Genomic DNA, 282,552 nt, shown 5'->3' with positions numbered 1-282,552 from the left:
AAAAAGAATTTATCTTTAAATATGTACCGTTTTATCATAAATCTTCTCTGGATTTTAAGAAAACATGTGGTTTGTATAAGTTTGAGACCCTAAACAATCAAATTAAGGTGCGCCTTCAAGTAAAGTCGAAAGATGTAGTTTCAGCACTGAAAATTATGATGGTTTGAAATTTTATTTTCATCTTTGACTATGAAATTTCATGTTTAAAAAATATTATATATTAAGCAGATCTATTAACATTTGAGAATCTTGAAAATTAACGGTCTAGATAATACATTACAAGATGTAGTATTTTTTAGCTAGAAGTCTATTTTTTTTATTTCCATGTATCTCAAGGTTGAAATGGTTGGATTTGAGGGTTTTTAGCATCGAAACAACTTCTTCTACTGAATTTTTGAGATGCGCTTTAATTTGATTGTCTAGGGCCTCAATCTTATATAATTTTTTCCTAAGAAAATTTATGGAGAAAAGCTCCTTCATTACCTTTTGTTAAAATCTCTCAAATCTTTATCAAAAATTTTATTTAAGAAGTTATTATTTTCATGATTTTAAAAGGAAGCAGAAGCATCATTTCAAAACTCACAATTGAGCTACAGATTGTCAAGGTTCGATTTTGACATGCAGACTCAAGCAATTAAGTCGGATCAAGCTACATTTAACCAAAATGAAAAAAATTAGAAAATTGGGACGATTATAGCTTCTCACTCATTTACTAATGCTCATATGCTTTGCCCGATTCTGAGTTAGACTGACGATTTTTAAATCACAAAAAAAAAAATTAAAATTAAAATAAAATAAAATAAAATAAAATACTTACTATGGCCATAACCAGGTGCTTCTCTATTAATATGGACGACCCCATATGGTGCTGCCCCATTAAAAGCACCGGTCAAACCATGACATTTCAGTAGTCAATCTGCACCGTCTAGCACGCTCTAATTTAATTTCCACCGTCCAATACACGAATGTTGGATTAGTGGACTGAGACACAAAGTACAAATGGTCTTTGTATTATACTCCAATTTCATTTTCTCCTTGACAATAAATAAATAAAAAGGGCAGGTGTTCACATATGTTAGAAAACATTAAATATTAAAAGAAAAAGTGAAGATAATTTAGCATCGAGTGTGAATAGTGGACGTCCTAATTACTAAGTTCCAAACTCTTACGGTACAAGACAAATAAATTACTAATATTTTAGGGCTGATATATTATTATTAATAAGGAGGGCTATATGGCCACCCATGCCTTTAGTACTTGACCCAAAAGAAAACATTGAGTTACATCCAAGATAAAAGATGGCAAGAGTAGGGGTGGCCATGGGTCGGGTATGGCGAGACTTGAATTTCGATTCGGATCTCGACCCGAATAGTATTCAGGTAAAAAATTTGGACCTGTATCCGAACCCATCAAGTCTTGGGTCTATCTATCAAGTCTCGGGTTTGGTTGGATCCATTGCCACCCTATTACTATGAGATTTTTTTTTATCTTTTTTTTTTTAACATCATATACTCTATGATTATGAGAGTCTTTTTTTTTTTTTTTCAATTAAGGGGTCGTCACTTGGTGTGAAGGTAAAAAGGCACGGGTAGGTAGCGCAAAAGGTCACTTGCATAAAAAGCCAAAGGTTAGGACCATTTCCAGCCCACCCCTCCCGAGACCCTGTGTAGGTAGGATCAACACCGGGTTACGGGCCTTTTTATTTGAATTAAAATATTACTTATTCTATTTTGATCGTACACTCATAAATATACAAATTTAGGAATAAATAATAAAATTTTTATATTTTTATATTTTATATCAATTAATAATATTGGTAAAAAATAGTTAACATGAATATTCAATTAAAAATAACTTAATAATCAAATGATGCATTTTCAAAAATGTTATTTCAAAGTGAAAATTTATTCAATTATAACTACATTAGATCACCATAATACTAGTTATATATTAAGTGAAAGGAATACTCTCGTTATTGTTGCGCCACATGTCCTTTTTTTTTTTTTCTATAATTGCCTTATCCCTCTCTCTCCAATCTCTCTATCTCCCTCTTCCCACACTCTAAAGTTCCTAAAATCCATTGTCTCTCTCCCTCTTTTCAATACCAATTTAAGGTTCCTAAAATTGATACGTGGAAATAAGGTTCTTAAATAGAATGAGCTTATTTAGAAAACATGCTATTTTTTTTTTTTCTCTCCAACAAACTTTATATATCATTATCTAGAAAAAATTGATGCATGAAGATACGATTCCTAAAATTGGTTCATAGAGATCATGACAAAATGATATAGAAAAAAAGATAAATACAAAGAGAGAGATAAATAGAATGAGGTTATTAGGAAACATGCTCTTTCTCTCTCTCCAACAACCTCTTTTTGTCATCATCTAGAAAGAGAGAGATAAATAGAATGAGCTTATTTAGGAAACATGTTTTTTTTTTCTCTCTTTCCAACGAATTTCCTCTATCATTTAAACATGTTGCAATCTATAAATCTTCCTAAATGACTCCCTAGGAAACCTTATCTCCCTTTATTCTTTCCTAAACAACCAGCAAATATGTTTATCTCTTTAAATCGCGTCTCAATAAACTCATCTCCCTCTCAAGTCTCACCTATAGCTCACATATTCGCTTATAGCCTCTAAGCCATCATGGTATTCTTCTTCATATTGGAGGTGACTCCCCTTTCTTCTTCTTTTCATAAATTATTTAAATATCGATTGATTTTTTTAATCTGTTTAATTGTTATGGTTGGGTGTTTCCATGGATAGGTTATAGGTTCATGGAGATGTGACTCTCACATCCTCAATCTTGATCAGCTCACGACAGTGATTAGCATGTTGAAATAAAATAAATCTTGAAATGTCACTTGAAATGATGTACCCGGACCCATTGTTATAAGATGCGTATACTTCCTCAAACGACTCCTCATATTTGACAACCCATTTCCTAGATCGGAGAGGCATGAACAATAGGTTGAGATATAAAGGGATTTTTTTCTAGATCAGAGAGGCTTGTGAAACAGGTTGAGGTTACCCAATTCACTCTCTCAAACATTTATCAAACAAACCGATTCTCTCTCTCTCTCGAACATTCATCAAACAATGAAACAAAGAAAAAATCAAAGTATAAAGCACAAAAACAAAGAAATATGTTCTCATTTGTAAAGGAATCCATTAATGTTCTCAAACACAATTCTCTCTCTAACCCCTCAGTAAGAGTCTCAATAAGTACATAAAAACAAAGAAACTATATTACACAATATCATTTATATTCATGGATCACGGAAAAACAGACCTAAACTGAAAGAAAACTCGTAATTAAAAAAAAAAAAACCAAAAAGATCACATAAGAAAACAAAGTTTACCGTACCACTCAGAGTTATATTGTAAATGTGGTCAATATTATGACAATGTGAATACCTAGTATGCATCGAAATACACATAATTGCTATCATATACCTTATGACTACGGGTCCAGCTGCATCGGGACTGGACTCAAATGATATTCGGGTCCAAAATTTGGGCCCATACCCAGACCCGAGGTCGGGTATACCCATCGAGTCTCAGGTCTAGTCGGGTCCGTTGTGCAGTTATAAGAATCGAATTTAAGATGTAACAGCTAAAGTTAAGCTGCTAACCAATCAAGCCAAAGCCCAATTCTCAATGGTTGCCCAATTTTTTAATAATCCATCCATCAATGCACCCAATATCACATGGGCACATCTATTGTGCTCTAGTGGGAGCATAATGTCACTTGATCCCGTGAGTTAAATAGGTAGTATGATTTTTTTGGTCTTGAAATATTGGGATCCACTAAAGAAATCACCAAATGATCATATAAGAAGCTACATGTTGAGTTCTTTAACACTTTGATTTGGTTGTCCAAAAAAAGGGCGGCCTATCTTCGATTTTTGGACATTGTCTTTTTTAGGCCCATGGAGTATGCATTTGATTTTCTTTTCTTCCCCTTCTTTCTTTTTTTTTTTTTGTTTGAAAGTTGGTTGCTAGGTTGAAGAGAATACATCCTCAAATTTAGAGTGCTAAAAATACTCATTTATTGAGGTTTATCAAATCGGTATGTAATCTCCTAGCATGTTGTGGGTGGCAAAATCAAAATTTGTTGCAGATATTTAAAAGGTGAGTAGCCCAATAGCATTATCAAGCTCAATTTTGACGATAGCTAATAAAAGAAACCCATAGCTAATAGGTACATAAGGCACAATCACCCTAGGCCCTTTTTTGGTCCATATGGGAGCATCCAAAGCCATGCTATATATTTTTTTAAAATTTTCTATATTGTCGAATGTAACTTAGAATCAATTTAGTAAATATCAGATTCAAACCCCACAATTTGGATTAAGAATTGTTGATCCAGATCTAGATAAAGAACCACACAATAAGAGATCCAAGTTGCCCTATAATTCTCAAATATTAATATCATACTACTATTTTCTACCAATTTTTTTTTTCCAATTTGGCCAATATGGATCGCCAATATACCCGTCCAGATCGGTCTAGTGGAGAGGGGATCCACCCAGCCTATTAGGGTTTTAAAACACTTGCTCATGGGTTTTAAAACAAATAATGGGTGGATTACTAAATATATTAGTGGCAAACTTGCCCCATGAATAATCCATGGAATGAGTAAATAAATGAGTCCAAAAAGAAAACCAGGACAAAAAAAAAATGAAAATTTCTTATCTATTTTTGGTCTGACAGGAGGTGCAAGAGAATGAACTGGCATAGAGCTTCCACTCATGGAAATAAAAGCCTTCCATGAAAATAAAAATAAAAAAGCACCCATGGCCTTCCTCCCCTTTTTATTACCAGAGAAAGAAGAAGCAGAGAGATCTCTCAACATTTCAATAACCACATTACCTGTAATTATAAATACCTTCATAACTCTTCTTTGGATCTCATTCTGTAAATTTGCATGAAGACTTGAGGCCTCGCAAGATTCTCCTCATAACCAGGTACATTTATTTATTTATTTATTTTTCTTTATGGGTTTTTGGGTGTTCGCTTGCTTTCTGGGAATGGGGTTTGTTCGAATGATTGAATTTTATTGAATTACTGGGGATTTTATATGATTTTCAGGGTTTTTCTGAAGCGTATTCTGATTCAGTAATTCTAGGGTTTTTTGGGGCTGGAAAATGTAGGTTCTATAATTTTTAAAAAAAAATTGTCTTAAAACTGGGAAGATTCTGGAAACTTCTTCAGTCTTTAAAAGAATGTGTTGTGGCAAGGTCTTTTATTTTTCATGAAAATATTTTTTTAGATTTTTTTTTTGGTGTTTTGATTCTTTTGCTGAAGAATAGTAGCTAACTACATTTCCACATTTTGTAGATTTATATGTGAATTATAGGGTTCTCTGCTATTTTTTTGCTTGCTATTATGATGATTTGTTTTGGAAATGTGGAAATGCTTCTCCTTTTGCTGCAGGAGCTAATGCATCGTTCAACATCTAGGGTTTTTGCTTCCATTTTTTTTTATGAGTTACTGTTAATAGTGTACGTTTCTCTCACTATCTGCAAAGTGCCGCGAAATTAGACACTTCGGGTTCAGTATTGAGAGATTATGTGGTTATAGGCCAATGTAGCCCGTTCTTTTTATTCTCTTCCTTTTCAGGATCTCTGAAATGTTTGACAGTTGTATTTGGAGCCAATAATTTTGGATTTCTATGGCCTTAGATCTAGCGTAACTTCTTTTTTATTTTATTTTTTTAAGAATTTTATTATCTCTCAGTTTTCTACATTTTATTTTTATTTTTTTGAAAGGATGGCTGGGAAGACATAATTTTGGCATTCCAGCTATGAGTTTAGTGATTTCTTGAAAGAATTTCTCCAATTACTGGCGAATCACATATTTCTTATCTGGAAAGTATACACCAGTGTTTCAGGCCTCGCGGAGTCCACTCGGACTCGCCCTGGACCTATGGCTGAGGCTAGTCCCAGGGCCAACTTGTCCCCCATTTAAAATGATTAAAAATGCGTAATTTTTGTTAGAAAATCTTAATAACCTTTTTAGATCATTTATATGGTTTTCAAATGATTTGGGAAGTTTTCTCTCAACATGCGCCGACTTTTATTTTTGTCATTTTTGTTTCATTTTTCTGAATATTTAAAGTATAAGTAAAAAATTACAATAATCCATCTTCTATGTACTCTTTTGGACTTTTCATGGACTTCTAATTAGTTCTATTACTTATTTTACTTTTTCCTAGTTTAAGCAATTTTTTTACATTTTTTTGAACACTTTTTGTGCTGTACACTGCTAAGCCGAGTCCCCTCAGACTCTTCCGAGTTACTCGGCTTGCGCCAGCGCTGAGTCCAATGCTCATGCCAAGTTCAAAAACATTGGTATGTACTTAAATAAAATCGATTGTTTTTTTAATTAGAGATGCATGTACCATATGTGATATCAATGTCAGTTTCCTGTTTTCCCAAAAAGTTCGACAATGTGTTTTTGATGTTGGAAATCAGCTTACATTAAATACCATTTCATTGTCTAATCTGAACAATCAAGAAAGTTTCCAGAACTACTTACAATTTGAAAAAGTTTTTCTTGGCTTTCTCTTTGTTTTCCCTTTTCTTTTGATTATATAAACTCTGTTACACGGTTGAACATAAGAGCGGTCACTTTTTTATAACCTTTCTAAAGGAGATGGGATATCTAAGTGACTGGCTGATATTGCGGGTCTCTGTTTGCAGTGGCGACTTGGCATGAGACTTTCATGGGAGAATGTCCATGCACCTGGTTGATGGTGGGGAAGAACAATAGCTTTGGAGGATTCTCCCTGTAAATAATAAGCATTATCAGTAAAAAAGAAAGAAGCAAAGCATCCATCTTGGCTAGAACTGAAGGCTTACCGCTCTGATATTGGACATGGAAATGTGAATCGTGTGTGGTACTGTCAGTGACTAATTCGGTCAGGATTTTCTCTATGTTTGTTGGTTTTAACATGAAAGGATGCGTAAGGAGCAAACTTTGAGAAGATAGTAACAGTCAAAAGCTTTCCTAAGCAATTGGATGGACAAATGATCATGCTAACAGTACAGTAAGCATTTAGATTTCAAAGGAGAAGCAGGGAACTACTGCAACTTGGGGCAGTTAACTTCATCTCCATCAGAGAAAAATATATGGTATTTTTACTTTAGGAGCTAAATTCCAAATGAGGTTCATGTGCTGTGGCTTTTATTTCAGGTCCTTGTCATGTTATGCCCCATACGCAGATTTCAATCTGAGACTATTCTCAACATCTGCCTTCTGATTGGCTTAAATTGATAGTAGAGCTCTTTAATGGAGTTTATCTCGAGTTTGAACAATCTAAATATTTTTATCTTGGTCGCTCTTGTTCTTTTGTTTTCTGAATCTGATGCCCAAGAGCCTGGGGCCTATAATGAAACTAGTCAATCATTGGATTCTCTTCTTCAGGATTATGCATACAAAGCTTTCATTAGACCTCGTACTGGTGTAGTCTATACGGCATCTGTTCCCCAAAATATATCGGGTGTGAAATTGGAAGCAGTTAGGCTTAGGCATGGGAGCTTTTGGAGAAAAGGTATCAATTATAACGAGTTTCAGATCCCAGCTGGAGTTAGAGTTTTGCCTTATGTGCAAAGATTTGCTTTAATTTACCAAAATCTGGGCAATTGGTCTGCTATTTATTACAGTGTGCCTGGCCATACTCTCATTTCTCCTGTTTTGGGTCTTCTTGCTTATGATGCATCGAATCTCACTGCCATCAATCTGCCAGTTCTCCAACTAAATGCCAGTAAAGAACCCATTTCTATAGAATTTGGGGGATTAAAAGTACCTAACGGAATGGTTCCCAAGTGTGTTTGGTTTGATTTAAATGGTTCTGTAAAGCTCACTGATTTGTTACCACGTAATATGTGCTCAACTTCCCAGCAAGGGCACTTTTCTGTTGTTGTTGAGTCTAATGCTCAAGCTCCATCTCCTACTCCTGCAAAGGCTCCCCCAACTCCAATTGAGCCTCCAAGGGCTAGTACTCATAAGAAGGGCACTTCAAACGTTTGGAAAATCACTGTTGCTTCAGTTATTGGTGGGCTTGTGATAATTAGTCTCTTCTGTTTTCTTGTTATTGGGTTGTTAAGATATCAAAAGAAATCAAAGTTTGCAGCGATGGAAAGGTATGCTGATCAAGGTGAAGCCTTGCACATGGCCACTGTGGGAAATACTAAGGCACCAGCTGCCCCTGGGACCCGAACACAACCAGTTTTGGAGCATGAATATGTGGCCTGATGGCAATGATATTCATGCCGATGCATGTGTCCTGCTCAAGGAGATTGGTACTTTTCAATGTGCCTCTCGCTGTTTGAGCTCCTAATTTATTCCTTTCAGGGGATTGTATGGTTTATCATTGATTCAACCCTGGAAAAAATTGTTGAGGTTTTATTTTCTTGGTGAAATTTAGATGGTTTCATCAAAGAGGGAAAAAAAGAAGATGGCAGTTTGGTTGTAATTGACCGAACGTATTTGACTTCTTGTGATTGGGTTATTTTAGAGAAATTGTTTGATTCAGCAGAAGGCCTCAGGTGATCTGTCATTTTTCCTTTGATGCCTACTTTTCCAATTTTGAAAGAAGAGAACGAACCATATTCCGATTTGTGTATTTCCTTGCTTATCTGTTTCTAGAATTCATTCTCGACTGCTCTATGCAATTTATCATTTCCATCATGAGTTCATGTCCACATCGGGTTTGGCATGCTGCATTATGTGATGAAGTTTTCGTATCACGTTTGTTACTTTTGATAAGTGATACCTTTTTTTTTTGGTTATTTTTTTTGTTTTAGTGGGTAGTACAACATCTATAAATCCCACGAAGTGCTACAGGCTTAGCATTTCAAATATTGAAGCGAGTTCCAATAGTTCAGCTGTGAACTTGTGGACCACAACCATCATTTATTTTATGCCTCTCCCTTGAAAACCATATTAGTAATTTTTTGGGAAATTTGTCAAACTACAAAGGTTTGAACTATTTAAGATCTTGTGCATATTTTTTGTTCTAGTTTCAAAGAGCTCATCCTTCTTTAAATCAAATTTCAACTAGACATCAAATCACACATACACATAGGTTTTGAAAGTTATCAAATTACATCTCAGATAAAATGTTAAATAACTTTAATTGTTAGGCGTATTTCGATAAATTTCCCTTATTTTTCTCATGTACACTTTTTCTCCTGTAGCCCACCAATGTTGAATTAATTAGAGGGGACTCCGAAGATCAGCCCCCTTTCTAAGGAAGACCCAACCAAACTTAAGCTTAGTAGATGGATGAGTACCCTACTTGCACTGTGTTGTAGATAATGTGTAAGCTGTTAGCTCTGAGGGAAAGTATTTAAGCTAAAAGGACAATGGATAAATCGTTTTGCATTTGTTGTGCCTCTTCATCTGGACTAAATTCCTTAAAGATGTACATGTCCATGTGATCATGCCATATACGCAGTCGATTTTATTTATTTCAATGACAGTCTTTGGATGCTTCCTCTCATACAAGTATTAAACTCAGTTTGTATGCTAGGGCCTTAGCAAATAATTTTTCCTTCATTTTCTTTCTTCCACCTTGTAATGTAGGATCCTTATAATAACGTTGCTGTGCATGTATGGGATTAAGCTAAAATAAGATTTATGTTTTTTTCTCAAATTATAAAACATCATTTAATTTTTTATTCATAAGATTCCTTTAATTTTTCATTTTTGACTTCTGAGTGAGAATAAGGAGTTCATTCTTATGACACCTATTGATCATTTAATTATGAAATTTTTTTTTTTAACAATTTGGTTGGCTTTAAAATATAAGATTAAAAATGAATTTTATATTAGAAATGAATCTTATTGTTTTTACAGTTGACTTCAAATTTTTTTTAGTTATTTCCTTTTATTATTATCTTTTCTTTGTACAGGTATTAGTGCTTAGATAAGGAAAGAAAGCCAATATATAGTTAGAAACCAGGCCAAAATTTCAATCTCCGGTGTCTCTTTCAAAAGAGAAGGTGCTTCATTGCTGAGATTTAGGGTTCAACTTTTTTCATCATTTTGAGACGTCTATGGTCTGGGTTGCAGCAAAAGTCTTGAATTTTATACATAAGTTGGGCATATTTCAGTTTTGGAAGATGATTTAATTGGGAAACAAATGGGAAGAAAATAAGAAGTGTAATTCGGTCTGATTCTGGACTGGAAACCTATTTTATACATAAGTTGGGCATATTTCAGTTTTGGAAGATGATTTAATTGGGAAACAAATGGGAAGAAAATAAGAAGTGTAATTCGGTCTGATTCTGGACTGAAAACCTTGGAATGTGTTTCCTTTCTTTTTTGGGGAAATGAAAAAAGAGGGGTAGGTTTGTATGATCCGGCAAATGGTCCCATCTTTCTAAATCCAAATGTTCCTATTCGGATATATGGATAAACATGTAAATGTCAGAAATGTTAATTTCAAAATTAATCTTCTAAACACAAGATGTCCGTGTGCTTAAAAAAAAAATTAAAAATATCGTTATTGCCAGGGTTGCCTCGAATACAGGGGCTTGTCTTTGATGTGTCAATGTACATAAAAAATTACGAACATCATGCTGCATAGGCTCCCATTCAAATATGAGAGTAAATTACTAAAGGAAACATGATTAATCTGCACTGTGTCATTGAAAAATGATAATAGATGACCTCTCTGTGAACTACGCAGTGTTAGAAAGTGCGACTCAGGCCGAGTAATCGGTCCTGCTCCGATCTGATTACTTGGACCGAGTCCGCATAACTTGGCTGATTAGTTTTGTACTGTAGCAACAAAAAAAGTAGTACAAATATAGATTTTAAAAAATCAACTTGGCATTTTTGAAAGAATAAAAAAAAGATGATAAAAATGTAAAAAATAAGTATTTATAGCCAAAACAATATTTGCCAAAATGATAAAAAAATATAAAGAAACAATATCCTAAATAAATTGCTTATTTTTTAGGGATTTTTATTATCTTTTAAAATTTCAATATCTTTGAGTCAGACACCCAATTCGGGGTCAGCCAGGCTGAGAGCCCGAGTAACTCGGCTAAGTAGAAACTAGTGTTCAAAATCAAGATCGGGCGATCTCGAGTTGTCTAGATTGTGACGGTCATGTATTATGAAATTTTTTTCAGTGCACTAGTCGGCCTACCAATCAGTACTAATCGATACTCTGCCGATTTTTCAATCACGGGTACCCACGAAAGACATACTCTCTCTTGGTAGACACTGATTCCTGATCAAAAGTGGGTTCTAGCTTTCCAAGTTGACCGTTGAGAAAGAAAAGGAGTGCTAAAGGTGTTTCAAATTTATAGAGAGACGAAGCCTCACTTGTACAGAGAGAGCTGTTGTCAACAATTAGTTTGCCTATATACTATATGAAAAGTGGACAGTAAGCTTGAAAATAGCTTGAAAATATAGGTTACAAGTGAGGGTATCGGAAAATCTTCCAATTATCATCTCGATTTCTAAACGAAAATATAATAACAATTTCAAGTTTTAAATTGGTATTCTTGTAAGATATATTATCTTGACCGTTTCTTTTTTAGTATTTTCAAATATTTATAAATAGATTTGAATTGCATATCTTTAAATTTTATAATCAGTCATAGAAATAGATTTTCAAATCGATATAAGGCTTTCAACATTGAAATTGTGCTTTTTAGGAAATAGATTTTTGAGTCATTATAAGATTTTCGATACCGAAATTGCATCTTCCGACAGAACTTAAAAATACGCCTTACTTTGATTGTTTAAAGTAAATCACAACGAGAATCCCATGCGCATCCTAGGGCATTGGATAAACACAAGTTTCATTCCTCGATACCACGAGAGAATTTTATAGACCGAAAGAAAAAGGAAGATTCCTCGTTCTCTTTTTACTGGAATCAAACGTTCACTTGTTTGACTCGAATGATTCCTTGTGTCTATTCAAAGACATTCTTACAGCCACCCATTTTGAAATGGGTATGGTTTCTATAAGGTTGCAACCTTAAACAATCCAATTAAGCTGTACATCCAAATTTTATTGTAACATGTAATTTTGGTATAAAGAATTCTTGGGAATATCTGAAAATCTATTTTCATATCTATTTATAAAATTTTTAACTAAAAAATGATTAAAATCAAGTAGATCTATAAACATATGAAAATGAGCCATCTAGATAATGTGTTACAAGATACAATATTTCTGGGACTCAAAATCATTTAGTTTTCCATATTTATACATCTCGATGTCGAGATGATTAATTAGATGGTTTTTCAACATTAAAACAGCCTTTTTCGATAGATTTTTGAGGTACATCTTTAATTCTACATTTTAAGATTTGTAACGTTATAAAAACTTTTATAATAATGATTATGACCTCCATATACAAAAGCGAGAGGAAAAAATTTATATTAGGTTGTAACATATTTAAGGTGCACCTCAAAAATCTATTGAAAAAGGCTGGATTAATATTGAAAAACCCTATAATTGATCATCTCGATATCGAGATGTATGAATATGAAAAAATAAAAAATAAAAAATAAAAAAAAGATTTCGAGACCAAAAAATAGTGCATCTTGCGACGCATTATATGGACCATCCATTTTCAATATTTTTATATATCTATAGATCTACTTGATTTGAATTATTTTTGGAGTTTAAACTTTAATTATTAGATATGAAAATAGATTTTTAGGCGATCCAAAGAATTTTTTACACTAAAATTACATATTATGATAAAATTTGAAGGTGCGCCCTAATTTGATTGGTAAATATTGCAACCTTATACAAACTACACCAAAAAAATAAATGGTATCTTGGTAGACCATCCTTGCTTTAAATTCATAAATCATCCGACCGAAAGTGAGAATATAGCATCTCAAGGTTCTCAATTTTAAGTTTAAACCGTGTGAAAGTGTTAGGCTCTCTATACTTTTCTTCATAAATACACACTATTTGTGCATTTCCAAATAAACATTTTTGGAAAAATCACAAATAACCTCCAAGACTAGACTTTCTATACAAGTTATCCCCAACCAAATTTTTTCTCACTTTTTTCTCTAAAATATAATTTGTTAGCAAATACCCCTACAACCCAAAAAAAAAAAAAAGTCTAAACTACCCTCCCTTAGTTTTACCCACGCCTCTCTTTCCTCTTCCCACGAAAAGGCAGCCCAACATATTCCTAGGGCGGTCTGGCATATTCTTAGGGCGGTCTGGCATTGTAATATCAGTCTGGTAAATAACAATAGCGGTTCGGCAGTACAAGTGGTGGTCTGGCACTGCCAAAGAACGGTCTGACTATAAGCCCATGCTGTCCCGCAACAGGCCCATGCGGTCCAAGAACAGGCCCAAAGTGCATTCCGGCAATGTTAAAGAGCGGTTCGGCAGCCCACGTAAGCCCACATGAATGTCTGGCCAAAATTAAATTTTTATGTACAAAAAAGAGCATTTTTATCAAAAAATGTATCTTTTTTTTTTTTACTTGAGAGGGGGGGGTATCTTTTTTTTTTTCTCCTTGAGAGGGGGGGTATTTGCTAGAAAGTATTTTGAGGGAAAAAGTGAAACCGAGGTTTTATTGAGGGTTGCTTGCATAAAAAGTCAAGTCGTGGGGTTATTTGTAATTTTGATGCTTATTTCAATACTATCTGGTCGGTCATCTCTGTTGTTCTTAAACCTACTTGAAAAATGCTGAATCAGGCTCGGGTGAAAATTGCAGCATCGAGCCCAGAAATGGTGAATTTGGTAGGGTAAAAACTACAAAATCATGTTCGGAAACTTCGGATTCTCCCGAGTCCGTTGACTAGTTTGAGAGGAACCCCAAAAATCAGATTTTTACCCCAACCAACAATTGCTGATGTATTTCTTTTTCAGGCTACGTCTGGTTGCCACACGCTCGTGAATAAAACCAAGTCCAATTTTTAAACAACCTAAGACTAACTCTAGGTTTGCCAACTAGGGCTAGGGCCGGTCTTACCTTGAACTCAAGTAAGGGAAGGCCGGCCCGAACTTGGTCAAGACTTAGGCGAAGAAGTTTGATTGAGGTCTAGTCAGAGTCGAACTTAATCGGCAGTATCATAGCCCTAGCCATATCAGCCTTCAAGCCACATTTTGTAGCCAAGTATTAATGTCAGTGATTTAAAAAACGTCGAATCGACACGATCGGTCAATTTGGGAATCAGTAAGCCCGTGTCATTTATGTCAATATATTGAATGAAACTATAACCCCCAACTCTATGTTCTCTCTCTATCTCAAGATAATCTCTCTCTAGAATGAGACTATAATGCCAACAACACCAAAGAATTGTGCACGAGATCTCCCAATTGGGTTATCTAAAAAATAGGTAATAATTGAAGCCACAGGCGTCGCCACTCCCATCACCACCATGCTCAAACACCAAACTCTTTTGCCCCTAGTATTTCATCCCAAGACCCACAAGAACAACAACCAGATCAACATCAACGGGCAGCAACAACAACAACATGTAAACCGCTATGTCTTCGCGGCTGCGACCCCTTACCCACCACCCCAATTCCCAAACCCTATGGTGTGAGGCCTCCGAATATGCCCCATGGTCCCACCTCTTGGGTGGAGCACCAAAAGGCGATTACCATAAGGAACGATGTTAATTTGAAGAAGGAGATTATGAAGATTGAGCTTGATAAGGAACCACCTAGGTTGTGAGAGGTTACAGGGAAGAGAGAGAGAGGGGATTGGAGAAATACATGCAGATAGATTGAGAGACATCGGAAGAAAGGGAAAGAGAGAAGTTTGTGGTATATAAGTGAAGAGAGAGAAATGATTGAATTTAGAAAGAGCATATCCATCTTACCTTTGTTAAGGTTAAAAGATAGGTTTAAAGTGGCGGAGGCTAAAAAAAATAAAAAAATTAATTCCATATCTTGCATTTTTTAAACTCATTTATCAAGAAACCCAAGTTTTAAAACTTTTCTAAGATCATAGGGCTGAAAATTTTTTATCTTCAAGCCCTCTAGACCTAATAACTTTTTTTACTAGATAAGTGATCCAAACGACTCATAAAATGATACCTTTTTTCTTACACTCCATCCATAACAAAGAATTCCCGTACAATTTTCTGGGTACATTCAGGAAAAAGGATGCCGGAGGAAAATTGGAGGAGTTTGACATGGATGAGCTCTGTTTTGCCTCTGTTCATCCATCTCCCCCCTTCTTCATTGTCTCTGAAGTCTTCTTCTCCATCTTCTCGCTCTACCGTGAATTGGTCTCTTCGTCAAGCACTAAATACCGTTTGAGGTTTAACCAAATTGGTAAATGGTAATGGATGACTAAATTTCAGGGGAGCAGGTGAGTGAGGAGAAATAAGGGATTGTTGCAGTGGTTTTTTTTGTTTTGATTTTGGACTTCTCTCCATTAGAGCCCATGGTTATAGTCTAAAGCCCATAGGAAATTGTTTTTCTCTATCATTTTCTTGTTTAATTTCTCTCTCATTTTGAGTCTATGTTAATCTATGGGGAATTAAAAACAGATTTATCTCTCCTCCCATTGTTTTGTGTTTTTGATAAGATTTTCATTTGAGTTATAGGTTGTTGGTCATATATGAAACCCCAGGTATCTTCTTTCATGGAAATCATGTCTCTCTCTGTCTCTCTGTCTTTTCTATCTCTTCTGGAAATTTTGTTCCTGGTTCTGAACTGATGGTTTGTTTTTATCTGATTAAGCTGATGGTTTGAAGGTCTCTTCTTCCTTTAAGTCCATTTCCATTTGGTTCGGAGAATTTTCCTCTCGCACTCTCTCCTGGTAATTATCTGGTGTCGCTGTGTATGCATCTTCAGAAGATTGTGCACCGAGCAAGACAATAAATACAAAGGGAGAGGTCTCCACTGCCAGAAAATTGGCCGGAATTTTGAATAAGGAGATTTCTGGAGCCAGATTCCGACAGGGGCAGCAAAGCACGATTGGTGAAACAATAGAAGAGTTGGTTTTAGTGGAAAACACTATGGATTATGAACCAGAGAAGCCTGAAATTTCCATTAAAATCCAGTTGGGTGGGGTATGAGAGTTGTAAAGAGAAAAAAACGATCAGTGACGTGACCCGAAAATAGCAAAAACTGGTGGTTTATAGTGAAATATAGAGAATGGGGCGAGCAAAAAAAGAGGAAGATTTAGAGAGCAATACAGGGAACCACAAAGATAGAGAGAGACACGTATTGCGTGGCTGGAAAATAGCAAAAATAGTGGTTTATGATCGAAAACAAGGGGCCAAAACGAGGTAATTTGGACTGATCTGAGGAGGCTGGAAAGGAAATTGAATACAAGTGTGGGTGGAGTTTGTTGGTGGCGACGGAGGTTGGTGGTGGCAGAGGTCCAAGGTTATGATCCTGGAGAGAAGGGGGTTACAAAGAAAGAGAGATGTTAAGATGGAAAAAGAAAAATGTGTCGCTATCTTTTTGGACCAATAATATAGGTCAAATGGCGTTATTTGGGTCAAAAACTTGGAAGATACAAAAGTTTGGAACGTTTTCTGATAAACGAGTTCAAAAAAAGAAAAACTTGTAAAAATCCTCTCAAAATCGATTTTTTATATACTTTATCCACCCGACTTTTTTTTTTTAACAATTTTTTTTAAAAAAAATCATATTTTTTAGCAAATATCCCCCAAACAAAAAGTATATATATATTTTTTTGACGAAAATACCTTTTTTTCATATGACTAATCATTTTGGATCCTAATAAAAGAAAACATCTACACTGGTACAATGCATGACTGCTCACTTCAAAACACTGGACCGCTAGTTCAAAACGCCGGACGATGATAAGTAATTGGTCCGAGAGGATGTTCAGCCACATTGGGACTGAGACACGGCCCAGACTCTTATGGGAGGCAGCAGTGGGGAATTTTTCGCAGTGGGCGAAAGCCTGACGGAGTAATGCCGCATGGAGATAGAAGGCCCACGGGTCTTGAACTTCTATTCTCGGAGAAGAAGCAATGACGGTATCCAAGGAATAAGCATCGGCTAACTCTGTGCCAACAGCCACGGTAAGACAGAGGATGCAAACGTTGATTTAGATGATTCTAAAGGTTTATTATTTGTTTGTTTTTGTTGTTGTTTGTTGCACAAAAAAAACAGATTTACGTAAAGAAAAAGCTTTTATTGCGGTTTTATATTCCTTTCTCTTCCAATAGTTTCTACAAATATGCTTTTTAAACACCGGATAGCCATATCAGACTGCCCTTCAAAACGACGGACCGCAATTTCAAAATGCCGAACCGCCCATTCTAGGAAAATAATTGGTTAAGTCCGAGAAGGGTATTGTCTACAACTTCAAAATGCCGCACCGTTCATTAAAATGCCGAACCGCCCTATTTTAGGAAAATAATTAGTTAGATAAGAGAAGGGTATTTTCTATAATTTCAAAATGCCGGACCGCTCATTCTAGGAAAATAATTTGTTAGGTAAGAGAGGGGTATTTTTGTTCAAAAAAAATGAACAGTACTTGCTAAGAAAAGTTGGATAGGTAAATTGCGTAAAAAGTCTATTTTTTAAAAGGTTTATTATTATTTTTTTAAAAAAAGAGTAGTGATCATATACGACCTTCTTCTACCATGTGTATAGTACTTTAAAACATCACTATTAAATTTGATAGAGATCTTTAAAAAAGTTATCACATGAATGTAAGATTTAATTTTTTTTTGAGATTTATATCAAATTTATCGTATTCTCGGTAGAAAAAAAGGTTAGAGGATCATTTTTAAAAAAATAATTGGGGGTACGGATTAATTTTCCCTAAAAAATATATGAGAATACGAAGATATTTTCGTTTGCTCAAGGTTCATTAATGCGCCCGACGTTTTCTTTGCGCTATTGTATGGGGTAAAACAACAAACTTCATGGAAATATAAACGTGTTTTGCGTCATTGAACTCAGAATCGAAAGGCCCCCGTGCTTAACTTCTTCTGCTTTTCGTTGGAGGACCTCCAACAGAACAATTGTCGCTCTGCCGGACACGTGGCAACCACACACTCCTGTTATGCCACGTGGCAAATGGTGCATGTCTACTGTACCTATTCTCCCTCCCCTTATCGCATCTCTCTCAATACATACTGTGTAGCTGCTGCTTTCATTTCGATTCTCTCTCTCTACTTTTACGCACTTCCCTGCTTTTCATTTACAATCTCTCTCTCTCTCTCTCTCTCTACTTTCATCTTTTCTCTTCTTCCTCTGCTCTCATCTACTCTCTCTTTCCCTTTCTTTTTTTTCTTTTTTTTTTTTTTTTTTTGCTGTTTTTTCCCTTCCATTTTTCCAGGTATTCCTTTTACCATTGCTCTTCTGCACCTCTTCGTCTTATGTCACTTCTCTCTCGTGTTTTCGTGTGCTTATTATTGTCATAACAGGTGTTCATTTCGGAAGTGGTTAAATGGAAGTACCAGTGGGCTTCCTTTCTACCCTATGGAGCTTCCTCTCATTTTTGCCCTTCTTCTTTTTACTCTTACTCCTCGGCCTCATTAAAGGTATTGCTATTTTTCCCCTTTTCTATCTGATTCCATTTTTAACTCTTTCAGCTTGAAATTAAATGCCAAAATCCATTTATTTGCAACCAACAGATCCAGTTCTCTCTTTCTCTATTTAATGGCGTTTTACTTCTTCGTTTCTAATCATTTCTTGTTTGGGATTTCAATCGTTATGCCTTTTTAAAGTTCGATATCTCTTTCTTACATAGCTTAAGGTCACATCTGTAATGCTTATTTGAGATGTAAGCATGGCCCGGATTATACTCTTCTAAATGTATATTCCAGCTTTTCGACACGGAGATTGTATTCTTAGTTCTGAAGCATTGATTACTGGTCGTTTGATATTCATGAATCGTGATGGCAATTGAGCATCTGTGTCTTTTGTACTTCTTTTCCTAATTTTCGATTCCCTTTTGTAATTTCCTGAATCTACAAGAAGTTGTATTCATGTCTCAATAGATTATTGTTTTTGCTAATTCTATTTAAGTTATACTTATATAATTAGTAATTAGATAAACGAGGTGGTCGTGTGCATGCGCGCACTAACTCGGCATACATACATGCTCATGCTACACACATGTGTAAGTGGGTTGATACTTAGATTAATAAGACATATGTGTGCATAATTACGTATAAACACATGCTCATATGTAAACAAATCTACTATTCTCCACATTTCTAAGCTTAAACCGCCTAACCTCCTGCACCTTCTCCAAAATTTCTCGTTTTTCGACCTAAGTCTCCATGGTACATCGTACTCATTCTGCTTAGAACCATAAACTGGTGTTTTCTCCAAAATTTCTCTTTTTCGACCTAAATCTCCATGGTACATCGTACTCATTCGGCTTAGAACCATAAACTGGTGTTTGATAGATAATCAAAGAAATTGATAGCAGAAAATGCCTTCAAATTGAACCTCTCGATCACGACTTGCCCTGAATCAATGAGTCAGCTTAGAAATCAACAAGTGGACTTGGATTGGCAGGTGTTCGAGTATGCACCTGATTACTGTTTATCTAAACATTTATAGTAACATGCACTGCATATGCTATTTAGATACGTGCTCCTATATGTATATATGTGTTTCCAGTGATTTGTCTATGATTGTGTGTGCACATAATTTCGCGTGCAAGTAGGAAAAGAACTGTTTATATAGTATCTCATTTTTCCTTTTTATCCAGCTGCTATTTTTGGACCCCTGGTGGTGATTGTCATTCTTCTTGGAAATTCAGCAGTTATATTGGGCCTATGGCCAGCACATTGCATATGGACATATTACTCCATTATAAGGTATGTTTATATCATCCAATCAGGATGGGGTCCTAAAATTCTGCATCCACTCTATCATACGTGAACTAGGATTGCTTGTATTTTTTCTTTTTTTTTGGTCGAATTTTTACCCCATTCCTTTGTTTCCTAAGTACTTCTCTTTGATGTTTATATGCGGACTGGCAGAACTAAGAGGTTTGGTTTGACTCTGAAGATTTTTATTCTGCTCTCTCTACTGGTACCTTTGGTTTTGTGGCCAATATTTGGGATTATTGGAAGTCTTCTTGTGGGAATAGGCTATGGAATATTTGCTCCTCTCTCGGCAACTTTTGAGGCCATAGGGGAAGAGAAATTCAGTGAAAAGCTCTATCATTGCTTTGTGGTATGCTATGTATTGCTTATTTATCATGAGCTTCAATGATGTTTGGGAAACTAAACTAGAATCTGATGGAATATAGAAACTCGTAGAGCCCATTAAGTCATCACTATCCATTGAAATGATGGGGTGTTGGAAAGAGAGGGATACAATGAACATAGCATGATTCAAACATTGGGTCTTCCTCCCTCTTCACTGGATGGTGGCGGCCTCATGGATCATGGTTTACCCATAGCACATCAGATGACAATATGCATTCCCATGATATTTTATGTTGGTGTTGAAACCCAGAAACCTTAAGTGCACAGGGCTTCATGTGTTCAATACCAAATCATTTCATGCTTATGGTTTTCCCTGTCCATTTAGATATAAAAATTAATTTATCCATGTAATTATATTAGGACGGTTGCTGGAGTTCAATAGAAGGAAGTTTCACTGTGGTGCGAGACTTCACTGATTTTTGCTTCCACTCTTACTTCTCATACATGGATGAACTACGCGAAAAGATGCACGATGATGAACAGCCCACGGATATCAAGTATGAGGTTTTATTTTGCAGATTCTTTTAATAATAGTTTAACCTTGTAAAATATCTTTTACTGCAGCCTTTACTAATTCTGCCCCTCTTAACTTGAATTACTTACAAGAATGATAATGGTTGACGAATAACATGCAATAAATATGGGCCTTAGCTTTCTATGTTATTTCTTGTCGTACAATGGTAACAAGGAACTTAGGGAAACCGCAGGAATAAATATCATCTTGATAGACTGTGTTTATTGCTTATTTTTGTTAATGCTGATAATTACTTATGCATTTTTCTCACCACAATTTAGGAGTGTGTATTGTTAAATTATTTACTATAATTGAGCTATCTGATGGGAGCACGATGGAAAAGTTTATATTTCATATTTGCATTAGTTTCTTTAGCGTGGAGATTCGTTCATTTGTATTTTCCAATTTAGATACTTCTGATGTTATGCAACATAGATATCTCATGATACTTGCCGAAACTGAAGGTCACTGCAATATCAATAAGTATTGGACATCTGGAGTTGAGTTCAATTGGTATTCTGATTGTCTTCAAAAGCATAAAAACCTCTAGTGGACTCTGCTAGACAAAACATTATTTAAGGCTCCACCTTGCAATTTATGCGCAGATCTCTCCCCTGCATCAGACAGTCCATATTCCCCACCCCTGGTTTTACTAGTTGGGGCTTTCTATTTTATCGAATATTGCATGAGAGTGAGGTATAATTGTTGAGCGTGCTATATCACAGAAGGAATCAACAAATGATTTCCATTCTATCTGATATTCATCCATGTTTTTAAAGCTTCAAGGCAATGTATAATATGCTTGCATGTGCTGACAGCTTGTAGATAAGGATCTTAGAGAATAGGATTGTATATTTATATGTTACAGTATCATATTGAATGTTTTGATTCCAATCAGCTGTCTCCTCTTTTGGTTTTCCAATATGTGTAATGACTCTATTTATTCTGGAAGGCTATTGGAGTTGCCAAGTTGTTTGCTGGTTAGCCTTCTATCTGTCGTCGTTGATGTTCCGATGATAACACTCGTGGCACTGTCGAAAAGCCCATACATGCTCTTTAAGGGATGGAAAAGACTATTAGAAGATTTGATTGGAAGGGAAGGGCCTTTCTTGGAGACAGTTTGTGTACCTTTTGCTGGTCTTGCCATTATTCTGTGGCCATTGGCAGTTACATTAGCAGTAGTCAGTGCGTTTCTTTCGAGCTTCTTTCTAGGCCTCTATGGTGGAGTTATTGTCCATCAGGTTCACTCCATTACCCTTACTGGAATGGAGTCCTCATATAGATTAATCCTATTTTATATGTGGTCTTCTTTTTCTTGCACATGCAAAAAGACATTGTTCTCTTTCTTCTTCTTTGTAGGTGGGTTTTATCAGAAAAAGTTAGAATATTTACTTTATCTTTGATGGCATCCAGGAAAGCTCACTACAATTGGGACTGGCATATATTGTAGCAATTGTCGCCGTCTTTGATGAGTATACCAATGATTTATTGTTCTTGAGGGAAGGGTCCTGCCTCCCAAGGTACTCTATGTCCTCATTTCACTATTCATGAAGCATCATTTATATTAATTTGTTCACATGACTGAAAGAATCTGGTTATTAATTAATTGTGATGTGAAATCCAGGAGATTCCTACTCATCACTTTGATAATTTGAACTTGATCTAGATATAAAAACGGGGGAAATCTTAACAAGTTTATTTATGTATTATTGTTTAAATTTTTTTGGTGATTGATGGTTATTATATATCAAAAAAAAATTGATATGGATGCATGAATCTAATGTCTTATCTATTGGTGCTTATTGGAAGTTTCACTTTCAATTTTTGTATTACCATTTATTGATGGTGAGCGTTCCAAATCGATATGTGGAGTTGCTATATTGCTTATTTAGATATTATAGTAATAACTTATATGGAGTATTGTATATAAGACTATAATTTCATATTGAATGAACTAAAGTATGAACTCTTTTGTGGTTCTAGTATTCATAGACACTATCATCCTTATCTCCCACCCTCCAAAGGGCTCGTGTAATTGAGGAGTAAACTATATCATCAAAGGGCTCGTGTACTTGGACCTACTGGTTGATGGGGTGATGTGACGAAGGACCATTCATGTACAGGGGGTCCTTGACCTGATTATGTCCATTTAATCTAAACTTAAAATGTTGGGAATGAAAAATTGAGTTCCTAGATTATCTGATATTTTGGCAATGTGAATATGGCCTTCATTGGAAATGTTGGAAATCCCTAAGCTTTTTCTTGATCCAAAATTTACCTAGTTTTGCATTTGCAAGCATCTATATTTTGTAGAGTCTTGCATTGAACTCAATAAGCTTGGTACTTATGACAGCCAGGCCCAAGTATCGTAAACATACAAACCCTTCTTCTGGGCCACTAGAAAGAAATACTTCTATTGAGATGCAAATGAATGAACTCAAGAATGGTAAAGTTGGACCTGGTAAAAAATTGGTTTCAGAACGATCAAGAACGCTGAAGAAGGTTATCCAAGAGCTTAGGCCTATGCAAGTTAGTATCGTTGAACTTTGTTGTTTCTCAATACTCTTTCTCTATCTGTATTGGATTACCATGAAGTTTTATTTTCGTATTTTTTAGGTATGGGACTGGCTCTTTGAGTCTGGTGGGCTTAATGGGGGGATGCTTCTCCAAGAAGGCTTGATTACTGTTGAAGACATTGAGGAATGCGTTCGGGGTGGGAGCTGTAGAAAATTGAGCATCAGATTGCCAGCTTATTGCATACTACAATGTCTTGTTCGATCGGCGAAATCTGATTCATACGGCTTACTTCTCAGTATGATATATTTCCAGTGTGTATATATCTCCTATTATATATATGTAAATTCTTTTTAGGAAGTATGCCATGAATCTGTGATCCAATCGTCAATCGAAAAACAAGTTTTTCAGGCTATTACTGTTCACTGAAATGATGGATGGTAATGGAAAGAGTAGGATCCATCACAACTAGGAGAAATCATCTCATGGTGGTCCCACACTTTGTCCACTATCCATCAGCTCAGAGGGCAGCAATGCTATAGCGGGCCAATGGATTACCGGATACCTAATATTTTTCTTATCTGCTGTCTTTTGTGGTAATTCCTTTTTCATTCAATGATGAAAAAGTACAGATGATGAAGTAGAGTTGACAAGCTACAACTCACCAAAGGACAAAGTTTATGAATGGTTTCTTGGTCCATTGCTGGTCATGAAGGAGCAAATCAAAGGACTCCAGCTAAATGAGAATGAAATAGCCTGCCTGAATAAGCTGATTATAAGTTACAAAAATGAGAGGGTTGAAGATTGGGAAAACTCTGGTTTCCCTTCTGAGGACAAGGTCAGGATAGCTCAATTGCAAGCCCTACTTAGAAGGTAAGATGAACAAATTCTCCGAAGATAATTTCATATGATCAGTGATTCTTCTAATAAGTAAGGTTGACTTGATCATCTGTGGTATGTTTGTAAAAGTTCCATCCAACTACACATAAAAATCACTGAATATGAATGCAAAAACAGACATGTAAACACATACCCACGTGCATTTATACATGCTTATGTACACGTAAATATCCCAACATTTGTTTGTCTATACAAAGCTAGATGCTTGTATGCCTATATTGAGCTATATATTCCTTCTTATGTGCATCAACGTTGTATGCGCATATTTATCCATTTTTACCAACCACACCATGATGACCCTTGTATTGTTCTTGTGGTTTTTGGATGTGTTCTGAAAGATGAAAGGTGTGCTTGAATGTTTCTAAGCCGAATTGCTGCTTCTTTCATGTGTGTAAATGATTGTTCATTTCATTGTAATTCCTTTCTCCATTAAATAGACTGCAGGGAATTGTAGCCTCAATGTCAAGAATTCCCACATTCCGGCGTAGGTTTCAGAACTTGGTGAAAGCACTCTATCAAGAAGCAACAACAAATAGAGAAAATAATTCAACAGATAACGGTTCCATGTCGTCAAACCGTGGAGCCATGCGCGGCAAGCGCAAGATGAATGGATCCTATGAAAAGACCAGAGGAAACCAGGCATTGGAAAACAAGGTGAATAGGAATTCTGTAGAGTTAGATTCTATTGTGTGACTCCGTGGAAGTATTGTAAATGTGAAATATGTAGATAATTTTCACCATCTGTCATACCAGCATGGAAAGTGAATTTTCCATAATTCAGTATTGTAAAAATGAAACTGCGAAAATATGTTGTAAAACAAATCTTATTTTTTCTACCAAAACTTGTAACCTCACTACACCCACTTGTAAATGTCGCGGATGCTTGAGCTACTTGTTTTATGTGATATTTTTGAGTTGTTTGTCTTGTTTAAATGATTTGGTTCATGCTTGTTATTGTGGTTTTGCAGCTGTGAGCTTCCTTTATCATAAACATTCATGTGAGGATATTGACTTTTGATAAATTTATCAAAATACTCATAAATAAGCCCGTGTGTTTTTTATGGGTATTTTGAAATCAAATAAAAAAGTTATGGGTAAAGTGTTAAATTGTTACTCTTCTCGGTAAGCTGATAAATTTCCCTTTTATCTTTTTTGGTTGAAGTGTGAGGGCACAGGATTTTCTCAATGAAAAATTATGAAAAATAAGAGACATGCTGAACATAAAAATTACGAAATATATTTTAAATACTATAAAAAATACTTTCAATACTGTAAAAAAGATATTTCTAAAATTTTTCCAAAACATTATTGACGTTCCTCTCTCTCCCCCTCTGTATTTCTCATAATCAACCAAACCATACAACTTAAATGGTCCAAATAGTTGAACCATGGGAAGAAATGCCGCTTATTCATACGAAGGGCTTCAGGAGGCGAGAGGGACTGGGTCTCATATCAAAATTCATAGGATGGGCTTCAGGGGGCTGGGTCCACATAAAAGGTGCGAAAATAACTAATCAATTTAGTACTTCAGCCAATTTGGAAGAAAAAATTTATATGGGGTTGAGCCCTATGCAATCAAGTGCACTTCAAAAATTTATTAGAAGAAATTGTTCCGATGCTGACAAATTCTCAAATTCAATCATTGAGATACATGGGTGTAAAAAAAAATGTATCAGTTTTGAAAATAGTGCATCTTGTAATGCATTGTCTTAGACCGACTTTCAATTAGAGAGGAAACTAAATTTTGGATTGAAAATAAATTTTGAGTGTGGTTTGTATAAAGCTGAGACCCTAAAATACTAACTAAAGTAGGGTGCACCTTGAAGATGTTTCAAAAAATTTATTTGATGGTCTGAAAATTTATAATTAAAAATTTAAAACTTTAAAAATAGCCTAGATCAAGCAATCTATGCACACTTGATAATTTAACAAATTGACAGTCCAAAACATACATTACAAGATGTACTATTTTCAAGACTTAAAATCCATTTTGTCTAATGTATATACATTTTGAGGTCGAGATAATGGTGAGCATCAAAATAACCTCTTCAAGTGACTTTTTGAAGTGCGATTTGATTGTTCAGGGCCTCACCTTTAGACAAACTTTTTCCATCAATTTTTAGGCCATCATAATTATTCTCGGTACTCAAACGATATCTTTTGACATCATTTGTAGGTGCGCCTTTGATTATGTAAGGTCTCATCTTTATAAGTATCACACCTTTTTTAAAAATTTAATGTAAATAAAGTTTCTATTTACTTTATTTATATATAAAATTTTATTAAAATAATTAAAAACGTATCAATTTATTTTATTGCGTTATGATATAACCATCCTTACACTAAACTTTGAATTCTCGCAATTTACTTAGTTTACTAATGATGAGAGAGTAGATGGTTTGACATTCTAGGAAACAGAATAAATTGGACTTCACACTGAGACAAGAAATTACACGTATCATGATTCATCGCTTTCATATGTAACGGTAGCCATAAGTTACAGTAGATAAAAAGTTTTTAACAATAACCTATTGTGCAATACAACTTTTTAGTTTTTGAGCATGCATATGCCGTAATTGCTTTCTAACTGTTGATCAGCTGTTACTTTAACCCTTAGATAGTTAAATTTATTTTTTAATGTGTATTTTAGGTAGTTCAGCGTTCGGAATCGAACTTGCGAGAGTATGCAATCATCAACAACAGATGCAGCTGTTTGGAGAATGCAAAGAAAACTGTTCAATCCTTAAATTTATACTAATGGGAACCAAATTTACAATCACTCACATAAATTCATAAAATTCTGACCAGTCTTGATAAATTCTCAAAGAAAATCTGAAAACTAGACAAAAAAAAAACTACAGTTATGTTCAGTTGGTTCCAGTTTTTACACATTTAGGATATGAAGAAATTCTGAGACAGCACTGCATTAGCTTCTTTTTTATTGATCAGTAACTAGGCCTGAGGCAATAACTTACAATAGCATTAGGAACAACTATATACGTCTTCTCTTAAAACAGAAACCAAAATCTGATACCCAATTTCCTCCAAGTTCTTTTATATACACCAGTTTCAAAACACTTTCAAAGTCCTAGCTACTTTTCCTATTCCGTCTTTAGATAAGTAACGATTAAGAAAGAAGTGTGAAGTGGCATGGAGTAACTAGTGGAATAGAAAAGAGTCGGGATAGAAACAAAGTACGGTCCTCCTCTCCCCAAGGCGAGAACATCTGTTTCCCCAAATCCCAAGATTCCTAGAGACCACACCAAAAGATGACTCCAAAACAGACTAAAATTATAAACTGATGCATTCAATTAAAGGATAAAAAGGGCCAAAAGGATTGAACCCAGAGATAACAAGCATGGGCTTCCAACCTAAATTTAACAGTATGTTCAGTATTACGAGGAATGAATATGCTCGGTATTTACGAGGAATGAAGTATACCAGCTGATTTGATTGATTTGAACTGATACCTCCTGGTCCACATGACTCAAAGCCAGAAAAAGCTCAATTAATTAAAATCATGTTAAACTGATGGTCAGAACTCACTGATCACACCAGCCATATCTGGCTCCTTGACCAGTCCAATCCAGTCTTGGAACAATGAAAATAAAACTATACAAATAGCTAACATCTCAATTACATCCCACACATACATATATATGACTACATTCATCCTAAATGCATGTGTACATAAAATACAAGACACTGATACACATACACATGTACATGTACATGCATCTGTGTGTGTGTTCTTTTAATCATTGATATTCATGATTTAACCAACATATCATCATATTTAAGTAATCTTCGTACAAGTTTAAATATAACATAACATATTCAATAATCCCAGTTAAGAACGGAGTTATGTGCCTCAAGTTTCTGTCAGTTGAATCAAATCAGCCAAGATTGCAAAAGAAAGGACTGCTTTAGCATAACCAACATGGGAAATAAAACCTAATTCCTGTGATTACCCAAGTTGTTTTACAATTATAAACATGAAACACAGTCCACATCCACAGACAACTCAGCATATGACTAAAAGTAATCAATGGATAAAACACAGCGTTTTTTGGCAAACTTATTCATATTGACTCCAGGGCTCCATTGTAATGGGAAGAAAAAAGACAATTATATTGACCAATATTGCAAACGAGGAATGATTCTATCATCAACATGTTTAAAATCAAAACCAGAACCAGCCTCCAATATGATGATTTGGAGATATTATGATGCGAAATGGGGTGCGGCCAACAGCTATATGTGAAAGCTCAACAAACATTTTGAATTCATTCAAGGTAACTTCGCCGATATTGTACCTACAACTGCTTACATGCATCAGGTTTATATGTGAACAAATGGAATGCATCCTATCTAGCAGAATGATGCCACACATGGTTAAATAGTTTCCACACACCCATATGTATTTGGTTCATCTCCATATGTCCCAACTGATCGTAATATCAACAGATCATTACAATCATACTAGCCATATGCAAGTATAAGATAAAATTCACGCATTTCATGTATGACCCTTCTGAAAGATGACTTAAATCAAGGGACGAAGACCCTTCATTTGCAAACTTGAATTACATTCGCCAAGATTGCAATATAAATTATCATTTTTACCATCATATTTTGAAATCGAACCCCAGTCATTACTGTGATTTCCTGGAGAATCATGATAATAGGAGAGGTCCAATGCAGTATGGCACCTATGTTACAAGGACAAGGATACAAGAATCAGTAAAGAATCCAACTCAGATGCCTATATTTTATTAACTCCAGCATGACACATTCGTAGAAGTCTGTAGAATTGCAACGCGTCTATATATATTCATATCTAAAATTAGATTGTGACATTTTAGAATAAATTAAGTTTATAAAAATATAAATGTGCGTCCAAATTAAAGATACAAGCATCAAATCATAAGACGAAGAGACCTACATCTTACAAGTGTATCATACAGTGTGGAAATGAGTCTCTTGCAAAACAGACACACATGTCCATTTTCTTCTATCTGTGGACTCACGTGTCCATGTTGCAGGCAATGCATAAATGTTGCAGGCAATGCAGTATTTATGAATCCAAAAAAGGAAAATTTCTAGGCATGTATGTCAACATGGATTTCCCTCATCTGTATGTGTGTCAACATGCGTGTCTAGTGTGTAGGTGTGTCAAAGTCTCCTAAATGCACCAACCCTGTCACTGTTACATAGGCTAACACCGATATGTACACAGACATATATATTTTTTATATAAATTTATACACACACATATACAAATGGAAAATATCCACCATAGAATTTCTGTGATAACAGAATTGTCAAAGTATCAAAGGAACTGCTCTGTTACAACAACAATGTGGTTCACAATGCTTGATTCCTCATTCACATTTACTACTCTCATAAGGGACTTAACAATACATAATAAAATCCATTAAAACGTCTTGTTGATAAGTTTCCACACTTGTAATTATTACTTTCCCTCCGATGATGCACTTTTAATCATCACATGGGAAACAATTGTTATCTCATCAAGTCAATTAATAGCAGTCATTTATTCATAAGCCTAACATAAATAATTCAATCCATACATAAACGAATGTAACCCTCAACTATCAAATAGAAAAGGAAAGAGAGAAACAGAACCAAAATCTTTGGATACCTCTTTATTCTCTTTAATGAGAGCCACAGTTCATTTCAACTTAGTTTTCAGAAGGAGTCTTTGCCACAATGGAAAGAGCATGTAACCCACTGTCTAACTCCTCTTTCAATAAATCATAAACAAGCCTATGGCGCTTGATCAAGCTCTTACCCTCAAACTTATCAGACACAATTCTCAAATTAAAATGGGTTTCCCCACCCTCTCCCTTTGCACCCATATGACCAGCATGTTGATAAGAGACATCTTCCACCTCCAATTCAATAGGCACCAATTCTCTCTCTAACTTCTCTATTATTCTCTCTCCTCTTTCTGATAAAACGGTAAAACCCATTTCGTTTTCATGGCTCTTCACATCAGCACTTTCACTAGGCTTCTCTGAAACTTCAATCTGTTGGGCTTCCACCGAAGACCCATTACTCCCTAAGCTCCTCAACTCCTTTTGGTCCTCACTTTTCTCTGATTCAATATAAAGTTGCAGAGCTTTCCTTTGCATCAATTTGAACATATTGAGAAACCCATTATTTCTTGATGGTGATAAGCTCTGGTTAAGACCCATAATGTGAATAAAATCAGGTGAAATTTTCACAATTTCAGGAGGTGAGTTCCCTGAAAGCCCCTCAACTAAAAGAGCAGCAAGCCCCTTTGTCAAAACTGCATCAGAATCAGCTTCGAACCAAACATTCTTACTATCATCAAGGTAAGCTCTGACCCATACTTGAGAAACACACCCTTCTACCTTGTTTTCCCTGGTTTTGAATTCATTTCCAAGTGGGTTCAATTTCCTACCATAGTAGAGCAACTGTTCATATTTGGTTCTTGGATCTTGAACAGATTGGAAGAGTTCTACAGTGTTTTTGAGCTTGGGTGGGAGCTCCTCTACAGCTTGCATGGAAATGGGGGAAAGTGAAACTGAAAAATGCCTTGATTTGGGTTCTTTTCTAAGAGAAATCAAAGGGAAAACGCATGAATTGGAGTTTAAAGACGAGGGGGTTAATGGTTTTGATATGAATTGAATAGAGAGAGAAAGGGTTTTTCGGGTGTAGAGAGTTGGGGTGATATTGGGGGAGAAAACACGGAAAGAAGAGCAAATGGACATGGCTTTTAGAGAGAGAAAGGGATTGGGTTATGAGAGTAGAGAGATGAAATACCTCTCTTGGATCAGCTGGGAGCGCAGAATTAGCGAATGCAGAGGTCTAGAGAGAGAAAACCCATGGACCTGCAATGGCTTGAGTCCGGGTGTCCTCCAAATAGTGAGAAATGTAAAGTCGGTATTTGATGAGAGCACAAGTACACGTTGCTCCCGCAAGAGCATAAAATTTTCCTGCGGGGGACAAAGCGCATGCTCCTGTGCTCCCTCGGGTGTGGTTTTGTACTTTGTATGTGGCCCTAAACGAATGTGCAAATCAATGGTTTAAAAAGCGGATCGGTGATTCGGATTGGGCATCTCAAAAATCGATTCGGATTGAGAATCGGCTGAATCGATTGGATTAAAGCTTCAAAAAAATCTGAAAAAATTATTAAAATTCATTATAAATGTTATTTTTTAAGAATCCAATAAAAAATGAGGGTACTACATTATTAATTTTCATTTTTTTTATCAATTTGTGAATATTGAGATATTCTTTCCCTGTATAAATTTATTTTAACTATTAAATTTGCATCATATAAAAGAAAAATCATAGAATTATCATGGATAAAATATATAATTATATATGGACTATTATAAAGAGTAGACTAATCAATGAAAGAATGGCTATTAAAATCTCGTTTTGGCGAAAAACCCTAACCCGTTAAAAAAACCCAAACTATTACAGCCTAACTAACTATAATCCAAAATTATTACAACATCACTAATTATAATATTATAGGTTGAAATTATAATTATTAGTTTACATTTTATAATTATTTTATTAGATAAATAATAATAAATTAAAAATATTTTATAATATTATCTAATTTAAAGTGTATTATTGACAACTGTAAGAAAAATAGTACATCACATGATTTATAATGTAAAAATTCATAAATAAAATAAAATATTTGGTTATCAATGTAAAAATTAATAAAATGCGTACAAATTTTGGAAATAGCACTTCAATTTTTCAAAAATTTATTTTTTTAGGTTTCTATAATAAATTTAGTAAAAGAAATTGTTAGTAGAAAGATGGAGATTTCAAATAGAATAAACTTTTTATTTTTATTTTTTTTATACCTTTCATATTATTTACAAAAATAATTATATCATTACATACAACCAAAATTAACTGTTATATAAAAAATTAATTTTTTTATTTTTCATTTTTTTATGTCTTTTATATTATTTACAAAAATATTTATATTTATACCAACCACTATATACACAACAAAAATATTTATATTTATACCAATCACTCTATATAAAACAAAAATGCAACACATGCCCAAGGGGATTCGAAAACAACAAAAATATTTATACCAACCACTATATACACAACAAAAATGCAACACATGCCCAAGGGGATTTAAATGCAACACATGTCTAAAGTAAAAAAATCAAAGTCATAACCATCAAGCCATCTAACTACATGTGATTATAAACTGCTGATTAATAGACTATATTTACATTTCGTTTTCATTTAATGATGTTTGGGAATTATCCCACATCGAAAAATGGGCATTCAAATTTGGTATATAAATACCTATGCAATATGAATTATAAAATATGTATAAAAATATTAGGGCAACCTCGCATGTGCGTTTGGACACACGTGTGCACGTGTGAGTGTGCATGGGGTACGCTCGCACGTGCGCTCGGACACACGTGTGAGCGTGTGAGTGTGCGTGGGGCATGCTCGCACGTGCACTCCGACACACGTGTGCACGTGTGAGTGTACGTAGGGCACGTTCGCACGTGCGTTAGGACACACGTGTGCGCTGTGAGTGTGCGTGGGGCACGCTCGCACGTACGTGTCATGTGTTACGTGTGTGAACCGGGCTGAACCGGATGGGAATCGGCAGTTCCACTCTAGAACCGGGCTAAACCGGATGGGAACCGGCTGTTCCACTATAGAACCGGGCGAATCCCGATTTTCAGTTGGAACCGGCACGGGCTCGCACGTTTCCGAGTCGAATCGAGCGAGTCCGGTTCGACTCGCCGTTTTTTATGACACTGGTGCAAATAGTATCGAAAGATGTTGTCTTCAGTAAAAAAATTTTTTTTTCTGATAGTCCGAAAATTTATTTTCATCTCTAACTATAAAATTTAAAGATTCAAAAATAATATACATCAAGCATATCCACGGGCACTTAGAAATTTTATTAACATTGACGGTCTAAAAAATAATAGTCCTCGTGGCTAAAACTCCAACCTCTCCTCACCAAATAATTTTTGTTCAAAAAAAAAAAATGTACTACAAGATGCATTATTCACAAGATTTGAAATTTATTTTTTTCATGTCCATACATCATGAGTCAATATGATTGATGAGGTGGGTATCAAAACAATTTTTTCTAGTGAATTTCTAAAAGGCAACGTGTTTCATGGGGGCTAAACAACATTTCTACATATGCGGTTCAGAAAGTGTTAAACATCCATCTTAAAGATGGATGCAAGTAGGTGTTCCGTCTAAATACAAAGTAAACTAACGGTCTAAATTTTTTCTTACTAGAATTATTACTTTTAGTTTTTAAATTTTATTTATTTATTCCTATTTATGATCTCCATGTTAGAGTAGAGGTAAGGTGCACCTTCAAATTTTATCATGGTATATAATTTTGATGTAAAATGTTCTTAAGATTATCTCAAAATCTATTTTTATATCTAATTATAAAAGTTTAAATTTCAAAAATAGCTAATATTAAGTAGAACTATAAACATATGAAAATCTTGAAAATGGACAGTGTAGATAATATATTGTAAAATGTACTATTTTTTAGTCTTAAAATCTTTTTATTTTTCATAGTCATACATCTCGATGTCGAGTGATCAATCAAAGGGTTTTACAGCATTAAAACTACATTTTTTCCATGGACTTTTTAGGGGCATCCGTTGGTCTACATTATAAGGTAGCATCCTTGTATGAACTTTGTTCCAATTTATAAAGGCCAAGAGATTTCGTGCTCTCTAGAAAGCATGTTCTACATTTATTTCCTCTAGCAAATTCTAATCTAGGGGCATTTCCAGGGATCTAAAATTTGGGGATGCAGCCTTTTCAGCACATAACGCAATAAAGAAATTCAAATTGAACTCACTGGGCTCGAAAAATATAAGGGATTGTACACAAGGATACGTTTTACCTTTCATACATGGAGGTCAAAAATACTTACAACCTTTCAATGTGAAATCTAAAACAATTTGAAAAAGAAAAAATTAGATTTTGAGCTTTGCCGATAAAATAATTACAGCTACCCAATGTCACATCTAATGTTCAAGATCAATTATGACACGTTGTACCAAAAGTAAATGTTTTCTGTACATATTTTTTCAAAATATATTGCCTCAACACTAAAAAAAGCTATTTAATTTTAAAAACACAAACTTTGTATTCTTTATTTTGAATATATCACCTAGTAATTTTTTGATTCACAAAAGTTTGGATAAAAAAATCTTCCCAAGTTAGGCCTTTTGCTTGAGAGAGTCGAGTCAGTCTGCGTATGCTCCCAAACATAATAAAGGCTCACGTTATAACTCATCAAAAATTAAAAAACTTTTACATTGATCATCTCGACTGGAATATCACCGTTTTTAAAGAAAGAGATGCCTAAAAATAATATATGATAACAAATTATCTAGACTGTCTATTTTACTTTAAAAATAAGTGTCGTAAATTTTTTTGAGTTCCAAATTTTTTTGTCATTATTGAAAATTAATTTTAGATCCATCTTGTCAAAGGTGCTGATTTGAGGGGGGGATTTAGGGCTTCAGCCTTGCACAAACATGCACCCTTTTCAAAATCCACCATTCTTTTTTCATTTTTCATTTTTTCATATTTTTCATGTTGAAAACTCAAAATTTTCATTTTCAAAAGCAATCCAACTGCACCCTGCGCCCTTCTTCACTCCATGGCATCTCATCCTCTCCCTCAGAGCCTTCACTTCCTCCCATCTGCGAGCCCCTGCATAGACATTTGAGAGAGAAACATATGGTCCATCATCCTCTGGCTCCAATTCAAATAACATTTTCGCCGCCTTTTCTGCTATTTCTACGTCTCCAGTTTTCTCAGAAGCAGATAGCAAAGATCCCCAAATAACAGCATCAGGTTCCATGGGCATACTCGTGATCAGTTCAGCCGCCTCTTTTACGTGCCCTGCCCTCCCTAGAAGATCAGCCATGCATGAGTAGTGGTCCAATCTAGGGCCAATACCGTAATCTTCGACCATCGATTGAAAGTAAGTCTTAGCTCTGTTGATTAATCCTGCATGGCAACAAGCAGTGAGGACAGCAATAAAGGTGCTCTCGTTAGGCTTTGTGCTCCTCCTCGTCGTCTTCATGTTCTCGAAAATTAGAATAGCACGATCTGCATGTCCATTTTGCGCCAAGCCGGAGATCATGGCGTTCCATGAGACCACATTCCTTACCTAGAAGGCCATGAACAGAGAGTCATTAAAATGCATAATATGGTGAAGGAAACATTCATGGGTGGTTAGGATTTTTATGGTACTGATGTGTAAACGTATAGACCATGGAAAAATTGCAGATGATTCAATCATAGCCGTTTGAAGAAATGATGGATATGGGATCCATTAATAAGCTTTTTTTCTCTTGGTCCATGCCATCGATCGTCATCCATTACTTCAATGGACCATGATGATCCATTAGATTACAAGTTTTCCTTACATAGCTATTGTATTATAATACTTTTCCCTGCTCAGTAAAAGTATTGTATTTTACCCAATGTATTAAAAGCTGGCGGTCCAGATTTCTTTGTTGGAATCTGAGAATCGGTCTGGTTCCCCTGGACTCCCCCGTTCTGAAAGGGAACTGGGCAATTCTATCAAGGGAACCTGGCGAACCATCTCGTCCAACCAGTATTTAGCCAGTGTTGATCCTAATGATCATGGATTTCCATAATTATGAAAATCATAATATACTTATCGAAAATCAAAAATACTTTTACCTGCATTTCCTCGAAAACTCGACTCGAGCTTTCGATTTTCCCGCACTTGGCGTACATGTCAACAAGCACACTTCCTACGTACACACTGCCTCCGACCCCTCTTTTAACAACCAAACAATGGAGTTGGGTCCCCTCCTCCAATGCAGTAGACCACGCAGCTCCACTGATAACACTAGCAAAGATCACTGTATCCAATTCCATCGTGCTCCTCACCATCTCACGAAATATCTTTAACGCTCTCCAAAACTCCCCATTTTTTGCAAATCCACACACCAGCGAAGTCCACGAGATCTCGTCGTGGTCGGGCATAATACAAAACAGTTTCTCCGCATTTTCCATTTCACCACATTTTGCATACATATCGATTATCGAGTTTGCAATTACGACATTGCCCTCGAACCCCGCTTTCGTAATAAATCCATGCATACCAGCACCATACCTAGTCTCTAAAATGCTAGAAAATGTGCCTAATATACTAGTAAATGAGAACCCATTGGGCCTTAAACCTTCAAAAACCATTGATTTAAACAACTCTAAGGCCTCTTCTTTGTGGCCCAACTTAGCATAGCCAGAAATTAGAGTGTTATAAGATATGGTGTCTCTCTCTGGCATTTCATTGAACAACTGGTGGGCTTGATTTAGAAGGCCTTCATTAACATGGCCAGAAATCAAGGTGTTGTACGAATAAACATTCTTCATGAACATTTCATCGAACACTCGACGAGCATACATTAACGACCGAGATTCAACATAAAATCCAATGAGCCGATTCGAAAGGAAGATGTTAGAGATGGAATTGGAGCGACACATGTTAGCATGGATTTGCTTCCCTTGCTTTAGAGAGAGAATATCTCTAGAGAGAAGTAACAAAGAATGGTAAGTGTGGGTGTCTAGAGGGATGGATGTCTCGATCATTTGGTGGAGGATTTTGGGTATTTGGAGGGATGATTTTGAGTTTATGGCATTTTGGAGGCTTGATTTTATGTGGATTTCTGTGGTTTCTGAGAGAAAATGGTCCTGTTTTGTGAATTTGGAAAATGGTGCTTGTAGGGGTATTATACGAATAATACTTGACTTCCATTGGCAAGAGCTTATTCGCATGTGATTGTGAAACAATGCAAATAGAATCACTTCATGAGAAACATACCAATAGTTTTTTTTTTTTTAACTAAGGGCCTGTTTGGGTGTCCTAAATAATGCTGCGGAACGGCCTTTTTTAGCGACAAAGGAAAAAAATATGCTTTTACAACCAAGGTCTAAAATATAGGATTGGGGACACTTAAGTCGCTGATATGGGTCGGCTCGCTTATTCGGGCGGGTCGGCTTGTAGGTGAAATAGAATGTGACAACCATGCATTATCCCAATTATTTAGAATAAAAAAGAAAAAAATTGTCTAAGACCCGAAGAGTGCTCAAGTCCTTTCGTGAACCACCCAATGCTCTACAGATTTCCCAATTTCAGACAAATTGGAAATTGAGACATCTAGGTTTAAGACAACTCTGAATCAGCTCGTCGATTTTTCAACCTCTACAACTAATTATGCTACCATGACTAAGTCAGAGTTTTCCTTCCTATGTGGCCTTCAACACTATAAATATTTGGGACAAGACCGCACTACCGAACTAGATACGTATATGATGTTGTATTTTGCAACTATTCGTGACAACAAACAGGTCCTGAAAAATGGTTGCATGTGAAAGAAATTGTCATTAGACCTGAGGGTGAGTAACCATCGTTTTTAGTTTGGAGATCTCAAAAGGGAATATGGGGTTTAAAATTTTCATATAAGGTGACAATTTTTATCGTTGAATTAATATCGTATAATTTACACAATTCATTTTAATTGGACAGTATCGAATCGATATTGTCTTTAAAGATGTGCTACTTTTTGACACTATCTTAAAAGATGTAGTCTAACTAGACGGTGTAGAACACCGCCACCTTATTTCTATAAGTATAGTTGTTGTCTTGTATAAACCGCACTTATTCGTAAATTTGGCAATATATGGATAAAATTCATTAGCTTGGTGATTAGGAAAAGCTATACTAACCTTTTTTTTATTGAAAATTAAGAAAAATTGTATTACTTTCCTCCTTTAGCAAAACAAAATTCATTTCAAGTTTATATATATATATATATATATATATATATATATATATATATATATTCCTCGTTTGATGGGTGCTTCACAGGTTAAAGTAACCCCCACCCAAGAAGGATTAAGGCGTTAACACAGGTTAGCAGGGTCATTCCATGAACCATCACCCAAGAAGGATTAGGGCATTAACACAGGTTAGCAGGGTAGCAAGCATGATGTGCCCTGATAATACCTCTCATAAAGGTGAAAAATGTTAAATAGACCCATACTCTAAAAGCATTGCCTAGACAAATCTCTCCCTAAATGGTAACTTAGAACGTCGCTATGAATGGAGCAATTATATCTATTCCTTAATCGTGAGTTAGAACTTCAATATGAATGGAACTTTAGATGTCATGTTGTTATAGTTATCACCTTGACTATCTAAGCCAAGAGGCAACTTGCAAATGATCTATGAATTTCATAAATGGTAAAGTATAACAAGTTCGGGTGGCTTGTCAAGTTTGTATTTGAACAACACCACCATGCTTGCTAAGCAACACTCAAAGAGAGACAAAGAAAATATATGACTCTCGCTATAAGTATTGAATAGGGTGCTCAGACCGATAATCCGTTATCTAATTTTATTAAAAAACGGTAGTGGTGAACCAATCTCCTACTACTAAGTCCAGTCAAAAAGGAATAACAATCGACTTCTACCGACTTTTGAAAAATAAAGTGTTGGATGGTCAATCGGAGTGCCCAATCTTTTTTTAGCATTTTGCTTCACAAATTGAGAATGTCTTAGGTTGCGTTTGGGAAGCATTTGATGGTCAATGCACAATTGTTTATCGATATTGAAAACATCACACCCCCCAAGGTAAAAAAAAAAGATAAAAAAAAAGAAAAAAAGTAAAGAGTAAATGTAGTAATGAGAAAATATACTGCAAAATATAAACAGCTTGTGTACATTATATGCTGTACCAACAAGCAATCCATGTCTACTTGCAATGATGGATGGTAAAGATTGAACTCAGTCCCAATCTGAACCTTGAGATTGAACTCTGACCCAATCTGCACCTTCACAGGGGAACGCGAGAACGGATGGTAGAAGATACTCTTCTTCTGTACCATTTACAGTAAATTGACTTTGTCCGGTACTTCTCCTTTACGAATTTTCACTTTCCCAGACTTCTCCAAATCATTGAATTAAATTTTGCGATTTTGGATGGAAAAAAAATGGGTGCTAAGCCAATACTTGCCCAAATCTATGAATCTTCCTGGGGTTAGAATGAGTTGCCTCGTTCTGTTAGATAACAGGGCGAGTGGCTTAGAGAATCTGGTTGGACATAATCACTTGGTTTCCACCCATTTCATTTTTTTTTATTATAATTTTTTAATATTTTTTTAATTTTAAAATATGAAAAATTGTTTCATGCGGGCTGGACTGCACTTCTAGATATGCAATCTAGAAAGTATAAAGCATCCATCTTAAAGATGGACACCAGTAGGTGTTCCATCTAAAAAAAAATAGAAATTAACAGTCAAAATGCTTTCTTACTAGAATTATTGTTTTTATTTTTTAAAATTTATTTATTTTTTCATATTTATGATCTCCATGTTAGAGATTACATGTCTTTAAAAATTAAGTTTTAAAATTCATCTCAAAAATAAATTTATTAAGAGGCCCGCATTTTTACATATGCGGGCTTGGCCGCATAGAAACCAGGTTCTTAAAATCTTAATCAATTTTTTGGACTATTTCCTACACAACATGACTTGTCCGATTTTATCCCAATCAGGTATCCAGATTGGTCCAGTTGCTGACCAATCGGGTCTTTAAAACACCGCTCCAAATCATTGAGAATAATTGAATGTACTGGTTTGGTGAATGGATATCTTGTGTAGGATTAGAAGTGGAAGAAAATTCATGGTCCATAACAAGAGAAGATACCATCCACAAGACTCATGGATAACCTAGAACACTCAAATGTGAATCTTATCATTTGTTCTAGATAAGTAGATGTTGCCAAACTTGTGAACAAGACAAAGAGGTAATTTTCAGTTTTAATTCAAACAAAAAAAACGAATAAATAATCACAATAAAACCAGACCTAATAATGCCTCAATTTAATGAAATTTTTGTTTCTTAGGCTGCAACTTGACCATAAATATTGTCATTATTTCCCAGGAATTTTACCCCACAAGAAAATTCTACATATTTCAAGTGTTTCAAGATTGAAAAAAGTTTATATAAGGATGCAACCTTATAATGTAGAACTACGGATGCACCTCAAAAATCCATCAGAAAAGATAGTTTTAATGTTTGATTGATCATCTCATCATCGAGATGTATGACTATGAAAAATAAAAAGATTTTAAGCTTAAAAAATAGTGCATTTTACAACATATTATCTACACCGTCCATTTTCAAGATTTTCATATGTTTATAGATCTACATGATTTTAACCATTTTTTAAATTTAAAATTTTATAATTAGATATAAAACTAGATTTTGAAATAATCCTAAGAACATCAAAATTATATACCATGATAAAATTTGACGGTGCACCTTACCTCTACAGCTACGGATGCATCCGTATGCCAACTACAAGATTTGCTATTCATGGCAAATTTACATGCACAAGGGGCAAGTGGTGCTTCCCAGTTGTCAATCTTATGAACAGATTGACCAGGACTGGAGTGGTTGGTGCATTCACAATGGGCCGGTTGTGCATTTGGGCGGTCAATCTTATTAGAGGTGAGAACTTTTTGGATTGGGTCATGAACCACCCAGATCTAGATCTGGATCCGAATCCAAAAAATTATACCTGAGATTTGGATTCGGAGCTGGATCTTATTGGATGCAGAATGTTTGGATCCAGATCCAAATCCACAAACTATACATGGGATCCAGTCCGATTTAGATCCAAAAACTATACATGAAATCCGGATTAAGTCTTCTAAAGTTTTAAAAAACTATATTTATATTATGGGTGCAGTTGGCATATGGATGCATTCATAGCTATAGAGGTAAGGTGCACCTTCAAATTTTATCATTGTATATAATTTTGGTGTAAAATGTTCTTAGGATTATCCCAAAATCTATTTTTATACTACTTATAAAATTTAAAATTTCAAAAATGGTTAAAATCAATTAGATTTATAAACATATGAAAATTTTGAAAATGGACGGTGTAGATAATATGTTCTAAAATGCTCTATTTCTGAGACTTAAAATCTTTCTATTTTTCATGGTCATACATCTCGAGGTAGAGATGATCAATCAAAGGGTTTTTCAACATCAAAACTATCTTTTTTTGGTGGATTTTTGAGGTGCATCCGTAGTTCTACAGGGTTGCATCCTTATATAAACTTTTTCCTTATATTATATGAGAAAAGATCCTATATGACCCTCCCCCACCCATGTACATAAGACCTCAAAGGAACACTATTAAATTTGACATGGATCTATAGAAAAGTCAAGTCTCACCTATTTTCTAGAGATCCGTACCAACTTTAAAGGTGATCCTTTGGGGGCCTACACACATGGGTGGAGGAAGGGATCATTACTCATAATATATATGGAAAAAGTTTATATAAATGTGAGGCTCTAAACAATCAAATTAGGGTACAACTCAAAAATTTAACTAGAAGAGGTTTTGATGCCCAAATACCCTCAAATGGATCATCTAGACCTCAAGATGCATGGACATGAGAAATAAATGAATTTCAAGTTTTGGAAATAGTGCATCTTCTAATGTATTTTAGAAGCGTCAATTTTCAAAATTTTCAAGTTTTCATAGATCTGCTCGATCTACACAATTTTTTAAGCTTTAAAATTTATAATTAGAGATGAAAATATATGTTATGGCTATCACAAAGATTTCTAGCATTGAAACCACATTTCTCGATACTATTTGAAATGTGCGTTTGTTTTCAATTGTTTAGAGCCTTAACTCGATACAAACCATACCCATTATACATACATAAGTTAATAAATATATAATTAACACATATATATAAATCAATAGATATACAACTATATATATATATATATATATATATATATATATTGTAGAAATGCAAGATTGGCAATAAATATAAATATAATTTGATCCTAATTTTTAGAGAATATATAATCTTCAACATGGAAATCATGAATATGAAAAAAAAAAATGATAACTAGAAATACTAATTATATTAAGAAAACATTTAGACTTTAGACAGTTAGTTACAAATGTTTTTAGATAGACCACCTATTTGCATCCATCTTTAAGATGGATGCTTTATACCTCTCAACCGCGAATTGTAGAAATGCGATCCAGCCAGCATGAACCAATTGTTCCTATTATATATACTATTTTAAAGGGGTGTGGTTTATATAAGGTTGCGACCTTAAACAATCTAATTAAGGTGCACCTCCAAATTTTATCATAACATATAATTTCGATGTAAAAAATTATTAGGATTGTCTGAAAATCTATTTTTATATCTAATTTAACTTGAAAAATGCTTAAAATCAAGTAGATCTATGAATATATGAAAATTTTGAAAATGAATGGCCTAGATAATGTTTTGCAAGATACAATATTTCTAAGACTCAAAATCTTCTTTTTTGTTCATATTTATGCATCTCGATGTCTAGATGATCAATTAAAGGGTTTTTCAACATTAAAACAACATTTTTAGGTGGATTTTGGAGGTGCATCATTAATTATATATTTCAAGGTTGCAACTTTATATAAACTTTTTCTATTTTAAAAATCAGTTCGGATCTGGACGAAATCCACTTGTATACATATCCATTCCAAATTGCTATTTAGATCTAAATTTTAGATCCATATCCAAATCCTAGATGCATATCAAACCCCAAATTCGTAGTTTCGAACCCAAATAGGGTAAATTCTCTGCCCTTGATCTTATCGACAGAATGATTAGGAATCGACAAAATGATTAGGAGAGCTACTGGGTGAGGCCCACATCTTTCACATGCGATTACTGGGTGAGGCCCACATCTTTCACATGCGACGTTTTGCATCATTCCCCAACAAGATCGACGTCCCAGATGTTGTAGGCACATCTAAACCACAATGTACCTTATCTACATTGCTCTCCCCCTGTGAGAAACACAATGCAATTCCAGCTAAAATCACATAATTTTGTATTGGCGCCTAACATTTTTAATGGTAGGAAATTATGCTATATTGCCACGTGGCACTGATGGGGACCACTCAGAGGCCTATGCCTATCTGACGACGATAACCCATATTGGGTCAGCCTGGTGACACGTGTCCGAAATTATGCCAATGCACTGGCCGCGGCTATATATTTAAGTGTTCGTAAAGTTTCGCTGCGCGTTATCTTCCCGCTTCCCTCTCTCTCTAGAGGGAAAACTAAATTTAGAGAGAGAAACAAAACACAGAGAATTGAAGATGTCGGCCTTCGTTGGAAAGTATGCTGGTATGGTTTTTTTTATTATTATTCTTTGCAAATTGTGTTTTTTTTTTTTTTAGCATCTGGAATTGAAATTATCAATGAATTTTAGTTGAAGTATCAGTGTTCAGAAGCTGCATTTTTCTGTAATTTGATGAATAAGCTATCCGTCGCCCTTTAATGGAAGATTTTTCCTTCATTTGGTTTTGAAGCTGTTCATAGAGGTTTTTATTGGAAGTTTTGGGCTAATTCGATGATAAATTCTGTTTGATGATAGTTTTTAGAGGACATTTTGGTTACTCAAAAATTGTGGGTAGTGTCAGTTTATGATGGACAATTTTTTTTTTTCTTCGCTTTCATGCTTTTCTTATGTTTTGGATTTTGTTATAGTTTTAGGTATTTTTGGAAGCTTCAAATTGGCACATTTCTGCAATAATTTGAGAAGAAACAAGCTTGATACAGGAAAACATGAGATTTTCATGTGGTTCTTATATTTGCAAATATTTTTTAGCCTGTGAAATTGCTATTTTAGTCTGAAGATAATGGAGTACAGAGAGAAGTCGATTTGTAAATAAGTAAATGCTCTTAAATTTTCTTTCTCCACTTCTTATTTCGCATTTTTAGTTCTTTTTGGAGGATATATAGTATTTCAAGAGCCTATTTTTTTGCTGCATTTTTTATGGTGGTTTTCAATGTAATAAAAAAGGAAAAAGTTTATATCAGTTTGCACCTTATACTATAGAAGTAAGAAGCACTTTTGAAAATCTATTAGAAAAGATTGCTCTGAAGTGCCTTCCAATTGATTATCTCAAGCTTGAGCTGTATGGATATAAAATAAAGGAAAAAAAAAAAAATTTCAAGTCTTAAAATAGCACATCTTGTAACAAGTTATATGCACCGTTTTAGGGATTTTAAATTTTATAATTGGGATCGAACATGAATTTTCAAGATGTCATAAGGTCTCCAACACTGGAACTACATCTTCTAGCAAAATTAAGAGGTGTGCCAAACTTTCATAGTATAAGGTGGGCAACTTATATAAGCCTCACCATGAAACAAAGCCAAAGTAATTTTTTCAATTATTGTGTTAGGGTGCTTGTCTAACCCTTTAAGCAGTTCGATGCAGTCTTATGGGGATTATTTGCTTGCAGTTCCATGCATTCTCTTGGGGATTATTTCTTTGAACTAGTCTTATTGTTATTATTGTTGTTGTTGGTTTGTTGTTGTTGTTTTGTTATTGTTATTGTTATTGTTATTGTTATTGTTATTGTTATTGTTATTGTTATTATTATTATTATTATTATTATTATTATTATTATTATTATTATTATTATTATTATTATTATTATTATTATTATTATTACCATTATTATTATCATTATTATTATCATTATTATTATCATTCTTATTGTTATTGTTATTGTTATTATTGTTGTTATTATTATTATTTAATATTTTTCTTTAGCTTGATAAAATGCTGAAAAGAGATTGATTTTTTCTTCACTACCAGCATTTTTTGTCTCACAAAACAGAGGAAGGGTCACTGAAATACCAAAATTTGAAATTTTTTGAGGATGCGGTACGGTCACTCGTGAAAGTATTGGAATTCTTTTATCCTTTGGTATGCAGATAACGCTTGTTCTAGTTCGTTGTTCATTGAACTGGCTTTAACCTTAACTAGGTTACCAGTTCTTTTATTTTACACATTTAAATGCCCCTACCTGTTCTTGTTTTGTGCTTTTCTACGAACTGAGTTTTAGTTTTCCTAGTTTTTAGTTATAAGCGACGAAAAGGAGAAATAGTATTTAGGTACTTGGATAGGAGTCCATTCTAAGTAACAACTGCCCTTTACCTAATTACTGCAATATGGGTGTCCTTTTTATCATTACCATGGCAATGAAGCAATGGTGATTTCCCTGTGTAAGTACATGGATGACATTCGTTGGCTGTCCAAGGAGCCAGATCTAGAAACTAAATATGGATAGACCATTTAACCGGAGAGGCAATTGGTTCCACTGATCTGGCTGGGTCACTGCTTTCAACCCAAACAGCGAGAAGAAAATGAAATCTGGATGCAGGATTCACCTTGTTTCTAGGAACTACCTGGAACCAGTAGTCCACACCCATTCATCCAGTTTTATGTGGTTGGATAAGATGGTTCTTTATTTTCATTTACAGAGGTGTTAATGTGGAATGGAATGAATTTTGCTTTGTGGGTAAAGTGTAAGCTTTACCCTAAAATTTTCTCTGGTTCCTGAATGCTTATTTGTTTTCCTCATTTTTGTATTCCTTAGTTATGTAATAGATTCTTTTTTATAAGTAAGATACTTTTCTTGATAAGTAGTCCTGATTTCTACCCTCTTTTTTTCTCACATATTTGCAGAGGAGCTTATGAAGATTGCCCAGTACATTGTCTCCCCTGGCAAGGGCATCCTTGCCGCTGACGAGAGCACTGGAACCATTGGGAAGCGTCTTGCAAGCATCAACGTCGAGAACGTTGAGTCCAACCGCCGTGCCCTCCGTGAACTCCTCTTCACCTCCCCTGGAGCTCTCTCCTACCTCTCGGGGGTCATCCTTTTCGAGGAGACCCTCTACCAGTCCACCTCCTCAGGCCAGCCATTTGTTGATGTCCTAAATGACAATGGCGTCATTCCTGGAATCAAGGTCGACAAAGGTGTTGTCGAACTTGCAGGCACTGACTCTGAGACCACTGCCCAAGGTCTCGATGGCCTTGGGGCCAGGTGCCAACAATACTACAAGGCTGGGGTTCGGTTCGCCAAGTGGCGAGCAGTCCTCAAGATCGGGTCCACTGAGCCCTCCCAGCTGTCAATTGATCAAAATGCCCATGGCCTTGCTCGCTATGCTATAATCTGTCAGGAGAATGGGTTGGTGCCCATTGTCGAGCCTGAGGTTCTCACTGATGGGGCTCATGACATTAAGAAGTGCGCAGAGGTGACTGAGAGGGTATTGGCTGCCGTGTACAAGGCACTAAATGATCATCATGTCCTTTTGGAGGGTACCCTTTTGAAGCCCAACATGGTGACCCCAGGCTCTGATGGACCTAAGGTTGGGCCAGAGGTTATTGCGGAGCATACTGTGACTGCGCTGAGGAGGACTGTGCCAGCAGCCGTCCCAGGGATCGTGTTTTTGTCAGGTGGGCAAAGCGAGGAGGAGGCCACATTGAACCTCAATGCCATGAACAAGTGTGTAATCTTCTATCTCACTCTTGTTCCTCTTAAATATTTTTCCTTTGGCTTCTTAGTATTGTGTGGCTATAATGGGGTTTACTTCTTTGATTAGTAGGTAGGGGATAATGGTGGAAAAATTGTTACCTTGACATCCCAACGTTCTTTGGGTTATCAACTTTCATTGAAACAATCAACTTGTGATGAAGAAAGAATGGGATGGATCAACGCAGGGCATAGCCCCACTGGGTTGAACAAGTCTCTCTCCGAGACTGCTCAACATTCCAATGGATGGTGATGGCCAAACGGGCTTTGGTTTTCCCAAAGTCCATTGCATTATAGTATATTTTATTTGCTAGGATTATCAAACAAAATCTGATTTCAAAAGAAAAGCTTAAAACAACTGCAATTTGCTTTTCATCAAATAAAAGCTGCAATTTTCTTCCTTTCTAATCTCAAAATAAGTGTAATTGTTCTAAATAGCTAGCTTTGTCTTTTTTAATAATGATCAAAATACCCATGACTCTCATGCAAAGCAGGTTGGAGGTTCTGAAGCCTTGGAACCTGTCATTCTCATTTGGCAGGGCTCTTCAGCAGAGCACTCTCAAGGCATGGGCTGGAAAGAATGAGAATGTGGAGGCAGCTCAAGGGACATTTTTGGCTAGGTGCAAAGCAAATTCCGAGGCTACCTTTGGTAAATATGTGGGGAGTGGGGCTGGTGGGGCCGCCTCGGAGAGCCTCTATGTGAAGGGATACAAGTACTGAAAATAAGAGGCAATGGATAATGGTGTAATGAGCAGGCAGAGGTTTAGAGGAACACTTTGAACCGGAAATGGCAAATAGATTCCAATGTCTATTGAACTTGAAATGGCAAATGGATTCCAATGTCTGTTCTGTTTTTTATCTTCATGTTTACGACTTAATTAACCAGTGTGTTAATCGGGCTCCAACTCCCAAGCCTCCTTGGTTGGACTCGGGGATTCCAAATCAGCCTGGATTATATTGAACAAACAAATAGTTAATATACTGTAAAAGTGGAAGACTTGGGCGTTTCCTGGGCTTTTCGGCCTGGAATCGCCGACCTCGTGATCCAGTCCAACTTGGGTGATTCTTGAGTTGATTTTTGAAACAATGTTATGAACTACAGCAAGGTTTAAATTTTGGGTTCGCAGATAAATCTGGAAATTCTCTACCGAATTCCATGATTGACCTCGAGAGCACTTTGCTCCTAGGCATGGCCTAGCGTGTTTCTTAGCCTTAAAAAGTACTGGGTAGCTAGGAAATAAACAAGCCAACCCCATTTTAAAAGAACTATAGTTATTCATGGGATACAAGAGTATCAAATAGCAACTTGGACATGTGGCACCCAGAGGAGAGAGTGTGATTGTAACCAATTCCAGAAGCCCAAATTGTTTCATGAACCCAACAAGACAATCACTTCACCAATCGTTGTGCATCAATCCAAACCTCAGAGATTTGTTGCAATTTGCAGGGATCTTCACCATCTACTCTCTGTATATTCCTCTCAAGGTCATCTGACATTCCTTTAAGTTCCAATATCTGAAGGGAAGTGAGGTGCGTGAAGCCTTGAGGGAACCCCTTCAATTTATTGCAGTTGCCAATTTGTAAGCTATGGAGGCATGGCATGGCCCCCTTCTCCAATTCTCCCTATGCTTCCAATTCATTCAAATACCAGAGTCTGAGCCATTGAAGCTTAGGAAGTACATGCGCTCTACATTTGCCTATTTCCTTACCTGAAAATGATTCCTGACCGAGATAGAGAAACCTCAGATTGAGCAACATTTGGAGGACCAAAAATGGATATTCTTTAAGTTTGCAGTTGCCCAATTTCAACACGGTGAGGTTTGGAAGAGATGCAATGTGATCTGGTAACCTCCCTGTAGGTACAAGCCCATAAAGTTCTAATCTTTCAAGAGTGGGGGAAGGTGATATTGAGGCCACAAGTAATGGAGTTTCCCCATGACTCCCTCCTGTTAAGAAGCGCAGTGAGTGCATCTGGTGGATTGAAGCACAGAGTTCCCCCCCATCTTCACTTCTCTCCAACTGAATTTGTCACTTTCTGAGCTGTGTAAGCTTCCCCAGTTCTTTCAGAAATTGCAAATCACATTGTACGTATTTTATAGTCTGGATGTTCGTTAAGCTCCCCACTCCATTTGGAACCCGCAAAGCCATTGATACATTATGGCCAAGTTCCACAAAAAGAGATACATTCAGATATGTCAGACTTTGCAATTTTGAGATACCCATCGGCAAAATTCCCTTGAAGCCTTCCAAAGTCCAGTGTTTGCACGCTCCTTAGGTTCTCTATAGACTTGGGAAGCTCTTTGATCCCTGTATCTTAATCCAAGATACCTTAGATGTATTTGGTGTCCCACTTCATCAGGCAGACGCTCAAGGTTGATGCCTTCTAGGTCCAAGACCCTCAAATCTCTCAAGCCAGCTACTGAAGTGAGTGACAACTGTATTTGGTGTCCCACTTTGTCAGGCAGACACTCAAGGTCGATGCGTTTTAGGTCCAAGAGCCTCAACAATGTATTGAACATTAGAACAGTTCGTAAATGGCACATTTTCTCAAGAATAGAGTTGCCTGACTTAGCATCTTGGATAGAAAAATGACGAGATCTATTGTCAAGTTTGTTATTCTTGCCATCATAAAATGCTCCAAATAACATCTTTTCTGACAAAGTGAGACCACGCTTACCTACCAAGTCGGGTACCCTGCAGCTTTTGACAAGGCTATTTGTACCAATTTCTGCCTCTTGAATCAAACTCCGATCTAGCAGCTCTTTGAAACAATCCCTAGCCATTTCCTCCATTTTCATTCCTTCCCTCCCTTCTATGAACCCCTCAGCAACCCATAGGCTAATTAATTGTGAACGAGGAATCTTATAATCCTCAAGAAACAAGCAACAATACAGGAAGCAATATTTTAGTCGGGGTTGCATATCGTTATAGCTGAGGGACAAAACGCCCCTCACACCTTCAAGATAAGGATGGTTGTTTAATTCCCATGCCAGACTCTGACGAACCTTTGCCCACTCAAGTGATGTCTTGGATTTCTTTGACGTCATGCTTCCTATAGCCAAAGGGCCTAGGGGGAGACCATCACATTCCTTAGTGATGAGTCTCCCTTCCTCCAATCCCAAGGGACATACATTTCCTTCTTCCATCCAAAATGCCTTCTTGCAAAAGTGGGACCATGCTTCCTCTGTTGATAGTGGTTCAAGGTGGCAAACTATGCTCCTTACTTGCATGGGTGAGGCGACTTCTGCAATTCGAGTTGTAATAACAAATCTGCTACCGTTCCTTGAATTAGGAAATACATTGTGCACCTCTCGCCAAACTTCTTCACTCCACACATCATCAACTACTACAAGATACCATTTATTTTGTAAATAATCATAGAGCTTTCCTTGTAAACTTTCCTCATCTGTCCCTTCTATAATTTTTACAGATAATTCTTTTAGAATGGCCCTCAAAATCTCTGTTGTTTTAAATGATTGTGAGACAGTAACCCAAGCTTGACAATTAAACTGTGCCTTTACATTGTAACTATTGTAAATTCTTTTGGCAAGAGTAGTCTTCCCTAAGCCACCCATACCTAAAATGGAGATTAACTCGAGTTGCGGCTCATCACTTATTAACCATTGTTCTACTAGCTCCATTTTCTTTTCAATTCTAACATACGTCTCCTCGATCAATTTGGAGGTTGCATGCAGATATGTCCTTGTAGCCATGGCACTTGAGATCGCTTGTTCTTGCCTTTGAAGATTGAGCCTCTGCCTTCGCTACGCAATAAATCTTGTACTTGTCTTGCCCAAACATCAACAGCTCTCTCTCTCTCTCTCTCTCTCTCTCTCTCTCTCTCTCTCTCTCTCTCTCTCTCTCTCTCTCTCTCTCTCTCTCTCTCTCTCTCTCTCTCTCTCTCTCTCTCTCTCTCTCTCTCTCTCTCTCGTATTTTATAGGCATCATTTAGGAATTCTTTCATGCTTTCGTGTTCATCTTTGATTCACTGAACATCGTCATTCACTCCTGCAAGCAGATGAACTTCTTATTTGAGTAGTTCATCCAATTTTCCATGCAAAACCGTTGCTAGAGGCTCTGCCATCTCTCTTTCCCTCTCTCTCTCTCTCTAAAGCTCTACTTTTTAATAGCTGGCTCTAAGAATCACTCAAACTAGAAGCATGATTACTTGTTTTCTATTGCTACATGGCTAACTATTTAAACATCAAAGGCAGTGGTTCCAGAAAGAGAGAAGTTCCGTTTTTTCGTATTTGTTTTTGCTTTCAGGCTGTGATTCTTTGAAAATTCTATTCTTCTTTTTTTTCTGGAATGTTTTTGATAGTGCTATTCTATTTTTGTCGCACTTTCAAAATGCTTATTGATTCTTTGCAAAATATGTTTTTTTTTATGAATGTTTTCAAAATGCTGTCCTTTGTCAAACTTATAAAATGCTTATGATTCTTTAAAAATGCTATTCCTTTTTGGTTTTATAAATGTTTTTTAAAATGCTATCCTTTGTCAAACTTTTAGATGCTTATAATTCTTTGAAAATGCGATTCCTTTTTTTTTTTTTTGGAAATGCTATTCTTTGTCCAACTTTTCAAATACTTATTCCCACCTATAGTAAATAGTGCATCATGAAAACAATTTGAGTAGGTGGCATTTTTCATTAATTTATGGTGAAGAAGTTTTTATGGTGAAGATGTTTTATGGTGAAGAAGTTTTTCATTTTTTTATGGTGAAGAAGTTTTTCATTTTTTTATGGTGAAGAAGTTCTATGGTGGCATTTTTCATTAATTTATGGTGAAAAAGTTTTATGGTGAAGAAGTTTTTATGGTGAAGAAGTTTTATGGTGAAGAAGTTTAAATGGTGAAGAAGTTTTTATGGAAAAGTGTTTGTTGATTAGGCAGCATTTGCACTTCAAACAATATGTTCGCAGCATCTCATCCGTCCATTGTTTACATTGAACGATCGAGGAGCACCAGCTAGCATGGATTTGAAACCCAAAAACTATCGTCACAGATTGACCAAAATATTAACACGGAGACATGTTCTGTGTGTGTGTTTGCACGCGGGCAAAGATGAAATTGTAGTACTCTTCGAAATAATTCATCGTTGAAGTAGCTCTCGAGAACTGGATCCAATTCTTGATAATTCAAGGTAAAATTATGACTATCAGGTGAAAAATTACCTTGGCTTTGCTGGCCTAAGATATTCAAGTTCAAGAATATCAATTTTTAAAAATCATATTTCTTGTAGTCGTGGACATTTCTTTTCTTTTGTTCTTTGATAAGTCGAGGCAAAATCCTTCGAAGCTTATTTGTTTATTGTTTCAGAATTTCTGCCAAGTTTTACACTCAAGGAATTAGGTTCGTCTTTGGAGCTTATTAAGCAATGCATAAGGAGTTAGGCTCTCTCTTTTTTTTTTTTCTTTTTTTTTTTCATTTTGGCGTAGTTAAGTGGTAGGAATCGAACTTGTTTCAAAAAACATTATTCTTAAGCCTCTATTTTTTGTTGTCTTTTTGTTATTGGGAATCAATGACTAAAGTAATGAAGGCTGTATCAGTCACTACAGAAGGTTCAATTACTAGGGGGCTCGGGACTCCGGACCGTTCCTGATCTAAGTTTGGTGAGTGGACTCGGCCGAGTAGTATATGAGCCTGAAAATAAAAACAAAAAAGTGTTAAAAACAAAAATAGTGAAAAGAAAAATAAACTATGAACAACATTAAAAGTCCCAAAAAGATGGAAATTTATAAAAGATAATATTTCGGAAAAAAATGATTTATAGCTGACATAAATAAATAAATAAAATTGGAGAACAAGAAAAAATAGAAAAATATAGCATAGGATAAAAAAAAGGAAAAAGTTTAAATAAAACTGAGTCTCTAAATAATCAAATTAAAGCCCACCTCAAAAATTACATTAGAAGAGATTGTTTTGATACCCAAATATCTTCAAATTGATCATCTCAACATCAAGATGCATGGACATGGAAAAAAATGGATTTCAAGGTTTGAAAATAGTACATCTTGTAACGTATTTTGGAATGCCAATTTTCAAATTTTCATAGATCTGCTCGATCTACACTATTTTTGAAGCTTTAAATTTTATAATTAAAGATGAAAATATATTTTAAAGCTATCACAGAGATTTTCAATATTGAAACCACATTTCCCAACACTATTTGAAGGTGCGCTTTGATTGTTTAGAGCCTCGGCTCGAAGGTGCGCTTTGATTGCTTAGAGCCTCGGCATTTTACAAACCGCACTCTTTTTTGGAACTTTTTCTTCTTTTTTGAAACCCAAATTACAGTATGCTTAAGATTTCAAGAAGAGGCTCAAGATTGGGGCTGGGATAACCATTTGTGGAACAATAAAGGTAGTTTCAGTTTAAGCAGCAGTACTTGCCATTTATTCAAAGAGAAAACTATCGTAGAATCAGATCATAGAGAAGGATTGGGGCCTATAAGCAGGACAGTTCTCTTTTTCCTCGCATTCTGTTTCATTTTCCTCTTTAACTCTGAAAAATTCCTGCAGATAACAGATTAATCCTTAGGTTGCTGGTTTGAATCAGGCAGATTAGTCCCTAGGCCACTGGTTCGATTCCAGCAGGTTGGATTGTATTCATTATCCGTTATTTAGCCAAAAAACAAACTCAGAACAAATCCAACTTGGCATGTCAGAACATATACCTTTGCTCACATTCTCTGCAATATGAATTCAATAAATTTCAAACTAAAAGGAAGCTCAGATGACTAGAACAAATCATCCAGATTCAATATCTCAGATTGCAATTTGGACTTTGTACTCAAATGGAGAAAATACCGAAAAAAATGTGACATTTTATTATTAATGTATCCTGGAAAATACATTAAATAACACATAAGCAATCGTTTCACCTTATAATAAACAAGAAGTGTGCAGAGACACTAATCAGTTTTAACAATAACGGAATAACAAAGGCTGCTGATAATAACTGTGTGAATAGATATAACTGACTTGGAAATTGGGGGCTTTATTTCCCCCTTTTTTTATTTTTTTTGGGGGGTCGGGGAGGGGGTGGATGATCTCCCAGGCTATTAAGCACTGAATTTGACACATTTAAACAGGGGGGATTTCCTGTTGGTCATCTTCATCTGTTCCAAAATACCGATCACCGAACTCCCCCATTCCCGGAATGACTCGATATTCTTCATTAAGGTCAACATCAATCTCAGAAGTCACGATTTTGAGTCTTGGGAATTTCTTGCAGACAACATGAATTCCTTGAGGAGCCTGTGAAAGGAAGACATCTTTTTTGTGAGAGAGAGAGAGAGAGAGAGAGAGAGAGACTGCATCTTGATGAAATCATTAATTTTCTCCACAAAAGTCAGCAAAAGTAAGAAGAATGTGGATGCTTGTATGTCAGATGTCCCCAAGTCGCAGATCTATCTCTCTCTCTCTCTCTCTCTCTCTCTCTCTCACACACACACACATGCATGGACATAATGTCGGTGACAAAACTCAGCGTACTCTAAATGGATGAGGAGAACAAACGTACAATGAAGGCACAAACAAGAAAGGAAAAATAATGAAAAATCCATTGAGATGCAAACAGACATGAAACTGCAGATAATGACGGGAGCAACAGGTGGGAAAAGATTCATAATTATAAGAACTTACAGATATGAGATTAAGAAATATGATGTGAGACTCTGGAACTCCATTCTGTATTAGTAGAGATATAGCTTGAACAGCTGAATTCCCTGAGAAAATGAATCAAATCTCCATTACAAAAATGAAAAGTAAACTGTGGAATAAGCAAGCCAAAAAGTTTGAAGGCAATTTGCTCCAAATTCGGTACAAGTCCATCCATAAATATGCAAAAAATGTGTTTCAGAACCCCATCTGTAGAAAACCTCCCACACCTCCACAACCACACACAGGCAGAGAGAGAGAGAGAGAGAGAGAAAGGATTTTGCCACACACACACAGAGAAGATGCACAGAGTAGGTCTTCTGAATAAGCACCTTATGAGCAAGTAAGTATTTGGGATTGTATACAATGAGACCATTTACCTTTCTCACATGGAGATCACAATTACTTATAACCATCCGATGTGAAATCTGATAGTTTGGATATGTCATAAAGTTCGAAAAAGTTTCTTTTGAACTTTGAGCTTGGTCAATTAAATGAATGTAGCCACCCAATATCCCATCCAATGGTCAAGATTAATTGTGACCACCTTGTACCAAAGGTAAATGGTCTCATTGTATACTTTCTCCAAGTATTTTACCAAAGATAAGACAGTAGGAAAGAGAAAAATATGATCCTTTTTTTTCTCGAAAGTGGAAAGAAAAAAATGACCATAATCCCCAAGATGAGAGAAAATAGAAACCTGTGCCAAGAACTGGGTCCAAGAGGAGAACATGGCGATCTGAGATGTCCTTCGGGAGTTTCTCATAAATTAGCTGAATGGCAATACAAGAAGATTAAGAAAAGGAAGTCAAATACGTGACTACGAAAAAAAAAAGACTACTATAATTTACAAACCTGCTGACCATTGTCACCTTCACGATGGATAAGGATCTTTCCAATTTTAATCCCCTTGCAACAAGCGCGTAGCGCATTCTCCATGCTTTCCCCACTAACATAAGTGCAGTATGTAATGTAAACAAATAATAAATTTGGAAAGGAAGATGGCAGAGAATAAAACTGACAAGCTTGGGTTTTGGAAGACAGCATAAAATCTAGTTAAATATTGAACAGGAAATGTCTGTCAGATCCAAACCTCCTGATAATTGAAACTCCACAAAGCCTTTTGCAGAAGTCCACTCCAGTATATACGCATCCTGCATTTGATGTTGGATTTAACCAAAAAAAAAGGTGTTTGTAGCATATTACTCTCAACCTCGATGGACCAAGTGACAACGACATGAACGACTGGATGGACCAATTGGAATGGACATGAACAAACAATAACTCGTAAAAAGGATTGATATCCGAAAGCAATAGGGGTGTACGTTTTTTTGTAAACCCTATGATAAACCCCAATTTACCCCAAAAAAAAATATAATGCAATGATTGAGATGTAAGTTCTGATCAAGTGTGGGAAATGAAGGCAAATTAGCGGTAATTGGCGACTGCTTACCAGTTGGAGTAGTAACCTGCTTTTCAGTAAATGGAAGATGACCCAGACCATGTTCGACAACCTATGACCATGATGCACAATTTTGTATCAGCACATCTAGTTAAGCAAAATATGGGATGTGAGTCATAGCAAAATAATGTACTAACCAAACGGATCAAGCGATCTGCATAAAAAACAAAGTCATGCTTCGTTGTTTTAGCATCACGTATCAGAGTGTGCATACCACGAATCTAGATAAAGTCCTCACAGAAACAGTAAAAACAAACAGTACTTAAGTTCGAGCAGTGAAGATACACAAATTGTAAACAAGAAAGGGAGACGATTTTTCTGTTGAAAGCTAAGAGACCAAAGAGAAAGAGAATATAGAGAGAAAGAGAGAAGATTACAAACTATTAAACTCAATCGGTTTACCTGAAATGTTGAATGAATGACATAAAGGTTTGGATATATTTTACAGAGGTCATGCTGCCCAAGTTTTGTACGAATGTGTTGCACTATCAAATCTATAGCCACATGGTTATCTCCCCCACGAGGGATGATGATGTCTGCATACTTCTTTGATGGAAGTATAAAATCATCAAAAGCAGGCTTCACAAATTTTGAATACTGCATAATTTAATAAACACATGAAGAATATATACCGTAGGGCAGGAGAAAAAAAACAGCAGAGCCAGTAGCTAACATTCAACACTACGTATATCCTACTATGGAAGAAACATGAATCCAAAAAAAGAATAGGCACAAATTACATTAGAGATAAGACAACCATAGAATTATGAAACACACATCAAATTTAAGAATTTTTAGTCACGAGAAGTTCCAATGGTGATGCATTACGATTCATTATCAAAATTCCTGATCTGAATCTGAAAGCCAGTCATTGAAAGAAAATATTCATACGAGTTGCATCCACTAAAACTTTGGATTTCATTTCTTCACGAAACAGCAATTCATAACATGTCAGTTTTGTTAAATTTGTTAACGTGTATTTTTTAGAAACCGTATTAGTTTTTATGTTATTTTATTATGAGTGATGCAGTGAGATTGTACTTGTAAGCTTGTGTAATAAGAAGTTATGAAACTACTAGGTGGTTAGTAGTTATTGTTGTAGGTTGGCAGTTAATAGTTGCAAATGGGTAGTTATTGTAGGAAATATGGTTGTTAAAACTTCTATTTAAATAGAGGTTTGTGGTGGGAATATTGGGCACGTGCGTTAAGGTTAATCTTGTGTGTTGAGATTGTAATGCCTTTGTGTACCTCATTTTTCATCTTTGAATGAAAGATAAGTTTTTCTTCCATCTCATCTTGGTGCTTCTTCTTCTTTCTATTTACTTGTGAGTCTTAGGCTAGTATAGCATTGTTACACTAATCGAGAAACGGATATTTCTGGGATCGTGGAATCCATTTTTCTCTATATGGTATCAGAACCACAAGGGTGGTGGTGATGTGTCTTGACTCCCTTGATGAAGAATAATTTTTTCTTAAGATGAATTCAGGTGGAATGATGAATGGTTTTAACATTAAGTTGCTCGACCAATCAAACTACAAGATATGGAGTTCATGTATGGAGTCTTTACTTGATGGTGAAGACTTATGGAAAGTTGTCGGTGGAAATGATAAGGGTGTTACTACACCGAAAATATTGATACATTCAAAAAATGGGGGGTAACAAGTGCAAAGGCTGATTCCATCTTGAAGAGATCTATTTCTCATAATCTATTTGATCACATTGTGAACTGCAAATCGGCTTGTGATATTTGGATTACTCTTGATGGGTTATTTAATAAGAAAGATGTGGCTTGATTGCAATTGTTGGAGAATGAGTTGACTATCTCAACTCAAGGTGATCTTTCCACATCCCAATTCTTCTTGAAATCAAGAATCTTTGTTCGGAGATTTCTCTTCTTGATCTGGAGGAACCCATTTCAGAGGCACAAATGAAGCGGCACATCATTCGTAGTTTAAAGAGGGAGTACATTCCCTATGTTATTTCTATTCAAGGGTAGGCTAGGCAGCCATCCTTGGTAGAGTTTGAGAATCTTCTTACTTCACAAGAATCTTTGGTCCGCCAAATGGCCGGATTTTCAATTTCGGGAAATGATGGAGATGATCAAGTGTTTAATTTGTTAAAGTGTATTTTCTAGAAACCATATTAGTTTTTACGTTATTTTATTATTAATGATGTAGTGAGGTTGTACTTGTAAGCTTGTGTAGTAAGAACTTATGAAACTACTAAATGGTTAGTAGTTATTGTTGTAGGTTAGTAGTTATATTTGTAAGTGGGTGGTTATTGTAAGAAATATGGTTGTAAAAACCTCTATTTAAAGAGAGGTTTGTGGTGGGAACATTGGATCGCATGTGTTAAGATTAATCTTGTGTGTTGAGATTGTAATGCCTTTGTGTACCCCATTTTTCATCTTTGAAGGAAAGATAAGTTTTTCTTCCATCTCATCCTGTTCTTCTTCTTCTTCTTTCTATTTGCTTGTGAGTCTTGGGCTAGTATAACATTGTTACAGTAATTGAGAAGCGGATGTTTCCGGGATTGTGGAATCCGTCTTTCTCTACAAGTTTACAAAACTTCAGAGTTCATCCTGCCGCATATATATCAATTTATCTGGACGCTTAACTCATGTTAAACTTAGGGGCACAAATATCAAATGCAAAAAGAAGGATCAGAACATGATTGGGCAGAAGTGGACAATGATTTAAAACTTGCTGAGCCCAACTTAGGCTCTGCTGAGTCCAGTCAAGCCAGTGTCCAGACATCCCCCAAAACACTGTGGGGTCCTTTCTGGTAAAGAATAGCTTGAGTTTTTTTTAGACATGACATTTTTTAAACAGGACTCAGCCAAGTTCTGAGACTCCGACAAGTCTCAAGGGGCTGACAGCTTTTTTTACAATACTTGTCCACTGGAAAATGAAAGTTGTTATTTATTATTCTGGTGCCTTAGCGGACTCCCTTCTACCGTAGCCTTCCCTCCTCCCTCCATCAAGTCCAACAATTCACAAGCCAAAGAAAAAAGAAAAGAAAGGGCCAAATCTTGGATACATGAGATTTAGGTTCTTCGTTTTTCGGTTTGGTTACAATTGTGAGCTAACAGACCTTCTAGATCTGAAGGCCAAACACCACAAATGAGGGGGGTTTGCCTGCCAACCTCTGTCTCTCTGAATTTCAGGACAAGCACTCTCGTAAATTGCAGAGCAAGATCTATTTCTCTCTCTTAAAATTAAAGAGCAATCTCTCTGACTGTGAATTGCACATCAAGCTCTTTCTGTAAATTGCAAAGTTCTCTCTCTCTCTCTGTAAATTGCAGAGCTATCTCACTATCTTGTGACTTGCAGACCATCTACCTCTCCCACAGTATATTGCAAAGCAAGCTCTGTCTCCATAACTTACATAGCAACCTCCCCTATGTCCATTGCAGATCGAGCCCTCTCTCTCTGAAAATTGAGAAGCAAGTGCTTTTCTCTCTCTGAAAATTGCAGATCCTGCTTTCTTTCCTTCTTTAAAAATTGCAGAGTGATATCTCTTTTTCTCTCTGTAAATTGCAGAGCAATCTCTCAAGGGAATTCTGGAACAACCATCTCTCTCTCAATAAATTACAGAGAATTCTCTCTTTCTCAATATAAAAGGCAAAGCAACCTCTCTCTCTCCATAAATTGCAGGGCAAGTTTTGAAATTCAGAGAAAAAGATTGATTGCTCTGCAATTTAAAGAGAGAGAGAGGCACATACAGAACCATTAAAAAGGCCACTTTTGGTCGATGCTTTGAAATCACCATGTCATTGAGATTCTACACATGGGGATCATTTGGGTAGCATAGCCCAGACCATGGCTTCTTTCCAGTGAATGGATGGTGAATTCGCCTTCGCCAAAGGGGAGGTGGTTCCACAGTTTCATGGTTGGCACCTCCCTTCACAGCAGGCACTACTGACATTCACTAGCAATCATGAGCTTCACCCTTGCATCGGAATGATCAATGCCATAATCACTTAGGAAATTCGAGGAAGCAGTACCCAATTAGTGAGTTCATTTCACAAAGGATTAATATTGAAACTTTGCTTCCACCCAAGAAGTATTCCCTTAACGTATTCGACATTTGTCTCCCTGCCATGGGCAGCATTTTTTACTAGTTTACCAGATTACTTGTAACTTCTACATTTAATCCAATACAGTTAACATTGTCAAAAAAAAAAAAAAAGGTATTTGACATTCGCTAGACACTCATTGCCCTAGCTTTTTAATATAAAAAGTTTTTGAGGACGGGCATGTTTTGTCATTGGTAAGGAGTAGAATAGATATTTTTAGCTGTTAAAAACAATGAATGCTCTAGTACGTGATCTCACAATAATGTGGTGATTTCATTCCCCATCATAATTAGCAAATACCTTTGTTTCTTCTGAACATTTCTACTTTACCCTTGATTAATCACCTAGAATACTCATAAACAAAAAGTTACTATATTAAGAAGGGTATCGAGTGTCCAAAAATATTGAGCAGGTTAAAGGAATACTCCATAAGACGGAATATACAAACCCAATACACAGATAGATAGAGAGAGAGACAGCCCTCTTAGTTGTTACCGAGGTCAGCAGCCAAGCTGCAACCTCTGTGTGTGTGTGTGTGGGTGTGTGAGAGAGAGAGCGAGAGAGAAACTAAATGACATGACCATCCAATCCAAGCTTTCTACAACATCAATGGTGCCCGACACTTGTAAGATTTCTTGCAAACACCCCCCCACCCACTGAATTCAACAAATAACCAATATTCTATGTTGTCTTCAACTTTTCACCGTAAATTCCAGCCACCTTTCAGTTGATTGGTTTATTTCCCAGTGAAGCCATGTACGTGGAGAGAGCTTGAAAGGAGGAGGTAAAGAGAAAATAATTCTTTGTGAGTGAGTGGGTGCTCGTGTGTGTATGGGAGAGGATTTGGTCAGCCCTTGAGAGAATTTCTACAGGGTCCACCCAAGGCCAAGATAACCATTCGATGGACATTTGTACGACCCCAAAATTTTGATACCACCTATCCTCACCCTAGAGAACAATTAAAAGAAATAACATAAGGAGTCCCAGGCAATATCCCGTTTTAGATCTTGTCAGGGATCAAAATTGGTTCATTGCTAAGACTTAACACCATGGCCATGACAATCAAGTACTGACATTTTTTTATGTATAGAAATTCCCTTTTGGAAGGAAAAACTGTGTTCTCTCAAGCAATTTATAGAGTGGTAATAAAAAAACTTAACCATGTACATTTGTAGCATGTCTAGATCCTAAACAAAATATGCTTCCCACTTAATGGGTATTGCCCAATATATTCATGAGTGTTCTTAATTACAACTCATCCCAAAATCACATTCCTTAGAAAAATAACATCTGTGCAAAAGGAAGCCTAGAGAACCAGTAGCAAGAAGTAATTTAAGAAATAATAACAAGTGTTGAGAGTTAGAATAGCATCTCACTGACCTGATCAAGAACAGATCTGATATCTCTACCTTTCTCAACTGTGTCACGCCTTATCCTCCTTGCCAAGCGTACATCAGCATCTGCACTGAAAATTATAGTATGAAGACAATCAGAGTAACAAGTGAAACAATGTTTAGTACAGAGCAAATTTCACAAGAAACAATTACATGTCATTGTGTCCTTGTTGTACACATTCTAAACAAATTGATGAATGCTAAAACCCTAAGGATATAAGCCTTTCCAAGGAAAGTATAAACATTTGAAGATACAAAGAACAGATAGAGGAAAAGAAAAACCTGTATCAACAAATATCTTCATGTTCATCAAGTCACGGACCCGAGGATCATGGAAAAGTAGTATCCCCTCCAAAATGATAACATCTGAAGGGTTTACCTGCAGATGACTTGAAAAAATGAGGTGCAGAAACTAAGATCACATTGAGGCTAAGTTTTCAGACCTGCCAAGACATTTTATGTTCAAATTCTCAGATTTCAATTGTAAATAAAAAGAAGTTAAGCACTTGAAGAATATGCTACGGATAAATATAACTTTCATCAAGGAGAACAGTCCAGGGTAACTTTCTTTTCAGGAGCACGCCAAATATGATAGAACCTTGCATATTTGCCGTTGGACCTTTCAACAATTAATTCATAGTAAAAGCAACTTCTGCAATTTCTGGTCAGACATAGATGTGTACTAAAAGTAAGAAAGTAAAAGGAAATTTTGATAGGGAAGGGTCCAATCTAAGTCTCATTTAATGTAAGCAGAATATTATAGTTCTTTTTCTTTCTTACCATAGATTTCCAAGCAACATGTAAAGTCATTGCTAGTAGAACTTTAGCACGTGTGTGTGTGCATGCATGCGTGCCTGACCATGAGCATGAGAAAGGTACCTTGCGTGTCGATGCTTTGTGGCTTTGATGGGTCCTAAAGTTGTAGTTTGGAATATCAACAGCATGTCCATGTTTCAACATTTCCATACAACGAAGTAGCTCATCTGTGTCAAAGGCATCTGAAAATGTGGAGAAAATTGGTCTTCAATTCAAAGTTACAATAGAAAGTAACATTCGAATTGTCATGGGCTACCAATATTTTTACAGCATGGGGAATGGAATCCAATGCAGATACCCTAATTTGCAACAAAAATTCTCACATGGGATAGAGTAAAATAGTCATATGACAAGTTGGGCAAACTTCAAAGATGTAAGAAGAATGAAAGACTTGCTCCTAAATTAAATTACCGAAACCTACAAGGTAGAAACAATGGGTCTAATTCACAAAAAAGACAAGAATGGCCTGCTTAGATAGATTAAAAGCCACCCAAAATTCATTTATAATCTCAAGAAAGAGTGATCAAAATCCCGCACAAAAAATATGGAAACATGATAAGAACAGAACGCAAAAAGCATTGTTAAAAAAAAAAAAAAAGCATAAGCAAGCATTCTAAAGACAAATGTAATTTCAAGACAAAGTGTCTCTATCTTACCAGGATGGTCAAAGTTATACTCATGAGCCCGCTTTAGCTCCTCATCAGTCAATGTATGATAAAAAGAATCCTGTAAGTCCACACACACATAACTTTACTATTTGAAAAAAACTGCATGCATTAGCAGGTACAAGGATGTAGATCAAAAGAACACACTAAAGTCAATATATGTCCAACCAAATGAATGACAAATAAAAATAAATCAAATACTTGTGAAAATGAACCTCAACAAGAGTACAATAATTGTGGGCTTATAGGAACCAAACAGCTTTAATTAAACAAGGAATTCAAAGTGACAATGTGCTTTTCTTGGGTAGCATGCACGGACAGTGGTTGATTCTTTTGCAACTTTGGGTGTAAGCGGCAAAGGGTTGGGATTATGGATTTCATGTCATAATAGAGCAGTACTTTATCTCGAATATCAATTTCATATTCTCTCTTTTTATTAAATTATTAACCATAGAAAGGGAAAAAAATAGTAACGTGGCAATGTAGGGAGGACATTGCAAAGGAAGCAGAGCTGAATACTCAATAAGGCCCAGGTGAAGTCCTTAGACGGAGGAAAGCTGCATAGCATGACTATGTTTCCTCTTAATGTGACATATTAAGATGACTTGCCTCTCAACTGGCAAAGAGGGGTAGAGCAGAAAATTAAAAGAGAACATTAATCTAAGGTAAAAGAGCTTAAGGGGCTCTTTGACAGCGTATCCACGCTTGGCCAACAGAAGAAGGCGACCCAAAAGGGAAAAATGGCATGAGATTAGGATCAATCATGCGTTTCATTCTCCTATTGTGAAAAGGGTATGTGTTGGGTTCGGTGGAATTTATCATATATCATAAAAGTAGCAGATGTTATAGACAAAGCATCAAGAAACAAGTAGAAAAGTTACTTGGTTAACAAGTACAACACGCTGGTCCCGAAGTTGCTCAATAATCATATCACAAACAGTAGTTTTTCCTGAAGCAGTACCACCAGCAACTCCTGCCCACGATGTAAGAAAGGTCATCAAAATGAGCAACGAATTCTTAAGTTTCACTTACAAACAAAATAGAGACAACCAACATTAACAATCAGGTATTGATTTAATTATCATGAAATACATTAATGGAACTGGATTCTATGGATAAACAAGAAGCAGCTTAGAGAAAAATAACTGATAATAGAGAAAAAACCTCTCTTCAGAATGTGAGAGTGGATTCTCACTACTTATTTTTCAAGTTCCTTCATACTCCAAATCCAAAAATCGGTAGAACTAGAACTCATTTCCTTTTTATTTTTTATCATTAATAGAACTCATTTTCAGATATGTGGATAAAAATTACGGCATAAAAATTATTATAGTGCTCTCAACATTAGGTACATGCAAGATAACAAGCCCATAATGCCATGTGAAGGCCACATTGATTATTTGAAGAACCCTAAAAATGTGTCATTAAATAGAAGAACATAAAAATAAAGAAAAAACAAGATCAATTTCCTCAAGAAAATGAGGGCATAAAGAAACAAAGGTGAACCAATGATTATCAAGACTAAGTCAAATTAATTGGTCTGACTGGTCATACAGCCTACCAATGGATGGCTTAGCTAGTTTGGTCCACATCAAAAATTTCATCGATACCGATCAAAACCAATGTTTGACTGATTTTGGCTTAGTCAAACCAGCCGACTTTTGACCCATAAAAAAAAGTGGGCAACTTTCTTGTAATATATTTCATATATTTATACTATTATTTCTTTTTTTTTACATTTGGTCTAACCAGTTCGACGAGCAGTTGGACCTGTTTTGACTGGAGTAGATCATAGTTCTCAAGCCCGGACCAGACCAACTGGTCAGAATGCCTACCGTTGGCTTTGGCTAGTCTGGTCCAAAGCAAAAACCAACTTTAGTCCAAAAACAGTTAAACTTAGTAGGGCAATTTTCTTTTTTGTAATATAGTTTATATTGTTAAACTATTATTCCAATTTTTTATTTCTTTTTCAAAATTGGGTCGAACCAGTTCGACAGCCAACCAAACCCCTCGCTCGGAAAATAGTTTGATTGTAATAACACCCTCAATGATTCAATGGGCAGCCATATTTTGATAACTTTGACGCTGATTTTTTTTTTTTTTTTAAACATCAATTTTGGTTATAAAGAATGAATGACTCAAATTCAATTATCTAAACAAAGAACCTATTCACCTATCTATGCATCAATCCAATTAGAATATACACAAATTGACTTCGACAGATACAAATGGCCATATTTGGAACCTTTAATTGCCATGTTATATTGGTTCACTAAGCCAAAAAGTTATAAAATACCACCAATGTAATCACGATTGAATATGACATTGACATAGAGATTTGAAGGAACAGCAAATAAAAACTAAGATGGCTCCAAAAATGATGCTCAGCATCAAAATTAGCTACAACCAATGAACAAAAAAACGACCGCCTTGCTAGCTAGGCGGCTTTTTTTCAAAAAGGCCTAGCCATGGACCAGGAGGCCTGCTTAAGGCGAGCCCTTCAAGTCGTCCGCCTAGGCGCCGCCTCACCCAATGATGGAAAAGAAAACTAGGGCAATGGATAAAATCGTCATTTTACCCCCTAAAAAGGGGAGGGGGGGGGGAAAGGGTTTCGGGGGCCATTCTTGTTCCCAAAAACATATTTAGTGAAGGTCAGAGTGAGAAAAAACTTGAAAAAAACCAAGATTTTGAAGATTTGTAGAGAGATCAAAAAAACTTTCGACCTCCTTGAATGGTCACGAAATTAAAGGATATTCATCCCCAATCTTTTTGAGGCTTTTAGTGGTTGTAAAAGAGGAGATTTGGGAACCAAAACAATCGGGTTTGGCCTGATATCGATTCCACTTCAAGAAGGTTGGTATATTTCAATAGTTTTTATGTAGTTGTTTTTTTCACAATGTCTTATGATGTTATTCTTTACTATTTATATTTTTTTTGTGATACTTTTTTTAATTTTTTTGATAACTATTAACATAATTTATTTTTATTTTATTTTTTTTTTTGTGATACTTTATGATATATATTTGATATGTTACTGACTATTTGCATTATTATTTTCCCATTTTGATATGTACTTTTGGTCTTTGGGAAAGCAATTCAATAAAAAAATCCATTGGCCCCAAATCGAATGAATATTGTTTTTTTACCTTTTTTTTAGTTTTTTTAATGTTGCTTTTGAGTTTTAATTATTTAATTTACAGTCTAAAGTAGGCCTACCTTTTTGGTTTTTGTATTTCTTGGACTTCTATAGCAACGGGGCTTTGACCCCTGTTTTTGGCTTTAGTTTTCCTCTTTTGTCACTTCCCTTGGTGACATTTTGTCTTGTATCTCTTTAACCATCTATGCGATGTTAACAGTATCAAAAAAATTTATAGTCTAAAGTCGTAATGTTTATGTTTGATCTGTACTTCTGACTTCTACATTTTGAACAATATATTATATACAAAACTTACTTATTAAATAAAAAAAAAGTCATTTCTATATACAATGAAATGGGGGGAGGTGTGGGAGGGCCAAAAATCTGCAAGGATCAGCACTTCCCCAAAAGGCAGGCCGCCTTTGTCTCTGGGCGCCGGCCTAGGTGGCCCAGAGACCAAACCGCCTAGGCAGCCGCCTCCGCATTTTTTAACATTGGCAACAACATATTCAAACCAATTACCATATCTATGCCCCACAAAATTCTCATTTTCTGCAAAAACAATACAAACTAAAATGAAAAAAACCTATAACAACAACTATTAGGTCAAAAGTTGGAAGAAAGGACAAAAGATGGATAAGCAAAACCAAAATAATTCCATTGTCAGAACAATAACTTCTAAATTTGCTCATCAAAATTAAGAAATTCCATCAACATAGAATCATATTATGAACCATAAAATCAACATAACTCGAAGTCTAAAATGACTAAACTATCTCTACTAGAACATGGAATAGAACAAAAAGTTGAAACAAAAAATAATTTCCATAGTAATAGTGAAGATATTATGACACAGTATCCTCTCTTTTCATTATTTTCTGCTTCTTATATAGTTTCTTTTGTTTACTATTTTTTGCGAATTTCCATCTTTTGAATTGATTCAGTTGTTTACATCATGCAGTTTCCTATAATGAATTATTATCAACATATACAGATGGTATGTTGTAGACGGTTCCTTCCTAAGTGTCTTGATGCTTTCTATACGTTCCATTGGTGGTAATATAACCATTTCCTAAAACTAGGAAGTTCTCCAATATTAGCTTATGATGGTACATCAGCAATTTGTACAGTAATCAATATAATGGAAGTTTGGTCAGTTTCACCAAGAGAGCACCAGAATATAAGATGTGCATGTAATATAGTATAAACTTAATGTGATGTCACTTTATTTGGAATCAATTTCTCAAAATAATAGAACTTATACCACCTATTCTTCAAATTTCTAACCCACCTCATAAAATCTATAACGAAATAGCCATGAAAAGGCTTTACATTTTAAAAATAAATGCAAAAATAAATAGAAGCCAAAGGTAAAATAATATGTTGATATCCTTATGAGAAAAGCATTTAAAAGAAGGTAGAAAAATATTTTGATAATATTTTTCTCTCCCCATAAGTAGCATATTCTTTTATAGATATTTTTTCAAATAAACAGACATCAAGGTTAGCCCATTAGTAGCAATTAGTTAGTGCAGCCTATGCAAATCACATCTACCACTGCACTTAAAGGACGAAACTAAAAGCTCACCTATGATAAATGGTTGTTTATGCACATCTTCATTTGTAGAGGTCGATGGTTTATCCACTTCTGTAGCCATTTTATTCTCTATGCCATCCAAATGAAGCCCAGAAAAATGAACTCCTGCTGAAGCCTCCAATAGATCCACTACAGATTTAGAATCCATAAACTTGAATCACCAACCTACACCAAAGAAACATTAGCAAATTACTTGAAATATCAGATGAAAGAGATACGAGAAGAATACACCCCAAATGCATTTCATGACAACCCAGTGGCCTATTAATAATATATTGCATTAAGTTAGTGCTGTTCTTAGCAATTCATTTAGGCACATACAAAAACAGACATGTTTGCCCCAGAAGTTCTCCAATCATAAGGGATTCAAAAATTCAAAATGAGTACATAGAAGAAAATTGAAGCCTAATGAATCTGATCCCCATGAGAAGAAACGGGTGCCTTGAGTTTATCAATTAAAGATGTCAACAATCTCATGATCCAAGTGCCAAACATTCCAATCCTGTGTTCCATGATATAACTGAGCAGGAGAAAAAGACAACCATTTTATTTATTAGTAGTTGTATCAATCAATAAATATATTCAATAGGTAAGAATTCAGAGATCAGCAGCAATGCCTGATCAAAAAGATAAGCATAAATTCTACATCTAAGGTACCTCAAAGGTAGTACTCAGAAAACAACATTATAACCTACACTAAGCTATTATGATTATCATGAAATGTACATTACATTTATTGCATTCATTTTATTATAGGAGAATGTTAGCTTAGTGAGAAAAAGACAATGAGAGAGCAACGCATCAGTTATTCTCCATTACAAATTCCTCTTAGACATTTTTCCTAACCTCTAGTTTGGACATAATAGAGATATAACTCCTGATACATTAGTGGAGATCCAGGTTATCAGATCCCTCAAATTGGATCTCAATAGAAAGCAAAAAAAGAAAACAAATAAATCAATGTACAAAGATAGATGTGTATCATTTGCAGTTGCATCCGGAGTAGAAGAAGCCCATTATCCATAAAAGATAGTTAAAAGACAAAAATAATAATAGCTTTGACGAAGAAGAAGAACATGAAGAAGAAAGAGCTCCATAATTTAACTCTGTAAATTCGATGAATCATGAATAACCACTTATTCAATGCAGGAGAGTACGCCATAGCAACATCTATGAGTTGAGATTCAAAACCCATGAAATTGATTCACAGAGATAGAGAGAGAGAGTGGAAAATGCACATTAGAGATTCAATGCATGGAAGATTAAAAACTTACAAATGAAACAGATTGGCGGCGAGGTAGATATAAATAGAGAGAGAGTTTAGCACATGGAAATCAGAGAATCGGAGAAAAGGGGTAAGAGAGAAGGGGAAAATACATGAATTTAGAGATTCAGCTCAGGTAACAGGAATTACCTTGCGGTGAACAGCTTGTGACGTACGGGATCAGTAGAGAGAGAGTTTATAGACTTCTGTTGAGGTTTTCTCTCTCTAGAAATCACCTGGTTTCTCTCTTCTAACGTTCATAGAGAGAGAGAGAGAGTTTTTCGATTTCTGTTGAGGTTTTCTCTCTGTAGAAGTCGTCTGGTTTCTTTCGGCTCTAACTTCTATCGTTTTTAGAGAGAGAGAGGAGTGATGAAGACCCCTTGGCCACCTTCGACAAAGAGAGCAGTCACCTGCAGAGTAGGCATCGGTTTACACGAAAGGAAAGGAGATATATGAATGACTATTTACACTTTGCCCATCTGTGTGTTGAATATTTCCTGTATAGCCTTGGCCGATAACAACCGGTCGTGGTAGTACTATCACCATTTCCCCCGCCTCGCCCAACGCATTTAATTACCATTAATAAATTAAAAAAAAAATGGATAGGGGCACGTCATCCGCACTTAATTATCTAAAAAAAATTACACTTTATACCTTGGGATATAAATTACAATTATTTTTTTTATGACAAAGTATACAAACATATTTGTCTAGAAGCATATTGTGTATTTATTCCTCCTTTTCGCATAAGATCTAGTCAAGAGGATTTCTTAAACCTGAAAATTTTGGAGCATAGAGTATTTTCAAAAAAAAAAATTTGATTTTAATCTTAGACACATGTATCTACTTGTAGAAAATTTGGATTGTCTCTATTTAATATTGTAATGTTTTTTCATGCACATGCAACGTGTGTATGGTATTTTTTCTTTTCTTTTTTTTTTGAGGCCAGACATCACGTTGAGGAGGTTACATACACGAGATTAAAGTTCCTAAAACTTTTCTAAAATTGGGTTTTTTACTATACGAAATGAATGGACAATATGCTTAGCATGTAATCTTTTCTTTGTTGCAATGCAGCATACAAAACAATCAAAATGATTTTTTCGTTTGAGTAAGGGACTTGTATATAATAAAACCATTTACCTTTTATACAAGAAGGTCACAATTACTTACCACCATGTACTTTGAAATCTGATAGTATGTCGCAAAATTTGAGAAATTTTCTTTTGAAGTTTCAGCTTGGTCAATGGAATGAATGCATCCATCTCATTTCACATCCAATGGTTAATATTAATTGTGACCACGTTGTATAAGAGATAAATGGTTTCATTTTATACTTTTTTTTAAATATGTCAATGTTTGTTTAGTGTTTGAACAATTCATCTCAACCATCCAGTTTCAAAATCAACCATTGTTGGCAATGAATGGATGAGACATGAAGCACATTGAAAAAAATAGGAAAATAAGGCTTATAATTCCTCAAAAATGGATTTCAATCAATAGAACCAATTGATAAGGGCTTGGGGGTAGTCCTGCATGTGAAGATAAAGAAGTAGCACCATATTTAAAAATAAAATAAAATAAAATAAAATAAAGAAGCTGCACTAAACACTAGAAAGACCATCACCATTGCCATTACCACTCTTGCTTTTATATGGTTTTAGCTTGCTTTCCAATTGGAAGAAACTTAAAGGACTCAAATGGACCGGCTTACCTCCCACACCATTAAACAATTTCAAATTTAAACTCAAGGCATGGTGTGATGTATTCACTATCACTTATTTCAATAAATGAAAAAGTTGTATAAGGCGCCAGCCTTGTACTGTATCAGTAAGGTGCACCTAAAAAACCCATTAGAGAAGGTTGTTCATATGTTGGAAAACTCTCGAATCGATCATCTCGACCTCGAGAAGTATAAACATGAAAAAAAAGTGATTTCTAGTCCTAAAAATAGTTTATCTTCTAACACAGTACTTGGACTATCCATTTTCAAGATTTTCAAGTGTTTGTAGTTTAGCTTCATCGTCACCATTTTTAAAACTTTAAATTTCATAATTAGGAGCAACAATAGATTTTCATATAATCTCAAAGCTTTATGGCATCGAAACTGCATTTTCAACATAGTTTTGAGGTGCACCTTATTTCAATAATATAAGGTTGACACCTTATACAAACCTCACCCTATGCACTTTACTTCAATAATATAAGGTTGACACCTTATACAAACCTCACCCTACATAATAGCTAGCTAGTAAATGATAGTGAGATATTCGTTGTCCGGTAGTGCCCATCATAAGATTATCCGGATAAACTTATAGAAAGTTTCTTATATAATTTATTTTTGATATTTATCTACTTTTTCCTGTGCAGCTTTATCCGGTCCAGCCAAGGCCCCTCTTCATCTAAACAACATTGCAAATTAGTATTATACATAACTCTGTTTTTGTATGATACTAAACAATATTATACATAATACAACATACGTATCATTCCGCTTGCAAAATAGTATTATGCATAATATATTAATTCCATATAAAATAGTCTACTTTTGATAAAATTAACCGTCATCCAGCCACTTTGATTGTTTTCTAGATATTCATGGAATTCCTATATATTCGTCTATGATGTTCCACATAGTTTTAAATTTCTACTAAAATAAAGGGTTCTTAAAAATTGTTTGATGCTGGCTGGACTGTATTTCACCAATATGCAGTGTCAAGGTATAAAGCATCCATCTTAAATATAGGTAAAAATAGGTGGTTTATCTAAAAATAATTGAAACTAACCGTACAAATGTTTTCTTAATAGAATTATTATTTATAATCTTCATTTATTTATTTATTTTCATATACATGTATCCTTATAATTTAAGTCCAAAATTCCATTTCAAAAATAGATTTTTAAAAAGTGACTCATTTCTACGTAGACTCATAACAACCGTATCCTTAAAATAATGAATATATAGGATAACAAATTTGGCATGTAGATGGCATCTTGGCGACAAAAAAAGAACATCGCAAAGGAAATGGGGGAAATGAGCTTCCCATTATCGGTGACCACCGGCTGCTCATTTTGGGTATTTTCGAGACAAAAATAATTTTATTTTTGAGTTTATCGATTTTTAAATAAAAAATTATATGAAGAATTTCAGAAAAAAAAAAAAAAAAAAAACTATTTCTATATTTTTGTGCTCAATTTATACTGTAAATATAAACATGTTGGATTACAAAACTTTCGCCCTTGTGAAATGATAGATAATATCCTTGGAAAACTAAAAGTACGTGAAGCCCAAAGTTTTTCTCATATGAAATGATAGATAATCCTTGGAAAGATAAAAATATATATATGTGAAGCCCATGAAGAGAGAGAATGGTGAGAACTGGCAACAAGAAGGGTTTAGAATTATTAGTGAGAGAGAAAGATGACATTATTGAGAGAGAAAGAGGACTCATAAACTGTCATTAAAAATTTCAAGATTTCTAAAAAAAAAAAAAAAATTCTAGCTGAAATATTGGGTCCCTACTAACATCAACAAAAAAACCCAAGATTTTAGAGAGAAAAAGAGAAAGGACTCATAAATTTAATGTTTCCCAAGAAGATTGAGTGTAGTTGAAATATTTGGCTCCTAGTGACATCAACAAAGGAGCCCATGTTTTCCCACTTGCATTAAAGTCTCAATGATAAGTATGGTTGTCAACATCCAAAGATACCTATGCTATTCTCTTACCACTATCCAAAATTCCAAATGCATTTCATATGGGTCCGGTTTTGGCGGGTCGGCCGACTCACCAAAATATATGCGTCGTCTTGCGCAACATACATGAATCTTAAAGATGGATGTTAAAAAAATAGGTACCTCCACTAAAAGGTTCAAGTAAATTGTGGAAAAAGATAATATCAAAAAAAAAAAACAAGAATGGCGTGAGATCATTTACTTTTGGTATAAATTGTCACAATTAATCTTGATTATTGGGAGGTTACATTTACTTTATTAATCGAATTCAAAATTTAAAATTAAAAAAAAAAATTGTAAAACTTTGTGACACATTCAAACTATCAAATTTCAAATTGGATGGTCAAAAGTAATTATTACCCCTTGCAGGAATCGTATATAGCCTCTAAATATTTGAGATTGACGTATTTGACATTTAAACATGAACAAGCGGGTACAACTTTTTATTTTTCCATATATACGGAGGGGTGTTTTTATAATTTTTCCCAACAATATTTGTAACCCACGAGGAAACGAGAATATCGTGCCCCGGAATTTAAGTTTCGTGGTCCCGAGGGAACTTCTTAGAGAAAACTTGCCTTAAAGGCCGTGGTCCCACTATTTAGACCACGAACCAAATCTAAGCTAATTAGAAGCTAATTAACAAAAATTTTCATTTTTGAACGAGCAACTCGTGATTATATTTTACCTGCATTAAACTTTTAGTAATTTTGCAGGAATTTAGTGATAAGGACACGGTTTATATGAGTCCATGTAGAAATGAACCACCTTTCAAAAATCTATTTTGAAATGGATTTTTGGATTTAATTTTTAAGGATATGAAATCTCTAACATGCAATTATGAATATGAGAATTAAACTATATAATTCTCTTATCATAAATTCTTACGGTGACTTGGAAATCTATTTACATATCATCATCATCAAAGCTTTTTTCAACTAACTGCGGTAAGCTATACGAATCTTAGTCTGTTATTCTATTATATTAAGAGTCATACCCTCAATAAAGTTATAAGTTATCATATCTTTTTTCACTATTTCCAATTAGGAAATCTATTTACATATCTTATTATGAAATCTAAATATAAAAAATGGAACCAGAGCATATCTCTACACTTGAAAAATCTTGAAAAGCAATGGCCCAGATGACATATAATAAGATGCTGTATTTTTAGGAGTTGAAATTACTTTTCTTCATATCCTTATATCTCAAAGTCAATATGATAGATGGAAAAAGTTTATATAAGGACGCTACCTTGTAATGTAGAACTACGGATGCCCCTCAAAAATCCATTGGAAAAAGTAGTTTTAATGTTGAAAAACCCTTTGATTGATTATCTCGACATTGAGATGTATGACTATGAAAAATAAAAAGATTTTAAGTTTCGGAAATAGTGCATTTTACAACATATTATCTACACCGTCCATTTTCAAGATTTTCATATATTTATAGATCTACTTGATTTTAACCATTTTTTAAATTTAAAATTTTATAATTAGATATAAAAATATTTTTTGAGATAATCCTAAGAACATTTTACATCAAAATTATATACGATGATAAAATTTGAAGGTGCACCTTACCTCTACTCCTATAGATGCATCCATATGTAAACTGCACTCATGATAGATTGGTGGGGTTTTTTATGTTGGAATACTTTCTTTTTGTGGTTTTTCCAATGTGCCTTATGTGTTGCAGATTTTTTTTTTCTTAAACATTGTAATGCGTCTTACATTTATAATATAAAATTTAGGAAAAATTTCGTATAGAACCCTAATTCTTCATATTATTTCATGGTAGGCTCTCTTTCTATTTTCTTTAAGGAAATCCTTAAGGATTTAACTGTACCCCCTCATTTCTTATCTCCCTTTTTATTTAAGTTTTACTATAAAAATTAGCCTCAACAAATCTTTTTATACTTTTTCATCCAAAAAACTTTTTAAACCATCTTTTTCACTTTCCACCTATTAAAAAGTTATTTGGTTGACATGGTATAAAAAAAGTTGTTGGGCTAATTTTTATGATCAAAAGTCAATAAAAGAGGGAGATAACTGATGAGGGGTATGGTGAAGCCTTTAGAGTTTTTTTATGTTGCTTGAAAGAAAAACAGAATGAAATCTAATGATGAAATAATACGAAAAATTAGAGTTCTATATAAATTTTTTTTTTAAATTTATGTTTTTCATAAACTTACGCGTTAACCTTTCTCTAACCATTCAAATCTATTATTTGACTCCTTAATGGGACGTTGATCGTACGATTTTGCGATGGTTGCAGTTTCGTACGACCACGTCTTTATAATATCCAGTAAAGCCGCACTTCAGAGTTGAGACCTCTCTAGGGCGTCCGAACAGATTTGTTATACCTTGCCAATCTACTTCACCCTTGGAATTGGAGGCTCCAATACTTATACCCATTTGTAGATATGTGAATGTATACGATTAACAGTATATATAAGGGTGCAAGTTGGTATACGGATGCATCCGTAGGTGTAGGGGTAAGGTGCACCTTCAAATTTTATCATAGTATATAATTTTGATGTAAAATGTTTTTAGGATTATCTCAAAATCTACTTTTATATCTAATTATAAAATTTTAAATTTCAAAAATGATTAAAATCAAATAGACCTATAAACATATGAAAATATTGGAAATGGATGGTGTAGATAATATGTTGTAAAATGCATTATTTCTTAGACTTAAAATCTTTTTATTTTTCATGGTCATACATCTCGTTGTCGAGATAACCAATTAAAGAGTTTTTCAATATTAAAACTTCCTTGTCCGATGGATTTTTGAGGTGCATCCGTAGTTCTACATTAAAAGGTTGTATCCTTATATAAACTTTTTCCTATATATAAAAGGTGTGGTTTCTATACGGTTGAACGCTAAACAATCCAATTAAGGTGCACATCCAAATTTATTATAACATGTAATTTTGGTGTAAAAAATTATTAGGATTATCTCAAAATCTATTTTTATATCTAATTATAAAATTTTAAAATCCAAAAAATTATTAAAATCAAGTCTATATGAGAACCTTGAAAATGGACGGTCTCGATAATGTATTGCTAGATGCTCTATTTCTGGGACCCAATTTTTTTTTTCCATATTCATGCATCTCAAATTTTTCAACATTAAAACAACGTTTTCCGATGGATTTTTTAGTTGCATTTTTAATTATACATTTTAAGGTTACAACCATATATAAAAAAATTTCATATATAATACATGCTAATATGAGTCTCTATTTTTTCGAAAAAATTATGCTAAGAGCAATTTGTTTAGTGCAATTACCATGTGGTCCAATTTTTTGAGAATTTTCTGTAGAGTTCTCTCTTTTCAGTTCTTTTATTCTGGTTTTGCTGCTATCTTTTTTTATTTAAAATCTTTATTTATGTTTTTATTTTGGTACAAGGATGTCACAATCACTCTTATCCATTAGATTTCAAATTGGTAAGTTGTGAGTGTGCAATTAACTATACTCAAAGTTCCACAAAAATTATCAAACTTTACGAGACACTTCAAGCCATTCAGTTTGGCATGGAATGACAAGAAGTATTTGTGACCTTCTTGTAGCAAAGATAAATCGTTTCATAGTATACAACCCTTTTTATTTTTATTACTTTTGGGGTTGTTCAATGTTGGACACATAAGATTGCCTATACTTTGTATTTTTTATCTTTTTGTAGTATATCGGTCCAATGTCACTAAAATCAGACTACATTTAAAAGAAAGAAGAAAATTGGGTCAATCCGATATCTCTAACATATGACCAACATTTTTTTTCCCCACATGTTTGTTGCGCCAATCCGATATTATAGCTACCAAACTGGCCCTAAATATGGGTCGGTCTAATATTTGAGGCATCGGATTGCCCAAAAAATAATAAAATTAAATTTAAAAGTAAAAAACCGGTCTCATGTTTGAAACATCAGACCAAAAAGATAAACCATAGCTTAAGAGTGCAAAAAAAAAAAAAAAAATTTACTCAAATTTTCCCCTTTCTTTTTCCAGTTTTATGGTAGCTAAAATCAAAATGATCAATTTGCAAATTTTCTGACACCAAATATATTTTCTTGCGAGATTAATGTACGACTTTTTTATTTATTTATTAACTTAATTAATGTACGATTTCTTAGAAAGGGATTTACAGAGGGAGAAAATATTTGGTAAACCGCAAGAGAATAGTGGACTCTACTTATAACTTTTTCCTTATACATAATGGAGACTTATTGGAGGGTAAAACTTAACCAAAATTACTAATCATTATAATAATGGACATTTAAAGACTCCATAATTTGTAAAGATAGCTACCTACCAACGTAATTTGGCTTTTCTCCAATTTGCAGGTCAGTCTGGTCAAGTTGCAAGATAGCAATTTGATGGCTTTTAATGAATTAGACATTAAATTAACGGAAAGCGTTCTATACTTTTCCTACCATATGTAAGTTATATACTCCCCTTTTATCCAATCGTTTAATTTTAGATCAAGTGAGCTACTGCCAGTTTGATCGAGATCTGATGCATCAGAGTATTTTATTTTTAATTTTTTTGTATGAATCATATGAATATGAAATTTAATATGTGTCATCATCTCAGTGGGGCACATGTATAAAAGAAAATTACTTGTCTACTTCAATTGTTGGAGACATGGTGATGATAAGCTCCAACCTAACCAACTAAAAGCATACATGAAAGTGTACAAGGGATTGGTAAGAAGCTATGGGCCCTTCCCTATCTTTTCCAACCACAAGGAAGGTTGGCAAGGCAACTTACAGGATCCAGTGGGCAAGGCAGCTTACTGGATCCAGTTGCCTAAGAGATTGAAGATACATCCTGTGTTCCATGCAAGCAATTGTCAACCATACCATAAGGACCAAGAGGATGAAGCGAGTTTGAGGGGACCTCCTAATACGGTAACCTTTTTATCAAAAGACATCGTGTTTGTCTTGGTGGACCGCAAAAGTAGCAATAGAGGTGTTGTCATGCACAAAGATTTTTAATAAAATAAAATGATCAAAATACCCCTAAATCTTTCTATCTCACACTCCGTCTCTCTCTCCATCATATCTCACTTAAATGCCACCTCCCAAACTTTATGGGAAGGCCAATTTTGAATTGCCATGTATTACACTTGAATCCAATTCAAAAGCTAAGGTGAAAGGTATTCGATACTATTGCACTGTTCTCGTCTAAGACAAAGGATTATACGCTCTACGAAGATATGTCCTAGGTTCGGGCATTAGATTTCATTTTATATATATAGGTTCAAGTTACCAGTCCACACTATTGTTCAAGGTTAGGAATTGAGAACTCACTGTTTTTCATGGAAAATTCTTGTTCTGCTTTCCTAACCTTCAGCCAAGAAGGATACCTAATGTAATCTGAACTAAATTACCAAAAAGCTCCTACATTTTCTAGGTTTCAAAGAGCAGAGGCAATCAGGACATTTAAGAAAAAAAAGAAGAGGAAAATGTAGATAAAATGAACCTTATATATTAAGAATTGTGTATAATGAGACCATTTACGTTTTCATACAAAAAGGTCACAATTACTTACTAACCCTTTGATGTGAAGTCTGATGGCTTGGATGTGCTACAGAGTTTGAGATTTTTTTTTAAAGTTTGAGCATGGTAAATGAAACAAATACAACTATATAATTTCACATCTAGTTGTTAATTTTGACCACCATGTACTTGACATAACAAGTCTCTTTGTATAATTATCCTATAAAATAGCATCGCCCATGTTAATTGATTGGTTTAAGCCGTGAATGATTATTTATTTGAGGTGATGTGATCGCCTTTATTGACATTTTTCTTCAGAGCCAAAGCTCTCAACTAGAATTCTAGTGAGAAGAGCAAGTTTGCCTTGGTATACACCTAATTTTAATACTTTTAAGCTTGGAATTGAAAATTAAATAAGTTGCTTAAAAGGTTTTAAACTCTTGTACATAGACTCATAACACATAAGTATGTAGAAAGAGAGAAGACACTGGCCTCCTAATAAGAAAAGGTGAACCACTACTTTGTTACATGATAATATTCACAGAGAATCACACAAGAAAAAAATGCAATGCTGTCCGCAAGATGGCTGGCTCACCAAACACAAACACATAAAACACTGTGAAATACAAAGGAGGAAGGATTGTGAATGGAGATGAAGATTAGTGGTAATGTTTAGAGATTACAATCCGAGGGCTCCGAGAGGGGTTTTGCCTTGTCTGGCCTCAAAGTAGAAGATGAGCATTGCGAGCATGGCGTTGCGGGCATGCTTTATCTCGGCCAACTTCAGCCTCTCGAGCTTCTCTGTGTCTGGGATCTACTGTCCATCCTGGATGGTTCTAGCAAGACAGAGGGTTGAAGAACTTGTCCCCGGGGTACCCCTGCTCACCAGTGGCATTGACAAAGTTCTCGGCAGTCTTCGACCATGGTGTCGCCCACTCCACCGACTGTGACTTGGGGTTGAAGAAGTCGACCCACCTCTTGCTCTCCCACCCATCCTATCAGCAGCAGCTGCGTCCCAAGCAAGGACCCAAACGACAAGGGGGCAATGGCACCAGGGTCGGCACCAGCTTTGAACAATGGGATGTCGTTCCATGCCTGGCCCACAAAGATCCCGACCACCGCTGCCATAGCTCAGCGCCCATGGATGAGCTCTGCCTCTCTGTACCATTTTAGGAATGCAGGGTCTTTGCCCAACCCCAGGGGATCAAACCCATAGTCACCTGGAAGTCTGTCGGAAGAAATTTAGGGATTAATTTCCCAGATAATAATACTCTCAGCTATTGTGTGTGTTGGGGTGCTCCTTGTAATTCATGTGGATAAGGACATCAAATGATAATATACGGACTAAAAAGGTGTCCTCTTCCTATAACAAGTACTTCCTTTGTTGTTATTTATATAGAAATATGTAATTATCAACAAATATTTTTTCTTTTATAGAAATCATCAACAAATACTTAATTCAAACTTGAAAGTTGTCGATGATGTACACATAAATAGTTGTTCTCATGGATTATTAGCCTTCTTCGGAAACATAACCTCTAATCTCTAAATGTGAATGATTTATTTCTTTTGAAATTAAAAACAGTTTTCATCGTCTTAATTGCAATCACATGCATCAAATATCTGTGTTGCTGATTGTTACAATTGAGAGAGAAGAAAAGGAAAAGGTCGGTGGTGAGTGGTGTACTCACGAGCCATCGAGCCATTAGGGGTCGATGAAGTTGCTACCTCCTTTGACAGCAGGGATCCAAGATTTCTTAGCAGCACCAGCCGCCGCGACCACCACCTGCCGACTAGAAGAGCCTCCCCAGAGCAGCAAGCCGCCTGGCTGCCTGAGCCATTGCGCTCTTCACGTGCTGCCTCCACTTAGGAATGGGGTCGCCGTGGGTATAGCTGCAGTGGCTGCCATCGTCTTTCAAAATTTTACCTCAAACACTCACTCCCAACCACCAGCTCCGCTACAGAGCAGGGTCTGCGCTTCTTCTCCTCTCCTGCAAACTTTACTCCTACTACCACTACTACTAATGTTATGTGTGTTAATAACTTCTGGCTTTATCTGTGGCCACGGGAGTAGGGGGGAGGGGCCCCATGAAATCCCCAAAGATAGATTTCCCACCAATGGGGTGAAGCCAATGTCATTGTGCTGACAAGTGGAACTAACCATCACCTCATATCCTTGGAGCCCGCATTCCACAAAAATCAATTAAGAAGGAAACCAGAGCTTAAGTAGGATGACTAGATTAATGCACAAAGACATTCAAGACACATACAATGTATTAAAAAGAGACATTCAAATAAGAGAGCAATATAAATATATCAAGAAAGAAAACAAGACTTGGAGAAAATCAGAACACCAGATAGTTTATATTAGATCAAAAACAAAGGTCAAACCACGAGAGAAGATAGTATGGACCATGACAACGCATTGAGAGAAATACAACCCTTATGACCCATAGATGAGCATCCATTCAGATTTGAAGCTCTAAAGGATACTGATCATTATTCAATTCAAGAAGAAACCAGAGGTACCTAAAAACAAAATATGAGCAACTTAATACAATGAGCAGCAGCGTGTAGATCATTCAAACTAGGGTGTACAAGATAGCATAATCAATAGAAAGAAAGTTCAACCAGATCTTCAACAGTACGAATTAAGAAAAAGCAACAAACCAGCTTTCTTCTTTATCAACAACAATGCAACCAACAACTTAGAACATCTAAAGGGTGGAAAACAAGAAGAAACAAGGGCATAAATAGAAGGACTAGATTGATGTACAAGTGACTCAAAATGCCAGCAATGTATTTGAAAAAATAATTAAATAAAAATACTCATACTAGAGTCTAGAGAAACAACAGCACTTAAAAAAGGAGCAATAACGCATGAAAAAACAAGAACAGCAGATATTCTTCACTAAACAATAAATAAAGATCCATTCAAGAGATATTTGCACACATGTACCACGTGATGAACAACATAGACGTATGCATGAGATCGGCAATGCAACAAAGAAATGAAACTTAACCAAATAGGTTCTTGCAAGAACAGTTTCATCTGTAGCAGTCATATGACCATGGAAAAACAATCTATTTCATCTACATTCCAAACCCCACCTCAGCATCACTAAACACTCTTCTGCACTAGTCATAGTAAGTAAAATTGTTTTAAAAAAAAGGATACCATAAGCTACAAAAGAAGAAAATGTAGAAAGCATGGAAGAACAAATGTCCCACACCAACACTATCTTAATATTTACATTCAGGGACCACAAATCCTTCGTCTTTCCCCAAGGCAACTACCACCTTTTTTAGGATAGCCTCGATTGGCTGATGAGAATTCTCAATGGCCTTAGAAACCTGCGTCCATCTCGGTCCATGCCTCGGCTCAGCAGAGACGCATCGATCGAGGACATCTTTCTGGCTATCCTCAGTCCCATGCTGAAGCTCAAACTTGTAGTATAGGGCCCAAGAATCCCCAATATCAGGGTCATGTGTGACTGCCCTGTTAAACCAAGTCCGGGCCTTGTCAATTGATCTTTTCTGCCAGAACAGAATGGCCACCTCTGCAGTCACGTATGGATCCTGAGTTAATCGCGTCACAGCTTCTGAACTCCGAGATTTGCGCTGGGGTCGAGGAGCCAGCTCTATGGAAGCTGCCCACAAGATCCCACTCGTGGGGCACTCCTGCAATGCCTTTGCCAAAAGGACGTCAGCTTCCTTCTTCTTCCCATGCCTGGCTTCTGCTCTAATGGCGGCCAACCAAAGATGTTGGTTTTGAGGGATCCTCTTCCTAGCAGTTGTAAGGACTGCCCTTGCTTTACTGAGCCCATTCATACGCTCCTCCACATTAGCAACAGAGAGCCACAGGGGAACAGAAGTCGGGTTTGGGCAGTGCTTCAAACCCGATTCATACACTTGCTTGGCTTTCTCCAGGTTACCAATGCGTTCCTCCAGCTGCCCAAGCATGAGCCACAATTTGAAGAAGGATGGGAAGAGTTTTAACCCCTCCTCTAACAACCTCCTCTCCTCAGAAACATTCCCCAACTCTCTCTCAACGATCGCTGACTTCATCCAGACCCTCTCGGTTCCTCCCCTCTCTCGCGCCTTGGCAAGAAGCATCCTCGCTCTCTCAGGCTCATGATTCTCGAATTCAAGCTTGAAGGCGGCAAGCCAGATCTCCTCCGAGTTAGGAATTGCAGCATATGCCTCTTGCAGGATCGCTCGGGCAGCAGGCACATCACCCGCCAGCCATTTCTCCTTTGCACCCATCAACCAAAGCACCTCGGCCTGTGGTCTATACGTGACAGCCTTCCTCAGCAAGGCATCGAGGGACTCTCTGGTCCCATGACTCTTCTCGAGCTGTGCAGCCTTGAGCCATATGCTTTTCTTTGTCAAGAACACAGTAAGCGCATGGCCGTAGATTGCTCTGGCAGTCTCAATAGAGCCCCTCTTCTTGCATTCCTCAGCATCGGCAACCCAAGTTCTCTTGCGATCTTCTTCCTCCACGCCGATACCGATAGTGTTCTTAATTATAGCCTGGCAAGTTGCTACTGAACCGGCACGCTCCGCTGCCTCTGCCTCCTTCATCCAAGCCTCCCTGTCAATGACCACTCCTTCTCTTTGCAAAGATCTGATGGCCCTTTCAATGATCTTCCCCACCATGGCAGTATTCCCATTCGCCTCCTCAAGCTTCGCGGCCGTTATCCAAATGGTTGGCTCTTTAGAGAGTTTCTCCCTCGCCTTGTTGAGAACCTTCTTTGCTTGGTCATAGGTCTCAAGCCTCGCAAGTGCAAGCCACAGCTCAACATGAAGAGGACAACACTCAACGGCTCTCTGAAGCAACAGTCGCGCATCCTCCTCGTTAGCAAGTTCCACCACTGCCTTCCACAACCTCACAGAATCGGGAATGTGCTCGAGCCCCTTTCTCAACACCCTACTCTTGTTCGCGTCGTCATGCTCCAATTTTGCTGCCTGCATCCACAGCTTCACCGAGTTGGAAATCGACTTGACACCCCTCGCGATCACGGCCTTGGCTTCATCAGGACTCGCCAGCCTACATGCCTCGAGCCACACATCTTCATTCTTGGGACACTCCTCGCACCCCTTCTGAATCAGATGTCTCGCTGCCTGGATCTTGCCAGCGACCTCCTCCAACCTTGCGGCTGCAATCCATCCAGGGGGGTGCTTGGGATTAGTCTGCGTCACAGATTTCAGCAACAACCTCGCCTTCTTGATGTCTGAAATCTCAGCATCACTGGTGATCTTCATGCTCTTGAGGTCGGTCAGGTACCCCTTGGGATCCACCACCGTCAAACCCGACACTGAATCAGATAGCCTATCCAACTTCAATGACAAAACGGTGCCCCTTCCTTCACCCACCGCTGTGAGGTCAGTCACAGGGGTCTGTGCCCATGGGGTCTCTGTCCCACCGGCCGCCATGCTCTTGGGTTCGAGGGCGGTGACGTGCTCTTTCTCTTGACGAGCCTTCTCAAGCAGAGTGTCAGGAACTGGCACGAAGCTCTCAAACCTCTTCTTCTTGTTCCTCAGAGAGTAGTCCCCAATCTCTGGTATGCTGTCCCAATCCTGCGCCGACATAGTATGTAGCTTCCTCTTCAAATCAGCAAATTGCTCAGTGATTTTGGGGTTGGAAGCCCTGTACTTCTCAATCTCCTGCTTCAACCTCGCCTCCCTCCGGTCCTTCCGCCTCGAATCCATGCGCTTGTCGATGCTCTCCCATACCGCATCCGCCTCCTTGTCATCCTCATCATACTCCGCTGATGCAAAAAGGCCAACATCATTCCCCTCGAACTCGTCAAACTTCTGGTTCTCGTCGTAGCCCTTCTCATCAGCCTCGTCATCTTCTTCATCCTCAGGGCCACCTGCACCCCTCCCTCGACCACGGCCAATGCCCCCTGGCGGCCCAATGGCAGCCCCACCGATGGTGGTGGCCGCGCGGTCCGGAAGGTCAGGGGCAGCTCTTGCAGGGCCAATATCAGACCGGGTGGTGAAGCCAGTGGCACCTCGACCGAGACCAGCCACGTAATTCGGTGGAGGTTTCGTGTTAAGGAATTCGAGCCGGGGCTTGGGGACAACTGGAGCTTGCATTCCCCCCATAAGAGGAAGATGAAGCATGAGGGTGGAATCACAAAGAATACCCATTTCCGAAAGCTTCTTCTCCCCTGGACATTGATGGAGGAGCATCGATGTGGAGAAGAGAAAGCGCTGTAGGGAGGCAGGGATTCCCACTCTGGCTTCCACCACGAGTTTTAGGGTTCTGAGGTCAGTGGAATGAGGGGGGCAGTCCAAGGCCAAAGTCCTATTGTCAAAAAGTCTTACAAAAACCATGTTTTCTGTTCAATGTCAAATAGCTTTAGGGTTTCTTCGATAGAATGGAGAGAGTGCTGAAAGAAATCACAGGAGGAGAAAGAAAGCCCCACCTAAAACAAAGAATGCAAAAAAAATTAACACTACTCCAATTACAGATAGAACCCTAAATCCAATTGTTGTGTGTTTTTTTGTTTTCATTTTATTTTTCCTATAGAAGGTTAACGTTTATACAATAGTGATGGCGATCCACAAGTCTAATTTACGTATTTGCAGAGAGAGAAATAGGGATAAAAAGCTAACTGAAAATGCAAACAACTAATTAAGAAATAAATGTCTAATTTGTGTATTTGCAGAGAGAGAAATAGGGATAAAAAGCTAACTGAAGATGCAAGCAACTAATTAAGAAATAAATAAAAGAAGTTTCAGAATCCAAACCTTAATTTTACCCATATTGCGCAAATACATTTGTTATCGTGATTTGGTCTTTCCTTAGAATTTACAAGAAATAATTAAAAAATTAAATCCATAAAAATTAACCAAAAAATTCATAGTGAAGGTACAAGATGAGGAAATAATTAAATCCATAAAAATTTAAACCTAAATCCGCAATTTTTGCCACTGGTGTACCTGATTTTGGACTTCACAATCAAATTAACCAAAATCAGTAACCCAAGAAAACAAAAAATATCATATAAAATAGAAACATAGCTTTCACAACTTCTTATGCTTCACGGGAGTCGCACTCACCCATTTCTACAGTGATCGAACAAGAAGAAAAACAAATCAGTAGAAAGAAAAATTATGGAAAATGAGAATTTCCCAAGAAATAAAGGAGTTTGAGAAAAAAAAGAAAAATCAATAGATTCAACTAACCATTGTTGATATCTGTAGGGTAAAAATGCTTTTTTTCCATTAATATCAGTTTGGATCATAGTTAGCAAATCAGGCCAAAAAATCGTATCTTTTTTTACCTATAATCTTTCTTTCTTTTTTTTTTCTTCCTGTTTTGTGTATTGCAGCCATTGCTACTTTCATGCTTTTGAAATAAAATATTATTTCAAAAGAAACCTACAATAGAAATTTTTATCCCCACCGTGTTCTTCAAAGCCACTGTTGCAGATTGAAGGTATGAATTTTTTTTTTCTCTTTTTTTTTAAACTTCAACAAATAGATGCAGATTTCAGTTGTTATAATGGAAAATCATTGTGTAAATGAAATACTGTTTATAGCAAATCATTGTGTAAAGAAAATCATATACATGCAGACTTCGGTGATTATTTGTGTGATAATTGTTTTTATGAAAATACCGTTTATGGCACAAATTAGAGCTCAAAACATAGTCTTTTACTGATGAATGAGAAGCAGAGAGTGTGACTACAGGACTAAGTAAGCAATATTTTGTTTTTTATTATGTGATAACAAAGATAAACAATATAGTGTAAACTGTAAACTTACCGGAGCAAGCAATTGTACATATAGGATTAGTTCCCCAAACCTAATCCTTCAGCTCTGCTTGCTGTTTCCCCAAGAAAATAAAAAACCCTCTTCCTTTTCTCTCTCTCTCAAAATCAGTTAGGGCGTCTTCACAAATCAGTATAGTTAGGACTTTCTCTCAAACAACATCCCAAATCAGAGAAAATCACAGAGAAAAACCCTCTTCAAACTATCCCAAATCAGCATCCCATCTTCCTTTTCTCTCTCTAAAAATCAGTGAGGGCCTCTTCCAGGGTGTGTGAAGCCGATGACCTCTTCTTCTTTTTTCTTCCCTCTCTATAAACCCTAATACCTATGAGCCAGCCCTAATTTCTTCTCTTCCTTCTTCTCTCTCCAAACCGTAGACACAGAGAGATGTGAAACCCAAAATTTCTACGAGCCTGTTTTCAAGTTTCAACTAAATAAACTTATAAAACTTTAACCATAGATAGGGAGTGACCATGGTAGAAAAAAAATCGTGTATTTTTTTAGCCTGCTGAGTAGCAATGATGTTAGGTTGGTGTGATGTTTAAGTATGAGCAATGATATCATGTAATCGTTGTATAAGAATATGATGCAACGAGGCTAAAAATTTATTTTATGACTGTTTGATCTAAATTTTGAAATATATATTTTTTTTTATTCAATTTAACGGTCACAAAAAAAATAAATAAATTTGAAAATATAATTAAAAAAATATTTTTTTAATCCAATTAATATAGACCGTTCATTTTGATAAGATGCTTAGATGTAAGTCTTAAAAAGATTATTTCATTTTCAATTGTTTTGGACAGTTTTATTATCATTGAACAATGTTAAAAAAAAAAAAAAGATTAAGATTTTGAGTCTATAAATGTTAAGATCTTGAAATTCACAAAATGAATGGTCTAGATTTGTTTTTGGAGATGACTCATTTTGACCTTTTCTAGGATTCAAATTGAACTTTTTTTTTTGGGGAGATTGATTATTGAGATGAAGAGAGTATATGTGCAAAATTTGGGGTCATACAAATATCACAAATATGGTTTTATATAAATGTCGTTGCATTATACTATGATACAACCGTTGTATTGGATCACTAAGTACTTAATAAATAAATTTATATAGTATATTTGTCACCATACTATAATGAATAAATTTATATCGTATATTGGTCACCATACTATAATGAATAAATTTATATAGTATATTTGTCACCATACTATAGTTAAAAATATTTAATAAATAAATTTATTTGTTTTTGGTACATGATAAGTAGTTGTGTGTTTTTTAAAGTATTTAATGGGTAGATTTATGTAGTACATTTTTTTTTTGTATGTACTAGTTAATTATGTATTTAATATTTGACGATTGGATGACAGTCTCGAATCATCTAAATTAATTGACTTAATTATATTAGTCTAGTAACGTTTTTATTGATGAATTAGTTATTAATGGTTTTGACACAATTTTTATTATTTAAAATTTCAAAATTTCTAATATTATAAATTTATCCAATTTTTTTACTCCAATTTTTTTAACGTAATCTGATATATTAACGGTATCTTTATATGAAGTATTATTCGTATTTTTTACTCGATTTTTTCATCTGACTATTAAAAATAAAAACAAATTATTTCCAAGTTTATGATGAACCGATTTATTGATAGTCCCTGCTAACTATAGTTTGGATTGGGTTTATGAGAAACCCTAAAACCGTAGAGAGTAATCTGAAGACAAACTCTCATGGGTTTAAGTACACTCGGGGAGAAAATAATGTAGAAAATTAGTGAAGAGAGGGAGGCGCACCTCTACTAAGAAATCCATGCGGCTTCCCAATGTCAACAGGCAAAAGATATATTGGTAGATACAAAGTTTTGGTGAAGTATTCATTTTGATGTTCACACCCATTCTGGATGTCAAGGGTTTTAAGATTCATTTTGATGTTCACACCCATTCTGGATGTCAAGGGTTTTAAGAGATGTAAATCATAAAATAATATATATAAATATATATATATATATATATATATATATATAATATAACTCCATAATTTTTAACTCACCTTACTTGGACAAACACTCCAGAAAAAAGATTCAATAATAAGAACATTTGAAATGTTTAATTTTAATAATTTATAAAAAATTAAAATTTTCAGAAAAAATATATTCCAGGCTATCTAAACAGTGAATTTGCATTTTTCTAATCTCTACCATATAATATGCAAACAACATACATACATATTCTAGTAAATGTCAACTCCAATAAATACCAACTCCAATACGATATACTTTTCCCCATGATTGAGGAAGCTAAACGGGCCCTTGAGTAGTAGGAATCAAACTTGAGATGCAGTGATCCTAAATGTTAGTTGCAACCTATTATTCAAAACAACAGATCGGGTCTTGGCCCCATCCAATTAATCCAACCGATTCCGACTAGATCCGCTGATTGGTGCCCCGATTGTTTTTGAAACATGCAATTTTGGTAAAAAAATCTAAAAAAAAAACCCAAAAATTGAAAAAAAATGTTTAAAATTTATATGTATTGTTTTTTATATTATCACGTAAAAAAGGAAAAATATAAAAAATATTATAAGCATAATTGGGTTTCTGATAAAATAATTAGGCACCTGAAGCAATACTAAGACCGACAGGTGCTTGAGAGAGTGCACATTCAAATAGTATCAAGAAATGTGGTTTCGATACTGAAAATCTTTGTGATAGCCTTAAAATATATTTTCATCTTTAATTGTTAAATTTGGAGCTTCGAATATGGTGTAGATATATGAAAATCTTGAAAAAAGAAAAATTAGGGGAATTTTGTGGGGAAGACAAGCTGCGGCCCTTATCTTTTTATTCAAGCATATTTGAAGTTAGCTTTTTTGAAGGTATTAGTGGGATGATATTATTGGTGAGAATGGAAACCAACAATGTGATAACTAAAGCATAGGTTCCTATCACAACAACTTTAATCCATTTCCCTTGAACATCTTGAAAATTGATGGTTCAAAAATATACTATTTTCAAAACTTGAAATATATTTATTTTTTCATGTCTATGCATATTGACGTTGAGATGATCAATTTGAGGATATTTAACCATCAAAACCACCTCTTCTTATGAAAATTTTGAGGTGGGCTAAAAAATTTGATTAAAATTATTTTTAAATAAAAAACAAAACCTAAAAAAAGAGATTTATTATTGGCCCTTGGACGAACAATTCGCAATGTGATTTTACATCTCACATAATGGATTTTTTTGTGACTTTCAGGGACAATAATGGTTTCTGGACAATGGATTAGAGAGAAAAAGTCAATTGGTCGTGTAATTTATGACATTTACAGGTGGTGGGAAAAAAAGTCAACACCAGAGAGTGAAAGATGTAGATGCTTGAGAGAGAGAGGAAGATGGATTGAGAAAAAGACCAGCAGATGCTTGAGAGAGAGATGCCAGACGATGTTCTAAACTTGCCCCTTAGTGTTTAGCACTGAGTACCATCATTCTAGAGAGAGAGATGGTAGATGCTTGAGAGAGAGAGAGGGAGATCGATTGAGAGAGAGACCAGCAGATGCTTGAGAGAGAGATGGCAGATGCTGTCCTAAACTTGCTCCTTAGTGTTTAGCAGTACCACCATTCTAGAGAGAGATGGCAGATGCAGTAGTGACCTTCCTGCTCGAGAAACTCTTCGACCTCTTGTCTGAAGAAGCACAGCTCTTCTCGCGCAAAGAATTAGAATGGCTCCGGAAAGAGTTGGACGCCATGCAATCCTATCTAAAGGATGCTCTGAAAGAAGAAGAGAGAATGATGAGGTTGCAAAGACTTGGGTAGTTCAAGTAAGAGAAGCAGCATATGAAGCAGAAGAAATCCTCGACAAATTCACGATCCAAGTGGAAACTCTCCAATTGAAGAGAGAGAGGAAGAATCGCCAGCTTAAAGGTTTCCTCCCCCTTCCTCCCTCCTCAGTTTTGCAGCATCAAAGAATTGATTGAGCAGTGTAGACTTAGGCGCCAAGTGGGTGGAGAGATCAGAAGGATCAAAAGCCTGATCGTCGATATCTCCAAACGAAAGTCAACGTACAAGCTCGAAAACCCAATAAGAGAAGCATCAATCTCAACTGATAAATGGCAAGAGGTTCGAATTGTTTCTTCATACTTAGAGGAAGCTGATATAGTGGGTTTCGATAAAGATGTCGAAAAATTAAGCAAATTCTTGTTGGATGAGGAGCTGGAGCTTAAAGTGTTTGGTATGGGTGGTGCAGGGAAAACCACTCTGGTGATCGTTATGCTTGGGTTACAGTTTCCCAAACTTATGGAATCATGGAGGTTTTCAAATCCATTTTGAGAGAATTCAGGAAAGATGTTTTGGATTCAATGAGTGATGGGCAAATCATAGAGAGGCTTAAGGACTATTGTAGAGAGAGAAAGTATTTGGCGGTTTTGGATGATGTATGGGATCCATTGGTGTGGGAGAACATGAGAGTCACCCTAATTGAAGGTGGACGCCAGAGTAGGACTATAATCACTACCCGTAACGCGAAGTTAATTTCAGTGAAGAAGGCGATTCATGAAATTGAGCCTTTGAGAGAGAAAGATGCTCAAGAGCTCTTTCACAAGAAGGCTTTTAACAGTAACGGAGGAAGCTGCCCAGAAGAGTTACAGGCCTTGGCTGAGAAGCTCTTGGAGAAATACGAAGGCTTGCCACTAGCTATTGTGGTTATGGGAGGCCTCATGTCGAGGCAAGCAAGAACCCCGCAAGCATGGAAAAGAATTCTAGATGATTACAATTGGGAGTCAAATGAAGGGGATGATAGACTCTCAAGAGTGCTTTCTTTGAGCTATGAGGACTTACCCTCTCGCCTCAAGTCGTGCTTCTTGTGCTGCTGTTTTTTCCCTGAAGATTACGAGATTTGGACAGAGACATTGGATTGCAGAAGGATTTGTTGAAGAAAAGCAAGGAAAAACAATGGAGGATGTGGCTAAAGATTATCTAACAGAGCTTTTAGATAGAAACATGCTTCAAATTGCTCAAGTAGAGAAGCTCAATTGGACAGTGGAGAGGTGTCGGGTCCATGATTGTATGCGCGAGCTTGGGCTCTTCATATCCAAGGAGGAGAAATTCAATGAAATCTAAGTGCAAGCGGGGCCATACTTAAAGAGAAGCCCTGTCGCCTCTCTCTCGTTGATAGTACCTTTCATCATGTACCCAACCATAGCCTGGATAGGGTTCGTTCGTTCATGCAGTTTGAAATCAGCTGGTTAGCTCCTCCTTTCATGGACCATATATTCCCTCAGCTCACGTTGTTGCGTGTGCTGCATATAGAAAGCTATTCTTCAATCATGGGTTTGTCCGAAATTGGAAATTTGGTAAGTTTGAGGTATTTGCACTTAGATTGTCTGATCGGGGAGCTTCCAGTGACCTTTCAAAACCTCCAAAATCTTCGGACTCTAGTTCTAATGGGGACACAAGTAGTTAACCTACCAAAATGGATCTCAAGATTAGTAAATTTGAGGCATCTTTTTTCCACGAACAATGTACATTCTGATGAACCTTTGGCAATTGGGTGTCTAAGGAACCTGCAAACCTTGGCAAGTATAGTGGCAAAAGATGGTCTAGTTAGACAGGTAAGGAAGTTGACTGAGCTCCGCTGTTTACATATGGCTGGAGTGAGAAAAGAAGATGGGGAGGAGTTAGCAGCCTCCATTGGGAGTCTGCGCAACCTCCTCTATCTGGATTTGGTGACCATCAATGAGGATAGTCTCAAATTAGAGATATTTCCATCTTCTCTTGAACAGCTACGGATAGACGAGCAGTTAGAGAAGCTACCAAGTTCATTTATATCTCTTGGAAGCCTCACCAAGTTGTGGTTATGCAACACTAAGTTAAGTGAGGACCCATTCATGCCCCTGCAAGCTCTGCCAAATCTTGCCGTCCTTATTTTGTGGACAGCCTACACAGGGAAGAGACTAGGAGGTTGCAGGGCAAGAGGCTTTCCCAATCTAAATAGTCTTGTTCTTTATGCAATGGAGGGGTTAGAAGAATGGGGTGAAGTGGAGGAGAGAGCCATGCCTGGCCTTCTTTTTCTAAGGATTCGGTTGGGTACAAAATTGAGAATGTTGCCACAAGGCTTTGAGCGCCTCAAAGGCTTAGAGTTCTCCCACATGCCGATGAAGTTTGTAGAGAGGTTGCACCAAGATGTTGGCGAAGATCATTATAAGGTCCGATATATCCCTAACATTGAATTTTTATAAGGTAAAAGATATATGTACACTGTATTCTAGTGGACTGTGCAAAACTATAGTCCTTTAGGGTCATAACCGTCTGATGAAATGATGCATAGTAGTGGAGAGAGACTAAGACCCACCATAGTGGTCATTCTTGCTCTAGTGGGTCCCACCCCCTCGCCATTGTAGTTTGCCATATCACCGGACTGTCATGGCCCGAGGGTCTTTGGGTTTGAGTAGCCCATTAGACCATATTATACTTTCCCCTTCTTACAGTTGATACCCGTTCCACATATGGTTCAAGATTGGAGCATCATCCTCTCAACAATTTCTTTCATTTTTGTTGTCTATACTCTATAACATGTAAGATCCTACTTTGAACCGGCAAATGATAAGTGGTTTCATTAAGCATTTAAGATTGTTGGTTTACGTGGTTCACCCTTTGTGGGTGGGAAACTCCGACATGATTTGGAATATCGAAAGGTTAGTATTGATAATGAGATAGAAATGATTTGGGTAGCAATTTTGGAGATCCCAATCCATTTCTACCTTTGGATAGAGAAGATTCTAAGTGAATCCCATTGAAATTGATTATGATAAGGGATCTAAGTGTCTTCCAATTTTCAAGGTAGGAAAACTGAGAGGGAGGGACCTTTAGTACATAAGAAAGGAGAGAAAGAGGTGGTGCTCTACTCCCTAGACACCCGTGCACTTCTCTCTCCTAGGCCCCCATGTGGCTCCCTGCTCCTTCTTTTTTCCTCTCTCTTCAAAAAGTGAGAATAGGCAAGGAACTCTCGGACCATCTCCATCAAAGCTCGCGAAGGATATGTACCATTTACACAAGTTATGGTTCCAGTAATCAAGAGACTGGTTAAGGTTAACAACATCTTTTTGAAAAGAAGTACCTGTGAGCGTGAGGGGAAGAAAATCCACATAAAAGGTGGTCAGGCTTTGAGAGGTATGGAATATCTATCAGATCTATGTATGCTTTTGAGATTAATTTTGTGTTTCTGCTGCGTATTGACTCGCCAAGCGAGCCAACAAAGACAATGAATAAAATGATAGGTATGTAGAATATTCATTTTAATATTTGAGTGAATGGTTTTGATCTATATGTTGTTGAAACTATAGCACGCATCATGTTGTCTTGAATCACAGTCAATGGCTTGAAGTGAGAGAGTTTGTTTGGTTATTTAAATTTTTCTTTATTTTCTTCGTTCAACTGCACTTTCTGTTATATTAGCAGGCTCTCTAATGAACTTGTTCAATTTCCTCCATAATTCACGAGACAAATTTTGAGAGTAACAACCTTTGCTTGCAAGACATTACGATTCCTACTGAAAAGGGCTAATTGCACTCTGCGAATTATTTTGTTGTTAAATGTGTCAATTGTACAGTCCTTACAGATTTCTATCTCAAATTCAATTGACATTTCTTTTGGTAAGAAATGGTAACTTCCCTCCATTAAAAGCAAAATCAATTAAGACTGCAATGAGGATGCACGATTCTTCAGTTAATTGACTTATTTACTCTCAATGTTCTGATATTCCTCAAATTAGTATGAGAAATATCAATGCGTAAGCTTTCATGAGCCATTTCTAGAAAACCAAATTAAAAAGCAGAAATAACTCCGCTATTTTGAGCACTACTGCAGCTCATGTGCCTACAATTGGTAACCAAAGAGAAACGCACTCACTATGTACATGTGGACAGCCAAGGGAACTTAAGCTCCATAATACACTCTACATAAACAGGCTGTCAAAATTAACATTAGAGATAATTGAAAACCAAGCAATTTTATATAGAGACCATTCTTTATATAATCAATGCTCTAATATACACAGAATAAATAATTTATATTGACAAGAAAGCAATTTGAAAATATTACAAAAAAAAAAGTGCAATAAAGGCAGAAGATTTGTGCCATGACATGTTTGAAGGGAAAAATGTGGCACACTATAATGAGCAGGCAAAAAACAATCTAGTGTTAAGGGAAGAATAATCGACTAGAGGATGGAAAAGCAAGATTCATTTCATAGGAAAGTGAATTTTCCTCGAGGTGAAGAGCGACTGCGCCTCAAATCAGGGATGGAAGCTGCACCCTCTCTCCCATGACGAGTGATATCATTTGATGGCTTATTCTCATGTTTAGTGCTTGAGAATGGGTCCACCATTGAAGCTAAGACTCTGCAAGATCCAATAATCCAATTGAGTATTCATTCTTCTTATGAAGATTGTCCCTTCCATTAGAGTGGCTACAAGTGACACATACTCTCACAAAATCATAAAACAAGAAAGAACTGGTAAATCTTGAAAACAATTTGCCACAAAGATGGTATAGAAAAATATAAAAGGAGGGATTTTTCCCTAAGGATCTTGGGAAAACTATAACCTTTGGGGCCTTCATTGGCCATTAAATGATACATAGTGATGGAGTGAGAGAACGAAACCTCCCATCAGGGTCATGACATGTTCTCCTGGGTTGCGCTCTCTCCATTATCACCCATCAATTCAACAAATGCTGATGACTCTTAGGGCCTATGGTAAATTGGAAGTCCTTGGGATTATAATATACTCTGTTTAGTTTAAAACTGCAAATTAAGCAATCAAAGGTTTTATTTTCTAGCCGACTTATTACCTTGATTCAACATGGCTCAAATTCCTCATCGTACTTCGATTGGGCTTCTTTTCTCTAGGTACTCGATGAGCTGTTGAAACAGCCAATACATGCTCCACCCACATGTCAGGCTCTGAAAAATCACTCTTCCTACTCCCCTCAGTGTCCAACTCTGAATGTTCCCCATTAGCTGCCACATCAGCCTTACTGGACCCACTAGGAGGCGGCCGTTTGGATTTTGAGGCCCGTTCTGTCAGTGCCATATCAGCAGTATTGGCCTTACTTGAGAGTTGTGTCAATGCCGTGTCAGTACCATGGGTCCTACTTAGCTTGGGCTTGGCCTTTGCCTCTGGCTTAGGCTTCTTGACCCCACCATGCCTCACACTGAGGGCCGGCACCTTCAATTAAAGATTTAAAACCTGGTGTTATGCCATTATAATATCAAATAACACCTAAAGACTTCTTTTGGTATCATTTCTCAAAAAACTACTGTCACAGGATGATATGTGAAAGATATTTGTCTACCATCACTTCAATGTGCTTGAGAGATACTGGGATCTATCACTTATTACAACATTTGCAGATCAATCATTTTCTATGTATACAAAAGGTTGATTTCATCATCGATAATCAAAAAGGAAAGTGAGAGGATTTTTCAAACCAGAATAAGTTTTTGCACTTCCTTAAGTGCCTCAACTCTCAATATTCTTCATTCCCAATCTGACATATATGATATATCTTATATACTTCCTGATTCCAATATTCGATCTTACTCTTATACCACATTTCTTTGGGATTACCATTATTGACCAGCATAAAGTTTCTTAAAAGAATAATAGAAAGGGCCATCCATTGTAACACCCAAAAGGGCATTACTACGATATCTGCCATTACATTATTCTTTAAAACCATACCTTGAATTGCTCCTCTTCTTGCCCTTCCTCCTCTGGGTAGATCTTCCTTGGGTTGTTTGACCTACAGAGTTGGTAGAACATATCGGAGATGCTATCTTGCTTGGCCAGATCTTGTGGAGCCCACCCCCTTTGCTCCGAAACTTTACATGTTGAAGGAATCGCCATGGATTTGTTGATGCCTTTGTCTCCTCGAGTTTCAAGCTCTGCTCTGCTTTTTAGGGCAGAACGGTCAGCTGATAGTGATCTTCGTATTGGTGGTGATGGAGACCTTAGCTTTCGAGAGTTATAAGGGCTCTCAGGGGCTACAAGGGGTGAGATCAGATCGAGTTCTTTGTCTGAGTATCCACGTTGATGATGAGGTCTTCGCTGCTTCCCTGAAGAATGGCTTCTCACCTAGTAGAGATTGACAACAAAGGAAAGAACTTGTCAATCCATCTATAAAGAAGGCAGTTATAATGATAGCTGGAGGTTTCTGTGAAACATAAAAAGCATGAAAATGATAGTGACAAACCTATATGTTCAAAGAATAAAGCTAACATAGAATGAAGGATTAAGGTGGGGTGAATTGGGTATTTTATAGGAGCAATAATGTTTATTTTGAATTTATATAAGATTTCAATGCATGAGGGGATCCCGCTGTTGCTGTAGATAGTTGGTTAAAAGTCTCAACATTTTAATTTTGTGATGTACAGATTTTGAGGAATGGGTATTAAATTTGTGTTCAATATTTTCAATACCCTAAGTACTGATGCCTTGTCTATGACCATGTCCTAGCTGAACCCAGGCTTCATAAATTCGCTAAGGAGCAGTCTCACCTGAGTATATATACAATATATTTGCAATTCTAACAATGTCACGAATAGAAGAAAATTAAGTTGTGTTCTGGTTTTGAGCTTGCAGATCTGGCTTGTCTCTAAACAATGCATTCACAATTTTAACAATGTCATCAGACAGATATGGGAGAGGGAAATATATGAAATTTTTATGACATACCTCAATGCTTCCAAATTCAACTGGTGTGGTCTGCAAGTTGTGTTCTGGTTTTGAGCTTGCAGAACTGGCTTGTCTCTGTAAGTTTATTGGTGACACTGCGATTCTGGTCCTCTGAGTCTCTGAACTGCTCCTACTGTACTTACTTCCTTGCAATTGCTCCACTTCAGCTTCTTTCTTCTCCAATGCCAACTTCAGATTTGAGATCTGAACCAAGCGCATGAAACAGTCTCAAATTATAAAAGGATTGTCGAGTGAGATAATGGCATGAAATCATCATATTGTCTGGTTCCATGCAATGGGCATTGCTTGACAAAGGAATAAATTGAGATCTATGAGCTAATACTGATAGGCCAAAAAGAGTGAAGAGAACAATTTTTTAGGAAATGGCCAAAAATTTGACCAATCACGGATAGAATCTAGGGCAAGATGTTGAAAAGTTTGACAAATGAAGTGGTTAAACCTGGGGGTAAATGTTTGATCAGCTCTACTTGAAATTTGTTGTAATCCGAGTTTCAGCTAAGAATGCATCACAACATTTTCAATTTCATAAATTTCCAGATGAATTCAAACTGAAATTCACCAAAATTCTGTGAGCCATGATTACTGTTTCAGCTGATCTCAAATGAACATAATATGAATATTGCTGAAATGCTTGATTCAAGGGGATTCTAATGTTAAAAAGAAAATAGCCATTGGTTAATTTTATCCAAAAATTTGCTGAAGTCAAATCTTGAAAACCGTGGTAGAGGAGGGCAAGATGGCTGATCAAGGCTTGTCATATGTTTGGATGGTACAGTTAAATACAAAAATATGCTTCACAAATTACTAGTGACTGGATTAATAACAAATCTTTCTGCCAAAATGATTGATTAAAATCCAACTCAAACTCAATGCATCAAGCATAAGAACAAACCTCTTGTTTAAGTTCTTTCACTTCCCCACTTTCCTTGTTGGAAGAAGCTGCTCCAAGCTCTACTGATGCGACACGTTCAGCAAACTTCAGTGTGCTGATTGTCTCTTTATAGGCATTTGGTTCTGGGTTTATATGGACAAACATTAAAGTTTTCGCATGCCCACCTGAAATATAAAACAAAATTAAAAAACAAAGCAAAATAATAGACAATACAGCCAATTTGAGCTAGAAACAGGAACATATAATTAAATGAGGGGAAATTTATGAAAATACCAACAAGAGACGAACTATTCAATGACTTACCCTTTTAGAACTATTCCAACTTAAGACCATATGTTATGTTGTGGGTATTTTAGAACTATTCCAACTCAAGACCCTTAAATGAGGTTTGAATGATGTTACCTAAGGAGTCTTGTAGTAACTGAGTGAGCTTGCTGTTTCTGTATGGAATATGGGTGCTCTTTTGTGCAAGGGCAGATATGACATCTCCTAAGGCGGAGAGTGATTTGTTGATATGTTGTGCTTCCTTCAATCTTTCACCAACTGCCTCAGATTTGTCTACTCTCTCACTACCAGCCAGGTCTACGAGATGAAGGCATCCCCTGAGGATTGAGCCAGAGGCTAATTCTGTCCCTTGGACATGGACTGTTAACACGCTGTACAATAAAGGTTGATCAACAAACTGAATGCCTCTGTTTTTTTCAGCAAAAACTGTGGGATAAATGAAGAGCTGAGACATTTGAACTCCATCTAGAGATTGGATTTAAACATTTTAGATTTCTTCTCATATCTCTTAATTATTCGGAATATTCACTAGTTACAAAAACTACATTGATTAATGTGAAATGATGAAATAGAATTTAGATTTAGAAATGTCCTCCAAAGTCCAGTTGGTTCCACCCCAATTACCGCGGACTAATACAAAAATAGCTAAACTCATAAAGAAACTTAAACATATAGAACTGAATTGAACCAATTGACCTGGACAGGAATGTGTTCACTTGAAACTTCGTATAGGTAGTACATCATTTCTTATTCACAAAAAGGAAAACATAAGAGGTGGATGTAAACTATCTACACAAGGCACAGACATGACAATTCAACTACAGATGCCAAAGCATAAGCGGTACCTGTGAGAACGACTGCTTCGTTCATTCAGAGCAGTTGCTCCAACTGCACGATTTCTATGACCCATTTTCATCAAATCCAGAACATCTTGCGTTGATCTTACTGTAACCAAATTTGCATCAGGTACATTGCAACCATTTATTTGGGAATTATTTCGTATCTCTAATGTGCAAGAAGTCAAGGAAAATATTTCAAATATTGTCAAGAATTAGGAGGAAAAAATGTAGGGATTAGTCAGATTAAGGGAATCTCTAATAATATTAGAATCTTGGGAGCACTTCTATGAAAATTTCACAAAATGTAGTAAATTGCAATTTATATAAAGTTTAGGTTTTATATGACTAGGGATAAGGCCTCAAAAAATAGTCAATTCTAGTCAGGGAACAAATGGTTAACAAGAAGCAAAATCTATCACAACCTAAAACTGTAACGTAGACAAATGAATCAGATGGTATTTCAAAGGATATCTTCGATTGGAACCATCAGCCACGAGTAGATCTCTAACTTGTTCATTATAAATCTCTATCATCTGTACACTGACTTCGTATGTTATGACATCCATCCTGTCCTTTGATATTTGGAAGAGATCACGGAGAGCTCGGTAGTTCACCCCCCATGTATCCTCATCCATTAATTCTGGGCCCGTCTGCATATAAGAACATGAAAGTGTAAACCATGTGGCAAATCATCACAAGAAGTTGTAGCTGCCATGTGATTGGTTAGCTCGATAATAGATTGAATGAGAATTGTAATCTTCAAATTACCATGGTATATGTCTTTCCAGACCCTGTTTGGCCATATGCAAAAATACAGACATTGTATCCATCCAGAACTGATCTAATCAATGGTTGTGTGTCCGCAAATACTTGATCTGCCAACAGAATAGATCACCATAAGAAACAATGCAAACAACCATGAAGGTTTAAAATAGTTATCCCACTTGAAGAAGAGTGTTAATATTCTTTCCATAGGGGAATTTTAGACATTTTCATATAAATTTGGATCAGTTTTTATATGGGAGTTCAATTAAATAATCTCCAGTTACTTTGTAATTATAGCTCAAATCAAGGAACCCAAGAGGTCGAACAGATTTTCTATAGCTCGTCCTCATCCCTCTACCACTCAAATGTTCTCCTCAATTAATGCCAAATTTTTGTGCTTAATGAAAATCAAGAGGTGAACTTTTAAGTCATTTCTGTATAATCTGAGTCCGTTGGTGAATTATAAATACCAACATATTTCATAGTTCAAGAAAAAAATTAACCTATTTCAGTGGTTTATGAACATAAAAATAATGAAATTGCAAAACCTACCCTGCATTGCATTGGTTCCAAAGACTTTGTTAAATGTGAACATCCTCCTTGCATCTTTACCAGATTTATCAGGATTAACAATCATAATATTCCCATTTTCTCCAATATAATCTACAGTGGACTGCCCATCAGATTGCCCAGGCAAGAAAGGCCGCACGCGGCAATAGACCCTTATGCTCCCTGTGGAAAAATAACGCAGAAAAATCTCACTTAGTGCTAGCTTAGAACATCAATAAAGTTCATAGACTTCAGCCAGTTCTCAAATTATTGGGAGAGAATTTAACTAGGAAAAATCATATACCTTTCAGGTCCATTACTTGATTGTAGAGCTGACGATTTTCCTCTAACACTTTATGGTAGGAAGATGCAGCTGCTGCAAGGCCATGGATATGGCGGTCTAATAGTGAAGAAGAAAACAGGTGTCCTTTATTAGATTTAAAAACGATGTTCTTTTCCAGAAATTTTGAATGACAAGTGCAAGATTAAGATCAATAGATCAGGTCAGACTTTCTACCAAGGTTGTTTAACTCGTCTTCCCAATTTGATTGCAAGCACAGTAGCTGCTCCTTTGTCTCATTGTACCAGAATTTAATCTCCTGATGATTACCACTATTCAGAGACTGTATTCACATATCTTAAAGAATAGACCTAAGGCAAATAAGTTGACACAAGAAAATCCAAACTTTACAATAATGGGAACGGACAAATATAAACCAATGGATCAGGTTTATGAGACAAAAGCAATTTTTGACTGAATACATAAATACTTGGCATCCAAAGTTCCAAAAAGCATTCCATTGCTTATCAGCTGTTCATGGAATACTAAGTAAAAGAACAGTGCAGTTAAAGGAGGAATTTTACATGTGATCATGCATGACGATGGCTAACCACGTAATGTACACACAAAGCACGTAAGGAATGAATAGCTCAAGAGAAGAAGAAGAAGAGCTAGTTAGAAATCAAAGCTTGAGACAAAGCATAAAAATTGATGAAATTGTTTTGATTTTCATACCCCAAGTTCTTTCTGCTGACGGTCAATCTGTTGCTCATGGATGCTTCCTTTATGGTCCTTACTCTGGTTTTCTCCTCTCATACCACCACAAGAGCACTTTTTCAATCCATCTGCAAGAGCTTCGATAGGCTTCCAATCAAGGCATCTTGAAAATGCCTCCAAAAATTCGTCCTTTGAGAAATAATTATCATCTCCTCTGAGTGTGTCTTTAAGAAGCAATCGCACCTGTGGAATCAATTATATGTGCATGTTAGATGTCTTGAAGTCTGTTATAAAAAGAGACACCATACTTGCAAATTTTTTATCATTAGGATCACCTGGTTACTACGGTTGAGAAGCATGCCATTAAATTCTTTGGTGACTTTTCCCAAAACATTGTCGAGAAGCTGCATATGTAGCAAGAACAACCTTAATTGTGACAAGTTGTTGCAGACTAAATACTACCCATATAGAAATAAAACATGAACCTACCAGCCCAAAATAGGAGTTCACATGTTCATTTACAAAACATACTTGATGCACACTTTCTTTCTTTCTTCTTTTCTCTTTTTTTTTTTTTGACATGTTCACAGGTTAGGAACAGAACCCTTGACGTCATATTGTGGCTCTGCCACCTTGACCACCCTAGCCAAGGGTCCATTCCTAAAGGAATGAACTTAAAAAAGGTACCTTAAAGCAGCCAATCTTACCTACCATTCCATTCAAGGTAAAATCCTCAGAATCTTTCATGTCTAATAAGAGAGTTCGTAGGAGCTTAAATCCAAATCTATCAAATAAAGAACTCAAATAAACACCAGTGTTGGATTCTTCAAGGAAGATTTTACTAGAGAGATCCAACAATTCAGACAGGCGTCCTTCACATAGCAGACTAGAATTCTCTGAGGGCTCAACCATATTTCCAGCACCTTGACAAGAAGATGGTAGACCTCTGATGGACCATGGGGTCTTTGTGATCCCACCAAACCTCCATATTCCATTGCAACCAGCTTGTCTCCACTCGTGGAATCCTTTCAGACAAAGAATGCAGTCGACAACCTTAGTTGAGGAACCCCCCTGGAAAAGAAAAGGTAGAATGAAAAAGATAACTTATGGTTTCACAACTCTCTCTCTCTCTCTGGGTATTTTCTTTTTTTATTTTTATTTTTTTGCTGGGGTTCGGAGGGGTCTGTGTAGTTGACAACCACGTGCAGGAGTGCATTGTGTATGTCTACATGCATGCGTGCAACACATGTAAACAATAGCCATTACTGATAAATGTAATTATTATCAACCAGCAAATTATTTTTTGAAACCAGGATTTCTAAGATTGTTGTTTGGAAAATGTAGTAAAGCAAAACGTTGTTCCACGCTTCTAGACAAATATTTTTTTGGGGATATTAGTCATTAGGTGGACAAATTGTATTTCAGTCTTACCAGGTGAGAAGAAAAGAAAAATAGTTAGCCAGAACATAATCTCTCCAATGAGAATTTACCACCCTTGCCAATGAAGCATGCCACTGATTTTCTGACAATCCTGTTAGACTCCTTATAGATATGTGAATAGATTGTGTGTATATGCACGTGGGGCACGTGTCTGTGTGCGAGAAAGACAGAGAACTAAATAATGCACCTTCTCAAGATCAGATGCCTCAAAAGTTAAAAGCTTCAACTCTTTAACAGCAACTAAGAAGTTTCTCATATTCTCGAAGTACTGAATTGCCGATTGTGCTGCCCCATCTGCAAGTGGAACCGTAAGGTTCGGACTTTCGACCACCTGTTGTATGAAATTTCATCTGGAACACTCAATGCAAAGAAACCAAGCATAACTAAAAGCAAACCAAGTAAGGCCAAGACAAGGATATCAGCCAAAGCAATAAAAATATTGAAAAAATACACAATTTTCTTTATTTTTTTATCTTGTTAAAAAATGGATCGTTTTCTACTTTTCTTTTGATTCTTTCTTCGTTTTGTTCATTGGGGTGAAATATTGGGCTTAGGAAGGTCCCCTACCATACAAGCTTGTTTATATATATATATATATATATATATATATATATATATATATATATATATATATATATATATATATATATATATATATATATATATATATATATATATAATATGGGAAAGACTTGCATTAAGCACTAACTGATGGAACAGTGTGAGCCTTACGATTCAGATTCAATCTAGGCTGATCTAACAGACATGACTGCATTTCGTATTTTAATTTTAATTTTTTTCTACAATCCAAATTATATGAAATTTGGAGGGGTCGCTCTTCTCATCAATGCACACCTACTAAAAATATTAAAAAATATATTCGTAAAATTTAAATTGATCAAAATACCCTGGAATTTTTCAAGGGTATTTGGGTCCATTTAAATTTTACAAATAATATTTCTAATGGTTTATTAAATTCACCTATGTTTTAAGAATAGACGCTCCAAATTTCAAGTGATTTGAATTTGTAGAAAAAAATTAGAATTCAAATATGAAATGCAGTCATGATCATTGGAATGGCCCAAATTCAATCGGAGCCATTAGGCTCACATTGTTCCATCATCTAGTGGGCTTAGACCAGCCTTTCCATATATATATATATATATATATATGTGTGTATGTGTGTGTGTGTGTGTGTGTGTGATTTTCTAGATAACAACCCCCCAAATTACATAGGTTCAAGTTAGAGACCCTTGTGATTCGTATTTTTACCTTTATTGCCCCTATATTACTTGAAGACCAAAAGATACAAAAGGGTATTTTGGACTTTTTACTTTCAAACTTGAAAAAATTTGAATTTTGAAATTTAAAGCTCTTTGCTCTCTCACACTCATTCCTATTCTTTCTATCTCCTTGCTATCCCCCATCCTCTCTCTCTTTATTTCTCTCCATGCTGTCCCCTTTCTTATTCTTTCTCTCTCCTTGTTCTCCTTCCTATTATTTCTCTCTTTCTTTCTCTTGGTCCCATATGAGAGATTTTCAGTCAAAAGAGAGCGAGGATGGGGAGGGAAAGGGGATAAAGAGAGAGAGGATGGGGGACAGTAAGAAGAGAGAAAGAATAGGAAGGCGTATGAGAGAGATGAGCTTTAAATTTCAAGTAAAGAGTCTAAAATTTCCTTCTATATCCTTTGGTCTTCAAGAAATATAGGGACAGTAAAAGAAAAAATACGGTTCACAAGTTTCTCTAACTTGAACCTATATAATTTGAGAGGTTGTTAGCCCTAGAAAATCCATATATATATATATATATATATATATATATATATATATATAAACTCTTCCCAATGCCTATAGACGAAAATGAACAGTGATTTTGCCTAACCTCATCGCATGATCACAGTTGTCCAATAGTGTTTCAATTTTTATTTTTTATTTACAAATCCAAATTACTTGAAATTTGGATCGTGCGTACATCTTAGTGAGGCGCACCTAATAAAAATATAAAAAAAATAATTCGTAAAATATAAATTGATCAAAATACCCCCAAAAATTTATGGGGGTATTTTGGTCAATTTATATTTTACGAATTATTTTTTTAGTATTTTTATTAAGTGTGCCTCACTAAAATATACATACACTCCAAATTTCAGATCATTCCGATTAGTAAACAAAAAATGAAAATTGAAACACTACCGGACAACTGTGACCGTACGATGAAGTTTGGATGGTGATGAGGATAGGCGAAATCATTGTTCAATTTCGCTTATAGAAGTTTTGTAGTATCTTCCATATATATAATTCTCATATCTTATTTGGTTTCACAACTATGATTTCCACAAAATAAAGAAAGCACAAAAAATAAATCAAAGAACTGACGAAAGAAGTAAGGTTTCATAATGACATCCTGTTCACTTATTTCATTATGAGAATGTGTCTTGATCATTTTCAAATTGGACATCCCTGACGTATAGAAGTGCTTGGCAATGTGGGAAGGGTGACAGACAATTAGGCTATTTGGTTAACACTTCCCAATGCAAAAAATTAGAATAGTGTTCTATGGGATGAGATATGTTGACTTCCTGTAGATTAGGAAGAGGACCATTTCTGCTGTTCTGAATTTCAATAAACACAACGAAAAGAGAATGTTGACAAATGAAAAATCAACTGTAATTTGCAACTGATAGAGGATTTTAAATGCCATAGGCATTCATCCAGATTTCAATGGATATACAATAGTACACTACAGCATGGGAACAAAGCATCTTTATAATCCATTTCAAATGCAAAAATATCAAAAATGGAGGAATTGGGCTTGGGCTTAGTAGTTAGCAATTGAAGTCAAGCAAAACCACATCTCACATTCGATTCCTACCAATTGAACTACCAAAAAATAAAAAAGAATAGACTAATCTTCAGTTGCATTAGCTAGTAGTGGGACCCGCCAGTTCATTCCATATGCTTTTGCATCAGGAATGGATGGTGAAGATTCAACATATCATGCATTTTACATGATGCAACCATGTCATAACCTTTCATATGCAATGCCCCCAATCAAAATGTTCCAATTCAAATAAATCCTCAAAGACTATTGCCATTGATAGCTAGACAAAAACTAAGGCCAAATGATGCTCCTAATTAAACATTATCATATTCAAATGACTAGACATCCCATGGTGTTTTAATTATCGTACTTATCAAACTTGACAATCGCGAACAAACTAGTCAAACAGAAATGGAAATCTGGATCATCTAAGTACACATACTTTTGAGACCGAACCCGGATTGACTTTATTCAAGACATTGCAGAGTATGAGACCATTGCGCAAAGCAAGACAAAATTCTTCTTCAGATGGTTCATTTGATAATGTTTCGTTAGCCCCATGGTCCATCTGCCTAAGCCATTCTGTTGCCTGATATCTTCTATAAGCTGTCACCATAAAGATATATCACCACAATAAATCAATTTTCACTTTTGTAAGAATGCTCAACTAAGGAGTAGCATAATAATTCATTTAGCTTGACTAAAGTAAGGGGCCAATAGGTAGAACTCGGCTCTAAAACCATGTTTATGTTGTGTGTGTGGATTGTATACAATGAGACTGCTACCTTTAGTACACAAAGATCACAACACTGCCAGCCATACCACATGATATCGAATGGTTACGCTGTGCATTTCTCCCACAAAGTCTAAGGAAGATTTTATCGGATTTCAAGCACAGTTAATAGTAATAACCCCTAGCAACCTGCTTTCACATTTCACAGTTGATAGCTAAGAGTAATTGTGACTTTTTCGTACCAAATACAAATAGTTTTATTGCGTGTTTTTGTGTATGGAACATATTTCAACCAAATATTACATAGACATGGAGTAATTGAAGCCTCAGATGTTGCACCAAATACTAGAAACTTGAAATGAAAGCATGTTTTCATGTAGTCCACAAAGAAAATTCAACAAAAAAATAGGAAGCCCACATAATGCTGGAATATTCTTTTTAAAACAAATTTAGAAAATAATTTTAATTAGATTATTTAAACTTTGCCTTGGCCGGCATCCATGCCCGTCATGCTGGTCCCAAGTCAGGTAGAGGAGGAGGATTGTGTCAAGTAAGCAACCAATATAAAACTGTCATATCTTTTCATGAGTCTTGAGACAGAACAAGATTTATGTAGCCGACCCTAAATAGTTGGGATAACACTTGGATGATGATGACGGCGATATCACTAAGATTATTTAGAATAGTTATTATTATTATTTTTTTTAAAAAAGCAGAAATAAATGTTAATGGAAAGATACCCCGGTGAATGATATTTGGGGTAGTAAGAATTAAGCAAAAGGTGAGATCAAAAAATAACATCTCACAATTGAATAGAGATCATTTAATTTTTTAAGGTGAGATCAAAGTATCAAAATTCCTAAATTTAAAATTTTATCTTTTAAAAGTAATTAGCGAGTGATTTTTAGGAGATTCCCTATTTTTCAGATGGAAAAAATCGTCCCACATCGGTCAGTTGCCTGAGGGAGTAGGTGAAATATACTTATCCAAAAAGAAGTTAAGTGAAATGCTTTTGTGGGAGCGTACTGTACACATTAAGAACTTACATTTCAAAAGTTCATTTAATTAAAATTTTATTTTCAGAAGAGACAGGCTGATAATGACCACGTGGAGAGCATGTAATTAACATGGACCATTGGATGTGAAGTTGGGTGGTTGTATTTATTTTATTAACCAAAATCAAAGTCCAAAAGAAGTTTTTTCAAATTTGCCTATTGGTTAAGAGTTAGCCCTCTATTAAATGATGTTGCCTATGGGTTAAGAGTTAGCCCTCTATTAAATGATGAAAAATATATAATAAGATCATTTTTGATACAAGGAGACCACAATTATTTACAACCATCCGATGTGAAATCTGATAGTTTAGGTGTATCACAAAGTTAAAAAAAAATCCTTTCAAACTTTGATAGAATTTCAATTATGACTATGCCAAGCATATCCATCTACTATCCCGAAAGAGTATTTTTAAGATTCTAAATTTTGGGGGTATAACTTTTTTAAGTTTTATGTATATTTAATTAAAAAATATTATAAACTTCATTTTTTACAATTTTTTTAAAAAATATATATCAAGATTGAATAGAAACCCTCCACTTTTTTAAAGGTGAGATCCAAGTATTAGAAAGCTATTTTTGCACATGCGCTATGGGAGAGCGTTGTGGCCATCACCTTCCCTTGTGATACAGTAAATACCGAAAATGAATTGAGTTCGATAGGCACCTTACATATTTGGACAATGAGCTATATTAAGCCTCAGAACGTTCGAAATTATAAATCAAGGAAGGGAAATTTACCAAAATATTTCTAATATTTCAACTATTTAATATTTTATCATGTATCAACAAATAATTAAAGCATAAACTATTGTAAACCATGATCAATGTCTTTTGATACGTTTTTTAAATCAAATAAAAATGACAAATAGTTAAAATAAATATTTATATATGATGTCAATCTTATCCTATAGAAGTAAGGTGTATCTTCAAATCCATCAAAAAGAGGGGCTCTATCTCTAGGGCCTTCCAATGGGTCAACTTACTTTGAAGAAGTATGGGTACGAGAAAAAAAAAAATTCAAGCCTTAAAAATATTGCATATTGTGACACATTATAGACCATTGATTTTAAAAGTTCTGAAGTGTTTGCACATCAGTTTGATCTAAACCATTTTGGAATTTTTAAAATTTATAATTACTGGTGGAAATAGAATTTCAAGTCATTTTAAGATTTCTAGTGTCGAATGCCATCTTCCAGTGGACATGCTTATATAAACACTACCCTTAGTTTATCTAATGCGTACTATCCGATAATTTTCCTTTTAATAAAGTTCAACATTTTACATTTCGAAAAAGTTTATATAGAGCCGAGGCCCTAAACAATCAAATTAGAGCCCACCTCAAAATTTTAACTAGAAGAGATTGTTTTGATGCTCAAATATACTCAAATTGATCATCTTGACATCAAGATGCATGGACATGAGAAAAAAATGAATTTCAAGTTTAAGAAATAGCGCCTCTTGTAACGTATTTTTGGACCGTCAATTTTCAAGATTTATTTTCATTGGGCCGTACAAACTCATCTTGACTAAAAATGGTGTATTTGTTGGTAAGGGATACTCATGTGATGTGATGTTCAAATTTGACCTTGTTAATGAAATGAATATGTCTTCTACGTATATTCTTACTTCATGTAATGTATAGCATAGTAAGTTAGGACATGTTAATTTTGCTTCAATTAAATATTTCGTTAAATTAGGATTGATTTTTAATTGTGAAGTAAAAAAAAATTGTATCATTTTTTGCTCTCATTTCACCCAACCAATCTCCAACAACTTTTTGTACAAAGAAGTCACAATCGCCTAGAGATATCATATGTGATATTTAATAATACAGATGTGTCACAATGTTTGATAAAAAGTCTTTTAAACTTTGAACCTAATCGCTTGAATAAATGCAGACACCCAGTTTCACATCTAATGTTTGAAAAAATTCTTTTCAACTTTGAACCTAATCACTTGAATTATTCACTTGAATAAATGCAAACACCCAATTTCATATCTAACATTCAAGATTTATTATGAGCTCCAGGTACCAAATATAAATATATTTATAACATATTTTTCTTTTGGCAAATTCTTCTTATAAACCACTTCCAGTAGAAAGTAAAAACACTTTATTTTTTATTTTTATCACTTTCCGTAAAGTTCATTACTTTCAGGAAATTTTTAAAGTCGATTATATTTTTTAATTTAAAAATGGTCACATATATTTCATAGTCTACACTCAAGTGCCACTTTTGAAAGTATAAAATAAATTTTAGTTTTATTTACTTATCTATACATTAGATTGAGTGGTATCTCTATACTTGTCATCATCACCTATCTATAAAAAATTATTTTTATTAATAAATAAAATAATAATTTTAGCAAAATATTCCTACAATATTCAAGGGTATTTTAATACTTTTCTTCATTTTAAATTGATTTTTAATGTATTTTTTATAGGTGTGTCATGGTAAGAAGACAAACTTACCAAGTTTGAGCTTAGTATAACGTATAAATAAAAAAATAAAATTAAAATGCAATTTGGGCTATTAAAAAATTGAATTACAAATGTAAAATTTGAAATATATGGGACTATGTTTAAATTTAAAAAATAAAAAAGAAGAAAGACTGTGTTTAAATTCTATAAGTTTCCCTGTATTTGTTATCCATGCAAATGCCAAAATGGGATTAAAATATACCAAAAAAGAAAAGAAAAGAAGAAGAAGTAGAAGAAGAAGGATAAGACTTATGCATAATCTTTCAGATCTATGCATTACCCGAATTTTTGACTCACGTGAACAATTTGCATTGCCGCATTAAATTTGATAACTAGCTAGTAAATAGAAGTTTGGCTAATATTCTTGTAGTCTCTATAAATGAGATAACCAAAATGCGCAGTCAACCCGTTTTTTAAGAAATTTACGGTCATATTTGTTGGGCAAAAGTTTCACCGAAGCCGAAACACATCCGAACATTTCGGCTCCACAGGGGGCATGGTAGGGACAACTTCCATTTTTCTCCGAACGACCAAAAGCTCCGCAAAATAAACACCAAAAAAATCAAAAACTTCAGAAGTTTTATCTACTCTTGCAAAAAGGATCAACTAGTCCACTTTTTCCTTTCGTTTTTTTCTTCTTCTTTTTCTGGTTATTTTTTATATGTTAATCATGGGATAAATTAGTCAATTTACCATATAAATGCAATTATTATGTAAATTATTTGGCCATAAATAACTCAATGCATTAAAAAAATTGAATAGAATTTCTCATGTACCTGCTTCTTCAGCTTTCCACATGGCCAATCCATCATATATTGCCCTATTTTGTCCACCACCTTCAGGCAAGGATGAATTCTCATGATTATTATTCAACATCTTGAGCCCCCTGAAGCTTTTACAAGGGGAGGTGAAAATGGGTTGCTGGACGCCTGAATCACAGTGGCTTTCTTGTGGCATTTTCTCTTCAATTAGAAAGGGAGAGAGAAGAAACTCCTCCAAATTCCTCCTAAATTGAAAAGATTGGCTGGCCCCTGAACATGGAAACAAAACGGTGAACATGAGGTTTTAGTTTAAATGGTTTGACCCAAAAACAGCAAGTCTAAAGATAGAAGAGTTTTTTAATGTATAGAGAGAAGGAAGTTGGAGCATTCACTAAATTTGGAAGGTAAATGGTTTTATGTTTTGTCATAAAATTTTGTAGAGACAAAGGATACCTAGTACTCTGATGCTTTCCCCCTAAAATACCTTAAAATATGATTATAGCTAACACAAATATTGGCATCTATCATGATTTGTGGCAAATTTATAGGACCTTATTTCCAAACGAGCCATGAATAAGCGGGCATGCTTATTGGAAGATCCATCGGATCTTTTTCACTTTTCACAAAAAAAAAAAATTGAAAAACTTTGATAGGAATTCTCTCTAAAAAGAAACATAAATGTTTGATGCAGTATTTAAAAATGGGTGTGGTTTCTATAACGTTGCAACCTTAAACTAAGCGCACCTCCAAATTTTATCATAACATGCAATTTTGGTGTAAAAAACTCTTAAGATTATGTGAAAATCTATTTTTATATTTAATTACAAATTTTTAAATTCTAAATATGGTTAAAATCAAGTAGATCGATAAATATATGAAAATCTTGAAAATTGACGTTCTAGATAATTTGTTGCAAGATGCACTATTTTTAGGATTCAAAATCTTTTGTTTTTTCATATGCATACATCTCGATGTCAAGATGATCAATGAGAGAGATTTCAACATTAAAACAACCTTTTCAAATTTTAAGGTGCATCTATAATTCTAGCAACCTTATATAAACTTTTTTTTCTTTAAGACATTAGAATTAAACTTTGGATCTCCCACCCAACAAACCGATCAAGCAATTTGGATCGGACATAATAGTGAAAAGTCGGTTTAAGAAATAATAAAGTAATAGAATCGGTCGGATTTGGGGGAGAGTCCTGGATCGTACACCCACCAAATCCTAATCAGGAAGATTTTAGTTCAAATGTCTTAAAAGTAAGCTTAAATGGTGCTATTTCCATATCCATAAGACCCACCAAATATTGAGTGGTAAAAAAGGATAGGAATTATAAAATGGATTATCGGTTGATATGATTTCCTGTCTAAACAGATCCGCCCAATAATGAGAGGTAAGATGCAACCAAAACTTACTAGGCATTCACTTGAGGACGCGGTTTCTGCACGGTCAGCCCACATATGCACAAATGCGGGCTTGACAATAAATATGTTTTTTAAATATAATTTGATTTTAATTTTTAGAGAATATATAATCTTTAACATAGAGATCATGAATATAAACAGAAAAAAAATAATTAAAATTAAAAATAATAATTACATTAAGAAAATATTTGAACGGTTAGTTCAATCAATTTTAGATGGACCACCTACTTGCATATGGATGTTTTATACCTTTGGATCGCATATTGTGGAAATGCGGTCCAACCCCTATGAAACAATTTTCTTCCCATAACTATCTAACTTATTTTTGAAGGAAAAGGCAAAGAAGGCTAAAAACTAAGATAAAAATGAAGCCAAAAGTTTACAGATATATGGAAAGTTATATTTAGTTATGGAAGCCACGAAATTTGTTTCCTGTGATAAATATAGCGCTAAAAGATTTCCTACTGCTGTGGGTATATGTTGCCCATCCACGACATCAGATAAAATTTGTCCTTAAAATATTCTTTAGATCCCAAATTTTGGGATATAATTTCTAGACAAACAAACACAAACAGAACTCTCATATAGAAAGAGTTTATGTAGAGCCAATGCTCTAAACAATCAAAATAGAGTGTATCTAAAAAATTTCCCTTGAAGAGGTTGTTTTGATGCTCAAATATCCTTAAATTGATCATCGCGACATCATGATACATAAACATGAGAAAAAATGGATTTCAAGTTTTGAAAGTAGTGCATCTTATAATATATTTTTAGACAATCAATTTTCGAGATTTTCATAGATCTGCTCGATCTAGACTATTTTTGAAGCTTTAAATTTTATAATTAGAGATGAAAATATATTTTAAGGCTATCACAAAGATTTTCAGTATTGAAACTACATTTCTGGACATTATTTGAAGGTGTGCTCTATTTTGATTGTTCAAAGACTCAGCTGATTACATACCACACCCTTCTATAATCGGCCAAAAACTGGCATCCCAATATTGAATAGTAACTTTCAAAATTTTTGAGAGAAATATCTAGATGTTGAAAAACTCAAACTTCGAATTGTTTTTCTTTAGAACAATCATCTGGGGATAGTTTTGATGGATCTTAAAATTTTGAACAAAAACAACAAATCCTCTCGAATAACTTTTTTGCCCCGGGAGATGTTGTACGGCGTGCTCCCAAGGGAACGTATAAATGATAAATGACATGGTTTGCCATAAAAACACCGCCAATTTTTTTCAAAAATTTCCTGCGTAGATCCCGAGATGAATTTCAATTTTAAAAACCCCCCTCAATTTGTATAAATTTTAAATAGTCCTAAGGCACTGACTCAAAGACACTTATGCCCCTGGTACTGAGCAGCCATTTCATATCTGCTCTTTGAACCAGGATTAAATGTTCCAATGCTTTGGGGAACCAGTTATCGCCAAAGCAGAAGAAAACGTACCTTATCTTTCGAAGAGAGAGAGAGATTGCTTCAAATTTAGAACGACAATTCTAAGATTTGGTTAAAAACAGAAAGAGAGAGGGGAAGGGGGACATTCCTTCAAAATCAGAGCAATTCAACTAACTATTAATGCCAAAAAATTGCTATATAAAATTAGATGAAAATACTCATGAGTGATCATAGAATGGACAAGAAATCACAAAGAAACATCGACTCCCACTATGTTTTACTTACATAAGAAAGTAAAAAAGCAATTCCTAAAAGAAAAAGAAAAAAACTAACAAGACTAAACATAACGACTGATTTCTCTGATTTCCAAAAATACCTTTGAAAACTCTGTGAACTCCACATTTTGCAGATGCAAAACAAAAATGAAACTCGATTCTCCAAATAACAGAGAAATAAGTTAGGATTCAAACAAAGACTGAAAATTCAGACAAGCTTCGCTAATTTTACTAATTTATCAGATGAACAAAAAATGGAAGATATTTAAGCAAGATCAGCATAAAGTCGAAACAAAAACAAGAAACAAACTGCTTTTAACGGATCAAACACCAAATGAAGGCAGATCACACCAGTAAAACATAGAAAATAAGTTCAAATTTGTTGATTCATAATTCCATACCTTTGCATAAACCTCTCCTTCTCTTTCACCAACTTCCAGTTCAGAAACTTTATTCTTCAATAAAAATCCAAAAATGATGGCGATAGGCCGTGTGGAAAAAATGAACCAGTGAGAAAAAAAAGAAAGATATAATCTTCACGTGAGCTTTCTAAACTGCATCAGAGATACTTCATCTGCACATTCAATAAAGATCTGTTCATTTTCTGGCCACTTATTATCAGTGAAGTAGGACTCAATTCGTCTGGAAAACGAGAGTCCGGCAAAATAACCGCTGCAATGAAGAAGATATATATTCTCAAGCCAATTATTTCCGGTGAAATAGGCCTCAATTCGCCTGGAAAAGGAGAAATTCCGGCCAAATAGCCCCTGCCGTGAAGAAAAATATAAGCAAACAAGGTTCTCGTGAACGTTTTAAGGGAAAAGAGAAAGGGGAAAAGCAGAGAGTGAGAGAGAGAGATTTTAGAGAGAGGTAATGAATACGATCACAACGGGCGGGAAGGAGAGAAAGAGAGAGAAAACAGGAACCCAGTCCTAAAAATAAAGCAAGCCTTAAAATACTTGTATCAATCCGACGTGGCAATCGGTGCAAGTGGGTCAATAACAGGCTGCCACGTTCTAATGTACCTGCCATGTCATAGTTTCTGGCCCAAACATAAGGATCCAATTGATCTAAGCCGAGGGGATCTTGGGCATGGAAACTTATTCTCTCGGAGCCAAAACGGTGTCAGACAGGGGACCCGACCTCGGGTCCAGGAATGGGTTCTTGGACCCAAAAGGCTCGGTTTGGGTGCAGACCCTTACCTAAATTCTATTCAAGTCTGGGTTTAGGTCCACCTGGATCCAAGCCAAATAATACTGATATATGCAAGTATTCATAAATGTTACCAATACGATTGTTTTTTAGGAATTCCTGTTATTACGTAAAATAGTAAGGAATGTGGGTATATGTGAGTATTCATAAATGTGCAATATTGTCAATGGATATATGATGGTAAAAGAAAAGGGCAAAACAAAAAAACAAGCTCATAGTCATATCCCGTGGGTCTCCCATAATGGACCTGACCAGACAGACATGGGACCCGACGGGTAGACCCGACCTTGGGTCAAGATATGAGTCCAAAGTTTGGACCCAAAAGGTTGGTCTCGGTCCAAAACTTAGACCCGAATACTATTCAAGTTCGGGTCCAAGACCAGCGGAATCCGACCTAGACCTGATCCATTGCCACCCTTAGTCATTTATCGAAAATCCTCTGGTTTGAGTCGACGAATTCCCAATTTGGATTGGCAAATTGGACCAGTTATACGGTGTGAGAATAAGTACATACAAAATAAAATAAATTAAAGAAAAAAAAAACATATTAATGTACAAAAACCAAACGATTTAACTAGTCGAAATTGCCCAATTCCTTGACAAACTCACTCGGTTATTTGACAAAATTAAGCTGAGTTCATAGGAACTAGACCCAATCTAATAAAGAAAAGGGTCGGTCTGAAACTAGTTCGGCGATTCGGATCTGAACCTCCACTTTTTAAGATGCTGAGATAAACTCGGACTTTGATTGATCGGATTTGAACAGCTCGGCTCAAGCAAGGGAGCCGAAGCTAGAGCTCAAGGTTGGATGAGGTCGTTGCCACGTGGCAAGGATTGGAGGAAGAAGTACAAGGGAATTACGACGTTTAGGGGCGGTTGGTCTGGAAGATGATGGTGTGGGAAATGAGTACGGTCTGTTTGAAGATAATAAGGTGTGGGCCAATTTTTTTTGTTTTGAAAAAATTATTGAAAATTATATACCACTCTTTAAAAAAAACAATCCTAAAAGTTGATTCGGCTCCTGAGCGGTTTCGAGTCAGCTTGGAATCTGCAAAGCCAGCTTGCTAATTCTCCGGAGTTCTTTTATTGAAAATAGAAAAATTGGAGAGAAAAAATAAAGATCGGTAGAAAACAATGGCATCTCTAACATGGTTTACTATAATGATTTCGAGCTTGCTCGGCAAATTTTGAAACACATGTTACATTAATGAGTTAAAACTAAAGTTGAAACATCTAAATGAAATGAAAAATGTGGTTCCTATTGGCCTAAGACTAAACTAAATTTGATCAAATACATGGAGAACTTGCAAAATGTCATTTCAATGTTGAAAACCATTGTGATAGCCTGCAAACCTATTTTTGAAAACTTATATTGAACTTTAAGCAAACAACTACGACATCCCACTTGTCAACCAAGACATCCCACCTATGTGGTTGACATCGGATGATTAAGGAAATGCCAAGTCTGTGCTCGCATTGAATCCAAACCTTTCCTATAAAACTTGAGGAATTTTTGTTCCTTTTGTTTGGATTATTAGAGACACAAAGGATCTTTTGAGTAATTTTATTATTATTATTATTGTTTAAATGCTTCATTGGATAACCCTTTTAAAGATGCAAATACAAGCATTTCTAGTTGTGCCTTGGGGTTTGAACCCATGAAAAACGCACAACCATGCATCAACCGTCCATTCAGATAAATTGAAATCTCAACCATCCTTTAAATTTTCTATCCTTCAGGCCCCATCCTCCTCTTTTATCATCTCTTTGAACAAAGCACATTCCCATGTCGCTTCTTTTTCCTTCATCTTCATGTTCCCTTTTTTACTAGTTTTCTTGTTATTTTCCTATCCTCTTGGAGATTGTATTTCTTTAATCTTTTATTCGATTGTCCAAGCATATAATTTTAACTTTTGCCTTTGTTCTATTTTTCTAATATACTTTTTTGTATGTTGGTCTATTTTCCCTTATAATAATTTATTTGTAGCTATCTTTTACTAAATAAATATAAAATAAGATTATTTGTTTTTGAAAAAAAATTATATAAGGTTGCAACCTTACTTGTAGAAATAATATTATACTAATCTATATTGTTCATTTTATTTGGATAGTGTAAATTTAAAATGTAAATTTAAAACTATCTTATAAGATGTACCACCTTTAAACTCTATATTAAAATATGTATCAAATCTGTACCATTGAAATCTACAAATAAGGTTGCCCCCTTATACAAAGTGCACTTTTTATCTTTGGTTTGAGGAGGCCCCAGTCATATTTATTCATTGGATGTGAAATTAAGGGGCTGATAGTGTGCCTTTGACTAGGTTTGAAAAATAATTTCTTAAACTTTGTGATATACTTATCACATTTGATAGTATTATACCAAATGTAAATGGCCTTATATTACACAATCCCATTTGATAGTATTATACCTTGTTCTAAAAATAAATACCTATGTAGAATTTATTGGAAGAAAATGAGAAGAAAAGTAGGTCAAGTCTTCATTCATAATCACCCTATGCATGGTTTATTTAATAGTTGTAATTTACTAGGAATAAACAATGTCAAAAAGATGTTCATCGTCACTTCCATTCACTAAATTTCTTCTAAAGAACTTGAGTGCATCATTTTATGTGATCAACTTGCTTTTGCTTTTATATTTTTGTGCTAGTAATTAATAGTATGGTCCACAAACGTGCTTACTATCATTCATTTGAGGGAAAAGAAGTCCAAATGCTTCATTAAGGATATCAATATTACTTGCTTAAAAATTATAAAGTGTCTAAATATCGATGTCAATTGCATTTATAATGCAAATTACGAGTTCACGACCATCCAATTCCTTGCTCTTAGACAAATAATCAAATATTAGTAGAAGTAAAAGGATTATCTATACAGATACCATTTATCTTTTATACATGGAGGTCGCAATCATTTTCACTTATTAGATGTCAAATTGGATGGTTTGGGGTGAGCCACAAAGTTCGATAATTTTTTTAAAAAAATAATTTTAGAAAAATACTTTTTTTTTTGTGTCTATTCAATGACACTCTTGCAACCACACATTTTGAAATTCAATGGACAAAAATGATTGTGACATCTACATACAAAAGATAAATGAACTCTTTGTAGACATCTAAAAAGCAAAGCTGCACATCAAAGCCCTACTGGATAATGCAACTTTGGTATTTAAAAGCCTATTCTAGCTTGGAAATCTAGTTACACCCTTGTATATGAAATTTAAAGCTTAAAAATTGGTGCAAATATAGCACATCTATAACATATGCAAATAAATGGCCTAGATAATACATTATAAGATGGATTGTTTTTAGGACTTGAGATCCATTTTTTTATACATAATTATAGAGGTTGAGATTATCAACTCGGTGGTCCTGACATTGTCCCGGCCAAATGTTGGCCTAGCCTACTGAACTTTTCCCAAGAAAGCTAATCCACAATTAAAAGGGAAATCATTCTTGTAAAAGTGCACAAAGCTTCCCATGCGCATTGTTGATCTTAACAATCTAATCCCCATCAAGCACGGCGTGGAACCTGTTTTAAAGCATTGTGGTGGGACCAATATGAGAATGGACGATCTAGATGCTTCGAGAAAAGAGAAACCGACCTCCCAACAAAATATAATCCAAAGAAAAGAAAATCACACTATGATCCACATGACCACGAGAAACAGTGCTCTAAGGATTGTGACCATCTGACGGACCGTGATGAAGCGATGGTGGGGTACACCAAATTTCACATCATTTCTATTAGAGTAATGATCCTATGAGACCCTCCCACACTCATGTGTGTAGGATCCCAAAATATCACTATTAAATTTAGCACGGATCTCAAAAAAAATTATCACATAAGTGTGGGACTTGACTTTTCAAGAGATCTATGCCAAATTTAATGGTGATCCTTTAGGGTCCTATACACATGGGTGCGGGAGGGTCTTATAAGGTCATTTCCCTTTCTATTATAGTTCCATCTTTATCTCCACCACCATCCAACAAATTGAATGGATGATGAGGACACTCATGTTAGGATTGATGATAGAACCCGACACGAAATTGTGTGAGGCAGGCTAGGTCCGAAAATTTAGAGTCAGACCCAGCCTGTGACCCTTCTAAATTCATGATAAGGCAGCCTGAACCCGTCCTCGCCTCGGCCTAGCCGGCCTTATATAAAGATATGATTTCTTAATATACATAATATCATCGTCACCATGAAAGTATTTTTCCAACTAATTGGGGTCGACTACACAGATCTTGATCTATCATTCTGCTTTATTAAGGGTCATACTCTTAGTGAGGTCATAAGTCTACATATCTTAATCTGTGCCATATATAATTAAAAATTATCAAGCCAAGCCCGAGCAGGATCAGTCTAGCCCCAACACAAACAAAAAATATTTCGGCCTACCAAGCTCAATCCCTTAAGCCCTAACATGTGGCCTGAAACCAAGTTGAAGGCCGCAGCCAGCCCGCTCGTTCACAGCCCTACTCAAGGGCGTTTAGATCATGATATGCTCTCAAAAGGAAAAAATGGATAGGTCTAAGTCTTTTTAAAGTTTAAACAAATCAGAATAAAAATAAAAGGTAAAAGGGATTGTATACAATAAGACCGTTTATCTTTTTTACAAAGATATTACAATTACAAGTCATTAGATGTCAAATTAGATGGCTTCCGCATGTCACAAAATTCGAGAATATTTATTTTTAACTTTGAATCTAATCAATGACACACTCACAATCACCCGCTTTAAAATACAACAGACATGAATGATTATGACCAAATGGTCACTTTGTATACTTTTCCATAAGAAACTTCTCGATAGGAAAAGCCATTAAAGATCCATGTAATGTAGCCGTTGAACAATCGAAATAGTAAAGAGGCAAAGACAATTGGAACGTTTGGGATATGATGGCTTGGAAACTTTTGAGCCCATTCTCTCATTATTGTCTTCCATTAGAGAAACACATTAAATAAGGCTTTTTGCCCTTTAATAATGAGACAATACTTTTATAAGACAACACATTAAGTTTGCCTAAAGAATTATTTAGGCATGAGAAATCTTGATTAGGAAGCCCTGGCCTTCGAGTTAGCTTCATCAACACGTGTGTTTGGCACATGTGAAGGACCCAAATGGATGGTGTGGCTTGGCTAGACGTGGGTAAATCTGGATCGTCCCTTTCTCGAATCTACTTTGCAATGTGATGTTGTACCCATTTGTCATCATTTATGTGTTTTTGTTTTGCTTTATTTGAGAGCTTCGACTTTGAAAAGAGAAGGAAGAGGAGCCCACTTGGAGGACATGACTTTACAAGAGAGAGTCACTTTAGCCTTTTGACGAGGTATAACATGTGGGTCCTTGTGGGGCCCAAAAGGCTGTACACACGAGCATCCCAAGACTCAAGGGCCACTATGGACAATTTTTTAATTAGGGTTAGGTTGTAATTTTTTAAAAGGAAAATAGTTTGATTGGGCCACAGCTTTGTCAAAACAAGTATAACCCCACATCAAGGTTTTTTGAAAATTAAAATTTTGGCTTAAAAAAACCTTCAAATCAATCATCTCACCGTTATGGTTGTGAAAAAAATTAGGATTTTAAGCTCTAAAAATAGTATATATTACAACACAATATGTAGACTGTTCATTTCGCCCTAAAAATAATTACTCACAGATTTGCAAGATATGTATTATTTTTTTAGTTTTAAATTTCATAATTGGTATTGGAAATTGATTCTTAAGGCATCACAGATATTTCTTATGCTCAAAGTGCTTTTTGGACAAGGATTCGATGCGAGTTTTCTTTTTTTTTTTTCCGCCTAGGCCTTATAGAAAATGGATTATTTTTTTAAATAGGAAACGTATATAATAAAGTTATTTATTTCTAGTACAATGATGTCACAATCATTATTAATCATTAGATATGAAATCGGATGGTTGGGGATGTCTTTTGATTGGGTACATTACTCGGAATAAGACTTATTGAATTGTGTGATCTATCCAAGCCATCAGATTTCACATTTGATAACTACTGATTACTATGATTCTTTGTATTAAAAATAAAAGAATTGTATACAATGAGATCATTTGCTTTTTATACAATGAGATCACAATTACTTACGATCATTTGATGTGAAATCTGATAACTTAGGTGTGCCACAAAATTCAAGAAAATTTATGTTGAAGTTTGAGCTTGGTCAATAAAATAAATGCAGCCATCTAATTTTACATCCAATAGTCAAAATTAATTGTAACAACCATATACTAAAGATAAATGATCCCATGGTATACTTTTCCTAAAATAAATGCTCTTGTAATATACATTATCGCAAGAAGGATCTACTTTGGAATAGGTTCAACAATTGTTATTTTATAAATGTTTTTGACGTGTTTGACAACTCCTGGGTCGTATCCATATATGCAACATGGATACACATGTCTATGATTTTTTACATAAATAGATGTACAAAGAACACAATTTGTGGACACAATATCCAAGTTTAATACTTAAGAACTTTGGATATTTTTAGTAAGCTTCTTTGTTAAAATCATATCATAAAATAACTTAATGTCACCTAATATCTCACCACACCGTTCCTTCCAATGATATAAACATATTGTATCTGAGAAGCCTACCTCCATATGGGAAAGGGGCACCATGCACATGCCATATTCATGGTTACCAAGATCATACTCCACTAGACGATCAGATCGACAATTGGTGCCGCTTCCAAACAAAAATAAGGTTTGATTAAAAACTGGTCAAAATCAAATTCTGATTGGTTTTAGCCGCTTATGTTGATTGGTTTTCACTGGTTAGACTTCCTCACCAAAAATAATTTCTTTGTATTATTTCATATTTTTTAGATTATTGTCTTCTTTTTTTTGTAAACCCAATCCAAATAGTTTTACCAATAATCAGACTAATTTTGACTGAAGCAAACCCCTCACCAACTCTAATGGCAGTCCAATTTTGATGATATTAGTTATGGACGAGCATTTTCAGTGGTGTTCTCAATAATAGATATCAGGAATGAACTTTTCTGTCTGTTCGATTACCAGAGCTTGAGTAGAGGAATAAATCTTCTGTATCGTCGATCACAAATGGACAGAGATTGTGTACATTGTGCATAATATATTAGGATATGTTTGGATGTATTTCTTTCGCTACTAATTTATTATCTATAATTAAGTATTTTTTCTTTTACAGTTTCACTCATAAAATTACCTGGGATAAACTTATAGGCACACTTTTACATATAAGTCTATCCTTTCAAAAAAGCTGTTTTTACTTTAATCGAAGTACTATGTTGAAAATCAATTGTTTTTTTAGCTAGAATTATTAAGAATAGCTAAAAATCAATGAACATATAAATAGTCTAATAACATCATATAATACAAAGTATGCACAAAACAACTAACATAATACTACTATGTAATAAATCTATTGTGCATAGCAGATTAATTTCAGATAAAATAGTTTACTCTTGATAAAATTAGATAATCTACTCCTTCCAAGAGTATTAATAATCATCGAAACATGCCCTTAAAAGCCTAAGGCTTACTAATCTAGTTGTCAGGGTGAGGTTTGTATAAGGAACGCTCTTTATAATACAAAAGTAAGGCACATCTTTAAAATTTAATTGGAGATGTAATTTTCATGACAAAAACCCTATGATGGCTTAAAAGGTTATGTTTATCTCTAGTTATGGAACTTAAAGCTCCAAAATGGTATGGATCATGCATATTTATAACATTTGAAAATAATGGAAATACGGTTTAGATAACTTGTTAAAAAATGCATTATTTTTAGACCTTGAAATTTGTTTTGTTTTCTTATCCAGACATCTTAAGCTCAAGGTATCATTTGGATGGTTATCCACGGAAAACTCTATTTTAGAGGATTTTTTAAGTTCTGTTTGAATAGTATAAGGTTGCAACCTTATATAAACTTTTGCCCTTAAATATTAGGAATGATCTTAAAGAGGTAGAAACCCGGCTCAACTTGTTAGCCTTCAAATTCCGGACAAGTCCTCGCTGTCGTGGCAAGCCAGCACAAAATAACGGAGAAAAAGACTTCAGTATCTTTCAATCATTTTGATATTGAAGCTTTTAGTAAAGGGTGAGGTTGGTATAAGGTGTCAACCTTATACTATTGAAGTAAGGTGCATCTCAAAACTATGCCGAAAATGTTTTGGTGTCGCAAAGCTTTGTGATGATATAAAAATATATTGCTGCCCCCAATTATGAAAATTAAAGTATTAAAAATAGTGACATCAAGCAAATCTATAACCACTGAAATTCTTGAAAATAGACTGTCCAAATAATGTGTTAGAAGATGAACTACAATTACGACTAGAAATCCCATTTTTTCAAGTCTATAAATCTCGAGGTTGAGATGATTAATTTGAGGGTTTTCTTTTCAGTATAGGAATAACCTTTTCTAGTGGGCTTTTTAGGTGCACCCTACTCATACATTATAAGGTTGGCACCTTATATAAACTTTTTCCTTTAATAAAATTGAGTCAAAATTTGTCAAAAAACAGAAAAGTGCACCTCAAAACTATGCCCACAATGTAGTTTTTATGTCGCAAAGCCTTGCGATGATATGAAAAAATATTGTTGCTCTCAATTATGAAAATTAAAGTTTCAGAAATATAAACACTAGAAGATCTTGAAAATATACAGTCCAAATAATGTGTTAAAAGAAGAACTAAAATCCCCTTTCTTTCATATCTATGAATCTCGATGAGATGATCAATTTGAGGGCTTTCTAGCATATGAACAACCTTTTCTAATGGGGTTTTTAGGTGCATTTATAAATTTTTTCCTATAAAAAATTTTTGAGTCAAAATTTGTCAAAAAAAAAGGAGAAAGAATTAAAACATTCAAAATTAGTCAAAAGACGACTTTAAGGCTTATTGTAAATTTCAAAATTTGAATTTAAATACTCAAGATTACCCAAAAATACGATTTCAATATTTTTTTGAAATTTTGTTTGAATCTTTCTAATGAGTTCAAATATTGAATCGCATTCCAAAAAATCACAATTCAAAAATCCATTTTTTTTAACAGTTTTTTGAATCAATTTTGAGCCAAAATACGACTTGAATTAATTTTGAGTCTATTTGAAACTATCAAACTTAGAAAGAGCGTAGATTGAAATTGAGAAAAACTCAATATTTTTGGAATTTTTAATTCCTCAAAATTGGTGCTTCATTTTGACAACAAAGGTATAGATCTTGTAGATCTATAGAAATGATTGGAAAAAAAGAAGAAATTATGGTTTTTTTTTTAGGATTGTATACAATGAGACCATTTACTTTAGATACAAGGTGCTCACAATTCCTTACAACCATTTGACGTGAAATTTGATAGTTTGGATGTATCGCAAAGCTCCATAAATGTTTTTTTGAAGTTTGAGCTTGGTCAATAGAATAATTGCAGCCACCCAATTTTACATCCAATGGTTAAGATTAATGTGACTGCATTGTATCAAAAGTAAAAGGTCTCATTCTATACTTTCCCTATTTTTTGAGAGGGGTAATTCAAACCACAATCCCTATTTTTTGAGAGGGGTAATGCAAACCACAATGTGGTGACTAGGGTGTGGGGGTGCTACCATCATAGTCCCCGCCCCTTTCCCAAAAAGATGGGTTAAAACGAGACAAATCAATAACAAGTGAAAATAGAGCCTTGGATTGGAAAGTGGTTCCAATTATATCAGTATGATAAAATTAAGATTAAGCAAATCACCTAATTCACTACATTATACTAGGTGAAAAGAAAAAGAAAGAACGATGAATTGCATGATTCGGGGTTATCCATAACTGGTTATTATGTAGTTCCGAGTTGGATTGAATGTTTTTTATCCAACTTAGAGATTTTCTGAGCAGTGATAAGGGAAAGTACACTCTTTAGATTAAGGAAAAAGTTTACATAAGGTAAAAGTTTACATAAGGTTGCAGCTAGTAAAAGTTAAACCTTATATAAAAGTAAGGTGCACCTGAAAAATTTAGTAACACTAAAATAATCTGAAGTGGCAAAAACTTTTGAAATCATCATATCAACCTCGAGATGTATGGCTATATAAAAAAAGAAAGATTTTTAAATCCTAAAATAGTGCAGCCTATAACAAGTTTTCCAGACTGTCTACTTTCAAGATTTTTAAGTGTTTATAAATCTACTCGATCTGTATCTTGTTTTGAAATTTTAAATTTTATAATTAATATTAGACATAGACTTTCAAGCCATCGTAAGATTTCCAACACAATAAATATATAATTTGGCAAAATTTAGAGGTGCATCTTACTTTTATAAGGGAGCATTGATGGTGTTTTTGATCTTTGTCATCCAATTTCACATGTGATGGATGGGGTTTATGATCTGTGTAGGAATAATAACCTTCCCATTGTTTTATCTAATGTTTTAAAACTTGGAAAGACGGGGTGACCAATGGTCCTGGAAATCAATTCGAGTAGATAAATCAACGATCCAGATTGGTGATCCAGCCGATTATACCTCGTAAGAATTGATGGGTTAATAAATAAAAAGAATTGACAAAAACTATATATATATATATATATATATATATATATATATATATATATATATATATATATATGAGAAAAAATGGGATTAGCTATATATAAACTTTAACAATAGATTCATATAGCCAACCTCAATTAGTTAGAAAAAAAGTTCGAGGATGATGAGCCACCAAATGATCAAAATTACGCAGTTTTCCTACAGAATCGGTTGGTGTTTTGTGGGAACCGGTAATCTAGATCCGCGGTTTTGATTCATCGGATTCTAACAGTAAATAGCACAATGTATGCTTACATATTAACAAAGGAGCCTCCATTGAATTCCATGTTACTGAAGCATAAGAGGGACCTCCCATGTCTAATGGGCAATCCGATCAAGCAATGTGGGTCCCAACTATTTTCTTAAATGTGACCAGTAGCTTAATGGGAGCGGATGCAAGAATGGATGGTGCAGATGTGTGCAGGCTAGTGGACATGCTTCACAACCTTAAGAAAAACAGAAAGTTCACATAAGAGATCAACTATGTTTACTCTATCTTTTGATTTACTTTTAAAGTACCCATAACAATACGCATGACCATGAGTTTGGAATAGTTAAATAATGGTAAACTGTTAAATAGTTGAAAAGTTAAATATACTTTGATAAACTTCTCATAAAGGATACTGGCAACGGGTTGGGTCCGGGTCACCCAAAGTTATCAGACCTAGACTTGAACCAAAAAAAAAAAAACACCGCACAACGCCTATAGGCGAAAATGAATAGTAATTTCACCTACCCTCATCACCGTTCAAAGTTCATCGTACGGTCACGATTGTCCGGTAGTGTTTTATTTTTCATTTTTTTTCTACAAATCAGAATGACCTGATATTTAGACATATATTCATAAAAAATAAGAGAATCTTCGAAAAATATAAAAAAATATTTTATATGAAAACAATTGATCAAAATACCCCCAAAAAGTTTCGGGGGTATTTTGATCAATTTGTTTTACGGATAGTTTTTTTACATATTTTTATTAGATACGCCTCAATAATATGTACATACCCTCAAAATTTCAGGTCATTCCGATTTGTAGAAAAATAAAATAAAAAATAAAACACTACCAGACAATTGTGACCATATGATGAAATTTGGACGGTGAAGAGGATAGACAAAATCACTATTCATTTTTCGCCTGTAGGTGTTGAGAAGAATTTTTCATATATATATATATATATTATTTAAATATTAATTCTAAAAATATATAGTTATATTCATTTCGATATTATTAAAATATTATTCAAACAATAATAACACTATTCAGGTCGGTCCACATAGACTGGGACCAAGACCCGAATAATGTTTGGGTTCAATATTTGGACCCGGATCCGACCTGCTGGGTCCAATTTTTGGACTTATAACCAGACCTGGGTCGGGTCCGGTCCATTACCTCCATAAGGATGTAGTACTTTTATTATATATTTATAAAAAATTTGCTAAAATACATATAGCTGATCAAACTATTTAATATTTAACCTACTTCTCAATCTTGTAAAAACGTTGGACAGTTTATCTCTTGAGCACATTATGTTAAAAGTTTTCTCTAGTAAAATACTTCACCTCTTGTATGCTTTTTATAAATTTCCATATATTTAAAGATTTGGAATGATTGCATAACCCAGTCTAAGGTGGCTTCATAAGCCTGCATCTGGACCATAGACGATAGGCAAAGCAAGGGCGGTTGGGGCCCTCATTTAAGCAAATAATGCGACCACATAAATTGCACCATCCATGAGAATGGACGGCTTAGATAGGGCAAGGTTTTGGGAGGCAACATTACCTTCATAAACTTGCTTACAAATTGCATTAGCATAAACATAGGTTTAAGCTTTAGAAATGCAATATCTTAACTTTTTTTTTTTTTTTTTGTTATTTCTTTTGAAATAATCGACTAAAGGGCAATTTTGAAAAAAAATAAAAAAAAGACAGGTTGATCAACCTTCTTTATAATTTCTGCATATAAATAGAGCATTTTTGTAATTTACCTAAAATTTTAGGGTCCATACAGAAATCACTCTAAGAATTAATATGCTTCAATATCTTGGCAATGGATATCTAATAACCTAAGATGATATATCAATTATTGACCCACTTAACAATTAGTAAAAATAGAGGCTTCTCTAAAGCCCCCGGTGATTTATTTCATTTGTTTTCTTTTTGTTTTTTTGACAAGTTTACATAGGAATGGAACTTGTGTTTTTTTGACAAGTTTACATAGGAATGGGACTCGAGATTCTGTGCTATGAAAACCCAGCCTCTACCATCTTTACCCAAGTCTGATTCCTGATTTATTTGATTTGTAACAACAAAAGCGTGCAATTGTGGGAAATCCAGCATAGCTAGTGTGTGTCAATTTGAGAGTGAAATTGAGAGGAAATTTCACGGTAAGTGATGAGTTATCTGATTAACAGACTTGCAGAATCCAGAATCAACTCCCAACAAAACTTTTGCACAATAACTAGCTTTCTTTTTTTAATTGAAGTGCTGTGAGTCATCTGATTAACATGCACTTACAGAATCCACAATCAACTCCAAACAAAACTTTTGTGGCTTCTATCTTCTTTTCTTCTATGTAAGGCCAAACATTAATTTGAGTCATGGCTCCAAACTGCTCTGTATAAGTGAGTCGGCAAAAATAGTGTTGCTCTCTCTCTCATCTTCTAGAGCTGCTGCAGAAAAAACATAGACCAAGACACACGGGGTAACTGTTAGGCCATTTCAGATAAATTCGACTGTGATTCAATAACCAATTCCATAATAAAGAGCCAATATTGAGATTCGACCACAATAATCCAAGTAGTTCAGACCAAACTTCACCAATAACGGCAGATCAAGAATCAAGTTCAATTGATACTTTCCATTTTTGTTATAAGTAAAAGGAATCAGTGTTTCTTCATGCGATTGATAGTAAGGCTAAAATTGAAGCTCAAAATATAAATTTACACCAAAGTCCTACCCATCATCCAAGTTTTCAGCTTTGGCTTCCAGTCCAGGGCAAAACCTTAACTGACATCCAAAATTGGAACCAGCTCAATGAAAAGTGCCCGAGTCTCTAAAAGGAATTTTCACCAAAAGTCCAAATTTTTTGTTTTCAGTCTCGGCCAAACACCTTAAAGAAGACCAAAAATTCGAACTAACCTCAATAAGAAGCACATCCTCAGTAGTTTCTGAACCGCTTCGTGCCAAGGCTACGAAGGATACTTGGACTCCAATTGCTTCAATATGAAGTTGGTGACACCCCAGTCGAAGCCACGATACTGGAGCCACCTTACAATCCTCATTTTGCGGGTTTCCAAAGGCACACTATTCCCTTTAAGCCATTGCTTGGACGTGGAGGCTAAAAGATGATCCAGTGAATACTTCGATATGCCCTGGCACAAATCCTTCTCCTCTGAATCTCCATTGAAGACATGGTTAATTGCCTTATCTGCAACTATTCTTGACACACCCTTCTGTAAAAGTGTCTGATCCGAACGCAATTCATTTTGTTGGTATGAAGCATAATTGAAATGAGTGAGTCTAATAAAAAGTTAGATTCAGTAGTCAACAAACTTACTAATAACCCAATTAATTTGATACCAGTGCAATGATCTTTGTGGTGCACAGATGTAATCATGGCACCAAGTGGAAATATGAACTGAAGTTCTGGATTTCCTTCTTAGAATGATCATATTTACACAATCAATCAATGAAGCAAAATCAGCAGTAGTTTGAATAACTTGATAATAGTTTCTTCCATAGAGTTCATGATTTCAATTATTATTTTTCCATTTAGGGAAAGTATGCCATAATACAATAGACAACAGAAAAATCATAGTCCATTGGGTCATTACCATCCATCAAAACAAAGGATGGTGATGGAGGGAGAGTGGAACTCACCGTCAAGGTCGGGTCCCAGTATCCCCATCACCGTCACAAGTGTACAGACATGACCCAATGGACAATGGTATCTCCATAATCCGTCTATACTTTGTTTTATAGGTATGGTGAAATTATTATGAATTTGAGGGTTAGTCCAAGTATATAGCCCCGAAAAATACCAAAGAGATGCTAAGGAAGCATCATTACATACTTTCCCTTCCACTTAATACCATAATATATAAAGAAAACAAATTAAAAAGCAAATGTATCATGTCGATGCAGTAGACCCATTAATCCGATCATTAATGAGCCAATTCATCAAAATATGTATTACGCACATCAACTCACAATTATTAAAGGGAGAAGCATCACTCACCTGCCTGATTCGTCTCGGACCCCAACTCATGGACAGCCATCTAGATCGTGAAAATGTTTCTGCATATGAGTAGTCATTAAGCAGCCCTCTGCACCAATGGAACGAGAATTGAACACAAGGTTGCAAGGCCTCTTTTTTTTTTTTTTTAATTAGCAAGATTGCCAATCATGACCATTTATGCAGTAAGCCTTCAAAGAGAAAGGTGCATGGCTTCTGATGATGAATGCAAAATGTTGTGAAGGATGCCTTGAAAAACATGAATTCCTAGATTCAATATCTTACCTTCAAGGATGAGGATTCCTCTAGTGCACAAAGGAAGATCTTTTCTACAACAGAGAGCCCAGAGTAATTCAAATATAAGCTTGAACACTGAACTAAGCCCAAGACCCTTCTCTTACTTCCACTTTTGAGAATATTTTTTAAACTCAAAATACCTAAATCTTATGATGGAACATCATTTTTTTTTCCTTTCTGGTTTCTGCCGACCTTAAACTACAAGAGGCAAGTGAAAGAGATATGTGCTGAGCAAGAATGAAATACACCAAAGGAGTCAACGCCATGTATTTGGGAAGAGGAATGACTCATAATACAGAATGTATATGCATAAATTTACAGATTGCCAAACCAAAAAGGTATATGCATAAATTCAAATTAAAGAAGTACCCTATGGACAAATAAGACAGAAATAGAAAATAAATATTCACAACAATAACAAGAAGCCAAGATATGATAACCATAACATGCCTTTCTGCAAAGTCAGCTATCACAGAATTTATCAGCTTAAGCGGAATTTTCTTTCCTCGTAGTTTCTTTGTCAGCTCAGCTATTGTATGCGACCTGCAAAATGCATTCATATATATAACAAGTAAAATGTAAATGAGCAGTGACTAGTGAAAGTAGGGGACCAAAATGAAAAGTGCAAAGTTTTATGGGTGAAAAAAGTGAAAAAGTTTCCCGACAAATAATAACTTTCTCATCAACCATCCACTCAAACAAACAGTTAAGCCTTTCACTGGACAAGCCTACCTCCGACTTATGTGTATGACTGTGGTTCTCAGCTCAAAGTCCATATTAACAAAAAGAAAGAGAAGGATTTAACATGTAACCTCAATGCAAGGACTTCAATAGCCACATTTCGCGCATCTTGCAAATCTGTCGTAACAGATGTTGTTTCTGATTCACCTAACTTATCGTTATTTGGAACTTGAAATTCATCAGAAGGCAATTCGTCTTCAAGATCCTCCATAACATTCAAATCATCATCCCCATCACCAAAAGTATCATCAACTTCTAGCTTGAAAATTTTATCTGTGTCTCAAAACAAGCTACCTAAGCTCATAGCACTGATAATTATTGGGGGAGAAGGTCATATATCACAGGGGTAAACAAATGCCAGTAAGTAATCTTTTAACATTGAGAAGCAAACCGCACTCCAATGGAGTATGGTGTACAGGTACTCCAAAGGGCATCCACCATCCGTATCCGATGACAGGCGATGGAGGTTAGCCACACCAGGGTGAATGAACTAGTGTCCCACTATGGTTGAATATCCACTAGTACATCATCAATGCCATCAAGAGTACCAACCACCATACCCCATTGGATTATGGTCTACATTCCCTTGTATATCTGATCCTTTACCTTGTGCGCCATCCTCATTTGCATTGGTTTTAGAGTATAAAACGCTCTTAGGAGTTAGAAATTGAGCTTGATATCTCATTTCTACGTTTGTTGCCTTGTCTGTGGTAATTGGGTTTTCTACTCCATTTGATCCCTTATGCATGGCTTCTTTATCTTGCGAAGCCATATGATTCAAAAAGGTTGAATTTGATGGATGATCCTCAGATATTTCCTTGGAAGCCCTCATATGATTAGACATCTCATCTTCATAGTGTGAGTTTTTCGTTTTGAATATCTCTTCTTCATGGTGGGAAATTTCCATTTTTGATGGTTGTTCTCTATGTGAGTATTTATCGGGAATGTATCTAACAGGGCCGTTGGTTCCATAAGCTCTGCAACAGCAGATCTTCTTGGCTTGCAATAACCTATAAAAACATTAACAAAGTCAACTGTAACTCTAAATAACAGTCAGCGAACTAAAAAACGTAGACAAACTAATACAATTCCATCGAGTATTGAGCAAACAGGTCAAGATGGGAAAGTACAATAAGAAAGTATGAATCCAAATTCAATTACACAAATTCAGAACAAATTAGACAATGTTCAAAACAATCCACAAGCAAATAACATAAATGTCAAATAACCATTTATCATGAAAGTATCTTGTAATGTCATCCACCTTGCACACATACTAAAAATTGTTATTTGGGGGAACGTGGTGCAAATCGTAAGGTGCAATAAACCCAATTCGCCAAGGCACTATAATGTACTTCAGGGAAAAAAAAAAAACTAAACATGCAAATTCTCTTGAGAAATAACAAACTAAAATTAAGTTATCTCAAATTTCCACCATCAGAGAAATTAAAAACTACAATTAAGTATCTCAAATTTTCACTATTAGATAAATTTTAAATTTTATAATATAAATATTACATCATTTAAAAATTTAGAAAATTCAAAATAAACCATAGAAAAGTCAAATAGACAAAATAAATAATATTATGAAATTCGTAGCCTTCAACCTTGTGCAAAGATGTCAAAATATATTACAGAAACAATATAGTATGTTCTATGGAACTACAATTTACTCAAAAATTTGGAAGAAAAAAAAAAGGAAAGAGAAAACTCAAAATGCAAAATTTTAAACGGAAAATCCAACATCAAAGAGTCGCAAAATCTCCATTCATGCACAAAATTTGAATTTTATTATGATAATACCAAATGCTAAACCACAATATTTTGCGCAAATAAGTAAGAATGATCATAAGCTCTAGCATTTGAATTAGATGAATAAATTTTCTTTTCAATTAAACTCCATTACTGCAATATCTGACCTAATTTCCAGTTTAGCAGAGAATGAAAAATGAGGGTGCATGCATTTTTTGTCTAGGAGATTATAAGCGCAAGAAGGGGAAGGGAAGAGTAATCAATTATCTTACAAGGGGAAAAACAATTGGTGAGATTGAAGCTTTGAACAGGCCTGGAAGCTGAAATTACCCAAAAGAGGTGCCATTTTTCCAGAGACAGGAACTAAGAAACGCCCGAGAGAGAGAGAGGACATATGCGATACTATTACTTCATGGGTGTGGTTTCTATAAGGTTGCAACCTTAAACAATCCAACACCTCCAAACTGCATAATATATTAGGATCATCTAAAAATGTATTTTTATATCTAATTATAAAATTTCAAATTTTAAAAAAATATACGGTCTATATAATATATTACAAGATATACTATTTATAATATTTAAATTTTTTTTTTTATTCATGCATTTCGACATCAAGATGATCAATTAAAGGGTTTTCGTTCCGATGGATTTTTGAGATGCATCCTTAATTCTACATTTTAAGGTTGAAACCTTGCATAAACTTTTTCCTTACTTCAATACTCGACAATTCTCCGATTAAAACACCAAATTTTAATAAAATCTTTGATTTGTTTTGAAGTCCCTAAAAAATTTGAAGTTTTAAAAATAAAAAATTCAAAAAATTACTTTCTTTTCTTTTATGGAACTGTATAAACCTGTATTTTATTTTGTCAAAAAAAATTTAAAAAAATATTAATTTCTTATACCTGTATCTCTTAGATGCAGTATCTTTAAATTTTTCACTAGAGATAAGCACATTAAAAGTGCGAGTAAATTAATAAACTTCATTTAATAAATATTTTAATAAAACATTATCACTTATATGTTTATGTAAAAAATTGTAATACACCGTCCAAAAAATAATCCATCAAAACAACCATATATCTTAAATAATATTTGGAATTAGAAGAAGAATAGCCTAATGATAAATCCTTTTTTTTTTCTCTAAACTTATTGCTTCATTATAAAAAGCAAGATAGATGTTAAGTGACAACTAAAGAATTAGGCAACTAAAAATTTAGGGTGAGTTTTGAATATTTCGATTTTTTGCATCATTTTGTTACTTTCTTTTTGCATACATAAGTTTGATTAACTTCACCTATTCGATTTTTTTATTTATTTCATTAGTGTATGCAATATAGGACTTTGGATGGACACTGCTTTAAATTTTTGTGTTTTTAGTTAGGAAAGAAATTTATTCAAGGTGTCAACTTTATGCTATACTAGTAAGGCACACCTACAAAACCAACTAGAGAATGTTGTTTCATGCTGGAAAACCCTCAAATCGATTACCTCGACTTTGAGTTGATGCACATTAAAAAAATGAAATTTCTAGTTTAGGGGCTACAATAGATTTTTAGGGCCGTCCATTTTAAAGATTTTCAGGTGTTTATAGATCTGCTTGATCATCACTATTTCTGAAACTTTAAATTTCATAATTAAGGGGAACAATAGATTTTGATATCATCGCAAGGCTTTGCGATACCAAAACTACATTTTCGGCATAGTTTGACGTGCACCCCACTTCAATAATATAAAGTTGACACCTTATACAAACCTCACCGTTTTAGTTAACTACAGTTTTATATAGGGGGCATTTTTTATTTTTTATTAACAAATAATAGTCCTATACCTTGAGTTACCATTTATGTTGTTTGCTAATGTACTTCTTGTATTTAGTGTTATTGTTATTTTATTGTGTACTCCAAATAAATCTATCATATGTCATATATCATGACAATAGAGTAAGCATTATTGTTGTATTCATTGAAAGTTTAGGCAAATAAATTATCAAGTATAACTCTTATAATACTAGGTAAGGGGATAAAAATTATAGCTCAATGATTTTACTGAATCCACATAATAACTGTGACTCATAATTTTAGATTATATTATCTATTTACGATTATCTAACTTACTTAATTTTTGGCTATCGGTATTTTTTAGCCTAACTTTTTGGAGTAAAACCGATTTATTACTTGTGTTTTGATTTGTCGATGCATTATTATTCTCAAACTTGCTAACTATGAGAGAGATCGATCTAACTGAGACATCTAATTTCTAAGAAGACCGAAATAAAGTCCTCTACTCGGAGCACTTTTAACGAGCGTGTATGTTATGCTCCCGTTAAACCACACTGTGAGTTTCTCCCTTGAGTTAAAAGAGTTATTCAGGATTTTGATCTTAACCAAGTCAGAATTATTGCGATTTTGAAAAGTTATGTTTCGTTTAAGCTGAATATTTGTTAATTAGATGCTCAAAAAATTAGCCAATTTCAATCATAGAAAAAGTTTATATAGAGCCAAGGCTCTAAATAATCAAATTAAAAGCCACTTTAAAAAAAGATCAACCGGCACTAATGGTCAAACTACAATTGTCATAATATAAAAATAATTGGAAAATGTTATTTTGATGGCCAACTATTAAATAAAGCTAATCATTGTTATCATTATTTAGGCAACAATATAAATAAATATTAAACTTATTTATGCAACATAATATTTTTTTTTTTTATAAAAACATCATAATATTTTGTTGACATACCTAAAAATCAATTGGCATGTAAATTTGATCTTCTGATAGACCTCCTTTAAAGGTTGATAGAAAATAGATGAGAGATTGGACAAGAGAGATAAAAAAATGATGAAAGTGCTAACAATTCGTCGAAATAGAGTTTTATAAAAATTTTGTTAAAAAAAATATGAGAAAATATTATGGTAATTTTATTATCGTATAGTATTTCGACATTTTTTCAGTACTATAGGTACCGTATTTTCATGTAAACATAATATTTTATAATATTATGGTACATGTACTACCGTCATATCTTTTAGATGTATGATGGTATAAAAACTTTTACATAATATTTTATAATATTATGGTACATGTACTACCGTCATATCTTTTAGATGTATGATGGTATAAAAACTACTGTAAGTTATTGTAAGAAAAATACGGTAAGCATATTACCATAATCTAGATTACGGTATTAAAAATTTCATAATTATTTTTACGGTAGAACAGCTACCGTAAAAGACATTTTTGTTTGTAATTTTACAAAAATAGGGCAAAAAAAAAATGTGGGTGAAGTTTTGAAAAATTGGATATTTTTTTTTATTTTTTAAAAATATAAATATATTAACGATAATTACCCTATATTTTAACGTTGCAACCTTTTATGTACTTTTTCCTTCCGTGGACGGAGATGAGAGTTACGTGATGGAGAGAGATAAAAGTTTCCTATTGTTTTGGAGGGTTACGAGAGGTCATTTATTATAGTGAGAGATAAGAAAATACATGATAAATACCCTCTCTATATTTTAAAATTGTAAAAGTTAAATTCGTTTCTTTTCCCATATTATTTTTTCTGAAGTATCCATCTTCGAACCAGGCCGAGCTTCTCTCCATCACCAGGTAACCATCTCTCCTCTTCTCTCTTCCATCGTTTCATCTTCTCTCTCATATAGGACCAGGCCCTAAAACTGGCCAAGCTCTTACTCTCCCATCTGTTCTCTCTTCTCTTTCATCTCTCTCCTCTAAATCAAGGCCAAAACCAGGTCGTAAAAAAAATCTGCCCTAAAAAATCCTTAAAACAATGCACTCTTTTCTCTCATCTGATCTCTCTCCCATCTATTCTCTCTTCTCTCATCTCCTCTGAGGAAATAGGTTTTGAGGATTTTACAGAAATAGGGATTTTGTGGTTGGTATCTCTCTGCGAATTTAGACTTTGGTTTTAGGAATTGGAAATTGGGGGTTTAGATCAATCGCTTTCTCTCTCGTAAACTCTTTATATCTGTCCCTCTCAATCGGCAGTTTAGGTCTATGAAACTGGATCTTTTTCTGTGAAAATTGGGTCTCTGGGTTTTTAGAACAGATGGTTTTGGGGTTCAGATCTTCTTCGCTCTACTCCTCTCACTTTTCGAAGTGGAAGTAGACAGTTATTATCACTAGGTTATATAGAACTGGCTCTCTCTCTTGAAAAAAAAAAATTAGAGAGATCTCTTCACTCCTTTTTCTCCTCTGATCTCTTCACTTTTCTCTCCCTCTTTCTCTCCTCTGATTTGTACTCATGTTATATGTGAAATTAGGTGAATTTTTAAGCCTGTTTCTAGATGTGATTATGGTTTTGTCGAGTGAAAATTAGGCTTTCTTCTTCGAAATGAACTCTGAAAGCCATGGTTTTATATTTTTGTGCTCTGTTAATTTTTTTTTCTTTCTTGTTTTTGTGCTCTGTTATGTACACCGTCTCAATTTTTTTTTTGTGCTATGTTAATTTTTTTCTTCATGTTTTTGTGCTATGAATTCCCATTATAATATCTAATTACAGTAAATAAGATAGTATCATTTTGTACAAGTGACTCATTTATTACTGTAAATTTATCTAATTTTACAGTAATTGTTGTAAAATTATTTGACTTTAATAAGTATATTACAGTTAAGATTGTTTGATTCTACAGTATATTTTACAATGAATTACTGTATGCGATAGTAAAGTAATTGTTATTGTTCATTATTATATTTTGGTATTTATTAAAAAATATGACTACTTATGTTGAAAATAACACGAGAAATCAATACATACCCTTATATTGATGTGCTGTGAATGTGCATTCCAGGGTATTGACCTATGCTCGCTGCCTAAAGAGACCACATAGTGGTTTTTTCTGCTTAAAACATCATTAGGATTAATTTTATTTTAAGGATGAATATCGGAATTTATTTTAGTGATGCACTTTTTTATGATAGTTATTTTGAAAGAAAGTTCTCGTTGACTATTTTTTATATATTGCATGTCAAATCTTTATATTGAATGAGAAATTGGTACTATATGCCTTGCTTCCATGTTTGTCTTGTTTTCTCAGTTCTAGAGGATGAATTCTTTGTTTGGAATTTCGGTTGTATTATAATTTCAATTGTATTATATTACCGATCATCAAGGGCATGGGTCAAGTCGCATAGCACTCAATGTGCAACTTGATCTTAAACCCAGTAGCATAATCTTAAGATCTATTTGCTATTTTCCATGCTTTTGATCATCAAAATGTGATGATGGTGTTAGTTATAAACTCAAAGATATGTATGGTGGGTATATCGCAAATTTAGGGGCAAAATATGAGTCTGGAGTGGAACACTTCAATCTCTGAATATTCATTTACTTCACAATTCTTTGGACAATTGGTATTATTGGTCTGAGGTATATGATTGAGCTCTTGGGTATTATTGGTCTTGCATAACTGGGTTTTCTGGATTGAAAACTTGACCGTCTACAAAGAAAATTACTAAACTTGAGGTAGACCATGATTGCCTCATATCCATTGATTAGTGACAACCTTCTTCTGAATATTTCCAATGGAAAACATATTAATATACATGCAGTATAAGATATCTGCCGCTTTGATTTTATGGAAAACATTTATTGTCGGTTTCCAGTATGTGTTGCTTGACTTAATGAGGTGATATTTTCTCTTGTCTGTTTATTGTGTGTTTGTTTGGTTCTTAGCATGTTGACTATTACATAAGCATTGGTTTAAAATGCAGTTAGTTCTAGACGATTAATGCCACTAGCTGCTTGCATTTATTGTTAGTAGATGCAGTGTCAATAAGCAGTGCTATATGATCCAATTAATTGCCAATTGGCGGGAATGGGGCTGAGGTCATGGTGGTAGCACCTCATACCTTAGTCACCACATTGTGGTTTTCATTCCCACTACTAACACCACCTCAGTAACGGCTTTCAAAAAATCCAACTCCTAATCCACTTAAAAAAACAGGCAGGGGCCTGTCTACCCCGCTGAATTACCCAAAAAAAAATTGCCAGTTCGCCTCTCATGATGTGTAAGGTGGGCTAGCAATAGTACTTGCTACCACTTCGAGATGCAATTGCATCACAGCTGTGGCAAGCATATGTGAATAGCTAGGCTTCTTTGTTTCTATGGACTTAATAGCGAAGATTTGCCGAAAGTGATGTATTATGAACTTTACTACTTCTGCTTTTGTTTTAGACTTGTAATAGTTCAATTTAATGCATTCCTATGGTTTGTCAGTCAAGTAAGCTATGGAATGTTAATTCGATTCATTTTGGTTTATATTTGCTTTTTGTTTTATTTTATTTTTTGTCTTTAGGGCAAGGGTTTCGGACCATGTCTGGTGATCTAGTTTTGAAGTCATCATGTGTTGGATGTGGCTCGAATTCTGATCTGTATGGAAGCAATTGCAAGCATTTGACACTCTGCCAATCTTGTGGAAAGACAATGGCTGAGACTCGCTCCAAATGCTATGAGTGTGGTACACCCATCACTCGATTGATTCGTGTAAGTTATACTTTTTTACTTAGTTTTTTTCTGTAATGGGGCTTTGATAATCTTATCATGGTTATTGTCTATGGTAAGTGCTTTTTTCTCTTTTATTGATTTGTCGATGAGGACGCTTCTTCAATTTGTTTTAGAACTTTTTCTGGGGCTTTAATTATTCTTTTTCTTGCGGAATTGTGTATTATTGGGCTTCATTTAGTACCTTCTGATAATGGTATCTGTGCTGTTTATGTATGTTGAATTTGGGTTCATTGCGAAATTGGAAATGTGAAAATCTTGCAGGAATACAATGTTAGGGCAAATGTCAACACCGATAAAACATATTATATTAGCCGCTTTGTCATGGGTTTGCCAGGCTTTTCAAGGAAGAAAAATGGTGATGTCAAATGGACTCTCCAAAAAGAAGGGCTTCAAGGGCGCCAAGTGACAGAGAGTTTGCGGGTATTGCTTCCTTTCCTGAGTACATCACATCCCCACCGTGTACTTGCTTTATTTTAAGCAATAATAAGCAATAAAAGATTGTTGTTTTGATTGTCCCTGGTTGCTAGTTTTTATCTGGGTTATTGAGTCATCCAATGCCCACACACACACACACCTTTTAAAGCGACATACCACTATCGTGGGACTCTCTTGGTGTTAAGATTCCTCAACGTTCCTATCATTTCAATTATGAGATGCGCTTGAGGGTGCATGACCTTTCATCTTGTTTGGGCTTTAGCTGGAGTTCTTACTTTCTTGGAGGGAGATGGTAGATGGGACTGCGTGTTCTCTATATCATTAGCTATATAATTATCTATCTCTATAAACATGTTCTGTGTAATATTTTCCCAATACATTTTATTATTCTTAATCATTGTTTTTTCAGCTCAGCTTTATACAATTTTTTCCATGATCTTTTTGCATCATATAGGAGAAGTTCAAGAACAAACCATGGCTTTTGGAGGATGAAACAGGTCAGCATCAATATCATGGTCAACTCGAGGGTGCACAGAGTGCAACATATTACTTGCTAACAAATCAGGGGAAGGAGTTTGTTGCCATACCTGCTGGTTCATGGTAAGCAATATCTAATATCACTTCCTTGACTTTATCCAATTGTTTCTTCACATCCATTACGTTAATAATCTCTGTTTGTAACTAAGTCTATGATTAGTTAGATTAAAGTTGTTCATCATTGAATTTAGGTTGGGTTTAAGGCATCACCCCCATCTTGAGTATCACGATGTAATATTATATATCTTCTGCCTTTTATGTTTGAGCTTATTACATATCTGTAAAAGGAAGAAATTTGCCAGAAAGTTATTTACTCTTATAAGCTTATTAGCTGGATGTACTGATGCATAGGCATGCTCATCCTATTCATCTCCTGGATAGTAATTGCTTGGTGCATTGTAGGTATAACTTTAACAAAGTAGCGCAATATAAGCAACTTACATTGGAGGAAGCTGAAGAGAAGATGAAGAACAGGAGGAAGAATGCTGAAGGTTATGAAAGATGGATTATGAAAGCAGCAAATAATGGAGCCAGTGCATTTAGGGATATGGAGAAGATTGATGGATCTGGTGGGAATGGTGGTGCCAGTGGAGGTCGCCGAAGAAAGGGTAGTGGTGATGAAGATGATGATGCTGTAAGGTCTGATAGGGAAGGGGAAGATGACGACGACGAAGAAGCAAGAAAAAATAGATTGGGTTTGAACAAGAAAACATTTGATGATGAAGGTGAAGAAGTTCCACGCGGAGATGATCATGATTTTGATGATGATGACATAGAGAAAGGTAGTGTGCCGCTAGCTTTATCTTTTTCATCTTTGTTTGTGGTTGTTTTTTAGCAATATTTATCTTATGGTCTTATTAATTTTAAGTAATGTTAAATAAAAGCACGAATTTTAATTGGAGAAAATTGTTATGAGATTTTGAAAAATCAATATTGAGCCTGTAGCATAACTACCATGGAGTACTGATTCGGGCTAAATACAATATATTTAAGATCGATGCATGTCATGACTGGTTAAAAAAAAGAAGAAAGTCAGAATAATCATGTTCACTTTTGTAATACCTTGGACAACAAGAGTTCATAGAAAGATTCAATGGGAGCAGTAAATGGGGTAGAATCTATTTCTATTAGTATTCCGTGGAGTTGGCATGCCAAGCTGTACGAAGCATAGTTGCCAAGATCTCCTACTTTGGTAGGCGTTCCCTTCTAGGATATTGATTCTGTCACTCCCGGAATGGATCTTGCATGAATCTCAAATTTTGAATTTTGTGGTCTCGATCCCAATTGTTATGAATCATAACTCCTGCTGTTAGGGATCTCGATCGCAACCTTTAATCTCGAGACAACAACCAAATTGATGATTTTCTTTTTTTATAGCTAGCTAGCAGCACAACTATACTTTTTATATAGTAGCATTTCTTGCTTACTATCAATAATGAGATCCCTACTTTAAAGAGCACTTATAATCCTTGATTATTATAGACTTTAAGGGTGGTAGTAAGATCCCCAAAAAATTGGGATCAAGATCCCTAAAGGTCGGGATCAAGATCATCAAAAAGTTGGAATCTCGATCCCAAGCACATGGGGATCTTGGTCCCGAATGTGCATTGTACGACCTGCAGTCCCAATCGTAGGTATCCTCTAGCATTTTAGGATCCCCTGCTCCTGCCTCTAATCTCGATCCCAGTACTGTTCCCACTCCCGATTCCAACAATTATGAACTGACGACTACATTAAATATATACCTATGATGGGCTTATGCCTCTATACGTTTCATGTGCTAGTGTATTATGGGGTTGGCACCGATACCAATACAGATATTGCTAGGGTACTTGTGAGTAAACAATAACATTATTATAAAAGATGAAGAAATTATAATAGTATGCATTATGTAATGGTTATTTGGATCCATATACTTAGATGCCGACTAGAAGATGAGGTCCTGCACTGAGCATGTGGAGAGTCTGATGATCCATAGGGGTCGATGGAGATCACCTATCGATGGTCGGCCTCCTTTACTCAACAAACCCCGTAGGTCTACAAGGGTGGAGTCCAGTCTTGTAGAAATGGCAATTCATTCCAGTCTTGGAAGCCAGTAGGCTTGGACAACAAGCAAAGAACGATGCATCACTGAGGTAGACGAGCAATCCGTTACTATTGAAGTTAAGTCACATTATCGATAGAGAGAGGAAGGAGCTCCTACGAACGACTCTAGTTGGCAGCCTCTGTTCATTGATTCTGGTTTGGAAAATTGGGCATCTAGAGAATGGAGAAGTGTCTACTATTGAGAAGAGCCTATCTTTCTTTTGTTCTATGATATTTCATCTACTCCCCTTTGGTGAAGCAAATGACCAATGATGAGAGAAAGGGGTGGGGAGACGTGAGTTGGGGTTGAGGAAGGGTGCTATGGAGGAGGAAACATTAGTGGGATTAGAAGTTGCTACTGAGGATTTTGCGCTGGGTCTTGAAGTTGACTTTAGTCTTGGCCTGCTCGAGAATTTTATTCCCTAGTATGCTTCATCACATGGCATATTTAAATCGAGGGAAACAATACATTGACTTTCATCGTCTATGTGCTGTTGGCAACTGTATGAAGTACATTAGCTAGTGAAGTTAATATTTGTAAAAGATAAAAATGTAATTATTCAATGCAAGTGTAGTTTAAAGTTTTAAGACTTGTAAAGAGTAATTCGTGCTTGACCTAAAACTTTAAAAGAGTAGCTTTTACGTCTAAATACGAGGGATGCTCCTTTAATAATCTTTTTAGCAATAAGGGATACAATGCTAAAGAATCAACAAAAGTTTCTCCATTTATTGTATGTCCTTCAGGATCACTTCATTTTCATTTGTGACAAATTGTACCAATTCGCCAAATAGCAAAATTGCATCATTTGTAGTTTATGATTTCATTTATATGATATTTATTTGACATCTTTGATTCCAGGCCAATAATTGCATGTTTTACAGGTTTTGCTTTATAAACCCTATTTAAATGACATTACTAAGTAGAAAAACTATGGAGGAATAGGGCTGATAGGATTTTAATCCCATGAATCTCATCTCGATGAATGTCAATATATCATTATCCAACAAAAAACAATGGAAAAATATAAACAATAAATTGTCATAGACTACTACTAACCTGAAATACTGCATTTTATATTAAATAGTTGACTAATTTAATGTTGGACGGAATCCTTTTGCATCATGATGTTTTGCATATGTAATAGAGTCTATGAAACACAGAAATCTGCCATTCAATAACCACACCACCAAGAAGGAGTGTTACTCCCTTTATTAATTAAATTTTACACTTCTATTTGAATACAAGCAATGAAGCAAAACATTATAGGAGTGCAGTCACCATAGAAGAGCAGAGTGGAAAACCAGGATTCATGTAGCTGAGAAGTAAAATGGCCGTTTGACGAATGTTAAATGATGCTTTAAGCAAGGAAAGGAAAAAAATAACATAAAAAATTGTTTCAGGGTTGATTTTAACTTAGCCAACCCATGTGGTGCCAAGCCAAACTCGAACTTGGGCTAAGGCAAGGCCAGCCCTCCACATGCACACATAAAAACAACAATGGAGCGAGATAAGCACATAAGGCATTCCCAAAGTAGAGAAAGGCCCTTTTGTCTACACACATCATTGTATACAACCACGGATGCTGCTCGGGGTTCTGGGCAAGGCGTTTATATGGTCCCAAATACGGACCTACAAACTCGCCAATTATACGACCAACAAGGACTGTGCCACCCTTACTGCCCACTACTTGGTGTGCAGTTAGCCATGCACCACCATCAATCACTGCGCACCGCGGCTCACTAAGGCAGAGTTGATATTCTAGTTAACCCATTCCATAGGCCATTTTTGACCATGCATGCTAATTCAAGTATGCTTGGTATTAAACAATATTCATGTCCAAACTGGGCCAATACATGTGCAATCATTTGCACATGGCGTATAGCCTTTATGGAAGTCGTGGTTGGGGGTGGTTATGTGAATTAAGCCCACACTTGACCATTATGGGTTGACACACCTGCCCAGCTGTCACGCCCCAAGAATTTACGATACTGATATTCCTGAGATGTGACAATCAAAACATATATACATCTCTTGATAGGACAAATTTACAGTGGCGAATTCTTACAAAGTAACAAAAGAAAGTTTAAGCACAACTACAATATCTTCCAGAGTTGATCCTGACGAGCACTCAAAATGAAACCGCAGTTATCCTGAAACAATGTTTACCATAATTTGATGAGTTTGGCTACTGAGTAAGTGATCATCATAATCCTAAAAATAATCATGGTTGAAAGATATCAATATTTTCTAAAAGGAGATCTATTAACAGAAATGCATCAACAGTTTCACTTTTAAAAATGCATAATTAAGTATAATTCGAATAATTGAAATGCGTATAACATTTTAACGTCAGTGCATAATTCAAAAGATTTCACAAAATACCCTACTGGCGTCCCAAGTAGGTCATCTATATACCCCATCAGCATCCTGATGGGTCCACTTAATCCCTATCGGCATTCCAGATAGGTCCACTTAATCCCTGCAGGTCCACTGATACCTCACCGGCGTACCGGATGAGTTCACTTAATCCCTATCGGCGTACCGGATAGGTCCACCTATACCTCAACGGTGAACCGGATGACTCTTCTTGCATACTTAAAGTATTTCTAAATCTCTTTAAACATTCGAAAGCAGCAATATCGTACTCAACATATCACTGAAATTATTAATATGAATTTTACTGAAACCATTTATAACAGGCACTTTCAATAACATTTCAAAAATAACCAGTCAAATATTTTGGGCTCAAATCTAGAAAGGTATTCGTAAAGACATTTTAGCATAATTGCCAATCTAATATGTATAGAAAAATTCTTATAGAAGTTAAAGAATACGGAATTATCACAATTTGTGGGATTTTAATTCGCAAATAAACATTTCACAGACAATGCTATAATCAAATGCAAAAATATCAGTTTTCAGATAATAAGGCAGTCATTTGCACATGAATTTGACAATGTCTAAATATTAAAAAGCAGTAGAAAGAAATCTTACAATTTTAGTAGAAGTTAAACTATCACATTTATTTCTAATAATTTTATTTCTAAAATTTTATAACAATAGACAAGAAAAATAAATAAATAAATTTATTTCTAAGAATTTACAGCATTTAAAATTTTTAATATCATAATTTTATTAAAAAGATTATTTTTCAAAATAATGAGGTCACTTGCGCATAAAATTTATCGCGCCTAACATTCATGATAATAAGTAGAAATAATTATTTCATTTCATTTTTAAAAAGAATGGATTATTTTTTAAAATAATGAAGTCACTTACCTAAAATATTTGAGAGGGAGCTTAAGATAAAAATTCGGCTAAAGAGAGAAAGAGCTTCTGTGTTTCGATTAGAGAGAGAAAGATCTCAAAAATTTTCTAGGGTGGGAGTCCTCGTCTCTCTTATTTAAATTCTTAAGATACCTTATTATATTATCTTATTAAGTTACACCTCATACTTGAGGTGTAACAATTATATTACACCTGAACGTTTAAAGCCCACGTCCACTAAAGGACACCTCATACTTGAGGTGTAACAATTATATTACACCTGAACGTTTAAAGCCCACGTCCACTAAAAGACGTGGCAAGGCAGCCAAAAACTTAAACCAAAAGCTTTTGAAAGTAGTGATGGTCCCTAGGGACCATCATGCTCATATGGACCATCACTTATTAAAAGTTTCTTTTTTTTTTTTTTGAAATTTTAGGATCATTGCATTCTTCTCCCCTTGAAGAAATTTAGTCCTCTAAATTTGTGTACCTGATTATTGAAAAAGATAGGGATATTTTTCTCTGATATTGTCTTCTCGTTCCCAAGTCGACTCCTTTCTTGAATGGTACTGCCATAATATACGGACCAAAGGAATCTCCTTGTTGCGCAACACTTGTACCCTTTTATCTAGTATCAAAATTGACTACTCAATGAAGAATAAGTCCTTCATGATCGGTAAAGGTTCATATTTCAAGATATGGGATGGGTCGGGCTGATATTTTCGTAGTGATGATACATGGAAGACATTATGGACGTTTGTCATTTCGGGTGGTAAGGTAAGTCTATAAGCGACACCTCCGATTCTTTCCAGGATTTCAACTGGTCCGATGTAACTCAGCTTTCCGTTCTTGCCGAATCTCATAATACCTTTTATTGGTGAGATCTTTAGGAAAACTCGATCATCTTCCTCAAATTCAAAATCTCCGTCGGTTATCGGCATAACTCTTTTGCTGACTCTGAGCTGTCCTGAGCCTTTCTCGAATTAATGCTATCTTATCTGTGGTTACTTGGACAATTTCTGGCCCCAACAGCTTTCTTTTACCAACTTCGTCCCAACAGATGGGTGAGCTGCATTTCTTTCCATACAGGGCTTCATATGGTGCCATCTGAATACTGGCTTGGAAGCTATTATTATAAACAAACTCAATCAGGGGTAAATGGTCATCCCAGCTTCTTGTAAAGTCAATGATACAGGCCCTGAACATATCTTCCAAGGTTTGGATGGTCCTCTCAGATTGTCTATCAGTTTGGGGGTGAAAGGCAGCGCTAAAGGTGAGCCTCGTCTCCATGGCTGACTGTAGCCTAGCCCAAACTTTAGAAGTAAACCGAGTATCCCTATTCCATACAATACTGATCGGAACTCCATGCAAGCGCACTATTTTCTTAATGTACAACTGGGCCAGTCGATCCAAAGTGTACGTCATGCGAATCGGCAGAAAGTGGGTAGCTTTGGTCAGCCGGTCCACAATGACCCAAATGCTATCATGTCCTGAATTTGTTCTAGGCAAGCCAGAGACAAGATCCATAGAGATGTGCTCCCACTTCCACTCTGGCACGGGTAAAGGCTGCAACAACCCAGCAGGCTTTTGATGCTTAGCTTTTACTTGTTGGCGTGTTAGGCACTAAGACACAAATAGTGCTACCTCTTTTTTCATATTATTTCACCAAAAGATTTTCTTCAGGTTCTGATACATTTTAATACTTCCGGGACGTATCATATAATGAGAGTGATGTGCTTCTTCCAAGATAACTTTCTTCACACTCTCATCATTAGGGTCACAAATCCGACCTTTGAATCTTAGCAAATCCTCACTACATATAGAGAATTCTTCTCTCTTTCTCAGCTTGACCACTTCCACAATTGTTATAAGCTGAGGGTCTTTCTTTTGTGCCGATCGAATATGTTGGATTAATTGGGGTTCTGCCTTAATGTTGGCAATCATACTTATCACACCATTAATGGGCTGAGTCGGATGCCAATCTACTATTTCTTCTAACAATCTCATTTCTTGGATCATTAGATGAGCTAAGACTCCCGTAGATTTTCTACTTAGAGCGTCGGCCTCAACGTTAGCTTTTCTTGAATGATAATGGATTGTACAATCATAATCTTTTAAGAAATCCATCCATCTTATCTACAGCATATTTAAATCCTTCTGAGAGAAGAGGTATTTCAAGCTCTTATGATCCATGTATATTTCGAATTGCTCACCATATAGATAATGCCTCCACATTTTCAAAGCGAATACTATTGCAGCCAGCTCCAAGTCATGAATTGGATATTTTTTTTCATATTCTTTCAACTGTCTGAATACATATGCCACTACTTTCCCATATTGTATTAATACACAGCCCAAGCCTTTATGTGAAGCATCACTATAAATCATAAATCCCCCACTTCCCTCAAGGAATAGTTAAAATAGGTACTGAAGTTAATCGAACTTTTAGTTCTTGAAAACTCTCCTCACATTCACTTGTCCACTCAAATTTGACATTTTTCTGTGTCAATCTAGTTAAGGGGGTTGCGATTCGAGAAAATCCTCCTACAAATTTTCTGTAATATCCTGTCAATCCCTAAAAGCTTAGAACTTCAGTCACATTACTTAGTTGTTTCCAATTAACAATGGCTGCAACCTTTGAAGGATCAACTGATAGACCTTCCTTTGATATGACATGTCCTAAAAATGTCACTTGTTCAAGCCAAAATTCACATTTGTTAAGTTTTGCATACAATTTCTTTTCTCTTAATATTTGCATTATCATTCTTACATGCTGCTCATTTTCCTTTTGATTCTTGGAATAAATTAAAATATCATCGATGAATACCACAATAAAGTTATCCAAAAAGGGCTTAAAGACCCGATTCATCAAATCCATAAATGCAGTCGGTGCATTGGTTAATCCAAAGGGCATGACTAAAAATTCATAATGGCCATACCTTGTTCTGAAAGCTGTCATGGGGACATCTTCACTTTTAATCTTAAGCTGATGGTATCCAGATCTAAGATCAATTTTTTAAAATACTTGTGATCCTTGTAATTGATCAAATAAATCATCAATTCTAGGTAATGGATGCTTATTTTTCATTGTCATTTGGTTCAACTATCTATAATCGATACACAATCTCATGGTCCCATCTTTCTTTTTAACAAACAATACCGGAGCACCTCAAGGTGACACACTGGGCCTGATAAAACCTTTATCTAATAATTCTTCCAATTGTTGTTTAAGTTCCTTAAGTTCTGCTGGTGCTATTCTGTAAGGTGCCTTAGAAATTGGGGCTACCCGTGGCAATAATTCAATAGAGAATTCAATTTCCCTGTCAGGCAGTAATTCTGGCAATTCTTCAAGGAAAATGTTGGGAAATTCTCAGATAACCGGAGTGGTATCCAAATTTATCTCTTCCTTCCTATCTTCTTTGATATAGGAAAGAAAGCCTTGACACCCTTTTTGAGGAGGCGATTAGCTCGAATACAGGAGATTAAATATGATGGGGAGTCTTCTTTGATACCATTGAAGTAAAATACTGGTTGATCCGGAATACTAAAGGTAACCATTTTCTTGTAACAATCAATACTTGCATGGTATGCAGAAAGCCAATCCATGCTTAAGATTACATCAAAATCTTGAATTTCTAGAAGTATTAAATCAACCAACAGTTCCTTTTCTTTTATCTTTATTACACAGGATTTGTACACTATATTGGTGTCACTTGAATTTCCCATTGGTGTGGCTACCTCTAGAATGTGTTCTAATTGTTCTGGTTCTACCTTTAAGTGGCATGCAAAGTGTGGTGATCCAGGATCAATCAAAACATGAGCTACTTTTTGGAAGATAATAAGAGTACCTTGGATCACTGATTTTGATGACTGAGCGTCTTGCTGGGTGATCGCAAATACTCTTCTGTTCACCTGAGGCTTTTGAGCTATCTCTCCCTTCTTTGGAAGCTGTTGCATCTGTAAGCTAGGACATTCTCTAATTTGGTGCCCCAATTTTTCACATTTAAAACAGGTTCCAGTATTCCAATAACAAGGGCTCGATCCATGGTTTTTCTCAAGTTCTCAATTTTAAGACTAATATTCTGCTTCTAATAGCTGGTCTGAGACCCCTTTCAAATTTTTTCACCTTTTTTGCCTCATTGTTAATTATATGTGGTGCAAACCTGGCCAATTCAGTAAACTTGGCCTCGTATTGTGCTATTGTCCGGTTTTTTTCCAGAAATTCCATTTCTTTTTGGTCTCGAATAAAATTTGGGAAATACTTTTCGTTAAATGCCTCTTGAAATACTTCCCAAGTCAAGGGTTTATTTTCTTTGACCAATACTCCTTTTGCCATTCGCCACCAATGTTGTGCTTCATCTTCTAACATAAAAACTGCCAAGGCCACCTTCTTATCATCAGGACATTCCATTACCTTGAATATTTTCTCTAATTACATAATCCATCCCTCGGCTTCCAGTGGGTTTACAACACCCTTAAAAGAAGGTGGGTTTAATTTCTTAAATTGTTCGATATTACTCCCACCATTTCCCATAACTGACTGCCTGGGTGAATTGTTGTTTTCCATCTGATGTTGCATTAGAGCAACCATATTTTTCAAGGCTTTGTGAATTCTTTCCATATGAGCTTCAGCTATTCTAGATCTTGACGTCGTCCCGGTCTGTACACACAATAAATGTGATTTTGAGTACATTCTTTTTAAATTTCCTAAGAGTCTTAAACCTATTGCTCTGATACCATAATTGTCACGCCCCAAGAATTTACAATACTGATATTCCTGAGATGTGACAATCATATATACATCTCTTGATAGGACAAATTTACAGTGGCGAATTCTTACAAAGTAACAAAAGAAAGTTTAAGCACAACTACAATATCTTCCAGAGTTGATCCTGACGAGCACTCAAAATGAAACCGCAGTTATCCTGAAAAAATGTTTACCATAATTTGATGAGTTTGGCTACTGAGTAAGTGATCATCATAATCCTAAAAATAATCATGGTTGAAAGATATCAATATTTTCAAAAAGGAGATCTATTAACAGAAATGCATCAATTGTTTCACTTTCAAAAATGCATAATTAAGTATAATTCGAATAATTGAAATGCGTATAACATTTTAACGTTAGTGCATAATTCAAAAGATTTCACAAAATACCCTACTGGCGTCGCAAGTAAGTCATCTATATACCCCATCAGCGTCCTGATGGGTCCACTTAATACCTATCGGCGTCCCAGGTAAGTCCACTTAATCCCTGCAGGTCCACTTATACCTCACCAGCGTACCGGATGAGTCCACTTAATCCCTATTGGCGTACCGGATAGGTCCACCTATACCTCAACGGCGACCGGATGAGTCTACTTGCATACTTAAAGTATTTCTAAATCTCTTTAATCATGCTCATATGGACCATCACTTATTAAATTTTTTTTTATTTTTTTGAAGTTTTAGGATCATTACACCAGCTCAAGTGCATGGTCAGCAATGCCTCTTGTACATGGGATATGTTCATTTCCCATTAGGTCACGTTGGCCATGGGTTGATCATCCAAGCCCCCAGCTGATTGGTCTTGGTGGTCCAACAAGTTCCACCAACTGAGTCATTTGTTTTAACCATCTTACCCAAGGTCTTGCACCTAGTGTTTTGCTGCTAGCCCACATATAGGCGCGCGTTAGTGCCCCGAACTAACCTCGCCTCTCACCGAAGGTCAGGCAAGGTTGGAGGTACTCCCTCATTGAGGTTTGTCGGTCTAAAAATTGGCCTGCTAGTAGAGAAAGCTAAATCCTCCCAAGATAGCATAAGTCCGTACAAGTCTTGCGGGTCCTTTGTAATTTGTTATGTCATGAGGGAAGTTCCATGCATATTGCTTAGACGCATGCATGATTTTATGTTAAGAAGGAGGTCTGACACTAGTTCCTTGCTCTGTGGTTTGAGATGCATGGACACAAGGTGGGATACGGTGATTATTGATGGAGATTGCGGCAATTCTGTAAATTGGGCTAGCAGCAAGGAGAGGTAACCATGGCAGGTACACAATGTATATGTAGAAATATGGGATCATCTTGGAAAGGTTTTGGTGAAATTCAGCCAAGTATCGGGAGTCTAATGAGAAAGCTGATAGTTTATCAAGGGAGGGAGTGTCTAAACCTGATGTAGTCGTTACTCTTTTTTGAAACCTGTCAATTAGTCTGTATGTAGACCCAATTTTGTAAAGAAGTAAAGAGAGCTCTCACACACTAATTGAAGGGATGTGAGAGAGAGAGAGGATACACAAACTTGTATGTCATTTTTTATTAATGAAATTTGTTTAAGAAAAAAGTGTTGGATGCATATATTTCTATATTATGCATGCTATAATAATTATTTATAGATGTGTTAGATAGATGCTCGTATTATTAGTATCTTTATCCTGATTTTTTAGTAATATTGTGTCCCCATTCTCCCTCCTTATCCATACTTGGGCATCTTAATATGTAACCATTGAGAAAATCTGATTGCTTTAGGTGCCTAAGCATATATACATACACATATAATAATTGTGTATGGTTAGTTGACTTGGGCGTCGCACTGAGTCACCATCGAGTCTTGACTGAATCTTATAAGATTTTAGTCGCATCTCATATTTTTATGTTGTTTTCTGGTATGACTTGCTACCTAACATGGAGTTGACTTGGCTCAGAGCTATTTGCGTACCGATTTCTGGATTTCAATTTCCAACTTCCTATATATGCATGTATTGGCTCTAAACTGGGCCACAAGAATGGCACTTACAAATGATGCTGGGGGTTCTCAAGGATATACTTGATAATGCGTGTCAAGTCTTTCTTCTTAATTGCAAATGATGTAATCCATTTGTTCTAAGGATATGTAGATTGGTCTATTTATTGAATCAATTACTTTAAGTAAAGGTTCTATCCAGTGGTTTTCTACTTGGGGAATTCGTATAGATTAAACTTGGATTATTCAAATTTCAACATCTTTCGCAGAATGGAATTACTATTGATGGGTAAATTACTAAGGATATGTGGATTCTAAGATAACAAAGCGCGCAATGCAACCTGGAACCTGTATTGTTAAGTTCAGCTGAGTTTTTTATAGATAATTTGGGCTAGTGTCAGCAATAAAATCAAACTTCAGTAAATTTTATGGTAACCAATACAGGTACGCAAGGTAGAGCCGTGTATTGGTGGTAAAACTTTATTACAGTTTAGGACATGGTTTGGTATGATATAAAATATCCAATTGAAGGTTTTGATATGATGCATATACTTGAGTATTAGAGGCGGACTTAAATTTCTAGATTTGAAGGCTTGCTTTCCATACGAAATTGCGAAAATCTATTTCAATTACTTGGAGAGAGAAAAATAATGATACTAGAGTTTATATTGAACTAGAAATGGGTTAAATGTTAATAGCTATTAGTTTGTTTATACTTTAATTCAATTAATTGTAGAATTATACACAACCTAATGAAAAAAATGGGAAGAGTGTTGCTATTGATGACTAATTAATTTGTAAAACTGGATTTCCTTATCTCGACTTCGGCTTTTTAGGTGATGATTGGGAGCACGAGGAAATTTTCACAGATGATGATGAAGCTGTTGGTAATGATCCTGAGGAACGAGAAGATTTTGCTCCGGAAGTTCCTGCTCCTCCTGAAATTAAGCAGGTTAGATTGTGAAGAGGCCAATTATGCCGATTTAAGTGATCCACGACTTATTTAAATTTGCTCGTATGCTTACTTTGTGTAATGCTTAGTATGCTTAGCATATTGGAAAGGATCGAGCTAGCCATTGAGCTGGAAAGTGACTGATTTGTTCCCACTAGATTTGGTGTGAATGTAGTATTCAGCTGGTCTAATTTGTTAGTCCAAGTAAAGCAAGAAAGAAACGAGAAATGTTGGAAAAGTCAGAAAAAAAGAGTAAGAAAAGTCAACCTGAACCTAATATTGCAATGCTTGGCCAATAACTTATCAGATAAGTTATTGGCCTTCTCTCTTTATCATAGTTGTCATTGGTGCCATTGCCCAATGGTATTGTCCATTGCTTCTAGCAAAGATTTTTGTATCGGGACACCTTCCAAAACTGAAATGTATTTCTTAATGAAGTATATTAGATTAGTGTGTATGTGTGTGATGGTGTGTGTTGTGTATGTATGAATCTTTCTATGTATGTTAGTTGAGTTATATATATATATATATATATATATATATATATATATATATATATATATATATATATATATATATATATATATATTATATTATATATTAGATTTATTATGTCAGTTTTATTTTGTCTTATATAAATTCTTGAGTGTACATGTAATTATGTCACTCATTTTTTTCTTAGGGATCCTTTTTTCGTTACTCTCATTTTCTTATCATCACTCTTTAGGGATTCTCTATGCTTTTTCCTCTCAATGCTTTTGTTACCATCATTCTTTGGGATTCTCAATGCATTTTTATTAAACTTTCATGATAAATTACATGGTCCGAGTGAAAATCTAAATTTCCTGTCTGGAGTCTTAGACAATCCCTACCTCTCTGCCACTATTGTTACCTTTTCTTCTTCCCCAATTATTGTACCAGCTCCCTGTCCCTCTCTGTCTGTCTGTCTGTCTCTCTCTCTCTCACACACACACATGTGCGCACATGCATGGCACACGGACCCCTTTCTGCATCCTAACTTCTTTGCTCTTCTCTAAAATGTGACTCTCATTTCTCTTTGGTTTTGGTGAACAGAGTCCAGTTGTGAATAGATAATAGTACCGGCTGCTTGATCAAAAGGTTTCTCAATTTTATGGGAAATTTAGGATTAATTCGAGAATAAATTGAATAATCCTTTTGAATAGAGGCCATACCCTTTCTCATGCTCCCTGTTTATTAGACCGGTAAATTTGCGGTGGTGAATATAATGTCTATCATTCACATCATTGGTCAGGGTTACAATCCCCTAGGGGCCTTCTGACCTATTACTTAGTGGTTTTGAATGAATGAGCTACCTGGGCTTCTCTGTTTTCTCTAACCTTTTGCTAGTGAATAAGGATATCAATTGCTCATGACTAGTGTGGCATGTCCTCAACTCCTAATATTTTCGGTGGCCCTTTAATATTCTAGCCTTCTATTATCTACATAATGGCTTATACATCTATATATATCCCTTTTAGGAATGTTCTCTGTTTTCTCCAACTTTTTGCTAGTGAATAACCATATGAATTGCTCATGACTAGCGTGGCTTGTCCTCAACTCCTAATATTTTCAATGGCCCTTTAATATTCTAGCCTTCTATTATCTACATAATGACTTATACATCTATATATATCCCTTTCAGGAATGTGAATTTTTTTTTTTTTTTTTTTTGTGATAACAGTAAAGTAAGGGAGGGTCATGTCAGATTCATTGAAATGGAGCCTAAAGGACACTCTCTCAAAAGATGGATAAATCCAAAAACTAAGGGTCTCCCTCATAATGGCAAGAATCTCCATAGATAATTGTCTCTCTGGGGCCCCATCTATTTACATTGAACAAAATCCCTTTTGACAAGAGGCTTCCGTAAGAGAAGGGAGCAATGTATTAACACTAACCAGTCATCAAATCAGTGAGGATACCAGTTGGTCCAAATTATTTGGACTCGCTGGTTCACTAGTTAAGTTGTTTTAGAAATAAATAAAAATAAATTAAAAATTATAAAGAAAAACTGCGCTATGATCATCCGGTTGAACTGGTTTGATCTTTTTTGGACTGCCTTTGCCAGGTGGTTGTAATAACATCGAGAGGGAGGAGATGCTTGTCTGTTTGAGGCTCCTAACAACTCTTGCTTTGAACTCCATGAATTCATTAATCTAACTTTGCAATTGGTCTTGATGACCCAATAAGCGGTATCTTGAATCAAATCCTCATCCAAGACAGCCTTGGATGTCTGAATGAGCTTATGCTGAAATTAACTTTTAAGTGATCCTCAGGTGGCTTTTCACTCTAGACCTTGTATCTAGGTCTACCAGCAGAGCTCCAAACAAACCACTTTTGTTAGCATGCCTCAATAACAACTCTATGGTTGGATACTTCTCTGCGGTTAAGGACGTAGACAATCAGAGAGCCCATGATGTGTTCCTGACTCTTAAATAGTCTACAGAGGAACAACAAAATTCAGCATGAAACCCTTCCATATCGTTTTTGATAAATCCGCTACAACCAGCCACTTCGACGTTGCCAAGAGATGAGCCATCAATGTTTAATTTATAGAAACCACCTTGGGGTGGAGACCATGAGACCAACATCAAAGTTTTAGGTTGTATAGGGTGCCACTGGATTTTGAGGTTGTCAACGATAGGCTTCTTTGACGACTGGAAAGTCCATCCTTTCACCTGTGCTAATCCCGCAACAATAGAAATGATCCGGTGCAGTTGTTCTCTTTTGGGGTCTCTTTCCTTCAAAGATACACAAATTCCTTTTAGTCCAGAGGAGCCCGACGGTTGTGCAGAATAGAGAGATCCAAACATTACGTAATCCTGCCGATCAAAACCGGAATTTGACCCAACTCCACATCGCCACATAATACAACTGTGGGAGAGTATATAGCAAATATGGTTAACAAAATCACCTACATTCTGGCACAAGTGGGAACGGTGTACTAGATGGATCCCTAGGAACTGTAGTAGTTCTAATTTAGGGAGGGGAAGATGAAGGGCAAGCCAAGCGAACCATTTGGCCCGAGGGTGGAAATGAGAAAGCCCATAAATATTTGAAGATCCCTTTAGTGGGGGCCCTGTCTCTAATATAGTTCCACGCTCTCTTAATAGAAAAAGATCCATTTGAGGAGTGAATCTATACGAGGAAATAATCAAAAGGCTGGAGGGACTGTGAAAGACCCAATAGTAGTTCTTCGCGAAGAATAGGGCCTAGTGGTGGGGTCAGGCAGACACCATTGTTGGGGTTTAGCAGAGAGAAAATCAACCCGAAATCTGAAACAAACTTAGGATGTGTTCCTTGATCCTGTGAGCATAAACATAGTTTAGAAGAATATGTTCCACAATTGACAGTCTCCTCTTGAGGTTTTCTGTCTTCTACAATCTTTTTCTCTAGGGAGAATCTTGTCTGGGGTGTATAACATCCTTAAAGTAGGCAAGATGTGCAACTTGGGCAGCTTAGACAAAGTGTTTAGTAAACTTAGTGCCCTCCTTTGGAATCATTTCCAAAAAGGATGTGGCTTAAAATCTATTTATTCTGTTTTTCAGCATTGATTTCGTTATCACCTAATATTTTCATCATCATCAGAACCTTTTTCCTAGGGGTGGCGACATGTCGGGTCAGATCCGGGTTTGAGTTTGGCTTGGACTAGGACCCGGACCTGGACCTGACCCAAAAAATTAAAATATCTATGTATTGGACTATATTTAAATATATTTCATATATTGCAACCCAAAAAATAATTATCGGACCCGGACCTGAATAGTGTTCAGGTCCAAATCTTGGACCCATATTAGGACCTGGATCGGTCTATCCCTCGGGTCCCGGGTCGGGTCTGGGTCCATTGCCACCATGGCTTTTCCCAACTAATTGGGGTCGGCTATTTGGTACAGCACGTTGCTTACGGGGAACGCCCTAGAATAAGATAATGTATATTGCGGATTCATGGAAAGCGTTGGCAAAGTTTTATATTGGCTGCCTACCTAACACAACCCACTTCCTTTATCTGGGTTTGAAACGGGTTAAGGGAAAGTTTAAGGTCCTCACCCTTCTTAGATCAATTACCTCGTATTTTCATATCTTCTAATTTTGTTATTAGAGCAGTTTTTGGGTCCTCAAAATGATTTCTTGCTTTGGTGAGAGCATACTATCCATTTACTTGGAGTATTTCTAGGACCCCAAAAATTTGGCATGTATCGTCTTCAACCTAGCTACCAAGTCGGCCCTTGCCTCCCCCAACACTGAAAAAGAAAAAGGAAAAAAATCCTTAAAAAAATAAATAAAAAATTAAATGCATCTCGAAGAGCTTGAGAAAAATATACTAAAATTGAACATATGGCGTCAAAATTTTGGATGGCCAAATCTAAGTGTTACATAACTCAATACCCACTTTTTAATAACATTTGGTCATTCTTAAGTGGATCCCAATTTTTTTTTCCCAAGTAGCTTTTCTCCCTGAGGAGTAAGTGGACAGTATACTCTACTGCCAGAGCAGAGTATTTTATATTTCCATTTAAGTGTAGCTTTTGTTTTTTCCAAATGAATTGCTGAAAAAAATAAGGGGGGGAAGTTTTTGGCATCAAGTTCTCAAAAAGAAAAATGGAGTTGTAAGCCTAAGAAAATACTTATGATGCTATTTTTAAAAAAATGGATAATGCTTAACAAGTTGCCTGATATTTGCTAATTCCATAAAAAGTATATAATTTTCAAATGTTGATTTTTTAAGTTTTTGAGAAAAAGAATAATTCAATAATTTGGCAGCCGGGCCGCCTAGGCAGTTTAAGTAGGCTAGAAAAAGAATAAGCCTAGGTGGCACCTTGGGCAGCCATGTTCCTAGGTGCCCACGTTTTTCTCTAGGGGCCCGCCTAGGTGGGCTCAAGATGGGCCAATACACCCCCTAGTGCCATCACCTTATATATGGAAAGCCCTACGCGAAACCTATAAGCGTAAATGAATAGTGTTTTCGGCTATAGGCTCGCCATGTTTTTGGACGGTGGGGATTTGGCAAGGCCACATACGTAATAGGTCCCTTGTGGGGGCATAACACTATTCATTTTCGCCTATAGGCGTTAGAAGTTGATTTCGTGTGTGTGTGTGTGTGTGTATATGTAGGTGTGGTTTGCATATGGTGCAACCTTAAACAATCCAATTAAGCCACACCTCTAAATTTTCTCATAAATGTAATTTTGATATAGAAAATACTTAGGATGGTTTGAAAATCTATTTTTATCTCTAATTATAAAATTTTGAACTCTAAAAATGGTTCAAATCAAGTAGATCTATGAACACATGAAAATCTAGAAAATGGACGGTCTAGATAATGTGTTGCAAGATACATTATTTCGCGGACTCGAAGTCTTTTTCTCTTTTCATATTCATACATCTTGATGTTGAGATCATCGATTAGAGGGTTTTCCAACATCCAAACAACCTTTTATGATGGATTTTTGTGGTGCACCTTTAATTTTACATTTTAAGGTTGCAACTTTATATAAAATTTTACCTATATATATATATATTAAAGGCAAGCCCCCTTCAAAAAAATGTTTCTTAAAAAAGAAAGTACGCAAGCCCCTTCAAAAGAGAGTAAAAAAATGTAGGGAGATGAAGAAGTAGATGTAGAAGGCAGGGTTCAAGAGAGAAACAATCTTGAGAATAAAGACACTAACTGCCATTAACATTGAAGAAGGTCTCTCTCTCTCACCCCTCCCCTCTCTCTCGTTTTGCACAAACAAGAGCAGGTGTTGCAAAAACAGCAGGATTAAGAGAGATTATGAAAAACTATAATTGGCATTAAGATTGTAGAAGTCCTCTCTTCTCTCCTCTGTTTTCTCCCTTGCTGTGCACCTTGATAATGAACATATAGTATACAATTGACTATAAAATATTCCAAAATTACCCCATTTTTGTCAGTGAAATTTCTAGTAGTACCTTTCCATCTTCTCTTCTCAATATTCTATAAGTACTCCCTCACCACCCCTCCCTGCCCGCCTCGGCTGCCACATCCAACTTTTTGAACATTGATTTGCGAGGTACCATTCGTATCAAATTACAGGTTCCTTATAGGATCATCAAGTATTCCCACAAAAAAGATTCACTGTAGTACCTACCGTTAATAGGAACTGTGGCTTACACGCCTTTGTGAGGCGGAGCATTGAAAAGTAATGTACATACACGAATATGTGGATTTGTGCTGGAAATCATAATAATGCATAGCTCCAACAAGAATCAAGACTCACGCTTCAGACAAGCTACTAATTCTGAATCCCTCCCCCTACACAAGTATGATTTCCATTCAAATCTAGTATAGTGTTCCTTTCTGATACCTGGGTACAATAAAGAAAATTTCAAAGAGACACCCAAGAATCAGTATTGTATCTGCTCCTTTTATCTCGTGTCATGCATTACTGTATCCATAAGCACAAACCGCAGATTTAGCAGCCTCCTCCACTAGAGATGGTGCCTCTGCATTAGAAATGTCACTTGCTAACCTTTCTTGAGGCTGTCTGAATATATTTAGGATCACTTAGAGACCACTCTATCCTGCTTCTCTTCAATGGCCATGAGCATTTTTAAACCTCCATGAAAGAAGCTCATGCCATTCCCGAAGTCGAAAGTCTTGTAGATTCTCTTTTTAGTACATTCATTCTTTTATCTTCCTTCATGGGAAAATTACCAGCTTTTGCTACCCACAAAACATACTGCTTTCTTTATATGTCTCTGATTTCTTGTATTGCTGGATTCTTGCTAACTGAACAATATCGGTTCTTATCATTGTCTTACCTTGTGTCGCTGCCTGCCTGATTCTTTATCGAATTATATTTACAGAAGAAATCATGGGATAGTTGAAACTGTTCACATAGAAATAATGGGATAGTATTGAGAGGACCAATTGCAAGTTGTTTGTTACTAGCTGCTGACATTGCATCAATGACATCAATTGGCCTCTTCCAATTATTATCCAACTCTGCTGTACCTTTTACTCTGGTTTCTACTCAGACCTCTAGTATTTATGAGCTTTTCTTGTTGATCATTGTAACTGGAAACACACAGAAAGTGGTCATTATTTTAGTTAATAGTATCTTAAAAGATGCTCAAAATTTCATCCTTGCTGTAAAAGTATCCCATCTACATGCATAATTGCATATTAGAAATTTCTGGTTAAGATTTGTCATGGGCAAATTTCTGGAGTGGTTTGTGCTGAAGTGGTGATGTACTTTCATTAACAATGAAGGATTGTTTTTTCTGAAGCAATCTACTGAACTAGGGGTAGCTGCCTGTTATTGGAGTGCAATGTATTTATCTATACATTTGGTTTCCATAAAGAGTTAAAGATTGGTGCCCTTTGGCATTTGTGATTATTTCGGTGACCAGCTTTTGCCTTCTATGATGTTCATCCTTGTACACTATAGAGCAATCCTTGTAAATTGTAAACCAGTAATTGCCCACATTTGATTCCCTATTTTCTTGGACACTCTTCATTGAGGTTCTTGCCCAAAAACACCATCTATCCTAGCTTGATGTAGTATTTTGGATTATTTTGCTACTCTAATGAGAAAAATCCAGGGTTGTATTTTGGGAAATTGTCATAAATATATCTTAATTTTTGTCTAATTAGAAAAAAAAACCCCATGCTTTCATTAACCTTGTCCTTTTTTTCTCATTTTTGGCGTTTTTTGATCAAAATAGCCTTCACGGTAGTTGTATTACCGTGGAGGTAGGCGTCATTATGGTACTTTAAATACCGTAATGCTAAAGGTTTTCATTGTGGTACTTTAAGTACTGTAATGCTAAAATGTTTCATTGTGGTACTTTAAATACTATAATGTTAAAGTATTACCTTGAAACATTTAAATGAGGTGGGTCGGCATGAAGCCCTTTAGCATTACGGTACGTAAACTACTGTAATGAAGCCCTTTAGCATTACGGTACTTAAACTACTGTAATGAAGCCCTTTAGCATTACGATACTTAAAGTACCGTAATGAAACCCTTTAGCATTACGGTACTTAAAGTACCGTAATGACACCTACCTTCACGGTAATACGACTACCGTGAAGGCTATTTTGGTAAAAAAAATGCCAAAGGATAAAAAGGGGGATTGGACAAGGTTAATCAAAGTATGTGTTTTTTTTCTAATTAGGCAAAAATTAAGGTATATTTTTTATAATTTCCCTTGTATTTTTTAAGGCAAAAAAAACGGCCCGCCCAGCGCCTAGGCGCCCAAGACACACCTCTGACCACATGCCTATACTTGGGCGCCCCATTCTAGGGGGTTGTACCTGGGCGGACGCCCAGCGCGCACAATTCTGGGCAAATGCCCAGGGACCTGGGCCTTTTTTCGATTTTTAAAGATGCCCAAAAGGGAAAAGGGGGTAATTTTGACCCCCAAGAAGGAAAGAACACTTCCATAAGCCCACAATCTCTTAGCAATACCTATTTCTGATAATCAAAAGTATTTTTTGTGGTTTGTAGATGCTTCCTAAACTTCTCTTTTCTCATTGGAATTATTGATGATGATTGGAGAAACGCCAATGTCCTCTCTCTTCTTCTTTAGTGTCTTTGTTGCACCATCTTGGTTTGGACTTCGGACATTTGGATGTTAGGCTTTTCACCTTTTTGGATTATTTTGTTGTTTGGTTTTATACTTTTGTAAGTTTGTGGAAGACTTAGAGAGTTGGAGACTTGGAGTCCATGTTATTATGGAATAGATAGCCTATTAGACTTTTAATTTTTTTTTTTCAGCTTTGTATAGTTTGAATTCTGAAATTTGAACAAGTTTATTCTCAACATGCGATATGTCATATAATTGTATATAAAAAAGTATGTTACAATATTTTTCAAATGCAATAAATTACAAAATTGACACAAATATATGCCTATATGTGCTTTTGGACAGCACATATATTTATATATCTAGAGAATTTGTACTACAAGGTGCCTAAGGTTCTGGGTGGAGCCGGCCCTCCTAGAGGCCACTTAACATTTTTTGAAACCTTGAGGGTTTGTATACCATGAGACCATTTATCTTTGATACAAGGAGGTGACAATTACTCCTAGCCACCAGATGTCCAATTGGATAGTTTGGGGTCTGTCTCGGCGTTTGAGAATTTTTCTTTTAAATGTTTAGTCTGTGACACACTTACAACCACCCGATTTGAAATTTGATGGACAAAAGTGATTGTAACCTCCTTGTACCAAAAGTAAATCGTCTCTTTGTATACTTTTCTGTGTTTCAATGTTCGTGACTTCACGTGATCAAGGAAAACAGCAATAGTCCCAATAACTTGCCAAAAAAACAAGAAAAACGATAATATCATAGTTAGCTGTTTGTCTTGATTTCTGGATTGGTTTAAGGATAACAGGAAGTAGGAATATCCAATTCTCATTATTCGTTTTCCTTTTTTTGGGGTTAAATTTTTGAATCATTCTGCTTAAGTTGAATTGCCATCTGTTTTGAACTCATATAGTGCATATTCTGTGGTAACACTGTTTTTCTCTTTGGTCTCTGCAAAGTCTTGTGGCCATTGAGAATGCTCTCTAGCCTTTCCAGGATTCTAGCTTTACTTTTCTTCTTTGTGTAATAGATGAATTAAGGCCATTGAGAACGTGTTCTAGCCTTCTTCAGAATTCTATATTTATTTTCTTCTTTGTGGAACAGATGATTAAGTGAACAGGGATAGCAAGCTGGACCATTAGGTCTGATAGTTCTTGGTTCAAGGGACGTAAATTTTAGTTCTGTACTTGATAGCTCCTTATTTGCAGGATGATGAGGATGAGGATGAGGGAAATGAAGATGAGGAGGGTGGACTAAGCAAATCTGGGAGAGAGCTGAAGAAGCTGCTTGGACGAGCTGGAGGTCTAAATGAATCAGATGGTGATGATGATGACGACGATGATGATGTGAGTCCTTTTGCTGTTATTCTGATTTGGCAGATATGTGTATGTTATGATTTGACATTTATATACATATACATAGTTTGCATAATTTTTCATTTTGTATGTAGCTGATATCTCTCTTTAAAGATTTATCATTGACTTCTTTTGAGAGCAGGATGTACCTTACGAGCATTCTTCCATTGTTATGGATGTGCATTTGAAGTTATTTTGAATGCCATGAACCAATTTCTGGTCTCTAGTGACATATGATGCCAATGTTACTTCTCTTTCTGCTTTTTGTTTCATCTTTTAATGTGATATCCATATTCTGGACTATTCGATAAATTAAAGTTTTGAAACTCAAGAACCCTCACTCATTAGTTAGTATGTACCATCCAAAGAAGAGATTTATAAGCTTTGACCATTAAGTTTGTACCTATCATGAAAAATTAATTTGAACTTCACAGCTTCCAGTTAATCATGTTGCCTGATTCCTGTGCTCAAATATGGAGTAATTTGATCACCGATGTACTCATTGCTCTACTAATATCAATTTCTATATGGTCAATGTAATTCACTCGTTGGTTTAATTTAATTTCTATGGAGTCGGTTAATGTCCTAGGTCCTGCACAAGTGCTTTTTCTTGGATGTTGAAATTTGGCGGACTGTTATTATGTTGGCTGTAGAGGGATTGGCTGGTTTAAGTATAATTATCTTGAAGTCCTGAAAGATCACAGTGGCTCTTACTTACTGGGTTTGCCTCTGTTGTTTAAGTTTTTGATGGTGAAACAAACTAATTATACTCTAATTAGATCTTTTCCAACTCAAGAAAAATGGACGAGTAATTGAGAAATGTCATTGGAATTTTCTCTGTTAGGCGGTAAGTTCTAAATGCAGGTGGCTATGTATTCCTCAAATGGTTCACGGCGTACTTAGGATGAATGTCTAAAGCACAGAATCAGTGGGTGAATTCCCCACCCATCTGGGCAGACTGCCCACCCACTGATCCAGATCCAGATCCACATCAGCTGAATCGGTTGGTGCTTGAAATATCTTGTTAAACCACATCCATACATGGATGAAAACGTTTCCAGATACCTAGTTCTTCGTATATATAATACCTTCAATAGAATCTTTTAATGTAAAGTGGATGTTATTAATTGGAACCAATTCAAATTGTCCTTCACTCTATCCCCACTGAATTGATAATTTTCTTTGTGACTGTGAGCAGTTGGATGATGACATGGGGACGTCTTCTGTGTTAGCTCCAAAGCAGAAAGAGGTTAAAGAGGAACCTGTCGATAATAGTCCCACCAAAACTGCGACTTCAGGATCCAATCGAGGCACTCCTTCCACTTCCAAGTCAACAAAGGCTAAGAGGAAATCTGGCAGTGATGATGCAAAACCTGCTGCTTCTGCACCCTCCAAAAAACCAAAAATAGAAAATGTATGTCTGTTTATTTTGGATGACAAATGATCTTGACTTTTTCTTTGATTATTATTATTTTTTATTCAGGGTTCTGGTACCTTGTACTGATTTGACCTGTATGACAAACTTGGGAAAGTCCCAAAGTTGGCTTGTCTAAGTCCCAGGGATCTGTTTTGATTTGCCTGAGTTTTTAACTGACTTGTTTTTCTGTTTTTGGGGTGTGGAACGAGTATTAGTTTGCTTATTCTGCAATTTCTTTTGCTTTTGAACCCAGTTCGAACTCCATCATTAGGATGGAAAATAAAAATAAAAAGGAAAAGAGGGAAAGGGGGGGGGGGGGGGTTGGGTGTGTTAGAGAAACCTTCTTATGTTATTCCTTGATCATTAAGCATTATATTTTTATATTTTTTTCTTCTTTAATATGAAAATATCATTTGAGTCACTCCCCAAGTATCGAGTTGATTCAGTTATGGATTAGTCCAAATTTGAGTTTTTGAAGTGTGTGGGTTTTATGGTATCTTACCCATATGCATTACATATATGTCAATGTGTTTACCGTTTACATGATGAGATGTGCTTGAGTTTCAGGATTCGAAGCCTGCTACCACCGTTAAAGATGAGCCCGCATCTGCTCAAAGAAGTAATACCCCGGTCAAACTTCCATCATCATCGGGAACAAAACCTGCAGGTTCTCCAGTTGCTGCTGCTGTACCTGTCACTGAGGATGAAATTAGGGCTGTCCTCTTGCAGATGGCTCCAGTCACCACACAAGATCTTGTTGGCAAATTCAAGGCCAGGCTTAGAACTAAAGAGGTATATATCTAAATATTTTTTTGCTTGTTATCTGCTGTGCTGAATTAGTGCACCTGCTTTTCAGAAAACCATATCTTTTTCATCTCTTTATGATTATTGGTGGAAGTAGTTACTCTGTAATTACAGTTAGACTGTATAAGGGTGTCCTGAAAAGTAGTAAATTAGTAACTGATATTTTCTCCTGTAACCTCTTTTTCATGTGTTTTGTATGTCTGTTCTGCGAAGTGCAACTTGATGACACGTGTTTCTTTCAATGAGTGAAGTTACCTACCTAAAAACCAAAGGTAGTTACAGTAGCTAGATCAATTTCTGAGTCTTCAATTAGAGACTGAAGGAGGCAGATAATGATTTCGACATGCTTGAGACGAACAGAGATGTAGAAAGTTCATTAGAGTTGTCTTTTATTGTGAAATTCAAAAAGCTTTGGGAGTTGCGTTTACCACATGCAGGAAACTTGGATTTCATCTCATAGATATAATGATATATGGAGCATGAGCAATAAAAGATAGAATATCAAAAATAGCTATGTCCACTTGTTGAGTTCCTTTGCTTGGTGATTGAGAGTTGTGAAATTTGATTAGTGAGGATGCAGTCTTCCGGGGAAAATTTAGGATTCTCTTTTAGTTTTTTGTGCTTGTGGTGTCTTATATGAGGTGGTTTCTTGGAATGCTTAAAGAACTTACTAGAGAATATTTGATGGCTCCCCATGCTCCAGTAGCATCACAATCACAGGTTGTCAATCAAGTTACTTTTAGATGTATAAATGGGATTCAAAGAGTATTAGTTCTTTGCATATTTAGAGAGGCTTTGGAGTTTTTTGAATGTTTAGACTGAATGGGTGATTTTGGTATTAGTGTGATAGTATCATCCTCCAGTAAGTTGTTGGTCTCTTTGTTTTTTCCCCCATTCTTTTTTGAGTTAGATTTTGGTCTAGTCTTATTATGGAAGGGCAGGGGGACTTCCATTATTGTTTTCTAGGTGCCATTGTATCACTGATATTTGCTCTGGTATTGCTTTTGCTACACAGGACAAGGATTCATTTGCAGCTGTTCTTAAGAAGATCTCTAGAATTCAGAAGACTAACGGGGGGGCCAACTTTGTGGTATTGAGGGACAAATGACCAATCGGCGCGTTTGAGATCAATTCATCCTTAAATTCTTAGGTAGATAATTTCCATTAGAGAGAGTACTCTTTTGGAACTCGTAAGGTATTTGTCAGGAACTTGAGAAAGTACGAATCAGAGAAATACAAAAAAAGGGGCTTGAGTGTATGGTTAGCCAGTTGTTTAATTTTGTTATTCAGGTTGAAAAGACAACCATTACAGTCATGCTCTTATTGTGCAGTTTTTACTTATTTGGCCAGTGGAGTAGTTGTTTATTGGAAGAGAGCTCCGAGGATGCCACTAGTTCCATAAAATATTACAAATTTATGCTCTACTCATAAGCTTAAAATTCATCAAAAAATGGTTTTTCTCAAAAAAATTAAAACTCGTGAAAATGGCTTTTTATTGTTTTCCTTTGAGAAATCAGCATATGGATCAGAAAAAAGATGTTGTATCACCGCATAATCCCATTATTGGACATACTTTGTTGAGGCACTCAAAACTGTTTTATTTTAAAATATCTTATTGTCATTTTAACCTGGCTTCCCTAAAATTATTTTTTCGAATCCGGCAATTCAGACCGAAAATTACCAATCTAGACTAAGAATCAGTGGGTACCTTACCAGATTGAGGAATGTACTACCATCAGCGCCATCCCCCGCCTCTTTTCTCTTTTTTGAAATTGATCTAATATTCACTTACACCTCTATTTTATTTTTTAATTTTCTCCGTGACTGTTTTGGACTGGTCCGGATTGGTGTCAAATGATTGAAAATGGATTTGCGAGGTGGACGATCCGCCCCACTAATGACTAATAAGGGCTTTGAAACAGTGCTTAGAGCAAAGAAAAAGTAATGCTACTCTAGTGTATCTAATTTTGAAAGCGCTTATTTTCCCCTTTTAAAAAGTGAATTTTTGGGAGATTTGAAAGTCGAGACCCATAGTACAATGAGAAAATTAAAAACTCACAAAATTAATCCTCTACTTAATATATCAACAAATATAGACCATAGAGGAATGGAAAATGGTTTGCAGGGGCTGCAGCCTCATCAAAATGAGTAAAGCGTCGTTTTATAACTTATAAAAAATTGCAATTCAAGTGTCGATCATCTCTTAGCTTGAGAACTATGGTTGTAAAAAAAAAAAGGACTTCAAGTTTTAAAAATAGTGTATAGTGTAACAGATCATCTAGATCATCTATTTTACCCTAAAAATAAGTGTTTATTGATCTGCAAGTTCTGTACTATTTTTTGAGTTTTGAATTTGCTGTTTTGATTTTAGAGTCAGCATGAAGACTTCTGTTCTAGATGAGAATTTAAAGTGAGGTTTATTTTATTTTTCATAAAACTCAGGAACTATATAAACTTCATCTTGTCTTTTGAATCTATCTCTGACTGGTTTGAATACTCAATCTCATCTGTTTGAGAATTAGGGATAGCAATGTCCAAGCTTAGACAAATTGATTGATGTAATTTCCGCAAGTTTGATGCTCACTTTCTAAAACGTCATTTCAATTTTCTTGTTTTCTCATAAACTTTCATTTGCTTCACTTTTCAAACTCATTTGTCTTCCTCACTAGAGTTAGAGAGAGAAAATTGATATGAAATTGAATTGTAAAGTGAGTGGAGCCAGAAAACGGCTTGAAAATGCTTTTTATGCTAAGCACCGATGCTACTTGTTCTGCTTCTGCTTTACGCGTTCCTGTAAATCATGAAATAATGACAAGATTATGACAGTTTTCTGTATTATTTTCTCCCCCATAATTTATGACTTTTTTAGAAACTATTTAACAAGCATCTCTCTCTCATGTTATTATTATTTTTCTGGTGAGTAATTTACATATCGACTCTAAAATTTTAGGTAAAATACAAAATGCTTCACTTATAGAAAAGAAGGTAAAATATGAAATGCTTCATTTATAAAAAGAAATTAATGTAAACCTAGTTTTTTTTCTCAAAATTGTCCAACGGTCAACCCAAATTTTGGGTTTTTTTTATACTTTTTTTATTAGTAGGGGAGTGCCTTAAGCTTTTAGGCACTTCCCTATTACATTTATAATAGGAACATTTTGTATTTTACTTAAAATTTTAGGGTCGGTGGTACATAAATCGGTGCTGTTTTTTTCTCAAACTATTGAACAGGTCTCTCTCTCTCTCTGCTTTTCTTGCAATTTCTTTACTGTTTGTTTAGTTTATTACTCTCTCAAAGTAAAAAGCTCTCTCTCTCTCTCTCTGCTTTTCTTGCAATTTCTCTACTGTTTGTTTAGTTTATTACTCTCTCATCGTAAAAAGCTCTCTCTCTCTATCTGCTTTTCTTGCAATTTCTCTACTGTTTGTTTAGTTTATTACTCTCTCAAAAGTAAAAACAGCAACGCTGGGAGCCAGAATAGCGAAGAAGTTAGAGAACTTCCTTTAGGAAGTGGAGCAGTACTTTACTGTTGCCCATGCACGAGAGATAGAGCACCTCACCTCACCCAAACTCTTACAGTACACTACTTTCTCTCTTCTCTCTGACGTACCGTCCTATTTTCTAGCCTTTTTTTAGAATAAAAGATACCCACTGCTTGTTATTTTTTAAACAAAAAGATCTTTATCTTATCTATTAGTTATTCTCTAAACCAAAAAAACACATTTTTTTCAAAATAAATAACGCATCCTAGCCTCCAAACTCATCTTATTCTACCCCTAATTAAAAATAAATTTTACTTACTAGAGAGAGTATCAATATGCGGCCATTAATTGAACTTGAAAGTGAACGAGACCCACTTGTTCCCCACTTCCTCAATGTTTCCTCTTATTGTGATTTTATAGAGAGAGAGAAAGAGAGGGTTTTCTAGAGAGAAAAAGAGAGAGAGGCATTGGGCAGAGAGTAATCTGAGAAAGAATGGATCCTGTTAAACGAGAAGGAGGGCGAAGGAATTGGAAGAAGGTATGCGAGGTAGAGAGAGAAAAGAGATGGGAGGAGAGGGAGTTACATGGTGAAGACTTGTGGACGAGGAGAGTGAAAAAGAAGAAGTTTTATCGATACTCAGAGTTGGATGGTGATGAGTGTGAGAAGGTGAAGGAGTGGGAGTGGAGTGCGAGAGGTGGATGGAAAGTTTGAGACGGTTGTGTACGATGAGGAGGCGCCTGGATGCACTTCAAAAGTGATTGTTAGGGCTTTCGAACAACGACCCGAGGCCGTTCATGCACGACAGCTGAGCAGCCGCAACCACTATCACATGCTCAAATGGGCTCTGAAAAATGCCCATGTATACCTCGAGGTTGATCTCGACCAGCAGGAGAGGAAGAAAGAGAGAGAAGCAGTCATCAGAGAGGAGAAGAAGAAGAGGGGCATCTTTCATGAATTGAAAGATGGGTTGAAGAAGATGCTGGTATGTTTTTTTTCTCTCTCTCTCTCTCTCTCTCTCTCTCTCTCTCTCTCTCTCTCTATATCTGGGCACTTTTATCTCTATCTAGCTTTTTTTTTTTGAAATCACACATTCTCTCGAGTTGTCGATTCTTGTTCTTCTCTCTCATCTCTTTCCTCTCTCCTGGTTTAATGATTCTTGATCCTCCCTCTCTAGTTTCTTTGATTCTTTTTCCTCTCTTGTTAAGTTTAATCTTTGCATTTGGAAATTCTTTTGTTAGGGTTTCAAATCTAAGAAAGACCATGAGAAGCACGAGTGAAGAGCAATGAAGATGGCCAGAACCATAGTTGTTATCATGTTTGAGATTTAGCAATCAATTTCTTTTTTTCCTTTGAAGAGAAACAAGGAATGACGATAGTGACTCTAACATTTACAATGCTATGCTCAGAACATTGATTGCTTTGAAGTTCGAGATTTAGCAATCAATTTCTTTCCCTTTCATTTTTTTTTATTTTTTTATTTTAATATATTCATTGACGTAGATCTTCACGATGTTCGCTTTATTGTTTTTTCCACAAAAACATTTCTCATTTACTTTTTCTCATTTATGTACTTTGAAATTATTACCATATCAAAATGTAGGGAAATTTACGGATCTAGTTTTTTTTTTACCATTATAATGATATGGCTCCAAAATAAGTCAGTTATTATCTAAAAATTCTATAATTATTTTTTTTTTTTAAAAGATGTTATTTTTTGCCAAGTTTAACTTAGCCGTTTTTTCTACCTAAAAAATTGAACAAAAAGGTATGAAACCGCATTTGTCAGTAAAAAAGATTAAACATTCTTTAGTAAAAAAGATTATACAGAAGGCAGTCCGATGTTTGCGCTTGGTGTACTTAAAAAAATTAGAACATGAGGCGATCCATTGTGCGAGGTAAATTTGTTACAAACTCTCAATAATAGATTTATGTAGTTTGGGGCTTCTCTCTCTCTTCCATTTGTTTGTCCATTTTTCCATCTTTTTTTGAGGATTTTTTATGTTTCCTTAATTAATGGGTGAAAGATGGAGAAATAGACAAACAAATAGCAGAGAGAAGCCCCAAACTACAGAACTCCATTCTCTCTACTTTACAGTTTGTAACAAATTTATCACGTACAACTGACTTTTGTTCTGTGTTTTTAAGTAGATCAAAGTGAATCTTGGATGCATCCTTCGGGGTCATAACAGCTTATTTTCAGGCCATACCGTCATAACAGTAAAAAAAAACCCGAATCATAAGTAAATTTCCCAAAATGTATGATATCAATGTATGTGGATGTATGTACATGTCATTCATTCTTTCTTGTGATGTAAAGAAGACAATCATCTATCCCTCTTCCACAACTGAGCTTAGCATAAGGCTTAGTAATGAAAATTAATAGTTAATATTAAAAAGAAAAAACAAGGTTATCATGAGACTTAGACTTTACATTGAAAAGTACAGAAAAAGTAAGGCCACACCTCATAACCCAGCGTAAAATGCAGTTCTAGTGTCAAAAATGCTCGTGATGAGTTGATAATCGAGTTATGAAAATATTGGATTTCTTCGTGTTCCTTTCTACCTATGTATATATATATTGATTTCTAAAATTCCATAGTACTATATTGTGTTTAAAGAAAGGATGTTTTTTCTATAGGTCCTAGGCTCTATGAAAACAAAGTAAATCTCCACCTCGAATCTTGGTCCCGAAAGCACTTTCGGCATTGAAAATATCTATAATGGCTTGAAAATAAAAAATTGACACTAGCTATGAAATTTGAAGAAATATGATATAGATCTTGTGGATCTATAAATACTTAATTTTAGGGTGATATAGATGGTTTAGATAATATATACGCTTAAAATTTTTTTTTCACAACCATAGTGATTAGATTAGATGATTGATTTTGCTTCTTATTCTTTTTATAGGGCTGCAGCCTTATCAAACCATATTTTTTAAAGAAAGGATGCAGTTTATATAGGGCTTAGGCTTTATGATAACAAAGTAAAATCCCGGTCCGAAAAGCACTTTCGGCATAAAAAATCTTTATAACGGCTCTAAAATCAATTTTTGACACCGACTATGAAATTTGAAACTCAAAATATGGTATATATCTTGTGAATCCTTGAGTATTTATTTTTATCAAAATACACTTGATTTGTTCGTTATTTTGTATTTTACCTCCAACTCATGGTCACCTGAAAATATCATTAAAATATGAAATAGTTCATCCCTTAAATGCATTTCAGATAAATTTTCCTTTTTCTTAATTTTTAATTGTATTCCAATTCCTTAAAAATGTAATTTTTTAACGGATGAAAAGTTTTAGGCAATGACCCTCCAAATGTAACCTTGTGCATAGTTTCCCACGTTTTTTATTTTCAATTTTTACTATATATCATCGCATCACTATACATTGACCACCCGTAGTATGGTTTCAAATGGGTCATTCGGGAGAGGCTTGCTATGGGTTCTAAAAGAAACAACATTGCCTAATTAACTTTGAGATTCTATTATATACCAAAAGATCATAACGTTTTTATTTTAACATGGGAAGCTTTATTATATGACACCACCCACAAATAAAGTCTAAGCAACCCCACTTCTATACTATCTGATATGAATGGGTCGTTGTGTAAGCATGGCAATACGGGCCTGACAAGTTTTACGGGACTGACAAGTTTTACGGGACTGCCCTTTGTACCTTTGTGACTGCCAGAGCGCGGTGGAGTGCCCTTTGTAACTGCCGGAGCGTTGTGGACCTTCTACTGCTGGACCGCCCCGCCGAAACGCTAACTGACGGAGTACCTTTGCTACTAACCCTTTGCTATTACCAGAGCCACATATCATTCGTACCTTTTGGTAAGCTCTAAGCGCTGTGTCATTCTACTGCAGCACCCTTTGCTACTACCAGAGCTCTGCCGGAGAGCTCCCTTTGCTACTACCAAAGCGCTGCAGTCATTCTACTGCCAGAGCACCCTTTGCTACTTTGCTACTATTGCCAGAGAGCACCCTTTGCTATTACGAGAGCGCTGTGTCATTCTACTGCCAGAGCACTCTACTGCTATTTTGCTACTATTGCCAGAGAGCACCCTTTGCTATTACGAGAGCGCTGTATCATTCTACTGCCAGAGCACTCTTCGCTACTACCAGAGCTCTGTCAGAGAGCACCCTTTGCTACTACCATAGCTCTCTACTGCCAGAGATACCAGAGTGCAGAGCTCTGTGTCATTCTACTACCAGGGTGCCCTTTGCTACAAACGGAATGGATATGCTGATCCGATTTGCCACAAACGGAATGGATATGCCGTTCCGATTGGAAGGACGTACGTGAGGTACTGAGAGAAAAGACATGGGAGAAGAGAGAGCTGTAGAGAAGAGAGAGTTACAGCTGTTTCAATACTTGGTTGGATCTTGATGAGTGCCAGAAGTTGAGTGACTGGCTATGGAGTGGTAGTGGAATGCGAGAGGTGGATGGAAAGTTTGAGACGGTTGTGTATCTGCTGCTGAACCTAACAGCTCGGACTTGGATCGTGGGGATCGCCGGAATACTTTGTATGAAACTTACGAATATCGATTAGATCCGAGATCTGTTTCTGTTAGCATTCTCAAGGCCTTGAAGGGGACTTGAATATCAACTCAATAAGCATTCTCAATGCCTTGAAGACGCTCGAACCTCCGCACTCTTTAGCACACCATCAAGGCATCTTGAAAGTAGATTGTATCCCATGAATTCGATATGCAACGATATAGTATTTCTTCATTTTATTCCCATCCATTCAAAAAAGTTCTTTTCTTTATACCTAGGGTAAATTTCTTGATAACTCATGGGATAAATAAGATCTTTCTTATCAATAATTTGATGATAATTCGTTCCAGTCTTGGTGTTTTTGTAAGTTTGAGACGGTTGTGTCTGACCAAGCTCGACTACTATAGCATGATAATACAGGCTATGAAATAGGAGGATGTGTATCTGGAGGTTGATGTGGAGGAAGCAAAGGGAGAGAGAGGGCAGGAGAAGAAGAAGAAGGGGCACCATTCAGAAGTTGAAAGATAGGTTCAAGAAGATGCTGCTGGTATGTGCTTCTTTGTTTTTTTTTCTTTTTTCTCTTTTAATCTCTCTGTCCTCTAATCTTCTTTTTTCTTTCTCAACATGTTTCTGTCTATTTTTCTCGCTCTAAATTTGTTCTCTGTGGGTACTCTTATCCTCTTTTCTTTTCATTTCCCTCCAACTCATGGTCACCTGTTTTTTGAGGTGATTTTTGAAATAAAGTAAAAATATCACTAAAATATGAAATAGTTCATCCCTTAAATGCATTTTGGATAAGTTTTCTTTTTTCTTAATTTTTAATTACATTCCAGTTCGATGAAAAGTTTTAGGCATTGACCTCCCCTCCAAACGTAACCTTATTCATAGTTTGCCATGTTTGTTATTTTCACTTTTCATTATGTATGATCACATCACTGTATATTGAATACCCGTAGTCCGATTTCAAATGGGCCTTTCGGTATATGTTTGGTATGTGTGGTAAAACGCATACGAATGGAAAAAACGTGGCCTAATTAACTTTGTGATTCTACTATACACCAAAAGATGTACGTAAATGGGACATTCACATATTTGAATAAAACTTAGGAGCATTTTCGCAAGTGGAAGCTTTACATGGGAAAAAAAACAAATGAGGAGGGTTGGGCGGGCCAGCACTGGCCCTAGCCATATCCTCGAGCCGCAATTTGTGGCTCAGACCCTACTTTTTTTTAGGGCCGGGCCAGGCTAGGCCGCCTGGCCCATTGCTAGCCCTATTCATATTATGTTGTCATGTTAAAACATTGTTTATTTTTTTATTTTATTTTTTCCTACACAACATTTTCGGGCCAAATTTGGGGTGCCCCCTCTTTCTATTAGGGCACACAAAGAAAAAATTAAAAAAAATATATATTTTTTATGAAAATAATTTACTTGACCAAAGAGCCCCCCTAAGTTCTAGAGGTATTATAGTAAATAAAATATTATTTAAAATATATTTTTATTGTTTTACCCTCGTTAGATGTACGCACATCCAAACTTTACTGCAACATAATTTATACAATAAACAATAAAAAATAAAACACTTTGGACCATTAGATCAAGATCTGACCATCAAGAGCAAGCTTATGACATTGTGGCTCAAGCTATCCCTGTCATCTACCGGGGTCATGTATGCTATGGGCAAACCTAAGGATATAACCGCAACCTAAGGAAAAATATTGATATCAATAAATCATGGGAAAGCTTTTTATGTTTCCTTACAATATATAAGTTCTATCCTCCTTTTATCTAACCTTTCATTTTTTAATGGAGGGTTAAGATTGCCTCAATCACAATGTCACGTATTTACATTATTTTATTTTTAATTTTTTTTATATGAACTATTTTGACACTAAATTTTGGATATTCATTCTTTTATTAAACTTACACTAATGAAAAATATAAAAAAATATTTTCAATAAAATAAAATGACTAGAATACCCCTGAAAGATTTAAGGGGTATTTTGGTCATTATTTTTTATCAAAAAATTATTGTTAATATTTTTTATAGGTGCGCCCCAATGAGAAGATGGTACGTACCAAATTTCATATTCAAAAAAAAATTGTATTGAAAAAATTAAAAATAAAATACATTGAGACATCGGATCTAAGATCAAACGGTGAGTGGCTCTCTTGATAAAAAATAGATGGCTGGATGGTAGAAAGATGATAGAACTTCTATGTTGTAGGGGGAAAAGCTTTCCCATAAATCATATGCCTTTACAATTGCTTAAGGGTGTTAAAATCTTAAGGGCAGTTTGGATGATACTTAATCTTATTTGGAATGGACAATCTTCTCTAAAATTGACATAGTTTGGATAATATTGTTTTATTATTTGTTTGGTACATATCTTGTGTTATGTATATAATATTATTATTTATTTAACATTTTCAATTCTGATAATATTATTCCATTATTTGTTTGGTACATATCTTGTATCATATATATAATATTATTACTTATTTAACGTTTTCAATTCGTAACATTTTTATATGTATTTCTAGGAAAAAAAATGATTTTAATAAAATACTTTAAATAAAGTAAAAAATAGTCCTTAAAAACAATAAATTTATAAATAAAACTTCCTATAAATTCATCTCATATAACTTTATGTTGTACGCATTATAACCTTTTTGAAGTTCCAAAAGTACTACAAATCTAATGGATCTATAAATGCTTAATATTTGATAAATAGTTTTTAGAGTTCGGAATCCGATGCATAATTGTAGATAATCAACTCGAAAATTATTTTGTACCAAAAATAAGTTTTGTAGTTGGGTTTCAAGGTGCTGGCCCTACCATTTATCAAAAGCCCAATTAAAAGATTATCTGGCACTAGAACTATGCATTCATTCCCCTAGGATTTTTGTGGTGGCTTCACCTTTATTGTGAGGCATGTGCCTTATATAATATTTTCCTTTAAGACCAACACTTTACAATAAAAAGTAGCGCATTTTGCAACTCACCATTTTCAAACATTTAAAAATCGACTAATTTGCATTATTTTGAAACATTGAATTTTATAATCATTGTAAAAAAAATAAAGGCAAATTTTTTTAAAAAAATTCGTGATAACAAAATAAATACAAAAAAAAATCATCATCATCCGAACCTTGTCTCAAATAAAATAAAAAAAAATTAAAACATATATCTATTATTTTAAACGTTATTATAATTCCACATAAAATTTTCTGTTATTTTTATATCCATTGTTACAGCAGTATTTTAAAAAAATCACTAAATTGCTCTTTCTAGATTCTCAAGATCCAAAATTTATTTTTACATGAACTATGATTAATTTTTTTGGATTTTCGAATTATAAAATAAGAAATAAAGCAATTTAAGATCCAAAAATAGGGAAATTACGGACTTTGAATGTCCAAATTGGTTTTGTTTTGTTTTTTGGTTTTTTCGATTTTAAGATCTAAAAATATAGAAATTTCATTTTTTTTTTTCCGATCCTAAAGATTTGAAAATATGGTAATTTCGGACCTTGAAGTTCTAAATTATTATTATTATTTGGATCCTAAATATCCAAAAATAGTGCAATTTAAAAAAAATAATAATTGGAGCTCCTAAAAACGGGTATACGCTTCATATCTAAAATTTGGAATATAATAAGTGAAAATTTTAGAAAAAATACTAATAGCGCTTTAAATAATATATACCTATAATTTCCACACCGAAATTTCATCTTTTTGATAGACATTTTTTATGAGATTGTATACAATGAAACCATTTATGTTTCACATAAGGAGTTCATAATTATTTATAACTATCATGTGAAATTTATAGCTTGGATGTCTCACAGAGTTCAAAATGTTTCTTTTGAAATTTGTAATCGGTTAATGGAATAAATGCAACCATTAAATTTCACTGGAATAATTGTAACCCGCTTTGCACCAAAAGGTTAATGATCTTATTGGATACTATTAGCTTTTTTTTTTTTTTTTTCATCTTTCTTCTTTTATGAGAAACCATAACCTATCCCATCTCACATGTTTCTGATGGAGAGAGGATACCACCACCACATATCAACTTATTTTCATCGAAATCAAGACTCATCAGAATGCCGACAACAAAAATTTTCTTGATCCCATTAGATGAACTCTCCCTCTTTCCCCCCTGATCTCTCTCCCCGGTCTACAGAAATCTTTCACGCCGCATAAGACCCCGGAATCTGACCCACAATGGCCGGAAACCTATCGTCGAAGCCTAACCATTCATCTCAGTCTGTCCCACTTTCTTCTCACTCTATTTTTCTCACTTTCTCACTCTATCTTCCAAGCATACAAGAACAAGCAAAACCCTGTCAAACCCTCGCCGGAAAAATGCCTCTGTTCACCGGAATGCGGCGAATCAGGCTTGAATATGAACAGAGCATGACCTGAACCAATCCCAAAGATCCAGTCATGAACGTCCCAAAACACCTGAACGGGTAATTTGTTCACCATTATCGTGTCATTTCCCCTGAATTTCCACTGCAAATTGTTCACCTGAATCAAAACCATGCCATCAATGCTGATCCATAGCTCATGATTCAGAATTCCATTAACTGGGCATTCGATTATGATCTCATGAGCTTTGTTTACTCTCTCATCAAATCTCGCTCTGGTTACAAAGCTTCTCTTTCCAAAAACGTGCTCTCTCTTTGATAACAGCACTGCATCTGTCAAAGACGGCCTGGCCTTTGTTTTCTTGAAGGCTTCTTTTTTCAAATCCCCCATTAAAAGAACAACCTCCTCTTCAAAGACAAGAGCAACATAGAAATCAGCAAACGGTTCAGGGCTCCCTGAAAATTTAGCAGTTCTCAAATCCCAGTAGAAATCGAGCTTTTTGCCATCGATTTCAAAGGATTTGAACCCCTTTTTGCTCCAAAAGTACCATGGTTTGAGCTCGATTTTGCATGTGTAGTGATTATCTGAAGTGCCCGGTTTTTCTAGGGCAATAGAGAGGTCATGCGCCATTAGGTTTTTACACCAGGTCACTGTCACTAGACGCCGGAATCCTGCGATTTTTGCTTCATAGAGGCAATTCACGGTGCTCTGGTTCAATTTTCCGGCAACATTGGACGGATCTTCGGCCGGTTTTTCGCCGGATAAACCAGTGGGAATGTGGACGGAGTCTTGCATTGAATCGAACTTAAGAATGTAATCAGGGATATTTTCGTCAATAGGTGACAGAGAATTTCAGGTTCGAATTTTGATGGCGGGATAAGGGGTATTTTGGTAAACAATCAGAACTTAAGGGAATGGGACGAAGGGTAGTCCCTGCAAAACAGATTTACGAAGGGGTGAATCTACGAAGGGTCATTGGTTCAAGGGCATTTACGTCAATACAAAATTTTACGGCATTATAGAAAGTCCATGTTCCAGAAGGGGTATTTTAGTCAGTTTGGAAACTACAGAGTACAAAGGCCCTTCACGTGTGACACAGGGTGGCCAGGTAATTCTGATGCCCAACTAAGGGTATTATTGACATCCACAAAGGACGGCGAGGGCATGTTCGCCATTTATTAGAGATGAGGATTTTGGTTCCAAACCGGACCACAAGAATTCCTATATCATCGTTCACCGGAAAGTCAATTCCCGGACAAGTACAATTTTCCCTACGAAAATTTTAGTACTTCAGAGAATATTGTCAAAATTTTCCGATCACAGATTTATGCCGGAAAGTAAAGATCTCTAAACAGGAAATAAATACATCAAAATGGCCTGAAAATTCCTACTAATTTTGCACTTCGAATCTCAATGCAATTACCAGAAATTCCTGTTCATTTTTCAATCCGTTTAATTCAATTGCCTGAATTCCTGTTTATTTTCCAACCCAAGCTTAATTTGCCCGAAAGAGACACTCGCACTCTTCGCCTGAGAACAAGAAATCCCGCTTAATCTGCCAGAAAACCACCGGAAAATCTAAAAACTCGCTAGAAACATTACCATCGAACACCAGACAATCTCTGAAAACAAGAAACTCATGTGGAATTGGCCAGAAATTTGTAAAGGAAAGAATTTTATCGGACAAAAAAAATTACCTGCTTTTTCCAAAGCTCGAATAAAAAATTTTCTTCCCTTTTCCATGAACTAAATGAATAATATTGGGATAAATAAAAAAGTTAAGATTTAAACGGAAAAAGGGCAGAGGCATACCAGATGACATGGTATGATACGTCTTGGCCAGAAAAATCACCGGCAAATTGCTAAAAACTCAAACATGACTCCAAAATTGCCCCATTTTCGTCGGATTCTGAGGAGACGAACGGGTGAAAAAGAACCAGAAAGGAGAGAGGGCCTTCACTCCAAATGCCGGTGATTTTTTCCCTCTAATAAATAATAAATTTGCTCTTTTTTCTTAATTTCTAATGGAATTGCGAGTTTGACGGCGGCTTCAACAACCACGTCAGCACGTATCATGTAGACACGAGGCGCGCGCTCATTGGGAAATTCGTTTTGAGGTCGTCTCTAACTTTGACGACATGCGTACCCATGTAATGCAATATAACGTCCATGACACGGCAGAGTCGTTGATCTTGAGGGGGCCGCACCTGACCACCCAGGTTCACAAAGGGCCAAACGACTCTCTAAATGCAGTTTTTTTATGTATATTTTTATATGAAAATTTTTTGGAAAAAGTTTTATATGAGTGCGAGGCTCTAAACAATCAAATTAAGGCACCTCAAAAATTTCATTTTGATGCCTTAAAAATCCTCAAATTCATCATCTTGACATCAATACAAGGACATCAGATAAAAGTGGTTTTCAAGTTTTGAAAATAGTACATCTTATAATACATTTTTGAATGGTTAATTTTCAAATTTTCATAGATTTGCTCAATCTACACTATTTTTTAAGCTTGAAATTTTATAATTAGAAATAAAAACATACTTAAGGCCATCACAAAAATTTCCAGTAATGAAACCACATTTCTCGACACTATTTAAAGGTGCGCTTTACTTTGATTGTTTAGAATCTCGCCTCTATACAAACCGCAACCCATATTTTTATATACAATATATATATATATATATATATATATATATATATATATATATATATATATATATATATATATATATATATATATATATATATGACACCTTAAAATACAGAATTATGTGCAATTCTTAATGGTTTTTGAAAACAATTATTTTGACATTGGAAAAATATCGAATATATATATATAAGACACCTTAAAATACAGAATTATGTGCAATTCTTAATGTGTTTTGAAAACAGTTATTTGACATTGGAAAAATATCTAATAGATCATCTCAATTTCGAGATGTAAAAAAAGAGATTTCAAATCCTAAAACTAATATATCTTAAAATAAATTATATGTACTGTTTATTTTCAAGATTTTCATAGATTTATAAATTTGTTTTTTTTAAGTCTAAAATTTTATAACTTGAGATAAAAATATATTTTCACACCATCCTAAAAAAAATTTACACCAAAATTGCATCTCATGACGATTGGAGGTGCACTCATGTTGACTGATTAAGGAGGCAACCTTACACAAACCACACCCTATCTATATAAGAAATGGATTATAATAAAATTACTTATTCCTAGGATAAATAAGTCATTCAACTACTAGAAAAGCAGTTAATAAGATTATTATTGAGAAAAAAATTTGTGGTGACCTTCAATTTTCACTTCAATTTTACATAGCCTCTCTCACACATTTTTTCTTTCAAGACGCAATAAATTTTTGGTGGAAATATTATAGCACCCTCTCATCCCCTCCCCTTGTTTCTCACATTTTGCCTGAAAACTAAAATTAATAATATTATTTATACCAAATAAGAACTATCTTCTCCTCTTTATACCTCACTAACCCATTTCACCCTCTCTTGAAAGAGAGAGAGAGAGAGCAGATCCACCTGAGAGCCAGGAGGAGAACATCCACAAGACGGGTGAAATGAGTTTGGCAATAAGTCAGAGAGGGAAGAGAAGAGAAAGTCCTTATTTGTTACAAATAACTTTAATATCAATTTTTACGTTGACATTTTCAAAAAGAAAGGGAGGGGACAACAAAATACAATGCCCTTTTCAGAAAAATTCATTATAATTTGAAAGAAATACCCTAATCACCATCCTCAAAACTTTTTTTCAACTAATTAAAATTGACTATACGAATCCTAATATACCATTCTGCTCCATAAAATATATTGGGAAGAATTATCATAAAATTGGACGTCTATCAAAACATTTCCATTCATTATAAAAGTTTCGAACTACTTCACCTCCAGCCAACCAGGGTCCGGTCTTGCCTATACCAGGACCTTCTTTTCAACACGGTTGCCTGACCTACGATCAGGTCTTACATTGACGGCTCGACTCGACCAAGCCAGCCTAATCATTTAAACTAGAATATATCAGAGGCCAAAAGATATTCTACTCCCTCAAATAAATTTACTCAAAGTAAAATCCCACCTTGAATCAATTTTAAGGTCCTTGATAAAAAAAAAAATCCTAGTTGTAGCCCCGAGTATTGAAAAAACAGAAAAAAGTTTCGTGATTGAATAGAGACCATCCAATTCTTAAATGGTGAAATCTAATTGTTAGAAAGCTTAAATTTCTTTTTTTATTTTTTTGATATTAATAAAGTAATTAGTAAGCGGTCCCCAAAATTTCATATTGAAAAGATTCACCAAATCTTATCTTTTGACCCAGGGAATTGAGGTAAACCATACTCCCGAGGGTGCTCATTAGAGAGAGAGAGTGTGTGTGTGGAAACATGACGCCTCTTGCCTCTAAATTATATATTGCTCAAGCTGTAGTAGAGGGGAACGGCCCTACAACTAAAGTCCCAAACCGTGAAATATCTATTCAATGCGGAAATCCATATATCTGTCGAGTCAGCCCTTGTAACCAAATGCAAGTGGCAATTTCCCACAATCTAAAAACAAACAAGGCGATATTTAGTAGACCCCAATTATAGATAAGTGATTGAAGAATAGGCAAGCCTGTTTGGAATCATCCGAGTTGGCTCGGACCAAAGGGCTTTCCAAATCGCCCGGGGTTATACAGGACTGGCCGATCAGTACACATTCACGAGTCCCATGCAGTTCCTTCTTTGCTTTCGTCCTTTTTTCCACCAATTTAGGACCGAATCACCTGGAACCAACTTAGAGTTGGGGTCGGCAAAGCCGACTCACCCAGGCAAGTGCCTGAGTAGGCACCCAATACAAGCACTCATATAAACATATGTAGAGCTAAATAAACCCAAATAAACCAAATCATTAAACTAATACCTTGCAAGAACTCCTAAGATGGGTAAGATGACCATATATGCCAGGCTTATTACGTGGAATGCGGGATCCCCAAGCAAGGAATTGCCCAGGGTTGTCCTGGATTAAATGGCCTACACACTGTAGGGACTTGGGCGATTCGTTGAGTGATTTCTTCTTCTTTTTTCCCTTTTTCTGACCATTTAGGACCGACTCACCTGGAATCAGCAAGCTGACTCGCCCAGGCGAGTGCTTGAGTCGGCACCAAATTTAAACACTCACATAAACATGTGTGGAGCTCAATGAACCCATATGAGCCAAATCATTAAACTACACTAGTGCAAGAAGACTTAAGATAAGGGGCAATGACTACACAAGCTGGGCTTATTGCGTGGCTTCACATAGGCCAGCAAATCTGGACCTTCCAAGCACACAATATGCGGAGTGAGGCACGCAGTCGAGCACTGGATGAAAGCCACACCGCTTGATCAAAATGGATGATTCAGATGAGCTGGCTTTGCAGTAGACTGCTTACAGAACCATTTTCCCTAAATGGGTGAGAAGCCTTGTTCCAGAAAGAAGAGGAGAGAAAGGCCGACTAGTGACAACAATCCAGAAAGACCAGGGAGAATCGATATCATGCTAGAACAGTAACATAGGGTGGATGAGAGAGAACGACTCCAGATTAAGCTAGAAAACCAACAATGGGTGGACGAATCTGCTTCCTGCAGAAATATTCTACTATGTTTCCAAGCATTTTAAAATCCCAGCTGACAAAATTTATATTACACATCCGAGGCAAAAGCTGGAGAGAAGATGGGTCATCAAAATCACCTGCCAAAGCACCTAAGTATTGAAGATGTAATGGTCGATGAAAGGAACTTTAATCCAGCAGATCCTCCAGGGAAGTATGAGATAGCATAATATCCAAGAGCCAAAACCTAATTTGAGAGAGAGAGGGAGAGAGAGAGAGAGAGAGATGAGTTCAATGTATTAGCACAAAATATATGAGAAAGTAAAATGTCTTTTGATGACAACACACCTGTAGAGCCGAGAAGAGCACAGAAAGGATGTAACTGTGAAGAACCATTGAAACATAGATAGTGCCAGCCATGCTGCCAATGAATCCCAGCGTGAATGGAAGCCTCTGAAATAAATCAACAAGGATGTGAGAAAATTTGATTGCGACCAAGGCAGTATGTGAGAGACAAAGATCAGAGCTAATTGAAGCAACCAGCGTACCAGGACTTCGCTAGGTCCACTCGGCTTGACCGAGTACCCTCGAGTTGTGTGAAAACTCGAGATATTTAAACAAATTCAAAACGATTAAAAAATTGTAAAAAAAATAAAGTTATTCCATACGATTTTTTCTTACATGATTTAGATGTCTTGGGCAAAGGTTGGTGAGTGTTTTTTTGCCATAATCACATTTTTATATTTTTTTGGATTTTTTTAAAAATATTCCAAACTGTAATTTGGGTTTTTTCAGATCCAAGTTCTCTACTTTTTTAACATTGTTTTAGCTTTTTAAAGGTGCTTTAGGTTTGAATTTACTTTTTTGTTTTTCAAATTTTTCTTAGTTTTTTTATATATTTTTTTAGGGCCTTTTGGGCCTGTGATGGACTCGGCCAGGGGGTAAGTCCCCTAGTCGAGGGGGGTTTCTGAACATTGGAAGCCATCAAGTGTGAAAAAACTAAACAGAGCCAATAGAATCAAGACGTGCTACAAATAAACATAATAGAATCATCAAAGGATATAACTTTTAGTTCAATTACAAGTAGAATTGGTGGAATTAAGCGTCTGAAGGCAGCAAACAAAACACCACCTATCACTACTCTTTTATTGGCTAAGTCCACATTTCACCATTCACAATTTCCAGTATGAGGAACTCATAAGAATGCAGTTTTCTTTTTGATAACACAGTTAATTAGACAAACCTTTCAAGTAACACAAATTAAAGAAAACATCACAACTAGCAGTGGTTTGGCACGATTATTTAGATACCTAGAAGAATATTCCTCCAATACACCAATAGGGGAGAAAGGAGGATGGGCTACCCAACATTACATGACATCGTGAGTTAAGAGGATTGCCCATGGATTCTACATATCTTAAACGTGTGAGGAATAATCAAGGTTGGGGAAAAACCTATTCCCCAAATTGCAGCTGTATCCCAACTCCCTTGTATCTCCCCTAACGATTCCCTGAAGTTCATAAATGTTTCCCATGTGCTTCTTTCCTTGATTTACATGCAACATTCAGAACCCAACATTACCTATGATGGCATAAAACTCCCTGTAGTTTTTCAAGTAGTTCATGCTTCATAAATGGTACAGCACTTTGACACCCTGCCTCATGCGAATATTTCCCAATGGAAACATCGTCGTATATTGTTCAAAAGCAAGAGACAAAGGTTATTAATTTCAAGACCAAATTTCCTGGAAGTTACTCCGAGTCTAAACTCAAGGAGCTGCAATATGCATCTTATCAATCAGTTAACAATGAAGCATCTGCCATTTTTTTCTGGGATTTTTCTACTACTCCTTTTAGAGTATATAAAGGAATCTTGTCTGGAATAAATGCCTTACCAATTAGTATCTGTTTTACTTAAGAAATAAGTGGCAAAAAATAGATAGATAGATACTTCAGAAGGAGTGCAAGAAAAATCCAGGAAATTCATGAATGAGAGGGAGAACCCCCAAACGCCCAATAGGAGGGAATACCAAGGGTCGAGATTACTGAAGCATACCCTTGGACACCTTGTGAGCAAGGGAGACCAACAAAATATTGAGTTCACTCCCCTCAATAACCAATGGAGCCACTCATCCAGAGCAATGAAAGAAAGAGAAGACCATGGAGTGGTGATACAAGCATATTAAACCACGAGGATTTACCTTGGACATCATTGACGTGGCAGTGAAACCCGTAAAACCTTGAATGAACCACAAACATTGAAACATGATTCCACTTGCAGGCCTTGAAATCCACCCTATTACTCCTTAGTAAGATCAGTTTCACATGGTCCTCAGGCAAGGGATGTTGAACGATTCAAATACCTAGGATACCCAATCATCAAGAGGCAACGTCCCAAGTTCACTACATTAAACCCTTTCCTGAAAAGGCTGAAGGAAGCTCCAACACCCAATAATCTTCTCTCTGGACAACTACCCAGCATCCAATAACATCATTACCATCCTTGTTTAGTTGCTTGTACCCTCCAACAGATCCAACAATATAGACGACTCATGTTCTATACAAAATACCACATTCGCCATAAGGTGGGAAACAAAAAGGCCACGAAAGAGCTCCCACGGTTAATCCTCTCAAAGACCAAGAAGAAAAGAACTAATAAACAAACATGAGACCCCAGCATCTAAAGAAAATAAAACAGATATGAAAAGAGTTAAAGGGGGAGCTGGGGACTTTGAAACTCCAATGCTGCAAATGCGCACCAATCAACTACTCATCGTAGACTGTTCACATGCATTGAGCAGCGGAAGGCATCCAAATCAAAGGCCAATGCCTCTGCAGTAATGGTTCGGGACTGCTGAAATAGTTTCAATTTTCAATCACGGCAGATTAACGACCATTTATACATTTACTAATGAAAAAAATATACCAATTATACATTTGATTCATCAATCCTCTCTACTAGCATGTTCAATAATATAAAAGAATCTATAATTTTAAAATTATCATAGACAACATATTATAAAAGCACAAAGCACAGATGACCTTAAAAATAATTATCATCAGAAATTTTGGTTTCAACCCCTGACCAAACTGTACCAAACTCCCAAACTTTGGTTTAAACCACTGACCAAATAGCATGTAACTCAACTTTTTAAGTTTTGCAGTAAATGTGAAGTTTTGTCTAATACTATTTTAAGAAATGAAATCGAAAGAACTCCTAGAAAAGATAACCTTGGAGCAGCTAGGAAGCATACAAGCCAATCATGACCTACTTTGCAAGCCCAAAAGGCCTTCTGACTCCGTTATAATTGAGACTCCTAATCCGAAGATGAGCCTAATAGATTGTATCGCAGAAACTTCCACTGTCTCATCCTAATGGAAGAGGATTTCTTAAGCTGTTAAGTGTCACTGAATTTCAAACCATAGTTACCAGGATCTCCTACTTTAGTAGGCAATCCCTTCTAGAGTCTCGATTCTGTCGCTCCCAGAATGGATCTCTAAGGGATCTCGAATTTTAAATTTTTGGGATCTCGTACCCCACAGAAAAGGATCCTGAATCTTGCTGCTAGGGATATCGATCCCAATCTTAAAGACTAAGACAACAACCAAACTAAGGATTTTCTTTGTTTATAGCCAACTAACAACACAAATATTGCTTGCTTGCTATAACTAATGAGATCCCTATTTTAAAGAGTATACATAACCCTTGATTATTATACACTTTACGGTTGGTAACTAGATCCCCAAAAAGTTGGGATCAAGATCCCAAAAGGCTGGGATCAAGATCCCCAAAAGGTTGGAATCTCGATCCCTAACATAAGCATTGTACGGACGGCGTTCCCAACCATAGCGATCTTCTAGCATTTCATGATCCCTCGCTCCCGATCCTGATCCCTCTATCACTCCCGCTCCCGATCCCAACAACACTGTTTCAACACAAGGAAGGGCTCCTGGATACTTATGCACCCTTTGGTGAAAATCACTTCCGACCACGTTTTGCATAGGGGCCAATAATGCTACCGATAGACTTACAAGTATAGGCAAATCACAAGACAAAAAAACCAAGTGAAAGAGAATTTTGGGGATCAAGAATGAAATCAATATTTATGTGATAGTAAAATCAAAAGGAAATGCAGCGTGCATTAAACATTGGTGCACAAATTAGCCACCACTAAAATAACATTTTCTTTTCTACAATTAATTTTTCCAAATTAGAGAGGCAATTCCAGCAAGCATTCAAGAGCAGCACTGATATCCATGTGCCATTATAAATAAGAAAAAGGTGTATGTATACCATGTTGCAAATGGAGTATAGTATCCATATTCCAATGGATTATGTTGTAAGATGTTCCAGACCATAGGTCATCCATCCGTTCACAATAACAGTTGTGGAGATCAACCAGGGTAATGGGAGAATGTCCCGGCCTCCTGGGACCCACCGAGGTTATTCTCCACTGTCTGTCATCAGAAATGGAGGCAGATTCCCTTTGGAGTACAGTGTAACATACATTCAATTATGTTATACTTCACCAAAACAATAAGATGGAGGTTCACAATTACCTCTCTTGAAGACATGTGAGCCAGCTGATTTCTTGGGCCTTTTAGGGCAAAGAATGATCCGATAATGAAGGCACAGCCAAGGGTAAAGCATATTGCAAATTTTTGAGGCACCAACACCATGACAGGGAGGAACATGGTGAAAGCGATGAAGACAAAGAAAACACCCGTTGCCAAAAACAGCCCAAAATACATCAGGGATTTCCCAGAAGGCACAGAGCTAGTAGCAGATTGCAAGTTACCGGGCAAGTCCCTCACCCCTTTTGAAACCCTAAAAGTAAAATATACGGTAAGACCAAATAGGAACCAATGAAAGTGATGAAGATTAACAGTTCTGCTAAATAAATTAATTGTCCAATGGCCATAGAAACGGGAAAGATGATAGTCTTCTCAAAATTTACAATTCAAACATCATAAGATTAAAATACCATTACTGGTGATAATCGGTATATTGTCGGCAAGGTAATCATCAAGAATTCTTTGGCACGTCCCCTTCATGGGGATTTTTACAGGAAATAATAATGGGCATTAATTTTTAGCACAATAAATGAATCGGGAAAACAAAATATAGTCTTGTTGTCTTCTTTGAAAGATAAGTTCTTTTTTGCCTTATAAAGATAGACAAGGGTCTTAAACTTAAATAATATTCATAGATAAAGGAGAATCTGTAATCATCCTGTTTTTTTTTTTTTGGGTCATTCAGTGGGGAAGACAGGCCCCTACCCGTTTTTTCAAGTAGATTAGTAGTTAGCTTTTTGAAAGTATTAGTGACGTGGCGTTAATGGTGGGAACGGAAACCACAATGTGGTGACTAGGGTGTGGGGTGCTACCACCAGGACACCAGCCCCTTTCCCATCATCCTCTTTGTTTACAATATGCATACTTCACGTAGATTGAAACATAAGTTTATCGATTGCCATTTTATGATCATTCCAATTTCAAGATTCAGGATGACATTATTCATTACCATAATTGTATATTACAATAATCAAAAGGTCTTATCAAATTTTGAAACAATGGATGAAATCATATAAGTTTTGACTTTGTCAATGACTCAATGCTTGTTGCTGATCCAGAAACTAAGGCAAAGAGTAAAAGGAAAGAGAAAAAGAGCAACTACACAAAGTGTCAAGTAAAACAGCACATTGAAAATAAATTAGCACAAAGTTTAAACATTTGATAATTAATCTCATAACTAATTGCAATAACAATTTTTAAAACTAATCAACAAGACTCCACTTTTAGGAATATTAGTTCAAGAACAACTCTGAAACCTTATCACAATTCTTCGTCATTAGAATCTCATCAAACAAGACATTGAAAACCCAAAGTTTTCCCTTACTGATCACTAATTCAACAATTCATAATAAAGCCTAGCTTCAAACTCTGTTTTCACATTACAATCACGATGCAAGAAGAATTTGCAAACCCTAATGCTAATATTCTCATATTTTGACACTTCATTCAACAGTTCCCGCACATTATACCAGTCATTCAAGTCCCTCATCACACAGTTCAATTAAGAACTCAACATGTTTTCACATCATAATTGACTCAGAAGAGTGAGAAAATTTCCAAAACTTACACATTAAACGTTCCTGTGACCCTCTCATTTGCAGTCTTCAACAATGGCGCGAATGATCCAGGAACTGCTGCCTCAAGATCAAACCCCATACCAGAGGAAGCATCTTCCTCAGCTGATCTAGAAGCTGCATATGAATTCCAGTCAGCTAACAAGGAAGAAGGCTTTTGCTGATCACTCCCACTGGGTCCACCCATGAACCAGGCTTGAGCAGTCTTCTGCATATCCTGCAATTAAATTTCTCTTTCTTCTCTGTAAGAAACAAAGGAAACCCTATAAACTCATGAACATCGGAGCTTAGACCAGGAGTGGAAGAAACTAGGGCAAGATTTAGGGAATTGCATAACAAATTAGGGCAAGAAAATAAGGAAATTAGGGCAAGAAGAGATCGGCACTTGCTGTGAAAAATGGACAAGAGAGAGAGAGAGAAAGAGTAGTGGACAAGTTAGAGAGAGAGAGAGAGAGAGAGAGAGAGAGAGAAATGGACAAGTTTGAGAGAAAGAGGCGTTTTCAGATCTGACGACAAAATAAAGACTTATGAGGGGATTTTGTTGGGGCTCTGCCGTTGAAGATGATAGAGGGCATTATGGTAATTTAATGCAATAGCGCCTTCCGCCAAGTGACCTAACTGCCCTGGATTCACCTAAAAACAAACAGGGTGCGGTTTGTATAAGGCGTAGGCTCTAAACAAATAAATTAGAGCCTACCTTAAAATAGCGAGAAATGTGGTTTTATTACTGAAAATCTTTGTGATAGCCTTAAAATATATTTTTATATTTATTTATAAAGTTTAAAGCTTCAAAAATAAGGTAGATCAATATATCTATAAAAACTTGCAAATTTTGAAAATTGACAATCTAAAAATACATTATAAAATATACTATTTTCAAAACTTGAAATCCATTTTCTTCATCTTGATGTCGAGATGATCAATTTGAAGATATTTGGGCATCAAAACAACTTCTTTTAGTAAACTTTTTGAGATAGGCTCAAATTTGATTGTTTAGAGCGTCGGCTCTATATAAACTTTTCCCAAACATTCAATAACTGCCCATGCGCATTTTCTAACCAAATAATTAAAGCAAATGTTATGATAGGGCTGCAGCCATGCTAAGTAAAAAAAATTTTTTGAACGACAATATAAGTAAATCTTCATCTTATAACTCATTGGAAATTACAATTCAAGCATTGAAAAACCTTTATATTGATCATCTCGGCTTGAATATTATACTTGTAAAAAAAAATTAGGATCTTATGATCTAAAAATAATATATATTGTAATAAAGTATCTAGACCGTCTATTTCACCCTAAAAATAAGTGCTCATAGATCTACAAGATGTGCGTTGTTTTTTTAGTTTCAAATTTTATTATCAGTATTAGAAATTGATTTTATATGCATCATGGAGATTTCCATTGCAGAGAGTGCTTTGCAGGCGAGGATTTAAAGTGGGGCATTATTTTGCTTTCATAAAACCTAGGCCTTGTAGCCATCCAATAATTAAAAAAATATTTAGAAAAAGAAAAAGTTTATATAAAATTGCAACGTTTTTTTGATAGCTTAAAAGAAGATGCAACTTTTATATAAAGTTGTGACTTTAAATGTAGAATTAAGGTGCACATGAAAAATCCACCATCAAATATTGTTTTGATGTTGGAAAGCCCTCTAATTGCTCATCGCGATATCAAGACGTATAAATATGAAAAGAAAAAAAAAAAATTGAGACTTGAAAATAGTGTATCTCTTAAAAATAATGTATCTTGCAATATGTTACCTGGACCATCCGTTTTGAAGATTTTCAAGTGTTTATAGATTTACATGATTTGAATTATTTTTGAAGTTTAAAATTTTATAATTAAAGATGAAAATAGATTCTCAAGCCATCCTAAGAATTTTGAACTTCAAAATTGTATTTATGATAAAATTTGGAGGTGCACTTTAATTTGATCATTTAAGGTTGCAATCTCATATAAACCACATCCTTAAGAAAATAATTAAAAAATATTAAAATAAAATAATTTTAGAAAAGGATAAAACTTATAGAAGATTGACAACTTAAAATGTAGAATCAACGAGACAAATAAATGTGGAGACAAAAGATATTCAAGTCCTATAAATATGACATATTGAAATAAATATGACATATTGCAACAAATTATCCGGACCGTCTATTTTCAATAAATTTTCATGTGCTTATAGATCTGCTTGATTTGAACTATTTTTAGAGTTCTAAATTTTATATTTATAGATAAAAATAGATTCTTGCACCATCCTAAAAACTTTCGACACTAAAATTACATCTCATGACAATGTTTGGAATGCACGTTATTTTGATTGTTTAAAGTTAGCAACAAATAATCACTCTATTAGTTTTTGGGTAAATATCACTTTATTAGTAACTTGCTGATTTAACCACCTTATGTACTTTCTGAGGTGGTTCAACCAATGGTTTAAAAACCGGATCGGTGATCGGGATCGGGCTTTTCAAAAATCGATCCGGATCGACGAATCGGCGATCCGGATCGGAGAATCGGCGATCCGGATCGAAATCGGGTGAATCGGTCAGAATAAAGCTTCAAAAAAATCCGAAAAAATTATTAAAATTCATTATAAATATTGTTTTTTAGGAATTCAATAAAAAATAAGGGTACTCCATTAAGAATTTTCATGTTTTTGAATGAATATGCGAATATTGATATGTTCTTCCCCTGCATGAACCGCCATTCAACATTTAATTTACATCACACAAAAGGATAAACATAGAATTATCATGGAATAAGTATATCAACATACATGGACTACAATAAAGCATAAAATTAGTAACATACGATCTAAATTAAGATGTAAAAAGTTTAAATTAACCTGACAGTTCAAAAAGAAAAATAATCACCATATGTAATGATAATATGTTGCGGTAGTTCATGTAGTCATATTCGTTGTTATTTGTTATTGCAAAAGGACAATAATATTTTCGTACATATCAATTACAAACATTTAGAATAATACAAAATGCAAGCTCCAAACATGGCTACAACTCATTTATCAAGAACATACATTTTTTGCATTAAAAAATTAATAATAAAAACAATTCTTCAAAGAGCCGGCTAACATCAGTCATTCCAACTAAAAAATCCATGAACAACAGATAAAAAAAATACAGTTTTGTATTGAAAATATAATAACATGCATTTTTTTGCATAAATAATCCATCAACATACAATTTTTTCAACAAAAACTTTAACAATAAAAATTTAAAATATGGTTTAATACCTCATGATAATTAAAACCTTGTCACGATTTTCACATCTTTTCGGAAAATCATCATTTTTCAAAAAATTCGATCATGGAAAAAAAAAAAAAAATTTACAGCAAACTCAAACAATAAAATTTTAAAATTGGGTTTAAATGTTTAATACATCATGATAATCAAAACTTTATCACGATTTTCACATCTTTTCGAAAAATCATCATTTTTCAAAAAATTCGATCATGGATAAAAAGAAATAAAAAAAAAAAGTACAGCAAATTTTCAAAAAATTCGATCATAGATTAAAAAAAAAAATTAACAAATTTTCAAAAAGTTCGATCATGGATTAAAAAAAAAAAATCATAAATTTTCTAAAAATTCGATCATGGATTACAAAAAATTCGATCATGGATTACAAAAAATTCGCTCATGGATTACATAAAATTCGATCATGGATTACATAAAATTCGATCATGGATTACAAAAAAAAAAAAAAACATAAAAAAACAAAAAATTCGATCGTGGATTACAAGAACAGAAAAAAACAATTCGATCATGGATTACAAAAAATTCAATCATGGGTTACAAAAAAAAAAAAAACACAAAAAATTCGATCATGGATTACAAGTAAAAAAAACAAACATTTCGATCATGGATTACAAAAAAGTCGATCATGGATTACAGAAAATTCTATCATGGATTACAAAAAATTCGATCATGGATTACATAAAATTCGATCATGGATTACAAAAAAGTCGATCATGGATTACAAAAAATTCTATCATGGATTACAAAAAATTCGTTCATGGATTACATAAAATTCGATCATGCATTACAAAAAAAAAAACAAAAAATTCGATCGTGGATTACAAAAAAAGAAAAAAACAATTACATCATGGATAACAAAAAATTCAATCATTGATTACAAAAAACTCTATCATGGGTTACATAAAAAACAAAAAACAAAAAATTCGATCATGGATTACAAAAAAAAACAAACATTTCGATCATGGATTACAAAACATTCGATCATGGATTACAAAAAATTCTATCATGGGTTACAAAAATAAAAAATAAAAAATAAAATTCGATCATGGATTACAAGAAAAAAAAACAAACATTTTGATCATGGATTACAAAAAATTCGATCATAGATTACGAAAAATTCTATCATGGGCTACACAAAAAAAAAAAAAAAAAAAAAAAAAAAAAAATTTGTTCTTCACTGAGTCGTTTTACATAAGCGATTTTAACTCAAAAATTCACCTCCAAGTGAATAAATTACATCCAATTGACTATATTTTCTGATAAACAACAATATAAGGAATCAAAAACCTAAATTTTTAACACATTATTTCAAATATATCATGAAAACAAAATCAAAAGGCGGAAAAAAAAAAAAAAAAACAGCGGAATTTGGTTCCGCAGGCATCTCACTGTTCATATCAAATTTCTTGTTGTAATTGATCAGATTACGTAAAATTGAAAATTTTAAATCATACTAGACACAATAAAGATTAAAAACCCTAATTATTGAACTCATTTTGTTTAAAATATGCCGTGAAATAAATCAAATGGCGGAAAAAAAAAAAAACCCAAAGTTCTTACCTGTTTTTGTGAACCGAAGCCTTCAATCTCCAAAAAACTCTGTTTTTCTCAACGATTATCACAAATTAGTAACAAAAGCTTTTGATTCACAGCTTTAAGATCAATATGCCTACAAATTTTGAAAGATTCATGCCCTATTTGGCATGAAATTTCAGAAATGGCGGAAACCCTAAACCCCGAATTTTTCTTGATCCAAAAACAACCAATTTTTCCACCATTTAATCCTTGAAATATCTGAATAAAGCTGTTTACAGCCTGCAAAACAGATCACATGCCGAAAAAAACAAAAAAAATGATAAAAAAATGACAAATTTGAAAAAATCCGTGAAGAACACTGTGCAACCCGTGTTCTTCACGGACTCGCCGATTCCGCATAGTGAATCGGCGAGTCACTGTGCGGAATCGTCCGGTTCTCTCTAGAACCGGACGATTCCCGGTTTTTGAACCGATCCGGTACCTTTTTCGTGAATTTCGAGTCGAACCGGGCGAGTCCGGTTCGACTCGGCGATTTTTTAAACGCTGGGTTCAACCATTTCGACGATTTTGTTCCTGTGTAATATCGGATTATATACTATGAGCCTATTTTATTGAGGGTGCGGTTTGTATAGAGCCTAGGCTCTAAACAATCAAATTAGAGCCTACCTTCAAATAATGTCGAAAAATGTGATTTTATAGTGAAAATATTTTTTATAGTCTTAAAATATATTATTATCTTTATTTATAAAGTTTAAAGCTTCAAAAATAGTGTAGATCGAGAGATCTATGAAAACATTGAAAATTGACGGTTCAAAAATACGTTACAGAATATATTATTTCCAAAACTTGAAATCCATTGTTTTCTAATGTCCATGCGTCTTGACTTCGAGATGATCAATTTGAGGATATTGAGCATCAAAGCAACATCTTCTAGTGAAAATTTTAAGGTAGGCTCTAATTTGATTGTTTAGAGCCTTGGCTCTATATAAACTTTTTCCATTTGTTTTTAGTACAAGGAAGTCACAATTGTTAGTATTTTTTATTTGAAAAACACTTATATGTATTTTGAAACAACACTATGGTATATTATTCTTTCATAAATTGCTTTGATTATCGTTTTATTGTTCTTTCCTAAATTGCTTTGATTATGGTTTTATTGTTATTTTCTAAATTACATTGGAGATAGACAAATATGTGGGTATGAGTCCCACATTGAAGAGGATAGAGTTTGTTGAGGTGAATTTAGTAGCATTCATTCTCATATAATATACTCCAAGTACAAAAGAGAGAAACAACACTTGTGTGGAGTATGTGAAACGTGCAACACATGCACATGTGCACAAGGGGGCTTGATGGCTCATTGGCTCATGAGGCACCCTACTCGAGCACATATGCGGTTGGGCTCAGAGCTTGTTATCTTTTTGTGAGTCCGACATCTAGCCGTCGATGAGTGTGGGACATCCAATGGTCATTTAGCACTCGATGAGTGTGGGACCGATCATCTAGTCGTCGATAAGTGTGGTACATCCAATGGTCATCTAGCTATTAATGAGATGGAGGCTTGTAACATCAGCAATCAATTGCATATAACTTATGTAACTAGTAGTAGAGGGATGCAACGGTTATTTAGTCATCGATAAGTGTCGGTCATCTAGCCGTCGATGAGTGTGAGACATCTAACGGTCATCTAGCCATCGATGAATATGGGACCTCCAGCGTTCATCTAGCCGTTGATGAGATGGAGGCTTGTAACATCAGCCATCAAGTACGTATAACTCATATAACTTGTAGCTGTTGGGGTGCATGTAACTCATGTAACTTGTAGTTGTTGGGTGATGCATGTAAGCGCGACAATACTAAATGGGCTACCTCTGGTTGCTCTATAACAAGGGCCTTCCTACCCATACGATTTACACACTTAGAATAATTTTTTAGTTTATCTCAAGAGACTATTATTTGCAATTCCAGCAAGCAAACCAGTGGGCTAACTCTCTCTCTCTACTCGATTTTATCTCTTTCTCTCTCTAAACTATCAAGACTCTAGTGTCTATTGTGTGGGTTTTAAGCTCGGGTGCAGACATCTTAGGAATATTGTTATAAGCCCATTTCACCGAACATAACTCCAACAACAATCACTTTTAAACAATGGAGGTGAAATTCAATAAATAAAAGTATGTCGCTTCATTCCAGAAATTCTATTATGAACATTGTGCCCAAACAATATCACATCCACATCCACTTAATTTCAAATCTAATGGTCAATGATGATTGTGACCTCATTGTTTCAAAAGTAAATGGTCTCATTGTATACATTTCCTTTTAATATTTCTTGCAAGTGAAAGAGTTTTTATGGTATGGTAACTTTTTCCAATAGCCAAAAGATTTCATACTTCTGTGGGAGATGAGTCACCTCTTAAAAATCTATTTTGAGATGGATTTTTTTGACTTAATTTTTAAGGACATGTAATGTCTAAGATGGAGATCATGAATATGAAAAGATAAATAAAATTTGAAAAATAAGACTAATAATTCTATTAACAAAATATTTAGACCATTATTTCAATTGTTTTTAGAGGACCACTTATTTGCACCCATCTTTAAGATGGATGCTTGATATCTTGGGACCGTAGAAATATGCTTCAGCCCCATGAAACAATTTTCTTTATTTAAATCTTAATGTTAAATTTATACATCGCCCTCTTTATGCACTTGACAAAAATAATCGCTCCCAATTTTTGAGGGGTGAGATATAAGTATCAAAAAACAATTTTCAAATTTGATCCTTTGGATATAATCGCCCAATGATTACTCGGTGGTTCCCAAATTTTCATATTGAAGAAACCCTCCCAATATGTATTTTGACCGAGGAGATAGCCATATGGCTCATGATCTTTCGATAACATGGTATAAACACTCATTGCAATATTTTATGTAATTGTAGTATTTTAATAAGGGGGTGGTTTGCATGTAACCCACCTCCAAAATTTATCATAAATATCTTTTTTATGTAAAATTTTTATTAAGATAGCATGAGAATCTATTTTCATATCTAATTCTACGATTTTAAATTTCAAAAGTTGTTCAAATAAAGTAGACTATAAACATATGAAAATCTTAAAACTAGACAGTTCAAATAATGTGTTGTAAGATATTCTACTCTTAGGACTGATTTTCTTTTTTTCTTTTTATATTCATACATCTCCATGTCGAGATGAACAACTAAATGTTTTTCTAACATCAAAGCAACATTTCATAATGGATTTTTGAGGTGCACCTTAATTCTACGTTTCGAGGTTGCAACCCTATATAAACCTTTTTTCTTTTTAATAATATTATCATATTTTATATTTTACACTCATATTTCTCTTTTTTGTGCTCTATCTTTTTACACTCATATTTCTCTATCTTTTTTGTGCTCTATCTTTTTGTAAATTATTTTAAAAACATATTTTCCTCTAATTAGGCCTTTCAGGATCACTAATCCAACCAATCCGAATTGATGCAATGGGTGGGCAATCTAAAACCAAATTCCGGGCTTTAAAAATGCTAATCTAAAAACTCAAACAGTGTTCTAGTTTGGAACTTGAACCACTGGATTCCAAGCTAATTTATCTACGAGGAAGTTGGTTACGAACTTGAAGTTTCGAAGTGATCTTTTGGTACAAAAGACCCACTTGGGAACTCGGAGTTTGAACTTAGAAAAACAAGAAATGATATACATGAAAGACCTTTTTCATAATGAAATTTATCAAAATGGACATAAAATTTGAACTATCTAACATTTTTCCTAGTATAATTTTTGATAAATTTTAAAACTCATTTTTATGTATAATTTGATGGGCTATTTGGACTTGGATCAAAAGATTGATGAGCAATTTGGAATTTGATTGAAAAACATGGACAACATGTTAAGTAGTTCAAATCTCATACTGTATAGTTCAATAAATTTTCCCTTCTTAAATATCCTTGACTGCAAGGGATAATAGCAAAATATCCCTTTTTTATTTGCTAGAATCTTAGTGAGATGCCTATGGAGCAAGCGATTTAAGTAGGGTGAGGTTTTGTATATGGTGCCCCCTTTAAATCTTAGTGAGATGCCTATGGAGCAAGCGATTTAAGTAGGGTGAGGTTTGTATATGGTGCCCCCTTATTATTTAAAAGTAAGGTGCACCTCTAAATGTTGTCTGGAGATGTAATTCCAGGATCGAAAACCTTACGATGGTTTGAGAATCTATTCTTATCCCTAGTTATAAAATTTAAAATTTCAAAAATTGTACAGATCAAGCATATCTACTAACACTAGAAAACTTCGAAATTAAACAAGCCAAATAAATTTTTACAAGATATATTATTTTTAAGAGTTGAATTTTTTTTTTTTATATATCCATACATCTTGAAGTCAATATAACAAATTTGAAGATTTTTCAACATCCGAGAACTCTCTTCTAGAGGAATTTTTAGGTGCATTTTGCTTCTACAGTAGAATGACACCTTCTATAAACTTTTTCTATTTAAATAACATTGTTCTTTTAACAATAGTGACTTGAACCAACATTGTCAGATTACCAAAACTACAATGTCATTCCTGGCATGCATCCATCTTGCACCCCCTGGAAGTAATATCATCTATTTGAAACGTATCATGCCAAATTTCCCCATTTCTCTTATTGGTTTTTATTTTTAAGAAAATTTATCAAAATACACCTTACTTTTTCAACTTTCTAAGATGTCATCCTTTGTGCTATTCCAACTCAACATCACATGTATTTCCATGGGCATTTTGACTTTATATCAAAACAGGGAAAATATTAAGTGTGGATTGTATAACGTGTCAACCTTAAACAATAATAGTAAGGATACGTCCAAACCGTGCCAAAGGTGTATCCTTGGTGCCGGAAATTCCTACAATAGCCTGAAAATGTACTTCCACTAATAATTATAAAATCTAAGTTCAAAAATAAAATTGATTAAACAGTTTTACAAACACTTGAAAACTAAAAAATAGATTATCCAAATAATGTGTTACAAAACCAATAGGTGATCAATTCAACCCACCAGTCTGATTTCCAAATCATTGCACCAAAAGTTGTACCTGCATTTATATTTCAAACATTTAACTAACATCTAACCGATCGTCCAAGGCCCACAACGTGAAATGCTGAGAAGTGTCATTCCTCCGCTCAAAATCCATTAAATTTAAGCAGCCATGAGCCATTCAAACCTGAATGCTAGCATACTCCCTATTGGGACTGACCAAATTTTTGAAACAACCGTTTTGTCATCCACTCAATTAGAAGTGAAAAACCCCGTTTGGTCCATTTGATTATTGATTTTTCTGAAAGCTACAGTTTGCAGACAGTAGCAACCATATTTGTAAAAGGTTGTTATGTTCTACACTGCCTGTTTTAGTTCGACTGTGTAAATTTCATACATCTTTTTACAAAATAGAATACTTTATAAGATAGTATCAAATCTACGTCTAAATAAAATACATTAGTGCAACCTTACTTCTACGAGGTTGCAATCTTGCATAAACTTTTTTCGTGAACCCCCACTTAACAACAAAACACCACCAAAGGATATATGAGGGATTAAAAATAATGTTATTTTCCTGCATTTCATTGGCCTTGTTCAGAAGTCCAAACAGGGCCCATAGAGTAAACCCTTCTACTTAATTGAAGAGTAATTGCTTTCAAGAAACCGAAAAAGCATCTACTGATCAAGGAGGAAGGAAAGTATACCATACACCAATAGAGTATGATTTATGGTACAACAGATCATCCAACTCCATTTCCCTAAATGGACAGTGGTTTAACTGTAGTATGATGAACATTCACATGTACTGTTGGTCTCTCACATCCATTTAAGGCATTAACACCTGTGTTCTCATATATCACAAATGCTGTACGTAAAATACAACAAAAATAAGAATCCATCAAGCAATTCAACATATCTCTGGATAAAGGATCAGCCATCTGTTGGGGCAATGCTTGCCGTCAGCATCAGCTATTTGATAAAGCTTAAGATCTGAATGGTCCAGGTCTTACACAAAACAAAACCTGATCTGGACCGTCCATTGGGATGGTATGGGTGTAGTGTTTAGACTAGGAGAAACCATCCCTTTCACTGTTCAGGATATGAAAACTATACATGAAATATACAAAATGTGCAGTTTCAATACCAAAAACCTTCTTAATGCAACCTCAATCATGAGCCATCTTTGGTCAGCTTCGGTGCTGTAAGTCTGATATCAAAAGTTCATAAGTATCAGGTGGCATACAAAAGAATTGCAAACTCGTACCAAATGAGTACCTGCACATGTGCAATGGGAGGGAGGGAGGGAGGGAGGGAGGGAGGGAGAGGGGAGACCACAACTATACACAAAAGGCATCAAAAAAATATGAACTATGTTTTCTAGCTGAACCTTTGACAGCCAGAGATTATTTATGTATCCAACAGAAAACAGAGTCCAAGACCAGTGTTTTAAAATGCAGAATGCGGCCAAAAGCGTTGGGGGGGCCGATGCGGCTCAATGTGGTCCGGATGCGGGTGCATCATCACGATGCGGTCAATAAATATAAAAAAAAAATTCTAAAAAATCTAAAAATATAAGTTAATGCATAGAAAAAACAAGGAGGTGATATATAAGATAATAAGTATTTAGTTTATTCATTAACTCCAAAAGCATCCGCTGTCGGAGATTTTTATCCATTATCCCCTAATAGAAACTAGAAACTAGCTTCATAAAACATTCAACACTCAATTACCATAAGCACAAATCTGCAACCACAAACTTTAAAATTACAAAATACTACAAACTAAAAGTCCATGAAGATTAAAGAGTTAAAAGTCAAACTCAAGAAGAGTCAATACAATCATCATCATTTTTCAAATCTTGAAGAACTTCAACAAATAAAATTGAAGAACCAAGCATTAAATCAACACCCAAAATATACAATCAATAACCAAGCATCAACAAATGCACAAATCGACGAACTTCAACAAATAAAATTTCTGCCCAAAATAATTTTTTTGATTCAATCGATCCAATCAGTGTTGATATATTCGCTTTGCTTCGCCTCGGACGAAGCACCCGAAGTCTTCGGATTTCCTCCAACCACCGAAGCAAAGCGAATAGCAGCATTAATTTCAATGTTTCATACGATATTTCGCCACATTCAAAATGAAATTGCGGGGTCTATCTACTCGAATCCAACTACATGAGGCGCATGTTACAACGTACACCAAGTACCACCTTGCCCCACGTGGCCCCATCCCTCTCAATTTGTCATTCCAAATAGCACTTTGCCCCATCTCTCGAATTTATAAAATTCCACTACTGTCCTCTTTTACTTTTATTAAAAGAAAATAAATTTTTAACAAGCCACCTCTTCGTCATGTACATTCTCAAAGCATAAAATAAATTGAATGTATTTATTATCGTTATTTTTTTAGTTTTTAGCTTTTTATTTTTTTTATTTTTATTTTGCTTATTATTTTAATGTGCTTGTATATATAAAGGTATATTTTGTTTATATTTATATTAAATTTAAAAAAATCCGAAGTCTTCCTTTGAATTGGCCGAAGCACCGAATTGCTTCATTTTTCTGACCAAACCGAAGAAAGCTCCAAAGCGAAGCTGAGAACATTGGATCCAATAAAAGACACAGATGTGGCTTAAAAATCATTTTCCCCCCATTTTTGAAGGTCAAAATGACCTTATTACCGCTGCCTAAGGAGTTCAGTTTTTAAAAAAATGGCAAATAGATTATGATGCGCTCAATGCGGAAAGATGTGGTGCATATGCGGCGCATCTCTCCAAACCACATATGTGGGCATGTGCAATGCGCTGGGCAGCGCGTAGCGCCTGATGCGGCCGCATTTTAAAACACCGTCCAAGACCTTAAAAAACATCATCTAACAACTAGGTTTTTGCAATCTCATAAAATCACAGTATAACGTGGACATGGTGTGCAAGTCTCCCAAAGTGAAAATGAAGAAAGCAATAAACCTAGCTGGAAAACAGATGAAGCCTGCTAAATGTACATATACACCATATTTCCAAGTGAGGCCAGTCAGACAAGCACCACCACATAGCAGAGAACTTTTAAACCATAACAAATGGGAAGATTTATTTTACCAGGGATCTTGAAGGGAGCCCTGCTGGGAACTTTCTATCTCTGCAAGGTCAAACAACATTTTACTGATTGATCCACGACTCACATGTTTCTTTGCCTGTTAACAATTTTAAAAATATGATTAAAGACACAAGAAGATTCACATAAGAAAGTGGTGAGTTCAGTTTTGTTGCAAAAGATTGACATGGACAAAAATAAATACGTTGAATATAATCAGGGAATGGTTGTTTAACTTAATATTTGGCAAATAAAAAAGTTTAATGACTGATCCTTGGCTCAGGACTTACTCTGGTTCTGAGCTATACTGGCAAAATGAGTACTTCAAATATTTCCAGAAAAACATCTAAACCATACACCAGTAACTTTTCTGATTTCAAAGATAAGATTTTACATTTCACAAATCACATTGCATCCCCTCCACTAAAGAGTACAGAAAACCAGTACAGCTTGCCTAATGTTCCCCAGTGCTATTGTTACTTGCCTCCTTAAACTATCACAAATTTTGTAACTTCACTATCAACTGCATTCTAGTTTGAACTTCGTAAATGTTATGCTCTCGGAAAACACAAGGGCCATATGGAATAATACACTTCTTTTAAAAACAAAGCACTTGGTTTTCTCATCCAGCTAAAATGTAATTGCCCAAACTTTTAAATTATTTCTGCAGTAATTTGGGCCAAATCAATTGCTATCTCCTATAAATGATTTCATATTTCCTATGAGAAAAAGTAAAAACCATGCAAGTCCACCACCGAATTGTCCTTTCCAAGCTTGCAGCCTCTCTCTAAACCCAACCCAAGACCTCAGCCAAAAACTCTGCTAAATTTGCCCACAAAAGCACCATGCCTACTTCACTAGAAGAACATTCCTGTTCCTGATCGATTTTGCATGTTCCCATAAAATACCCCCAAATTTGGGAGATGTATAAGAAAGCAAGGACTTTTTTTAGGACAACTGAAGAGTTCGATCTATCTTGAGACCTTCAACAATGGGATTCATGAAAGAGGTTCAAATTGCAGGGCCCAGGGTTTTTTGTGGTTTCTAAATCGCCATTAAGAAAGAGACCCTGAGATAGGAGCGCATTGGCTGCAGAGAGCTCTGGGTTAGAGAGCGACTGAGATAGAAGGATCTGAATTGGAGAGAGTGAAAGAGCTCTGGGACAGAGAGAGAGTTGGGTTAGAGAGAGAAAGTTCTTAGAGAGATAAGAGAGTTTGAGACTGAACAGAGAGAGAGCCACCACCAAACTGTGCGCATTTTGTGGATGAAAAAAAGGAGAGGGTTAGAACTCTTTTTTTTCAATCCATGGTTTGGCCCTCTAACGACATGATTGTCATGTGACATTGGGCATTCACACATGCCATAGATTGTTAAATCGCCTTTTTATTTTGACCATGGTTTGACCCTCTAAAAATGGTCTGAAGTGGCAACCCAAACATGCCCTAATGCATAGGTCAATAGAGAATAATCAATAAATGTATAGGTAAAGATACAGAGAAATATAAGAGAGACATGAATATTCATCCCAATTTGCTAAACTTGGACCCACCATCCTTTTTTAAATGTGATTTTGAAACCATTATATTTAGAACGTTCTTTTTTTATTGAAATATAAGATACATGGATTTGCATTAATATTTCTTTTTTCTTTGATTGACATGCATATAAGACTTTCTTTTTTCTTTTTCTTTTTCTTTTTTTTTGGGGGGGGCTAGATATGGTTTAAACAATCTCTTTTCCCCGTTGGAAAATTATTGCTATTGTGATAATATCATTGAAAACTTTTATTGGGATATTATCAGCTTGGTCTTTTTGTCGGGTATTTATTGAAATTTCACTGAAAATTCAATATATTGAAATAGCATACTATTATTTCTTATGGAAGTATACCTTGCAACCAACCCCAAATAGTTGGGAAAAGGCTTTTGATGATGATGATGGAAGTATACCTTCCTTATAAAAAAAATTTATATAAGACTTTCACACGTTTTCTTAGGTATGATTACTTTTCAAATTTCAAAATTCTGAGGTATCCTTAAGCTTCTTCCAAAAATTTAGCCTTCAAAAAATGATAACATATAGGATTTCGAAATGGAAATAATTTATATAAGGGTGAGGCCCTAAACAATCAAATTACGGTGCACATCACATGTTCAGTAGAAGAGAATGTTTTGATGCCCAAAAATCCTCAAATCAATTATCTCGACCTTAAGATGTATAGATGTGAGAAAAATGGATTTCAAGTCTGGAAAATAGTATATCTTGTAGTACTTTTTCCGGACCGTCAATTTTCAAGATTTTCAAATTTTCATAGATATGCTCGATCTGCACTAGTTTTTAAGCTTTAAATTTCTTAATTAGAGATGAAAATAAATTTTCAAGCCATCATAAAGATTTCTAGTATTGAAACATCTTTCGACATTATTTGCAAGTGCACCTTACTTCGATTGTTTAGGGCCTAAGCCCTATACAAACCACACCCTTCTGAAATACCTTTTAGCCATATGATATACAACTAAGTAAATTGGCTATTTTTTAGTTCAGTTTGTTCAAAACTTAATTTTTGAAATGCTATCTATTGTTATTGTATACCATTTTTTATCAAGATGAAATTGGAGTTATTATTGACCATTGATTTTCCCATGATAAATCCAGCTATTATCGGTGATAGTTGTCATTAAGCTTTTCCCTTTGGAAAACTATATAGGACATGATTTTGGAAATTGTTATTGTATACCATTTTTTATCAAGATAAAATTGAAGTTATTATTGACCATTGATTTTCTCATGATAAATCCGGCTATTATCGGTGATAGTTGTCATTAACCTTTTCCCTTTGGAAAACTATATAGGACATGATTTTGGAACTTTATTATTACTTTGCTTTTTTTAATTGACATGCATTTAAGACGTTTTTACCTAAAGATATATCTAACATTGCTGCGATTCTATTGACCGATCCCTAAGGGATTGGAATCATGTTCCCCCAATATGGGGCGGGATCCACCTACAATCCCACTCTGAGAATGTGTGATTGCTGCTTGGTAGGATCACCACCAAGTTGGGCCCAGTAACTAAGCTGCAAATGTATCAAGAAGGCAACAAGCCATTAAAATAGACATAAAGGGGTGCCTCAACCATGGTTCAATCTAGAAAAGCAGTATTTTACCAATCAGACTATAAAAAAGAAAGTTTGAAATGCACTAGATTCACCTTAAAGGATGGCACGAAAGAGTACACTTCTTCAACTGTTTCTGGGTGAGCATTAGCAATCAAACATGACTGCAGTAAACAGTATGAGTTAGAAAATATTGTATTTAAAAGAAGTAACTTAAGCTCCAACTTGACTCCAAACACACATGATTTTCATACCTCAACATCTGAGAGCTGGTATCTTCCAAGAAGTCTAACTTGAAGTTAAGATTCCAATTACAAACTTAGAATAGAATACAGCGCCAGATGTATCATGAACAATGAAGAGTACGAATAATCCAGAAACGCAGTCGTGAGAAGGTCAGTAACCAGCAAATAAAGCACTCTTGATTCAAATTACTGGATTTGGCAATAACAAATCATTTCAAAAAAAAAAAGAGTTTTAACATTCACATCAATTGATATCTAACTTGGATGATAGAAGTAAGAAAATATATGGTTGACTGCAAGCCATATAAAATGCCAAGCGAAGCCATGCAAGTATACTAAACTAATATACAACTAACAGTAACTTTATCAGAAGTAAGGATACTCTCGGACTTGTTTCACAGACTCAGGTTTCTTATAATAGGTGCAGCTCTTTGCATACTTCAAACCTAGGTTGAAAGATCTGAAACAAACAAGCTTCTTACAAACATTCAGCATCAAACATGCACAAGCGCTTGCTTGAAATTATAAAGGGAATTTTCTATTATAACAAACTGAAAAAAGCACACTAATTGTAAGTTGTCTTACTGAGGAATTTTGATTGCTGGATCATTAGATAATGTCCGCAGCTGCTCTTCAATTCTCTCTAACATAATGGCTGCCTCACAGTCCATCAGACATCTTGAGTCACTTGGAAGTTCTGCAATAAACATACATAGAAACCACAATAAGTTACAATTTCAAAAAGAGAGAATCTTATTTATTCCTGAAGGAGAGTCTAATAAGAGAGAATCAAAAGTCTTCCATGAAGCTTTGGGAATTTCAATGTGCAGTAAAAAGTCCATAGCAGGGTTGACTTGAGGCTTAGAGTATATGGGGTTACATGGTTGAAAAAATAAGGTTTGCAGTCATTGGAGCCACCATGTCAGGCATCGTATCCACTGAAACTCTTCTCTATTTATATAGGAAATTTACACTAATATCCTCTATAATCTGAGGAATTAAAAGTGTCCCCATTTTTTTCATATTTTACACCCATGTCCCTTTGTAACGATCCTAGGTGGGTTAAGGACCTAACTTTCTGCATTTCCATCAGCCAAGGGTTTTGGGGCGTATTGGTTAGGTACCAAACATTTGGTATCAGAGCAACCACTGCGACCTAGGTTCAAATCCTAGGAAAGGGCTACTCAAATAAAATCAGAGTGAGAGCCGCCATAGAGTGAGAGCCACCATAGAGTGAGAGCCGCCGAGGACGTCGATCCTAGGAAATGGCTACCTGTGGAAAGGGCTACCTATGGAAAGGGCTACTTGAATAGAGTGAGAGCCGCCATAGAGTGAGAGCCACCATATAGTGAGAGCCGCCGAGGACGTCGACTGCAGAGCGTGGTGGTATGTAACGATCCTAGGTGGGCTAAGGGCCTAACTTTTCATATTTCCATCACCCAAGGGTTTTGGGGCGTATTGGTTAGGTTCCTAACACCCTTTTTTGTTTTTTTTTACTTTATTTTCCCAAAATACCCATAGTTCAGAAATTGAGGTCTTCTTTTTTTATGTTTGAGAGCTGGTTTGGAACTTGAAGTTCTATACTAATGTTTGCATAACTAGGATGGTTCAGAACCTGAAGTTCCAAAGTTCCCAACAAAATGTTCGGCACCCTTGGTATGTTCCTGCATAACAAAATGTATAGAGTGCTCTTGTGGGGGCACATTATACACTCAATCCCTCAAATAAAATATATTTCTTATCAAAAATTTAAAGTTTTCTTATAAAAAATATTAAGGAGAACTTGGTCATGTAGATCTTCTATTCCGCCGGAATTCGTTGATTCCGTACGAATTTACAATGGAAAAAGTAATGTTCATTGTAAGATCACTAAAGGAAAGGTTTGTCATAAAAATATGGAGAGTTTGCTTCTACACAGAAATGAAGACCTTTGAGAACAATTATTGGACCGGAAAGATGATTGGGTGATTCTAAAGTGAGCCCCAAAATTTTTAAATTAAAAAAGTATAGTTTACCCAATCAAATATTATACAGTGTGCTACTACAAAAGCACCTGTAAAAAAACAAAGTTTTTAGGTGAAAAATGGTGGCTGCATTTAACGAGATGACATCATCTAACTAGCAACACCTTATATTTTTTTTGTTGCAGGTGCTCCTAAAACAACACACCACACTTGCTCCCTCAAGTAAAATATATATTTTTAACTAAAACTTTAGGATCCACTTTAGAATCACTGAATGATTATTTTCAAATAACAAATTTTAAATTCTTCATTTAAAAATGTATTTTATCCAAAGGGCTAAGCATAAAATGTGCTCCTGCTGGAGCAGAGTGTATTACTCTATTGTGGAGCTGCAAAAAGGGCAGTTTGGAACTTGGTACTCCTTCATTCATAATTTATTTTAACCTGAAGGACGAACTGACCTGATCACGAAAAAATCAGTTCCGCATTCAAGCCCCAAACTGATCTCTCAGCCACAAGAAAAACTTGAAAAAGGAAAAAAAAAAAAAAGAAAAAAAAAATAACTTAAAGTTCTTAATCAAGGGAATTTGCCAATTATAAGAGATATTAGTGTAAATTTCCCGTAACTATACACATCCAAACTTCCCGAATTAAAGCATATTCATTATGGCAAATTGCATCTACTAGGCATCCATATCGTTTCATTTCTTAGTTTCCAAATAACTTTTGCTCCTGTAACTTCATTTTCAAGCAACTCGCCTCCTAAGAGACCCTTTGCCACATCCAATTCTCATGGAAACCCATATTGATCTCATTTACCACACTTTATTCTCTATAATCAATGACATCATTTCGCGTGAAGGAAATAAGAAATCAAAGACGAATTTCACAAGCAAACGTTTGGAGATCATGACGCCATGGTATTAATCAACAGAGACGAGAAAAGAAAATGATAAAGAGAAGTTGATGACAATTAAAAGAGACAAAAACCTTGCTCAATGTTTAGTTCCACAACTGGTGCACTTTTCTTTCCTTCTCGTGACGAACCGCCCTTACCCGCTTTTCCTGCCTTGTCCCAATTTTCTTTCCCTACATTTGCATCTACAAACAGCCATCAAAACATAACAAAACAAGAATTCCCACAACTAGAATTTCAAATTGGTAAAGAACGTAAAAAGTCACCAAAAATGGAAATGAAAATTCATTAGAAAACCAAGAGCCAAGGATACGAACCTTTTGCTGTGGTTGCCTTCCCTTTTGCTGATGCTGAGATAAAAAGAAGAAAAGAAAAGAAAAATTCAAATAAAATATTATAAGTAGTTCAGATAGTGCTTCCTATACAGAATCAAAATATTGTGACATTACAGAGCAATGTAATATCAACCAGTTTAATGCACAACGAATTAGATATCATTTTTGTTAGAATGAAATCAAAGATAAGTTTTTACCAGCTTGTGATCATGAAAAAATAAGAAAACAATTAAACTAATTACTTGTGTCAATAATAGATGTGTCAATAATTCCTACTGAATATGGGCAAATAAAGATAAAAAAAATCCGCTGTCTTGAGAGAATTTGGTCTAAACAATCTGAAATTTGAACAGAAATCCCAGAAAAGTTCACCCAAAAACCTCCTGAAGCATTGGTTTTTCCCAAACCGAATACAAACACTGAACCTGAAATTTCAAAGCGTAATCAAGTTGCAGTTTTTCAGAGCCAGGGCTAGGTGGACATTGGACTGTAATGAGAGTCTTTGAAAAAACAAACATGATGGGCATCCATTAATGCCGTATTTTCCCCTAAAATGAAGCATGCATTTTCATTATTGCATGCAAAAAAACCACCACTAGCCTGCAGCTGATTCGCCACATTTCCAAAAAATAAAAGCATTTTCCAGATTCGAATATCCAAGAAAATCCCATCCCCTCCCCCCCCAAAAAAAAGAGTCTCCTTTTGAATCCTAGCCATTGATGCAACGATTTCCCGAAAATAGAACACGTATTAATTGTGGATGGGAGAAAATGAGACCAACCTGCAACTGGTTTGAACTTCGAAGAAGCTTTTCCCCCATTTGAAATAGGAGTAGAAGACTTTCCCGTTTTATCCGCCATTGATGCACAAGAGAAGGTCTCGACTTAGGGTTTTGCTGAGCCTTTCAAGTTAGAGGAACCGAGCCGTGTGCTAAACTGCTAATTAAGAAAGGGTGTAATTTGTACAAGGCTAAGGCCCTAAACAATCAAAGTAGGGCGCGAGCGCACCTTTGAAATAGTAGAAAAACATTTTCAGCACCGAAGTCTTTACGATGAAATGAAAATTTATTTTGGGTGCGGTTTGTATAGAGCCTAAGCTCTAAACATTAATTAGGGCATACCTTCAAATAGTATGGAGAAAGCTTCAAAATGAGTGTAGATCAAACATATTTATAAAAACTTTGAAAATCTTGAAAATTGTTCGTCTAAAAATAGGTTACAAGATGCACTATTTTTAAAATTTGAAATTTATTTTTTTCTCATGTCCATACATCTTGATGTTGAAATAATCAATTTGATGATATTTGGACTCAAAACAACCTTTGCAGTGAAAGTTTTGATGTAGGCTTTAATTTAATTGTTTAGAGCCTAGGCTCTTCATAAACTTTTTCTTTTATTTTTATATCTAATTATAAAATATTTAGCTTCAAAGTAATATATATCAAGCATATTTATGAATACTTGAAAATCTTGAAAACTGACCGTCTAGATAATACATTACAAAATGAACTATTTTCAAAATTTTGGAGCCCTTTTTTTTAGAGAAAATATTTGATGAGATCATTTACATTTGGTGTAAAGTGGTCACAATTAAGATGTGAAATTGGGTATCCGCATTTATTTCATTGACTAAATTCAAAGTTCAAATGAATTTTTTTTTGAACTTTGTAATACACCTAAGCTATCGGATTTCACATCGAATGATTATAAGTAATTGTGACTTCCATGTACCAATGGTAAAACGTCTCAGTGTGTGCAACTTTTTTTTTTGTACAAGCTTTCTATGCTTCCCTTACAACATAGAAGTTTTATCCTCCCCCTTATCGAATCACAACGTCATGTTTCTACATTATTTTATCTTTAATTTTTTTTCTATAAACTATTTTGACACCAAATTTTGGACATCCATTTCTCTATTAAACTCACACTAGCGAAAAATATAAAAAAAATTATTTATAATAAAATAAAATGACCAAAATACCCCTAAAAGTTTCAAAGGGTATTTTGATCATCATAGTTTATCAAAAAATTATTTTTAATATTTTTTATAGGTGCACCCAATGAGAAGATGGCACGTACCAAAATTCATATTCATACAATTTGTATAAAAAAAACTAAAAATAAAATATTTTGAGACGTCGGATCTAAGATCAAACGGTGAGTGACTCTCTTGATCAAAATTGGACGGCCAAATGGTAGGAAGAGTATAGAAATTCTATGTTGGAGGGGAAGCATAGAAATCTTTATCTTTTTCTTTTTTTTTTATGTCCATGTATCTCAAGGTCAAGATGATCAAATTTGAGGGTTTTCAGGTTTTCAGCATTGAAACAATTTTTTCTATTGATTTTTTGAGGTGTGCCTTAATATGATCGTGTAGGGGCTTCAACCGTACATAATCTTTTTTCATTAAAAAAAGCTTTAAACCGCTAATTAAGAACTAGCATGAACACCCATTTTTTGAACGGTCTACCATTTTACTTTGATTGTAATTCGATAAATTTCAAAATCAATTGTAATATCTGTTTGAGCTATATGATATTTGATCAAAAGATAATGTGCTATTTAAAATTAGATAAAAAATATCGATAAAATGTTCAATAATTCAATTCTTAGGCATAGTTCTATAAATTTTCCAAACAGTTAATATATATGATTCAATTCCAAATCTTACCTCCAGTGAAAGAAATGGATCGTCTTGTCTTCTTAATTCCGGAGAATTTTAGATGCAACAAAATTTGCTTGGAGCAATGAAACAGTTAAATTGTTTTGATTTTTGGGGAAATTGAAAAAAGCATCACTGTAGCCGAACTCCCTTCTTTTTTTAATAGGATGTTTGATTGCCTGAATTTGATCACTCCGTAAAACCATTGCTTTAAAAGCATTGCTTTAAAAGCTGGAATCGGAGTACCAATCCGGCACTTGCTGATTCGAGTTGCTGACTGAATCCAAGCTACTCAGCTTTAATTGTGGGAAAATAAAGAAATTATGAAAAAATAAAAGAAGGAAGAAATCACTTGGTGCTCAACAATCACCTTAACAAGTACAGTGAAGAACCGAGTGAAAAACCCAGTTCTGGATAATCTATGGAATTTCTCATAGTTTACAACCACCCAGAACAGATGACCACCCAATATTACATCCGACTCGGATGATTCTAAGTCAACTCACTGATATTTCAAACAACTTCTCATAGCACCTTATGGGGTTGATACACCAGTGGTTAGGGGGACCGATGCCTTAACATAATAACATGTCCCAACAAAAAGAAGAGGCCAGCCTTCTGAAAGCACCTTGCATTTTTATAAACTTTTCCACTAACTACGGTTCCCCAACTTGGATCTTAATCATTCAATTTCCTCACCAAAGCTACTCCCTCAGCCTCTCTCTCTCTCTCTCTCTTGAAGAAAATGCATAAACTACTGGTTTATTATAACATATCGCTTCGATTTACATAACTATATACATAAATATTAGGACCGGGGTTTCAGAAATCAGATTCAAGATCGGCGTCTGATTTTAGTCCCTCCCGCTCGGACTCAAGAGTCTGAGTCGGACCAGGCTATTCTAACCAAAAAAATAAAGAAGTACTGAAAAAGTGGGAGAATTGGCGATTCCAGGGTTTTTAGGCCCAGAATCAACAGCCTCCCCCGGCACCCGGACTCGAGCGCGAGTTACGATCGGACAGGCAGTTTTTGAAAAACTGCTTGGCACATGTTATGCACACAAGCAACCACCCATTTGCATACCAATGAAAATATTCTTCAACATTCAATGATCAGGTTACAGCAAGTAAATAAAGCTATTTATGAGAAATTACAGATTGCGGAAAATAAAGCACCTCTCTCTCTCTCTCTCTCTCTCAAAATCACAGTATCTTCAAGAGCTGGACCTCAAACACCAGTGGTTCATTTGCATGTGACAAAAGGCTTCTTCGAGGTCCAAACTGCAAGCAACAAATAATGCAATGATGCTAATGAAAAAGAGAAGAAACAAATCAATGGAGATGATATTAATACAAGGCATCTTGATTTTTTTTTCCTTTTTGTTAAAGACGAGCTTATTATGATTCAATATCTGATATAGAAAAGAATGACAGAAAAACAATACCTCTTCAGGAATGGGTTGCAAGTTTTCATTTGTATATCCAACACCAGGTGGCACCAATGCCCTCCTCTTTCCTGCATTTAGAGAACAAAATTGAAAGCCCATATCACCATTAAGATAACATAGAAGTCTTCCAAATCCATTTTCAATAACATAACTTTGTATAATAGTTTCCATCAGATCAATCTTTCTCTCTCTCTCTCTCTCTCTCTCTCTCTCTCTCTCTCTCTCAACATATCCAATTTGAAAGCATATCACCAGTAACTACAACAGAAATCTAACAAATCCATTTTCCGTAACATGTTATTTTGTACAATAATTACCATCAAATCAACCCCCAGGTCCCCACCCCCACCTTTCTCTCTCTCTCTCTCTCTCTCTCTCTCTCTCAACACATCGCATTCCACTATTGCATTCAAGCACTCTTTGCCCACCCAAGAACTCTTTGACTGCTCAATTGATGTTACATTCAAGCACTCTTTTAGCCTGCTCAATTAGTGGAACCAATGTTTTTAGAATCGCCTGGGGCAAGGAACTCCCCACTGGCTTGAGGCAAGTTATGAAGGGCAAGTCCGTGTGGAGTTGCCCAAGTAATTTACACCATGAAAAAATGTTAAAAAATACAAAAAGGGCAAAAAATAGTTAAAAATCAGTAAAAATTAGAAATAGCAATAGAAATCATTAAAAGACTATAAAAAAGATATATAAAAGACGAACTATTTCAAAATTTGACTGATACCATGAATATGTCAGAAAAAGAAGAAAAGGAAAAATAAAACACGTGATAAGAAAAGTCCCCAAATCATCTAAAAAACCTTCAACATCATTAAAAAAAACATTTTTCTACATATTTTTCAACTTTAAACATTTTTTATATTTTTTAAGTCTTTTTTTGGTGCTTTGCGAGTTGCCCATGGAATAGGCTGAGGCTGAGTTACTCGGCTGAGTTCGAGTGGACTTGGCCGAGCCACAATGGGTGGAACCAAAACCCAATACAGAGCCCAAGAGAATGGAAGGCTTTTTTTTTTCTCTGAGAATAATATGAGAATCAAAGGCTTCACTTACAGCTAGCTGTGTTGAAGAATATTGAAGAATGGTACTCACCATTTCATAAGAGGGAAGAAGCAAGAGATGACTGTCTGATAAAGAAACTAACCATTGTTTAGATAATAGATGGATTTTCCACTAAATGGCTCCGGCTAAGACCACAAAATTCTTGCTTTAGTCTAGGGACCATCCTCAGCTGAGATTAATACCATACTTTCTACCCAGTTCTAAGGGTTCTTACTCTTTACAATTTCCATGTATGTGTGCTTGTGGAAACAATTTGGACACCTTAGGCTGGATACTGTACTTTTCCACCCAAGGCCTAGAAACCATGTTAAGAATTTTATTTTTATTTTTTTTAACCCCAAAATTTGCAGACCTCTCTATACATTCTTGGCATATGAGGCGATGCGGCCGCATTTTTGAACAATGGTCTGTGCCAGGTCAAGTCGAGGTCGGGCAAAGCTGGACCTGGCCCATCTAGGTCCCCAAATCAAGTGATCAGGTCAGGGTCAACCCAACCCAGACTCAACCATAAACCCCTAGAAATAACTCTCATTACCTTTATAGACAATCCTTAATAACTGTAGTCTTAACCATCATAATTATATTGAAGAAGTTAATCTTTTTTGGGAACAGAGGAAAACAGGGTTCCCATGTAGAGATAGGGGTTTCGACGGGATTTAGGGGATAAGTAGAATTCCACATAAGTAAGACCCCATGTGAACAAGTGGCTCACAAAGCTAATCCACCTATCACTCTTTAACGGTTGTTAAGGAAAAAATAATGCTACGACTGAAATTCCATGTGCCCAAATGGGGATATTGTGTGCCCAAATTACCAATCAAACAGAAGGAAAGTTAAGCATAAATATATTCTATTGGATCAAAGATCAAAGATATTTTGAACTCAATGACTTACCTCCGGCCTTCATGCCAATCAAAACCTCCTTCAACCCCTTTATAATCTACAAGACACAGAAAAATAGTATAGGTTAGTAGTGTGATGTCGTATAGCATATCAAATCAACAACAGAATGAAATATTTGAGATCATATGAGAATTAATGGTTGATAAGTTTGGAAGAGATGATGAATTGATCACATAAAATAAGTTTCATTAAGGAATAAATGATGGAAAATGGAACTAATCATGGATATCCTAAAAAATTTAGAAGCAAATTCACAACAGAGCACAGATAGAAGCCACCAGATGCCAGAATTATGAGTTTACAAGCATGAAGCATGATTTAGCATCGACAAAAGCAAGTGGAATCCAGTATTGGAAAACTCGGTGAGTCTGACTTGGCCCCCATCCAAGTTAATCGGACTTGGCAGGCTGCTTAGTCTGGAATCAAACACATGGGCACCAGTAGAGTCCAGCTGGTTCCTAAAATTTCATTATTTCTTTGTTTGCACCCAGCTAAGTCAGCTGAGTCTCTGACAGATCGTCCAAGTCTGTCAGACCTGACTCATGCTCGGGACCATAGCAAGTCTTGACCCAAATCCTTTTTCAACATTGTTGGAATCCAGTGCTTCTACTTAGAAAATTATATGAAAAGTATGCAAACAATACTATGAACACACATCAACCATCTATTATTGATAATAGGCCATGGAGATTAGCCACAATGCAGGTGGCCAACAAGGACATTTAGCAAATGTATATCTAGCAGCATTAGTCATCAAGAATGGTAGATGCCCCTTTGAGGTAACACATAACATATATTGGATTGTGGCATGATTTCCTTTCTATTTTACTCATCTAGATATACTCTAGTAGAAAAAACTAGAATAGAAAATAAAGTGAGGCATCAAAGTGACAATTCCCAACTTTCTCTCATATTTTATGGGAACAGGATGAACCCACCTTCTTCTCATCTAGCAGAAGTATTGCAGGTTTGCTTTCTCCACTGAACTGATCCACAGTGCTACATTTGAAACATAACAATGAGAGAAGGATCAAAAGTATCGTGGTGGAAATAACCACAGATTATGATAATAAACAGTATCTCAGTCTCCACTGTCCATTGTTGAGCCTCTAGAAGTGTGTAACTACACCATATAAAGCCTGTGTATGGTATGTCAAGAACAATTCAAGACCATTCCATGGAGAGACCAAATATACGCACTCTAGATTATACATACAAAGAAGGCAGTGGTGGTGTACGCATTAATCAAATCCCTACCTATGAACAAAGTATCCATTTGAACGCCGGCAAACATAATTGACCTCAACCAGATCCCCTTCATGTGCCTCTGGTCCTCCTCCATCAACAATATCTTCAATTGGAGATAAAGCCAAAAAACAAGCTCTAATCAAGTAGCCTTTCATCAATAACATAACAGGCACTCATGTAGCTAATAAGCCCAAATTTTTCTGTAGGGCACAAGTATGTAACATAACTCAAATCAGGAAAAATCAACACAACTGTTACTCCCAAATTCAGCAAATCCATAAACTAATATAGGATGAAAATTAAATAATCAAACAATAACATGTTTATATACATTAAAACAAATACCGATAGAGACAAGCATAGAGACTATCACATTTTAAGACAAGCAAAAGAACATTACAAATCATATCATCCTAAATATGATTCAAAATAAGGAGAAATCAGAAAATCGAACTGTGGTTTATTTATTTGTGCTTCAAGAGTACACAGGTCGCTGAGATTTTTATTTTCATCACAACGATCCACTTCTTTATTGCAAAGACTCCTTAGAAACTCAGTTTAAGATGTTTCCTCATCCAACCATCCAAGGCACAACCTAATGGAATGCATAATGCAAAACTAGAATAACAATTGCGTCGTCAAAATGCTGGAGCAATCTTCAAAGAATACAGTTAATGAACTTTTACCTTGAATTATCACTCCACTGTTCAACTTCTGAGTCCTGAATTCTTCAAAGTTCAAACCCAATTCATCAGAACTATCAAATATAGCTAACAGAACCATAGTGTGTGTGCGTATGTATGTGTGTAGAGAGAGATTGATTTAAAAATCTATAACCACCATCAGCATTTGAAAGCCCCATGATGCCATGAAAGAAGCTGAATACATTTGCATAAATGACACATATACTCAGACTTATAGCACGACGCAGTAATTAAATCCAGATGACTCAGGCTCAGACTCTCTCGGGTCATTTGGACCTGGCGCCCTACCTGGTCCAAATAAAATATCTAAGACTCGGGTGAGTCTCTCCGGCTCATGGCCACCATTTGCATTTTTTTCACTGTCCCAGCTGAGTCAGACCGCCGACTCTGCCAACTCAAAGCACGTATGAACCCAATTCTGTGCTTTTAATCACTGGCATGAAATATAAATTATGAAGTTTAATCAATGCTTCGAAACCCAGGGCTAAGTTTATTACCGGATTACCTCAAGTTCTTCCATCTTTGGTAAAGGTGCAGCCATGGCAGGGTATGTATAAAGCAAACCAGCAGAGAGTCCTAATGACTCTAAAAGGGACCTCCGCGATACTCTGCACATCCTTTTAATAGCTCGAATCTTGTTAAGGCGCTCATATGATATTCTTCTGAATTTACAAAAGAAGTAAAAGATTCTACTATAATCATATTTCAAGGAACACATGGATGCAAAAAAGGGTTTGTCCATGGGCTTAATTTATTATGGTATTGACAACTGCAACAGTACACCCCATGTTTGAATCGAATGCCGACCTAATTAAACAAAACCAAAAAAAGATTGTATCTATGCTAGTTTTATAGTTTGGGTCTCAGAAAAATATAAAATAACTGTGTAACCACACCATGACCTTTTATTCAAATAATTTTGTGGTATTTTCACCTATTTAATAAACCCCTTACCCAGTCATCCCCATCATGCAATGGGAAATGTACTACTAATTTTTAAATTAATACATAATCATATCTACAAAAACCCATAAACATATTTGAGAAAGGTATGTTTATAGCAAGTTCAACAAAAATCTATAGAGTTATTCCACTCTGTTGATAACTAATATATCAAAAGCTTATAAAATTGATAGTTTTGAAAAAATTTCTGATAGTGTGCACGATAAATAAAAAGAGTTATTGATTTACAATTTTTTACTGTCAAATAACAGAAAAAAAAAGAAAATCACATCATAGAATCCTTCTATTGTAATTAGCAACGTAAGTTAAACCAAAGTCAGAAATTTTTCTGAACTCTCAAATATTTACAGTTATCTGCGACAAATGCTTTCAATTGTAGTTACATAAAAAATAAGAAAATACTGAGAAATGGGAAAAAAAGATAATTCCATTTTTTTCATTAATTATCATGACAAATAATGAAAACGAGGAAAAATTGGAAAGCATTATTGTTGCTAGAAAAAGGGGAAAAATTGAAGAGAAATTATTTCCACACCTCTGAATAACGAATAATGAATTCGTCTGGATTAGTGTTTTGGGGAACAATACCGCCATTTTTTGCTTTTAAAAAAATCCAAAGAAATGGAGGTTTTAAATGATAGAATGGGAAACATGCACCAGAGAAAACAGATAAGGTCCTTCAGTATGGAAATTTTACAAAAATACCCCAAAAACTTTGACGCCAAAATGTTCTTACGTTTTGATTGCCTTAGTTTCACTGAAGGATGTTTTGGGTATTTAAGAAAAAGGTCGTGGTTTTATAGACAACGATATAAACTCCCCTCAGGCTTTTCTTCTTCATTTATCCTCGTCTCTAATCTCTCGTTTTCTCTTTTGCCTGAAAAAACCATAAAAAAAAATAGTGGAAAATGAGAGTGGCCTCTAAGGTTATCTTCCTTTACAGAGACGCTAATGGATTTGGGACTGCAATTGCTAATTCGCTGAAACCAAACCCTAATTCTGGTTCCAAAAGAATGTAAGCTGTCTTTATCCTTCATGTTGCATCTAAAAACCCTAATTGTGATACCAAAAGTGTGAATTTTTTGGTATCAGGATTCAGAGAACCATGATCTGGGTACTGAAGGAATGTAAACTTTCTTATTTATTATTCCGCAAACAAACCCTGATTTTGTCCAAAAAAGAAGCCTTCTTTCATTTTCATCGGAACCTAATTCCTCACTCTATTACTGAGTCTATTGTAGTTCCTATTCTTTTACTATGATACTGTAAGCTTTTTTCAAGTTTTAGGTCCGCTATAGGCCCTTGATTCTGTTTCTAATGGAATGTAATCCGTTTTGCGTCAGTTTTCCTGCTAAGAAATCGTTATTATGCTACCAAAAATAAGCTTGTGGTACCAAATCCTAGTTTTTGGTTTTGAGGGGTGGAATTGAACTGAAGGTTTATTCATGATCTATTTGGAGTGATATGAGGAGCAAAACATGGAAGGTAATGCGTTCTTTAATTTGCAGAGGTTCGCCTTGCATGGGCTTGAATAGCACATAAAAATGTAGTGTTTGAAACTTTCTAGCGGTGTTTTAAACCAAGGACTTGGGTGGAGACCTGGTAGCCTGATTCATGAAACTCATCAGGTCCGAGTCTTCAGAGACTAGGCGAGCCAGAAAAAATTAACATATCTTGGGAACTAGAGTCGGCCTGTTCCCAAGTTTTTTGGTCCAGGCTCAGGCAGCTTTCCGGACTCAACCAGTTTTAAATCATTGCTTATGGTCTTTGATGGCATAAAATTTTATTTTTGGTTACACCCTGATTTGTGACATTGATACTGATTAATAGTAATGGAAAGCTGGTATTGCACTAGAATTCATGAGCTTTTAGAAATAATGTATCATACGTGTATTATGGAAACAGCATTTTATAATGGATCGTTTAGGTTTAATGGTTTGTAGACTTGTCATATTGTTTGTCATGGTGGAGTATGCCGATGAATGTTTTCGTTCTAAACAGTATAGCAAGAAATGTTATGATAACCTGACTGTTGAAGTAATTTTTTTAAATCATAGTTGTCGGGTACGGGTGCGTTCCCTGGACCGGGAGCGAGGTCGGGCCCGCGGAACCATAGATTGTTGGAAGCTCCTTGTGGTTGGGATCGTCGTCTGTACGATCCTATGTTAAGGGAGCACGATCTTTGTCACAGGGAAGCGCGATTCCATGGGGAAGGAATCGCAATAGTAAGTTTTAAGGGATCAAGAATGATGTGTGGGTTCGCAGTACTATTGGGCACAAAACTGAATCATTGCATGTGAATCAGTACCAAATAGAGAAAAAATTATATGCATTGTGTCATACACTTGAGAACCGCGGTTCGAACTTGTTGGGAACACGGATCTCAATATAAGGATCCGCGTTCCATCCAAGATTTCTAGCTGGAACCACGGAATCGAGGTTCCGGAGCGAGTTTGTGACCTTTCCTACAAGGTTCCAGCAACTATGATTTAAATATCTAATATGTATCACATACAACAGTCACCGTACAATGTATCCTTTGTTTACTCTCATGTTACATATTCTTAAATTTGATCTTTATCGATCGGAAAAGAAAATGTAGAGTGATATTTTTATGCTTAGAGATGAAAACTTTGATAACATCGGGAACTCTTTTTTTTTTTTTTCTTTTCCTTTTGAAGTTGAGATTATTCTATGTAGTTTACTTACAAGTAGATGCCAATATGTGTCCAAGTTCACAGTATTGAATGTTTGTTCAATTTCATATGGATATGAGCATATGGAATGTTTGTTCATTTTCATATGGATATGAACATTGTTGTCAATGGATTGTGGCATGTTGAGTGCTTCATGGCGACTAATTACCATGGGTTTTGTTCTTTCACAATCATCACTCTACCATCTTGAACTCCCGAGTTTTTTTTCTTCTTCCCATAACCATCTTGTACACTTTTATCTATTATGCTCCTTGATCTATAGAAAATCGTCATTTGATCTGTCATTGGAGAGGTATGGAATACATGATACTAAGGCTTCAGGCAATATCATTGACTTTGTTGATGCCCAAGGTGCAACCCAGGTACAATTCCCTTTTTAATGTTAAGCAGTTACTAGGAAGATTTTGACTATTCACAATTTGACTGTTTGCTCCCATGGTAAATCCATTTTGTATGTGTAATTCATTCAAGTGCTGTATTTTTGATAGATTGCCAATTCAACATCCTATCGCTGATCAAATGGACTGGTTAATATCATAGGCCTTGAATGGAAAAAATGAGAGTCATTTTTATTATGGTGTCAAAAAATTAAAGAAAAGAAGGAAGAGTATGAATAAGTATATTATTTTATGGATTGGGTTCTTGAAACTCATCCTATGAGATGATGGATGGCGATGGAGGGAGAGTCAGAAAACTGCAATCTATTGCTTAATGGCATCCTGAATTGTTTCTGAAATAATCCCAAGTCCCAACATGGATGATATCCTTGACATGGGCATCAGTTTCAAGTTTTTCCTTGATGTTATCCTTTATAAACACCATGCTTCTTCACTGAATAAACCAATCTTCAGAGAAAACTCAGCATCCAAAATACTTGTTAATTATTGTTTATTCTTCCTTTCAAAGGTTACCATATTGCTCATGCAAAACTATGAGCCCCCAATTGCTGGCTGTGCTGTGAATGAAGTTCTGAAATCCATCACACAAGAGTCCGGTACCAATAGGCCTTTGCTCATGCTTCCCTACATTGTATCATCATCGAAACTGGAGCAGAAGGTCAGAAATCTAGGGAAAATCAGTAGGAATTTCCCTCTCTATGGTATTAAAATTGGGCCGGACACTGACTCCATTGCTTCAATGGTTGATGGGTTACCTAAACCACCAAGCACATTGCCAATTCACGATGAGATACTGGCTTGTCTCCTTCAATTTGTGCGTGTTTTGAGACTGGAAACTGTGTTTCTTGTTGCACCAACTAGTGGATCCAATACGGCAGCAAAACAGGAGCGTGAGGTATTTACGACCTTGCCACGGCCTTTTCATCTATTTGTCATCCTCTTTCTTGTTGGCAGTGTTAGTGGTGTTGTCTTTTTCATTAGAATCATTGCAACTACTATTTTTCTGATAATGTATTATGTCGTTATCATAATCATCATCATTATCATTATTGTTATTATTATTAATGTGTTTATGAAAGGACACGTGTGACCTAGCCGGAGTATATAATAATTGTTTTTCCTTTCTTGTTCAATTCTTTTTCTTTTCTTCATAGTCTAGATCACTTACAAGTAGTCATTTTACAATATAATAACTTCAAGTAAAATAAAAAAAAGAATACGAAGGATCTCAAGAACTTGAAGCTATTCAAAACGTTTTTTTCAATAACAAAGAAAAGACAACCTATGCTCGGGAATAAAAGATATAATAAATAAATATGGAAGAAACAAAAGATAGTACCGGAGATTACCTCAACCGGGCTTAGTACACCCCTCGCCGAGTCTCCTCCTTTCGATGGTGCTCGAGATCTTTGATCGGTCTCTTGATTTCTTATTTTTATGGCAAAAATCCAAATAATGCACATGGATCCCAATCTAGAACCACCCACCTAAAGCCTCAATGCTTAAGCCTAATTCAAGCCCTTTGGCTTGATCCTTATGAGAAATAGAAATCAAGAAAGGAGGGAGAAAACTACTAGCTAGGGATGATCCTTTTGCTGCCTACAAAATCACATAATCAAAACCTAGTTTGATTTAGAACCCATGAGAGAGATTCAAGCTTAACCTAGCCTAGCTTGGGCGTACCCCCCTTAGGATAGTTTGTGAGAGAGAGAGAGAGAGAGGTAGGCTGAGGTGGGGTGTGACCCCTTAGGATTCTTGGAGAGAGAGAGAGAGTAACCTATGTGGGGCGTGCTCCTTAGAGAGGCTAGAGAGAGAGAGATTCTATTTTAGAGAGATAAGATAGTAGAGACAAGGGAGGAGAATGATCCCTTTTATAGATTTTTTATGCATTAGGGTTTGCCATAAAATCGTAGGAGCAAATCTTGACCGTCAATCTAAGGAGACTTGTGGGGTGGAGATGTGAATCATCCATTCCCTCAATCCACCATCAAGATGCTAAGGAAGGTGCTAGAACCTTATCCTCCCCTTCCTTAACTTATTCCCATCAAATAAGTTAAATAAAGAAAATATTTCTTTACTTTCTATAATAGTCAATATTCATTCCTTATTTCTCAATTAAACCTTCTTGATTCTCAAGATTTTCCAAAACCACATATTTTATTCCTTTATTGCAAGTAGGCTTCTCCCCACAAAAGGAAAGCTATCTAGCATGAGATGTCTCTCACAATTTTTAGCAAGAAAAGACAATCCCCTATGGGTGGAGCATACCACACTTTGGTGGCCACTCATGAGCCCCACCCAATTATCCCATGTGATTTAAATGGACCTCCAATAATTATGAAGGGTCCCACATATTTTAGAAACAATAAAAAATTGACTTTTAGATTTTTCAAATCTTTAAAAATGAATTTCTCTTGATTTATAAATCCAAATGACAAAATTAAAATATCAAAAGATTCATAAAAATTCAACTAAACATTCTAAAAATAAAATAACATAGAATTAATTAAATTAAATTAATTTTGATGAGAATTGGATCCGAATAGGTCTAGGATTAGCCAGCGCATAGGAGCACTCTACCTTCAACTGTGGACCACGATCCACACTAGCTTTCTCAAACTGACCCAGCAGTTCCAAAGACCCACAGTCCACTGCAGAGGCTCATGATTGGATCGCCAATGTCAATCAATGGGCTAAGGGACGTTATCCCAGTCCGTGGATTTCAGGTTCTCCCTTAGAGACAAATCATGATCCGCCAGACCATGATGCAACAATGATTCTATGGTGCATAGAGGTAATCTCTCGCATATGTACATGCTTCATCTGTAATGGGGACTTACTATATCAGTACAATTATCTATGTACATGCTCTGTGATGAGACAATGATGAGGTTTTAGTCCTGTCTTTATAGACTATTCATCACACACAAGGGTCACACAGTCCCTCGACTCTCATCCGGGTATGCTCTGACCTCAGTAAGGGCTAACCCACTAAACCCTCATCGGTTTCATCTCTATGCCCATGTACCTTGGGTTTTTCCAACTCGGCTGGCCTAACACGTCGAGCTTAGTCCAAGTATCGGCAAATTGCATTTGCCTAGTATGGTTCACAAGAGGACTACACTCCTACTGAGTTTATGTTTCACTATATACAACGCTCATACAAGCTCGCATAAGGCCTTTGAAGGCCATATAAATCCAACATCTCCCACTTGACCTTTGGAGGCCTTACAATATCTCTTTCTCACGTTCTCATTCCCCAATTACAATATCTCTCTCAAGCATTTTTACTTTTTCTTTCTTATTACATTTAATCATAGCTTTCGCCATCAATCATTTCACAAAAGATTTAGGGAGGCAGCGCCTTTTTCTCTTTGCTGCTCGGATCTCATCCCGAACATGGTCATAGTCCATCTTTCATGTCGCATCGCGAATCATGAACCTGTTGTCGCAGAAGATCATCACGTACCCTCATTGCATGGGGTCGTATCTTCATGGGCTTAAAGCAATTATTCAATCAAGTTGCTCCCTTCTGTAGCCATACAACTAGCGCCACGCATCCGGGTTCTATGGGTGAACAACAATTTGTTGTTCTAGCTCGCCCATCAAACACAAGCAGGTGCTCCCACTGGAATATTGAGTTCATCTGGATCTTTCATGATAGAGTACATGTATATCTGAATATCCAAGCAACTAAAAAGAATTGTGGGATTGTAGCAGCTCCCACTCAATTATTGCACATATAACATATACATTCTTAGCATTCTTATGCCTATATCAAGAGGTAGTATAACAAGTCTTATGCAATAAGTAATTCAATACCAATTGGTTTCACAATATGCAAAACCTATGTGAACCACAAAGGTTCATCCATACCAGTCTTCTTGGTAGTAAATTCATACAAACCAAGTTATCTAATTAACACAACATGTGTCAAGGAAGCCTAGCAAGATGGCATTCCTACAACATTCCCTATGGTTCAAGGTCTTAGGTAATCGAGGATTTTAAATAACTAAAAAAAAACATGGGTCAAGGCATTTGGGTATTTAAAAACTAGTGCATGAATAAATGACAGTTTTCTTTCAAGTTTATAAATACCTTCAAGACAATATTTTTCTCTTTAATCAAAAGGCTTTTGACTTGGTATATATACATGCACAAGCAATAGTTAGATAATAGTATGGCGGTGTAGAATGATTTTTCATAAAGACTTAGTGGACCTTGCAAGACTGTGGGTTTTCTCAAAACCATATTAATAGACTTAGGTTTTTCTTAACTCATCCAATTCAATTTTAATACGTGCCAAAAATCATTTTACCGCATTTACTTTTAAGTTCTACCAAGTCAAGTTTATGGCCACAAAAACAAATCATAAAGACTATCCTATAATTTTATCCAAAATAAAACTTGACTAAAGAATAGTTATCAAAATCTTGACAAAATATTTCTTATTGGCAATTATAGAGACTTTATCAAACGATCATCATCACATGCAACTCATCATAAAACTAGACATTAGAGGGACGATGGTCACTTAGACGAAGTTCCATCAGAACACTCCCTTCATGCTTACATATTTGAATGAGCTAAACCCATCTCTCGTGTTTCGTACTTAGGCTCAAAGCCCTTGATCAAATCGTATTTCCATGTGTATCACTACCTTAAGTAGTTCATGATCAAGCACAAGGAGGCCCAAAAACACAAGGTATCCATGAACTGGCTCTTTCAGATTTGTTAGCACCTATCACTTAATGTCAATATATGCCATAAAAAAACAAATAGCCAAAATATAGCCAAAAAAGTGTATAAAACATAAAATAAAAGGTTATTGAATCCTCTTTCCCTATATGATCTTACCATGTAAATTGAGATAGATTTCATACCTTAAAACCATGTAGTGCTGTACCTTGGCTTTCTTGATTGTTTGCTTTTTTTTGTTGACCAGCTTTTGTAATCTTGGAAGAGCACGCAACTGATGGATAATTTATTGGTCATCGGTTTCACATGTCACGAAGTGTCCATCTTTTCGGTACTTGGATTCTTCCTTTTTCACATAGTGAAGAGAGACTCTTTTTCATCCCATCATTCCAAATACCACAAATTTGATTCTCGCACTGATCTTTAGTGTTTCTATGTTGTCACCAAGTCTCTCTATATATCCATTCATTTTGAAGAAACCAATATGTTTTTATAGGTATTGTTTTCTTCTTCTTTTTGCTATTCCCAGATCGAACATTCTTAACATAGAGTGTCATATCTCACCAACTTTGTATAATTTCTCTCTGAAGTTTTATTATTATAATCCATACTCATGGCGCACTATAAAACTTTTAAATGAGCCCTAAAAAGATCTCCATTACGAGGAATCCAAAGATGTGCTTTAACATACCACATCTTTTAATTTATTGCAAAATAGAACATAAGCAACCCATGATAAAACCATGATATCTCTCAACTCATAAAGAGTTTATCTTTGAATCCTTTTGAGTATTGAAATAGACTAAAAAATATAAAATAGTGCTTAGTTCCATTGCTAAATCACACCATTTAGTGGGTCTATGATTTAGTGACAATCTCGTTACCATACAATTTTCTCAGCAGAAAATCAAGTTGCGTACCTCTCAATAAAATATTAGTTTCTCTCAATTCACAAAGGATTTCTTCCTAGAATCTTTTCTTTTGAAAATTAGACTCAAAGCCAAAGCATAAAATCTTGGTGTGAATTCCAAATAATATTTTTCTTTAGATAAATAAATAAGTGACATTCATATCACAAAATAAATCATACTGTAGAATTTCAGGATGAACACTATCTAGTAAAAATGTATTTTCTCCCTACCCTCATGGAGTTTCCCTTTAAAATCAATTTTGTTTGAAAGTAGACACAAAATTGTAACATATATGTTTCCACAAGCCTCATATCACTCTGTTAAGTAGGCTTGATAAATATGATTATTCATGTCTCAATGAAGAGCACACCAAACTACTGAAAATTCAGGATGACCTCTCTTCAATAAATTTTTTTTATTCCTCTCTTCCCATAGATATTTCTCTCTCAAATAAATTTTATTAGAAACTAGACTCAAAATGGAAATCTAAAAACTTGGTGTGGGCCTTAAAACATTATGTTAATAATGGAAATAAAATCATGACTTTCAAGCATTGAAACAATTTTCGTTGAAGAAAACAGTATTTGTGCACTTTTCAATAAAATGATTATATCTTTCAAACCATAAGGATTATGTTCATGAAACTATTTTTGTTTGAAAGTAGGCTCAATTTGATGACTTACAATCAAATTTTAGCTAAAAATAAAATCACATGATTGGTGGAAAAATTCATGGAACTCAATAGACAGTGCCTGAGTTTTGCAATGTCAGAATTGACACCCTTCATTGATGAGGCCATAACTCTCAATTCCCCCAGGATCTCCCACTGAAATTTTGCAGGTGGATTCTACTCTCAAAAACACATAATATCATTGAAGTATGCAATATAAAAATAACTCATTATCTTCTTCATATCACTACTCCAAAATAGTACAGAATACCCATTCTGCAGAGTGCATTTTTTGGTGTTTGAATATTCCAATAATTCTTAACCGGAGGTATATTACTTGACCACAAAGGCCATTAGCTTTCTTATATCTCATTCCTAAGCTAGATCTAGACTCAAATAAAGAGAAAATACCACTAATGGGAACAAGTATCGATAGCTCTGATACCAATAAAAGGACACGTGTAATTTAGCTGGAGTGTATAATAATTTTTTCCTTTTTTTTCAATTCTTTTTCTTTTCTTCACAGTCTAGATCACTTACAAGTAGTCCTTTTACAATATAATAACTTCAAATAAAATAAAATAAAATAATACAATAGGATCTCAAGAATTTGAAGCCATTCAAACCCTTTTTTTCAATAACAAAGAAAAGACAACCTATGCTCGAGAATAAAAGATATAATAAATAAATATGGAAGAAACAAAAGTGGGTGCCGGAGATTACCTCAACCGGGGGTACACCCCACGCCGAATCTCCTCCTTCCGATGGTGCTCGGGATCTTTGATCGGTCACTTGATTTCTCCTTCTTATGGCAAAAACCCAAGCAATGCACATGGATCCGGATCTAGAACCACCCACCTTAAGCCTCAATAGGCCTAATTCAAGCCCCTTGGCTTGATCCTTATGAGAGATGGAAATCAAGAAATGAGGGAGAAAACTACTAGCTAGGGATGATCCTTTTGCTACCCACAAAATCACATAACCAAAACCTATCTTGATTTAGAACCCATGAGAGAGATTCAAGCTTATCCTAGCCTAGCTTGGGCGTGCCCCCGTTAGGATAGTTTGTGTGAGAGAGAGAGAGAGGTAGGCTAAGGTGGGGCGTGCCCCTTAGGTTTCTTGGAGAGAGAGAGAGAGAGAGAGATTCTATTTTAGAGAGAGAAGAGAGAATAAGTAAGAGGTGTAGAGACAAGGGAGGAGAATAATCCTTTTTATAAATTTTTTATATATTAGGGTTTGCCATAAAATCGTAGGAGCAAATCTTGACCGTCAATCTAAAGAAACTTATGGGGTGAGAGATGTGAGCCATCCACTCCCTAGATTTACCATCAAGATGCTAAGGAAGGTGTTAGAACCTTATCCTCCCTTTTTTAAACTTATTCTTATCAAATAAGTTTCATAAGAAAAATATTTCTTTACTTTCTCTAATAGTAAATGTTCATTATTTATTTCTCAGTCAAAGCTTCTTGATTCTCAAGATTTTCTAAAACCACATATTTCATTCTTTTATTGCAAGTAGGCTTCTCTCCACAAAAGGAAAGCCAACTAGCATGAGATGCCCATCACAATTTTTAGTAAGAAAAGGCAATCCCCTATGGGTGGGGTGTGCCACCCTTTGTTGGCCACCCATAACCCCACCCAATTATTCCATGTGATTTAAATGGGCCTCCAATAATTATAAAGGGTCCCACATATTTTAGAAACAATAAAAAATTGATTTTTAGATTTTTCAAACCTCTTAGTTTATATAAAACTTTAGACATGAATTTCTCTTGATTTGTATATCCGAATGACAAAATTAAAATATCAGAAGATTCATAAAAATTCAAATAAATATTGTAAAAATAAAATAATATAAAATTAATTAAATTAAATGAATTTTGATGGGAATCTGATCCGAATAAGTCTAGGATTTAATCAACGCATAGGAGCACTCTACCTTCAACTGTGGACCACGATCCACACTTGCTTTCTCAAACTGACCCAATAGTTCCCATGACCCACAGTCCACTGCAGGGGCTCATGATTGGATCGCCAAAGTCAATCAATGGGCTAAGAGACGTAATCCCAGTATGTGGATTTTAGGTTCTCCCTAGAGACAAACCATGATCCGTCAGACCATGATGCAACCATGACTCTATGGTTCATAGGGGTAATCTCTCGCATATGTACACGCTTCATCTTTAATGGTGAATTACTATATCAGTACAGTTACCTATGTACATGCCATGTGATGACCTGTCTTTATAGATTATTCATCACACACAAGGGTCACACAGTCCCTCGGTTCTCATCCAGGCATACTCCGACTTCATCAAGGGCTAACGTACTATACCTTCATTGGTTTCATCTCTATGTCCAGGTGCCTTAGGTTTTTCCAACTCGGCTGGCTGGCCTAGCATGTCGAGCCTAGTCCGAGTATCGGCAAATTGCATGTGCCTAGTATGGTCCATAAGAGGACCATACTGTCACGACCCCTCCCCCGAGCCCTAAACCATACGAGCCTGCAGCAGCAGGGTGCAGGACCGCGACGTGAGGTGGCGAACATCACTCAGGTAGGAGTGACTCAATCGTATAAAAACGCGAAATCAAGAGCAAACTATGAAAGTAAAACTAAAATCTACACATAAAGACTGATATCATTCCAAAAGAACAATCATTTCCATTACATTAGGTATCCAAAAGTTCTTACAATTTCTTCAAGGCACTAATGGCCAAAAAATACAAGGTGTAAAGTAACCGTCACAGTGGTAAGACCACCAAAAACATACTATAGGGAGCTTCGGAAGACGGCTCTTCAGACTTCAAGCTTCGACCACCCGAACACAACACAACTACCCGCCTTCAGTTCAGAGACTAACACTTTCTCTCTACAATCACGCAAATGAGATGGAATGTCTCGTACGGTTTAGGGCTCGGGGGCAGGGTCGTGACCCACACTCCCACTGAGTTTATGTTTCACTATGTACAATGCTCATACAAGCTCTCATAAGGCCTTTAAAAGCCACATAAACCCAACAATTTATGTTGTCTTTTAATAAAATAACTGTAGTTTACAATGGAATCAAGAGAAAGATCCCAACCTTTTCGAAAAGATAACTAGTGCATTACCTATACAGAAATATATCTTGAGAAGCATAGAACAATTTTGAAATCGCTTTGATTGCTTTGATCGGCCGGGTCATTAGCAACTTGTGACCTTTTACATATGGTCGGTCATTCAAGTTTTTGGTTATAAAGAGTATATATTAATTACTATATCTTTAATAGATTGTTGTTCTAAAACCGGGACAGTTATGGATGATTCCCAATCTGGATATGCAATTTTTTAATCATTGCTTTAAACAATCTTGAGCGCCCATCCATTCCCATTTTTTATCAGTATATCTCAATTTCAGTTCCATTTGGGTTTTTTCATTTTTCGTGATATTTTGTAGAATTTTCAGAATTGAGCGAACACAGGGATTTATATCGATTCCAGGTTTTAACGCCCAACATTTCGACCTTTTGTTCCAAGTTTGATCAATTTATCTTGATAATAATTCCATCTTTATAATTTCATCTCGTGATTCATGGTCTTTTATGGAATTATTAGAATATTGAGATTTTATTTGAAGTAGTTTCTTAAATGGACAAGCTTTCAACTTAGGCATCTACCCCACTTGGAAAAGGCAAAAAAATTTACTGAACTGATGGTTTTGTTCCTCAGGTATTATCTGAGCTTGGAGAGTTCTTGGCGAGCCGGGTTGGTCTGAGCTTTAGCAAAGAATGTGTTGAGGATGATAGGGTAGAGAAGGCAAATGCTTCCAAAGAGGATTGGCGTGCTTTATACGGTTAATTTTTCTTTTTCTTTTTTTTTTGGGTACTTTTCTTTTTTGGCTGAACTAATTGATCTCTCTCTTGTTAAGTAAATCATTTTTGGATTTAAATTAAGAGCCGGTCGGCTGCCTGGAAAAAGAAATCTGTAAATTTCTAAGGAGAGAGATTATTGGGGGTTGCAGGGATAGAAGGGGTTAAGGGGGCAGAGAGATGATTGGGGTTGAAGGAGATTCATTTTCAGAAAAAAAAAAAAAAATTAACTTATTTAGTTAAAATTTTTATATAAGATTGTAACCTTATTTGTAGAAATAAGGTTGCATCAATCTACACCATCCATTTTATTTAGATAGTATAAATTAGATACTTTTTAAAAGATATATTATGTATTGATATTGTCTTAAAAGATATGTCAAAATTACACCATTCAAATAAAATAGATGGTATAAAACATCACAATGTTATTTTATAAATAAAATTATGACCTTAAACAAACTGCACTAGTAGTTAAAACACTTTTTTCCCAAAAATGAAGTAAAAAGGGAATTTCAGAAAGATTTCTCCCAATTTGGACACCAATTATAAAAATAACTGATGCCTCATTTTTAGGGAAGAATATCTTGGAAATTATTGTTCAATGCCTGAATGGACCCAATAATTTATTATGTTTTCTCTAATAGAGAGAGAGAAGAATGAGAGCGGGACTAAAAAGAGAGGTATCCTACCCTGAAGTTCCCACCTCCTTAGAGCATGTTTGGATATGTAGTTTTAGTATAAGAAATTTTATGATGGCTTGAAAGTATATTTCCATCCCAAATTATGAAATTAAAATTATAAATATAATACTAATCAAGTAGAATTATAAATATTCAAAAATATTGAAAATAGATGGTCAGATGACATGCTAAATGTGCATTATTTTTAAGACTTGAATTCTTCTTTTCTTTGTGTCTATACATCTCAATGTCAAGGTACTCTTAAAGAATTTACCAACTGGAGGATTTTGAGGTACTAACTTACTTCCATGACACCTGAAACAAATTTTATCCTTCTGTATAATATTATGTAGGTGTTTGGTAGGTGTCCAGTGTTATATATGATATATTCTGGTTAGTTGTTTGGTTGATATATTTCGGAAGGGTGTTTGCAAATTGTCCACAGAATAATCGGAGTGGTAGGTTCACTTCCTCTCTCTCTCTGCCACCGTCAAATCAATCAGTGGGCCGTGCTAGACATCTGAACATAATATTTACATGGATAGTTGAAAAAAAAATGGATTTCAAATTCTAAATATAGTTTATAGTTTACATTATAACAAATTAAGATTTCAAGTTCTAAATATAGTGTATATTATAACAAAATTATTTAGACCGGATCCGGTTTCTATGCAGCCAAACCCGCATATGTAGAAATGTGGGACTCTTAATAAATTTATTTTTGAAATGGATTTTAAGTCTTAATTTGTAATAATATGTAATCTCTAACATAGAGATCATGAATATGAAAAAATAAATATAACTTTAAAAATTAAAAATAATAATTTTATTTAGAACACATTTGGATGGTTAGTTTCCATTGTTTTTAAATGGAACACCTACTTGCATCCATCTTTAAAATGGATGCTTTACACTTTTTAGATTGCATATGTAGAAATGCAGTCCAGCCCGTATGAAACAATTGTCCATCTAGGCCGTCCATTTCACCATAAAAATAAATGTTCATATATCCACAAAATCTGTACTACGTTTTTAGTTTCAAAGTTTATTATCGGTGTTGAAAATTGATTTTAGAGCATCTTGAGGATTTATATTGCCGAAAGTGATGAGGATTTAAGATGAAGCTTTATAGAAACTTCATCCAATATATGTTGCTCCCACCAGCAACGAAGTAAAATAAGAAAAGCACAAGCATTCCCATTAATAAATGCCAAATAATTCTATAGAAATGATGTATTGTTCCCAATCAAAACCAAATTCAGAGTACTTTTAGGACGTGTTTGATAATAAGAAGTTAGAAGAGGAAGAAGGAACTTTACCTATTGTTGTTCATGTTGATATGTGTTTGATAAAAAGTGGAAGATAATTTGAGAACTTCCTTTTATTGTTGAAGTTCCCACCTTTTAGGCTTGAGTAAAGTTCTATGGTAAACAATAGAACTTGAAAAGGGAACTTTTTATTTTGTCTATGATATATATATATATATATATATATATATATATATATATAAAATAGATATTTATAATATTATAAGATTAATAAAATGATTCACTATATAATATATGTTATATAATGCAAATATATATCAATAAAATAAATATAAAATACACTATATTATATTTTACATTACGTTATATATGATTTATGTAGATTTTTTATTGTATAGTATATAATATATATTTTTGTATAATATATAATATATTTTACTATATAATATATTTATTTATATAATAGATATTTATAATATTATATAATAAAAATATATATTAATAGAATAAATATAGAATACAATGTACAATATACTAAATTATTTTATATAAATATATATTATATTATATAATAAATGAAAAATACATTATTATGTTATATATATATATATATATATATATATATATATTATGCATTTATGTAATATAATATATATTATATATTATATAATAAAATAAAAAATACATTATTGTGTTATATATATATTATACATTTATGTAATATAATATTATATATTATACAATAAAATTTTAAAAAATACACTATATTATATATTATAGTAAGTTATAAATATTATATATTTCTATTTAAATTATTATCGATGTAAATATAAATATAAGATATTTACCATATATTCCAGGAGTTATCAAACAAATAAACTATGAACTTCTTAACTTCCCAGAGAGGTTATCCAACACAGGAACCATGAACTTTTTAAATAACTTCTAATTTCTAGTTCTTCAGTAACTTCCAATTTCCAATTCATGTTCTTGCTTCCTGTTATCAAACACGCAATAATGTATGGAAATGTGTGTCTGAATGACTACTTATGAATTTGATATATTGTTTAGAGAAAATTATAAATACCTCAAAATAAATTTTGTAAACATTCTGCCCTATTACTTTTAGTATCACACTTTAAACCCAGGCACAGTTTTTTATTGCTTTCACCCTAGTCAAAAAGTAAACTATTTAAATACTAAACTAAATGATCTCTCTCTCTTTGTCTCTCTACTCACTCACTGTCTGGCACATTTTTGTGTCAGACTGCAAAACAATTTCGATCCCACATAATTTTTTCGGTCCGACACAAAATTATGCTTGTGTCAGACGGGTCACATGCTCCTGAAAATGCAAAAGCCCCATAAGATAGTCTGATATAAAACTGTGTCGGACTTCTTTATGGGTCCTTTGGATTTTCAGAAGCCTATGACCAGCCAGGTACATCTTTGTGCTAGACCAATCATAGGTTTCTGAAGCGGGAGGGCGGATAGAGAGAGAGAGAGGGTTGGTAGAGAGACAAAGAGAGAGTGCGAGTAGAGAGAGACAAAGAGAGAGATATATGATTTACTTTTTAACTGAGAGATAAAAGCAAGAAAAAATAGCGATTGTATTTAAAATGTGACATTAAAATTACTAGAAGGTAGAATGCCTACAAAATTCATTTTCAGGAGTATCTATAATTTTCCCTATTTTTTGTTCCGATATTTGTGTAGACTACTCTAATACACGTTTATGTGCATACATGGCATAGGTTTCCACCATTTTAGGTGGCAAACAATGAGCTTCCCTTGTGATTTTATATTGCTTTTAGCTTCCATCCATCATATCCTCTCGGGGGGCAACATTATTTATTGAACATTATAGAATGATCCATATCATCGTGATCACAACATGATTATGCAAATATCACCCTCCAATCAAATGAATCGAACATTCATGTTATATTGTTGAGATAGATAAGTGGCAATACAGATAGAATTTGAAATGAATACATTTGAAAAAAATTTAAGTTTAACACCAAAAGACAATAAGATGAGAGAAAGTAGATTTAGGTGAAGCACAGACCTAGTACAACACTTATTATGATGTGCGAGTTAGTTCAAATAGAAGGCTGAAAAAAATTAAATGATAGCCTAAAAGGACATGGTTGAAAGTAGTGAGAAAAAGTATAGGGGCTTATGACCTCACTAATGACATGTTTGTTTTTATGAAAGTATTTTGTCATAAATTATTCTTTCAGATTTTGAAAACGTTTTGTTTCACACTTTTCATAAAAAGTTTAGAAACTAATCTTTCAACAAAAGTCCTCATTCCTTGGTAAAAAAGTGAAAGATTAAGTTCCTAAAGGGGGTAGGAACTTAATCTTTCATAACTTTTTTGTTGATCACTATTCACTATGCATAATATAAATATATAACATTAGTATTATTAATATGATATAATATAATATAATATTACGCTATATTATATATTTATTTTATTAATATAATTTATATTGTATAGTATATAATATATAAATATATTATATATAATATATAAATATATTATATATAATATCATATATAAATATATTATAAAATTATAACATATGATATTATATATAAATATAATATATGTACTAGTATATAATATATATTTATATTATACTAAATATTATATATAATATTTATATTAAAATATAAATATAATATATATTTATTATATAATATAATAATATAATATTATATATTATATTATATAAATATATTATATTATATTATATTATATTATATATATAATATATTTATATTATATGTAATAAATATTAATATAATATTATATGCATAAGATACAAATATCTTATATTATACTATATATAATATATAAATATCTTAAATTGCATTATAATAAATATTATATTATATGTTATATATGATATAAATATACATTAATAAAATATATTATATTATACTATATTATATGTTATATATTTTTATTTATATGGCTACTATGTACATGTTATCAAACACAGTACTTATAACTTTCTTAATATTTCAGCAGGTTATCAAGCACAGTACTTAGAACTTATTTAAACTTTTCAGAACAAAACATTGAACTTTCCAAACAATATATTTAAGAAAAATAAACGCATCCTAAAAGTACGACCTTTAATAGAGTAAAATGTCGGACTAGGATTTGTGAAGTCAATTCTAATTAGTTGAAAAAAGGTTTTGACGACGATGGTGCAAACAAACCAGTTTATTAGGAGTGTGTATACCATGCTCTCTTGGGAGCTGTAACTTACACTCTAGGGTGAAAGCGTTACTTCGGAGGATTTTTTCGATTTGAAATTTTGCGATCCACCTTAGCAGAACTTGGTGTCTTGTTTGTTTATTTATTTATTTTAAAGTTGATTTTGAATTTTGTTCATCGACACTTGGATATCATCTTTCAAGAATTTGATGGTTTCTATTCAATCTTGAGATGTTAATTTTCTCTAGTACAAGCATAATGTAATTTGAATTTAGTATTTTCTTTTTAAGGTTAATTGCTAGGAAGAAAAGTTCACAAATCTCCTAGATTTGGGGTTTGTTTGTTTGGAAGCTAAACCTTCCAAAGGGCATAGAAAAGGTGGATTCCATTTCTTCTCCCATTTTTAATGGTTGTTCCAAAATTGGGAAAAAAATTTGCAGCGCATCTTCCATTACTCAAGCTGATCCTTCCACCAAACAAACATGTCCTTGGAGTCTTACAGAAATTTTACCAGTCATTCAGAAAAAGCAATATAGGTTGGAATTTTGAAGTGACACCTTATATATATTTTTCTTCAGCATTTAGGGGGTTTTTTTTTTTTTTTTCAAGTTGGGCTTCCCCTTTTTTTTTTTTTTTTGTGGTATTCCACTTTAGAAACAAGACTACTCAAAAACCCATAAAAAAGAGTCGTTTCAATGCTAGAAAACCTTCCAATTGGTCATCTTCACGTCTAAATACATGGTTCTAAATAAATGAAATTTTCGATTGCTAAAAACGGTGGATCTTTTAATGCAGTAAAAAGTTTATATAGAGCTGAGGCTCTAAACAATCAAATTAGAGCCCACCTCAAAAATTTCATAATAAGAGGTTGTTTTGATGCTCAAATATCTTCAAATTGATCATCAAGATGCATGGACATGAGAAAAAAAATGGATTTCAAGTTTTGAAAATAGTGCATCTTGTAATGCATTTTGGACCGTCAATTTTCAAGATTTTCAAGTATTCATAGATTTGTTCGATCGACACAATTTTTTAAGCTTTAAATTTTATAATTAAAGATAAAAATATATTTTAAGGCTATCACAAAGATTTTCATTATTGAAACCACATTTTTTGATACTATTTGGAGGAGATGTTTCACAATGGGTGGAAACCAAATATTGTCGCATATAGCACTATTGTGAATACAAATAAGATGGCTTGGGCTTAGAGAGAGAGGGCTTGGGCTGGGGCTTGGGCTTGGGCTTAGAGAGAAAGAGAGGGAGGGTTCACCAGAGTAGAGAGAGAAACTATTATCTTCTCTGTTTTGAGTTTTGGGCTTTGCACGCGAGGAGCATGGGGAGAGGGAATCAGTGGGATGTTCAAACTTAACTGAGAGAATTCCTGAACCGGCTTTTATGGTTATGGTCCGCCTCCAGACAATGGAGTTCGAGCTTTAGTATTTTGGTGCGTTTGTATAAGGTGTCACCATCAAACAATCAATCAGGTGTACATCTAAATATAAATAGGACAGATCTAAAAAATTTAGAAAATAGACGGTCTAGATAATATATTTTAAGGCTATCATAAAAAATTTCTTAATTGAAAACATGGGCTCTAATTCAATTGTATAGAGCCTCGGCTCTATACAAACCACACCTTTATTATATTATAAGGTACACTTATTTTAAAACTTAAAAATATCTTTTTCATAATCGATACATACATTTTAAGGTTGAGATGATTAATTATAGAGTTTTTTTTTTTTTTTAATGCTAGAACAACCTTACGAGTTGAATTTTTTAGGTGACACCTTATATAAACTATTTTCTTGGTATTTAGGGTTTTTTTTAAAGAGAAAGAATCGGGCATTTCTTTTTCGTGGTATTTTGTATAAGGCATCAACCCTCCAATGTAGAATTGATCATCTTGACGTCTAAATATATGGTTCCAAATAAGTGAAATTTTCAATTACTAAAACCGGTGCATCTTTTAATGTAATATCTAGACTGTCGATTTTTAAGACTTAAAGCATTTATAGATACACACCAATTAGGGCTGAAAATATATTTTCGCCCACTATAAAAAATTCCCATACTAAAACTACATCAATCAACTAAATTTGGAGGCACGCTTTTGATTATTTAGGGTTGACACCATAACCATATTCTATTAATCTAGTTTTTGCTATATTTGATATATATATTTTGGTAAAAATAAAAGGAAATTTGTAAATATCTCATTTAAAATTTATGACTTAGTTTTTACATTTTCCGCACGTCTCTTTTTTCCCCTTTTTTTCTATTTTTCCAAAATTGCCTCTAGGTCAGAATAACCTTGGCACTTGGAGCGCCACCCCACATTTCGGATGTGATTCATGCTTACAAAGTGTTGATCCCCCACCCACCTTGTGGCAAATCCAGAGTACATATCAGCACTCTATGTGCCAACCATATTTAAGATTCAATCGGTTTGGTACTAGGGTGTTCACTGATGAATTTGATAAAAATTTAGACGAGTTATTTTGAGTCGTGAAACTCTTTTGAGTTCTATGAGACTCGCCGCGGACTCGATAATCACTGTGACTGACTCCCAGATATTTTAAACCGTCAGCTTCTTTCACTCCGAGAATCTGCTTAAGCCAAAAAAGAAAATAAAAGAAAACACTTTCTGAATCTCTTTACATCAACAATAGGGTGAAACCATAATTTCATTCAACAATTATGTCTTGATTTGCATCTAATGTACCTATGTTCCTTGTGAACATCCTGTGAAAGTCATCAAACCATGTTTGTACTTGCTTTCTTAGCTCTCATTTCTCATATTTTTACCTTCAAGCATTCAGTTGCGACCTGAATCCCATTTGGAACTTATTGTAATGAATGGGTTAGATACAATACCTATGGCCTGAAGCTTAAGTTGGAAGATTTAATGCCCTGCCATTCTTCCCCATCCATTTTCAAGCCTCCTATCTTGCTATATCTCCTCTATTTTCTGGAGTGATCTCATAAAACCAATTTTCTGCAAACTGGAAGATGACAAATTCTTTTTTTCTGGTAATCTGCATTCAGTCATTTCCATCAAAATTTGAAGAATTCCACATGCCAATTTTTCCTATGGAACAACTTGATGGCTGTTAACAATTGAAACAAAATAAAAATAAATCAGGATCAAACTCATGAATGGCATTTGCAAGAGCTCATTTTATTCAACATAAAAAAATCAGGCAAGAGCTCATCTTATTCTAAGCAAAAAAAACAGGTTATGATGGAAACAAGAAACTCTTTCTTTCAACAAATGTCTCTTGCATTGCATTTGACTCCTATATTAAGGAAAAAATAATTAGCATGCCTGACTTTTAATACAAAAATGTAAAGAACTGGGATATCTGTAACCAACCTAATAAACTGTGTTCTTCATTGAGTACTCACAGAGAGATTAACTGCTACCAGTGAAAACTCTATTGGTGAGTCTAACATTTGCCAAAACAATCTCAATTGAGAAACCCCAGAGACTGAAGAGAAAAATAAAAATTGTATATGAAGCCAATATTCTTATCTGGTTCAAAGCAAGGACTGATGAGGTTTTCATAGAGGTCAGCCAACAATATGGACCAACTACTGTAACTAATGCATCTCTGAAACAGTCTGCAAAATAAGAAGTCCTCGTAACATTATCATTGGCAGCAATAAAGAAGACAGCATACCTATAATACAAGTGCAAACCATTGTCATATTTGCTATGGCATGTTGATAATGTAGCCTTCAAATGACAATATCCTGTGTTCCCCATTTGTAGCCATCTTGGACACCAAATTTACATCTGGAGGCAAAGATAGTTCAGGATAATCAGACAGACATATTGGAAACAACAAACTATCCACTTGGGAGATACTAATATTCACTCTAGCAGGGAGCATCTCAAAATTGAAATTTCATTTTCATTGTTTTACCTGCATCCAATTGAGGATGCCGATGCGGCACTGCCTTTTCTTCCGCATAAAATGGTGCTGCTCCTTTGCTTCATTTCTTCATGGGTGTTGTAACTGATTTTGTTTTAATGAGTTACGACATTTATGTGCAATGCTTTAACTCATTGGTACACAAATTTCACTACTCCTCCATTTTTCGGCACTCGACTGCATCCAACCCAGGTTAAATGAGAGGTGATGAAAAGATAAGCTTTGTTATCAGTCTCGTAAGCACTGAGCCAAATCTCACTTTGGTTTTCGAAATTTCCTTTTTCTCTACATAAATTTCTCCCAAGCTTCATTTGTAGTTCTTTCTTTTGGTATCTTTTTGGAGTCTTCAAACAAACTTTTATTCTACCAAATTCATAGCCATCTTTATTTTCCTTTTTCTTTTTCTTGGCGGATTTCGGCACATCTCTTTTAGGTTCTCTTCTGTATCACAAAATACCAATTAGATGTGCATGCATCACATATATGTCCGGCCGAGCACACAAATGGGCATCTCAAGCTGTATATGCCATGGCATTTAGCAAATCTAGTCCTTTTCTTTTAAAAGACTTACCTAGTCCAAATTTACAAAACTATTAACTTTACTCATAAAAATCTTATTTCATAAAAGACATTTGGGGAGAAAATTATTCGAAAATCATTTCACAAAATTATTTAAAAAATATTTTAAATTAGAGCATTGAAAAATATTCTTCACAAAATAATGTCGAATTATTATGACATATTTCTAATGTTGTGATAACAAGTAGAAGCAGTGTTATTAGGATCAGATTGGCGACCAAACCGAGGAGGGGACTAGTCCAATTAAAATCATTCTTAAAGCTGGTTGAACAAGTTTGACTGGATACTAATATATAAAAATAAATATGGATTTTCAACTATAGAATATAAATAAAGACTTTGCCCAACTTTGTGAGCTAGTTGAACCCAAATTTTCAAGTTGGTCGAACACTAGTTTTGACAGGTTTTTACCAAACATGGTTTTTACTTTGGCAAAACTGGCCAAGGCACTAATCGATGGTCCAACCCGTCAAGCCACCAGTCCGTTCCAATCTTAACAACTACGAGTAGGCCAATGGTGAAAGAGCTAGATATTGTACGCACAAGATTGGCAAAAGAGGTCCTTGGACTGCCAGTTTCAGCACTCAATCAATATGAGCCATCATAGAGGAAGGGTTTTCTGTTTACAGCCACAGCCATCAAAGTGGAAGGATTTGGAAACACACTCTCCAATAGAAATGAGACCAGATAAGCATCTGAGGGAAAATAATAGGGAGTATTATCTTTTTATGTTTGGAAATTAATATCGAGTATTCTTTTTAAAAGTAATATGTAGTGACAACTCCAATACAATGCCAAGAAAATGTAATGCCCTATTTGCCTGTGAGAGAATGTAATTGTCACAGAAAGCCCTTGCAGCCATGTGCTCTCTTGTAAGAGAACTAGGGGTTAGTCAGTAACTGAGGAAGATTATGAGGAGTATGCTCATCAAAAGTAGCCATAGAGATATACAACAAATGGTGAAGGAATGTAATGCTCAGATCACCTGGTACACCAGACTTAGCTGCATCTAAGAAGTAAGAACTATACACGTTGTTAATGTTGGATCATTAAGACTCTATCAATTGACCAAGAGATGCTAGAATTTTTTTTCTTTTGAAAGTGTTAACAGTTCTATTCTATTAAGTAGAGAGAAGTACAATTGATTGAAAAAATAGGCTTCCCACATGCTGGGAGCTCTACAAAAAAATAAACTTCCCACAGGTTGGGAGCTATATACGAAAGTAAAAAGGCAACCCCTAAATGGGCATCAAATCTAGGTAGGAAAAATCCTCCCAGTGTAAGAGCCAAGTAGAGAGGCTCGGGTCAAACTGCGCTGTTGAAGTAGCCTCCTTAGCGAGAGTGTCAGCTTCTTGGTTAGTCTCGCACCAGATGCTTCCAAGAGACATCCATATCCCAGCAAATGTGCGCAATTTCATAAAAAATGTGGGCAAGTGACCAAGGGCGTGGAGAGGAGCAAGAGGCCCCATCATATAACATTCTTGGAGTCCCCCCTACCACTAACTAAAGGCTCCACAAGGGACTAAACAATCTGATGCCTTCAAGGAGAGTGAGGGCCTCTGCTGTATGGGAGTCCTAGTGTCTCATGCTTTTGGAGAAGGAGGCGAGTATATGAACCCATGGTCCCTAAGTAAGCCATCAATTCCTGAGGGGCCAGGGTTGCCCAAGGAGCAACCGTCAAAGTTCAGCTTGGTCTGCCCTGGATTTGGTGGTCTCCAAAGGGAGGCCCGGGTAATGCGGACCTGTCATGAAAAGGGCAAGGCTTGCCAACCTTGAAAGAAGGTCCTCCTCTTCAGCTCCCTCCACCCTTTTCCCTGGCCCAAAGCTAGCATCCTTTTGTGGGCATCAGTGGCGGCTACCATCTGGGTCATATGGCTGAGAAAAACAGTAGGATTTTCGATGGAGAAAGGTCCTCACCGACATCCCTGTTTGACAATATTAGGTCCATGGTTATTTTCTAGGCAACCTACAACAAACATTTCAAAGGACTCCCCCGCAAACTAATATCCCTTGAAAAGGGTAAGGCTCGCCAATCTTGAAAGTTTTGCTACTGTGTTTCCAACTGTATCTCCCATCTAAGATTTCTTGTTGGGTTACTTTAAAATCCTTTGAAAAGTAGAATTATCAAAATAACAAAGAAGTTTTGAAAAGCTGATACACCATAGTTTTGCATGTTTTCATCTTGTGGACCCCATTTATGCACACAATTATAGAAATAGAGGGCAAAGAAATCTTAATTATATCGACAAAAACTAGATTTGAAATCATAATAACTTAAATATAGACCAAGAGGAGATTAGAAGCTTTCAACGGAATTGGTTACCCACAAACAATCCATAGCAATTCATTAATGCTAACAAATAGCACCTGTCAGCCATGTTTGAACAGTTTCTCCTCCTATTTGGGATGCAACTTCTGGAGTTTCCTTAATAAGTAATTGCATGAGATATCGGTTTTCCTTTGGCTCAAGTTAATTTTGAAAGTGATTCTGTACACTTTGAAAACCTACCATCACACAAAAGACAATCCAAGATTGTCACTATGAATTGCTCATCAAGTACATTGCCTTTACATGCTATTTGATGGATCAATGGCATGAACTTAGAACTCCCCCCCTATATCATAGCATCTAGTGAATAACCTTTTGCAATCATTCCCTCGAGCAATCCTTATGCTCATCCATTTGTCCTGCCTTGCAAAACATATCTATTACTACAGAATAGGTTATCATATTAGGAATGATACCTCTTTGGATCATATCTTTATGCAATTCCTTTGCTACTTGATGCTTACTGTATGCAATTCCTTTGCTACTTGATGCTTACTGCTTTACTGGAGCCATCAATACGGATATTGAAGGTGAAAACATTAGGTTTGCAAGAACCTTCATTTATCACTTGAAACAGATGTCTTTTTACTCGGCTCAACCAGGGAACTCAGCCTCCGACCTGGCTGAGTTAATAATTCCAGTCCAAGCTGACTCGTCTGAGTCCGAGCCGTAAAAAAAATAGCCCAAAAAAAAGAATGTTTTTAGAAACCCTAAAATTTGTTAAAATCAGAAAAAATGAATAAATAAATAAACAAAAGAAAATGTATGTAAAAGACGAGAATAAGTTTTCAAAAGTAAAAAATAAAACTGATTAAATACCATTTTCTAAGATAAATGAGAAAATGTAGAAAAAATAAGAAAAAAAAGTACCAAAAAAGCATAAAGAAAGCTAATACAAGTCATTTATAACTGATTTAATCAAAGATTAAATCAATTATAATATCACATACCCCCAAGTTTGGCAGGTACTAGGACCAGGCAACCAGCCAAGAGTAACACAGGCAAGTCCGAGTCAACTTGCCTAACTTGTAAAACATTGGTCAAAACAAACTTATAGCATCCTTTGAATCACCATTTTTACAGAATGAATCCAGCAATGTATACAAGTAGCCTGAGGGGAACCAACCTAAACTTTTGCATTCCATATAGAAGACTTTTAGCAGCCTCAACCTCACAAGTTTTGCTCAGCCCCTTTATTAAGATACCATAAATAACGGAATCTGGCTCGAACTCCAAATTGATCATTTCATGGTAGACACTCATTGCTTCATCCACCTTACGCATCTTGCAGAACCCATCTATGAGCTTGTTATACGTAATAATAATAGGATAGAAACATCTCTTTCGCAGTTCCTTGAAAAGATCAAGGATTGTTACACATTTTTAGATTTGCATGGGACATATATAAGAGAGCTATATATGGTAATCACCCTTTCAAAGGCTACAGTATGGAGGTAACAGATTTTTTGCTTCTCCTACTTTCATACGATGTTGCTTGTGTCCCCCTTGATAGGGTTTTAAAATGATCTCCATTGTACGATATTTCATTCTTTTCTAATAAAACAGGTAGGGGCCCAATTCCGCACTGATTCACCCAAAAAATAAGGGTCGTGGAAACATTTGGGTTTAAACCATTAGAGTTCATCTTTTCCAACAAAGACACCGCCTCCTCTATTTGTCCCTGCAAAGATCATCCATGAGAGAGTTAAATGTGATAATAACAGGCCGACAACCTTACTTCCTCAGTTCTTGGCATAATCCTAAGGCTCCTTCAACACCATTGGCTTTCATATAGCATACTTGTAAGAGAGGTATATGTGCATTCAGGTTGAGTACATTGTAGAAAATCTATTCTAACAATGCCATTGTCTCTTCTGTTCTCCCATCCTCACAAAGATCATTTGTCATGGAAATAAACGTGATGACATCTGGTAGACACCCTATCTTCCCCATTTCCTTGTGCAATGCCAAGGCATCTTCTTTTTTTTTTTGATAATGTTAATCTTTAATATATGGGAGAAGAAAGTACAACCGACCGAGAAACATAGGCCATCCACAAGGCGGAAGCTCCATCTAAAAGAAAACCCGGGGGAGAAAAAACACAGAATCAAAAAGTCATCTTTTTAAGAGTTACATAGAAGTGGAATCAACGCAACAGCCAAAAAAGAAGCTGATCCAAAACGAAGAACCTAAGAGCCTAGTTGGGCATCCGCCTCCTTAGCTAAAGCGTCCACTTCCTGGTTTGACTCCCTCCAAGTATGCCTCACATCTTCTAATATGTTGGTATTTCAAAGCCATCTACCAAAGTCCGAAAATGTAATGACATTTGGGTTTAAGCCATTGTGATACATCTCCTCTAACAAAGACATTGCCTCCTTGGTTCTCCCACCTTGCAAAAGCCCATCTATCAGGATATTGTACATGACAGACTCAGGTGATACCCTATCTTCTCAATTGATATTTCTAGAGCCAAGGCATCTTGCACCTAATTTCTTTTGCATGGCACATTTAGAAGAGTGTCATACATTACAACATCGGGCTTCAAGCCATTATGATACGTATCCGCCAACAAAGACATTGCTTCCTCTATTCTCCCATCGTCATAAAGACCATTGATGAGTGTGTTATAAGTGACAAAATCCGGTTGACATCCTCTCTTCCCCATTTCTTTTTGCAACTCCAAGGCTTCTTCCACCTTGTTTCTTTTGCATAACACACTCATAAGAGTGCCATAAGTGAACACATCTGGGTTCAAGCCATTGTGATGCATTTCCTCCAACAACGACATCACTTCCTCTGCTCTCCTTGAAAGAAATACTAGTGTGATCTTGTCGGAGAATATATATATATATATATATTTTCACCCTTTTTCTTTTGACAAAGATCACTTATAAGTAGTTTTATTACAATAACTCTTGCTTCAAAGAAAATAAAACCAACAAATTTAAGATCTTAAAACTTGATGCCACTGAACTAATTTTATTTAATCAAAAAAAATAACCACAACTCCTTATGCTTGGGACTATAAAGATAATATAATTAAATATAGCAAGAAATAAAAAGAGAATGCCACAACCGGGCTTATTATAGTCCACACCAAGTCACCACCATCCAATGGCACAGGGTCAACGATCAACCTTCAATCTCAACCAAAAAAGCAAGTTTACGCCAAGCCCTTCCAATAGAACTATGAACTCCTCTTGATCACAAAACTCAAACTTAAGTACAAATCCACAAGACCTAGTTTAAGTGAGATAGCATATACTTACTACTACCCAACCCTTTAAATCATCAAGGGAAGAAGAGAGAGAGATAAAATGATCTAGGTGGGGGGTGCCCCTTAAGTCAACCTAGAGAAAGAGAGATAACTTTTAGGGTTGGGACGTGCCTCTTATAGTTACCAAAGAGAGAGAGGAGAGAGATTTTGGTGTAGAGATTTATGGGCAAGGGATCCTCTTATTTATAGTGCAAAAATAGGATTATAGTTTCTTAGAGTTTTCCATAGCTTGCATCTTCTTTTGAGATTGAATATGAACCATTGATCTTAGGTGACTTGCGGGGTGAGAGATTTAAGCCCTCCATTTTATATATGGGCCATCAACATCATGGAAGTTGCTAAAACCTTTATCCCTTTTTCCTAAATCATCTTCCCATCAATAAAAATTAAATAAAATAATGTCAAATATAATATTGTGCATAGCAAAATAATGCACTAGCCTTCTCATGCTTTTCAAAAATCCATTCAAAGCTTCCTCAACCCAATAGCTTTCCAAAACACACAACAACTTGGCCTTCCAGCCAAAGTCTCTTATCACAACAAAATAGAAAGCCCCTAAATGGGCGGGGCGTGCCACCCATGAGAGGATCTCATGGGCCCACTATCTAGGCCATGGTAGGCCCATTTACACAATGGGCCCCCATGCAAGTTTAAATATTTTTAAAACTCAATAAAAGAATTTTAGAATTTATTTGAATATTTAAATCTATGTAAAACCAATATCTCTGTTTTTATAAATCCAAATTTGATAAATAAAATATCTAGAGATCTAGAAAAATTCAAATAATAATTTTAAAATCATATATATCATAAAACATACATAATTAAATTCATTAGATTGGAAAATGATCCATATGATCTAGAAATTAAATCAATAAACACTATGGCACTCCACCTTCAACTATGGACTACGGTCCAGACTTACTTTATCAAACCGATCTAGTGTTTCTCATGACCCACAGTCCATGCAGGGCTCATTAGTGCATCATCAAAGTCTGGTCGATGAGCCAAGGAGTCGTAATCCCAGTTTGTAGGTTTTAGGTTCTACCCTAGAGACATATCAAGGTCAACTGGACCTGATGCGACCACAGATCCTATGGTGCATAAGGGTATCTCTTGCACATGTATAAGCTTTACCCTGAAAGGTAGTTCGCTTTCCCAAAACGACTATAATATATGCATGTCGTGTGATGATACATGGATGAGGCTTTGGCCCCCGTCTCTTAAAGCCACCATCATACACAAGGGTCACACAGTCCCTTGGCTCACTCATCCGGACATACTTCGACCTCATTAAGGTATGGCCTATTAGAATCCTTATCGGATAGTTTTTATGCTCAAGTAACATAGGTTTTCTCAACCGACTGGCCTAGTTTGTAAAGCTCAATTCAGTATCAGCAAATGTTATTTGCTTAGTATCGCCCACGAGGGACCACACTCCCAGTAAGTTCATGTTTTATCAATGTATTATATGTGACGGCATCTGGTTGACATCATTTATTCTCCATTTCTTTATACAAAGCCAAGTTTACTTTCACCTTATTTCTTTTACATAGCATACTTATAAAGGCAATATAAATGACAACATTTGGATTTAGGCCATTGTGGTGCATCTCTTCAAACAATGCCAATGTCTCTTTTGTTCTCCCATCCTGGCAAAGACCATCTATCGGAGTAGTATACATGACAACATTTGGTTGACACCTTATCTTCTCCATTTCTAGCTTATTGATTTTACAGAGCGCATTGATAAGAGTGTTATATGTGACAACATTTGGGTTCAAGCCATTGCAATACATCTCTTCCAACAAAGACATTGCATCCTCGATTCTCCCACCCTTGCAAAGGCCATCAATGAGTGTGTTATACATGACAACATTTGGTTGACATCCCATCTTACCCATTTCTCTAAATAAATCCAAGGCTTCTTCCACCTTAGTTATTTTGCATAGCGTATTGATAAAAGTGCTATATGTGACAACATTTGGTTTCAAGCCATTGTGATGCATCTCCTCCAACAACAACATTGCTTCCTCTGTTCTCCCACCCATGCAAATGCCATCAGTGAGTGTGTTGTATGTGACAACATTTGGTTGGCATCCCATCTTCCCCATTTCTCTTAGTAAAGCCAAGGTTTCTTCTACCTTATTTATTTTGCATAGCGCATCGATAAGAGTGCTATATGTGATAACATTTGGGTTCAAGCCATTGTTATACATCTCTCCCAACAAAGACAGTACATCCTCTATTCTCCCACCCTTGCAAAGGCCATCAATGAGTGTGCTATACGTGACAACATTTGGTTGACGTCCCATCTTCCCCATTTCTTTAATTAAAGCCAATGCTTCTTCTACCTTATTTATTGCAGAGCACATTGATAAGAGTGTTATATGTGACAACATTTGGGTTCAAGCTGTCAGGCATCTCTCCCAACAAAGACATTGCATCCTCGATTCTCCCACCCTTGCAAAGGCCATCAATGAGTGTGCTATTGGTGACAACATCTGGTTGACATCCCATCTTCCCCATTTCTCTGAATAAAGCCGAGGCTTCTTCCACCTTATTTATTTTGTATAGCACATTGATAAGAGTGTTATATGTGACAACATTTGGTTTCAAGCCATGGTGATACATCTCCACCAACAAATACATTGCCTCCTCTATTCTCCCACCCTTGCAAAGACCATTAATGAGAGTGTTATATGTAACAACATCTGGTTGACATCCCATCTTTCCCATTTCTTTGTACAAAGCCAGGGCTTTGTCTACCTTATTTATTTTGCATAGCGCATTGATAAGAGTGCCATATGTGATAACATCTAGGTTCAAGCTATTGTGATACATCTATCCCAACAAAGACATTGCATTCTCTATTCTCCCACCCTTGCAAAGGCCATCAATGAATGTGTTATACGTGACAACATTTGGTTGACATTCCATCTTCCCCATTTCTTTGATTAAAACCAAGGCTTCTTCTACCTTATTTATTTTGCAGAGAGCATTGATAAGAGTGCTATATGTAACAACACTTGGGTTCAATTCATTGCGATACATCTCTCCCAACAAAGACATTGCATCCTCTATTCTCCTACCCTTGCAAAAGCCATTAATGAGTGTGTTATACATGGCAACATTTGGTTGACGTCCCATCTTCCCAATTTCTCTCAGTAAAGTCAAGGCTTCTTCCACCTTATTTATTTTGCATAGCACATTGATAAGAGTACTATATTTGACAACATTTGGTATCAAACCATTGTGATACATCTCCACTAACAAATACATTGCCTCCTCTATTCTCCCACCCTTGCAAAGGCCATCAATGAGAGTGCTATATGTGACAACATCTGGTTGACAGCCTATCTTCCCCATTTCTTTGTACAAATCCAGGGCTTCTTCCACCTTATCAGCTTTGCAAAGTCCACTGATCAAAATGTTAAATGTAAAGACATCCGGCTTCAAGCCATTGCCATACATCTCCTCTAACAAGGGCATTGCCTCTTCTGTCATTCCCCCTTTGCAAAGACCATCCGTGGGTACGGTATACGTCACCACCTTTGGTTGACATCCTTTCTTTCCCATCACTTTGAGCATAGCCATGGCCTCTTCCACCTTATGGGCTTTGCAGAGCCCGTTGATCAGAGTGCTAAATATAACGAAATCAGGTGAAAGCTAGTGCTTCTCCATGCCATAGAAGAGCTCCATCGCCCTCCCGACTGCCCCTCCTTGCACTGTCCTTCCATCACCATATTCAATAGGAAGACAGAGAGAGGGTAACCAAGCTTCTGAATGAGACCAATAACCACCCCAAGCTCAAAATGGGTCCTCTGGAATTGGCAAAACACCTCAACAATGTGTGCAAGATTTGAATATCAGGTGAAATTCCAGCTGCCACCATGGTTTTCTAGAAAGAGGAAGCCTGGCCTGGTCTCTCGAAGGACCCCAACAAGAGATTGCAGGTTGAAAGAGAGGATTTGAGTGAGGACTTGAGCATACCTTCAAAGCGAGAGAGTGCCTCTTCCAAACCACCATCCGTTTTCATTTGGTAGCAACATTGAATTCGCCTCTCTATCTCTCCCCTCGCTCTCATCGGGTCTGAATCTCTTCTTCTCTGAACAACAGAGGAACAAGCAGTGCAGAACCTTTGAAGAGAGAGAAAATTGCAGACACTTTGTTAAGGGTGGGATTATTTTTCCCTATTGTCTTTGTTTCATTGGGATAGAGAAAGAGGCTCCTTATTATAATTTTTTTTTCGTTATTAATACAAGTTTTGAACATTGTCCACAACAAACCAGAAAAAAACAAAAAAAAAATTGTGGATCGTATGTAGCGCGTTCTATTTGGGTAGGAGAGATTCAACCTGACAAAATGTTGAACCTACACCCGACCCTGACGCAGCTTGGTCAGGTCAGGGTCAATTGAGCCCGAAACAACCCAATGGTTGGGACATGTCCAAGTCAAGACATAATTTAAATATGTGTGTTCGCATTTTTGTTTATAATATAAAATGTAAGTTTTTTATAGCAAATATGTTGGGTCCGACCAGACCAAACTTGACTTTCTGTTTGATATTGCTAGACCTATATCCAAGCAACCGGATTCAAAAGCTAGACTCGAACCTGGACCCAAGTTGGGTCAACTCATCAAGTTATGACTCGAACCATCATGATTGATAGCCTTGGTAGCATAACCATAGACTAAAAGGAGCTCTCTACTCTTTGCAAAATTAGGCCTTTGGGGGTGTGGTTTCTATAAGGTTGCAACTTTAAACAATCCAATTAAGCTGCATATCTAAATTTTATCATTACATGTAATTTTGTTGTAAAAAATTCTTAAGATTATCTTAAAATCTATTTTCATATCTAATTAGAAAATTTTAAACTCCAAAAATGGTTAAAATCAAGTAGATCTACAAACATATGAAAATCTTGAAAATGGATGGTCTAGCTAATGTGTTGCAAGATGCACTATTTGTGAGACTCAAAAACTTTTTTTTTTCATATTCATACATTTCAATGTCAAGATGATTAATTAGAGGGTTTTTCAACATTAAAACAACCTTTTCGATAGATTTTTTAGGTGCATATGTAATTCTACATTTTAAGGTTACTTTTTCCTTTAACTTGTTATTTTTATTTTTTTATGCATGTGGTTTGCATAAGGTTGTAACCTTAAACAATCCAATTGAGGCGCACCTCTAAATTTCATCATAAATGTAATTGTGATATAAAAAATTAGTAAGATGGTTTGAGAATCTATTTTTCATCTCTAATTATAAAATTTTAAATTCTAAAATGGTTCAAATCAAGTAGATCAATAAACACATGAAAATCTTGAAATCGATTTATTCAGAGAATGTGTTGCAAGATACACGATTTCATGGACTTGAAATCCTTTTTTTCTTTTTATATCCATGCATCTCGAAATCGAGATGATCAATTAGAGTCCAACTTCCAAACATTTTTTTATGATAGATTTTTTGAAGTGCATCTTTAAAATGTAGTTTTTATGATAGATTTTTTGAAGTGCATCTTTAAAACTACATTTTAAAGTTGCAACCTTATATAAACTTTCCTCTTCTTTTTTTATTGATCTTTCAACTTCTTCTGTTTTTGGGAAAATTGAAGATACCCCCATCTTCGACTTTTTAGACAACATCCCTCAAGAAACTATTTATTACAATTTTTACCCCAAAACAAATTTTCTGGCAAATAACCCACAATAAAAAAAGTCATAGTTTTTATGACCAAAATGCCTCTCTTTTAACACTCATGACTTTAACTTTTCCCATAACGCACACAAAAAGGTGGTCCGGCAATGTAAATGAACAGTCTAGCACTGGCAAAGAGAGGTCTAGCAATATGCCCATGCGATTCGGCAACAGGCCCAAAACGTAAAAACAAGGGCATTTTTGTCAAAAAAATAATCTCATTTTTACTTGAGGGTATTTGCTAGGGGGAAAGTCCAAATAGGGGGACATCTACAATTTTAGCGTATAGCTCCCTTGCTCCAGCCTTAAAATCACCAAATGACTCTAAAATTCATTTTGAATTCCTAAAGACTGGGAACATCAAAGGAAAAAATCGATTTTTTTTATATCCAACCATGGCAAAAATGGATGGCCGCTCGTCATCCATAACACGTTTAATTCTTTTAAGACTTATTTATGAAATTTTCCTTATTGATATTGTTGCAACGTTTAATTCTTTTAAGACTTAGGAATGAAATTTTCCTTATTGAGATTGTTGCAAAAAAAAAAAAAAAAACCACACCCCCAAGAATTTGCATCTTGCATCCGAAAAATATCAATTCCTGCCGATGAACTACCCAACCTCCTCATCATTATTATTAGAGATTTTTTAGATTTTTTTTTTTTTTTTTTTTTTTTTGAGGAGGTTACATAACAATGGAACTTGAGTAGTAGTGCTATGAAAACCAACAGTTACCGCATTGTCAGAAAGCCTGATTCATTAGATCATTTTCCAAACTATAACTAACGAACCTCCTAAAAAAATAAATGAATATATTTCCCACAGGTACTAATATTTGAGTACCACATAGCCCGGCAATTTTCACTCCAATTTTAGGTGAGAGAGACAAGGGCAAATTCATAGCAATTTCATTTCCAAAGTTTTGGGTGGTCGACCCTTCTAAATTTGGTTTGTCCTATCAAAACATCCTCAATTAGTTGGAAAAAGACTTCAACAATAATAATGACAATTGAAACATGAACATTTTTTTCGATCCTTGGGCAGACCACTATAGAGGTGTATCCTCTTACCTGGTGGAGAAGCCTGTTAAAAGGAGTAGAAGGACAAAAACCAAGTAGAATGATAAAACCACAAAATTGCTTTCCTTTTAAATTCAATTAGCTGAGATTCATGGCTTGCTCAATCTAGAACTGAAAATCAATTTTTTAATATTATCAAACAGTCTGACAAAATTTCATGCCAAAAAAATCCAAGGGCTCCAGCTAAAACCATTTTTCACCTATCGGCCACCGCCGAGATGAAGGGATATCCGAGCAAGAAAATCCATGACTTTTAGAAAGATGTAAAATATGCCCAAAAATAGAAAGACAAAAAGACAGCTGTCTTGTTGATGTGAATATGATACACTCTTCCAACTCAAAATGAAAATCCACTGTTCCTGTACAGTTCAAAAATGAGCAGCATTTACTCTGTACATGCCCCGGAGTTAAAAAGGAACAACAAGGATCCTGCTTTTGGATTATGTTGGTCTGGTCCAAGTGGTCTCCGAAGTGGCCATGTTCCAATAGTAAACCTGCCCTGAAGATTCATCCCAATAAGCCTGAAAAAAAAAAAAAAAAAAAATTGATCAAGTAGCTTGAAAAGGAAAAAATTGATGCACAACTCAAAATCTCACTGAATCACAGTCAAAACTAAGTTCTTTGCTCTGGAATTCATTTATTAATTAATAAGATAAAAAATAATAATCAACATAATATCGATGACAATCGCAAATTTAATTCATTTACAAGTTTCTTTGACAATCATCTACACCGATAAGGAAAAGTCCTCCGTCCACAGCATGTGGATCCTGGAAGGGTCCACAAGCACCATTCCAATGGTTCACGTTGAACAAGGCCACATCCACAGGCCACAAAAGGGTTCATATTAAACATGGCCACATCCAATGGCTTTAGTATTTTATTTTCTATTTTTATTTAAAAATGACATTTATTTAAAATTTAGGGTATAATTGTATTTTTATATGTTGCACCTAATAATAATAATAATAATAATAAACTTTTGAACAAAAGAAGTTAACCAGAATACTCTTAAATTGTTTTAGGGGTATTTTGGTCAATTTTTTTGTTCATAATATTTTTTTATTTTTTACTGGGTTTGCCATATTCAAATATATTTATACCCCAAATTCACGGTAAATTTCACTTACAAATAAAAATAAAAAAATACTACAAAATTCTTTTTGGGCCATTGGATGATACTACATTCAATTTGAACCATTGACAGGTGCTTATGCATCCTTCAAGCATCCACATCATACGGACACTATAACACTCCCTGTTGATAAAGGTCACATGATGTTATTACTTTCGATGTTCATCGTAATTGATTTTTAATGGGATATTTTTCTTTTTTGGAGAATAACTGACTTCATTTTTAATTGGAGTCGGCTAGAAAATGATGATGATGATTATAATGATGAGACCTTTATCAATAGCTCAAGATTTGGTTAGTTTCTGCAATTTTTTCCATTAGTTTCAAAGCATTTGCATCTTAACTTTAAGAACCACAACTAGACAACAGTGGCCATAAAAAGGGAAGATAAAGAACTATCATACAAAGAATAGAAAAGAAACCACAGAAGAAAAAAAATTCCTTCCAAAACAAGTGGCAAAAAATAGAGAAACACAGACTTACTTGCCAATCAGAAGGGAGGCTTTTCGTAAGCTCCTCCAAATCAGGCTGCAGCTGCTTCTCTGTCAATGTGGCCTCAGGTTCCATGGCCTGTGTTTGACCTGCATCACTTGCTGCAGCCATTCTCTTACGTTTAACCCTCGCTCTCCTATAACAAAACCAAGACCAACAAATTTGAAACTCAACAAACCCTTTAAATGTCTGTGACTAAATACATAAACCAAGCCATTAAAAATAACTAAGTAGAAAGAAGTCGTACCAATCACCACCCAGAGGCTGAAAATTAGCATTATCCTTAGCTTCTCCACTAGCAATTTGTTTCATACGCCATTTCTGAACAAAAGAAGACCATTGATCAATGTCAAAAGTCAAGCAAGGCATCATAAATCATCGTATTTGATCCATGACCGTATTGGGTATATACCTCTATCTCCTTCTGACGCTTCTTTTCGAAAAGTTCATAAGCATTTTCAAGTTCATCTTCCTCACCTTCTTCTTGCAACTCCTCCTTAGCGGCCTTCCACTGATGTCAAACAACAAAATAAGAAATATAACAAGGCTTACACCATATCTAATTGCCCAAAGAGTAAGCAACAAATATCGCATTTTTCCCCGGACGCACGTAATTTGGAAGTCGAGAGGCATTTTATGCACCTTATCCACTAATGTAGAGACCTTCTTGTTCGCTCTCAGAGTTGGTGCAACAGCAATAGTTCGCTTTTTACCGCGAACAACTGCACAGAAAACAATTTCCAATAAGTAAAAGAGAAGATGCAGATCACTCAGACCGTCACACACACCGTCACACGGCAAATAAAAATTTACAAAGCAATTTAATAGGCCCAAGAATTTAAAAATAGTAGTACACTATAATCCAAAGGACAATGGAAGACCATAGTCCATTACGGTCATCACCTCCAGTGAAATCGATGGTGGAGGGAGAGTGTGGGAGCCCACAATAGAGTCGAGTACTATTTTGATGGGTTCCACTCTCTCATCTCTGTCCATCGTTTCTCTAGACTGTCGACCCCAATACAATATGTTTTCATATTAATAAAGTATAGTTTTCATACTGTGCCCAATTAATACACTTTCTCTGCAAAAACCATGTACTTGAGATTAGCGAAGCAGGAGCCCGAAATGCAAGCTACCAACAGACCAACACAAATACTACATTTAGGAAAGAAATACACTTCAGAGAGAGACGTGTCATAAAAACAAACCTTTAGAAGGATTTTTAGCAACAGCAGCAGATGCGACCACAGTCGTATCGCTAGGTGAAATGGCAACTGTAGCTTGAATGGATTCCAAACTGGATGCAACTTTTACTGACTTTGTCTCCCTTTCACCGCTAGAATGTCCAGCAACATCTGAGTTCACCGAGGAACTAGATGCAACTTCTGGGATAACACTAGTAGCACATGAATTCTCAACATAACCAACTTGACTAAGTTGACTCGGTTCACTATAGTAAGCAGAAGTCTCGAAGCTGCTAATTATAGGTGCAGTCTGAACTATTCCATTTGCAATCCCATAATAAGAAACAGGTTCCACTGGGTTACTTAATACTAAAGCGGGAGCTGGATAGGCATTAGCTACTGATTCATAATAAGGTACTTGGGCTTCAAGAATCTGACTTGAATCAGGATGAACATAATAGTTAGCAGTAGCAGTTTCAGTGATTGCTGGGTAGTATTCAAAGGTTGGCGCGGTGTATGATGTATATTGTACTGGGTAAGGAGGAGAAGGAGCCACAGTTTCATGAGCTGGTGATGTGGGTAAAGGTGGAGCTGGCTCATCAGGTGGTGGAGGAGGAATGAGTTCATTATCTGGAGGAGGTGGAGGAATCCATTCCTCATCTGTAGGAAGAGGCGCAGAGTATGTAAAATTTGAAGGTTCCAATGCCGGGGAGCTTGGGTGATCAGGATCCATAGATGAGGCACAATATTCTTTTAAAGATTCGCTTTCAACAGTTAGAGGATTAGTAGTGATTCCATCATCAACCTCCATGTCTACATCCATATCTACGTCTTCCACAGAACCCACCTCCAGTGTCATGATTCTTCCAACATTAGCCTCGGTCCTTGGAACCAGAGACTCAGGTACCTCTTCTAAACCACCTTTCTCAATTAAAGGAAGAGAAGAGGAGACAATGGTACTCTCAGTAGTCTTTACATTCAGAATACCCAAATTTCCCTCCAATCCACTTTCATAAGCCAATCCAGAAATGGACCCAGAAGGTAGATTATCTTTTGATTCAAAGGCATCATTATGATGAGGAGAATAGTGGAGTGTTTCTAAGTGAACTGAATCTTCAGTTGCATCAGAAGGAGGAGAAGATTTGTCAACTGTGTTAACGAGTGTCCCATTGCGTCTCCCATCGGTTTCAGTTTCTACTTCTTGTTTCTGCAGTGAGACATCATCATGTTCATTAGCTGAGATTTGCAAGGTTGGGCATTCTGCTTTGGAAAAGGATGCTTCATCTTCAGATAATTGAGCTTCGATTTGCTGAAGCTGTGTTTCAGTGTGCAACCAAAATGGCAATAGAGTCAATCCACAAGGTGCAAGTGCCATGCAATCAGAAAGCCTCAACTTGACTTCTAAAACATGTTTCAATCGTCTGCTCGGTCCTTGATGATCACTGTCACACCTGAAACAGATAATTTGCAAGAGGCTAAATAGCGAAAGATAAATGAATGATAATTTAAGTAGTTAAAAGAAAACCATGCTAAACTAACTGACAATATACACAAGCCTAAATGGTATAGTGAGTGTATAGACAAGGTACCCATCCAAAGCCTTCAATCTTTGTAACAATTTCTCACAAAATCTGACAAGCTCAGCAGGATCAATGATGCTTAATTCATTGTCTTCAGTGGAAGTCTCATGTTCATCCTTGGTTTCATAGTTGATTCCCATATGGACCCGTCCCACTCCATCTAGAGGTTCCTTAAACTCAGAATTCCCTTCACTTTTTGGTTGCAAGCCAACCATTTCATTCACTGAAGAATGTTTCATGACCACTGCATCCTGGGCAGGAACTTGCAGAGACTCATGTTCTTTTCCTTCAAGTTTATGAACCTCATTGCCAACCATTTCCTTATTATGTGACCCATCTTCAATGTTTACCCCATTGGTCTGCAGTTTTGCAACAGGCCCAAGATGCTCAGTAACATTAATTCCTGGTTCTACACTATGTTCCTGGTTTGAATTCACAGAAGCTGTTCCTATATTATCGCTGAAAGTTGAAACATTCAAATCATTTCTCTGAACTAGAAAGTCAGGTAGCTCCCATGCAGTTTCCCCAGTATTCACATTCCAGTAATAATACCGACCGCTCTCGTCATCCAACACACTTCTCCATTCAGTTTCCTCCAAATTGTGTGCCCCAGAAGCCCCAGAGTCAATAAAAGCGATAGATTGTGCAACAGTTCCAGAAGAACGTTCAAACGTGTCAATCTTTCCACTTTCAGATACATCATTCTCGTCTGAATTATAGCGATCAATAAGTGCATCTGATGCCGCGTTTATGTTATCTTTGTCATCATCAAGAACAACACCATTTTCCCCACGTTGAGGGTCCAGATCACCATCTTTTTCATCAGCAAGGTTTTCCACAACCTGAAACACAACCACGCTCCATAAGAACATGGGCTGGACGCATACCAGAATTTGCAGAGAAGAAAAACCAATAGTGCAAATCAATGCAAACAGTTCCATAGAATGGAAATATGCATGTGTGCATGAGATAAGTAGATAGTAGATAGATATATAGTGAGAAAGAGAGAGAGGAACAATGTCAATCTACATCATCAAGCATCCAGATGATGATACAAACTACATTCCCTGGTCAATACAACACCCTCCCCCACAAAGGCCAATGCATGAATAGATGCACACATGCAGAAGAATTTATGAGTATACATAACAGGATGGAAGGAATACATCATCTCTGCCTCGTCAAGAAATACTCATGTAGTAGCAAGTAGCAACATCACCAGGTCATTTAAAGTAATATGTTATTCCCCATACACCAACAATGGTGGGCATAACAGATAAATCACCATTCATATGCAGGAGCAATTTAAGATAATGCAAATACAGGTTTGATACATATGCATGTGCCAAAAGATAGGGATAAACGACATGAGAGAGAGAGAGAGAGCACATTCTCTGCCCATCAATCGTTTTATTATTTAAACAAGCAAAAAACATAAAGACCAGCTACATCATCAGAATAATCCAACACCCCAATCTTAACCTGATACGAAGGCATAAATCCACATAGAAGTAAAAATAAACGTGTATGCAATTACGAAAAAGAAAAAACAGAGATCCAAAACAAAACAACAAAAACAATACTCTCTCTCTACTATCAAACAACTAAGACATCAATATTAACTGCATCACCTACCTCATCTTTCCCAGATTCCCCAATATCCTTATTTGCCTCTGTAGTTTTCTCACTTTCTTTCTCATCCACGTCCTCATCACTGTATTGCCCAAGCAACAACAAAGGGTTTTCCAGGCGATGACCTGCAAGCACAACAATCAACTGGTAAGTTGGAATTAAAAGCAACCACACATTATAGAATCAGTGAAACCAATTATTATTTGTAATTCAATCACAAGAGTCTCAACATTGAATAAATGCACATGCCCCACATTATAGATGGGTCAACCCCATCTATTTCGATCACACCAAACCTGGCACAAATATACAAAACGTTAGGATATATAAACCAAACAAAGCTAGAATATACGAACCGAGAAGGCAACAACTTCCTGCTGAAACCTCCGACTATGCATAGGTGCTGTCAGAAAATCATCGAGAGTCACTCAAAATACATGGTGGCAACCCAATGTGATCTGACAATTGAATGTTGCCAACATCTCAGCCAACCCCTACAATTCAAAACCATGTTCTCGAGGAAACAACATAATTTCTTGCATAATATTTCCAAAATTCCACCATCGTAATGCTTGTAAGCATATCGTCTCTATATAGTAGTCCCTTGAAAACATATTGAAGGAACCCACCTGAAGAAGATGGTGAATTAGGGTCCCCAGCAAGATGAGATTGTTCATGAACAACTCCAGCTTCATCATTTAAAGAGGATCCTACCATCTCTCCTGTAGAACAAAATCAATAATCATCAAAACACATACAGAAATCCAATATACGTCCCAAGCATATCCAGATTTTTCTTTTGGAAAATTGTTTCATGCGGGCTGGACCGCATGACTACATATGCTTCCAAAAAGTGTAAAGCATACATCTTAAAAATGGATGCAAGTAGGTGTTCCATCTAAAAACAATGAAAACTAATGGTCCAAATGTCTTCTTACTAGAATTATTATTTCTAGTTTTTAAAATTTACTCTTTTTTCATATCCATGATCTCCATGTTAGAGATTACATGTCCTTAAAAATTAAGTCCAAAAATCCATCTCAAAAATAGATTTATTAATAGGCCCACATTTCTACATATGCGGGCTTAGCCGCATAGAAAACGGGTCCTTTTCTTTTTGTTGAGATTATTCCAGGACTTAGTAAAGTAGAAGTTCCTCATTCTCTGTCAATGATTGACGCCTTGGCCAACTTATGAATACATTTGTCCCAAAATCACTTCAAGAAGAAAAAAGAAGTTGCAAAACCTAGAGTGAACGAGCCATGATTAAGGATACAATTTTTTGTAAAATGTAAGTATGTTCTCAACCCCCATCTTCCCCTACCACAAAAACCTTATTATTATAAGATAAAAATGGTTTTACTGGGCATAATGCTTCTCTCACTTACACCAATGGTATACAGCATAGTAAATCAAAAAGGGCAAAAAGCAAGTCTACAAGGAGCAAGGAAAAAGACCAACTATTTTATTTTTAAGTGTTAGGAAAAAATAACAACCATAACATTGCAATACTATTAACAATAACAACAGCAGCAGCAGCACAAGCAACAACAATAATAATCATAATATTTTTAAGACAGAGGAAATCAAAGTGAACTTTTGTTATCCGTTTTGTTTCCACTCTCATGTTTCCTTATTTATTATTTTCAAGAAAAAAAAGAAACGATAAAAAACCAAAATTTATGGCCGACAAATTAAGTCAGGCGAAAAACCTGGTCATGTACTACATCTTTTTCATTTTCTTGAATTTTTCATACCAAACCAGACAAGAAAACAGGGCTCAGAAGTATATCAGTATATAAGAAAGGGGTTTTACACTGAAAAATAAATTTAAGCAGAATCATTGATGGAGTGTATAAGTTTAGCCAACATTGTAAAAGAGCTAGGAAAAACTACCAGTGGTTTACCCCTTCTAAATAGTTCAAGGATATACAATAATTTGAAACCTAATTTATGGGCAACCTAGCAATAAAAGTAATCTTCCTATATTTAGCACATGAACCAATTTAGAAAACATATTTCAGGAATACATAATCCAGAAGACAGGGGGCCTCGTGCAGATGCAAAAGATATTTGGCAGCATCTTTTTTTAATTATTAAAATTTGTCTATCATTATATCCACACTTTAGTTCAGAAATGCTTCCAGTGACGGATGCAAACGATATTTAGCAGCATCTTCTTTGAATTATTAAAGTTTGTCTATCATTATACCCAAACTTTAGTACAGAAATGCTTCCAGTGACTTGGCGAAATCAATAATTCACAGGTATAGAAAAATTGAAACCCCAATCATGAGAATAGTTTTCAAACTAAAACTTTTGATTTTCCTGATTGGGTAACTTTTCCAAAATCTAGATTTTTACATCGAAATAAAGAACACTTGCACAAATCAATAAATCAAGTAAGATTCAATAACATAAACCTCCATTGCTATCATGATTCATGTCTACAGAGATATATTTGATGATGATAATCCTAAGGATATGGTTAATGACCCTGAGGAGAGAAATTTGTACGTATACAAAAAAATATCTGGAAGAGCGGGAAAGAAAAATGAGGGCGGGAATAGCAAATCCATAACACTTTCTCGAATACGGACCACATTTTGCAGAGAATTTTGCACATAAAGATAATATCTTTTCTGGGTTAAACAATCTCAAAACTGCACAGTGCCTATGGAGAGAAAACCCTCATGAAGTAACCAATTAAACACAACAACTTGAATCAGAACCGTGTATTGAGGCAGAAAATCGCATGAATAAGTAAATCAATAATAGTTCAATAATACATTTGTGAAATCAGGTCCATCACTAGAGAGAGAGAGAGTTGGAAACAGTATATTAGAGGCTTAATATGGGGGAAAGCACTAGATAAAGATATAAGAGAGAGGACGTCTTAGAAAGAGAGAGCGAGGAATACCAGAGGGTTCCGCAAAAAGGTCAAGCTTTACCCTACGACCGGCCGCTAAGGCGGCAATACGCCGCTCCTTCCTCTTCCCCATTGACGAAAACGCAGAGCTTCAAAACTAGGAACAAATAAATCTCCGAACTCGGGTATAAATTCTCAGATCCTCAAAACCCCTAGAATTTGATGAATGAGTAAGCTGAATCGATGTTCGATTCTCGGAGCTTCAAAACCCTAGACTTGTATCAAAGAATTGGCTCTCTGGACCCCGATATCAAAGTTCTGAGCTTCGAAACCCTAGCTCTTGATGAACAAACGAACCGCATGGTCAAATTCAGGTCGCCTTATATAGAGAGCAGGAATAAGCTTATGGACGATGTTGCCCATGCTTCCTTCTCACAATATCCGTTGTGAAATGAACGTGAGAACTTGGCTATGAATAGGCGCTCAAATGCCTATATTGGCGTGGAAATGGGTCAAGTCGGGTCCGGTTGGTTTCCCGGACGCGGACCCAAAAAATATATTATGGGACCTAGACACAAACCTATAGTCGATCGGATTTGAAATCTCCAGACTCAGACTCAAACAATGTTCGGGTTCAAGATTTGGATCCAAACTCGACCCGTCGGGTCTAATTTTAAACCTATACCTAGATCAGGATAAGGTCTACTTGTCGAGTCCTGATCTTTTGCCACCCTTAGGTCTAGAATCATATGGGCCTATCGCTTTTTTTTTTTTTTAAAAATTATTTTTTTTGGTTAATATTTCATTTCATTTATTGCACAAAAAAAATTATGATGTAGTACCGGCTGCACAAAAGTATAATTTATTGATTATAAGAGTCTAGTGGGTAGTGCCCTGCTTTGCAAGGATGATGATGCCTAACCAAAAAAGCATTAATGTTATCAAATATGGGAATCAACCGCCATATGATCTATCATTTTTCTTTGGCCCATTGAACTACATGAGAATCCCCCTCTACCAATAATTCACTCACCGAATTCCAGCAACTGTGTTCTCACCTCTTCCTTGTGTCTTGCCTAGCTGTGCCAAGGCAATGCTTAGTCATTGAAGTCCATTTAGCTGGTGTGGCTAATACGAGATATTTTATATACTCTCTTTTGGATACAATACCTGAATAAGTTCAAGAATGGGGTTGGGGTTGTGGTGATAGCACCGCACTTTCGATGAGATCTAGGCTTTTATTCTCGTCTAATGCATTCAAAAACCACTAAAGATTTCAAAAAAATAGGTAGGGGCTCATCATCCTCGCTTAATTATCCAGAAAAAAAAAAAAATCATATTCATAAGTTGTGTTATTTAGTTCTTTCCACCGTATCACAGTGACCATAGTTCTCTATACCACTACTCCAGGTTTAGAATGGTGGGGCTTATCCATTGTTCAAAGAACTAGATGAAGGTAGGAGGCAAGGTCAATTTCAAGCTAGACATTTGCAATAGCCACATCCAAAAACTAGCTACAGTCAGACAATGAAGAAATAGGTGTTCAGTGTTTTTTCTTTTTTAGGTAGATCGGTGGGGAATACATGCCCCTACCTGTTTTTAGAACTAATTAGCAGTTTTCAAATGTGTCAATGGGAATGGAAACCTAGATCGGTAGCTGAGGCTCAATTTCAAGCTAGACATTTGCAATAGCCACATCCAAAAACTAGCTACAGTCAGACAATGAAGAAATATGTGTTCAGTGTTTTTCTTTTTTAGGTAGATCAGTGGGGAATACATGCCCCTACCCGTTTTAGAAATAATTAACGACTTTCAAATGTGTCACTGGGAATGGAAACCGGTTTTCAAATGTGTCAATCGGAATGAAAACCAAGATCGATAGCTGAAGTTCAAGTAGTGCTACCACCACGACCTCAACCCTATTCCCAAGTGTTTAAGTGTTTCAGCCTTTAATTTTACACATTGAGCATACAGTAGTAAGATTCTTCCCCTATTCCTTTGGCTATTCATGTGTTATTTTTTTGGGGTAATTCAGTGGGGAATGGAAGCCCTTACCTGTTTTTTAAATGGTTTGTGGTTTTTTAAGTTGTCAGTGCGAATGGAAGGCTCAACATGCAACTGAGTTATGGAGAGTTGTTTATAGTGCAAATCAAAGAGATCTTTGGAGGAAGATCCCTTATATTGTATCACAAACTGATTTTAAAAGTGATAGAGAGTGAGAAAAATCGAATTCTGATCTGAGGCTATATCTATTAAAAAACGAATGGATTCACGCTCATATCAGTGGCAAATCCAGCATCAATCCAAAAAGCACGAAATATTGAAATAAAAAAAAAATCACAAATCTAATAAAATAAATGAAAAATAAGACGAAATAAGATGATGAGCAAAATACCTAGATAGGCTAATTGGCTCGAGGCTTCAAGGCCTCACCCGTATCAGAACCACAGTTGTATAAGTCTCTCCCGTATCATAACCACATTTGTGTACACATGTCATATGTTGTTCTCTCTTCAAATATCACCAAACCTTAGCTTGGTTGAACTAGAGTTTTGTTGATCTAAGCTAAAAGTTGTTTTGTCAAAAAATAACAATTATAATGTAAAAAACTTGCACAATGGTTTAAGTTGTGATTTTAAACATGAGAAAATGGAGCGGATCAAATAGATCTATAAACATTAAAAAATATTGAAAGTGGACGATCCAGATAGTGTGTTACGTAATGCACTATTTTATAAGACAACACATTTTTTCTCATATCCATATATCTTGAGATCGATGATAATCATTTTGAAAGTTTTCCCGTGTCAGAACAACCTTTTTAATGGGTTTTTAAGTTACACTTAACTTCTATAATATAAGGATTATACCTTATATAATTTTTTTCTATTTGAAAATTGGCTGTCATGAGCAATTGGAATGATATAGTCAAAACTCGTTAACATTTTTTTTTGTCTTATTTCTCTTTTGTTCGTGAGGCCGAATTTGAACTTTGGAGGTTATCTGATTAAGAGAGGTTCCACTTTCGAACTTATGGTAGTGAATACTATTGCCCCAGGCTAGCATGCTAGCTAGTATTGCACTTGTGAGGAGTTTAACGGTGTGACAGGAAAAGGGGATTTCCCAAAAAGGTCTAAATGTATATATATATATTTTTTGGCAATTCAGTGGGGGAAGACATGTCCCTACCCATTTTTTCAAATATTTAGTTGTTTGAAGGTGATAGTGGGGTGGTGTCACGATAATGAAAACCACAACGTGGTGACTAGGATGTGAGGGTGCTAGATTTGATATCTAGCAATACATAAAGACTGTGACATCCACTACTATAGTATGTTATGAGTCATGGTGTGCCGGCGGGACGCATACTGTGTTACTATTACTAAAAAATGGTAGTTTGAAGTGCTGTCTCGACTGTGTTGCCGTAACTTATCAATAAAAGGTCTGAGTCAGGTGAATTTTTATGTGCTTAAGTCCTCTTCAATTTGATATCGAATTTGGCATTCTTCCATCATGAAATGATGAAGTTATAGAAATCAGTCCAAAGCAAGGCTCTAAATCAGTCCCCTATAGTCAAAGTTCTATAACTTCATCATTGGTATTGTTTCAAGGCTATTTTCATTTCAACGTAAGATATATAGCCTATGCTTTGAGTTTTGGAAATCTTGGAATTTAATTAGTTCAAATGGGGTGCCTACATATCTTTTGAAAGAAGACTCAACTACTCATTATTTGAAAAAAAAAGATTAAACTGTTTTTTGGGAGCAGCTAAAAGTAACTAAACTATTCCTTCGCTTTTTGGGTTAAAAGACTCGATAACTCATTCACTAAGTTAACAAAATATATAAATTAATTAATAGGGATTAGATCCTAAGACACTATTTTCCTTTGGTAATAAGAGGTCGCAATCATTTAAACCTTCAGATATCAACTCATATTATCAAATCATATTGTTGCAAAGATGTGCACTTTTCTTTTGAACCTCAAATCTGATCAAATAGCACATTTCCAACCATGCTATTTTAAAAATGTGTTTATGCACTAAATTCATGGAAAACTAAGGTGGACTCATGATAGTCAGTGTTTTAAAACCTGACGAGTTTTGGTTTAGATCATCGATATGGATGAGAACCAGTAGGACCAAATTAGTTATGAGATGGTATAGGTCCTAGCCTGGTTCCTCCTCAAAATCCCTTTATATATTATTTTAAATTTTATTTAACATTTTTTTAAGTCTGTTTAATATCCCACCCTATAAAACCTTATTTTAAATTTGATTTTTTTAAAATAATTTTATGGATCCCTTATTTGGACTTATCCATATCCAATCCAAGGTTTTGACATGGATATATAGGTGAACTATTTGCCCCATAGGTCCAGGTTTTGAAACATGGTAATAGTCGTTACACTTGATTGCGTGCCATTTGATGCATGAGTGCACCTCAAATTTTTAGGGCCAGGACATGAAACATATCTTAAATCACTACAAATGCATTTTACCTTAGATATATGTTCAACTCCAAAAACAACGTAGATTTGATGGTATGCAAAAAAAAATCAGATGAACAATTAAAAAAAAACACAAAGTACACTATTTAAATTGATAATTTGTTTTTCTTTAAATTCATGACCACGGTAGTTGAGATCATCTCCATGTGAAATATTGATCAAAAACCTATTCCATGGTATGATTTGGAAATTATGTTGTTTATATAAGGTTGCAACCTTTCTTATAGAAGTAAGGTTACATTGTTATACATTGTCTATTTTAATTGAATATAGTAGATTTGACATGTTTTTTAAAAACATAAAAAACAATATGTATTTTGAGATAGTATCAAATCTACACGGTTCACATAAAATAGACAATATCGATCACTACAACTTTATTTCTGTAAGCAAGGCAACAACCTTATTTACAATTTTTCCTATGGACAGAGAGATTTTGAAAAGGTGGATACATTCCCAGTAAGGTTTACAATTTTTCCTATGAAAAGAGAGATTTTGAAAAGGTGGATGCATTCCCCACCCTCATGTAAAGAACACGGTTTCTATGAATCGGTGTAGAAATGAGCCTTCTCTTAATAATTTATTTTTGAGATGGATTTTTGGACCCAATTTTTAAGAATATATAATCTCTAACATGGAGATCATAAATATGAAAAAATAAATAATTATTTAAAATTAAAATGATAGTTTAATAAGAAAACATTTGGATCCTTAGTTTCAACTATTTATAGATGGACCGTCCATTTACATCCAATGCTGGATACATCGGAGACTCCATTGTAGAAATGCGTCCCCCGACCCATGAAAAATTTGTCCTTAAATTTGGTCGGAGATCAAGGGTAGTTTTGTCATTTAGTCTCATTTCAAATCGAAACTTATTCCGGCAATACAAATCCCGCCTAACTCTGGAGCTCAAACCACTACAGATAACTCCTCTCCCTCTCTCCCTCTCTTCAATGGAAACCCTAAAATTATTCTTTTTATTCAAATTCGAAATTCCCGACCTTCTTCATCTTCATCGATGAATGCAATTTCTGAAAATTATTTGTTGTGAATGGAAGCCCTAAGATGTTATTCCAACAAAAAGCACCTAATTTTTCTCTATGATTGGAGACGCTGTAGATTTCCAGTTCTGTGTAAACGAACCCTGAAAATTCGTTTTTTTTTGTCGCATTTGAGGGAAATCTTCCGATTTTGATATTGATGGGAACGAGAACCCTGTAAATTCTCGCATTTCCTGATTGCATTTTGTAATTTGAAGCCCATGGATTCTTCAGAGAGAGGATTTAAGGAGTCAGAGGACCAAGGAAACACTGAACCAGACGAAACGAGTCCCAGACGAAAGAAACGAGTTCGAAGGGTTAGCTTTGCTGATACCACCTGCATTCGTTTCTTTGATAGAGATGAGGATTTCGAGACACCACCTGATTCCAAGCCTGCTGATGAAGAATTAGGGAACTCTGAAGCCATTGGAGAGAATCAGAAGGGTGAGGGTTTGGATGAAGAATTGGAAGAGGGAGAGACTAATCGAGTGTTTTTTGTGCGTCCTGATGAGTCACCTGGAAGTGAAACCGGCTCTGCTACTTCAAATGGAGGTCAGTGAATAAACCCCTCTATATCTCCCTCCAGATTTTGGCTTTTTTCTTTTTTTTAGTTTAGGAAGAACATGATATAATTGGCAGTTTATGGCGGGTTAATTTGTGGTTTTATGATTGAGAAAATGAAGTATTATGTTAAACTTCTGGCTCTATATCTATCTCCCTCTCCTTGTCTCTGTCTCTCTCCCTGTACCTCTTTTACTTATTCAGTTCGTTGCTAATATAATAAAAAGCTAAGCTTCGCTTACTATAGACTGAGAATTTGTTACTCACAATGAAAGTACAGTTCAGGTTGCTGAAGCGCATTTGATGCCAGGAGGTGGTTCTTGATTGAGTAGTTGAAAGATGACAGTGTTATGGAAATATGGTTTCTAATGTTGAGTTTGAAATATGGTAAAAAAAACTTATTGAACATGGAATGTCACTTTGAAAAGCAATGAAAAATATCAGTAGGTTTGGGTTAAACAAAATCATATTGCAATGAAACCTGTGCTAAGCCATTCGAAATAAAGAAAACAAGGCTCTCATTGGAAACAATGGAAAGCTTAAACTTTAGGTCCATATTTTCCCTTTTTTTGGCATTGATAGAGAGGAGTTCAACAGTCAGCATTGAGTAGAATAAGACAAAAATAACGAAAATTCAGAAAAATGGGTTTTAAGCCTCAAATGAAGTCATGATATCTTACTGCAGCAATATTAACAAGAGAGTAGATACTAGTAGTACACCTTGGATCTGGTCGGTCAACTGTCTTTCTGATGAGTAGGTTGTATTATATGTATTTCCTACAGAGTTTGTTATTGATGAATTCGACTTCAAACTTGTTCTTTTTCATTTTTGTTAAAATGACCAAGTAACCAGTTTTGTCATTTAGGTGTTTAGTTGGTTTTCATCGCATGTTAATATGCAATATAGCTATACTTGTAATCAGATGAGTTTTAGCACTTGCCATGCTATTGCGAAGGACATCACCATGATGTCTACTTAATCAAAAAAGATGTCAACTCACTATGATGTTATTCATATTTCCAAAGTAGCTTGGTATTTACTTTCAAGTATCCTTACATCCAATCTTGATATATCAGCTTGTCGTTGTTGATCACTATGTATTTCTGCAGAATATAACTTCTTTGGGCCTGTTGATTCAAGTTTCATTCAGTCTGGGAGGTTTTCAGAATCTCCAGAAGCAGATGATATTACTATGGATTCAACAACTTTTTCATTACGTTTTGGCAAACTTATGCAGTTAGGCAAGCAGTCTGGCAGTTCTGGTGAATTTGACCGAACACCATCTATGGATGGTCCATCATTATTGATTAAGAACACACCAACAGAAGATGCTGCCCATACAGGTTCTGGGTATCTCATGTCTTTGACTGGAAGTAAGAAGCAATTTTGCTCTGATGAAAAGTCAAATGGATCAGATGAGATGAGCTTAATAAATGAAGACCCACATAGATATGATTATGAGAGGTTATCTCCAAGGTCAACTGCTGTGTTGGAAGACAGTTTCAAGAAGGTGCATCTCATTACTGCCTGTGATCATACCGCTGTTTCAAAGTCTTTTCAAGTTTTGAGTAGTTCAAAAAAGTTCCTAATATCCAGTGAGAAGAGTGCTGGTAGTAGTATGGAGACATTGGATTTAAGCAACAGAGACATTGAGGCTATGCCTGTTGATGATAATCATCATATCAATATTTCTAAATTGCAAAAGCTAGATGGACTCTCCAGGTTCTTAGCTGCTAAGCAAGTTGGTTTGAGTCCCCACACACCTGTGAGCGAGGTGCATGACCTGTCAACGGTGGTAAATATTCTTATGCCATTTTTTTTTTTCTTTTATGTATCTTCTGCTTAATGCGAATCATATTCCTTTATAGGCTTTATAGTTTCTGATAAGTAAATGAGAATTCCCCCTCTTCCTTGTTTCTTTTTCTCTTTCGTCTTCGTTGATGATATTGCATTGTGGCTTAGAATCAATCTTGTTTACGTTGTCCAACTTTTCAGTGATTGTTTTCAATATTTATTATTGGTTATTCAAATACTTATTATTTGGTTATTGTATTATTTTATATTAGCTACTTTATTTTGTTAATCTCCTAGTCCCTGTACATATCTATATGTGCACTTAGTGCAACTTGATGTATATAATCTCATTTTGAGAAATCTGTTATTTATAAAGAAAAATCTATTGCGAAATCTAGATAGTTGTTCTTGAGTTTTGTCGGTTGACTGAATAGATTTTCAGATTTGTGTTGGTTCTAATTCGTACAGTTGTTTTAATCATTCTATCAACTGTGTAGTCTACTTGATTCAATTATGAGATTGTTCACTGTTGTTATTCTTCTTAATGTTGTTTTGTTCCTTTTTGCATCTTCTCATTTACATGTCCTCTCTAAAATACCTTTGAAGTTGGCCCACAAATCACGTCTAGCATACCAGAGGCTTGCACAGAATATGGTCTATTCTTTGATGTGCAGTTATATGCCTAGAGTTGGGCTTTCATCATGTGTCAAATTTTTGCCTCATTGCTCAGAAGCATATAAAGCATAGTTTTTTAACTATTTTTATTGTATCGAATATTGTTTTGTCTTTGTGGCAGTTTATTAATTTTTAGTAATATTATTTGCTCCATTATATGGTTGATTTATGTTTATCACATTAAGATTAATGTATTCAACTGTTTGGCTGGCAGGTTATGGGTGCCAACTTGCCTAAGGAATCATGTGAAGGCACATCTGGATCAGGTCAATCTATTGATCGATTACCCATTGTCCATATAGGGAAAACTTTATCTTCTCCAACTGCAAACATGATTGATTCATCTGAACATGTAAACCATAAGACTGATTTTGATTCCACCGTAGCTTCTTCAAAATCTGTTGAAAGTCCCGGGAAGGGTCGGCAACAACCATCAGAATCATTTTCTGGTAGTGCCAGCACTGATGTTGTTCATGGATTACAACTAAATAGCAATGATGCCACCACAGAGGGTGTTACAGATCACAATGCTCGTGTTCCTCTTACTAACTGTGCAAATAGAAATGATGGTATGTTGGATATGGGCCTTAACAGGAGTTTCATTAACAATGACAAGAAGCAAAATACTGGACAACCTTCCACTGAGGTGGTTGTCAACCATAATAGCCTCATAACACCATTTGCGGTTTCCCATGATATATTTGCCAAGGAATTTGCTGATAGCAAGGAAACTCCACTTGCCAAACTAGGGCCAAGCAAAGATGCTAAGGCTTCAGCTTTTATGTCAGAATCAGAGATACTTATTCAGGAGTCTTCCAAGGGTGTGAAAGACGTAGAGCTTCTAGCTGATGACATTAGAGAAGCTATTCTTATTGATCGCTTGAACTCTCCTCTGACCCCTATTATCCAGAGACCTACTCTTGTTTCTGATCACTTCCCTGAACAAGACAGTGCATTCTCCTTGCGTTCCAAAAGATGGAAGCTATTATCCGAAACTATGAAACCATCTGGCGGTCTTTCAAGTACACCATTTACTGGGGGCATGCCTTTTTCTTCTCTAATTGGAGAAGAAGTAGATGTAGGACATAACCAAATGATGACACCATTGATTGGACACCGCACTTCTACATTTGGTTCTTCAAAACCTAAAGATCTGTCTGAGAGAATTGGGCGTCAACACTCTAAAATCTCACTTTCTAAATCAGATCAAATGGGGGATTCTCTTGGCGTTATGCTGTCACAAAACAAGACTGGTGCTCAACTGCAACAAGAACATGCTCCTATCTCACGCCTAGCTGTGCATTCACTAAGTTTTTTACAGAATGGTGCTACTAGTGATGTCACCCATGTAATGCATGGCTCTGTAGTTTATAGTCCGAAGATTATGACTGAAAACAGTGGGAGTCTTGTTTGTCCTGAAGAACATGGAAAGCAGACATTTGAAAAGCAAGCTAGGGATTGTCCTAATCAAGAAGCACATGCATCTTTTCATTCATCTATACATCATTTACCAACATCCCACCTTTCCATGGGTGGAGTCATCGGTACTCCTCATTCATACTCTTCACAGTTACATACTGCATCATTAGAAAAGAACATAAATGCAGGTAAGGGTAGCAAATTCTTCTCATCTCCCACTGTAAAATTGGATCTTCAGTTGCCCAGTGTGTCTAAATCGAAAGAGCCACCTTTAAGGGACTCAAACCAGCATAATATTTTAGGAAAGCCGAGTTATTCTCCCTCTGTTGAAAACCCAATGAAAGATCATGTGGCCAACACTATCTATGCTCTAAAAGATATGACCCTTGGTGCTGAAGATAGAATTTTCCCTGAACTCTTACAGAGTAATAACAGACAACAAGGTCTTATCCCAGTCAGTGTCTTGGATTCTAATAATGTAAGCAAGCACAGCTCAATGAAAGATGTTTTAAAAGAAACTAGTTTATGTGTTGTGCAAAAGGAATTTGAAGGTGTTTTGGATTATCAAACCCCTCTTCAGGAAAGGACTAGCAGTTTTTTCCCAAGCAACCAAGGCAAGGATGTGCAAATGGAAACAATCGCAAAAACCTATCAAGGTGATAACACGACTACCATGGAAATTTCGATGTCTGCAACCCCTGAACAATCGGGAAAGGTTAGCAGACTCTGTTTGGTTTGATTTGCTGATAAGGATGGTATTTTTATGTCAAATAGCTTTCTTTTCAGTAATTATACTATAATCCTGAGGACTATGGGAAAGCATCTTCTTTTGAACTGATAGATGATGATATAGAGAGAATGGGGCCCATCAGTACAGGACATGATCTTGATGGGGGGCCACATTCTTGCCCCATCACTGTCATGGACAGCAATGACCCTGAAGACTATGATTTTTTCTGTTGTCATTTGGAATATAGTGTATTTTGTTTTATAATTTTTTTTGAATGAGTATAATTGGGGCTTTTACCATTGTAGGAAACTCATACTAAAATTTTGACTTTGTAGAACTTGGTTGGTAGGGTGGCTCCACACATGGTGGGAAGCAACGTATATTCTCCTCTCTACAAGGATCCCATTTCTTTTGAACAAAATCGAGGTCTTAGGTCTATTGATAAGTCTGCTAGCATTCGAAATTCCCAAATTCAAGATGGAGAAATTTCTGCTTTGGCAGTCAACTTGTCTGGAAAGAAAAGGAAAAGCGACAGCTTACTTGTCACAGAAGAATCCAGGATGAATAAAACTGACATGGGGCCTTCTAAAGCTTCTTCTGAAATAAAAGCAAGCCCAACCAAAGGGTCTAATTTGGAACATAAGACCAGTTCTACGCATCTTGAGGAAGGACATGTGGAGATTGAGGGGGAGGATATCAGTGTGGGTGGATTGACCATGAAGAATGTGACCGATGTATGTACTACAAATTTTTGTATTTCCCTCTGCTGAAGCTGTTTGCCATGATTTGTCATTTCAATTTTTATGTGTTGGTCTTGCATGTGTGATAGAACTACTCTTTTGATGCTTTTAGGAAAAAATATCAGGACCTTATGAGGAAAGCCAGTACAGATCATGGGTATGGTCGATAAACTTGATAAATCAAGGCAGTCTTTGGACATTTCAAAAGTTTTACAATACTGTTTTACCCCCATTCTGGTGTTTAATGTTCTAGACAAGGGTAAAATGGTAAAAACTGGGACTAAAATTGTCACCTAACATACATATTCTTTCTGATAATAGGTCTAGTGTTACATTTCTGATATTTTCTGGACGATCTGCATGACCTATACAGATGTTTGATGTACTGCCCTGACATTTTCAGTACATTGTTTTACTTATTCCTAATACTTGTAAGGGAAATTTATCAAAACACCCATGAGAGATTAACTATTTAACATTTTACCCATACAGTTCGATTTAATTTCAAAATGCCCGTCAAAATACACATTATAGGTTGGAATAATGGCAAATGTGCAAAATGATAAATAATGCAATAATGCATCTCTCATGGGCAGTTTGATAAATTTCCTATTTTTAATTTCAGAGTGGTGGTTTCTTGTATTCCTCATTGCTTATGTGATGGATGAAGTTGAACAATAAATGATGCAGGTCATCTCAAAGTTAGCTATATCAACCAAAGAGTTGTTCTCAACCTCAATAGTGAGGCTTAAACCACGGGAGGTAAATTTATTCTTTATGATTCCTATCAAAACAGAGTTGCATTTACTTGAATTTTGTTTGTTACTGAATTCTAAATTTGTCAATTTGAATTCCTTTCTCTATAATGAGTGTAGTGATCATCATTTTCCTGGCCTTGATATTTAAGCTGTATTTTGTCAGTATTTCTGGTATCAAAGTTTTGTATATTATAAACTCCTTGTTGGAATCACCATTGTGCTCAAGGATTTTTGTCGTGATGTAGTGATCATCATGTTCATGGTCCTAATATTATTTTCAATGTTTTATAATGTACTATTAGATTTTGTATATTATATCATGCTTGTTGGATTTGCCAGTGTATTCAAGGAAGTTTGTCATTTTCTGTACCTACTGTTTTTTTGTAGCTTTGCATTCTGCAAGAAATGCTGGATCAATTGAAGAAGATTATGGAGTATAGGCATCTTTGTAATGAGATTCAGTCCCAGGTTTGTTCATACGAGTGCCTTTGCTCCTCTTGAGTACTATTGGTCTATCCTGTATTGTGTTTGCAGGTGATATTTTTTCTGAATGTGAATGGAAAACATCATATGACTTGCTTTCTATATTATCTTTTTTTGTTGTTCCACAGAAAATGCTGGGTCGAGTATGTAATGTACAGCCCCAAAGGTAAAATTCTAAAACCAGCCCCATGGATGATGGGCCATATACTCCTGAACCCTTTGAAGTTTATTATGCATGGATAAATTCTTTGTCAGATACAAATGGAGATGCAAGCTGCTTAAGATGAATGTTTTTACATGGGATGCTGTTTTAGATTATTGGAGGAGAAAACCACGCGACAGTTGCTGCAGTCTATTTTGTACGAGCAAGCAAAGTTGCAGTTGATGCATATGAAGAGGGACTATTTGCTCGTAAGTTCTGTTGCACTGCTTTCTTGGTGGAATTATGTTAGTTGTTATCAAATCTCTCTGACCAATTTAATCATCTGAATTGCAGGCAAAGGTCCAGCAGTTGCAATCAGGCATGCAGGAGTGCGGCAAACTGAAATCTAGTTGTTTGTCCCATCAACATGCATCTGGTTTAAAGGATTCTCAAAGCAACAAACTGCAGATTTGTCCCGTTTCAGATGAGTATTCTAGCGATCAGGTAAATCCTCTTCTCCAAAAGTTATAGAGGCACTTGTATCACGTGCTCCATCTGGTAAGGTTCTCTCTTGGTTGCTATCTCTTGTTGTTGTCGTGTTATTTATTTGCTGTGCATGTTCTTGGTCCTGTGTGGTTACAATGTATTTTATGGGAGCCAAACAATTCTAACTTGTAAGCTTGTAGCATGCCTCAATTGGAACTTTATTGGACGATCTAATTTCTCATGCGTCTGACTTGCCTACCTATCGCTACTTGCCTACCCATATCTTTCCTATAGTTACCTATAATTATGCTAGCTCCCTTTACGTATAGCTAGAAGAAGTATATAGAAAAATTACGTGTACTTTCCTATAGCTCTACCAGATAGAAGATGATAGAGGGAAAACTCTCGTCTCTCGAACCTTAAGCAGCAATCCAATCTGACCTGGAAATGTTCCTTTCAACGCCCATTCCTTTGTCCTGGTAAGCTTGCAAAACATTCGAGAGCCACCTACAAAAAGAACTCTATCATAATTGCATAGATTTGAGAAGGCTTTTGTGGACATGGTTGGCCAACTGTTTGGCTTTTGTTGTGCATATTGGAGTTAAACATAACCACAATCAATAGAGTTCTCCCTTAACTACTAAAGCTGGGAGAAAGTGCTTTCAACATAATGTAGGTCTTGCCTTGGGTGTGATTTCAGCCTTGGTAGGAATCCTTCACCTCCCTCGACCTGTATATCTCATGATATTGATTTTTGAATACCCTTGCTTAATCCTGTCTGGCTCAGCTGCCTGTTAATCATACAAACCGAGCACTAGATAGCCACAGAATTGGATGAACATGAATCTCATGAATGTCTGTTCAGAGTCTTGTTTATTGTTTGTCTTCTTTTGATATGTTTCCCCCTTTTAAGGATTGAAACACTAATTGTAGTTTTTTCTAATTGAAACGGGTGGTCCTTTTATGTAAGGATTCGCTTCCCTTTATAATCTTCTAGCTCAAGAGCCTGTATCTGATGATATTTGATGCATATTTTTGATGTTAAGGATTGGATGAACATGAATTTCAAGAATGTCTGTTAAGGGTCTTGTTTATTATTTATCTTTGTTTGATATATTGCCTCCTTTTAAGGATTCAAGCACCAATTGTAGTTTCAGGTTAAGTTTTGATGCTTCTTTTGTAATTGAAATGCATGGTCCTTTTATGGAGGGATTCGATTCCCTTTATCTTCTAGCTCAAGAGCTTGTATCTGATGATATTTGATGCATATATTGATGTTCTTTGTTGGTTCATTGCTTTTCAGGCAGTGATGATGAGGCGGGAGCTTGGGTTGCTGGATCAGAAGGTGAAGAAATTGGTTGAATCCTTACATTCATCCTGTAAGCTGAAAGGTCACCCAAATGCTGATGAGACTATAATGTTATCAAAAGATTTTGTTCATAAGAAGGCTTGCTGCACGATTATTTGCCATACTTTACAGGTCTTTCCATCTCTTCTTCACTTCTGGATTTGCTTAGTAAAGATTTGACGTTCTCTAGCTAAGTGTTAATTTTGTTGGTGGGCTTGTCATCAGCTATGGGACTTGAAGGTTGTTAAGGAAAAGCATGGTGATCTTCATGTGGCCCTCAACTACGGCAATTTTCTTTGTCAGAGGTTGTTGATTTTTGTGATTCTGTCAAACTTGCTGACGTTGCTAATGTCATAAAGTTTTGACTTCTCATTTACCCCCAAAAAAGAAGAAGATTATATTATTTATTAAAACTGCGTTGATTCACAGGTATAAGTTGGATGCTCACATTCCTGCTTCAAGTGTTGACGTTTCTAATTTGTTGAATGAGGAGAACATTGGGAAGGTATTCAGATTGCATTTAGGCATCAGCCTTGCATTTTATTGTTTGCTTGATGTTCAAAAGTTTCTGGGAATATTCATTTGTTGCTTGCTTGATTTTCTAAAAATATTGGTGTTTTAAATCTTTTTTTGAAATATTTATTCTGTTGTTTGTTGATGTTCTAAAAATATTATTGTTTGCTTGGTGTTCTATAAATATTTTTTTTTCTTCTTCTGAACAGATTTTCCCGAATATAAACGCATGTACAGCCTTTAAGTTTGTCTTTAGTGATGATAGGAGTCGCAAGCTTTCTAGCACAAGAGGAATCCAGGTTGAGTCACAGGTAGATTTGGTCTGTTGATTATCATCTATGCTACTTTTCTTGTTCTTTGATTCCTTTCTTTTTTTAGTGTTGGACCTGTATAGTGTTGCTTTCTGAAGAACTGTTCTGCTTATGAATTTTCTTTCCTTTTTTCCCTTCTTTATGAGAAATTTGAATCATATTAAGGAATAACTAAGGAATTGTTGAGCAAATTTCATGTAATACTGAGGAATCCCAAGTTAACAAGAATTGACTTTCAGACTATTGGGTCCAATGAATATTATTGGGGGCTTAATCTCTCGGGAAGTAGCCAAGGAAATGTGGCTACTGTGACTTTTGGGGCCCCGGCATCTCAGGATATGCCACTTCTGTTGATATTTCAGTGTCTTGCAATTTCTTGAGCTTTACATTTATGCAAAGGTCAATAATGAATCATTGGGTTACCTCTGATGAACAACTAGTTCACTTGGATGCAAGAAGAGGCTTACCATGATGATGATTCTTAGCCGAAATATTCTCTTTGGTTATTTATTATTTGTTTATTTATTTATCATAATTTCTAAGATTATTTGATGATAATAACTTTTACCATTTACTATTAATTGAAATATAATTTGATGTTATAGCGACACCACTGTGATGTGCATACCTATCCAAATAAGTTTTGTGATTTATTTCTGTTTTTACTTCATCGTATGCAGGTCACGTCCTTTCTTTTAGGCAATCTATTGGATGTGCTTTCAGAATTGCAAATGGCACATTTGGAGCTCTTAAATGTGATGCTCCCGTGCTTTCAACCACGACAAAGTATGCTGGCTGTATTTCCTTCATGTGGGATAAACTTTTCATTGATTTTGGGAGTTCGGAGAAATTTCCTTTTACCCATTTTTTATTGGGATATCGTAATTGTTCCTGGCTCTCTTAATCAAATTAGTATTCTTCAAAGGCCACGGTTTTGGTGAGTCAGCTGACTTACCTATTACCATGCGGTCTCTTGTTTATCTAACATCCATCTCTAAGATGGATTTCAGAAAGTGTTACATCCAGTAAAAGTTAAAATGGACAGTGAAGAGAGGAATTCAAAAATAACATTTATATTAAAAAAAAATAATTCCAAATTTAGATCAATGTCATAGTTGAGATTATTGAACCCTAAAATTTTGGATTGAAAATACATCTTGGAGATATATTTTGTGGGGGGACTCTACAAGAATAGTGAGAGTCGGCCAACTCACCAAACACTTTTCCGCTTCAAAAGGAAGCATAAAGAAATGTGAGATCCATAGCAAAATCTTATTTTCTGGTAGTTTATCACTTTATCTTATGGTCAACATTTAGTGGGTGTGGTGTTTGATTAGTTTATCTGAACGGAATCTCCCAATTTGTGTGGTATGTCCACGTTAGTATATGCTGCCGTTTTGCACTGAATGCATACCTTTATGCTCTTGTATGTGCCTGCGATTTACACATGCTTTTGTGCATATTTACCCAAAAAAAAAGGATAAGGGTGGTACACTTCTTATTGTAATTTCCTTTTGGGAATTATTCAGGTTTGCTATGGTAATTTCCTTTGTGCACTTTGTATTGATCATGTCTTCTTGTTTATCTTATGCACGCTAACCTGCATTTTCCAGCTGGTCGGCTTGAGCTACGGCTGTCTTTCATTGGGTGCAGTGTGGGTAGGAAGGTGATTCTGGTTCTTGATCTAACTGACCTGAATCGGTAATTTTTCAATATCAATACTGAAGAAGTTACCTTGCTTTCTTGGAAGCGATAATTTCCCCTTTCTTTTTCAGTTTCATTATATTCTTTATGAAGTTGTGGCGCTTTGCAGGAGCAAAGAGTTGGTATTTTGGCTTTATTGATAAAAACATTTAGGGAAATTTATATAAAACTGCATCTGGAAGATGAACCATTTAACATTTTACCCATTTCTTGTGATTTAATTTCCAATAGCCCATCAAAATACAGATGATAATGTGTTGGAATAACTGAAAAAGGTTAAAATGATAAAGAGTTGAAGGTGGATTTTGATAAATTTTCCAAAAAGTTAAAAGTATTCCCTCATTTGTATAGTGGAATGTTGATACTTACAAAAGTTTTGGGGCAAGTTGCAGTGGTATTGAGAAAGAATTCATATTTTTGGATCTGTTTTATCTTAATTTTGAGTCTTCTCAAGTAAATCTCTCTCTCTCTCTCTCTCTCTCTCTCTCTCTCTCTCTCTCTCTCTCTCTCATGTGCACACGGGCACTTGCACCTAGCTCTCATGCATTACTGATGCACCAGTCCATGTCTGTTGTGCATAGGAAACTGAACCTAAATCAATCTCTGTTTCTCATGTGCATGCTTGGAAACCTTTGATGCAAGTTTACAGAAGAAATATGAATCTCTCTTGATTTGCCTTTCCTATATTATATCTGCTCAATAGTTCACATTTAATCTTTACTTCATTTTTGTGTAGCAGTGCTCTCTATCCTTCTGATATCCTCCCGGCCAAGTTACAAGTTCTGGACCCCAGAACCCAAACCACTGATACTTCTCTCTCTAACAAAATCATCCAAGGACTTCAATCGCTTGAAGCCGGCAATTTGAGGATTAGAAGGATGTGCGAAACCGTGTCTCAATATCTTAAGTCACCAGAAAGTTAAAAGAGCTTTTGAAACCAACTGGCATCTTCAACCCATGAACACTTCACCTTCTGCCAGGTTGCGCTTGGGGATTGTTTCAGATGTCGTTTGAAGCAAAGTAAGCCGAGATCCTTTCATTCTTTTTTTTTTCAAGAAATTTTGTAATTAAAATTTTTGCTTCCTGTTATCAAGGAATCAATATGTCAAACCATGCTTTTGCCATTCCCATCAATGTAAGGGCAGGAACGTCAAAGTACTAGACTGCGCCCATGTCTTTGGTAATAGTAGAAATGTTGGGGTGAGTAAATCTCTATCGTCATTGGCCATGTAATTGGGAAGCTTACTTCATATCCTCGACTCCAAATCAGCAGAAATGCTGGCTGATCTGGCCACAGGTTTCGTGTAGATTCAATGTGTTATCAGTCGGCAGAGACATGCACATTTTGCTGTAACTCCATTGGCTACTATTTCTCTACTGTATTTTTGTTAACCTTTTTTTCTAATCTATCTTCCTTTACCGTATGGCCTAGATTTGGTTTTCTTAACATAAAGGAGTTTGTTTTCTGCGTTTTTTTTTTTCTCCAAAAAGGGTTGCATTTGTTTCCAGTGGTAGCTCTTCTATATATCTACTGGATGTTTATGTTTTTCCTATCTTAATTTTTTTTTATTTAGTGCATAATCTTTAACCTTATCTCTTGCTATAAAAAAAGTTTTGATCCTTGAAATCAACAATTTTCATGGCAAATAAAACAAGCTTATTTTATTTTTCTTGTTCCTAGATCAAGTCATTTTCTCAACAGTGAGAAACATTTTAAGGGTACTTTTGTTTTGTGTGAAAATATTTTCCAAAAAATATTTTGACATAGAAAAATTTTCTTATGTGGTTTGGTGTGAAAATATGCACGGGGAGTAAGAAAAGGCACTCTAATTAGTTCCTTGATCAAACCAAGAAAAGGCAGGCAAGAAGACAATTTTCAAATGATTGGGAGTGGATCTAAAGTCATTGTAAAGTGACAGATTTCTCTGTTCCAATTCAAAGGGCCTTGTCGTAAAATTTGTAGTAGCCTGGGCCACATTAGAGCCAATCTCAATAATTGCTGCTACTGTCAGTCATCATGGTAAAGAGAGTACCACTGCATAGTGGCATTATACTGTTTGCTAATCTTCATTTGAATTTTGAAGAATCAGCAGCATGCCCATTTGGAATCTCCTGAGTTGGCTCGGACTTAGGGGGTTCCTGGTCGTCGATGCTCCTAGACTGGAAAATCGCCTAGGTTGTCGTGAACTGAGCAGTTCACTCATTTACTGTGAGAACTTGGGCGTCGATGCTCCTAGACTGGAAAATCGCCTAGGTTGTCGTGAACTGAGCAGTTCACTCATTTACTGTGAGAACTTGGGCGGTTCTTGCATCTTGGGTGTTTTTTTTCATCTTACATAATTTTTTTTTTTATTTCACTATGTAAACTGACTTACCCAAAATCAGCAAGTGCTTGTCATTTGAATATTGTTGCCAATTTACCACCCATGGATTGCCTGTGAGGGTATTTACATATGTATCATTGCATGGTAATTTGGTGATTGAGTACTTGATTGCTCGGGATAGGGTTATAACTTCGGGCTGGAAATGGCCATGTGGCCAAGACTGGCCTGTTCAGTCCGGCCTTGAATAATGGGGACTTGGGGTACAAAATGTAAACTATGGCTATTTTAAGGCCAGGTCACCATAGCCAGGCCGTGGCAGGGTGGGTCTTGTATATATATATATATTTTTTTTCTCATATTACCTTGGGGTTGATAATTCAAGAAAGTGGAATGTTGGTAGACAATAAAAAATATACCCATAGAATGAGTATAGCGGAGATGAGGATGTTGAGATGGATGAGTGGCAAGACAAGAAGGGATAGAATTCGCAATGAGTTTATTCGAGAGAATGTAGGCGTGACACTAATAGGCAATAAAATGAAAGAAAGTAGACATAGGTTGGTTGGCCATGTGTGGCGTTGATCAAGTGTAGCACCTGTTAGGAGATGCGAATTAGTTCAAGTGAAAGGATTAAAAAGGGTAAGGGGTAGGCCCAAAATGACGTGGTTGGAAGTTGTTCGAAAAAATATGAAAATGATGGCCACATTAAGGATATGACTTTTAATAGAGTAAATTGGAGAATCAAGATTCATATAACCGACATCAATTAATTGGGACAAGACTAAAATGATGATGATTAGCTCGAGGTTGGTCTGCACAAGGTTAGGGTCATCAATTGATGCCAAACTGGCGCATTGTGGGTCTTAAATTCTTAAAGGCGTGTTCGATTTTTGAAAGACGTGGTTTAAGAAATTGTCTCCTAGTTTTCAAAACTGCTATCCTGGAGAAGTGGATGCCCCGAGTCCTACAGGGTTAAGGGAAGGCGGTACTCACTTTTTAGCTTTAAATATACAAGTGGATACCATTTGCTTTATTGTAAAAATTCTCCATTATCAAAACAAGGAAGTGCTAAGTATTGAAAAGACAAGATTCAAAAAATCAAACAAGCCCTAAGAGAATTTGGTGTTTAAGTTTGGGATGGGGTTTCTATGAGTCGGCCCATTCAATTTGGCTCCTATGAAATTTCATTTTAGCTGATCATAAATATGAAAAGGAAAATAAATTTTTAAAATTAAAAATATAATTTTTTAGTATTTTTATGCACCGTCCATATCTTGGTTTTGGACAAAACGCATTTTAGATAACGTCCATCTTTATGGTGGACGTTTGTAAGTCAATTTTCCCTAAATATGGGTCGCTCAAAAAAGCATGCAAAGACGTCCCAGGGCATCTGAGCGATTAATGACAATGGCAGCTTGTGAGGGTAGTTT

At 35.5% G+C, this 282,552-nt stretch overlaps 18 protein-coding genes, 3 long non-coding RNA genes and 3 pseudogenes across 77 annotated transcripts; 8 read left to right on the top strand and 16 right to left on the bottom strand.

Moving 5' to 3' along the window:
• The first annotated feature begins 4,307 nt into the window (after positions 1–4,307).
• On the top strand, positions 4,308–8,700 carry LOC18447519 (uncharacterized). The gene is made up of 2 exons (XM_006857616.4): positions 4,308–4,973; positions 6,711–8,700. The coding sequence occupies exon 2, from the start codon at positions 7,300–7,302 to the stop codon at positions 8,263–8,265; it is 966 nt and encodes a 321-aa protein (XP_006857678.1). The 5' UTR covers positions 4,308–4,973; positions 6,711–7,299; the 3' UTR covers positions 8,266–8,700.
• A 6,376-nt stretch (positions 8,701–15,076) lies between these two features.
• LOC18447521 (putative membrane protein At3g27390) lies at positions 15,077–25,045 on the top strand. 13 transcript variants are annotated; one of them, XR_016042259.1, is made up of 11 exons: positions 15,077–17,025; positions 18,382–18,498; positions 19,680–19,788; positions 19,954–20,149; positions 20,545–20,681; positions 21,651–21,939; positions 22,112–22,218; positions 23,052–23,227; positions 23,315–23,510; positions 23,845–24,085; positions 24,550–25,045. XR_016042259.1 is itself a non-coding variant. In XM_020675638.2 (11 exons), the coding sequence occupies exons 2-11, from the start codon at positions 18,405–18,407 to the stop codon at positions 24,803–24,805; spliced, it is 1,797 nt and encodes a 598-aa protein (XP_020531297.1). In that variant the 5' UTR covers positions 15,818–17,025; positions 18,382–18,404; the 3' UTR covers positions 24,806–25,045. The 13 variants fall into 13 exon arrangements, 7 of the variants coding, with proteins under 7 accessions (XP_020531297.1, XP_088705314.1, XP_020531298.1 ...); XM_020675638.2 differs by having other exon boundaries at positions 15,818–17,025; positions 23,056–23,227; XR_016042258.1 differs by lacking the exon at positions 15,077–17,025 and adding an exon at positions 17,915–18,034.
• A 3,326-nt stretch (positions 25,046–28,371) lies between these two features.
• Positions 28,372–30,813, bottom strand: CPSUFE (chloroplast sulfur E). The gene is made up of 2 exons (XM_006857619.4): positions 29,778–30,813; positions 28,372–28,824 (listed from the first exon to the last, which is right to left on the bottom strand). The coding sequence occupies exon 1, from the start codon at positions 30,664–30,666 to the stop codon at positions 29,818–29,820; it is 849 nt and encodes a 282-aa protein (XP_006857681.3). The 5' UTR covers positions 30,667–30,813; the 3' UTR covers positions 28,372–28,824; positions 29,778–29,817.
• Positions 30,814–34,700: 3,887 nt separating this feature from the next.
• On the bottom strand, positions 34,701–36,942 carry LOC18447523 (pentatricopeptide repeat-containing protein At1g08070, chloroplastic). Its single transcript, XM_020675499.2, has 2 exons — positions 35,873–36,942; positions 34,701–35,333 (listed from the first exon to the last, which is right to left on the bottom strand). The coding sequence occupies exons 1-2, from the start codon at positions 36,785–36,787 to the stop codon at positions 34,749–34,751; spliced, it is 1,500 nt and encodes a 499-aa protein (XP_020531158.2). The 5' UTR covers positions 36,788–36,942; the 3' UTR covers positions 34,701–34,748.
• Positions 36,943–43,308: 6,366 nt separating this feature from the next.
• Positions 43,309–47,473, top strand: LOC18447524 (fructose-bisphosphate aldolase 5, cytosolic). Its single transcript, XM_006857621.4, has 3 exons — positions 43,309–43,414; positions 45,771–46,590; positions 47,112–47,473. The coding sequence occupies exons 1-3, from the start codon at positions 43,387–43,389 to the stop codon at positions 47,335–47,337; spliced, it is 1,074 nt and encodes a 357-aa protein (XP_006857683.1). The 5' UTR covers positions 43,309–43,386; the 3' UTR covers positions 47,338–47,473.
• A 399-nt stretch (positions 47,474–47,872) lies between these two features.
• Positions 47,873–51,763, bottom strand: LOC18447527 (disease resistance protein RPM1-like; annotated as a pseudogene). Its single transcript, XR_016042251.1, has one exon. The product of XR_016042251.1 is annotated as a disease resistance protein RPM1-like (transcript).
• Positions 51,764–52,089: 326 nt separating this feature from the next.
• On the bottom strand, positions 52,090–53,146 carry LOC148780255 (uncharacterized). The gene is made up of 2 exons (XR_016042254.1): positions 53,006–53,146; positions 52,090–52,256 (listed from the first exon to the last, which is right to left on the bottom strand). It is a non-coding gene; the product is annotated as an uncharacterized LOC148780255 (long non-coding RNA).
• Positions 53,147–53,419: 273 nt separating this feature from the next.
• UKL4 (uridine kinase-like 4) lies at positions 53,420–69,110 on the bottom strand. Of its 6 annotated transcripts, none has more exons than XR_016042252.1 (15): positions 68,838–69,110; positions 67,415–67,588; positions 63,572–63,663; positions 62,682–62,751; positions 62,089–62,207; positions 61,492–61,588; positions 61,196–61,275; positions 56,139–56,333; positions 55,874–55,957; positions 55,728–55,788; positions 55,368–55,428; positions 55,138–55,223; positions 54,975–55,047; positions 54,260–54,342; positions 53,420–53,872 (listed from the first exon to the last, which is right to left on the bottom strand). XR_016042252.1 is itself a non-coding variant. In XM_006857625.4 (15 exons), the coding sequence occupies exons 2-15, from the start codon at positions 67,569–67,571 to the stop codon at positions 53,699–53,701; spliced, it is 1,440 nt and encodes a 479-aa protein (XP_006857687.1). In that variant the 5' UTR covers positions 67,572–67,588; positions 68,838–69,110; the 3' UTR covers positions 53,420–53,698. The 6 variants fall into 6 exon arrangements, 4 of the variants coding, with proteins under 4 accessions (XP_006857687.1, XP_020531167.1, XP_020531168.1 ...); XR_016042253.1 differs by having other exon boundaries at positions 56,139–56,279; XM_006857625.4 differs by having other exon boundaries at positions 55,130–55,223.
• Positions 69,111–78,426: 9,316 nt separating this feature from the next.
• On the bottom strand, positions 78,427–79,981 carry LOC110008417 (chlorophyll a-b binding protein CP24 10A, chloroplastic-like; annotated as a pseudogene). The gene is made up of 2 exons (XR_016042250.1): positions 79,622–79,981; positions 78,427–79,158 (listed from the first exon to the last, which is right to left on the bottom strand). The product of XR_016042250.1 is annotated as a chlorophyll a-b binding protein CP24 10A, chloroplastic-like (transcript).
• A 1,015-nt stretch (positions 79,982–80,996) lies between these two features.
• On the bottom strand, positions 80,997–86,130 carry EMB2770 (pre-mRNA splicing factor-like protein). Its single transcript, XM_006857628.4, has 2 exons — positions 85,710–86,130; positions 80,997–84,364 (listed from the first exon to the last, which is right to left on the bottom strand). The coding sequence occupies exon 2, from the start codon at positions 84,270–84,272 to the stop codon at positions 81,174–81,176; it is 3,099 nt and encodes a 1,032-aa protein (XP_006857690.1). The 5' UTR covers positions 84,273–84,364; positions 85,710–86,130; the 3' UTR covers positions 80,997–81,173.
• A 3,079-nt stretch (positions 86,131–89,209) lies between these two features.
• On the top strand, positions 89,210–92,081 carry LOC18447532 (disease resistance protein RPM1). Its single transcript, XM_088849181.1, is given in 6 exon segments — positions 89,210–89,462; positions 89,465–89,646; positions 89,648–89,977; positions 89,980–90,620; positions 90,622–90,832; positions 90,835–92,081. Coding segments are annotated over 6 exon segments (2,595 nt in total). The 5' UTR covers positions 89,210–89,353; the 3' UTR covers positions 91,957–92,081.
• Positions 92,082–93,724: 1,643 nt separating this feature from the next.
• On the bottom strand, positions 93,725–114,137 carry KP1 (kinesin-like protein 1). Of its 5 annotated transcripts, XR_002283291.2 has the most exons (20): positions 113,603–114,137; positions 110,109–110,363; positions 105,505–105,668; positions 102,429–102,572; positions 101,513–101,872; positions 101,137–101,205; positions 100,820–101,044; positions 100,322–100,403; positions 100,109–100,204; positions 99,808–99,987; positions 99,259–99,365; positions 98,962–99,140; positions 98,497–98,661; positions 97,769–98,022; positions 97,367–97,530; positions 96,454–96,657; positions 95,461–95,853; positions 94,568–94,944; positions 94,322–94,467; positions 93,725–94,116 (listed from the first exon to the last, which is right to left on the bottom strand). XR_002283291.2 is itself a non-coding variant. In XM_011630014.3 (19 exons), the coding sequence occupies exons 2-19, from the start codon at positions 110,287–110,289 to the stop codon at positions 93,963–93,965; spliced, it is 3,498 nt and encodes a 1,165-aa protein (XP_011628316.2). In that variant the 5' UTR covers positions 110,290–110,363; positions 113,603–114,137; the 3' UTR covers positions 93,725–93,962. The 5 variants fall into 5 exon arrangements, 4 of the variants coding, with proteins under 4 accessions (XP_011628316.2, XP_020531197.1, XP_088705305.1 ...); XM_011630014.3 differs by lacking the exon at positions 94,322–94,467; XM_020675538.2 differs by lacking the exon at positions 94,322–94,467 and having other exon boundaries at positions 102,429–102,591; positions 113,603–114,136.
• Positions 114,138–127,386: 13,249 nt separating this feature from the next.
• On the bottom strand, positions 127,387–132,434 carry LOC18447535 (regulatory protein RecX family protein). Of its 10 annotated transcripts, none has more exons than XM_088849174.1 (8): positions 132,306–132,434; positions 130,888–131,291; positions 130,353–130,554; positions 129,991–130,083; positions 129,529–129,572; positions 129,247–129,334; positions 128,148–128,528; positions 127,387–127,678 (listed from the first exon to the last, which is right to left on the bottom strand). In XM_088849174.1, exons 1-6 carry the CDS (start codon positions 132,425–132,427, stop codon positions 129,273–129,275), a joined length of 927 nt encoding a protein of 308 aa, XP_088705300.1. In that variant the 5' UTR covers positions 132,428–132,434; the 3' UTR covers positions 127,387–127,678; positions 128,148–128,528; positions 129,247–129,272. The 10 variants fall into 10 exon arrangements, with proteins under 10 accessions (XP_088705300.1, XP_088705302.1, XP_088705299.1 ...); XM_088849176.1 differs by having other exon boundaries at positions 127,387–127,675; XM_088849173.1 differs by having other exon boundaries at positions 128,148–128,473.
• Positions 132,435–135,577: 3,143 nt separating this feature from the next.
• Positions 135,578–166,081, top strand: RAP74 (transcription initiation factor IIF subunit alpha RAP74). The gene is made up of 10 exons (XM_011629945.3): positions 135,578–135,648; positions 138,358–138,545; positions 138,828–138,986; positions 139,456–139,601; positions 139,941–140,320; positions 152,445–152,560; positions 162,343–162,480; positions 163,688–163,903; positions 164,474–164,698; positions 165,726–166,081. The coding sequence occupies exons 2-10, from the start codon at positions 138,375–138,377 to the stop codon at positions 165,816–165,818; spliced, it is 1,644 nt and encodes a 547-aa protein (XP_011628247.1). The 5' UTR covers positions 135,578–135,648; positions 138,358–138,374; the 3' UTR covers positions 165,819–166,081.
• Positions 166,082–166,404: 323 nt separating this feature from the next.
• On the top strand, positions 166,405–169,619 carry LOC148780254 (uncharacterized). Its single transcript, XR_016042249.1, has 2 exons — positions 166,405–169,173; positions 169,430–169,619. It is a non-coding gene; the product is annotated as an uncharacterized LOC148780254 (long non-coding RNA).
• A 7,019-nt stretch (positions 169,620–176,638) lies between these two features.
• LOC18447539 (uncharacterized) lies at positions 176,639–177,874 on the bottom strand. Its single transcript, XM_006857636.4, has one exon. It carries the CDS (start codon positions 177,872–177,874, stop codon positions 177,014–177,016), a length of 861 nt encoding a protein of 286 aa, XP_006857698.1. The 3' UTR covers positions 176,639–177,013.
• On the bottom strand, positions 176,639–189,328 carry LOC18447540 (Got1/Sft2-like vescicle transport protein family). 7 transcript variants are annotated; one of them, XM_088849168.1, is made up of 6 exons: positions 188,811–189,328; positions 187,229–187,496; positions 183,018–183,122; positions 182,810–182,916; positions 178,503–178,634; positions 176,639–178,012 (listed from the first exon to the last, which is right to left on the bottom strand). In XM_088849168.1, exons 1-5 carry the CDS (start codon positions 189,029–189,031, stop codon positions 178,532–178,534), a joined length of 804 nt encoding a protein of 267 aa, XP_088705294.1. In that variant the 5' UTR covers positions 189,032–189,328; the 3' UTR covers positions 176,639–178,012; positions 178,503–178,531. The 7 variants fall into 7 exon arrangements, with proteins under 7 accessions (XP_088705294.1, XP_020531195.1, XP_088705295.1 ...); XM_020675537.2 differs by lacking the exon at positions 178,503–178,634 and adding an exon at positions 180,989–181,097 and having other exon boundaries at positions 176,813–178,012; XM_088849167.1 differs by having other exon boundaries at positions 176,813–178,350.
• Positions 189,329–199,499: 10,171 nt separating this feature from the next.
• Positions 199,500–209,515, bottom strand: LOC18447541 (DNA-directed RNA polymerase II subunit 4). 2 transcript variants are annotated; one of them, XM_011629948.3, is made up of 9 exons: positions 209,132–209,515; positions 208,333–208,365; positions 208,090–208,188; positions 205,721–205,832; positions 205,518–205,595; positions 205,145–205,178; positions 204,986–205,054; positions 201,778–201,872; positions 199,500–199,881 (listed from the first exon to the last, which is right to left on the bottom strand). In XM_011629948.3, coding segments are annotated over exons 1-9 (600 nt in total). In that variant the 5' UTR covers positions 209,211–209,515; the 3' UTR covers positions 199,500–199,880. The 2 variants fall into 2 exon arrangements, with proteins under 2 accessions (XP_011628250.1, XP_011628249.1); XM_011629947.3 differs by having other exon boundaries at positions 208,090–208,200; positions 209,132–209,508.
• A 2,551-nt stretch (positions 209,516–212,066) lies between these two features.
• On the bottom strand, positions 212,067–218,031 carry LOC18447542 (FKBP-like peptidyl-prolyl cis-trans isomerase family protein). Of its 8 annotated transcripts, none has more exons than XM_006857639.4 (8): positions 217,881–218,031; positions 216,880–216,999; positions 216,365–216,399; positions 215,688–215,781; positions 215,369–215,429; positions 214,422–214,467; positions 212,457–212,527; positions 212,067–212,292 (listed from the first exon to the last, which is right to left on the bottom strand). In XM_006857639.4, exons 1-8 carry the CDS (start codon positions 217,937–217,939, stop codon positions 212,215–212,217), a joined length of 564 nt encoding a protein of 187 aa, XP_006857701.3. In that variant the 5' UTR covers positions 217,940–218,031; the 3' UTR covers positions 212,067–212,214. The 8 variants fall into 8 exon arrangements, with proteins under 8 accessions (XP_006857701.3, XP_020531164.1, XP_020531165.1 ...); XM_020675505.2 differs by having other exon boundaries at positions 216,880–217,044; positions 217,881–217,998; XM_020675506.2 differs by having other exon boundaries at positions 216,880–216,990; positions 217,881–217,990.
• Positions 218,032–218,150: 119 nt separating this feature from the next.
• On the top strand, positions 218,151–230,700 carry LOC18447543 (period circadian protein). 2 transcript variants are annotated; one of them, XM_006857640.4, is made up of 4 exons: positions 218,151–218,360; positions 220,325–220,424; positions 220,969–221,355; positions 230,449–230,700. In XM_006857640.4, exons 1-4 carry the CDS (start codon positions 218,254–218,256, stop codon positions 230,575–230,577), a joined length of 723 nt encoding a protein of 240 aa, XP_006857702.1. In that variant the 5' UTR covers positions 218,151–218,253; the 3' UTR covers positions 230,578–230,700. The 2 variants fall into 2 exon arrangements, with proteins under 2 accessions (XP_006857702.1, XP_088705288.1); XM_088849162.1 differs by lacking the exon at positions 220,325–220,424 and having other exon boundaries at positions 218,154–218,360.
• Positions 230,701–238,432: 7,732 nt separating this feature from the next.
• LOC110008418 (uncharacterized) lies at positions 238,433–240,761 on the bottom strand. Its single transcript, XR_002283304.2, has 3 exons — positions 239,706–240,761; positions 239,460–239,575; positions 238,433–238,886 (listed from the first exon to the last, which is right to left on the bottom strand). It is a non-coding gene; the product is annotated as an uncharacterized LOC110008418 (long non-coding RNA).
• A 6,460-nt stretch (positions 240,762–247,221) lies between these two features.
• On the bottom strand, positions 247,222–249,916 carry LOC18447546 (uncharacterized; annotated as a pseudogene).
• Positions 249,917–252,794: 2,878 nt separating this feature from the next.
• Positions 252,795–261,939, bottom strand: LOC18447547 (WW domain-containing protein). Of its 2 annotated transcripts, none has more exons than XM_088849161.1 (10): positions 261,633–261,939; positions 259,069–259,434; positions 258,716–258,837; positions 257,090–257,922; positions 255,525–256,951; positions 254,956–255,035; positions 254,726–254,824; positions 254,561–254,634; positions 254,305–254,449; positions 252,795–253,207 (listed from the first exon to the last, which is right to left on the bottom strand). In XM_088849161.1, the coding sequence occupies exons 4-10, from the start codon at positions 257,395–257,397 to the stop codon at positions 253,127–253,129; spliced, it is 2,214 nt and encodes a 737-aa protein (XP_088705287.1). In that variant the 5' UTR covers positions 257,398–257,922; positions 258,716–258,837; positions 259,069–259,434; positions 261,633–261,939; the 3' UTR covers positions 252,795–253,126. The 2 variants fall into 2 exon arrangements, with proteins under 2 accessions (XP_088705287.1, XP_006857706.1); XM_006857644.4 differs by having other exon boundaries at positions 259,342–259,434.
• Positions 261,940–266,986: 5,047 nt separating this feature from the next.
• LOC18447548 (uncharacterized) lies at positions 266,987–280,203 on the top strand. 9 transcript variants are annotated; one of them, XR_016043218.1, is made up of 17 exons: positions 266,987–267,685; positions 268,805–269,490; positions 270,379–272,298; positions 272,649–273,047; positions 273,166–273,210; positions 273,744–273,815; positions 274,199–274,279; positions 274,423–274,460; positions 274,550–274,705; positions 274,791–274,940; positions 276,226–276,402; positions 276,496–276,575; positions 276,700–276,775; positions 276,993–277,094; positions 277,775–277,880; positions 278,708–278,795; positions 279,538–280,203. XR_016043218.1 is itself a non-coding variant. In XM_020675588.2 (17 exons), the coding sequence occupies exons 1-17, from the start codon at positions 267,355–267,357 to the stop codon at positions 279,719–279,721; spliced, it is 4,632 nt and encodes a 1,543-aa protein (XP_020531247.1). In that variant the 5' UTR covers positions 266,987–267,354; the 3' UTR covers positions 279,722–280,203. The 9 variants fall into 9 exon arrangements, 7 of the variants coding, with proteins under 7 accessions (XP_020531247.1, XP_020531246.1, XP_088706277.1 ...); XR_016043219.1 differs by having other exon boundaries at positions 279,535–280,203; XM_020675588.2 differs by having other exon boundaries at positions 274,609–274,705.
• The last annotated feature ends 2,349 nt before the right edge of the window (positions 280,204–282,552 follow it).

The sequence above is a fragment of the Amborella trichopoda genome, chromosome 10, assembly GCF_054954075.1.
Source record: "Amborella trichopoda isolate Santa Cruz 75 chromosome 10, AtrichopodaSantaCruz75HAP2 v2.0, whole genome shotgun sequence".
Classification (NCBI taxonomy): domain Eukaryota; kingdom Viridiplantae; phylum Streptophyta; class Magnoliopsida; order Amborellales; family Amborellaceae; genus Amborella; species Amborella trichopoda.
This window is presented reverse-complemented; position numbering and strand designations above follow the sequence as displayed.

Excerpts from the sequence above, each read along its gene's own strand:
- LOC18447519 (XM_006857616.4), top strand. The coding sequence starts at position 7,300 with ATGGAGTTTATCTCGAGTTTGAACAATCTAAATATTTTTATCTTGGTC.
- LOC18447521 (XM_020675638.2), top strand. The coding sequence starts at position 18,405 with ATGGAAGTACCAGTGGGCTTCCTTTCTACCCTATGGAGCTTCCTCTCA. Across the intron at positions 23,511-23,844 it reads TTCATACGGCTTACTTCTCA|ATGATGAAGTAGAGTTGACA; the intron begins GTATGATATATT and ends GAAAAAGTACAG. Across the intron at positions 24,086-24,549 it reads TTGCAAGCCCTACTTAGAAG|ACTGCAGGGAATTGTAGCCT; the intron begins GTAAGATGAACA and ends TCCATTAAATAG.
- CPSUFE (XM_006857619.4), bottom strand. The coding sequence starts at position 30,666 with ATGCAAGCTGTAGAGGAGCTCCCACCCAAGCTCAAAAACACTGTAGAA.
- LOC18447523 (XM_020675499.2), bottom strand. The coding sequence starts at position 36,787 with ATGATCGAGACATCCATCCCTCTAGACACCCACACTTACCATTCTTTG. Across the intron at positions 35,334-35,872 it reads GAGTTTTCGAGGAAATGCAG|GTAAGGAATGTGGTCTCATG; the intron begins GTAAAAGTATTT and ends ATGGCCTTCTAG.
- LOC18447524 (XM_006857621.4), top strand. The coding sequence starts at position 43,387 with ATGTCGGCCTTCGTTGGAAAGTATGCTG. Across the intron at positions 43,415-45,770 it reads CTTCGTTGGAAAGTATGCTG|AGGAGCTTATGAAGATTGCC; the intron begins GTATGGTTTTTT and ends ACATATTTGCAG. Across the intron at positions 46,591-47,111 it reads AACCTCAATGCCATGAACAA|GTTGGAGGTTCTGAAGCCTT; the intron begins GTGTGTAATCTT and ends CATGCAAAGCAG.
- UKL4 (XM_006857625.4), bottom strand. The coding sequence starts at position 67,571 with ATGGATTCTAAATCTGTAGTGGATCTATTGGAGGCTTCAGCAGGAGTT. Across the intron at positions 63,664-67,414 it reads TAAACAACCATTTATCATAG|GAGTTGCTGGTGGTACTGCT; the intron begins GTGAGCTTTTAG and ends CATCGTGGGCAG. Across the intron at positions 53,873-54,259 it reads TATTTCTTAATCTCATATCT|GCTCCTCAAGGAATTCATGT; the intron begins GTAAGTTCTTAT and ends TTCCTTTCACAG.
- EMB2770 (XM_006857628.4), bottom strand. The coding sequence starts at position 84,272 with ATGGTTTTTGTAAGACTTTTTGACAATAGGACTTTGGCCTTGGACTGC.
- KP1 (XM_011630014.3), bottom strand. The coding sequence starts at position 110,289 with ATGCCACAAGAAAGCCACTGTGATTCAGGCGTCCAGCAACCCATTTTC. Across the intron at positions 105,669-110,108 it reads GTGGAAAGCTGAAGAAGCAG|CTTATAGAAGATATCAGGCA; the intron begins GTACATGAGAAA and ends TTATGGTGACAG. Across the intron at positions 99,141-99,258 it reads CTGGAAAGACATATACCATG|ACGGGCCCAGAATTAATGGA; the intron begins GTAATTTGAAGA and ends TCTTATATGCAG.
- LOC18447535 (XM_006857632.4), bottom strand. The coding sequence starts at position 132,427 with ATGTCCTCTCTCTCTCTCGGGCGTTTCTTAGTTCCTGTCTCTGGAAAA. Across the intron at positions 130,084-130,352 it reads ATTGAAGTCCTTGCATTGAG|GTCGCATACAATAGCTGAGC; the intron begins GTTACATGTTAA and ends TGCATTTTGCAG. Across the intron at positions 129,335-129,990 it reads ATAGCTGACTTTGCAGAAAG|AGGGCTGCTTAATGACTACT; the intron begins GCATGTTATGGT and ends CCATTGGTGCAG.
- RAP74 (XM_011629945.3), top strand. The coding sequence starts at position 138,375 with ATGTCTGGTGATCTAGTTTTGAAGTCATCATGTGTTGGATGTGGCTCG. Across the intron at positions 152,561-162,342 it reads CTCCTCCTGAAATTAAGCAG|GATGATGAGGATGAGGATGA; the intron begins GTTAGATTGTGA and ends CCTTATTTGCAG. Across the intron at positions 162,481-163,687 it reads ATGATGACGACGATGATGAT|TTGGATGATGACATGGGGAC; the intron begins GTGAGTCCTTTT and ends GACTGTGAGCAG.
- LOC18447539 (XM_006857636.4), bottom strand. The coding sequence starts at position 177,874 with ATGCAAGACTCCGTCCACATTCCCACTGGTTTATCCGGCGAAAAACCG.
- LOC18447540 (XM_020675536.2), bottom strand. The coding sequence starts at position 189,031 with ATGCAGAAGACTGCTCAAGCCTGGTTCATGGGTGGACCCAGTGGGAGT. Across the intron at positions 182,917-183,017 it reads TGCTCTTCTCGGCTCTACAG|GTTTTGGCTCTTGGATATTA; the intron begins GTGTGTTGTCAT and ends CTCTCAAATTAG. Across the intron at positions 178,635-182,809 it reads ATACTTAGGTGCTTTGGCAG|ATTAAGCGGGATTTCTTGTT; the intron begins GTGATTTTGATG and ends GTTTTCTGGCAG.
- LOC18447541 (XM_011629947.3), bottom strand. The coding sequence starts at position 209,210 with ATGGCGGATAAAACGGGAAAGTCTTCTACTCCTATTTCAAATGGGGGA. Across the intron at positions 205,833-208,089 it reads GGAACTAAACATTGAGCAAG|AACTTCCAAGTGACTCAAGA; the intron begins GTTTTTGTCTCT and ends TGTTTATTGCAG. Across the intron at positions 205,179-205,517 it reads TCTGTGAAACAAGTCCGAGA|ACTTCTTGGAAGATACCAGC; the intron begins GTATCCTTACTT and ends ACTTCAAGTTAG.
- LOC18447542 (XM_020675504.2), bottom strand. The coding sequence starts at position 217,124 with ATGGACAAACCCTTTTTTGCATCCATGTGTTCCTTGAAATATGATTAT. Across the intron at positions 215,782-216,364 it reads CAGTGGAGTGATAATTCAAG|ATATTGTTGATGGAGGAGGA; the intron begins GTAAAAGTTCAT and ends CTCCAATTGAAG. Across the intron at positions 215,430-215,687 it reads AATGGATACTTTGTTCATAG|CACTGTGGATCAGTTCAGTG; the intron begins GTAGGGATTTGA and ends TTTCAAATGTAG.
- LOC18447543 (XM_006857640.4), top strand. The coding sequence starts at position 218,254 with ATGAGAGTGGCCTCTAAGGTTATCTTCCTTTACAGAGACGCTAATGGA. Across the intron at positions 220,425-220,968 it reads ATGCCCAAGGTGCAACCCAG|GTTACCATATTGCTCATGCA; the intron begins GTACAATTCCCT and ends TTCCTTTCAAAG. Across the intron at positions 221,356-230,448 it reads CAGCAAAACAGGAGCGTGAG|GTATTATCTGAGCTTGGAGA; the intron begins GTATTTACGACC and ends TTTGTTCCTCAG.
- LOC18447547 (XM_006857644.4), bottom strand. The coding sequence starts at position 261,714 with ATGGGGAAGAGGAAGGAGCGGCGTATTGCCGCCTTAGCGGCCGGTCGT. Across the intron at positions 257,923-258,715 it reads GGGAATCTGGGAAAGATGAG|GTTGTGGAAAACCTTGCTGA; the intron begins GTAGGTGATGCA and ends GTTGTGTTTCAG. Across the intron at positions 256,952-257,089 it reads AGATTGAAGGCTTTGGATGG|GTGTGACAGTGATCATCAAG; the intron begins GTACCTTGTCTA and ends TATCTGTTTCAG.
- LOC18447548 (XM_020675587.2), top strand. The coding sequence starts at position 267,355 with ATGGATTCTTCAGAGAGAGGATTTAAGGAGTCAGAGGACCAAGGAAAC. Across the intron at positions 273,211-273,743 it reads AAAGCCAGTACAGATCATGG|GTCATCTCAAAGTTAGCTAT; the intron begins GTATGGTCGATA and ends TAAATGATGCAG. Across the intron at positions 277,881-278,707 it reads GTGCTTTCAACCACGACAAA|CTGGTCGGCTTGAGCTACGG; the intron begins GTATGCTGGCTG and ends TGCATTTTCCAG.